This window comes from Dermochelys coriacea, chromosome 11, assembly GCF_009764565.3.
Source record: "Dermochelys coriacea isolate rDerCor1 chromosome 11, rDerCor1.pri.v4, whole genome shotgun sequence".
NCBI lineage: Eukaryota > Metazoa > Chordata > Testudines > Dermochelyidae > Dermochelys > Dermochelys coriacea.
Genome location: NC_050078.2, coordinates 20,952,169 through 21,240,526, shown reverse-complemented (window position 1 = coordinate 21,240,526; position 288,358 = coordinate 20,952,169). Strand labels below are relative to the sequence as shown.

Genomic DNA, 288,358 nt, shown 5'->3' with positions numbered 1-288,358 from the left:
TTTGTATGAGTTTTATTTTGTTTGAAAGAATATTTGTGGATGAAGGCAAAAGTCTTTAAAATATTTATGCAAATATGTGTTTTCATATAAGATTTGTATTAGAAACGCTTGAATGGCCATCTTGAAATCTTTTTGATTATCCTTCTGTTAATGAAAGCTACAATCATCTAATCAGGGAGTAGAAACAATAGGTGACCAATCTCACAATGTAAGAAATAGCAAGTATTCAAAACCTGGGTCAAAAAGTCAATAGTTCATGAATAGCCAATAATAAATGCAAACAAATTTCAGCTTATTTGACAAACAATTTTAAATAATGAGCAAGGTTGTAAAAAACCAAATCTGTTCACAGATGTCTTATGAATGAGGGGAAAAAGCTGAATAGGTTTCAAATTGTTTGCCCAGATGTACGGAGGACCAAATTCAACCCAATACATTTTGAAGCCATTTTTATTATAACATCATTTTATAAAACACATAAGCCTAGATTTTGCTCTCAGTTACAACAGTGTAAATAACAAGAATTTGGCCTGTTACATTCTGCACAGTTGGTACTTATCAACATACATCTGCCTTTAATATGCAGCAGATGGGCTAACATTCATCTCTCACTATAACTGTGCTACCTTATTGCTGTGTACTGTACATGTATAATGGTGTCCTGCTGCATGCAGGGAATTATGCAAGTATTTTTCTTATTATGGTTACTAATCCTAAAAGATTACTACAGGTTAGCAGCTTTAAATCTAATGAGGACCTCAACTGAAACCGGTTGAATTTGATTCCCTTTGATATATATATATATATATATATATATATATATATAAAAACAGGCTTACAGCTAAAGTCATTGTAGATACTTGAAACTTATTATGTTCATAAATGTTGTTGGTCCTTCTGATAAATTACTAAATATTTCTACAGGAATTATCTACAGACTATTCTAAACCAAGAGAAAAAATAGCATCTTTTAGACAATTCCATTACGTAAAACAAGTTAAAGTACTTATCCAGCACACAAAAGTTTTGATTTGCTACAGTTTCAGGTGTGAATATCTATACGAGCCAGCAGATCTCATTCAAGAGTTAGACAGAGTGAGCTACTTTTCTATAACCAGAAGTATAAGACCCCCAAAGAAACATCATCCAGGCAGATAGAAACTGCTAATTAAATCTGTGTCCATTTTGTTACTACACTAATCATACAGAGTATAATAAAGACACTCATGTATTTGAATATTTAAAGTGAATTATGACCATATGTACAGAAAATGCATCTTGCAAGTGTTGAAAAATCGACAAAGGATTGGTAACGAACAAGATTTCAAGAAAACTATTACAATGAATGTTTTAATTCCATACTTGGGAGTACAGCTTTATTTTATCCTACTGGCCAGGCAGGCCTATTGAGTACTTCCAGTCTATAGTCCTTTATTTTAATATTTTTAAAGCTATCTTCATATGATGTAACAGACAGCTAGAGTTTCTGCATCTACTACAGTAGCCATTATATACTTAAGCAAAAGGAGATACTTGGGATAGAATCTATACAAGTTGTTACAACAGTCTATACTAGGCTGTTCTCAGATGACAGAACAAGAAGCAATGGTCTGAAGTTGCAGTGGGGGAGGTGTAGGCTGGATATTAGGAAACACTATTTCACTAGGAGGGTGGTGAAGCACTGGAATGGGTTACCTAGGGAGGCTGGTGAAGTCTCCATTCTTAGAGGTTTTTAAGGCCTGGCTTGACAAAGCCCTGGCTGGGATGATTTAGTTGAGGTTGGTCCTGCTTTGAGCAGAGGGTTGGACTAGATGACCTCCTGAGGTTTCTTCCAACCCTAATATTCTCTGATTCTATGAAGTGTTTTTTTAGATAGAGCCATTTACAAACTGGTTCAAATGAAACTGGAAGTAAGGTTACTAGATTATAAAATCCTTACTGGATTGTAAATCAGTTGTTCAATGGATCATGTCTTTGCTGCTGGGGCACTGAAAATAACCTTCAGTCTAAAGACAGAGTGAACCAAACGTTTTTTTTAATTTCAAAATGGTGACAGAAGAGCATTCCCTGAATGTACAAGGAACTTGTGGCTGCCCAAAATATTATTGCTCTGGCTACCTTGAAAAACAATGAATAATATCGGGGGAAGAGGAGAGGAGGGGAAAACTTGTCCAGTAAAAAAGAATTGTTATATAGTCACCCTATATACTAACCTAAACCACATATAGAACTCAAGATATGGCTAATATTTGCTCACCATTATAGCTAATTAGTGACATGTGCTTCAGAGAAGGGTATAGAAGCCTTTATGCTAGGCTAAGAAAAGCAGAAAACTTTGCTCATTTTTTTGTACTTCAAGGAGTATATGGCACATAAAAGTGAAGAGCCTAGAACAGAAAACATTTAGGGCCTACCCATACTAAGACCATGGGGGGTGGGGGAGTGGAATGAAACAGTATATTATGATGACCCTCACAGGCCTATGTTAGTAAGTGGCTATGGCCAGAGCTAACAGCTCTCGCAGTCCTGATCCAGAACAAAATGCAGGACATTCATATTTAGGAAAAATTTTCAAAGGCTCTAGACCCAGCTTCGATGTATGAGTATTCAAATACCTGCTTTTAATGGGCTAATTTCTGATCTTATATTGTCATATCTTTTTTGATAAGATGTCTACATGCACAGTTCATAGATTCCAACATTCACAAATGCACCTGTTTGTACATGTAAAGTCTGTTGGTGTGTGCTGTGTACATAGACAAATATAGAATACTTTTAGAAAATTTGGTTCATAAAACCTGGGCAACAGCAGTGCTACTCAGACTCCAGCTGGAATCATTATACATTGATGTCATTCTTTTTTGTAAAAAGAAAAGGAGTACTTGTGGCACCTTAGAGACTAACAAATTTATTAGAGCATAAGCTTTCGTGAGCTACAGCTCACTTCATCGGATGAAGTGAGCTGTAGCTCACGAAAGCTTATGCTCTAATAAATTTGTTAGTCTCTAAGGTGCCACAAGTACTCCTTTTCTTTTTGCGAATACAGACTAACACGGCTGCTACTCTGAAACCTGTGATTCTTTTTTGTAAATCTAGTCATTTAACAATAAGTAACCAATAGTATGAGCATAGATCATCCTCCAGAGGGCATTATATGTACAAGGAAGGTTGTATGAATTAGTCAGAATAACTGGGTAAATGTTGCCAAAGTTCAGCTTCCACCATGAGAGCAGTCTGGAAAAATGTTGAGTCTTGAATCTAGCCTGCATCCAAGCTTAGACCAGTCAGATTCTCAAAGGGACAAACCATGGACATCAAATTTCCATCTGAATAGAGTCGCAATGGGTGTAAAATCAAAGCATGCAAGTTCGTTTTTGCTACTGCTGTCTAGGAAAGCACCATTTGCAAGGTGTGTGTTTGGATGAGATTAGGAGGTAAAAAAGAACCTTTTCATTTTTGTTTCACTCTTTCATTCTGAGAGATGAGAACAAAGGAGACTGATCAATAACTATAATTATAATTTTCTTTCTATTGATTTCTCAAAAGTCCTTAAAGGCATCATCATTAACTTAAAGCTAACTTATGAAAATTTATGAGGTTTTTAATTCTCTCCTGACAAAGAAAGTAATAGTAAGTTATTTCTATATTCAAATGCTTAACATTTCTCATTCCATAGCCAAGCCAGAATAAGTGAAAATTACACTTGGTAAAAATTAATACAGTAATTGACACATTTTGGCTCTCTTGCTTTCTCTAAACTGGAAGGGAAGATACATATGACTATATTTTAAAAGTAGCAAAAGAATCAGGTTCCACTGTTCCATTAAATTTCATGCTTTGTGTTTGCAATGCCAGCACATTTTCTTTATTTGTGCCCATTGTTTTATTTGTGTGTTACTTTAGGATTGACAAAGGTTCCAGATAGACAATCTTAGAAACTGAAGTACTTTATTCATCCACAAAACAGATGTAGCACAGGCAGTTGCAGTGCAAGCTTTGCCAAGTTGGGTATGCTTCAACTCTCACTGAAGTCAATGGTAGTGACTTTACACTAACTTTTACAGAAGTGGGATTGAGCCCATTGTCCCTCCAATGTGCATAAACCCTGTCCTAGGAGAACAGACTCTGGTAGAGTGGAGGTAGTTCAATCTCAATGCCCAGTCAAGCGTAGGCCTCTCTGAGACTGTCAACAAGGGGTGAATTAGTGGTGCAGATTTTTGGGATATGGGCATCGTGGAACAGGAAAGATTTTGCATAGGCCATCAAAAAGCCAAGACAATAATAGCTGACCTAAAAGGATTTGAAATGGCAATCTAGTAATAAAAATGTCTGCCATTATCAAAATTTCAAGTAATCTTTAACAGTTGTTTTGGTGTGGTGAAAAAGAGGTCATTGGCATGCATAGGGTCACAGAAGATACATAGACAGAGGAAAAGGCCTTTAGCTCATCCAGCCCATCTTGCTACAAATGCAGAATGTTTCTTGACAGTACATTTTCAGTTGCTTAGTCTGGTCTAGTTTTAAAGTATGCCAACCAAAGAGGCTTCCACCACTTCCCTTGGGACACTATTCCATCGCTAAATACTATAGATCTCATGGGGGGAGTTGATAGCAACGAATATAACTCAGAAGTTAGGAACTGTATAAAATTGATAAGGGAAGCAAAGGGACACAAGGAGAAACTATGGCCAGAAGAGTTAGGGGCAATAAGAAGGAGTTTAAATATACCAAGAAGAAAAATAATCCTAGCTATGGTATTGGTCCATTACAAGCTGGAAATGGTGGGATTATTAGTTTAATGCAGAAAAGGCAGAAGTCTTTAAGAAATATTTCTGTTCTGTATTTGGGAAAAAGACAGATGATGTACTATTATCATATAACACTTTTTCCATTCCATTAGTATGACTGGAGGATGTAAAACAGCAGCTACCAAAGTTAGACGTTTTAAAATCAGCAGGATTTGGATAAGTTCAAGATAAATCCAAGAGCTATAAAACAGGTGGCTTAAGGGCTTGCTGGACCATTCATGTTGATTTTCAATAAGTCTTGGAACACTGGGGAAGGAAAAATGGGACAATCTGGGTAGTTATAGGTGTGTCACTCTAACATCAATCTCAGGCAAGAGAACAGAATGACTCATTGGGGACTTGATTAATAATGAATTAAAGGAGGGTAATATAATTAATGCCAATCAATATGGATGTATGGAAAATAGATCCTGTCAAACTAATTTCTATTTTTCAGTGAGATTGCATGTTTGGTTGATAAAGGTAATAGTGTTTACCTTTACACTTAGAGTTCTATAAGATGTTTGACCTGGTACTGTGCAACAATTTGATTTCAAAACTAGAATGATATAAAGTATGCCAACCAAAGAGGCTTCCGCCACAATATGGCACATATTAAATGGATTAAAAGATGGCTAACTAACAGGTCTCACAATGTAATTGTAAAAGGGGACTCATCACTGAACGGGTATATCTCTACTGAGGTACCTCATGGATTGGTTCTTGGCGCTTATGCTATTTAACATTTTTATCATTTTTATCAGCAAGAAAACAAAGTCATCACAGATAAAGTTTGCAGATGACACAAAAAGTGGGGGAGTGGTAAATAGTGAAGAGGACTGGTGACCCATACAGAGTGATCTGGATTGCTTGATAAACTAAACACAAAAACAATGTGCATTTTAATACAAGTAAATTTAAAGAAACAAAGAATGAAGGGCATACGTAAAGGAGGGGGGCTCTGTGCTGGGAAACTGACTCTGAAAAAGATTGGGGGAGGGGATAATCAGCCGAACCTAAGCACTCAGTGCAACACTGTGGACCAAGGGGATAATGCCATTGATGGATAAATAAACGGGAATCTTGAGTAGGAGAAGGGAGGTTATTTTATCTCTGTATATGGCACTGGTGCAACCATTACTGGAATACTGTGTTGAGTTCTGTCCACAATTCAAGGGGGATCTTGATAAATTGGAGAGGCTTCAGAGAAGAAACAAGAATGATTAATGATTAGAAAACATGGCTTATAGTCATTCACTCAAGGAGCTCAACCTATTTAGCCTAATAAAGAGAAGGTTAAGGAGTGACTTGATTTACATGGGGAACACATATTTGATAATGGCTCTTCAATTTGGTGGAGAAAGGTATAAAATGCTCCAATCGCTGAAAGCTGAAGCCAGACAAATTCAAAGTGGGAAAATAAGATGTAAATTTTCAATAGTAGAGCAATTAATGACTGGAACAATTTATTCTCCATCACTCACAACTTTTAAAGCCAGATTGGATGTTTTTCTTAAAGTTATGCTGTAAAAATCATTCTGGGGATGTTCTATGACTTGTGTTATACAGAAGGTCAAATTAGCTTATCAAAATGGTCCCTTCTGGTATTGAAATGTATACATTATTTTTCAAAATTTCTTCAGATATAACTTTATATTTTCCCTTCTTAATAATATCCCATAGCACTTTTAAAATACAGCAGGTGATAACTGCAGTATTCCTGTCAGACATTGCTTCTGTCTCTCAGTAAAGCACATTTAAGGCTATGTGTGAGAGTTAGGCTAAGGCTATGTGTGAGAATTCCTGCACTATCAATATTTAGCATACTACTTTTTAAAGTTCTCTTGGGGAATTCTGACTACAAAAGGTGTTTCGTATAATCAATTCAATTATTTCTAATCTACATGTTAAGAACAGAAATCAAACTGTAGATAACAGACCAAAGCACGAATAGGTAATTGCTTTGTCTGGAAGTAAAAACGGAACACGGCTGGCCTGTGGTTTGGCAACAGCATGTTTCATTACTTCATGGAAGACCCAGGGTGATAAGTGACCTTGTTCCCAGGCAAACAGAACTTTTGTGCATCATGAAAGTGATACATTTGGGCTGTTGAAGTGTTCCAGTCACAACCTTCTCACAGTGTTCCTCATTTGTGTAGACAAATTGATTAACCCACAATAAGGATTCATGTTCTTACGTCCTGCCTGGTGGCAAGGAGCTGTGGTAATCAGTGTGGAGTGGAAAAAAATATCACAGATTCCATTTGGACAACTCACAGCATTGGGGGCCAGGTCCAGTAAGGGAGAAGCCATATTTGTCTTGGATACCTCACAGGGCGGTGATATGGACCATACCCAATATAAAAGGGAATAAGGACAACCCAGGGAATTATAGACCAGTCAGCTTAATTTCGGTGCCTGGAAAAATAATGGAGTAAATATTCAATTTGAAAGCACCTAGAAGAAACTAAGGCAATAAGTGACAGCCAGCATGGGATTGTCAAGAACAAATCAAGTCAAACCAACCCAACATAATAATCTTCTTTGACAGAGTAACAAGCCTGGATAGGGTAGGAAGCAATAGATGTGATATATCTTGACTTTAGTAACACTTTTGATAGTGTCTCACACGAACTTCTCATAGGCATAGTAGGAAAATATTACCTAGATAACCTACTATAAAGTGGGTGCACAGCTGGCTGGAAAACCATACCAAATGATTCACAATTGAGCAGGAAGGTCATATTGAGTGGGGTCCACAGGGAGCTGTCCTGGGTCTGGTTCTATTCAATATCTTCAAAAATTATTTTCACAATGATATAGAGAGTACACTTATAAATTTTGAAGACAGTACAAAGCTGGGAGGGGTTGCAAGCACTTTGGAGGACAGAATTAGAATTCAGAATGATCTTGACAAACTGGAGAAATGGTCTGAATTAAACAGCATGAAATTCAATTAGGACAAATGCAAAGTATTATGCTGAAGAAGGAATGATCAATTACACGAATACCCAAATGGGAAATGACTACCTGGGAAGGAGTACTGCAGAAAAGGACCTGGGGTTACAGTGGATCCCAAACTAAATATGAATCAACAATGTAATACTTTTGCAAAAAAAAAAAAAGGACATTATTCTGGGATGTATTAGCAGGAGTGTTGTAAGCAAGACACAAGTAATTATTCCACTCTACTCCACACTAATAAGGCCTCAACTGGAGTATTGTGTTCAGTTCTGGGAATCACATTTCAGGAAAGATTTGGACAAATTGGCAAAAGTCCAGTGGAGAGCAACAAAAATGATTAAAGGCCTAGAAAATATGATCCAGGAGGAAAGATTGGGGGGGGGGGAATGGCTTTGTTTAGTCTGGAGAATAGAAGACTGAGCAGGGACATAACAACAGTCTTGAAGCACATAAAAGGTTATAAAGAGGAGGGCAATAAATTGTTCTCCTTAGCCACTGGGGACAGGACAAGAAATAACGGGTTTAAATTGCAGCAAGGGAGATTTAAGTGAGACGTTAGGAAAATCTTCCTCACTGTAAGAGGAGATAAGCACTGGAGCAAATTATCAAGAAAGGTTGTGGTATTGCTGACATTGGATGTTTTTAAGAACATGTTAGAGTAGACAAACACCTATCAGGGATGGTTAATAAACTTTAGATAATACTTAGTCCTGCCTCAGTGCAGGGGACTGTATTAGCTGACCTATCGAGGTAACTTCCAGTTCTACATTTCTATGATTCTATGAATATATAGTATGCCCAAAGAAGTGAACAGACTAAAATATATATATTTTGTATGAATGGTTAGTATATCATACCTACATCAATAACAGTCTCAAAACATTCAAAAATATATTTTTATCATTAGAGCTATTGAAAAAAATGTGGTTTTGATTGGCCCAATTTTTTCTCTAACTTCTGTGTACTGGAGCTGGTTGAATCATTCATTAAGTAAAGATTATGCAACAAACAATCAGTTTTTCAGTCCCCTAGTTATCTCTTCATGGGTCATGATTTCTATATAGGTGCTCATTATACACCGTGTCCCATTAATATTGTATGTGAACACAATATGACTTGTTTAGGACCTAGTCATTAGGAATATGAGTATGTGCTAGTTGTGCCACATGATTGGTCACCTAGTGCACATTCTGTTAGTTCTGCTTCCTGATTGAATTACATAAACTTTATAAATAAGAGGACTCTTCTGTTTTTGAATTATCTGCAAACAGGTTGTGATTTGTACTTGTTTATATGGAGTTTCTTTGCCATATTTTTTAAATGGCCATGAGAGCACATATGGTTCAAATGTTCTCAAATATTTATTCACACTCATATTCACTACAATTTCTTGTGAATAAAATTTCTCTCACCAGAATGTTCACAATCATTAAATAAAGAGGGTCACAAATACTTGTGAAAAAAGTCAATGAGTTTTATTCAAAAGACTATGGACAAATAGGGTTTTTGTTTTTTGATGTAAATTCACCTGGCTTTACCTGTTAGATCACAATAATACCCCTCCCTGAAACATAGTATTAAAATTAGCATAAAAATTAACTGGAACACATTCTTTTCTTACCATTGTGAATTTGGTCACTAATAGTTTGGAGAGAATTCCTCATCATCATCTAGTTTCCTCTCTTTCTCCCAATAGTCTTTTTCCATGGAAGGTAAATAACATTAATGAGAAACTGATTTCATTGACAGACTCTGAAATCTTCAATTTTGTATCATTTCTGAACAATGAAATATTTCTGCAAGGCATGGAAGTATTTAGTATTAAAACAGCTATGAAATAGAAAGTTAACATGTTATTTATCTTAGTTCATTTAGAATTATGGCCTAATGCTCTAGATATTTTTGACCATATTAGTAAATTTTATGTAAATCACTATATTTTAATTAAACATACTGGGACATGACTCAATATACTATAAAACGCCACTTTTTCCCTAAAGAGATTAAATTGCATCTTAAAACATAAGTAAAAACAGTCGTGAATATACAGCTCAAACCCTTTGATGTCACTGTAGTGCTTTTGTTCTTTTGTCTACAGGATTTATAACCAATGTATAAGCCAAAGCAATAAGTCCTTACTGAGGCCTTAGATTCAATGGGCTAGATTCTGTGCTGTGATTCCTAACTGGTGCAGGATAGAAGGTGCAATACATGAGGTTAAGCTACCTGTGCACCATCTGGATTCTCTCTGTAGTGGAGAACAGTATGACATAAGACAGATCAACCACATGGACAGCTGTCATTTACAGCCACCTGCCAACAGTTTCCAATGGGCTTCTCCACAACCCTAGAGGACCACTCTCCCACCCTCCCTTGACACATTCTTCTCTGCCACAGTCTCTGCCCTTGGCAGGACTAGTTTAAAGGTGGGTGTGCAAGGCAGTTGGCTTGGTGCCAACTTGGCTGGGCACATAAGACTCTGCTGGCCAGCTTTCTTTCTTTCTTTCTTTCTTTCTTTTAAAGCTCATTTGCTCCGGTATGTTTGTATGTGTTTGTATCTTCCCTGGCTGGCAAAGCACCTAGGCCTGGCCCTATGCCAGGGGTTGAGTGTGGAGATAGCTCATGTGGCCCTGCATAATTCCTGCACTGAAGGACTTCCCATTCAGGCTGTTGCATTCCCTTTATGGTCTCTTTATACTTCTGCAGCAGCATATAGGGGCTGGAACAATGTCCAGAACCTGCCTTGGATGGATTTTTTTTTTAAAGTAAGGATTGGGGGAAGGACTGCAAGCCTTGGCCCTATGGGCCTGATCCTACTAGGTGCTAAGCTTGCATACCCTGCTGGCTTCAATGAGATCTGAGAGAACTCATCACCTTGCAAGAGCAGGGCAGTTTGTATTTTTTATCCAAACATGAGAATCTCAGAATTTTTTTCTCCAGTAGGCACCAGAATCAAACCCGCCCCTTCCTCTGTGTCTAGTAAGGGTCATGCCTGCAGCGGAATCAGTATGGAGAAGGCATGATGCTAAGCACCAGGCAAGCTCAGCCCCAAGGGGGTTCTTACTATGTTGCAGCAAGGAGAGGGTGGGAGAATGGGTGGGCGAAGAGAGGATAGGGAGTATGGATAGATAATTACATGGACCCAATATCAAGGAACCTTCACTGCAATTAAAGAAAGGGGCAGTTACAGCCTGGGGTTCAGAGGAGGAGTCCAGTGGAAGTCCACATTTCTCAGGCTGTGTGCAGGAAGATTTGGTCCCAAAAGTATATTAATGTTTTAGGGTTGTAACTTTAAAGAAATCCAAATCACAGAAAACCAAAGCACCTTGCTGAATGGGAACTACTGTCTTTTCACGTGTGTCAGAAATGCTTATTTTTCATTAATTGTCGTCAAATTAGCCAATTATTTCTCTGAGCATTAGAATGTGCTTTCAAATATATTGTGTGTCTAGCACTGTTTTGGCCTAAGTCTTTGTCTGAATAATCCATTGATATTTACCGGGAGGGCAGATGGCAGAGAGTGTTCTAGCCCATCAAAGCTAACATGCCATTGTAAATAAATACAAAATGAAGAATGCTTTATGTTTAAATTTGCACTGTCTTGCTCCAATTCCCTCTGCTGTGTACCCCTTCCCCATCCTCTGTCAGCACTGCAGGGCCCTGCTCCTTTCCAAATGGAATCAGAGCATCAATCAGGAAGTAACGGGCCCCTTTGGGGCTGCAACCTTTTCGTCACAGTCACTGAAAGAGAAATGAATGGCTACATGCAGCACAGTTGGGCTAGCTGTTAACACTAGGCTTCATACAACAATCTTAAACCAATGGAAATTGGGGCTATTTGGAATTTAGGGCCAGATCTTGAACCACCTGGTGGCAGTACTCTGCACAGCTGTGGAACAAGGAGCCATAAACCATCTTTACCATCCTACCTCTGGACATCTTAGACAAGCTACATGGCTTCTCAGATATGTCAACATCTAAGCTGGAAGGTTTGATTCCCAGCTTGTACAGAAATCCCCATGCAAGCTCTGTTTTCAGAGTAGCAGCCGTGTTAGTCTGTATTCGCAAAAAGAAAAGGAGTACTTGTGACACCTTAGAGACAAACAAATTTATTTGAGCATAAGCTTTCATGAGCTACAGCTCTGTTCAAGCTAGCTCCATTGAAGCCAGATGGCTAAGGCAGAAGCAATGCAAAGGAATGGACTGATATACAGTTAACACCACTGTAGTCTGTATCTACCTCAGAAAGCTGAGCCAACCTTGGAAAATCAAGGAAGTAAATAAACCTTTGCCTTGATGGTTCCTATGGCCAAATCCTCAGCTGGTGTAAATCAGCATAGCCTTCAATGATGCTACAGAGATTTATAGCAGCTGAGGATATGGCCAGTGACTTAGAAGAAATAGTGAGAAGGAATCAATGTTTGCCAAATGGAGAGTAAATACAACGGAAGTAAATAAAAAATTCAAATCTAAGATGGAATACTTGACAGCATCCTGGGGCACTTTTATTGTACCCTTCTTACTTCAGCCAATGCTAGAAGGGAACAAACTGTGTAGTGGCCAGGCCATCTTTCCCTTGGCCATTACATGTCTCTAGATATGTCTATTTCCAGGAGCACTGTGGCAGGAACACAATTTTATCAGAATACCCAGGACAGCAAAATAGTGGTCCAGTAGCAGTTCACACATCTGACTTTCCTTGCACCAGTTTCTCCACCATTAGGTCTGGGCCTTTCCACCTATATAGTTTCAGCTGAGCGTAACTAATTAACTGCACATCTATTGAGCAACTAAGGGTGAAATTCTGATTCTATTGAAATCAATGGCAAAACTCCCACTGACTTCAATCGGGCTAGGATTTCACTCTAGAGTTTGGTCTACACTACATACTTACTTCAGTATAACTACATTGCTCAAAATCCACCCATGTGTGATGTAGTTATACCGACCTGAACCCCCCCATGTAGACAGCGCTAGCAGGAGAGCTTCTCTCACTGACATAGCTACTGCCTCTCACAGAGGTGGATTTGTTAAGCTGACAGGAGAACTCTCTCCCTTCAGCTGAGAACATCTTCACCAGATGCAGTGCAGCTGCACTAATGTAAATTTGTAGTGTAGACCTCCCCAAAGACTTTCTTTATCATGCTGACAGTGTTACTCAAACACTCTTTTTTATTTAGCAGCCACAACATATATTGAGTTTTGTTTGCTTTGAATGTGCCAAAAATAACCTTTTCTAGTGTCTTTTTGCAGGGAGTTGCTGTCACAAAATTGTTGGTTTTCAAAAAAAAAAAAGTTTTAAAATCTAGTCAAGCAAACATCATTATAATGTCTTTTTAGCAACACCTCTTTAAGTATTGATGGTAATAATGGTTCAAGAAGAATGTTTTTATAGAGAGCTGAAAGACTAATATAAGTTCTAGCTACTGTACATCATTTAATTCTTAGTATGCACTGAAACTGGACAGGAAGAAAGCTGGCTACATATTTTAAATCTTTATGGTCATAATGACGATGACCTCTTGGCTCCCCTGAAAAGTCAGCATCTTTTCATAAATCTGTAATACAATTATACTAATAGAGCTGTGAGATTAAATGAAATGTACAGTTGTCTCATACAAAAAGAAATATTTCTGTTTAAAGGCAATCTAACCTGTCCCTGGGAGAATAACAACAATTCAGTACAGGACACGGACATTGACTTTTATTGTTCCCCACAGCAGAGGGGGACAATTGTTATATTGAGCACTTTCATCACAGTACACAAGCTTGACATCGCATCTGACTCCTTCACACATTAAAAAGAACAAAAGGGTCTTCATTTGACTAAAGTCAATACGGCAGCAGTCCCCTTGGCACAGAGACAAATAGTTTCCAGGTGAACTGCTTCAGCAAATAACAGGGTTATTGTTTTGGGTTTATTTTTTTAAACACTTCAAACATAGTCTAATTATAAAGATTTTTTTCCTGTTAGAAAAGGGTAATTAACCTGTACCCTGACCTGCAATTTGCATGTGAGGAGTTACGTGGACTGTCATAAGCTTCTAAAATGTATCATTTTTGCCTAGGAAAGTCAATAATTCAGTAACTACACAGTAAATGACTTGTGCTAGATTCTGCTCTGGCTTTCTCCAGCTTCATATGGAGTCACTCCTGATTTGCACCAGTGTAAATGAGAGCAGAATAAAGCATTCTAACTGATAGAGTTGACAGCTGATCAGGTTGCCTTGGCACTTCTCCAGTCTGTAGGCATAACTATCCCACAGTCAGAGGCTATAAAACACATTCTGATCCTTAAAGAATAACACATTAATAGATTGTGGTTGTTTGAATCATGCCTTCAGAAATGTCATGTGCTTAAGGGGCGGGGGAGGGGGGGGAAGCATTCTTATCTTTGTCCAAATATACTCTCTTGAATTAAATTTGCTAACTTCCCTCTTGCCTTGTCCTACCATGCCCCTCTCCTGGGCTCCGAGGCTTACCTCCCTGCCCTTTGAAAAATTCAGTTGTGTCGAATTTCTTAATGTTAACATGCAAAACAGGATTTTCTAAGCTACTGTAAACATGAGATGTGAAGATGAAAAATAATTAGCCAAGTCCTCAACATCTAATATATTTGCCTTGTTTTGAGACAGTATTTAGTCATCAACAAGACCACAACATGTTTTGTGGATTTGTATTATTACTAATACATTTTGAGCAGTTATTAATTACATTTAAACAGAATATTCTGTCTTGTTATTATTGAAAAGCTGGGTATTATTAATTACATTTAAAATGATATCACAGGACTGCTGCAGTAATACTGTGTATAGAATAATATTTAAACTTCATTTACATGTAGAATCTTTTGTTTTTCATTTCAAAGGGAGGTAATTAGAATAGGCAACGGGGAATTGTGAAACCTTAGTTCTGTTCCCAGGACTACTTCTGATACATTGTGTGATGCTGGGCAAGTCATTTAAGCTCTCTATGCTTCAGTTTCCCCATGCATAAAAAAGGATAGTAAAACACTTTGAATTCTTGGGATGGAAGTTGTGAGGTACTATTCTTCACAAAAAAAACAGGCATAAACTCTTGCTACACGGAGATTACTATGTATACAGCAATACTACCATTAACTATTTTCTGCATAATTTCTCTCTCTCTCTCTCTCTCTCTCTCTCTCTCTCTTTTTATTAATTCTTTGTCAGGAATTTAGAAATACAACAGATTTCCAAGAGAGTCCTGCTTCAAGTTAGGCATCTAAATTAAGAGTTCAGCACCTCCTATTGAGAACAAGGCAACCTATTGTGGTTCTGTGAGATAGTGAGCCTCAGTCTGCCTGTTGAATACAATGCAAACTGCTGAGAGCGAAGACTGAAAATCTGACTAATTTCTGTAGGTGTAACTGTGGGCAGGTGGGAAACCCTGGGCATCCCACACAGCAGGCAGAGGGTTTTAAAGCCTCTGTCTGGGATTAGGCCCTTTCCTCTTCTTAGTCTCGGGAAATTCACTGAGTTTGGTGATGGCCCATTCCACAGGGGAACCCCACAGTCTCCAGACCTCTTCTTCATCAGTTTTCCCCATCAATTTTCAGAGTGGTATATTTCATAAAATACAGTGTAACAAGTACAAAGGGCCTGCACCTTGTGTATTCATTTTCATGAGTACAAATTCAATACTAAATTGGTGTAAAATAATACAATTCTGAGAATCAGGCCCAATATATACCCAGAGTTCAATTCCTTCTGTATTACAGCAATGTTAATGTAAAGTTTTGGGCTCCCATTGAGACATTCATCTTGAAGGTGCAACAAACTAATATGACATGTACAAAAAGGCATTTTAATAGATACTGTCACAACTTGATCTTATAATACAAACATGAGTAAACAATCCAGAGAAGGGTTTATGTAAGGCACAGAAGCTCTTTGAGCTGTTAGCAGGCTATTAGGCTCAGGGTAAAATTCACCTTGTGCACAAGGCTGACCCAAGGCCTATGCACTACTTAAAATAACTTAAACCCCTTTTGCAAAGGACAGTTTTAATGCAATGCAGTCCCAGGACTGGCTGCACATCCACACAAAGAAATTCTAAAGAAAGCAGGACTAGACATAACTATTTGAACAGTCTGTTCCAGCAGTCACTGTGAAATGGTTCTTACCCTTCTAGGAAAAAAGGTTGGAGCATTACAAAATTTAAAAATACAGTAATTTTAATTTAATTAAAAGAAAAGGAGTACTTGTGGCACCTTAGAGACTAACAAATTTATTTGAGCATAAGCTTTCATGAGCTACAGCTCACTTCATCGGATGCATTTGGTGAAAAAAAAAAAAAGTTTGTTTTTTTCCCCCCACCAAATGCATCCGATGAAGTGAGCTGTAGCTCACAAAAGCTTATGCTCAAATAAATTTGTTAGTCTCTAAGGTGCCACAAGTACTCCTTTTCTTTTTGCGAATACAGACTAACATGGCTGCTACTCTGAAACCTTTAATTTAATTGAAACTTTACATTGATATGGCTCTGGCCTTTGATTGGTAAAGTGCCCTATAAGCTGTGACAATGGTTCTGTAATGCTCCATTTGCCTTGTGTACCATTGCTTTACCATCAACAGAATAAAAATAATCTTTAAAAATATTAATGTAAGTAGATTGACTTTTACCTTCTGAGTATCTTGTCAACAAAATAAAAATGATAAATCTGCTTCAGTGTCACTGGAGCAATATTAAAACAGGGTTATGATCTCAAAAGTGACATTTGAGAAATGATATAGTGGGGATTTCATATAAAATACCCCTTGTTTATAAAGCCAACTACTGCCAGCCCTACACATAAAAGCTTGGATGTAAACATCCTGCTATGTTCTTCTCTCTGCCTTTTACATCATCACTAGTAATTACATATTACTGCTGTGAGAAGCTGGCTGACAGTTTTGTTGAAAAAGAGGCATGAAGCCGACTAGAGACCCATTCATTCTTCTACACTGTATTGACTCTACAATACTAATATGGTCAAATTTGTTTTTTTCTGTAAAGACAGCAGATAGGATTCAGGGAAACAGACGGAAGCTGAGTAAAAAGGTGCATTTTTTTTCTAATCACACATTAATTTTCTGTCTACAAACACCTGGAAAATAAATAAAATCACTAGAAGTCATCAAGCCATTGGATACTAAGGAAACCATAGGATACTAAGACTCAGGAGAACAATGAAACAAGGAAGAGGGATAGACAAAATGACCTTTCATCTGTAACAGTGTTGATTCAACATGCTGACAATGCCTGAGTTTCCAAGGAACAATTTTCATACAATTTTTGCATGTTTTGAACATCTAGCAGTAAGAGGGAGTTGTATCAGTGCTAGATAACTAAATTATTTTCAAGGCTTTACAATGTTAAATGTTTTTATGTCTTTTAGTGTTTAAAAAGGTGTACTTTATTTATTGTACAATATAAGAGTCCCCAGTTATTTGGGGGGAAGGGGAAACCAAAACCAAGTGAACCAAAGAAAATAAAATCTTTGAAAAAATATATTTTTTAACCAAGGACATGAGAAAGCATCACAGTGTAAGTTTCAGCATAAATACTTACAAATAAATTCTACCTTAGCTTTCATTCTGAATATAACAAGTTATTTTCAGGCTATTTATTCTTTATTAATTCTTTGCAAACTCTTCATATTTTATTTTTCTTGGTATAAATAAAACTAGTTCATGATCTAGAACAGGGGTATGAAACCTATGGCACAAGTGCCAAAGGCAGCATGCAAGCTACTTTTTAATTGGCACTCACACTGCCCAGGTCCTGGCCACTGGTCCAGGGGGCTCTGCATTTTAATTTAATTTTAAATGATGCTTCTTAAACATTTTAAAAACCTTATTTACTTTATATACAACAATAGTTTAGTTATATATTATAGACTTATAGAAAGAAACCTTCCAAAAACATTAAAATGTATTACTGGCACGCAAAACCTTAAATTAGAGTGAATAAATGAAGACTCGGCACACGACTTCTGAAAGGTTGCTGACCCCTGATCTAGAATGATAAATATTGAAAAGTTTGGGAATGATGTTCCATATTTTAGTGCTAGGAATATCTCTTATATGAAACTAAAAATAATCATAAACACCGTACTTAAGTTTAAAAAAATAAAAAAATTGTATGATCAGATTACTAAATCCGGAACCTCAGATCAACCTCTCTTTCCCTTTTGAATTTTGGGGAGGGGAGGGGAGTCTCGACCTAAGCTATGTCTATACTGCTCTGCAGTTCAGAGTATGGGGGTTTGAACAGCAGTGCACACTAAAGTGCAGTGTTGTAGCTCCTCCATGTGGACACTCCAGGCATGAACTAAAAGGTTTCTAGTTCATGTTTAGTCCACTTCAAACAGGACTGACTCTACATTAAAGTGAATTAGGAACCTTTTAGTTTGTGCCTGCGGTGTCCACACACGGAAGTTTCAGTGCATCATTTTGATGCTCACTGATATTCACACCCAAACTGCAGGGCAGTGTAGGCAAGCCCTCAGATGCCAGTCCCTAGAACCAAACACAAGTTGGATGCAAAACAAGAAGGGCTTTATTTTCTGCTTCTGTTTCAAATGTGGTCAAAATCTTGTGAGATTTCAGACCAAGATGGCACACATCCTATAACTAAAGGTCCTGATTTTAGAGTTGACAAATCCAAACTTGAGCCGTAGCCATAATTTGGCCTTGAATCCTAGCCTGAACCTACTCTGGATTTGAACACCGGCTCCTTAGCCCATCTTCAGCAGTTATTAATGATGAGAAACTGAAATGGATATTTTGTAACCCTCATTCCTTTTACCCTTTCTTTAGCTCCGGAATGCTTTCCAGAAGGACACCAGATTCTGCACAATCCCTACCGCAGCACCAATTTTGATTCATTGGAATTACAGCAAACAGCAATTCAGGAGCTGGTTTGTGATCACTCATTGCCACAAGGGTGGTATCGTTTCATGATCAACAATAGGCCTGCAGAAATGCCAACAAAATGTGTAGAAGTTAGTAAAATTAAGAACTAAACATCTGTGTACTTTAATAAATCCAGTAGGTGCAACTTCTCCTTTCTGTTACATCTGTAAAACCTAGGGTTGCCAATTTTGGTTGGACATATTCTTGGGGGTTTCATCACTACATAATCTGGAGACTCCAGGACAATCCTGGAAGCTTGACAACCCTAGTAAAAATCTTTAACAGAAGGTAACCAAAAGGTTATAATGGGGTTGTATGGATCTAACTGACAGGAGGATTTTGCCCTCACAGTTCGTATGGTCATCATCCCCCCCAAAGTACTTCTTAGAAGTTAGTCTATTCCAAGTAATTCTGGTCTCCACACTACAGGAATGAATTCGAAGGGCCTGATTCCGTTTGCGCTTACACAAGTGTAAATCAGGAGTAACTCCACATGAAGGCAATGGAGTTATATCTGTTGAAAAAGAGTGTAATTGACAAATTACAGAGAGAAACAAGATGAAAATGTTTTTAATTAGTATTGTTGCCACTGTGTAGTACTTAGTCTCATAAGTGGGTTAGTTGCTTTCTAGGAAAAAAAACTAGTTGTTTCACATGTGACTCTGTAGAAAAGGATAAGAAAATTGATATGGAGTTAATATGTACAATATTGAAACCTAGAAAACAGAATGTATGGGCCAAATTCAGACTTTCTGTACCATGGGTGCTCTGCCAGATTAACTCCATTGTATCCTTATCAAATCATCAAATATCAATAGTTTACTGAGGACCATTGTATGAGATTAGAATAGTTTCCAACGCATTATCAAACAAAGAGTCTATTCTGTAGAAGAATAGATTAATTGATTATTGTAAAGCATTTTGAAGATGAAAAACTCAATATAAAGTCCCTTTTTAAAAATATTATATACCACTCTACATACAAAACATTTATGAAGTTAGAAAACAACATCATATAGTCACAGTAAGAGCAACTGCTTACCGTGCATGCTTAGTCAAGACAAAGAAAAGTGATTTCCATAACTTTACATTATATGGAATGTTAAATCATACTTGTCGCTTTTATGGGGTTCCTAGGATTATTAATACTATATAAATTTAAGTATACAATATACATTTGCTTTTGTTAGTCAATCATGGAAGAAATTGTTCAGAAAGTCATATTTTGTTTATCCAGGTTGTTCTATATATGTGCAATTATTCTATAGTATATGTTGTCTTTACAATTCAGTAATTTTCAGTATATGGTAGTACTCATCTGCACAATGTATCTTTAGCAATACATCCTTTGTTTCTTTAGCCTCCCCTCCTTCAACTCCTTTATTCCAATTTGTAGGGTTTTATCATTTGTTCAGTTTCTTATCTTGTAACATAATTCTTACCATTGGTTCCTTAAGTCTTATCTGAATACCTGTTTCATCCCTGTTGATGAAGGATTATCCCTGTTATATGTCATCACTGGAAGAATGTGCTTCTTTTAGATCTTTACCTTCTAATTCTTGTCCTCTACATTCTATTCCACTTAATTAAATCACCATTTAATTTGGTTTTCCATTTAATTTGAGCAGAACCTCTGGAACAAAATAATTTGTATTAATAACAGCTCAGCTCCCACCCATTAATAAGCACTTATTATTGGATATTTCAATCACTGGCTGCAGTGAGCTGATTTTAATTAATGAGGCAGGGACAAAATTCTAAACAGATAGAAGGGAAAAAGCTTTCAGTTCCATGTTCTAGTAAAAGTTTGCTTCAGAGAGCTAAGAGCATAAGTCAGACATTCCTGTTGATATCATAAGCGCTGCCTTGTATTATGTAAATGTGACATGCACCAAGGTGATATCAGGTGGATACAATTAACTGTTTATCAATTAATACAATGAACTCACTAATTCTAAGCAATATTAGGCATTAATTCAGGTTTTATCTCATGCAGTTCAATTGAACTCAAATGGGATTTAAACGATAACAAAGAAATCAAGGGCTTGCCTCATTAAAGCACTTAAGCACATGAGAACAATGGTCCCACTGGGAAACCTGAACTCACCATTTAGGTGCATAATGGGAGGCTGAGCTCTTTTAAAAATCTGGCTATTTATTTACGTGCCTAACTGGGAGATGTTAAGCTCTTTTGAAACTCTTACTGAATGTTTCTATAAACATTAATGTAGGTCTAGCCATTTCCAAATATTGTGCTATGACCATATAAAAAAATCTTTGTCAGGTGATATCAGAACCAAGCGACTCAGACATATTTAGGAAAAAAAAATAAACTTCAGTAGGGGAAAAAGCTTCATATTTCAGCCCTGACACGGATGAGTCATATACAACTTCTGTACTGAGATTAAGAACAGCAAATCTATAGAGATTGTCTCTTGCTTACTAATTAAACAAATGAAGAAAGTAAACAAACTGAAAAAGCAAAAAAAAATAAAAGTGAGAACTCCCCTATGTAGAGGAATTCAAATGTGGAGTATATCCCTGGTCCAGAATTCCTTAGATCCAGGTGTTGCCGACAAATGCATTCCTCCAATAGCAAAATACTTTTGATTGAAACAGCTTTCCAATTTAGACATTGCCTCTTGAATTTCCCTAGGGGATAAAGGGCGATACTGACCTTGTTACCTCTGTGTTCTCTGAGGGTGCTAATCAATTATAGATACCCCAACGTGTACTCTGAGCCTTCACTTAGGCGCAATGCTGAGTTGCCTCCAACAGCCAATTCAAGCGGGCACACAACACAAACTTGCAAATGTCTGTGCCCCAAAGAGTCCAGGCTGCTGCTAACAGATGCAAGCAACAGTTCCTTCTGAAAGTACTGCCAAATTCACTGCACAAGGGAAAAAGGAAGAGAGGCATTCACTACTTCTAGAATTACTCCATAGTACTGGAGAGGTGGGGAGGAATGCAGAGAGCAATTGTCAGTGCCAATCATGACAAAATGACCTTCACAGAAAGAACTAAAGTATCATGCAAATTAAAAGATCCTAGAAAATTAAAACAAGCAAATTAAAAAAACAAAGTACAGGCCTATGTAGAATAATAAACGGAAAGCATAAATGGGATAATGAAACAGGCTTCCTAATAAAAATTATAAAAAGTATATGCAAGCAAGCCACCAGACAGGAACAAATACAAAACAAAGATAACAGAGCATCACCTGCTAATGTTATGAAGGATTCTCAATAAACACAGACATTATATCCCACTAGAAGAGCAATTCATGAATTATAGGCTGTTTTGAGAAGCAATGAACATGAATGACATTTGACTAGCAAACCTTGCAACACTAGCCCACAATGAACACTGAGGCCCATCATATGTAGTCAGAATTGTGGCTCCTCCTGCCCATTTACAGATAGGAAAAAAAGAACATATATTGTGCTCTGCAACCTTTAGAAAAAGTATAAACTAACAATCTGATTCTCCAAATGATAACTGGGGCCAGTAACAATATTTTTGATACATCGCAGATTCATCATTGCTTCTCAAAAAAGCCCTTTGCAGCTTAGAGTTATTATAAACAAACAAGACACAAAATTTAGAATCACCACCACTAACATACATTCTGTGTGGTAAAGGGGAGCCAGATTTCTTCAGCATGAGGACTCATATGTATTGTTAATGGACTATCTCCAAGAATTATTGTACTCCCTTAAACTGGCTTAGACGAGCAGGGTGACTGATGTCCAGATCTTTCCAAATGATTCATAGTCAGAATATCTTGTCAGACAGCGGTTTCTATCAATATAAAAGTGAAAAGCAGTTGGAAACCCAAAATTCAGTCTCAAAGGATTTTCAGTAAGGATTTTACAGGGTAAAGGAACTTAATTCTTAATCACCAACTTTATAAAATCTTATGATAAAGAAACATAAATAATAACAACTTAATTTTTACAACATAACATGGCTACTTTATCATCCACAGATTATCTTCACAGTTACTCATAAACATAAATAAAGAAAACATATTGAATCTAAGCAGGTCAGTCCGCACAGAAACACAGTGAGAAGGAACTCAGAGTTCCCAAAAGCTGAATCTCTGTAAGAGTCTTTGATCGCTAAATCTATACAGTCGGCTGAGTCAAAAGCAACATCTTCCCTCCACTTCTATGTAGGAATCTTAAACTGGAATCCCTGCAGACTCTTCCTCTGCTGAAATCATAGTTAGCCAGTCAGCTGATTAACCAGTCACTCCATCAATTATATAGATTTAAAAAAAAAAACTGCTGCAAAATGCTTCAGAGTTAGGGGAAACAGCCTGCTTTCTGCTCCTGGGATCAGCTTCTCCTAGCCCACACACAGCCTTTTGTAAAGCAGCTGCCCTGACTGCTTGCCCTCATGGAGTCTGAGTCCAGCTACAGCAGTGGTCCTCAAACTTTTGGACTGGTGACCCCTTTCACACAGCAAGCCTCTGAGTAAGACCCCTCTTATAAATTAAATCCACAATTTTATATTAAACACTATTATAAATGCTGGAAGCAAAGCAGGGTTTGGGGGTGGAGGCTGACAGCTTGCAGCCCCAATGTAATAACCTCGTGATCCCCTGGGGAGTCAGGACCCCCAGTTTGAGAACCCCTGGGCTACAGGGAATCTATTGAGCATACCCAAAATTACCACACCCAATTCGAGAAACTTCGAGATGTGGAGTGCTAATTGCACACCTGCCTAACAACAATGACCCAGACACAACTCACTTCTACCCACCCACCCTCAACAGATCTTTTAAAAAGATATCTCCCGATTAGGCACCTAGGTTACACTAGCAGTGTCTAACTCAGAGGTGGGCAAACTACAGCCCACGAGCCTCGTCCGGCCCATGGGATCCTCCTACCCAGCCCTTGAGCTTCTGGCCAGGGAGGCTAGCCCCCGGCCCCTCCCCTGCTGTCCCTCCTCGCCCGCAGCCTCAGCTCGCCATGGCGGCGGGGCTGCAAGCTCCTGCCAGGCAGCTCGGCTGCGAGAGCCCCCAGGGTGTAGTGTATTAAATTGCTCCCCGTACGAATGTGCTACTTATGGAGCACCAGGACTGGCAATCGTAAATAGTACACCATAAGTAGCACATTCCTAAGGGGAGCAATTTAATACAGTACACCTGAGTAGGGAAGGCTGTGCCTTCCCAAACAGCCTGGCCCCCACCCCCTATCCACCCTCTCCCAATTTCTGCCCCCGACTGCCCCCCTCAGAACTCCCAACCCATCCAACCTCTCCAGTTCCTTGTCCCCTGACCGCCCTCTCCCGGGACCCCCCACCCCAACTGCCCCCCAGGACCCTCCCATCCAACCCCCCCAGCTCCCCTATCCCCTGACTGCCCTGACCCCTATCCACACCCCCACCCAGACAGGTCCCCGGGGACTCCCACACCTATCCAACCACCCCCTGCTCCCTGTCCTCTGACTGCCCCCCGGGACCCCTGCCCCTTATCCAACCCACCCTGTTCCCCACCCCCTTACCATGCTGCTCAGTGTACCAGGACTGGCAGACGTAAGTAGTACACTGTAAGTAGCACATTCCTATGGGGAGCAATTTAATACACTACACCTGCCCTCCATACAGTTTTGGAACCCCAATGTGACCCTGCGGCCAAAAAGTTTGCCCACCCCTGGTCTAACTGCTAACTCCCTGTCATTGCAGCCTTTTGCTGTTCTTTTGGGGAAATCACCTGGACCTCTCCCAGGTGTGAAATCACAGGTTGGCTAAGGGATTCTTAAGGGGCAAGCCATCCTGTTACAGGCAGCCTCCAATTCCCTTTTTTGGTTAGTCATTTAATATTATTTTCAGTATTGAGTTTTTTTAGAATTTCCATCTTCTAAATCAGCATACAAAGTCATTCCAGAATTTGGCAAAATATTCACCACCTTCGGAGACATTTTAAATTCTAGTACAGAAATTGGAGAGCTTTCCTCACACAAGACTGAAAATATTTCCTCAATGACTAGGTTTTCTGCATCACAAAATAAACTCCTAAATTTTAGGCATAGGCACTAGTCATTGGTGTGAAATAAATCAAATAAAATAAAACTAAGCTGGGGTTTCTGTTTGTTCTCAGATTCACTTGAAGTCCCACCCTCTCCTGATTAACCTCTTATAGTAGTTTTTGTGAAGAAAATCAAAATGCTCAGTTATTCTCTATTTTTCTTTTCTTTTTTTTGTTAATCCAACACCTCCCTGGATTACAATTTTAAAAAATGTGTATTATTTCCTAATTCTCTTTCTTGCACACATACCATCCTCAGATACCAATACCATATCATAATGACAGATGTGAACCAGAGATTTCGTCCTTCATTTTTGTTTCTCAGGAATACACAAATTCTTTCATAAACCAGAATTTTCACCTTTATTGTATAAAAGCAAATTCTTAAATACAAGATCAAGTACTAGTGGCCATGAATATTCAACTGATTTTATGATGCCTCAGATTGAAATAGGTAAATTTATTTACTAAAAATTATTATGAAAAAACATCTGAAAGCAAAGCCGTAGCAAAGTTTTTGTGGATGAAAGATGCAATATCACAATGATGTAACCACCATGCAGTTGTGTACCAAAGAGCCATCTATCTCCGACTAAATAAAAAATGTGTTTCTCACACATGGCACACTTATTTTTAATAGCATGCTTTCAATGAATTTCCCAAGCCACAGAAGCAATCAAACTTAACTTCTTTGTACAGTGATTGAACATTGCTAGGTTCTTTATAAATCAGAGCAGTCAATTGTCCAAACCACTAGTAAATCGAAAGAGACACCACTGGACGAAGCAACAGTAAAGTCACATTCCATTGTTACTGGCAATGGGGAAATTAACATACTTTTTTATTTATTTAGGATTTTTGAACTGAATAATTTAAAAAATTAGTGGTTGCCTAATTATGAATTAAAACTATTTAATAATACTTATTTACCTGGTAGAAGTATGGGACAATTAATTAGATAATGCATCCGATGAAGTGAGCTGTAGCTCACGAAAGCTTATGCTCTAATAAATTTGTTAGTCTCTAAGGTGCCACAAGTACTCCTTTTCTTTTTAATTAGATAATGTTGGTAAAGTGCTAAACATTGTTACTGATCTGAAAAAACGAGAGGTGCTGAGCACTGACAACTCCCATTGAAGTCCACAAGATCTTCAGTGGATATGGTAGACTGTGTTATCTATTCCCAACGGTATCATTTTGAGAGGTTATTGTTGACATACTCCAAGCTTCCTGGCTGCATTAGAGAAGTTTTCATTGATGTAAATTGCACCACTGCAAAATTCCTAATGCAGATGCATTGCACTGATGTAAATTGGGAGTTATACCAATGTGGTTTACTCCAATAATTTATTGCATTAAGTTTCACCTCTGCAAGTCCCAGTAAATATTTGAAAGTTGATTAATCAAATGCAGGTGATCTACTATGAAGACATTAATCAAAAATACACCTGTTCTTGGTTCATTATCTAGTATATTACTGAAAATTATATAGTCAACTGAGAGGATTCCAGTAAACTCACAGTAATCTTCACCCTAGCTCCCAACAGGGCAGTTGGGGATTTTCCAGTTGTAAGCACCCAGTGGAATCTATAAACCCTGAGTTAGGCACCTAAGCTCTCTTTACAATGCATGGGGAGAGAGAGATGCCTAAGAATGAAATCCATAAAATCCAGCACACTAGACAAGGAGCCATGTAATCTAGCCAATAGCAGATGCCAACTTTGTGAGTGTTGTGTCCCCTCTCATGGACATCGGCCCAGGCTGAAGTGAGGTGCTTAAGCTGTTTCTTTCAACAATAGTGGTGGCACATGCCTAACTCCATATGAATCAGCAGGAGAATGGGGAGAAGGAAGAGGCCTCCCTTATATTGCAGGATTGGGGCCTAAGGCTGTAAGACCCCAATCCACAAAAGTACTTGGGTATCTAACTCCCACTTTAGGCATCTAAGTCTAACATTTAGATGCCACTGAGATCCTCAAAACCCCCCACTCAGCTCCCGCCTGATTCTGGAGAAGTGTAAAGTCCCTCATTTCTGACATTAAAGTAACCAAGGCACCTACCTTTCTGCCACTAGGCATGCCATTGATGGCTGGCACCTATACCTAAGCCCTGGCAGCTTCCTCAAAGTAGGCATTCCTTTCCTGTTGGGCCTGGCCTGGCAGGCACTCTCAGAGCACACGTAATGCCACACAAAATAACTGGGGGTGGGAAAAGAAAAGAAGGGGCAATAGTCTTCCTTATAATCTTTAGCTCAGTGGTTAGGGTAGTCATCTGGGATGTGGGAGACCCTAGTTCAATTCCCCCCTGCTCCTTTGATTAGGAGAAGGGATTTGACCTTAGGTTTCCACATCTCTCAAGTAATGTGGCCTACTCGCTGGACTGTTCTGGTGTGAGAATCTCACTTGATGAAGGAGTGCCACTGTGTACAAATAATTAAATATGCACTGGGCCAGAAAGTGAGTGAGAATGGAATGCCAATCTTCACCTGGTTTGAGCATGAGATAGGCATCTGGGATTCTAGATTGAGGCCGTGTGTGCCTCAGTTCAATGTCCAGAAACAGAAACTTAGGTGTGTAGGGGAATTTTACAGTGAAAATGTAGGTGAGTTAGGCAGCAGCTGAGCAAGAGTTTTAAGGATTTCAGTGGTGCCTAAATTCTGGACTTAGGTACTTGAAGTTGGAGTTGGGCCTTACTCTGCCCATATGTACGATCCAGTCACAGTTTGTTAGAATAATCAGTCTTCTTCAATTCTGTTTTTGATTATGTGTAAAATGAGTCTATAGTTTCATCCCAGTTCCCAATTTGTGCACATCACAAAACTAGCAAACCATTTAGCTCAATTGGGTTTGACTGACAGTCTCCACTCAGGAGAAGCCCAGGGGTATTGCAAGACAGAATTGTGCTATAACAAGAAGCTTACCCGCATGATAACTTGCTTAGGTTACTGTTATAGCTCCCACACTTTCTTGAGAATTAATTTTACTCACAAAGTTATAGTAAAGAAAAAGATAGAAAAATAAGATGCTATTTTATAATTTTGGTGTTTGATTTTCCTACAAGTGAGTTGTGGAGACAGACTCCTTTTCTATATGGATCACATTTCATCTTTTGTTTTTTAAACATCCAGAATACTCTTGCAACTGTCTACTTATTAATATGGCCCCCATCAATGCAATATTTGAGTGCCACATTAATGAATTTATCATCTTAATACCAGCAGAAGTTAGGGAAGTACCGTTACCCCCATTTTACAGATGAGGAACCAAGGCACAGGAAGATTAAATAACTAGCCCAAGGTCAAGCTGCCAAGAAAATGAGCCAGGCCAGTGCCTTAACCACAAGACTACCCTTCCATAGTGGAGCACCAGTGACATATTGTGGCCAGTTATACTTGAACATGTAAAAATGAATTTATATGGCAGATCTTCAAATAATTCATTCTAATGTGTTTAAGCAACAGAAGATATTCTATGGAAAATCACTAGAATATGACCTAAACTTAATATATTGTATATATGTATCACTATCACTTGACACAACAATATTTATCTGAGTTAAATTATCTAATTATTATAACAAGATCAAGAGTATTTTTTCAGCAACAACACAGTCAGTAAACCGTAGCAACACTGGAGCTTGTAGTAACCCTTCATGATCAGTGTTTTCAGTGTTGTGAACACTTTCTGCAACAGCATCCTTCCTAGCCTCCAAACAGTCCTCATTATTTGACAAGCTAGAGTAAGTGCAAACGCGACATGTTAATTGGATCATGAGTCTACCTCAGGGGATGACTGAAGATCCTGGCGATGGGCTCCTAATCGATTGTATGGCTGCTGCTAAGGTAAAAAAAATAAAGAGGAGGGAAAACTGCTGCTATGTGTGTTGTTCCCATTTTGCATTCCACACTCCTTATCTAGCACCTTTTATTCACGGTCTTTACCATACAAATTATATAATCGCTTTACAATATTCTTTAAACTTCACAACAGCTCTTTCTAGTCTATACTAATTCTTACACTGTACTTATCTCTGTGGTATCTCTGCACTTGTGAGGTAGATAAATAATTGCATTCATTTTAAACTTAGGAAAAGAAAATCTAAAGGCCCAGTCTCACCACCTTTCATCACATTAGTAATATCATTGAAGTCAATGGCTAGCTTGCATGAGTAAGAGGAAGACCAAGACCTAAGGCCCAGATCCTCAAAGGCAGTGGTGAGCTGGAGCTGGTTCGCACCGGTTCACTAGAACCGGTTGTTAAATTTAGAAGCCCTTTTAGAACCGCTTGTTCCACGAGGGACAACCGGTTCTAAAAGGGCTTCTAAATTTAACAAGCCAAAAGTGGCGCCTTAGGTGCCAACTCCATGGGTGCTCCAGCCCTGGAGCACCCAAGGGGAAAATTTGGTGGCCCCGCCCCACCCCCGGCCCCGGCTCACCTCCGCTCTGCCTCTGCCTCCTCCCCTGAATGTGCTGCCCCGCTCTGCTTCTCTGCCTCACCCCCCTGGCTTCCCGCAAATCAGCTGTTCACACGGGAAGCTGGGGTGGGCTGAGAAGCAGGCCGCGGCTTCCCACTCAGGCCCAGGGATGCAGAGGTGAGCTGGGGGGGTGGGCGCGAGGATGGCCGCCCGTGCTGCAGCAGGTAACCCGGGGGCGGACGCACAGGGGAACTGCTCCCCGGCCCAGCTCACCTCCACCACCCTCAGCCTGAGCGGGAAGCCGCCGCCTGCTTCTCAGCCCTCCCCGGCTTCCTGCCGAACAGCTGATTCATGGGAAGCCTGGGGAGGGGGCGGAGAAGCAGAGCGGGACGACGCGTTCAGCGGAGGAGGCGGAGCGGAGGTAAGATGAGGTGAGCTGGGACCGGGCACGGGGTGGGGAGCTGCCGGTGGGTGCTCTGCACCCACCAAATTTTCCCCATGGGTGCTCCAGCCCTGGAGCACCCAGGGAGTTGGTGCCTAAGGTGCCACCTTCGATGTGATCAGTTGGGGAGCGGTCGCTCCCCCTGCTTCCTCCCTAGCTACACTTCCCCACCCCTAGAGGCCAGAGGGACTTGCCGGATGCTTCCTGGGAGCTGCCCCAGGTAAGCACCTCCAGGACTCCCCACCTAGCCCGCCAGCAGGTGCCTCTGGCTCTTAGGGGTGGGCACCCACTACGTTGGCCCATGAGACCCTCCTGCCTGTTTCTGGGGGCAGTCAGGGGACAGGGGAGGGGATGGATGGGGCAGGGGTCCTGGGGTTCGGGGGTGGGCAACAACCCCCTCGTGGGGTGAGGAGGGAACCCGTTGTTAAGATTTTGACAGCTCATCACTGCTCAAAGGTATTTATGCACCTAAGTGTCTTAGCAAGGTCATGAAGCGAGTACAAATTAGGCAATGTTGCTGAGCCCCAGGCATCTGCCCTTTTTCCTGAATTGTTTCTTTGTTGCAGTGGACATCTGACTTCTCCCCTGAATCCTAATTTAAGTTGATCATTCCTTCCTCTTGGTCATTAGCACTGCCTGCTCAGAAATATATCAGAAAATCAAAGTAATTTTAGATTAAATATCACCATTTAAGCCATAAGCTCTCCAGACTTTCCTAATATCTACATTTTGTACAGTGCAGAAAACATAGGTGGCACTTAACAAGCAAATTAATAAATGAGAAATGAAATTTTAAAAAGCAATGTGCTAACCTAAAACCCCAAGTAAAAGCATTTTAGTTAACATCCATTCCCTTTCTTCCTTTGTCTGTATTCTGTCTTAATTTATGTCTTGATCCTGCAAGCTGCTCCCTGGTGGTGTCCTCCTGCAACTGTGAGCCCCATTGACTTCAAGGTGGATCTACATAGGCACAGGGGTCTGCCTGCTTGCAGAATCCGGGACACTAGGCTGTAAACTCCTTCGGGACAGGTTTTATATTTCTGTAAAACATCAGGCTCACCTATTCATTACTCAGCACTAAAAATAATCAGTACTGAAAATAGTACCTTTCTTTTACAACTTTGCTGTCTGAAGCATGATGATTATAACTGGAAACAAAAGGAAAATGAAACTATGCTATATAGCAGGCCACTTTTTTCCTAATCATTTTTCTTCCAGCACTCATGAAGCCTTCCTTTCCCTGGCTATGTCTTCTTGGCTGTGTTAAGATTCAGTAGGCAAAAATGTATTGAAGTGAGCATAATTTATCCTTTGACCTCAAAGCTCACTGTACTGTCATGCATAAATTCCACTTTTGCTACGAAAGAGCTGTTTTTGCTTAAGCAGGAACTAGAAAATCTGCACCAGTGGAAAATGACTTTCTAAAAATCATGTTTCAACCCTGGTATAAAGCCCTAAATCACCGGTTTCACTTTACATGGAACTTCATATAACTCTCAGATTAAAGTAGAATTGTTCACCATCCCTGACTTGGGAAATACAAAGTAAAGAGAAACTCTCACTTGCACAGAATGTAACTGATAAATTATTTTAAAAATACTATTTGGTAATCATTTGAAACATCTAGAAAACAAAAGTCTTCACATTCATACTTTAAGATCTTATTCTGCTGACAGGCTGAGCCAATGCTAATTTTGGCTCTGAACTCATTGGGGTGGTTAGGGTAAGCAGCCTCAGGCCTCATGAACCTCACAACAAACTTAAGGTTCAGCTGGGTATAATATGGCATTCTGTAGGTGCCACTTTTCACTCTGAGTCCACACCAAGCCAATGTCTTCACATAATATCCTTTTGATGGGATATAAAATTGAGTTCATGACCTTGTCTCATTAGAGATCTCATAGCATTTGCCGCATGTGTACCAATATTGAACCTAATGTCCCAGGAAATGCAAATATATGTGAGTACATACTGCCTACCTAAATTACCTTTTCTGTTTCAATATGAAATGTTTTTTCTTCCCTTCCAATCCAAAATTGTGTGTAATATCACTGTGCATAATTAAAACAACTACCATACTCTACCTCCAAAATAGACAGAGAAATTTTTGCTTAAACACAATTCTGATCAACTGCATGTGTTACTAGCAAGCAAAGGGGATTTTCCTTGAACTCCTAATAGAGAAAAAAGATCACACTCCCCCTGCAAGTCAATAACGTTTACATGACTTTGACTGTATAGTTTGTAAAGTGCTTGTGGATCCTTTGGGATAAAAAGTGGCATAAAAATGTAAGCTGTTAATAAGAAATGTGATCATCAATATGGTACAGTTTGCACCTATATTTTCTGGTGACAGAAAAGTTAGAAAGAGATCAGTTACATAGACCATACATGGACTTCAGTCCTCCGTGAAAATTTCTAGATCTTTGAGATGGTTGAAAGACCTGGACTCCCTTTTGTGTTTGTCATTTGTAAAACATACACAGGCAAGACTCACCAGTGGGGGAATGGAAATATATTGTCCCATCTACAGGTTTCTTCACGTCCTTGTTTTCAGAACTTGCTGTTTCGAAAAACACAACATCACAGAATTCAAACAACTGGGTATTAACCTCCTGAGGCCTTTCCAGATCCTATCAGCTGGGAGTGGGGGAGGACAACACTTACCTTTTAGGATCCCTTCCTATCACAGAATAACGCATTCTAGGGCTTCTCTGATTCTAGATCTCTTTTGTCTGCTGTCTTTGCCTAAAAGGAAAGAAATCTTATGAATGGCTTTCTGTATATCACATGCTTGCTCAGTCATGTGCTTGTAACTACAGCTCTTGCTTTTAAAGGAGCTTAACAGGAATACTTTGCTGTGTGCATGTGCCCACCTCCCTCCAAGGCCTAGTGCCCTATAACAACATATGTTTTGTAATTGTACATATTCATGTTTTCAGGTCCTAGTTAATGTACTCAAACTACACATAGAAAGCTCGAAATCAATACACAAGAAATGCAAGACACCTTTTACTGTATACAAACAACCCTTCAGCCTTAAGGAAATAACTCAGGCACAATGGAGGATGCAGGGAGGCAGCAGAAGTTAGAGCTGCAGCAACTTCTGCTGCTGTATAAGATCGGCCCACAACTTATGGCAGAGGGGGGAGGAGACATAGTAGACTTCTGCTTCATCATGCCCCTGATACATCCCACAACCCTCCCTCATTGTGCCCATCCTGCCTTTTGCACTGGGGGTGGAGTCTCAGCTGGCACAGGCAGCATGTGCTGAAAGAGGAGCATGTGCGAAAGAGGAGAAGGACTTTGGAGTATTGGTTGATCATAGGATGACTATGAGCTGCCAATGTGATATGGCTGTGAAAAAAGCTAATGCGGTTTTGGGATGCATCAGGAGAGGCATTTCCAGTAGGGATAAGGAGGTTTTAGTACCATTATACAAGGCACTGGTGAGACCTCACCTAGAATATTGTGTGCAGTTCTGGTCTCCCATGTTTAAAAAGGATGAATTCAAGCTGGAGCAGGTACAGAGAAGGGCTACTAGGATGATCCGAGGAATGGAAAACTTGTCTTATGAAAGGAGACTTAAGGAGCTTGGCTTGTTTAGCCTAACTAAAAGAAGGTTGAGGGGAGATATGATTGCTCTCTATAAATATATCAGAGGGATAAATACAGGAGAGGGAGAGGAATTATTTCAGCTCAGCACCAATGTGGACACAAGAACAAATGGGTATAAACTGGCCACCAAGAAGTTTAGACTTGAAATCAGACGAAGGTTTTTAACCATCAGAGGAGTGAAGTTTTGGAATAGCCTTCCAAGGGAAGTAGTGGGGGCAAAAGATCTATCTAGTTTTAAGATTCTACTTGATAAGTTTATGGAGGAGATGGTATGATGGGATAATGGGATTTTGGTAAGTAGTTGATCTTTAAATATTCAGGGTAAATAGGCCAAATCCCCTGAGATGGGATATTAGATGGATGGGATCTGAGTTACCCAGGAAAGAATTTTCTGTAGTATCTGGCTGGTGAATCTTGCCCATATGCTCAGGGTTTAGCTGATTGCTATATTTGGGGTCGGGAAGGAATTTTCCTCCAGGGCAGATTGGAGAGGCCCTGGAGGTTTTTCGCCTTCCTCTGTAGCATGGGGCATGGTTGACTTGAGGGAGGCTTCTCTGCTCCTTGAAGTCTTTAAACCATGATTTAAGGACTTCAATAGCTCAGACATGGGTGAGGTTTTTCATAGGAGTGGGTGGGTGAGATTCTGTGGCCTGCACTGTGCAGGAGGTCAGACTAGATGATCAGAATGGTCCCTTCTGACCTTAGTATCTATGAATCTATGTGCAGCACAAAATTAATTTAGCAGACCAGAGAACCCTCTTTTCTGACTCCATTTAAAACACTATCATTCTCTTTCAAGTAAACATACACAGAAATGCTTTTGTAAATGTGTTGGTGCTTACTAGAGACAAGGTGGGCCAAGTAATATCTTTTATTGGCCCAACTTCTGATCGTGAGAAAGACAAGCTTTCAGGCAATACAGAACTCATCTGAAGAAGAAAAAGCTCAAAAGTTTGTCTCTCTCACCAATTTTGGTCCAATAAAAGATTTTACGCCCCACACCTTGTCTCTCTAATATCCTGGGACGGACACAGCTTCACCAATACTGCATACAATTGGAGTATACGGACCAACATCAGCTTTAGAGATGATTCCTATCTAACCTCATCTTCCCTCTCAATGAAATACAAATTAGTGTCCCAAATTTTTGTAAATTCCTGTTTTGAATGATTTGATAATTCTGTTTTTAAACAATTACACACAAAATGCTAACACAAGCACTGAATGAATATATTGCAGGTTGCTATAAATTATTTCTTTTATGTTTATCCTCAAATGAATAAATGTGGCACACAAGCTCCAGTGTGGCTTTCACTAAAATCTGAATCTCTCCCACTTCCTGGGAGAAAAAAGCAGCTAATGGCTTGTGCTACCTGGCAATTCTTCTTTGGAAGCACCAAAGACTGTTTGTTCTGGATACCTATCTCAGTTAGAAACTGTGGAGAATTCTTTGTTTATCTCTTGCAACCTACTCAAGGATGCATGGGCTATTGTGCAGAAGGTAGGTTTAGTAAAGTTTATCAACAAAATGGTATGTGCCTCTCTTGCTACGTGTTCAAAGGTCCTGGTATTGTAATACACATCTTAGTGACCTTACAAATCAAGCATTGCTCCTAGTAAGATGCAGACTGTGTTGCGAATAAATCTGCAGCACTCCAATGTGTTCCTGAGGAATAGCTGTTATTACCAATGCTAAATGTAATCTGGTGTATAGTACTGAAGTGTACTTAGCTTGCTTTCAGTTCACACATAAACTTTACTACTGTCTTTGTCTCCATTTTGGATTGAAGTGGTGAAGCTGGCTAATTCAAGCTTTTTTTTAAATTTTTTTTTAATTTTTTTGGTTTCTGTTTCTTTGCCGGTAGCGTATCTAAGACTTGCTTTTATCTTAAGTAATCCAGTATTCCAAAAAAGATAAGTCAGGAGCCCGGAAAAGAAAAGAAAAATCTGATAAGATAACATCTTTTCATGACATTTATGTAATTACTCTAGTCAGAAATAATTTCCAGCCTACTACAAGAGCTCTAACCTCTGTTCTGTAGCTAGGAAACAAAGGAATAGCAGAAAGCAATTGCTCACGCATTTACACCTTCTGAACTTTTAGAGTGTTCAGGTGCATATAGATTCAGATAGAAATGGTTCTTCTTTCTCAAAGGGAAAATACCTTTATACTTTCATTTCAGCATTTTTTTGCATATTAGCTCTCATGAACATGACACATTGAGAAACTAGGATTACCCCCTTACAGTTAGGCAGAATATAAAGAGCATCTCTCTCTTTTTTTTTTTTTTGATGATGATGATGATGATGAAAATATTCTAAATGGAATTTTCTAAATGAAATGAAAAATGTTGTATCCTTTAGAAAAACATTTTATTAAAAATGTTCATGTTTTTATTTTTTCCAGTTTTTTAAGGGCAAAAAAAAGTAGAAAATTGGAGAAATTTTCTTTCGCTCTCTTTTTAAAAAAAAAAAAAAAAAACTTTGTTTCAACTTTTTCCAGTCAGGAGAAAGCTGTTTTGTTTTCTCACTTTCAGCAACTCTTTTTTTACCTTACCACTGGAAAAAGGAGAGGAGGGTATAGAAAAAACTGAGATAAAGTAGGATTTCTCCCTCTATTTTGAAAAGAAAATTTTTAAGAATAAAGATTAAAAACATATGGTTGAAGTTTTTCTGAAAAATGAAAAATTATGTCAAAAATATTTTTTAATAATTTAAGAGCCATTCTCCCTCTCAAAAAAAATCAGCTACCCCTACTTAATAACTCAGTTTGCTAGCCTTCCTGTTAAACTGTCTCCAGCAATGGCAAACTATTGTCATTCCTTGGGGAGAATTAACCCAGCTTTCCAGTAGGGATGGAGGAAAGTTTGCCCTATTCTCCTTTCCCTCTAGGTTGCAGATTTTGCACTTCATTCCTCTACACACTACAGTAGCAGTCCTGTATTTCAGCCATTCTCATGTGTCTGGATTCATGATTAGTGCACTGCCTTCACACAGGGAGACTCACAAGATCACTAATCAGAGATCCTGAAGTCAACAAGCCCAGCTGTGTGGGAGCTACATGAATAACACTCTCACACTGTAGGTGACAGTTCATTGCAAACACAGAAGAAGATCCAAAAGACTGGATAAGGAGTAATAAAAACTGAACAGGTGGTAACGTAATTCCGGTTTTGCCATGGAGGGAACAAATGGAGGGGGAAAAACCCACTCTATGTGTCAAAAATTCTTTCTGAGGAAGAGTTGTGGAGCTAATGATTCTCCTGCCAAACACAATAAAAACTATTCAGTACCTTCCACATTCAGCATGAAAAACTCAGAAACTCCATGTGTTTGGACCTTCTTAAGTTCAGGAAGTGGACATGGCTGGGAAAGGTATGTGTGTGAGTAGAGAGGCTTATCCTGCTCTCACCCTCCCATGGTTTGATTTCCTAAACTCAAAACCTTGTATCATTTTCTGCAGGAAGTCAAGATCTGAGCCACACTTTGAGGCAGCTTCCCTTAGTTCATAAATGGACTAGCCTCTAGCTACCAACTCCCTATTTTAAGAAATTGCTATTCCCTTTTCTATCTCATGTTTTTTGCCCTAGCCAGATGTTAACATACCGATTCTTCATTCTGATATAACTCTTTCATGTTTTAATCTCTTGGGCTCAGTCACACCCCTGGAGCCCCGACCTGGGGTATTCTATCTGCTACTCAAGATCCATAAACCTGGAAATCCTGGACGCCCCATCATCTCAGGCATTGGCACCCTGACAGCAGGATTGTCTGGCTATGTAGACTCCCTCCTCAGGCCCTTCATTACCAGCACTCCCAGCTATCTTCGAGACACCACCGATTTCCTGAGGAAACTACAGTCCATTGGTGATCTTCCTAAAAACACCATCCTAGCCACTATGGATGTAGAAGCCCTCTACACCAACATTCCACACAAAGATGGACTACGAGCCGTCAGGAACAGTATCCCCGATACTGTCACGGCTAACCTGGTGGCTGAACTTTGTGACTTTGTCCTGACCCATAACTATTTCACATTTGGTGACAATGTATACCTTCAAATCAGCGGCACTGCGATGGGTACCCGCATGGCCCCACAGTATGCCAACATTTTTATGGCTGACTTAGAACAACGCTTCCTCAGCTCTCGTCCCCTAATGCCCCTACTCTACTTGCGCTACATTGATGACATCTTCATCATCTGGACCCATGGAAAAGAAGCTCTTGAGGAATTCCACCATGATTTCAACAATTTCCATCCCACCATCAACCTCAACCTGGACCAGTCCACACAAGAGATCCACTTCCTGGACACTACGGTGCTAATAAGCGATGGTCACATAAACACCACCCTATATTGGAAACCTACTGACCGCTATTCCTACCTACATGCCTCTAGCTTTCATCCAGATCATACCACTCGATCCATTGTCTACAGCCAAGCGCTACGATATAACCGCATTTGCTCCAACCCCTCAGACAGAAACAAACACCTACAAGATCTCTATCATGCATTCCTACAACTACAATACCCACCTGCTGAAGTGAAGAAACAGATTGACAGAGCCAGAAGAGTACCCAGAAGTCACCTACTACAGGACAGGCCCAACAAAGAAAACAACAGAACGCCACTACCCATCACCTTCAGCCCCCAACTAAAACCTCTCCAACGCATCATCAAGGATCTACAACCTATCCTGAAGGACGAGCCATCACTCTCACAGATCTTGGGAGACAGACCAGTCCTTGCTTACAGACAGCCCCCCAATCTGAAGCAAATACTCACCAGCAACCACACACCACACAACAGAACCACTAACCCAGGAACCTATCCTTGCAACAAAGCCCGTTGCCAACTCTGTCCACATATCTATTCAGGGGATACCATCATAGGGCCTAATCACATCAGCCACACTATCAGAGGCTCGTTCACCTGCGCATCTACCAATGTGATATATGCCATCATGTGCCAGCAATGCCCCTCTGCCATGTACATTGGCCAAACTGGACAGTCTCTACGTAAAAGAATGAATGGACACAAATCAGACGTCAAGAATTATAACATTCAAAAACCAGTTGGAGAACACTTCAATCTCTCTGGTCACTCGATCACAGATCTTAGAGTGGCTATACTTCAACAAAAAAGCTTCAAAACCAGACTCCAACGAGAGACTGCTGAATTGGAATTAATTTGCAAACTGAATACAATTAACTTAGGCTTGAATAGAGACTGGGAATGGATGAGTCATTACACAAAGTAAAACTATTTCCCCATGGTATTTCTCCCTCCCACCCCACCCCCCAGTGTTCCTCTGATATTCTTGTTAACTGCTGGAATTAGCCTACCTTGCTTGTCACCATGAAAGGTTTTCCTCTTTTCCCCCCCCTGCTGCTGGTGATGGCTTATCTTAAGTGATCACTCTCCTTACAGTGTGTATGATAAACCCATTGTTTCATGTTCTCTGTGTGTGTGTATATAAATCTCTCCTCTGTTTTTTCCACCAAATGCATCCGATGAAGTGAGCTGTAGCTCATGAAAGCTTATGCTCTAATAAATTTGTTAGTCTCTAAGGTGCCACAAGTACTCCTTTTCTTTTTATTAATAATAAAACAAATTAATTAACAAAAGTGGATTTTAAGTGAGTTAAATCTAAGAGATAAAGTTAGAAAGAGTTACAAGCAAATGAAAGTGAAAACGTGCACCTAAAATCTAAAATTTAATCAAGCAAGGTTCAGGCTTTCTTCAAGATCCTTTTTCTCACCTATATTCAGTTCTCAGAGACATCAATACCCTCCTCCCTATCACCCCAGTTGAAGAAACCATCTTTTTCAGATTCCAAGAGCTCTGTTCCCTTGCGTCTATCTAGGGATAGGTGCCAAGGGTGGCTCCCATTTTTGCTTATATCTTCCAAAGTTCAATTACTTTGTTTCAAGAGGCAGGATGACTGGATGCTGTTTTTCCCACCCCCCGTATGTAAATGGGGCTTCAATTGTCTTGATTCCACCATGCTTAATTTACATAGGAGACAGATAAATAGCTGCTTTCGCTCCTATCTTGTATGGAACCTGTTTCTCCCCTATTTAACCACAAATATAAAAACATATCAATAAGTGTCCATATTTCCTCATATAATGTTAATACATACATTTCACAATGATGTCAATCACCAGTGTACCCTTAGCTTTCAGAAAATCCCTCACTCTGTACATTTTTATAATACAGTAATATTGTATACAATCAGTTGATTCAATTGCTTATCACTTAAGGTTAGGCCTGCCCCTCCCCCACATCATTATAGACCAGTAAATCTTTGAAATGGATTCTTCTCAAGGTTACCTCTCAAAGGTAAGCTATGAGAAAGGCAACATGGGGTCTGGTAGTAAAAGATGCTCCATGCTTTTTCTTCCCCCACTTTTTAGCTTAATAGCTTTTCTTTGCCTAATATGTAAAAGTGGACTTTCATTGTCTTTGCCTAAAGATTGGGCTAGTCAGAGCACCAAATACACGTTCCTTTGTCTAAGGCAGACCAGTTTATGAACTCCCCCTGACATTAAACACATTTAAACACACTTTAATCATAATTCTAGCATATCTCCATAACTGTTAATACCCACTGTGTACATACATCATACAAGAATATTAATGATCGGTGACTTATTAGTTTTCAAATAGTACCTCACAAGGCATATTTTGTACAAAGATTGTTACAGTAGTTGGTATGGTGTGAATACAGGGGGCTTAATGTCATAGGCTCCCAAAACATTCCTCCAAAAAGTTTCTTAATTTAGTCCCTTCAAAATATCTGAAATAGTTCTGTGTTCCATTTGAACCCAGGCCTCTAGCAATGGAAGGATAATGTATTGACTCCCAGTATTACACTTTTTGTTTCCACTCTTTAACATAAGGTTTACAGGCAAGATTTTAGACTCTAATTATTTACTGAAGCATATAGAAGGCAAAATATTTTTTAGAGCAGAGGTAATTATCCAGAGTGTAATGGGAGTGAGCCAGTGTGGGCACCAAGACATTCCATATTATTCTATCTATTGGTAGATTGCCAAATACATCTTAGAATAACATAGCAGCGTTCTTCATTATATGGGGCTATGAGTTAGGTGTTCTTTGAGGGCCAGTGGGGAAGAATTATTTATATACCAACTCATCTCTGTAGGTTAGTAAATTCACACACCATTTCTTTAGCTGTTGCAGAGTTGAAACCAAAGGCCTGTGCTCCTGGGGAATCCGAAGTTGAAGGTATTTGCCAGAGTAATTAAATAAAATTAACTAATAGAAAATGTATGATTTGTATTCTGACATATTCTTTTCATATACAGAACAAAATTACAGGTAAAATACAAGAACTGTAAGAGCAATTGTTAATTATTTTTAGATTAGCTACATTCTTTATTTTCACTGTAGTAAAAATACTATTTTTCTTCCTATTTATATCAAAATAATGGAATTGAAAGAAAATAGCAATGAATATTATTGGCGCATTTAGTTATGTTAATTACTACTTGATGAAAGAATAGTTATGCTATTTATCCCTTTTCTCTCCAGGAAAACTCCCAAACCTGACTTTACAACCAGTAATTACTCCTGAGGTTGTGAGAGCCAGTGTCCATCTCAAATGTGCTTACCATCATCCGTCCTCAAATCAGCCTTTGCAGTATGTGGTGGTTTGGTCACGCCTTTCCACATCCAGCATGAAAGAACAGATTCATCGTGACACAACTCTGCAGACATTCTCCTACATGGAGATGGATGGAGTTAATTTCAGATTGGGAGATACGGTAATGCTTTCCTGAACTCAGCAAACAAGGTCAAACATTCAGAGGAACTGAGTCCTCTTGTAGAATTTTTGTTCAGTGTTTATTAACTGTATTCCCCACTGGCAGCACTTACACCTAATGTAAGAGAAGTTGTTTAAATGGGATTGCATTTTAAAGCAGGATTATTAAATACTATTTGTCAAGGTCAGAACCTCTAACATCTCTATTAGATGCTATTCATATAAATCTTCCACTATACTTATTTTCTTCACATTTTCATTAATGATATGTGATGGGGTATACTAGAGTTACCATATTTGAACATTCAAAAAAGAGGACACTCCAAGGGGGGAAGTGGGATATTTGCTCATGCCCCCAGCCCCTGGCCCTGCCCCAACTCCACCCCTTCCCTGCCCCCATTCCAACCCATTCCCCAAAATCCCCACCCCAACTCCGCCCCCCTCCCTGCCCCATTGAACCCCTACTCCAAATCCCTGCCCTGGCCCCACCTCCTCCACTGAGTGGACAGCATTCCCTCTCCCCACACTCCATCCCAACTGTGTAAAATGGCTGTTTCGCGATGCAAGCGCTGGGAGCTAGGGGGGAAAAGCGGGCATTCTCTCGAGTGATCAGTATTCACTTTCTTTCTTGAATGATCAACATTCACTCTCTCTCTTGAATGATCAACTCTTCTTTGGGGAAAAATAATAATGGCAAAATCCCGGATGTTTTTAGATATTTAAAAATTCCTCCTGGACGGCGATTTAAGAACCAAAAAGCCGGACATGTTCAGGAAAATATGGATGTATGGTAACCCTAGGTATACCAAACACCACATTGGGCTTGAAGGGGTTAAAGGACAATGCTAGGTTCAGGTAGCTCCAGATTCCCAGGCCTGTAGAGCATGCTCCATCTGAAGGAGCCGGTTAAAAGGATCTTATAAGCCCAGGCAAATGGGAGAGAGTGAACAGATTGGAGGGAAAACAGGCCTTTTCCTGAAAAGTCACATAGAAGGTTGAAAGTGGGATGGGAATGTGAGGCCAATGGACAGTGCTTTTTCCAAACCCCTCACCCTTTTTGAGAACTGGCAGTCCCTGTGGGGCTTTGATCATTTGAACTCTGTTCAACTCATGGTTATTTGGACTGTACGGCACCATGCCCTGAGCTGAATGAGAACAGAGGTAGGAAGTAGCCCAAAGCGGCAGACTTTGATCTTCCACATGAAGGAAGCAATTGTGAATAACAGAGACTTGGTGGGATAACTCATTTGACTGAAGTACTGTCATGGATGGATATAATCTGTTCAGGAAAGACAGGCAAGGCAGAAAAGGTGGGGGAGTTGCATTGTATGTAAGAGAGCAGTATGACTGCTCAGAGCTCCGGTAGGAAACTGCAGAAAAACCTTTTTTTTTTTTTTTTTTTTTTTCCACCAAATGCATCCGATGAAGTGAGCTGTAGCTCATGAAAGCTTATGCTCTAATAAATTTGTTAGTCTCTAAGGTGCCACAAGTACTCCTTTTCTTTTTGCGAATACAGACTAACACGGCTGCTACTCTGAAACCAGAAAAACCTTTGAGTCTCTGGATTAAGTTTAGAAGTGGGTGAGCAACAAGGGTGATGTCATGATGGGAGTCTGCTATAGACCACCAGACCAGGGGGATGAGATGAACAAGGCTTTCTTCAGGCAACTTACAGAAGTTAATAGATCACAGGTCCTGGTTCTCATGGGGGACTTCAATCACCCTGATATCTGGGAGATCAATACAGCAGTGCATAGACAATCCAGGAAGTTTTTGGAAAGTGTAGGGAACAATTTCCTGGTGCAAGTGCTGGAGGAACCAACTAGAGGCAGAGCTCTTCTTGACCTGCTGTTCACAAACAGGGAAGAATTAGTAGGGGAATCAAAAGTGGATGGGGACCTGCGAGGCAGTGACCATGAGATGGTCGAGTTCAGGATCCTGACACAAGGAAGAAAGGAAAGCATCAGAATACAGACCCTGGACTTCAGAAAAGCAAACTTTGACTCCCTTAGAGAACTGATGGACAGGATCCCCTGGGAGAATAACATGAGGGGGAAAGGAGTCCAGGAGAACTGGCTGTATTTTAAAAAATCCTTATTGAGGTTTCAGGAACAAACCATCCCAATGTGTAGAAAAAATGGTAAATATGGCAGGCGACCAGCTTGACTTAACAGTGAAATCCTTGCTGATCTTAAAAACAAAAAAGAAGCTTACAAGAAGTGGAAGATTGGACAAATGACCAGGGAGGAGTATAAAAATATTGCTCAGGCATACAGGAGTGAAATCAGGAAGGCCAAATCACACTTGGAATTGCAGCTAGCAAGGGATGTTAAGAGTAACAAGAAGGGTTTCTTCAGGTATGTTAGCAACAAGAAGAAGGTCAAGGAAAGTGTGGGCCCCTTTCTGAATGGGGGAGGCAACCTAGTGACAGAGGATGTGGAAAAAGCTAATGTACTCAATGCTTTTCCATTTCTCATCCCTGGATGATAGTTTACCACAAAGTCAAAGTCAGAAAAGAAGAGGGACCAGCAGATCTGGTGTTGGTTAAGGTGTCTAGCAGTCCAGAGGTAGTCCAGATTCTAGTGGTCCATCAGGACTTGGACTGGGAATCAGGCTCCTTCTTGGTACAGCTTCTCGAAAGCTACATTTATAGCTAGTAGTGCCTTGTCCTAAATATATTTTTTCTGATAGAGTTAGCTTCTGAGAATAAAAGGCACAAGGATGGAGTTGGTTGTGGGGCTTGCGTGTTGAAACAATACAGCATCTATGGCAAAATTTGAGACATCAGCCTCAGTTGTGAATGGCTTGGTAGGTGAATCAGGATGGATGCCGAGGTGAATGCCCTCTTCAATTAATCAAAGGCTGACTAATCCTCGATGGACCAGACAACCCAACCCCCACTTTTGTACGCGCACCATTATGGGTGTAACCATGCTAGGGAATCCTTTTACAAATTGCCTACAAAAATTGGCACCTGAAGAATTACTGCACCCCAGGTACATCCTGGGGTATAATTCAGTTGGATATTATTGCCATCTTGTGCAGGTCCATGGTAAGTCCCTCAGGAGAGTTGATATAGCCCAAGAATTCTACTGTGGCTTTATTAAACTTGTGGTGGTTTTGGCAGTGTGTCTCCAAGAAAGTGCACATGTGATGATTGTGGATAGCCTGAATTTAAGAGAAAATTAGGATGTCATCCATGTAAATAATAACAAATTGATCCAGCATGTCCCTAAAGATAACATTTATGAAATGCTGGAAGGTTGCCAGGCTGTTGCACAACCCAAACTGCATGACCAACTACTCAAAGTGATCACACCTGATATGGAAGGTGAATGGACTATAAGGTGGATAGAAAACTGGCTAGATCTTTGGGCTCAGTGGGTTGTGATCAATGGCTCCATTTCTAGTTGGCAGCCAGTATCAAATGGAGTGCCCCAAGGGTCGATACTGGGGCTGGTTTTGTTCAATATCTTCATTAATGATCTGGAGGATGGCGCTGATTGCAGATGACACAAGTTTGCAGATGACACTAAACTGGGAGGAGTGGTAGATATGCTGGAGGGTAGGGATAGGATACAGAGGGACCTAGACAAATTAAAGGATTGGGCCAAAAGAAATCTGATGAGGTTTAACAAGGACAAGTGCACTTAGGACAAGTCCTGCACTTAGGACGGAAGAATCCCATGCACCGCTACAGACTAGGGTCCAAGTGGCTAGGCTGCAGTTCTGCAGAAAAGGACCTAAGGGTTACAGTGGATGAGAATCTGGATATGAGTCAACAGCGTGCCCTTGTTGCCAAGAAGGCCAATGGCATTTTGGGCTGTATAAGTAGGAACATTGCCAGCAGGTCAAGGAACGTGATCATTGCCTTCTATTTGGCATTGGTGAGGCCTCATCTGGAGTACTATGTCCAGTTTTACTATATCCACACTACAAGAAGGATGTGAAAAAATTGGAAAGAGTCCAGTGGAGGGCAACAAAAATATGATTAGGGGGCTGGAGCAAATGACTTATGAGGAGAGGCTGAGGGGACTGGGATTATTTAGTCTGCAGAAGAGAAGAGTGAATGGGGATTTGATAGCTGCTTTCAACTACCTGAAAGGGGGTTCCAAAGAGGATGGATTTAGGCTGTTCTTAGTGGTAGCAGATGACAGAACAAGGAGTAATGGTTTCAAGTTTCAGTGGGGGAAATTTAGGTTGGACATTAGGAAAAACTTTTTCACTAGGAGGATGGTGAAGCACTGGAATGGGTTATCTAGGGAGGTGGTGGAATCTCCTTCCTTAGAGGTTTTTAAGGTCAGGCTTAACAAAGCCCTGGCTGGGATGATTTAGTTGGGGATTGGTCCTGCTTTGAGCAGGGGGTTGGACAAGATGACCTCCTGAGGTCCCTTCCAAGCCTGATATTCTATGATTCTATGACTCAGCTGGTGATGCTTCCCACAGGGCCCTTGGGTGGGCCTTGCTGGAGTGGGAGGGCCCAGTTCCCCCACCATGCTCTGCTTGAGAACTAGGCCTGAGATGGGCTGAGACTGATGCCTCCATTCTAGGGGCAGAGGTAGGCATCTCTTTTGGGGTGAGTTTTCCCGCTTCTAGTGCTGCCCTGGATTTGAGGGGTGTGTATACCCCAGAATGTGATCAAGCAAGTTTCAACCATATTTCATGCATTCAGACACCCTGAATTAATGAAATAGAACACCACATAGTTAAGGGTTAATTTGGAGACAGGCTTTCAGAAGCAAAGTCAAAACTAGCTACAGTTTCTGCTAATCAGAATGGGAGAAGGGGATAAACAAGTAAACAATTGACACTAAAAACCTTGAGTCTAGATGCCTCTGATGTTAAAAGTTTATTGGAAGTTAGAAAAGCAAAGATACAGTAGGGTCATAATGACCTATGTGATTGGTAGAAGTTAGTTATAAAAGATTATTAGCTAATAGAGTGTACTTTGGAGCAGTCCTCTGAAGCCATTTTGAGAGACTTTTTTCTGACACCCTTTCTCCCTGGTGGGTGGGCAACTGGCCACTGTAAACCTGCTGTTAATTACTCAACACCGTTCCAGATGTTAGGTAAATATCTGGGATGTTATAAACCTATTGCTTATGTTTGGGTCTGCTTAAATCTAATAAACTGCAGTTTTAGATAGAGCATGCTTACTTGCATGAATCTTATCAGACAGAAGTGCTGTGTTCCTGTTGATTTATTTCTTACACCGCCTGGAGTGAAATCGTTAAGTTGCCGGTTGGGGATTCTGAAAACCCAGGGTAACACTAGAACTAGTGTACTTAATTCCTTAAGTACCGACATTAAAAAGCTTGAATATATGATGTATATATTGCAGGTCAAATGACATAAAGTTGGCACAACCTGCGGGGGTGGGAGAGACAGAGAAAAATGCTCCAACTTTTACTCAGTATTTTTTCCATCTAACAGCAGAATGAACTTGGGGTAAAGGCACAGACACCTATATGCACATCCAGTTCAAGCATTGAGTAATTTCTATACTGATGGACAGACCCATAATAATATCTTTTCACAAAAAAGAATATTAAAGAATATGAAATTTTAAAGTATATGGAGGTTTATTTTGTGGTCTTTTTCATGGTGTTCTGCCTTTCTGAGACTGATTCCTTGGTTCATTTGTATGCTGAATGATGGAGTTCATTACAGAACAATCTTTGAGCAATACATTTAATGGCTTACAGAGCAACACTAGTCTAGTTCCAACAACAACAACAACAAAAACAGAAACAAAAGCACCACAACCAGACACCAGTGCAAGACATGAAAAATTGACATGTATATAAATGAATGGCCTTCCACAGCACAAAAATCAGACTTTAAAAGTTAAATTAGGTTCATAACTGTTATAAACAAAGAACCATTAGTGATGATAAATAGTACTGAAAGAATAAACACTGCCAGCTATAATAGCCCCATATTAAATATAGGTTGTAAACAGACTTGGTGTTTTGAATCTTTTCTTGAATAAGAATTCACATTAAGAATTATGAATGTGTTTATTTAAATTCTTATAAAGGTGAGTCATTTATAACGGTGGTTAAATCTAGACATTTTTGCTAGTTTCTTCTCATAATTATGCTACCTGCATTTGAGTCAGACAAACTAATTCTGCCAGACTTCATGGGGAGCTTGTGTTACAGAGAGATATCATTGTAATCAAAATAATTTCACTTGCAATCAATTCAATCCAGATTTAAACAATCCTGGATGGGGAGAAGCAGTTCTGTTAACTAGTAGTGTCACCTAGCTGTTATGAGACAATTTTTATTATATTAAAAGTTGTTTTCAAAAGCCCTTTGCTGAAACACAGATGTTTAACTTAGCAAGTTTAGACTGAGATGTTCAGTTCACTGCTAGAACTTTTTTTTAAGCCTTTCATGGCCTATTTGAGTAATTATAATTATCCACAAATTGTCATCGGTGAAATCAGGCAATGACGCGTTAGCTGTAACAGGGATTTTAGTCTAAAATATTTCACATAATAAAGATTTTAAAAAGCACTTTACCACATTTGCTGTTCCACCTTGGGTTCCTAATAATAGTTATGAAGGGCCTAATTCTCCTTTCACTTGCACTGGTGTAAATCAGGGGCAATCCATGGATCAATAGAGTTACACTAGGTTAAGTCTGGCGAAAGAGAGAAGAGAATCAGGCCAGAAGGGCAAGAGTCAACCCTGTAAGCACAGGGGAAAGCAGTTTGCAAACCCCTGCACCCATGGAGGCTACATAATACAAGGGATTCTGCGGGGTCAGGTTATCTTTAAACTAAGGCCAGAGCCTTGCAGATAGAGGCTGTGCAAGAGAGGGGCTGATAAGTCAGATGCATCTTTTCACTGGCTTTTCCCTGCCCCTTCCGCAATCCAGAGAGGGAGTCCTAAGGACTGCATTCTACCCTCAGAAGTAAGTGAGGTTGCATGGGTGTAAACGAGGGTAGAATTTACTCCAAATGGGCCAAATTAAGACCCAGTGTATCAGATATAACTCTACTAAAATCACTTGGTTCTGCTTATTCCATTTTTCATCCACTTACACATGGTTTAAATTCAGCACTAATGCTTTTGCAGATGAATTTTAGGAATTGCTTTATCTATAATCTTTATCTGAAATCAGGATCTTCTCCTTTCATTCCTTGATATAATATAGTCAAGAGTAAAGATTTTTGTTTCTCTTATGTGATTGATATCTACACTACTTTTCATTCATCATAATGTCTCCTGATAATATAAGGTGCATAACAGAATATCCATCAATATGTTTCAATATACATTGAAATGATTTAATAGCTTTAATAGGCCCTTAAAGAGTAATTGAGACTTACTGGGCCAATGATGTTTGAACTTTTATTGACTTCTCTATAGTCTAAACAGCCAAAGATATTTCTTCAAAATGCTCGTGTGTGCATTCCCCACCCCCCGCAGCCAACACACACACATACTTTGGGCTCTGATTTTGTTATTTCAGACAGTATGATGCCAGCATAATGTTAGTGAAACTATTGCAACATTGAATATATCTATAATATGCTGCTATTGCTACATAAACACTGAAAGAAGCCCATTCCATCTGATTTGAAAATCCTAGCAGTCCCAAGTCTTATTTATACAATATTGACAGAGGTCAATCCAGTCCTAGAGGCACATGCATTTGTAAATTATGGTAGGCAGACTGTGTGTAATGAGTTAAACTAAGAAAGGGGGGGGGAGATTTGCTCAGCGCAGCAATTGTGAAATTTCATACGGTGAGAAAGCAGTTGTCATCATTTATAAACTATAATATGCATTTTAAAACAAAATGTTTAAATAAAACTGGCCTTTCCAAGCTAGTTGCTGATACATAAACACCGTTTGTGACACCAGAAATATAGAAACTAGTGCAAAAGAATGTAATCTAGTATCTATCCTGCTTTAACATACGAAGGAGAACAGTTTAACTTCCACTCAAAGTAGGGAAGGAGGTTTTTTCTTCTTTAATTACCACCTTTTCTAGGTACGTGATTTGACATAAATGTTAAAATCTTTCTTGTAGGAGCCTGCAGACATTCTTAAAATACATTTTCAAATGCCTTCTCCACACTTTGAGTTGGGTAGTTGGCAGAACCTGGTGATCAGCCCACTGCTACTTCCCAGCAGAAAATCATCACTAGTAGGTCTAAAAGGGGAAATCTGTGGGCAAAGAAGGATATGTCATCTACAAAGGAGCTGATCCTCTATTGGTTTGGATCAGTTTCCAAACTTTGAAACCTTTGAAATTCTCCATCACTAGGAAGGTCTGCTACATAGAGGCTGTCTTCCTGTGCACTTTTGCTGCAGTTTGGCTGTTTGAAGGTTGGTAGAGGCTATGGTTTTATATATAGGTTAGCTTTGATGAGGCTAGCTTACATCATGCTTTCCCATGTATTTTTGCTATGTTAATGCTAGAATTTGCATGGTGTAACATTTCACCTCATCAGGTGTCAGATCCAACCACTGCCTCAGTTTCTTTCCTTCTGTAGCCAAACAAGCCACAACTGGTGCTTTGTGTTTATTCTTCCCTTCAGGGTCTGGTTCATTAAAATAACTCAAAGCTAGACTCTCCCTTCTCAGTCCATTACACCCTCCTGGAATCTTAATTCCCTCGAGGAGGTTTTGCTCTTGTCCCTCACTGCAGATAGACTTTTCCCTCTGGATCCCCTGGAGGTGCCTCCCTGCTGGTCTCTCTCCTCTTTGCCCTCGTATCCTGGCACCAGGTACCATTCTTCCTTTCCCCAGTCTTTTGTAACCCCGGTCTCTCCCTCTCTAATGGAGCAGGCTCCCGTTTATAAGGATGCTGCAATCAACATGGTGCCTCATTACCTGACCTACTCAGTGACCCAAGCCCAAATCCATAAACTGGGATTATTTGTAGTTATTGTCTGCACATCCTAAAACTCAGTATTGCTTGGGCACACTCCAGGCAAACATTGGTATGGGGTACAATATTCAAACTCACTTAAGTGTCTTAGATGCCTAAGTTCCATTTTAAAAAGTGACTTAGGCACTTAGGGTGAGATGTTCAAAGGCATTTAGGTGTCTAAAAGTAGAGATGGGCACCTAGTGGGATTTTTAAAAGCTTCCAAGCAGGATACATCGCTAATTCCCCTTGAAATCAATAAGACAGACACCTAAGGGATCAGGTCCTCCTGATAAGATAGATGGAGGAATACCTAATTTGAGACTCTTGCTTTGGAGCATATGGGCCTTTGGTTTGAGCTAGGGCTCTGAGTGTGTGACCCAAAGACCTCTTCATGTCAACTGGCAGACGGCACAGGGGTACACAGAGTAACAGGAATCCCTGGGTTCACCAAAAGAGGTCATGTAAGGTCTCTACTGAAAGCACATGTCACACTGGTCTTCTTAATCATTGTGAAATGTATGTGCCTAGAAGGCAATGCTTGTATTGCCAGAGGCTGGTAGTGTCAGGGAGCTGATCCACTGCAGGCACAGAGAAGACTTCCTCATGCTAAAGGCAGTTGGTAGCAAGGTGCCACGTAACACTGGGTACCCCTTGGAAGTGTCACATGGTGTCAGGACTTAGGCACTTTTGTGCATAATCACTGGTGCAAATTTAGGTGCTAAGTGATTTAGGCACCTACAGGGTTAGCTGAGTGACAGTTTTAAGAATGCCAGTGGGGGCCGAGATGTTGGATTTCACAAATAATGAAAAAGGTGATAAGAGTTTCAATTGACAAAGAATTAAAGTATAGGAATGTAATTAATGCCAATTAACATGGTTTTGTAGAAAATAGGTCTTGGTAAACAAATCTGCTTTTATTCTTTGATGAGATTATAACTTTGGTTGATAAAGGTAATTGTGTAGATGTAATATACTTAGGCTTTTGTAAGACATATGCTTTAATACTGCATGCCATTCTGATTAAAAATTAGAGCCAGATAATACCAATAAAGCACATGTTAAAAGGATTAAGGACTGGCTAACTGAGAGATCTCAAAGTAGTTATCAAAGGGAAATCATTGAATATGGGAGTTTCTATTGGGATTCTGCAAGGATTGATACTATTCAACATTTTCATCAGTGATTTGGAAATAAATATAAAACCATTGCTGATAAAATTTGGCAGAGTGGTAAATAACTAGGAGACTAGGGCAGTCATACAGAGAAATATGGATAGCTTGGTAACCTGGGCACATTCATATAAAATGCATTTTACTACAGCCAAATGCAAAGTTACACATGTAGGAACAAGGAACGGAGGTCATACGTATAGAATGTGGGACTGTACCTTTATGGAAATGTGACTCTTAAAAGGATTATGGGTCATAATGGAAAAGCAACTCACAACATGCAAAGCTGTGGCAAAAAGGGTGAATGCAATCATTGGAAGTATAAAAGAGGGAGCAGTGAGGAGGAGCAGGGAGTGATTTTACCTCTTATATGGCATTTGTGAGTCCTATACTGGGATATTGTATAGTTTTGGTTCCCAGCATTTAAAAAGGATGTTAAAAAAGTGGAGGGTTTTTTATGATTCCTGGGCTGGAGTAAACATTTTAGGGTGAGAGACTTAAAGAGGGGTTTCTTAGAGACTAACAAATTTATTTGAGTATAAGTTTTCAGGAGCTACAGCTCACTTCATCGGATGCATTCAGTGGAAAATACAGTGGGTAGATTTATATACCAGTCTAGCAAAAAGAAGGTTGAGAGGTGACTTGATTACAGTGTATGAGTACCTTCACACAAAGAAAATACAAGTTACTAAAGGACTTTTTGATCTTTCGGGTAAAGGTATAACAAATTCCAATGGCTGGAAGCTGAAGCCAGACTAGTTCAAATTAAAAATAATGCACAAATATCTAACTTTGAGGGTGATTAACCATTGGAACAAACTACCCAGGGAAGTGGTGGATTCTCCATCTCTTGATGTCTTTAGTCAAACAAGTTATTGGACTCAAATCAGGGTTAACTGGATGAAATTTAATGATCTGTAATATATAGAAGATCAGACTAGGTCCCTTTTAGCATTAAACTCTATGAATCTATGAGAGTTTGTCATGCAAGATGCTGAGGAAAAAAATTGTCTATGACTGGAAGAAGAGATTTAGAGATCTATTTAGAGATTAATGCTCTATATACCATGACCAATTCCCAAAGCCATCCAGTTCCCCCGCTCCAGCATTAAAGGTCAAATTCAGCCTTCGGTTGAATACACTGCTTCCATTGATTTCAAAATGAAGCAGATGTGACTCTGAAGAAGTCAGTGGGAATTGCACCTGAGGGCAGAAGTCAGCCCTAACTTGAAAAGATTTTTTTTTTAAAATCACCCTTTTTGTTTTATTGTTTTCTACCTAACAGTGGATTTTTGCCCTAAAGAAATAATTTAAGATACATAGATGCAAGGAAACAAACCACAACCTGAAGCAATTGGATTATGGTGTCTGAAGTCCCCTTCACAGATTGTTATTGCTTTAAAAGGGATGAAGACAAAATAGAATTTTATTTAAAAACATGTGAGGATTTTGTGAAAAATACCATCTCACCTGTCACTGTTGTCAGCAAGGTGCCATCGGTGTTATTATCTCTTTGCTTTACATGATATGTTGATATGAAAAAATATTGCTGATTCCTGAGCTGGAGGAGAAGAGCTGGTATTTGGCTGAAGGCAAAAAAACTCTCAAGAAGAAGTATAATAATAATTATGTGGCAAACTGTTAACTTGTAGCTCAGTGGACAATGAACATATCTGATGATTATGAAGAGATGTGTACACCTACTAGGTAAAGAAGAAACTAAAGAGGGGAAAAAACAATAAAAAAGACAGAAATAAAATGTAATACTAGAACAAGTTCAGTGTCTATATATTTTAATTGCAAATACTGTACTAATCTTCACGAGTCCTATTGATCTTACCCAATACATAGGAGGTGCCTACTATTCAAAGTATTCTACTTTTTGCTTGCCAAAAATACATGACCATATACAAGTGTGGGATGATATTTTAATGGTATTTTAAAAATATCATCTCTATATTTTTAAGTGTAATGTTCTATGTGCAGAATGTATCCTAAAGCATACTTTCTTAGAGGACAGATATTTAGACATTTGGTCACCCTTCCTAGCATATTCAGAGGACGATGCTCCCCAGCTGGTAAGCCAGAATCTTTAGAATCTCATCTCCTATTTAGGCTCCTACATAAGAACTGATTTTCCAAAATTGCTCAGAAGCCAGTAGCTACCAGTGTGACACCTCTGGATGAAATACAACATCCAAAGTGCCGAGTCCTTCTGATAACCAGACCAAAGAAGCTTACTCATAATACCAAATAAGCTAGGTAAGCCTAGCTCCCTCTGTCGGGTTACAGTTGAAAGTCTGGAATTGATTTAGTGGGTCACAATCTGTTATTGCATTGATGAGGAGTAACCAGAAATTAATAACTACAGTCTAGTATTCTGTTGTAGTTTGTTTTAAGGAGTATTTGTATTCTGTAATCTTGTGCTCAAAGGAATGAGGTCTGCAGTTTTGATTTTCTGAAACAAGAAACCATTTATTTAAAAAAAAAAAAGGGATAGTAGATAGTAGCCTCAGCAGAGAAAAAGGTTGCCTGACTGTCTAGGAATAAAACATAATTGGATTGATAGATTGTGCTTTTTAAAAGATAAACCTTGTTGACATGTCTTTATCATTTAGATACTTTTATAATACACCAAGCAAAGTGGAGTACACAGCTTCTCATGATTAGTACTTGAAACAAAACGTGAAGAGGGTGTCACAGTTCCTGAGGTATCTGTACCTCTGACCCCCTCCTGGACTCCGTAAGGGAACCCCACTTAAGTCTCAGGCCTCAAGCCATCATCTTTCTTGGGGCGGGATCCTGCAACCCTCTCCCTCCAGACTGGGGAATTAGGCCGCAGACTCCTGCAGATGGCCTCATAAGGTCTAACTAGTTCAGCACGTACAATCCTGTTGTTTCAAGGGCAATGACAGGGTTCACCAGTAACCACCCAGCTTCCATATAGCAAAGTACTAGCCATCCAGAACAAAATCATCACAGAAAAAACATGTCATAAAAACAATAAACAGCTTGTATACATATCTAGTTTAGCTAGGGTGACCAGATGTCCCATTTTTATAGAGACACTCCCGTTTTTTCTTATATAGGCACCTATTACCCCCCACCCCCTGTCCTGTTTTTTCACAGTTGCTATCTGGTCACCCTAAGTTTAGCAGATAGTTACCCATCTTCCACACAGAGACCTGGGTAGGGTTTAAAGTACTTCAGATCCTTTCTGCAGGGCCTGTCTCTCTTGATCAGAGTCTCATGTCATTTCTGTATTGAAGGTGAGTGACCCCTCTCTCATATATACAATCTCAAGTCCTTTGCATTCTTAGGCATCTTGAATGGTCAACCCAGGATACGGTATTTCCCCAAGGGGTAAAGCATCAAAAGGATTTGTGTCCTGCTTGTTTTTTTCAGAATTGGGGATTTGCATTAATTACACCCCACTGACTTTAGTACCTGCAGGAAACATCTTTTAGCTCACCCATTGAGCCAGGAATACAAGCCACAGCATCTATATAACATTTATAGTTTAGATAAAATAGTCTTTGAATATTCCATGTTTCCAAAGCATGTCACAAAGGACTTTAATGATGCTGAGATTATTTCTGACGGTGGATGATTGTGAGGCCGGTCCAACATAAAATATAGCCTAAAAAATATGGACTAAAAGGAGGCTGTGAGAGCCAGTTGATAGGGCAATGGTCTGAAAACTAGGCTCTATTCCTGTCCCTATCACTGGACTACAGTGTGACCTTCTACAAGTTGTTTCAGATTCTGAATCAGCTTTCCTCTAAGGGGATGATAATACTCACCTTTATAACATGCTTTGAGATCTGAAAGTACTACGTAAGTGTTAAGTGCTATTAATCTCTGAGACTGGGACCTTAAACTCCTTCTTTTTAAAATAAATGGATCAAAAATCTCAGGGTTTTAACTTTAACTCCTCAGAGTTTACAAATATGAATCAAACAACAACTCCTAAAAAAAGTCAGTTCTAGAGGTAAAAACAGCCACTCAAGATAACTAGTGAAGATGCATAACTATGTTTCCCTTCCACTTTATTTCAAGTAAAGCTATTTATTTATTACAGGTCTTTTGCACTGTCACCGCTTTTATGAGGGACTCTCCTGATCAGCAGTCATTGCCTGAAGAGAGCGATGGATTCTATGCAGGGATTAAGGTAATGCAGATGTCCTTGATTTACTGCACTTATCCAGCATGTCACTGAAGGATATTTGAATATTAACCAACATACTCTGGAACACAATATGCAAGAAAATAGGTCTTGATTATCATAATTAATGTAGCTTCTACACACCCAGTGAGAAAATGTCCTAATAAATTACATGCCATTCTATAAGCCTTTCTAAAGCATTCATGATAGTGTCTAAAGAAAAGGAGTACTTGTGGCACCTTAGAGACTAACAAATTTATTAGAGGATAAGCTTTCATGAGCTACAGCTCACTTCATCCGATGAAGTGAGCTGTAGCTCACGAAAGCTTATGCTCTAATAAATTTGTTAGTCTCTAAGGTGCCACAAGTACTCCTTTTCTTTTTGCGAATACAGACTAACACAGCTGCTACTCTGAAACCTATGATAGTGTCTAGGTGCTGACACTGTTAGAACATTAAAAATATGCAAAAGTGCTCCATGCACCCTCTAGCACATGTCCAGATGCATTCCAGTGACTATGTACAAGGTTAGGAGTGCCAGACCTATGTGAAGTGGATCTAATCTACCTGGATTTCAGAAAAGCATTTGATATAGTTCTACATGGAACTTATTAATTAAATTGGAGTAGATGGTGATTAATATGAGAATCAAAAATGTGGGTAAGGAATTGGATAAAGGGGAAACTACAATAGGTCACTGAAACGTGAACTATCAGTCTGCAGGGAGGTTACTGGTGGAGTTCCTCAGGGATTGGTCTTGAGACCAATCTTCATTAACATTTTCTTTAATGACCTAGGCACAAAAAAGTGGCAGTGCACTAATAAAATTTGCAGATGACACTAAATTGAGAAGTATTGCCAATACAAAGGAGGGCTGTAATATAAGACAGAAAGATTTGGCTGACCTTGAAAACTGGAGTAATGGAAATGGGACAACATTTAATAGTGTGAAGTTCAGGGTCACGCACTTTGGAACTAAACAACAAGAATTTTTGCTGTAAACTGGAGACTTATCAGTTGGAAGAGAAAAACTTGGGAGTATTGGTTCATCACCAGATGACTATGAGCCGCCAGTGTGATGTGGTCACTGATGAGACCTCATCTGGAATACTGTGTGCAATCCTGGTCTCCCATGTTTAAGAAAGATGAATTCAAACTGGAACAGGTGCAGTGAAGGGCTACTCGGATGATCAGAAGAATGGAGAACCTACTTTATGAGAGGAGACTTAAGGAGGTTGGCTTGTTTAGCCTCACAAAATGAAGGTTGAGTGGAGATATGATTGCTCTCCATAAATACATAAGAAGGATAAACACCAGGGAGTGAAATAAGTTATTTACATTAAGGGCCAATGTTGGCACAAAGCCAAATTAATATACACTGGCCACCAACAAGTTTAAGCTTTAAATTAGACTAAGGTTTCTAACCATCAGAGGAGTAAAGTTCTGGAACAGCCTTCCAAAAGGAGTAGTGGGGGCAAAACATCTCACTTGTTTCAAAACTGAGCTTGATAAGTTTATGTAAGGGATGGTATGATTAGGTAGCCTACAATGGCATATGGTCCATCTGCAATGGCTGTTAGCAAATATCTCCAATGGCTGGCGATGGGACACTAGATGGGGAGGGCTCTGAGTTACTACAGAGAATTCTTTCCCAAGTGTCTGGCTAGTGGGGCTTGCCAACATACTCATGATCTAATAGATCATCAAATTTGGGGCTAGAAGGAGTTTTCCCCTAGATCAGATTGACAGAGACCCTTGGTTTTTGTTTGTTTGTTTGTTTTTGCTTTCTTCTGCATCATGGGGCATGACTCACTTGCTGGTTTGAAATAGAGTAAATGATGGAGTCTCTGTAACTTGAAGTCTATAAGTTAAGATTTGATGACTTGAGTAACTCAGCCAGAATGGGTCTATTACAGGAGTGGGTGGGTGAGGTTCTGTGGTCTGTAATGTACAGGAGCTCAGACTAGATAATGATGGTGATCTCCTCTGGCCTCAAAGTCTATGAATTTAAGTCGGAATGTCACTGCATTCAGACCATAAGGATGAGGAGAGAAAAATTAAGTACTAATGAACACCTGGATAAGGTCAAGGGAAAAGACTGAAAAATCATGCTTACGGGTAGACGACCTTATTTGCTTATTTAATTTTGGAAGGTAATTAGATACCACTTTGATGGCTGCAGTATAGAATTATAGAGAATGGATTTGGTAGTTGTTTCCAACCAAAATATTGTTTTCACATCATTTTGGGTTCAATTTTGAATGCTCTTTGTTCCAGTGGCCATGTCTTGTAGTACTACTGTAGTATTCACATTATTCTCTAGGATTTACCTATACTAAATAAAGAGAATACTGCAAGTACCCTGTTAATGTTATTTAGTTATCAAAGGCAAAATAGGAGCATTTTTATGAGCAACCACCGTATAAAGATCCAGATCTGCCCCTAGATAAATGTGCACAGTTCTCCCTGAAGTCAATAGGAGCTGATCTAGTGTAACCAAAAGCAGAATTCAACCCACAGGTTATCACAAAACATATTTGGATCCACAGTAGTGAAAAGCATTGTCCTGTATAAATGAAATACATAATTATGCAGAGCCAGAGTGTCTCTTGGGCTACACACCCATGCAGGGGCATTAAAGGGAGATAACCCCAGCTCATATATATGCACTACCTAGACTTTGGGTTCAGATGGACAAGGGTAAGAGTGCTGTGTACTAGCTACTTTCCCACCAGAGGAGATGGGCAAGGAGGGAGTGGGGAGTGGCTGGAGTCTTGGCTTTGCTCTGGAATGCACAAGACAGCAGAGCTATGTTGGCATAGAAGGAGAAATAATCTGCTTCATGTATGAGCCACTAAACTATTATTTTCCCCTGGTGCAAGGACAGGGAACAAGGAGGGAACTGCACTTAACTGCCCTGCTCCTGGAGCAGTGTGCCAGTGTGCCACCTCATACGCTTGTATAGGGCCTGTGGTACTGTCACACTCTAGCCTATGATCAGTGAAAATATACCTCTCAGTTCATTGTAATTAGTTCTTTTTTTAAAGTGATACTGAAAAAAAATTATTCCATGCTATCTTATTGTTTTCAGGGCTTTTTTTTAAAAAAAAAAATTCTTTTCAGACCAAGAAAGAAGAAACTGTTACAGATTACTGATGACAACTGCAAATAGTTTCCTAATTCCTGAACATACTGTAAAAGCTTAAAAAGCAATTTTACCTTTTGAAATTAGAGACAATGATTACTTTATCATGAACTTGTAAGTTTTTTTGGTTAAAAAGAAAAAAAATCATTTTTTATGTTTCAGAAATATCCATTTTGCCTTATTTTTCTGTCATAATTATCTAATATTGATCATCTATTTTTACTTCCAGTTTACACCAGAGTCACTACAAATTGCAGAGGATGACAAAGAACATGTTTTGACCATTCTAAGTACTGTACCTATTATCTGCCAAGGTCAAGGTGACATATGTAAAATTACTTTACAGCTGAAAACTGAAGATTCTGGTAAGAGATTTGTACATTGTAGTTAATTCATTGTGACTACTTACTTTTTGCAACTTATATGGAACAATGAATTTAAAGGAAAATTATAACATTTAGATAACATTGAATAGTTGAAAAAACTAAATAGCATGTTAGCTTGTAAAACAAAGTAGATGAAAAAATCACTCATGGTTTGTTGCTGGTACATTAAGCAATTTCAATAATAGCTACATCATAGTTCATTGTGATTTATTAGAGAAATAATGATAAAGAAAAGGATTTTTTAAACATTTAGGGTTATAAAATAGCATTGCAAGATTCTGCATTTTGAATGTTTCTTAACCAGAATGACACTCAGAACAATCTCATCACTTATTGATGGTCACTCAGAACATCATCATCAGATAATTCAAGAGTTGGATCAATAATAAATAAATAAATACTTGAACGAATTTTGTATCTTTTTCTGGATACATTGTGATTTTATTGATGTTAGAAACATATGGTTAGGTCCAGTCAGTATCCCAAAGAACCTACGCTATAAAGTCTCAGTTCTACAAAGAAATAAGCACGTGTAACTTTACACACTTGAGGAGTCCAACTGACTTCAGTGGGACTATTCATCTATGTAACGTTATACACGTTTAAGTCTTTTCACCATCAGGGCCTCAAAAACTTTTGGATAGAGAAGAAAATCATGAAACATTACAGATATTGTTTTGTATCCCATATAACCTAATTTTCCCAGTAACAGTGCCTACCGCAAGAAGGGTCTAGAAGTTAGGAATGTAATAGTTTTTCCCTTTTAAAAATATCAAGAATTAGTTCTACATTACATTCCTTTTCTAGAAAATGAAAATATAATTTTTTTTTGTTGGTTTGTTTTCTGGTTTTCATTTGTTTGGGGTTTTTTGGTGGACTGGAACATGATAGAGACAAGGTGGGTGAGGTAATATCTTTTGTTGGACCAATTTCTGTTGGTGAAAGAGACAATCTTCCAAGCTCCACAGAGCTTGTCTCTTTCATATCCTGGGACCAACATGGCAAAAACAACACTGGATTAATTTTTATGACATACTATTGATCACTTTCTAAGTTGTTTGCTTGGGAATGTTAGCAAATTTTATCTAAAGAAACATTTTGCCATCTTAATCAGCAAATATTTTTTCCAAGGCCAAAGTGATGTCATTCTGCTCACATCCAGAAATTGTGGCTTTTCATTGTCCATTTTCATCACCTAACAACCAAATTTTCTATCAAGGGACTGATTCTGCTGCCCTCTAGTGTATGCTGTTCCCTTGAAGTCAATGGGAGTTGCTTCTGGGGACAGGATCACAATATCAGGCTCACCAGAGCATTTGTCCACCTGTTAAATGTAGTATCTCATCTTAAAAACTCAAGGCAAAACAACATACAAGCTCTGAGATTTTTTTTCCTTCAAAATAACAGAAAGTGTGACTTTTGCTATGTGCTGGTTTTACCACTGGTGAGAATTTTTTTAAACAACCCCTGCTCCATGGGTGAAATCCTGGACCCACTGAAATCAATGGCAAAGCACCCTTAGACTTTAATGAGGCCAGGATTTCACCCCAAATCTTTGCCACTGACATATACATTACATAGAACTTCTCCTAAACCAAAACAAAAAAATCAATAATCCTCTGCTGAGGTTCAATCTACCACCCCACTCTTTCTTCTCATCCTTTTTAATCTCCCTGATTTCAGAAACATGCATTTAAATGAGCTGAAATCCCTCTGCTTTTCTTCCCAATCCTCAGCATATACACAGACAACAAAGGGGATAAAAAGGCATTTAAAATGAGAACATAACTCAGTGATCTAAGATGAACTGTACCTTGTGGTTTCAGCAGCTGTGTTAGCTTCCATACATGGAGTGGTTTGAATTTGCACGTGACTTAGTGGTGCACTGATCTGTGCACATCTTGGTGGTCTGGCTGTGTCAGCCTACCAAGTGAGCATTCTTTAAACTCACAGGGCCAGATTTGTAAAGGTATTTAGGTGTGTAATTATGCAGATAGGCACCTAGAGGAATTTTCAAAAGCACCAGAGCAGGTTAGGCACCTTTGAAAATCTGGCTGATGACAAATTTATGAGCAGTGAGCTAACAAGACTGCAGAAGCTATTCTGCCAAAGTTAGCATCTAATACAAACTTGCTTGGCAGGAGCCCACTCCCTTTTCACTGCATGTTTTATCAGTCTCTTAATATTCTAAGGGAGACTGACCGAGAAAGTTTCCAGAAGTAGATTTATTTTCAATGTGTTAATGAATTTGATAAGTTGGTGCTGAGAGGTGCAGAGGTGGAGATACAACTGTACCAATTAACTAGCCTTGGAAAGAAGCTGTTACATAAGTGGCAAGTTTCTGTCCCTTTTAATCATCTAATTTATGTAGTTTAAACTAATAACCAACTATTGCCCTTGATTGGTCCACCCTGAAGCTGTTTGTCTGTGTGTCTCTGGGCCACATATATTCAACTGAGATGCTAAATATCTATAAACATCTTCTGCTTTATGTATGCATATGTACTTTGCAAGAATGTTTATTCAGTGCTTTAGTTGCATTTGTTTTTTGTTTGAAAGAAAGCTACAGCCTTTTAAATACTGTAAGATTTAAATTGGCCACACTCCTACACATTGGAAATAAAGGCTATTTTAGTTTTTATTCATTTATGCTAAAAGAAATTAAATGACAAACTCCGTGTTGAGTTGAGTCCATTTAACACCACTGTTGTGTTAATTATGTAGCTAATAAGCATTGAGAAAGCCAATTAAAAGCACAGAAATATATCTCTAGATTTAGATAATATAATCACAGGTTTCAGAGTAGCAGCCATGTTAGTCTGTATTCGCAAAAAGAAAAGGAGTACTTGTGGCACCTTAGAGACTAACAAATTTATTAGAGCATAAGCTTTCGTGAGCTACAGCTCACTTCATCGGATGCATTTGGTGGAAAAAACAGAGGAGAGATTTATATACACACACACAGAGAACATGAAAAAAGGCTCGTTCACCTGCGCATCTACCAATGTGATATATGCCATCATGTGCCAGCAATGCCCCTCTGCCATGTACATTGGCCAAACTGGACAGTCTCTACGTAAAAGAATGAATGGACACAAATCAGACGTCAAGAATTATAACATTCAAAAACCAGTTGGAGAACACTTCAATCTCTCTGGTCACTCGATCACAGACCTAAGAGTGGCTATACTTCAACAAAAAAGCTTCAAAAACAGACTCCAACGAGAGACTGCTGAATTGGAATTAATTTGCAAACTGGATACAATTAACTTAGGCTTGAATAGAGACTGGGAATGGATGAGTCATTACACAAAGTAAAACTATTTCTCCATGGTATTTCTCCCTCCCACCCCACCCCCCACTGTTCCTCTGATATTCTCGTTAACTGCTGGAAATAGCCTACCTTGCTTGTCACCATGAAAGGTTTTCCTCCTTTCTCCCCCCCTGCTGCTGGTGATGGCTTATCTTAAGTGATCACTCTCCTTACAGTGTGTATGATAAACCCATTGTTTCATGTTCTCTGTGTGTGTGTATATAAATCTCTCCTCTGTTTTTTCCACCAAATGCATCCGATGAAGTGAGCTGTAGCTCACGAAAGCTTATGCTCTAATAAATTTGTTAGTCTCTAAGGTGCCACAAGTACTCCTTTTCTTTTAGATAATATAATGAATCCGAGGACACAACAGAGCTGTTGTGCTGCTTGTTTTATGTGTACCACTGTTACTTCAACAAGATTATTTTGTTTGATTTTAAACTTTTGCTCTGTGAGCAAACCTCACATGGTTACAATAGCAATAACTATCCTTTGTGGAAAGTTTCTGTTTAACTGACTAAAAAAACTTGAAAATGATCCAGAACTTTGCTATACAATTGTAAGCCGGCCTTTAAGGATTTGATATCAGAGATACTTCTCTATGCCATAGTTCAATTTGTATAGAATCTATGGGTTTAATCTCAGTTATATTGTATAGGTCTTTTCTATAATGCTGATTTTTTGGAAATGCTGATTTTTTGGAAATACTTTTTAATATTTTTATGCCTTCTGAATGTAAATTAAGAAGCAAATCCATGAATTATAAATAATTGCTTTGTTTTTACCAAATTAATCTATTCCCAACATTTCTTGTCATACTGTAGGTGTTGGCTCAGACTGTGGAAACTGTGTGAAATCCTGGCCCCGCTGAAGTCAATGGCAAATCTTTTGTTGACTTCAATAGGGCCACGATTTCCCCTTGTGTGTTCAAAGAAACACTGGCCTTTTCAATGGATCACTCTGGGCTCAGGAACATCCTGGATGTCTCAGTTTTTTGTCCCTTAGAGGCAGCAACCCTATCTCAGACCAGTTCTTAGTGGATAAGCATGCACATGAAAAAACACCAATAGATGGCACTAACAGGACCCCAGATTTGTGACCTTAAAAATGGAGGCTAATGACTGAAAAGGCATGGAGACAGCTACCCTCTCACCCACAGAGGAGCTCATTTAGGTAAGAGCTGAAGCACAGTGGCAGAGCTGCATGAGTAATCTTACAATGTCATTGCCTCGCCAGCTCTGTGAGCAGCCAGATTCAGTCCCCAGGTCTCCAGCACTTTTCTATCTACGTTACATACTTGTCTAGCTCCCATTCCCTTACTATCCAAGCAGCTCTTAATCTTTGAATGTATCCTCACAATCTGACTGTAAGGTAGGGAAGTGCTATCCGGCAACTCACGGAAGCTACTAGATCGCATGCCCTGATTCTCATGGGTGACTTTAATTTTCCTGATATCTGCTGGGAGAGCAATACAGCGGTGCATAGACAATCCAGGAAGTTTTTGGAAAGCGTAGGGGACAATTTCCTGGTGCAAGTGCTAGGGGAGCCAACTAGGGGGAGCGCTTTTCTTGACCTGCTGCTCACAAACCGGGTAGAATTAGTGGGGGAAGCAAAAGTGGATGGGAATCTGGGAGGCAGTGACCATGAGTTGGTTGAGTTCAGGATCCTGACGCAGGGAAGAAAGGTAAGCAGCAGGATACGGACCCTGGACTTCAGGAAAGCAGACTTTGACTCCCTCAGGGAACAGATGGCCAGGATCCCCTGGGGGACTAACATGAAAGGGAAGGGAGTCCAGGAGAGCTGGCTGTATTTCAAGGAATCCCTGTTGAGGTTACAGGGACAAACCATCCCGATGAGTCGAAAGAATAGTAAATATGGCAGGCGACCAGCTTGGCTTAATGGTGAAATCCTAGCGGATCTTAAACATAAAAAAGAAGCTTACAAGAAGTGGAAGGTTGGACATATGACCAGGGAAGAGTATAAAAATATTGCTCGGGCATGTAGGAAAGATATCAGGAGGGCCAAATCGCACCTGGAGCTGCAGCTAGCAAGAGATGTCAAGAGTAACAAGAAGGGTTTCTTCAGGTATGTTGGCAACAAGAAGAAAGCCAAGGAAAGTGTGGGCCCCTTACTGAATGAGGGAGGCAAGCTAGTGACAGAGGATGTGGAAAAAGCTAATGTACTCAATGCTTTTTTTGCCTCTGTTTTCACTAACAAGGTCAGCTCCCAGACTGCTGTGCTGGGCATCACAAAATGGGGAAGAGATGGCCAGCCCTCTGTAGAGATAGAGGTGGTTAGGGACTATTTAGAAAAGCTGGACGTGCACAAGTCCATGGGGCCGGACGAATTGCATCCGAGAGTGCTGAAGGAATTGGCGGCTGTGATTGCAGAGCCCTTGGCCATTATCTTTGAAAACTCGTGGCGAACGGGGGAAGTCCCGGATGACTGGAAAAAGGCTAATGTAGTGCCCATCTTTAAAAAAGGGAAGAAGGAGGATCCTGGGAACTACAGGCCAGTCAGCCTCACCTCAGTCCCTGGAAAAATCATGGAGCAGGTCCTCAAAGAATCAATCCTGAAGCACTTAGAGGAGAGGAAAGTGATCAGGAACAGTCAGCATGGATTCACCAAGGGAAGGTCATGCCTGACTAATCTAATCGCCTTTTATGATGAGATTACTGGTTCTGTGGATGAAGGGAAAGCAGTGGATGTATTGTTTCTTGACTTTAGCAAAGCTTTTGACACGGTCTCCCACAGCATTCTTGTCAGCAAGTTAAGGAAGTATGGGCCGGATGAATGCACTATAAGGTGGGTAGAAAGCTGGCTAGATTGTCGGGCTCAACGAGTAGTGATCAATGGCTCCATGTCTAGTTGGCAGCCGGTGTCAAGTGGAGTGCCCCAGGGGTCGGTCCTGGGGCCCGTTTTGTTCAATATCTTCATAAATGATCTGGAGGATGGTGTGGATTGCACTCTCAGCAAATTTGCGGATGATACTAAACTGGGAGGAGTGGTAGATACGCTGGAGGGGAGGGATAGGATACAGAAGGACCTAGACAAATTGGAGGATTGGGCCAAAAGAAATCTAATGAGGTTCAATAAGGATAAGTGCAGGGTCCTGCACTTAGGATGGAAGAATCCAATGCACCGCTACAGACTAGGGACCGAATGGCTCGGCAGCAGTTCTGCGGAAAAGGACCTAGGGGTGACAGTGGACGAGAAGCTGGATATGAGTCAGCAGTGTGCCCTTGTTGCCAAGAAGGCCAATGGCATTTTGGGATGTATAAGTAGGGGCATAGCGAGCAGATCGAGGGACGTGATCGTTCCCCTCTATTCGACACTGGTGAGGCCTCATCTGGAGTACTGTGTCCAGTTTTGGGCCCCACACTACAAGAAGGATGTGGATAAATTGGAAAGAGTACAGCGAAGGGCAACAAAAATGATTAGGGGTCTAGAGCACATGACTTATGAGGAGAGGCTGAGGGAGCTGGGATTGTTTAGTCTGCAGAAGAGAAGAATGAGGGGGGATTTGATAGCTGCTTTCAACTACCTGAAAGGGGGTTTCAAAGAGGATGGCTCTAGACTGTTCTCAATGGTAGCAGATGACAGAACGAGGAGTAATGGTCTCAAGTTGCAATGGGGGAGGTTTAGATTGGATATTAGGAAAAACTTTTTCACTATGAGGGTGGTGAAACACTGGAATGCGTTACCTAGGGAGGTGGTAGAATCTCCTTCCTTAGAGGTTTTTAAGGTCAGGCTTGACAAAGCCCTGGCTAGGATGATTTAACTGGGACTTGGTCCTGCTTTGAGCAGGGGGTTGGACTAGATGACCTTCTGGGGTCCCTTCCAACCCTGATATTCTATGATTCTATTATCTCCAATTTATAGATGGAGAATTGAGGCACTTGCCCACGGTCCCACAGAAAGTCTGTGACAGAGCAGGAAGTTGAACCTAGGTCTCTCAAGTCTTAGACTAGGACCCTAACCACTGCACCATCCTTTGTCTCAGGCATAAACTGATAATAATTTTGTAAGTACCTTGACAAGTGCATCTTCCTGAAACATAGTTTTATTCCTTGTCATGAGAATTATCCATCTTCATCCCATGGGCTTTTCCCCACATGGATAAGAGGGTCACTTGATAAGATATTTGCATCTGTGAATACAAAGGCATGCAACTGGGTCTTCATAAAAAATCTATTGGGAGAAGAAATGCAGTGACCGTTTGCATAGCAATATCAGATCAAGTTAAGTCATAACAACAGTTTTCACACAAAACCCATGTGGTTTCGATTAATATGTGTGTCTGGAAGTAGAACATTTATGTCTGACAGTAAAGAAGGTGGGGACAACCAGGTAATATCTTTTCTAAGGCTCAATGTTCCTGTACATTTTAGATAACCTATTATTAGGGCCCCCAAACATAGCCCTTTCAGCATGCCAGGTGGATCTCCTGCATATGCCCTGTACAGAAGGCAGTTGTGCAAGAGCCTCTCTCACTGTGACAGCTGTGACAGACTTTGCCTAGGATGGAGACTGCATCAGCTATATCAGAGCGGAGCCAGTCACAAGGAGCGAACTACTCTGGAGAGCTTATGCACCCAAGGATGTAAAGGTTGGTTACTCAAATAACTTGGAAAACATGGCAAACTTCAGTGGGAATTTTGCTATGAAGGGAGACGGGGGAAAAGGCAATAAGTCTTAGCTATATAAACTTCTTCGTTGTGAGCACATTAACCCAGCACAGTGACTTAATATGCAAATAAATTAATATGTGGAGTGTTTTGCTTTAACAGGTTTGTTTTGATTATCAGCCAGGACATCAGTAGGGCCAACAGCTGGATTCTACACACAGTCACATTTGTATGTGTGTGTGTTTTGGGAGGAGGGAGGGCTGGTTTGGAACTATCAATTCTTTAGGAGGAAAATAAAACACTCAGGGGAAGAAATTCCAAAAGGGCGCATAACCCACACTGAAATTGTGGTTCATAGAGCGAAGCAAAGGCAAAGCTTCCCTGCAAGAACGCTTCTGTTGGTTATGATTCCCCACTGAACAACAGAACAAATACAGGGTTGGAGAGTGGCCTGTAATTTGAGAAGGGGACTGAGAGTCAGGACTCTGGTGTTCTATTTTCAGCTCAGCCAGTAATTAAGAGGCCTCTAATGAGGCACTTAACCTCTCTGTATCTCTATTTATCCATGTACAAAATGGGCATTATTAATATAATGAGAATCAATTAATGAGCCAAATCCTGCTTCCTTTACTTACATTTACTTCAGTAGGCCTGTTCAAGTGAGTGAGGCACACACGATTTGGCTCATTGTTTGTGGCCCGGTGATTCTCAGATGAGAGCTCTGATATAAGTCCACAGTTATATTATGATGTGATAGACTAAAAGGACCACAGTTCCAGAACATACATATCACTCAGCTAAAGTTCACAAAGAGGTGACAAATCAATGTAGCGCATTTTTAGCAATAGAAGACACACTCCTGATTAATGACTATATGGTCCTGATTTATGTGCATCATTTACCTCAAGACCCAAAGAGTGACACTGATTCTATTCTCACTTACCTTGGATGTACAATGGTATCACCTCAATGATTTCAGTGGAGTTTTGCCTGATTTACACTGGAGGAAGTGAGATCAAAATTAGATCTACAGTACTGTATTTGTATCTTTAAAACGTATAATGACAAAGGTGTGTACATTTCCTTTCTTCCTCAATATAGTCTTTATCTTAAATATTTTAAATATTGTCCTTATGATGATAAAGGCACCTTTAATTTAGTTCAACACAAATGCAATGCAGTTAGCTCAATGCAATAAAGCGTATTAATTTTTGATGACATTCATGTTTCTATTAAAACATGAGAACTGAGCAAACGTAAAGTTGAATTAACTATTTTAAAAATAAATTAAATTTGATCCCAGTAAAGCAGGCTTTATCCATAGAAAGAACAAAAAAAATCCTACTTTACTGTTGATGTTTTGCAAGCAATTAGAGGCATTAATGTGAAACTGTGCCAGCATAGCCAAGAAAAAATTCAGCATGCTATATTAAAATCAGAATAGTCTTTGGATACTGCAGGCTATCTCAAATCTCAAAATTTACCTGGAAATGGAATGGCTGAAGCGTGCAGAACGATTTGAGAGAAATTCAGGTCCCCACTAACCTAGGAAGCAAATATACTGCACTCTTTGCATTCATTCAGTAATTAAAAGAGCTGGAATGAAAGAAAGAGAGAGAGAGAGTTGGGATATGGTGATGGTGTTAATAGAGAAAATCTTTTTACATCATTTTTGGTAGATACAACTATATTTGACTTCAGGCCAAAACATTTTTCACTGAGGACTTCACTTCTGCATTCCTCAAGGAGTGAACTCTAACACCTGCGGGTGGCCAGCGTACATGAAGTGTCAGACTGGTGTCACTACAAGGCTGTTGATGTGTATACAAAAGTACAAACTCTTCATTTGAGGTGCTCATCTCCATGAGAGAAGCCCGCCTTCTCCCATTAATCCATTATTTTAAATCATCCCTATTCCTAAAGACTACATGATGACCAATTCCACATGGCTGCACAATGACAAAGGGAGGAGCAAGGACCCTTCCACCTTTTCCCCCTGCTTCACACACCACGTCACAACTATTTGAATTGCATTTCTGGGTGCCTGATGGAGTGCAGAGTGTGCACCTAAGATGCATCCCTCTGGGAGCAGATAGACAGAGCAAGCAAAGAGTAGATGGCCATGGCCAGAGAATGGAGGTAGGCTGGCTGCATGTATGGGAGCATGTTGCATCCCATAAAGGGGTGTCACAAATGGCTCATCCTTCCCCCAGTGCAAATGGGGCCCTTTGCACTACAACTTACTATAGGCTATGTGCAAATAGCACACTGATTCTACATTATCAAGGTGAGAACTGGATATTACATTATGCAATATACCTTCACCAAGAGGCACCTTTTGGGCAGCAATGTGGCAATAGTCTTGTCTCTCTGTCCAGTGGATGGGGGATGCAAAGGACCCCTACAGGGAGCAGGTATAGCAAGTGCCACAAGTAAGTGTGTTCCCCCACAGCACCATTGGAGGCACTGGGTATTCTCCTAGTTTTTGCAGGCATAATATCTCTAGGGGTTCCTGACTCCTCATTTCATTTCTGCTCCCAGATAGCTGAAATTCTTAGGGGTTATTGCTGATCTACCTTAAGATAGTTTTACACTGCTGTAACTGAGAGAAGCCTTTATCCTTTATCCTTCACCCAATTTCGATGGCTCCCACAATCCTGAAATCAAGGGAGACTGCACCGATTCCTTGACACCAGAGAGATTTACTCTGGATTTACACTGTAACTGATCTCAGAACCTGGTCCGCAGTCTGCATCACAAATTAATTAAATATTCAAATTATGGATTAAGGTCAAACCTATGGACCTGTAGTAGTACAGGCTACAAAAACATGCTAATTATCCATAATTAAGCCATACCTCAGGCTTTAAAATTATTGTGATTTAACGAGTGTTCTACATTCTTGGTAATTTCTAGGTGGGGTTCTGCGTCTTAATGGGAACTTTAGTAGGGAAAGATTCTCTTTTACCAAACAGGGTAAAGAAATACAATAAACTGAGGTAGGTGAAATAATAGTACATTCAGCTCCCAGGCAGTATGTGATTAAACTCAATTGTTTAAAAAGGAAGTCTATTCCATTCTGCATCATGTTTTATGAGTCAGATTTCAGTTTGTACTTGTCACTTGAATGCTACACATAAAGTTTTGTGAGGGAAAATAATGAAGAGAAACTGCTGCATAGATTGTATTCATTACACATTTTATATTAACTAGGTCACAGTTCAAGACCTCCCAACAGGGAACTGCTACTCTTTCACTGATCCACACATTATCACATTTGATGGAAGGTGAGTATTCTTTCTATCTTGAAATAATTTGGCTTGTTTGTTGTAGTTTTCAGTTCCTGAATGCAGCATATGGTGTTCCATCAGAATACCCTAGGACTGTTATAATAATTTGTTATTAGTGATTGATACAGTGCTTTGGAGAAAAATCATGGTTCTTTCCCAAAAGTCTAAATTCCTGTGAGTTATTTATTTTGAAGCTAAAATGTTTCTTAGATTTATTAGTTTTTGTCAAAAACAAAATGTTAAATTCTGCAACCCTTGATTGAGCAAAACTCCCATTGATGACTCCAGGACTTTTGCCTGATTCAAATATTTGCTTGATTAAGGACTACAGAATTAGAACCAGATCCTCTCAGATTGTCTCCCAGATTTCCAGTTTCTGTTGGTCAGCCTGCTACTGGTCAGGGTCATAATGTTATACCTTAAACATCAGAAGAGGCTCAGCAAGTCTGGTGTCCCACCTGCTGGAATCGAATGGTCCCAATTTCAAATACTACATGCTCTGTAGGTTGCAGTACACTCTAGTCAGGACACCGACTTTGAAAATGGGCCCCAGCAGAAAAGCTGACACAGATGGTGGAACTCCTTATGCCATTTTACGGGTAGGAATAATAATTCAGAGAGATATACAAGGAAGAATTAAAAACTAGTATGCATGAATATTTATATATGCTCACCGAATACCTGGAATTATCTACACTCTGAGCTATTAACTGAGTTTAGAAAAGAATGTATACAGTATATTTTCTACATTCACCGATAGTTAAGAAATGAAGTGAATTAAGTTAACTGTGTTTTTCAAACACTGCAAGCCCACATTCCTTTTCTAGCACTATGGGCCAGATCCTCCACTCGAGTAAATTGATTTAGCTTGATTGACTTCAGTGGAGTTATGTGGTTTACTCTACCAGAAGACTTGGCCCTACAAGTTTGGACTTCTAAATAACGACTAAGTTTAGGTCATCTCGGCACCAGTCAGGTTTCCAAACAAGTTTTTCACTATCCCACTGTTATTTTTCATAACCAGATAACTCAAAAATTGCCAAAAAGAATAAACTTTGACAACATCAAATAATTTCACTTCTGAGCTTGGAATGAGAAATGTCCTCCCAATAGGCAATTCTGAGGAAGTCATAAGCCAGAGAGAATAGAATCATAGACCAGAAATGCCTTCTCAGGTATCTAGCACATTATATCAGACAGTGAGAGAGCCTATAAGACATTTTACTTTATTTTATTTTACTTTATTCAATAATCTACTCATTAAATTAATGTTATTAGGCCAACATTTGCAACAAGTTACACTTGTTCTATCCCATTATTGATTGCAAGTAGGGATGTTTCTCAGAAATGTTACAAATAATAGTTTTGAAGTTACCATTGGGGGTTGATAAGGAATGCCCATATATGGCAAGCTCTCCTTCAGAATACAGAGTCTTGCAATGGAAAAGGCCCAGTAGGTCATCTCATCTATCCTACCTACTACTCCAGACACTGCAGGATTTCTTCCTTTTGGATCGTCACTAATGTTTTATCCAGTCTAGTTTTAAATGAGCCAAGTTATGGGGCTTCTGCTAGCTCTCTCAGGAGATTTATTCCACAGACTAATACATCTCACTTTCAGGAACTTCTTGATATTCAGCCAAGTTCCCTACTCCTAATTTCACCATCCCATCACTCCTAGTTATATTCTCTTCTATTATTGTAAATAATTCCTCTTTCAAATATTATTATGTTCCCCCTTGCCCTATTAGTCATCAGTTAGCCAAGCATTCTATCTATATATTCCACAATGTTAATCTTTCAAATTCTAATATGTGTGATGAACTAGTTTTAAAGCTACCCTGCATCTAAGGAATATTGGGTATGCAGTCCTTGTTTGTACCTTGCTAGAGGCCTACAGCTGACAGATAAATATTGAGGCAAATTTTTATCATTCCCTTATGATCATAAAAAAGCACATGTGAGAAAAAGTTGTGTTTGAATGGAGGTGTGCATCTTGCATAGCACTGGGACCCTGCAGAGAAAGGGGACAGAAAGCTTGGCGGGCAGGCAAATCAGAGCAAAATCCACAAATGTGCACTACAATACTAATATATCATCAGGAAGTGGCCTAAGGACTGTTGCAGAAAGGATTACACATTGCTCAGTGTGGAAATAGGGAGGGGAAAATAATCTAACAGAAGCTATTGCTAGCCAATAGAAAAAACAGGCTGAGGGGGAGAGTGAAACAGCAGAATAATAGCTTTTGGAGGCCAGGAACTACAGTGATTTTAAGTATCAGTAAACACTAGGAACCGGAGCAAGAATGTTACACTGGAGGAACAGAAGGAAGTGAGACACTTAAGGCCTATCACACAGAACCAATGTAAACACACATTAGCAAGTCATGGATAGATAGAGGATGGAGAATTTAAAAGACAGACAATCAACTCTTCCCCAGGTATTGATATCAGACCAGTAAAGCACTGTAACCCAAGCAAATACATTCTTTCTACCCTTGTACCCAGAACCCACCAGCCAAGGACAGGGTAGCAGATCCCATTGGTTCAGCACCTTCCAGGGAATGCTGGTGTGGAAGAAGGGTGGTAAGCTGCCGCCTTGTCACCTTTCCACCAGCTCTCCATGGGACACAATGAAGGATTGTCTGAGAGATTGAGACCTAAGAGGGGAGACAGGAGCTGAAGATAGGCAACTTTTTCCAGTGATGAGTGAGATTTTCCCCATACTTTCTTATATTTAACCCTTTCCCACCAGAAAAAGTTGGGGGGAAGTAAAAAAGGTAGAGAAGTAGGGGAAAACCAGACCCAAAACCAAAAGTGAACATGTCTTGTTTCCAAAAATCAAAAGAAAAACATTGAAATGAAAAAAATCATTTAAATTTTCGGTTGAAAATTATCTTTTTATTTTGAATTAATCAGTTAGGACACATAATTTAAATCCACATTTTTTTCCATGGAAAATGTCAATTTTGACAAAATGCATTTTCCATTGGGAAATTTTCAGTCAAAAACTTTGACCAGCTCTAGTGAACAGAGATTATTTTATGACTATTTATTTCTTATTAAAATAAACTTCTCCTAGTGAGTACAACCACTCAGCATCTTGTAATCTGGCTACCTCATGCACATTCCGTCTGGGTTAGCATAATGTGAGGCTATTAATTACATAATTAAAATACCTACCTTATCCTTGGGACAATAGTTTGCCCTTTCTGTACGCCTATCTCAAGGAATGCATATTACATAAAAAACAGTTTGTCATGTCCTTTTATTAATACATTTCTATAGAAACATCTACCTCATAATTCTTTTGACCAAAGGGAGAGACTAATAGTCGGAGGGCAAAGTGTCATATTTTACAGTACAACAGTTTGAGTATGTTGATGCATAGAAGTGCAATGACATTAATTATACTGGCTAAAGCTCTGAAAGAGCACTTCCTTTTATAGCAAAATGCCTTTTAAATTAAACAAATTTGAAAGCCTGGCAGAGAGAAAGTATAGACTTCATTATTAGTTATGATGCATTATAAATATAAAAGCTTTTCACATCATAAATTGTAGATTCTTAAAAGTGAATTATCAGTTTCAAGCTAAGTACTAAGATAACTCTTTTATGGCCATATCTAAACCACCTAAGACTGCTCGGTTGGTAATTTATATATAATTAGTGTTATTTTTCATTTCACCTTAAAAGGAGAATTTTGAGATTTCTGGAGCATGTAAATTAAATCTATGCATCAGTATTTTTTAGGGGTGAAATTCACCATTTCCTGAACAGAATAACTGCACTTGTGCAGGGAGGTAAATTTAAAGATTTGCGCCTGAGGATGGAGGGAATGGAATTTGCCACTCCAATCTAGAGGTAAGTCACTGGGATAATAATGCAACCCTTCCATAGCTACTGTTCTAGCCCACCAGCAACTTGGTCGGTTTCCCGGGGTTTCACCTAAGCATGGAGCCAATAGTTCCTGAGCCTACCCACAACAGCCTCCTTCACACTGAGCAGAGCCAATGTACAGACCCCATTGTGCAACTGTTCCACTTTTGCAGCTTCCTCTAGATTAATTTCATCCTGCAACATGCAAGGCCCAGGCTGCCAGAAAAATTCTTTGTCTTGATACCCACAAGTCAAGGAAAGTCATAGATCTTGGCTCTGTGGGAAACCGTCCTGTTGCAAATGCCTATTTAAAAGCAAAAAGCCTCTCTTCTATGATCACAAGCTATAGATCTCCAGGGAGGATGAGAACTCTATAAGAGAGTTCTCCACCTCTCATGCTCCTCAGAATCTGCAGGTTGACTACATTTCCCCTCACATTGAACAACAGGGTTGTGAATAGCAGCATCCACCAAAGTGCTGTGCTGTAAGTCCCCCTGGACACTGTGGATGTGAACTAAAAGGTTCCTAGTTCACCTTAATGTAATCCCATTTGAAGAAGACTATGTTAAAGTGAACTAGGAATCTTTTAGTTTGCACCTGCAGTGTCTACACAGAGGAGTAGTTACAGTGCAGCTCTTTGGTGCACACTGAGGTCCAAACTATAGGACAATGTAGTCAAGTCAAGAGTTTTGCTTTCTTCAAAGGCCCCACACCTATAATGCACAGCAGAGTAACTGGAAGTTCATTTAACCCTGGGATGGAGTAACTATCTTACAAAAACATGGGTGAGGTAATGGGTATGTTCAGTTTCTCATCTGCTTCACTTTTATTGTATTTTTATGTAGCAAGGGCAAAGGGCTCTTATTCATATCCCAGCTTTTAGGGGAGTGGGAATATTAAAACTTGAGGGTCTTTACCATATGCACTGACCTATTCATCTAGGAAAAGCCATTGATGGCACCTCTATTCTTCTACTCAGTGCTGCCATGATTACTTTAGAATTGAATAGCCTTAGGCTTGGAGGAATTAGATTTTTATCAGCAAATGTTGGTAAAATGTTGGTCAATCTCACTGTACACATACTAAACAACAAAAAATATTTCCATTGATAATAACTGAAATGTACAGATAGGCAGAGTAAAAAAAAATGCTGCTTGAAAACTAATTCAAGTTTTATTTAGGGATATTTACTTTGTATATTTTGACATGTGAAGTTGACAGTTTGTGTTTTCACAGTTATAAAGCCTTAACGCTTTGAATCTCAACATCTACTGTCATTAAATAATTATTTTGACCTCCCCATAATTTCCCACAACTCTGAAAATTTAAAGAGATTAAAATAGAAAAAATGCTTACCAATAAACATTGATATTACCATCAAAATGATAAAACAATAAAAATTGAATTCCATGAAGCCTAACTATCCGGTAGATGGTGTTATCCACATCCAACTTGGGATGTGGAGCCATATGCCACTAATGAATCACAACTCTTTGTTCCGATCCACTCTATTCTCTCTGCTTTATCTTGACCTAAATTGGACTCTGGTAGCTCCAAGGACTTGAGTGAAGTGAGACCAGGGATGAATCTGGCCCAGGAGGGTCATGCAAATCAACTGAGCCTCTTTTTCCTTTATAAAATGCTTGCTACAAAAAGTAAAATGTGAATGTATTCTGGATGCCAAGTATATCCTTCATTTTCCCTCTGACTAACACTTCATAGGACACAGACTAACATAAAACAGCTCTGACTGGCAAGGACAGCAGTCCTATGGATAAGTGAACAGATTAATCGTAAATGGTGCCTTTCAGTGGCTAATGTTTTGGGAGCAGTAGTAATGAAATAAATTAAATCAGAAGATGGAAGAGACAAGGAGGGGGAGCCTCATGGGAAAGGTGAATGAGTGCTGGAATGTCCTTGGGAGTGGGTCATATAGCAACAGTAAAGTACAGTATAAGAGCATAGTGATGAGTATGGTAAAGACAGATTGATAGATAAGTGTAGGGCAGGAGGTGTGGGGACAGGGGTTAAGGATATTCTTCTGACTTAAGATTTCCACATTTGGGGCAAATATAAAAAAAAGCATATAGTAAAATCTTTTCCTACTGTTTAGCGGTATTTAATTTTCCACTGCTGCCTATATGACTGTCATGACATTTTTCTGAGTGTCACAAAAGCGTATCTGTTTAGGTTCAATTTTGCATTCAAGTAATTCAATGCCACCTTAAGGCTTCCATTTAAAAATGAAGACATTTTGCAAGTCTGACATTTTACATGATCTATGGCATGACCTAACTGAAGGACTCCCATTGACTTCAATAAGAGTTGGATTGGGCTCCCATAGTCTATACACATTAATTTGAATGAGTAGTTCCATTTCTGTGAAAGACAGTTATGTACCTGTGTTAAGAGAGTCTTATGTATTTAAACGATAGACCAGAAGAGTTCAGATGCAGCCACTCTCATGCATCCAATACTTCTTTCATGACCACCCTCCTTCAAAATGCCTGCACGGAAAAAGGACTATTTGAAGGAAGTTTTGGAAGATGATTCTCAGAGTTTTCCTTCTCCTTATCTCCCTCCAGTGGATATATCCATAGGAGCGTATCATCTGACATTACAAGGGATTATATGAAATTTTTTTAATGCTCCCTTTAGTTTTCATCAGTATTTTGCCCCAGTTCTTGAACAGCGTGCTCAGAATTTATGTACCTGATTAAAAAATAGGATGAGACAAGCCCATAGAAAGTGTTATCTCATTACAGCCAACTTCGCTGAGTTTTTCAAGATAGAGTAAAATCAAATTTTATGACAATAAACAAACAGTTAAACTCTATTTTCTTGTTTTATTCCAAACTCCATATGTTTCTACAGAATGTGCTTCTCTATAAGGGGCGGGGGAGGTGAGGGAGAACTGTACAGGGAACAGGGCTCTTTCTGAAACAGTACTTTACAAAGGTTTCAGAGTAGCAGCCGTGTTAGTCTGTATTTGCAAAAAGAAAAGGAGTACTTGTGGCACCTTAGAGACTAACAAATTTATTAGAGCATAAGCTTTCGTGAGCTACAGCTCACTTCATCGGATGCATTTGGTGGAAAAAACAGAGGAGAGATTTATATACACACACACAGAGAACATGAAACAATGGGTTTATCATACACACTGTAAGGAGAGTGATCACTTAAGATAAGCCATCACCAACAGCAGGGGGGGGAAAGGAGGAAAACCTTTCATGGTGACAAGCAAGGTAGGCTAATTCCAACAGTTAACAAGAATATCAGAGGAACAGTGGGGGGTGGGGTGGGAGGGAGAAATACCATGGGGAAATAGGTTTCAGAGTAGCAGCCGTGTTAGTCTGTATTCGCAAAAAGAAAAGGAGTACTTGTGGCACCTTAGTCTCTAAGGTGCCACAAGTACTCCTTTTCTTCATGGGGAAATAGTTTTACTTTGTGTAATGACTCATCCATTCCCAGTCTCTATTCAAGCCTAAGTTAATTGTATCCAGTTTGCAAATTAATTCCAATTCAGCAGTCTCTCGTTGGAGTCTGTTTTTGAAGCTTTTTTGTTGAAGTATAGCCACTCTTAGGTCTGTGATCGAGTGACCAGAGAGATTGAAGTGTTCTCCAACTGGTTTTTGAATGTTATAATTCTTGACGTCTGATTTGTGTCCATTCATTCTTTTACGTAGAGACTGTCCAGTTTGGCCAATGTACATGGCAGAGGGGCATTGCTGGCACATGATGGCATATATCACATTGGTAGAGGCACAGGTGAACGAGCCTCTGATAGTGTGGCTGATGTGATTAGGCCCTATGATGGTATCCCCTGAATAGATATGTGGACAGAGTTGGCAACGGGCTTTGTTGCAAGGATAGGTTCCTGGGTTAGTGGTTCTGTTGTGTGGTGTGTGGTTGCTGGTGAGTATTTGCTTCAGATTGGGGGGCTGTCTGTAAGCAAGGACTGGTCTGTCTCCCAAGATCTGAGAGAGCGATGGCTCATCCTTCAGGATAGGTTGTAGATCCTTGATGATGCGTTGGAGAGGTTTTAGTTGGGGGCTGAAGGTGATGGCTAGTGGCGTTCTGTTGTTTTCTTTGTTGGGCCTGTCCTGTAGTAGGTGACTTCTGGGTACTCTTCTGGCTCTGTCAATCTGTTTCTTCACTTCAGCAGGTGGGTATTGTAGTTGTAGGAATGCATGATAGAGGTCTTGTAGGTGTTTGTCTCTGTCTGAGGGGTTGGAGCAAATGCGGTTATATCGTAGAGCTTGGCTGTAGACAATGGATCGAGTGGTATGATCTGGATGAAAGCTAGAGGCATGTAGGTAGGAATAGCGGTCAGTAGGTTTCCGATACAGGGTGGTGTTTATGTGACCATCGCTTATTAGCACCGTAGTGTCCAGGAAGTGGATCTCTTGTGTGGACTGGTCCAGGCTGAGGTTGATGGTGGGATGGAAATTGTTGAAATCATGGTGGAATTCCTCAAGAGCTTCTTTTCCATGGGTCCAGATGATGAAGATGTCATCAATGTAGCGCAAGTAGACTAGGGGCATTAGGGGACGAGAGCTGAGGAAGCGTTGTTCTAAGTCAGCCATAAAAATGTTGGCATACTGTGGGGCCATACGGGTACCCATCGCAGTGCCGCTGATTTGAAGGTATACATTGTCACCAAATGTGAAATAGTTATGGGTCAGGACAAAGTCACAAAGTTCTGCCACCAGGTTAGCCGTGACAGTATCGGGGATACTGTTCCTGATGGCCTGTAGTCCATCTTTGTGTGGAATGTTGGTGTAGAGGGCTTCTACATCCATAGTGGCTAGGATGGTGTTTTTAGGAAGATCACCAATGGACTGTAGTTTCCTCAGGAAATCGGTGGTGTCTCGAAGATAGCTGGGAGTGCTGGTAACGAAGGGCCTGAGGAGGGAGTCTACATAGCCAGACAATCCTGCTGTCAGGGTGCCAATGCCTGAGATGACGGGGCATCCAGGATTTCCAGGTTTATGGATCTTGGGTAGCAGATAGAATACCCCAGGTCGGGGCTCCAGGGGTGTGTCTGTGCGGATTTGTTCTTGTGCTTTTTCAGGGAGTTTCTTGACCAAATGCTGTAGTTTCTTTTGGTAACTCTCAGTGGGATCAGAGGGTAATGGCTTGTAGAAAGTGGTGTTGGAGAGCTGCCTAGTAGCCTCTTGTTCATACTCCGACCTATTCATGATGACGACAGCACCTCCTTTGTCAGCCTTTTTGATTATGATGTCAGAGTTGTTTCTGAGGCTGTGGATGGCACTGTGTTCTGCATGGCTGAGGTTATGGGGTAAGCGATGCTGCTTTTCCACAATTTCAGCTCGTGCACGTCGGCGGAAGCAGTCTATGTAGAAATCCAGGCTGCTGTTTCGACCTTCAGGAGGAGTCCACCCAGAATCCTTCTTTTTGTAGTGTTGGCAGGAAGGTCTCTGTGGGTTAATATGTTGGTCAGAGGTGTGTTGGAAATATTCCTTGAGTCTGAGACATCGAAAATAGGATTCTAGGTCACCACAAAACTGTATCATGTTCGTGGGGGTGGAGGGGCAAAAGGAGAGGCCCCGAGATAGGACAGATTCTTCTGCTGGGCTAAGAGTATAGTTGGATAGATTAACAATATTGCTGGGTGGGTTACGGGAACCATTGTTGTGGCCCCTTGTGGCATATAGTAGTTTAGATAGCTTAGTGTCCTTTTTCTTTTGTAGAGAAGCAAAGTGTGTTTTGTAAATGGCTTGTCTAGTTTTTGTAAAGTCCAGCCACGAGGAAGTTTGTGTGGAAGGTTGGTTCTTTATGAGAGTATCCAGTTTTGAGAGCTCATTCTTAATCTTTTCCTGTTTGCTGTAGAGGATGTTGATCAGGTGGTTCCGCAGTTTCTTTGAGAGTGTGTGGCACAAGCTGTCAGCATAGTCTGTGTGGTATGTAGATTGTAATGGATTTTTTACCTTCAGTCCTTTCGGTATGATGTCCATCTGTTTGCATTTGGAGAGGAAGATGATGTCTGTCTGTATCTGTGCGAGTTTTTTCATGAAGTTGACAGATTTCCACTCTATATGGCTAAATTCAGTGCCTTGCATAATCACAGGTTTCAGAGTAGCAGCCGTGTTAGTCTGTATTCGCAAAAAGAAAAGGAGTACTTGTGGCACCTTAGAGACTAACAAATTTATTAGGACACAAATCAGACGTCAAGAATTATAACATTCAAAAACCAGTTGGAGAACACTTCAATCTCTCTGGTCACTCGATCACAGACCTAAGAGTGGCTATACTTCAACAAAAAAGCTTCAAAAACAGACTCCAATGAGAGACTGCTGAATTGGAATTAATTTGCAAACTGGATACAATTAACTTAGGCTTGAATAGAGACTGGGAATGGATGAGTCATTACACAAAGTAAAACTATTTCCCCATGGTATTTCTCCCTCCCACCCCACCCCCCACTGTTCCTCTGATATTCTTGTTAACTGCTGGAATTAGCCTACCTTGCTTGTCACCATGAAAGGTTTTCCTCCTTTCCCCCCCTGCTGTTGGTGATGGCTTATCTTAAGTGATCACTCTCCTTACTCACCAGCAACCACACACCACACAAAAGAACCACTAACCCAGGAACCTATCCTTGCAACAAAGCCCGTTGCCAACTCTGTTCACATATCTATTCAGGGGATACCATCATAGGGCCTAATCACATCAGCCACACTATCAGAAGCTCGTTCACCTGCGCATCTACCAATGTGATATATGCCATCATGTGCCAGCAATGCCCCTCTGCCATGTACATTGGCCAAACTGGACAGTCTCTACGTAAAAGAATGAATGGACACAAATCAGACGTCAAGAATTATAACATTCAAAAACCAGTTGGAGAACACTTCAATCTCTCTGGTCACTCGATCACAGACCTAAGAGTGGCTATACTTCAACAAAAAAGCTTCAAAAACAGACTCCAACGAGAGACTGCTGAATTGGAATTAATTTGCAAACTGGATACAATTAACTTAGGCTTGAATAGAGACTGGGAATGGATGAGTCATTACACAAAGTAAAACTATTTCCCCATGGTATTTCTCCCCCCCACCCCACCCCCCACTGTTCCTCTGATATTCTTGTTAACTGCTGGAATTAGCCTACCTGCTTGTCACCATGGAAGGTTTTCCTCCTTTCCCCCCCCTGCTGTGGGTGATGGCTTATCTTAAGTGATCACTCTCCTTACAGTGTGTATGATAAACCCATTGTTTCATGTTCTCTGTGTGTGTGTATATAAATCTCTCCTCTGTTTTTTCCACCAAATGCATCCGATGAAGTGAGCTGTAGCTCACGAAAGCTTATGCTCTAATAAATGTGTTAGTCTCTAAGGTGCCACAAGTACTCCTTTTCTTTTTGCGAATACAGACTAACACGGCTGCTACTCTGAAACCAGTTATAGTGAAACTTATGCTTATAGTGAAGTCGTTCAAAGGGGGGGTGGGAAATGACTTCACTTTAACAGGGTTCCAGGAGAGTCCTAATTTTTCATATGAAATGTTCACCTAGCCCCAGTCAGCCTTGTAAAAGTTAGTGATTAGTCACAGAAGATGTTATTTGAGCACTGATTTTGCTGTGAAGAATACCATGCTGTGGAGCATCCAGTTACAACCAAAATGTATTTATTAAATCCTGGAGGCAGGGATTATTTCCCATTTGCTTTTCTCAAATGTTTATCTTTTTCATCCATGCCTGTTGCCATAGCAGCAGCTCTTAGACAGCTAACAGCTCTCACATGAATTCTTATCCATTTCCAGCTAATAACTCCAATGGTATTAGCTTGTGTATGGTGCTGAATATATGCTTCCCCGTGTCTCAATTTTCTTTCTCCTCCAAGGCCAGCCATCATGCTGGCCTAATGAAAGAGTGTGGCTGTTGGAGTACAAACACACAGTCATGATAGGTGTACACCCTGGGTCTGAAAATCCTGTTTTTGTTTGTTTGTTGTTTAGGAGTTATGACAATTATAAAATTGGAACCTTTCTTTTGTGCAAGAGCCTGGCCCGTGTGTTTGAGGTACATGTACGACAATGGGACTGTGGAAGCCTCCAGTATGCTGTTGCCTGCAACTGCGGTGTAGCTGCCTGGGAGGGTAATGACGTCATCCTGTTAGACATGTGTAATGGTCAGTTTCAGGAAACCAGACCTCAGCTGTCCATTAAAAGCATTGGAGCATCACCTCAACGTGTCAAAATCATGAAATCCTACGGCGGGAAAAAAATTACCGTAGGTGGACCTTTTTTTTAAAATGTTGCTTTGACTTTAACTATATATTTCTGAATTAAGTAACTACTACACATAGACCTATAGCCATAAAAGTGCTTACAGGGAAAGTCACAGTTATTGAGAAAACCAGACTGAGGGCAAGTGCTGGCTAACATGATAATATAACCAAACATAAAACAAAACATGAAACTAACAAGAGTGGATGGGTGTTACTCTCAAAGACATAGCCAAGAGTCATATGAATATTATTTGTTGTTTGTATTATGGTAATGTCTAGCAGTCCCACGGGCACCCACTGTGCTAGGCACTGTACAATTACATAACAAAGAGACGGCCCTGAAAAACTTGTGATCTAAGTATAAGATGAAAGATCACACAATGAAGATGGTTCTGCAGCACATCTGCTTTAGTACAAATTATTTACTTAGAAAGCACTACTGTGCTTTCCAGTTGCACTTTGTATCTCTCAACCAAACTGAAGATCTCTAGTCCAGGTGTTCCTTGAAATCACTGGACGAACAAGTGCAGACTGCACTAAAGAGATCCAAGCTGAGAATTTTGTCTTAAAATTTCAGCATCTCAATTTATTAGTAGAAAATATTCTGGGTAAGAAAGGGGCCATAAGGAGCCAGTGGAGGACTCCCCTTCCACTCTCCTGTCTGGCAGAGTCCTCATAACCCCAACAAGGCTGGGCCCAGGATTTCTGGGAGGCTCAACCTCCAACCCTACTGTGGTCACCTAGGACAGGGGCTAGGGTGTCCCCACTCTGGGGTACTCTCTCTGCACTGGGCACTTTTCTGACCCACTGATCATTACATACAATTTAAAGCAAATGCAAGTTATTTAATCAACAATTAATTTTAAAAAGAATAAGGAAAAATGGGAAAGGTTAAAGGAAACACATCACCCCGCTCTGTGGCAGGGAACATCACAAACAGTGTCTCTGGAATGTCTGGGCAGTTCAGAGTCTGTAAGTTCCAGGCCTTCTTCTCAGGCCCTGACTGTGTTGCAGGGATGCTGTGGGTTGGACACTTGTTCTGGTGGTGGCCACACTCTCTCAGGCTCAAAGTGGTAGGACCCTTCTTCCCAGTGTTGCCCCCGCCCTGTCAGGGTTACGATCCAAGCCTGGCCTACGGATCCTCTTGGCTGAGGCATCTCCCTGTGCTGGGCTCGCTGCCCATGGTCCCCCTCATTCTCCCCAGCTGCTCACTGCACCCAGTTCCAGCCCCGGCTCCACCACTCTGTCTCTGCACTGCTGCTGCTGCTGCTCTGCCTCCAACTCCCTGGGCTGCGTCTTTGGCCCTTCTGGCTCTGGTTGCTGCAGCCCTGCTCCCAGGACAGGTCTGCTCTGCAGGCTGCTTCTGTGACTCTGCTCCCAGCACTGACCTGCTTCCTGGGCTGCTTTTCTGGCCCCTCTGGTTGCTGCAGCTCTGCTCCCAGGACAGGGTCTGCTCTCTCTGGGCTGCTTTTCTGGTCCGGCTGGATCTGGCACAGCTCTGCTCCCCAGCTTAGCTTGGGCCCCTGCTTTCTCCTTAGCTTTGCTCCACTCTGTCTGACCCAGGCAAATCCAGCTCACACGGCGGATGAGACCTCTCTGGCCTCCTGACTCCCTGATTAGCCTGCTCGCCCTGTCATTTAGGCTGACCAGGAGCATTGGCCTCTCCCCACTGTTCCTGGGGGCTGTCAGTCTCAGGGTCCTGATGCCCCATCAACCCTTCCCCCTTTTTAATACTGGGAGCTAGCAACTAAAACACCCACTGAATGTTAGTAAGGGGGCAACAGTCCCCTTACACATGCTATGCTCTGGGCTTTGGTAGCTCCTCCTCCTCCTGTGTCACTGAAGTCAGTGGAAGTTCTGCCATTGATTTCAAGGGGAGAAATATGAGGGTGTCACATGAGCCAAATTGCGTGCTGGTTGTGTGACATGGACAAATTTCCCTCAGGGGCTAAGGTCAAAATTTTCAACAGTGGGTACTGATTTTGGGTTGAAGTGCTTTTGGCTTGAAGTGCATTGAGTTTCAGAAGTACTAATCAACCACAACTCCAGCCGAAATCAATGGGGGTTGCAAGTTCTCAGCATGTCTGAAAAAACAGGTCAAGATGAGCACCCCAAAACTGAGCCCCCCCTGAGCCAAAAAATCAGTGTCACTCCTGAAACTACAGTTGTAAATTAAATTCATCAAGCTTACTTATTTTTGTGATCAAAGTCCAAATTTAAATCCAGGTTTCCAGCACAGGAACACAAATAAATTAGCCATTTATTTGTCTGAACCCTCAAGATTCATACACACACACCCCACCGCCCTTTAAAAGGTTCTTTAATGAGAACATTACTTTATCTAGTTTAAAATAATAGTTTTCTGTGCAAACCAGTCTTGGAAAATTCAACAGTTTTTCAGAGGGAAGAAAGCTATTTTTCATACTTAGCAATTTATCGAAAAGAAACAATTTCCCAGGCAAAAACACAGGGGTGGTCTTATCATGGTGACAGCTTCAAAAATTAGCTGGTAACTTACCAATGGGAAAACGTCAGTGAATATAATTATTAATTTAAAAAAGGAAGGTGCTTGTGTGGGTTTATATTTATATGATACTATCAGATATTAGTACCAAAAACTGTAAAAGCATCATTGTAAATAAAACCGACAGCATCATTGTAAAATAAATGTTTACAGAGTGTCTAAGTGGCATTAAATTACCAACTGCATAGCCAACTTCCTGCTTTGATTTTTTTTGGGGGGGGGGGAAGGGAACACACTTTTTTTATTACCGAAGAAACTTGCTAATGGATTGAATTCACTGGGTTTTTCTGCCTCTTCAGATCATCTTTCCTTCAGGAGCATTTGTTCGAGCTGATGTAAGTGAGTGGGGAATGAGTTTGACAGTCAGGGCGCCAAGCATTGATTTTAACAGCACCAGAGGTTTGTGTGGCATTTTTGATGGGAACAGTCATAATGACGTCCATAACACCAGCGGGAGTCCTTTACTACCACACCAGAGTAACATGCCTGAGGAAGACTTCATAGAAGAGTGGAGGTACAGAGCTAAAGGATTCCAAACCTAAAAGTCATACTGAATCATCGTTTAAAGGGGTGTCTATACATTTACTTCATTACATGGTCTTTTAATGACGTGAAAAAGAGCTCTGCCTAATCTGTCAAAGGAGGGCTAGAGGTCCATTTTCACCACAAACACAACGAAAGCTTATTTTTCTGTCTGTACACTACACATAAGAAGCTCTTTTACTGAGAGAGACATTTTATATTCATGAGAGATATCATGTTAACAGCTGTGTTAAGATCCCACTCAGCTGTTAAAAAACGCAGTTCTCACCCACTCTGAAAAATGTAGATAACTGACAATAGAGATTAATTAAGTGTTCGGTATTTTCCTTGTTCTTTTATTCCTGAAAACTAATTACAACATGTGACTATACAATTAAATATTACATTTTGACAAAGAGTGGCAATAAATGTAGCATGCTAAAACTTAATATCTATTCAGTTAAAGATAATGGGACATTTGAAACTCTTGCTTTCTAAGAGAGAGAGTCTGGAACATGGATTCTGATCCCTTTTCGTATCCGGGACTTCCCTTGCCCCATATTTTAATTCCCGAATCCAAACATAGTCTTATAGTTCTGGGTCCAGGTCATTTCAAAACCAGAATGGAACTATTCTGCAGTGTTTGATTGGTTGGTGATTAACTATTTTCAGGGCAGCTGCTATTACAAAATTTGGTCCAAAATAAAAATATGATGAAGACCTCTGAACTTGTGAGGTGCCCACCAGGAGAAATATTGCAAGATCAGCTGATGACATGAGATTTCCATCCTTTGGGACTGGAAGAACAGCAGGGCCGGCTCTAGGCACCAGCTAAGGAAGCTGGTGCCGGGGGCAGCAAACCAGAAGGGGCGGCGCTCCGGACGTTCTTGGGGCTGCACTCCTTCCTTTGGCCACGGCACTTTGCTTTATTTTTTCTTCTTCAGCACTTTGGCTGCAGCTTTTTTATTTTTTCTTCTTCGGCGGCCGCTTTTTGTTGTTGTTGTTTGTTTCAATGCTTGGGGCGGCAAAAAAGGTAGAGCCGGCCCTGAAGAACAGTTCATGAAATGTGGCACAGTTGAATCTGAACTCAAATCCTAATGCTTATTTCTGCTTCAGATCTGAACCCTAGTCTAACTAATCCTGATTCTGCATTCTGTCAGTGCATCCAGCACCCATCTCTGTTGTAACTGAAAAAGACTTCAGAGCTATTGACTTTTAGGATATGAACACACAATTAAACTTTGTATTCAAAGTTACATAAAATCAGCTGAAGCCATTAATCATCCTAATTTAGTTGATGAGTATTTTGAGCTGTAGTTGTGAGCAGCACATACAAGACTCAAAGTTAGAGGCACTCAGTTTCCTTTATATTATATTTCCTTTATATTAATCCATAGAATAGTGGCTAAATCCCCTGGGTTTAATCTTTTGGGGACTTATCCATTTCCTAGATGTAGATGTGGGTACTGGGGGGTTACTTAGGTGAAAGGAAGGATGGTTTTCTGACTACAAGAAGGGGAAATCTTGGACTCCTGGCAGAAGTCATTCCCAGCTTTCCTCCTTTCTTGTGGGAACTTGTCTATCTCTCTTGGGTTGTAGCTCCAACATGAACCACTACTCCCTATTACTGGATGCCAACCCATCCCTCAGAACAAAATGGCAACAGGCTGGCAAGAAGTGGGTAAGCTATCTACAGCTAAGAGAGTGACTGGAGAATTTGTAGTAGCTCTGTGTGAGGACCAGCAGCCAATGGAAGATACAGGATTTAGGGGGAACTTTACATTCTTTGTCCACTTGGAATGGAGAAGAATTTTCCAGCACTTGTCAGGGACTAGGACAAGACCTTGTTGTGCTCAAGAAAGGCCGGTGAAACTCCTTTTGGGGGAGAGGGACTGGTGACAAGTTTAACTTTTGCTGTAGACCCTAAGTAAATAAAAATAAGGACTCTAAGAATCAAGGCCATAATCCAAAATCAACTAAAGTCAATGGAAAGACTCACATTATCTTTAAAAAGAATAGGAGGACTTGTGGCACCTTAGAGACTAACACATTTATTAGAGCATAAGCTTTCGTGAGCTACAGCTCACTTCATCGGATGCATTTGGTGGAAAAAACAGAGGAGAGATTTATATACACACACAGAGAACATGAAACAATGGGTTTATCATACACACTGTAAGGAGAGTGATCACTTAAGATAAGCCATCACCAGCAGCAGGGAGGGGGAAAGGAGGAAAACCTTTCATGGTGACAAGCAAGGTAGGCTAATTCCAGCAGTTAACAAGAATATCAGAGGAACAGTGGGGGGTGGGGAGAAATACCATGGGGAAATAGTTTTACTTTGTGTAATGACTCATCCATTCCCAGTCTCTATTCATTCCCACCATCAACCTCAGCCTGGACCAGTCCACACAAGAGATCCACTTCCTGGACACTACGGTGCTAATAAGCGATGGTCACATAAACACCACCCTATATCAGAAACCTACTGACCGCTATTCCTACCTACATGCCTCTAGCTTTCATCCAGATCATACCACTCGATCCATTGTCTACAGCCAAGCGCTACGATATAACCGCATTTGCTCCAACCCCTCAGACAGAGACAAACACCTACAAGATCTCTATCATGCATTCCTACAACTACAATACCCACCTGCTGAAGTGAAGAAACAGATTGACAGAGCCAGAAGAGTACCCAGAAGTCACGTACTACAGGACAGGCCCAACAAAGAAAATAACAGAACGCCACTAGCCATCACCTTCAGCCCCCAACTAAAACCTCTCCAACGCATCATCAAGGATCTACAACCTATCCTGAAGGACGACCCATCACTCTCACAGATCTTGGGAGACAGGCCAGTCCTTGCTTACAGACAGCCCCCCAATCTGAAGCAAATACTCACCAGCAACCACACACCACACAACAGAACCACTAACCAAGGAACCTATCCTTGCAACAAAGCCCGTTGCCAACTCTGTCCACATATCTATTCAGGGGATACCATCATAGGGCCTAATCACATCAGCCACACTATCAGAGGCTCATTCACCTGCGCATCTACCAATGTGATATATGCCATCATGTGCCAGCAATGCCCCTCTGCCATGTACATTGGCCAAACTGGACAGTCTCTACGTAAAAGAATGAATGGACACAAATCAGACGTCAAGAATTATAACATTCAAAAACCAGTCGGAGAACACTTCAATCTCTCTGGTCACTTGATTACAGACCTAAGAGTGGCTATCCTTCAACAAAAAAGCTTCAAAAACAGACTCCAACGAGAGACTGCTAAATTGGAATTAATTTGCAAACTGGATACAATTAACTTAGGCTTGAATAGAGACTGGGAATGGATGAGTCATTACACAAAGTAAAACTATTTCCCCATGGTATTTCTCCCCCCCACCCCACCCCACCCCCCACTGTTCCTCTGATATTCTTGTTAACTGCTGGAATTAGCCTACCTTGCTTGTCACCATGAAAGGTTTTCCTCCTTTCCCCCCCCCCCCCGCTGCTTATCTTAAGTGATCACTCTCCTTACAGTGTGTATGATAAACCCATTGTTTCATGTTCTCTGTGTGTGTATGTAAATCTCTCCTCTGTTTTTTCCACCAAATGCATCCGATGAAGTGAGCTGTAGCTCATGAAAGCTTATGCTCTAATAAATTTGTTAGTCTCTAAGCTGCCACAAGTACTCCTTTTCTTTTTGCGAATACAGACTAACACGGCTGCTACTCTGAAACCTGTCATTATCTTTAAAGAACATTGGATCAGGCCTTATAATACACCCAAAGAAAAATTGCAAAATAGGGAGTAAAACCTGTATGCTGATTGCTCTGCTCTTGTTTTTAATTTAATTTTAGACAACAAATTAGTACTTTAGACTTTAGGACTCTCCAGCACGTGAAGCTAGTTGGATCATTCACCATCTGGCAATTCAGTTCTTTCCCTGGCTGCAACTTCTTTAAAAAAGCTGCAGGGCTCAGGATGGCACAGAGCTCTTTAAACAGCAACTTTTCCAAATGGCAACTTTACACAAAAAATTGCATCCAACCCTCCAAGTCTTTAAAATAGCGTCCTTACCAATAAGGAATAGAAGTTCTATGACATGCAAGCCCCATAGCAGTTCCTGATTGGAGAGCAGCAAACATGCTCTTTCCTTTTATCTTCAAGAGTAACACTGAATAATTTTTCTGAGAAAATGTTGAGTTGTGCCTAAACTTTTCAATTTTCCCTGAGGAAAATTGCAATGAAACATTTAGTTTCATTTCAGGTAAACCCAAATTGAAACATTTCATTGAGTTTTGATTTGACATTAATCTCTGAATCTGTTGGAGCTTCTGTGCATGGAAGTTGTAGTTTGGGTATATCAGGCCTCCTTTCTCTCCTTTGGGTCAGTCTCCCTGGTCAGACTAAATCTCCCATAGTTAACCATGGTCATAGGACTCCCATGAGACTCTGCAAGCTTTCAGCCAGGGAGAGATATACCATGATATATCATTAGAGATGTAGTCTTGCCCGTACTGGGGAATGGGACATGAGACACCCAAATTACAACTTCCATGAGGCACCGCAGTGGATCAGATGGATGCAGAGAATAATGTAGACTCAAACAGAAACAAAACAGTTTATTTCAGATTGACAAACCAAATTAAATGTTGAAATGGAACATTTTGACATATCTTAATAAAAATTATTGAACTTGTCATTTGCATTAAAGTTTCAATAGTTCAACATTACATCCTGAATCAGGATGAAATCAAATGTCAAAATATCAGAATTTCCTACTGGATGAAAATTCCATTTTTCTTTTAGCTCTAGAAATAATTGCCTTTGAGTTTAAGGTTTCTGGGAAGACCTCTAAAAATTCTGCTGCATTAGTTAGGTTAGGTGTCTTTACAACTCAGATGAATATAGGACTCTTTCCTCTTAGCCAGCCTCACTTGAGGGTGATGCTTCCATGCAGCACAAGGGAAGGTGTCTGGCAAGCACCCAGTTGGAAGTTAAAGCTCCCATTGCCCTTTTCAAAAAGAACAATAAGTAATTTCAACATCCCCTCTCTCAAGGAAACACATCCTATTGTCTTAGACTGAATGAAAGCTAATGTTGAGTGCATAATGGCTGTTATATTTACCAGTTCAGTCACAGCAGTAACTCAACATCTAGCTCAGTGTCATTAATTTGAAAAATTTTAGGATTATGAAAACCTCAAATCAAATTGTGTTCTGTTGTATCTGTTCATTTTGCAAAATATTTAATAGAATGCCAAACTCATATATCATACCTAGAACGGGACCTCTTGAATAGCCCAATAATGGTTCCCTCTTCCTCTGTCACTCTGATAACTTTGTAAAAATTTTAGTATTGTATTAGTGTCTACAATCATTCTATTGTATGTACTGCTTTCAATGGATGAACTGGATAAGATAACCCTGTCCCCACAGCAGTACCAGACCTCTTCTGAGGTTCCAAAATTTTGTTGCACTCTTTTTCATTTTCCTGAACTTCTAGGTTTAGCCTGGGTCAGGAAGCAGAATTACCAAAATACTTCAAGAAATTTTGTTTCTCTCGTATTTCAAGTCCAACAAAAGATTGGGGCAAGAGCTGTATCTTACATAACTATAAAGCTCCAAGAACTCTCCTAATGCTGTATAAATAACATCACAAAAAATTCTGTTCTCATGAGACTTCCAGCCAAACTTTAATTATGGTTGCTTATTCAAACTGAAACTCTCTAGAAGTACTCCCATCATTACTGCTGGACTAAATTAAGGAAGGAATGTAATTAGTTTTGTCTTATATGATGCCATATCTTTGTGATCAATAAGATATAGTTGTGTGTGTTAATGACAGAAAAGTCAAATAAAAGAAGTTCCCTTACATTATTATAATGAAATATAGCATACCACACAAATGTTTTTGAAAGGAGTAACATTTTTAAAAGGCAAAAATATGAATGAACTAAATCAGAAGGGAGAGAAGGTGTTGTTTAATAATTAGAGCAAGGAGTGCTAAATTAATACAAGGGTTTAAAATGAACTTTTTGAGCTATATTCAGCCTTAGTGTAATTCCCCTGGCTTCAGTTGAGTTATATAGGAATATATCAGACATCTTATGTAAAAAAGTGATAATATGCATTTTCTGAAAAATGTGTCCTTTAAAATAATTCTGTAAATTGAAGTCATGCAAGTAGGCACTGATCCAGCAAAGCACTTAAGCACATGCTAGCAAATAGTCCCATTGCTATCCATGGACTGCATAGTGCAATTCAGAAAGGGTCGTGCAAAGGTGACTGTAAAACCACTGAAACTATTCACATGCTTGAAGTAAAGAACATGCTTCAATGTTTTGCTGGTTTAGGACCCTATGTCCCTGAGACTTGATTTAATGCTGTGGACCAGTTTGTTGAAAGCTGTTTATTTTTTTTCCCAATCTCTTTATTTTTATTTTTTTAATCAGAATACCCCCAGGGAAGAGTTTATTTGACAAGACTCCACCAATCTCTGAAGGGGAGAAAAGGAAAAATTACTGCAGATGTCAGAAGGAGCACACTCTACCTCTGAACTCTGTAACTACACCAAATGCCTTTCAGAGTTCTTTCCCACAATCTCTGGGCTGCCATTATGATAATGTGGATTATACTTCTGCAATCCCACATCTAGATGTTACATCAGAATATGTCACTCGCTTAGAAATAGAATCTACTTTAAAAAGTGATGGGAAATTGTTGGCCAAAGCATTTGATCAAAGATATCTGCCTAAATCAGTCAAAAAGCGAGATAACCGCAATAGTAGATTAAAACAATATGCACAAAAAGTTTCCTTGAAGAATAAAAAAACCAATAGTTTTATTAACTCTACTAAACCAGAACAAGTGCTAGATAGAGCAAAAAGGCAAGAAGACTATTCTGAATACTTACCTTTTTATCCATTTCAAAATGAGAGTCAAAAGGACTTGGAAAGCTTTGCATATTTTTTCCCAGAGGATTACTTTGAAGGGATTCAGCCCAAAGTTCAGTCAATATGGCCTACTCCAGGTGGCCTAACCTCAACCAAAGCCTTGGAGATATGTCAGCAGGTTCTTGCTAATTCTACTATTGGCTCCATCTGTAAAGACATCCTTGGGAGACAGCTGGATAAGGCAATTGATATGTGCCTTTTAGATCTGCAACTCAAGGATGACCTGGCGTGGGAAGGTGCAATGATAGCGTTTTTGGAAAATGAGTGTGAAAGAAAAGTGCTAGAAAATAGAACTAAGCTGTTTCATACAGCAAATGGGCTACTTGCCACTCACGAGGAAATACTCACAGCTCTCAGGTGTCCCAATTTCTGTAATGGCAATGGACAGTGCACAGAATGGGGGTGCCGATGCTTTGAAGACCACAGTTCCTATGACTGTAGCATTGCCAAGAGTGAGTAAAACATTCTGTTTGTTCCTATTCTGCCCATCTTCTTATGGTATTAGAGTTATTAGGCGAAACATCTGCACAGAGTTGTTTGCTCTTCAAATAGCTTTACCAGTAAGTTATTTGATGAATTAGTAATCAGTGCTTTGACCTTGAAAAGCTGAACAAAATATCTTGTTGGCTGGTCTTTCGCTTTTTTACCTCAGTAACATTTTAAAAATGGATTTTAGAAGCCCCTTAACAAATTGGTTTTACAGAAGTGATTTTCTTTACATCTGATCTATCACCTGCACACTGACAAACACACTGCTGCCAAGAATGAGGGTCCTGCTAATACTGTGGTCGATACACAGGCTAGCACTGCATAGATGGCTCTTTCTTCTTTACTATTAGAAAATAAAATTTGTAAATGAATTTCAAATGTTACGGAAGTCCAAAGCAGCTAGAGGAATAAGTAGTGTTTGCAAAGTTAAATGACCGTGTAATTAGCTATGGGATCAATTTTAGCCTCAGATATGTTCAGAGGGCTTATATAGATGTTGCTTGGTGTTAACATGCATCTGTGGACGTAATTTGGCCCAAAGGTCCTGATTACACAAACATTTATGCACGTACTTAGATTTAGGCACATAAGTAGCCCCCTGAAGTTTATGAGTTTGATTTTCATTTAACCTCAGGCCTCTCAGTGTAAATGAGAAACAGTGCCAATGTGACTACTTACAGTGCTTGAAGATACGCATGTGCATAAATGTTTGCAAGATGGAAGTATAAGTTGGAAATTTAAGCTCCAATTCAGCAGTTTGTTCAAGCACATGCTTAAACTTAGGAATGCAAGATGTAAGCACGTAAGTGCATTTATGAATAAGGATGAAAAGACTCATGTGCTTCAAGTTAAGCATGTGCTTAAGTGTTTTAACTTAATGTAATGTAAACATGAAAACTTTTTGTATTTGTGGAAAAGCTGGGCTAATAATATTTACACAGTAGTTTACAGAACAACTTTTGCTTGTTAAACAGAGGATTCTTTCAGTTATTTACCCAGCTGATATAATATTAATATATTATTATGTTTGGTGCATAATTTATTTGCTGAATTTTGCAAAGTTTTCCTGACCAAATGTTTCATGTCTTTTTCTATTTTACCCAGCTTCAATCTATGTGGGGAAATGTTTTGAACAGACTTTTTCCTATGGCTAAAAGTCAAGAGAGAGAGAGAGGGAGATTTTTAGAAGTCCCTTCTGGTTTTTTAGTCAGCAGTGCTACCTATCAAGTAAAAAATGATGGTAGCGCTTATATATGGCTTTATTTGGCAATATTGCTTTGACTGCTAACAAGCAACAGACTAGAGGAAAGAGCCTGAGACAGCACAGAATGGCAAAAATTGAAAACAAAAATGCACATCAGTTGCTGCAAATAAAAACTGATAGACATCCCTATGTATTTACTATTTGATTTGTGGCTCAATCAAACTCCAGTGGGTGTTTTCTCAATAATTCCTCCCTCTGGGGACTTTAGTTTATTACTCTAATAAGTTCAAAACACTACAAATCTTCCATCTAACCCTCCTAGTTGTCCCACGCCCTTGATGCAGGATTCAGAGTCCTGTTGCTACCAAGGCATGCTCCTCTTCCTCCTCCTTGCATGTTCTCCACCGGACCTTCCACCTTGAAGTTCAGTTTCTCGGCCTAGGCCTCTTCATTGGCTCTTCACTAGCTTTTCTTAAATAAAAGTCTGCACTCCCTGAAGTTTTTCCCCAAATGTCGACAGGCTACCCTTTTATCTTCCAGAAGGTCTGTTTATTAGTCACATGCCCGCCCCATCACATGCGCCTTGTGCTCAGTCCTGGGTTAAACTTGGCACATTTGGCTGAGTTGTAATACCTTAAAGAGCCAGTTCACACTGTGGCAGTTTGGAAAATGTAAATCTCATATCCAGTTTACTACTGAACATGAATTCACTATCATAGGTATAAAATTAACATTCACATCATCATCAGTGTTTCTAAAAAAAACCCACAGAAGGCCATTTTCTGTCACCACTTTCCCAGGCACCTTTCTTAGAATTTCATCACATTTCATTTAAAAAGAAACACATTGAAGCTCTTTCAGTTAAACCATGTATACTTTATATTCTGCCAACCTAAATACCTTCTGCAGTTTCAGTTGGATATAGGATTCTTCTTACCTGTTAACACCACACTGAAACAAAACACAGCTCCTGTGTTCCTTCCAAAAGGTGAACTGAAGTGGATGATGTGATCCGTATATATTGCACATATGTAAGAAAGAATGGCCACGCTGGGTCAGATAAATGGTCCATCTAGCCCAGCATCCTCTTCTCTGTAAGTGGCCAATGTCAGATACTTTGGAAAGAATGAACAGAACAGAGCAATTATCAAATGATCCATCTCCAGTCACAGCACCTGGCAGTCAGAGGCTTAGGGACACCCAGAGCACAGAGTTGTATCCCTGATCATCTTGACTGATAGCCATTGATGGACTTATCCTCCATGAACTTATCTAGTTCTTTTTTGAGCCCAGTTATAGGTTTGACCATCACAACATCCCTTAGCAATGGGTTCCACAGCTTTACTATGCGCTGTGTGAAGAAGTTCTTCTTTTTATTTGTTTTAAGCCTGCTGCCTATTAATCTCATTGAGTGACCCCTGGTTCTTGTACTATGTGAAGGAGTAAATAATACTTCCTTATTCACTTTCTCCACATCACTCATGATTTTATAGACCTCTATCATATCCCCCTTTAGTCATCTTGTTTCCAAGATGAACAGTGCCAGTTTTTTTAATTTCTCCACATATGGAAGCTGTTTCGTACCCTTAATCATTTTTGTTGTTGTTCTCTGTACTTTTTCCAAATCTAATATATGTTTTTGAGATAAAGCTACCAGAACTGTACCCAGTATTCAAAGTAAGGGCATACCAGGGATTTATATAGTGGCATTATCATATTTTCTGTCTTATTATCTATCCATTTCCTCATGGTTCCTAACATTCTGTTAGCTTTTTTGACTGCTGCTGCACATTAAGCAGATTTTTTCAGAGAACTATCCATAATGACTGCAAGATCTCTTTCTTGAGTGGTAACATCTAATTTAGACCCCATCATTGTGTGTGGATAGTTGGGATTATGTTTTCCGTTGTGCATTACTTTACTTTTATCAACATTGAATTTCATTTGCAATTTTCTTGCCCACTTAACCCAGTTTTGTGAGATCCCTTTGTAACTTTTCACAGTCAGCTTTGGATTTAACTATCTTGAATAATTTTGTATCACCTGCAAACTTGCCACCTCACTGTTTACCCCTTTTTCTAGATCATTCATGACTATGTTGAACAGCATATACCCCTGGAGGATCCTCAGATCCCTGGGGAACCCACTATTTACCTCTCTCCATTCTGAAAACTGACCATTTATTCCTACCCTTTGGTTCCTGTCTTATTGATCCATGAGAGGACCTTCCCTCTTATCCTATGATTGCTGACTTTGCTTAAGAGCCTTTGGTGAGGGGCCTTGTCAAATGCTTTCTGAAAGTCCAAATATACCATATCCACTGGATCATCCTTCTCCACAAGTTTGTTGACCCCCTCTACGAATTCTAATAGATTGGTGAGGCATGATTTCCCTTTACACCAGCCATGTTGACCTCTCCGCCAATAAATCATGTTCATCTATGTATCTGATCATTCTGTTCTTTAGTATAGTAAATAGTGCTTCCTTCTGCAACCTCCTCCACTGTACATTTCTCATTTGCAACTAAGGGTATGTCTATACTACCCGCCAGATCGGCAGGCAGCGATCGATCCAGTGGGGGTGGATTTATCGCATTTAGTCTAGACGTGATAAATCGACTCCCGAGCACTCTCCCATCGACTCCTGTACTCCACCGGCGTGAGAGGCACAGGCACAGTCGATGGGGAAGCAGCAGCAGTCGACTCACCACAGTGAAGACACCACGGTGAGTAGATCTAAGTACATCGACTTCAGCTACGTTATTTCCAGTGTAGACCAGGCCTAAGAGCCTGGATCATATTTTTTACCAAATTAACATTTATAAAGTGCTTTGAAATCCATGGACAAAAACAACTATAGAAGTGCAAAGTACTTCTTTTATACAAGAAATTGTCTAAAACATTTTATTGCAGTCATCCATCTTGGGGTGCTTTATAGTTACACAAGCTAGAGAGGGCAAAGGAAAGACACAAAAATGGTGGAGAATCAAACTAAAAAGGAGTAAATATTGCCAAAGTGAGTCACTACTGTACATTTTTCTTTGAAAAAAGAAAAATCCTTAACAAACAAAAACAAGCAGATGCAGCTGACCTGGGGAACCTCTAACATTTGCTTTTTCCATTTTCCACAATACCAGCGAGATTATACATGCTGCCTTCTGAGAAACAGCAAGCAGTTTCTTTGGACTTAAAGCAACAGTCACCCACAAAATACCGATATACCTAATCCAGAGACATCCAATAGCTACTCACATCAACAGAAAAAAAGTTAAAAATAAACAGCTACACAACACAGTCTTACTAGGTGTGGTCAAACTATTAATTGCAAATAACTTATCTGAAAAATTTAGCATTTTTTTCATTTGTGAATTGTTTGCCAGCAGATTGATTTTAGACCCTACTCATGCAATTTGATTCATATGGACCATCCCTGGTCCCCAGTGAAGCCTTTTTGAAGGGTTTTAATGCCTGAATACTGGTATTCATATGAAGAACTGTCATTTCCCAAACATTAATATGAACAAAAATCTTTTTGCATGAATATTTACAACTACTGTATACACAGGGACACAAACATGAGTGAACCAAGAGCTGTTTCATATTTAAAAATCTGTTCACCCACTGGTTGGTAGTATTCTGTATGTTCCTAGCTATTCTTACAACCTGAAACTAAAACTGGTTAAAATTTTTCATTCAAAATGTATTTAATTTATTTATGTATTTTTAAACAAAAATGGCTTTTTTTCTTTTGGGGGGGTCAAAATGGAAATATCCATAGGGAATGCTTATTTGCCATTCATTTTTTATTTTCATTGAAAAACTGAAACTCTCAATTTTTTTAGTTTTTGATTGCCAAAAACCAAATATGTATCTCTATATAGAGATATATAGATACCAGCTGAAGATGTGTAGTGTGGGACCACCAAAAGCAAAAAAAAATTTAAAGCCTGAAAAATGTAGGTTTTCAGCCAACATTTTTGGGAGGGGAGATTTTGTTGAAGAAAAGAGAGACATTTTCAGTTTCTCAATGAATATCTTTGAAGAAACATTTTGGCAAAAATGAACATTTTTATTTTTGTTTCAGTTTTTCACAGCGACAGAAAATATTTCTCAATCAGTTATACCTTAAACATAACTCTAGTTATAGCAAGCAAGTAGAATTGGTCACGTAGCACAGCTTGTGAAGCAGTTCACAGAATTCATGTCTGTTTTCACACACACAATTTTCTGAAACATTTACCTTTGGGGTTGTGAATGTCTATATTTGGTCTCTTCCCAAAAGTGATTTAAAGAACATGTTGACAAAGTCCTTTGGGCTTTTTCAGTTATGGGATGAGTACAAGGAATATATGTTTTCGCTAGTGCTGAATCAGACTACAAAGAAATGGCTCATACTGTAGTTTTGCATAAAGATAGTCCTTTTTGAGGACTGAAATCTTTGTTTGGGTTGAGGAACATACTGTTGAAAATTACTTCTGAACATGTTCAGTGGCCACGGCTAAGACTTTAGCAAAGACTAATGATTAAGGAAATCTTAATTTTTGCATTTCCTAAATTTTGAGTGCTTTGCTACCTTAATAATGTTCTTTTCATGTAGTTTTGTTTGTATATAACATATACATATTGCATTCAGTCTTTCTCCCACTGAACTCGGTGTCAAAAACACAATTACATCAATAGCAAGATTTGGCTATAATTGTTATTAAAAGCAAAGGGAGCATGTTTGGGCCCCCAATTATCCACAACAAAAGACTGTTAAATCCTTTGCTTAACTATTTCTATTTTCTTCAACTATAGCTGGTATATGAGTTTTCAGGAAGATTTAAAGTTTGAAGAGGTAGGAACAAACTGATTTTTAGCTACAGGGAATAAAAGAAATATTAGATAAATGTCAAAAGTCAAATCAATGTAATATTTTAATGACTTAACTCATGTTTCCCATTTTGCAGAACTTTTCTCCTTTGTCTTCAGACTAATTCTATTAGTCAGACCTCCTCTTGATGCAGGTTATAGGACTTCCTGGAATTAATTTCTGTTTGAACTAGAGCATTGGTTGACAAAGATAATAGCACTGAAGTAATCTATTTGGACTTCTTTAAGGTGTTTCACTTGCTACCACACATTTTGATTAAAAAAACTAGAAAAATATAAAATTAACATGGTACACATTACATGGAATAAAAGCTGGCTATTTGATAGGTCTCAAAATGTAATTATAAATAGGGAATCATCATTGAGTGAGTGTGTTTCTAGTGGGGTCGGTCCTGCAAGGATCTGTTTTAGGCTATATTCTATTTAACATTTTTATCAATAACCAAGAGGAAAATAAAGTCATCACTGATAAAGTTTGCAGATTGAATAAAAATTGGGGAAGTGGAAAATAACAAAGAGGACAGGTCACTAATATAGAGTAATCTAGATCACTTTGTAAACTTGGTGGAAACAAACAATATGCATTTTATTACAGCTGAATGTACTAAATACATACATCTAGGAACAAAGAATGTAGGTTATGCTTACAGGATTGTGGATTCTATCCGGGATGCAATAACTCTGACAAAAAATTGGAGGGATGGATGTGGACAATCAGCTGAACGTGAGCTCCCACTGACATTCATACTGTGGCCAAAAGAGATAATGCCATCCGGAGATGCAAACAGGGGAATCTTCAATAGGAGGAAAGAGGTTATTTTACCTCTGTATGTGGCACTGGTATGACTGCTGCTGAAATACTGTGTCCAGTTCTGGTCTTATTCAAGAAGGATGTTGATAAATTGGAGAAGGTTCAGAGAAAAGCCACAAGAATGATTAAAAGGATTAGAAACCCTGCCTCATAGTAATTGACGTAAGGAGCTCAATCTATCTAGCTCAACAAAGAGAAGGTTAAAGGGTGAATTAATTACAGTCTATAAGAACCTACATGGGCAACAAATATTTAATAATGGACTCTTCAGTCAAGCAGATAAAGTTATAAATTAATCCAATGGCTGGAAAATGAAGGTAGACACATTCAGACTGGAAATAAGGTGTAAATTTTTAATGGTGAGAGTAATTAACCATTGGAACAATTTACCAAGAGTTTTGGTGGATTCTCCATCATTGATAATTTTAAAATCACAATTGGATGTTTGTTCTAAAATAAATGGTCTAGAATTTGTTTTGGGGAAGTTCCATGGCCTGTGTTATACAGGAGGACAGACTAAATGATCATGATAGTCCCTTCTGGGCTTGCAATCTATGAACCTATGAAATTAATATGTTTAGTATAAATGTGCCAAAGTTAATGTTGTTTGAACCTTAACTTTTACAGTCACTGACTTTATGATTTAATCTGTACTTGCTTAACATTACATTGACATAGAGCTTTTTATTTTTTTTTACATTTAATGGACAAAAATGTTAAGAGAAGATTGTGTTTGTCATAAAACTAGGCTTGGAAGGATTTGATTTTTATCAGTAAACATCAGTATATGTGAGTTTCACTGTGCACACACAAACTAATGAAAGAGTATTTCCATTGATAATAATTGAAATTTACAGATAGGCCAAATGATGAAATGCTGCTTGAGAACTTATTAGAGTTTGATTTAAGGCTATTTGCTTTGAATATTTTGACATGAGGCTAACAATTTATGTTTTAATTATTATGAAGCTTTAGCTTTTTGAATCTCATCATCTACCACTGCCATTAAATAATTGTCTGACCATCCCCAAAATTTCCTGCAACTGTGAAAATTTAAATCAATAAAAATAGAAAAAATGCATAAAATTAACATTGTTATTATCCATCAAAATTATTTAAAAAATAAAAATTAAATTCTGCCATGCCTGCATAAAACCTATTCACAGAGACGAGTGCTACAGTGTCACACAGTAAAGGGAGCAATTTAAACAGCAATGCTGTGTTTGTTAAATAGCAGTTAAAATATTATCTTCAGTTCTCAGAACTGAGTATCTCTCTTTCTTTTTATCTCAATTCTTCTAAGATATCAAGAGTGAACTCCTGGCCCCGCAGAAGTCAATGGGAGTTTTCAGTGGAAAAATCCCAATGACATCAGTAGGGTCAGGCTTTCACACCAGAAGACACTCCTGGTAGCAAAGAACTAAAATACCCCCACACCAGTAAAGATGTATATGCTAATAAAAACAGTATCAACGAACTGACTTGCAGGTCACACATGCCTAATTCTAGCTTGTACAGGAACACTTGTACAGTCACTCATGGACAAGGACAAACAGCATAAGCCTCAGATTTCAATACACTCGGTTAGAGAATAAAAAGTGTAGAAGTTAAGGAAGAGGAAAGAATGGAATGGGGTTTCTGTAGGAGAAAGTACAAAGTTGCCTCACGCTTTAAGAGGTGCAAGACCCAAGATACAATAAAGTGTATGTTGATATTGAACAGAGATTGTCCTCTGTGATGCTTAGTTAAATTCCACTCTTTGGAAGAAGTTACCAAAGGGGGAAAGGTACATGAATAATGAAGCAGAAGAAGAGACCTTGTTCTGAACATGTCTGTACCCATAAGCTGCAGAACAAAGTATAGTATAACTTTCTCAAACCAGAATTTGCATGCATGCCTTAAAATTGTCATATCAGCAAAGAGAATAATACCAGGAGCATGTTTGAAATTTCTTGTCTCACACTCACCAAAATCCTACCCTTAGGATTGTACATGACAATGTGTTTCTGACATTGGAAACGTATATCCCTGAAGGGTATAGGAAAATAAGGTGTGCATATAATATTTTTAAGGAATGAAAACACAACCCAGAACACATTTCAAATAATTCAGCATTTAAGCATATTTGAATTCACGAGAGGTGAATGTTTCTTGTAGATTTACTCCTCATGTAATGTTGATTTCAACAAGGAACTGTCCAGGTGGCCAGAGTTATAATTATCCTCAAATGAGAACTGCAATTTAGAGTTGAAAGGCACCTCTGAAATTTGGCATTGCTCCAGAATCTTAGACTTTCTTAATGCTGCTTCACATTTAATAAAAACTCCCAACACCTGTAGATGGTGCTTAAAATGTCATTACCACCTGTAATTAAATGGAGAATCCAATTACCATGGTTAACAAATCAGGTTGGTGCCTCCAATTTCTATACATTGACCACATTGACTATAAAAAAATCCATATCCAGTAAAGTACACATAGATGGATATTATATGCAGCTTGTATAAAGCTCTCTAGAGCAAGTACAAAATAAAAGGTAATGAGGAATAATAAGGACAAATCAGTTTAACTGAGGTAATGACACTTTAAGAGCTCTGGTTGCAAGTTTCAATTCAAATGTGGAAAGTTCTGGAAAAAAAATTCCAGCCATCAAAGCAAAAGAAAATAAACTTCTTAAAACATATTACAGGAAGACAAGAAGCTAATGCTAACCACCGTATTTAGGAATGTATCATTTTCATAGGAAGGTGAAGGAGCCATGTGTTTAAACCCTTGAATGCTGAGATGTGAATATGGCTGTTGATTTCAGCATTTCTGCTAAGAAGCTGTTTGGATCTAGCTGAATTTTTAGAGCTCTGAATCACAGCCAAACAGGTCCCCTGTAGCCACTTATAATAGCAGTTACATGAGTTACGCTGTGTTATTTTTAAAATAATTCTATTGACCATTTTGAATTTTATCATACTGATTTTGGCCCAAATCTTGTTCTTTTACTGCAGCTGTAATTAGAGAATATTAATGAAAAACAAAAACTATATTATATATTGCTATGGGACTGAGTTAAAGCTACCGAAGTGGAAAACTTTGGAATGAAGGCTTCCCACAATATTGTAGCACAGGTGGCATATGAGATCTGTTAAGCCCTTCTGACTCCTCTGGCCCAAGACAGAGTACAAAGATAGCCAAGGATGGAATATCATGGGGAATGAAGTTTAAAGCTGACCCTAAACATTATTTTGCTCTCATTGTTTATGTTATAGAACAAAACAGAAGGGAAAATTAAAAGGGAAGATTGAAAATGCTTTGAGTTCTAAAGGGAAGGGTGCTATCTTCAGATTTTATTAGTTAAAAAAATCTGCTGTCGAGATTTTATATGAGAACATATTGACTTTGAAATAAATATGGTGCTTTCACTGCTATCAGCTCCATGGTACTTAATCTCCAGATCATGACGGGCTGTGGAAATTATTTAAGGGCCATTAGTCTGTCAAGTAAATACATACTTTTTGGCACATTTAATATGTGGTTTATAGACATGATAGATCACAACAGCTCTGAGTAGGCCATTATAGTGCATTGGATCATGGACATTCTCTATGCATAAATTAGGCTATATACTGCATACCAAATACTGAATGGAAAAACAGTTAATTTTTCAAACTTGGTTTACATTGATTTTTATACAGAAAGGCAATAGCTGCTCATGGAGTCTCATCTCTCTCTCATTGGCCCAGACTCTGCCACCCATACTCGTGTTAGGTAGTACTTTATTCTATTAGTAGCCCCACGGAAATCAGTAGAACAACCTGCAGAGTAAGGTGCTACTCAATGAAGATAAATGGTGTAGATTCTGGTCCTTTGAAATTAGGATCAATTCTGCTAGTGACTTCAGTGGACTATGATTAGACACTTGATGAACACAGTAGGGTATTTTATAGGACAGTGCTGGCTTTTAGTAGGGAATAGTCATCTGAAATCACAAAACATTCCTCACATAAATCAAATGAATCCAATTTTTAGAAGTTAGAATTAAATTACTATAGAAAAACCAAAACACCTTCTCTTGGGATAATTTTAGAAATCACCTTATACACCTGTGTGTAGGTTGAAATTTTTAATTGGACAAGTTATAGCAATCTATCAAAAATTGTCTTTTAAAATAAATGCTGACATATCCTTAAGTATAGTGGAGATAGTGGACATCACAGTGATTACCATTTAAGCCTTGTTGGCCAAAAGATCATGCTATTACAATGAAACACTGCAATTATTAAATGGGCATTATTCTTTTGGAAGATTTCTTTCTTTTAAATTTAAGACAATGGACTTGAGTCTCTTCTCCTTTACACCCACATAATTTCATTGACTTCATATGAGTTAGGACTGATTTTCACTAGCATACATGAGAGATAATCAGGCCTTTTGTCTTAAAAATATTCATTTCTTTTTCCCAAAGTCCTTCTTCATGTTATTGACTCCACTTTTCCATTCCATCATTCTGATTTTTCTTTCTTATTTAGCTGATTGTAAATGTTTGAACATTTCCTGTGACTGTCCAGTATAATAGATGCTCCCATACTTCCTCCAAACACACACAAAGATGACAAGTGAGGTAGAGTTATTTATGCACTAGAAGTTAACACCCTCCGATCCCATCGTATTCATGTTCCTTCACTACTAATTTTTGAAACCCCAGAAGCATGGTATGCAGGTTTCCCATGTACAGTATGTAGCTATTTAACATGCTGCTCCCACTCCGCTAGGATCAGGGTTTTTTGGTAGAGCTTAAATGTATTAAAAATACATTCTTACTTCCTTCAAGCTGATATTCCTAGTGGTTCCAGAGGAGTTGGCCTATGCACTGAGATAACTCTATTTTGCTGACGAGGCTGTGTAAAGTCTGTAAATGGAAACTTTTATGTTGAGGGTCAAAATCTCAACTTAATAAATTTTTCCCAGCCTACATGAAAACAGAAAACAGATGTGGATGGTATATGAAAATGTATATCAAACATTGCAAAAATACTGGAATTTGTTAACTGTTTGGTTATTGCTTTGGTATATTTTTCAGTTACATCAAATAATGTTTTAATATGGATATTATGTATTTTTTTTCAGATTTATCTGCAGATTGCTTTAGCACTATTAATTCCTTCCTCCCAGCTTGCACACACAGCCATACAAAGGCCCAATGCTGCACACTCTTAAGAACATAACTTTATTCATTTGAGTGGGCTCATTGACATCAGTGGGACCTTTCATCTGAATAAAATGACTTAATGGGCATGTGCAGAAGTGTGCCCTGAACACCTACAGAAAGATGCTTTTCTAGGATGCAGAACAAAGTGTTCAAACAAACACAATAAACAACTTTTAGCGAGGAACCCAGGTCTGGATGTCACTAGAGGTAATGTTTTCAAAAGTCCCTTTTGAAAACAGAACTTAGGTGCTTTTGAAAAATGTACCCCAGATGCTTTTATACTTAGCAAACCGATGCTGCAATAGGACCATATTTGGGGAAATCACCACCATAGCATATACAAATCTCATGAAAAACTAAAATAAAACATTTTTGAACTAATCCTTACAGGTTTTGCTACTGAGATACTCTGATGTATGTTAGATGCAAGAGATTTCCACAGCCACATAAAGCAGACTTCTAACTAAGAGTTTTGTAAGTGATTCTTAAGGGTTAACAAGCCTGGTTTAGTTTTGAAGTCTTTTTCTTTCCATAGCAATTTTAGTTTAAAATTTTTATAGTGATAATGTAATAAACACACATTTGAAAAGACAAACATCAATATCACCCTTAATCTATTGTTTTAACTCCCAATTCTTTCCATCCAAAGCACAAACCTGGCTGAGTTAGTGTGGGGTTATTAGCCTGTTAGTTACAAAGTCAATAGAACCTGAATTTTAAAAGGATATCAAATTCTTATCATAGGGTACGTGGAAGGTTGCATGCTCAGTGATCCATATTGTTCCCTGAAGATCAGATCAGGGAGATTAGTCTTTTCTGCTGATTAGTTTATTTGCTTTAATGCAAAGCAGTGAAAGCAATTCAATGAAGCATGTGGCTAAACAAGACCGTTTTCTGAGTTATAGAGAATTCAATACTACAGAACTTCATAAAATGGGAGGTCTGACAACAGCCAGAACATTCAAATGTAAGTGTATAATTCTTTATACTGTGCTGCTTGAAGGCATTACAGGAAGTTTCAGACTTAAATCTTGCAAAACCAAAACCAAATGAAATGGGAAACCTTAGTTTCCTTACAGCATAGTTCATGAACACCCATAAAAAGCTTGTTCAATTTGGAATAGTAAACATGTTCATAAGAACCAAAGCTCATTTACAATTTGCAAACAGAAAAAAAAAAGGCAACATTCACCTATTAAAATACTCACTATAGATAATTCATCCTGCTCTGCTGTGGACATATAGGCCCTGATGCTGCAGACACTAATGTAGGTGAGTAACTTCACATAAGAAGCCCCTTAGAGTTCAATGTGACTAGTCACATACCTAAAGATGCTGACCAGCAGCCTAATCCAAAGTCCCATTAACTCTACAGGGCCTTGGATCAGGTCCTACAAAGAAAGTTCTGACATACAGAAGTGGGCCAGTATCCACTGATTCCAGTGGCTACTGTTACACTAAGAAGCATAATTGTTTACAGCACTGGGACCATAGTATTTTTTTTTATTACTGCTCACGGGCATGATATAGGAACCTATGCTTAGGTACATATTTGAATCCAAACTCATACACAGATGTCAAAAATATTCAAATGAGACCTTCAAATCCAAAGTCCTGTTTCCTTTGCACGTCATGACACTTTTGTGAAGAAAAGAGGATTTACCTCTTAAATTTCCTGCACACTAATTGTTGTGCCACATGCGACACAGCAGCTGGTTGGCATCCTACCACCAGAAATGGCTTCATTTCAATAGTGTACACATCTATAGTTTGTGAAACACTTTGGAACACTTTGCATTGAATTAAGTTGTGTTTTTGCTTCTCCTTTTTGCTATCAGTCAAGTTCATAGAACAGTATTGGCCTATACATTTGAAAAACAAATCTGTACATAAGCAGAATTTGGAAGAGAAGAATTTGAAATGCACTAGATTCTTTTCTTTTTGGCTTTCACATAGTTAGACATAAATCATCATCACATAACTAGACCACAGTTTTCATAAATGGATGCCAGAAATTAGACTCCTAACTCCACGATTAGGTACTAAGGTGATCCCAAGTGGAGCTGGTAGAAAAATTTCAAATGTTGACATATTCTTCTAAACAACAAAACAAAACAAAACCCACCAAGGATAATTTTTTAAAAAACATATTCCTCAAAAATTCATCCCATTTTCAACCACCTGGAATCCTTAGACCTACAAATCCAGGTAGAAGATACCATAAATATATATGGGAACATGCTTACCTGACTTCAGATCAATATTAAGAAATTATGGAATGGGTGGTCTGGAGGTGAAGTAAATACTAGATGTGTCAAGTTGACTGTGTAAGTCATTTGAGAGTTTAGCATGGCTGGATAATCCTGGTTTGGCCCTGACACATACTCGATATAGTTGAGATGTGCACAGGATGTGAGTAAACCTTATAGAAACAGAGCAGAGCTTGCTTTACTACAAACTACACGTCTGCTTTAGGGGGCACCCTGGGAGTAGCCACATGTATTCCCATACAGGAAATGTCTATCTAAGTATATTCCTTTCTCCCACTTCTATATGGTTATTACCTAATATGATTTTTAAGCTCTAAAAAGCTTGCAAATCTGAAATAATAGAAATAACACAATCTTAGCTACAACAGAACTAGCGGGCACTGCTACTATCATGAAATACACAATGAAGTGGTTTTTTTGTTTTTTTTAATACACTAACCATAGAAGAAAGCAATTGATCAAAACTGTTCACCACCTCTGACTAATAGTTTTGTATCTTACACGGCTACTCAACCAGCTGATGAGTGCTAATTAGCTTTACATTCATTTTGTAAATACAGCATTTGTGCCCAACAGTACTTTTAATGCCACTGCAATAAAACCTTTAACAAAAAAAGGTTTAAAGCATTTCAAAAGCACAGGAGAAGCCTTTTACAATTTTCTACATTTGCTGTGCTTTCTCCCCTCCTCAAAAAATAAGTGACATGCAGCTATTCTACCTGAGCTGTGATTTGATGGGATCACAACATTTAAGCATCGTTAGCCCCCATCAGTTCTTTGATAGGAGAGCCTTCAAGGGAAAGACAGGTGCTATAGGAGGTCCTATTGTCAATTTAGTTTGTAGCAGTCTGTCCCTTGAATCAGAGCCAATGTACCATTATACTGTAATATTAGGTAATACTGTGCTTCTGAAGGAGCTGTCTTAGATATACTGTAGCTCAAACCAAAGTTATGGGCTAGATACAGGAAACAGTGAAATTCTAAGGCCTCCGTTATGCAGGAGATCAAACTAGATGATCATAATGGTCCCTTTTGGCCTAAAAATCTATGAACCCTGACTGATGAAACATGAAACTGGTATCCTGACCTTTTGTAGTCATGATAGATGACAGTGCTCAGATACTGTGCTGATGGGAGTTGACACTTAGATCTATCCCATGGCACTTTTTGCAAGAGTAGAGGTGTTAACTTCAGCATGCTGGCTAAATTTCTATTTGGGCATTGCATTCTGACTACCTAAAAGTGCCCAGATATACAACAACAGTATAGAAGAGAAATGAAGAACAACTTTAAAATTACAAGGGAAGTGTACATCCGAGAAAAGGTAAATACCTGGGTTGGACTTTAATTCAATATGCTAACAATTTAAATATTCTCTTTCTGTATATTCTTTGAACAGTGATTCCACCATAGCGTAAGGAAGCCCTAAAAACAATAAAACTCAGTAGTTCTGTCTTGCTACCCACCTGAGGATCATAAAGCACTTTACAAACATAATAGTGTGAAATTCCACCTGGTGCAGAGGGACAGCAAGGACTATGCAGCATTTAAGGGTATGTCTACACAGCAACAAGACACCCACAGCTGGCCTGTGCTAACCAACTCAGATTCATGGGGCTCGGGCTATAGGGCTGTTTCATTACTGTGAAAACTTCTGGCTCAGGCTGGAGCCTGGGCTCTAGGACTCTGTGGGGTAGGAGGGTCCCAGAGCTCGGGCTCCAGCCAGAGTCCAGAAGTCTACACAGGAATGAAACTAGCACTGCAGCCCAAGTCCCGGGAGTCCAAGTTGGCTGGCACAGGCCAGCCGTGGGTTTTAATTTGCTGTGTAGACATACCCTCTGTCCCAGATAAGCCCTCAAAATAGGGTTTAAGTAAGACTTTAAGTGATGCCCAGGCCTAATTCTGGCTGTCTGCAGAGTTAAGTTTCACCCATTAATGACTTAACCCTCACCGCCACAACATGCCTGTGAGGTCGTTGATATTATTATATACACAGCTCCTTTAAAAGTGAAATCTCTTAGCTAACTGATTAAATGAGTTGCAGAAAACTCATTGATATCAGCATAGCAGCTGTGTGTTCAGTAGGATTACTGTCTAACTAGAGGTTCATCCCCTTCGATGCTGATTGCTGCTGCTACCCTTGTACGGCTGCGCTATTTGTATGTGATGTTTCAAAGCAGATATACCAGGTACGTGAGCTATGAATACAAGGGAAAGTGTTTTTTTTTAAAAGCAGGGCAACAGTAAAAACAATTTGATAAAAATGAAATGAGTTTAATGCTTCTCTCTAAAGTTCTGTGTTTATTTCACCCTTTCAGAGAACACTCTGGAGATCACAGACTTAGAGAACAAGGGTCTCTGTGATTTACGAGTTTCTGATTGTAACAGGATCCGGGTGTTTGGCCTCAGCTTCAGAGACACTCCTGATCTGCACTGTGAGGTCACCAGACTGATTGTAAGCAATGTACCAGGGGAGCACAAAGTCAATCAGCAGTACAGTAGAACTATTTACGTGCTTACATTTGTAAAAGCATGTAATCCAGTAAGGATCAGTGGCCCAGATCATAGAATCATAGTACTGAATAATGATTGATTTCAATAAATTGATTTCAATAGGAATTAGGTATCTAATACCTTTTAGGATCTGGGCCTGAGTCCCCTCCTATCCAATTGTCATTACCAGGTGCAGAACACCTTCAACTCCAGGTGCAAGCATATACATTGTAAGCAACGGTAACTGAAGCCAATCTAACATGATTGGGTCATAAGTGAGCCAAAGCAATATATTCTCACCATTCTTTTTTTCTGCAAGCTTTGTTTAGCTCTTTTTTGGCTCAGCTATACCCGCATTCAACGAGGCCTAAAATCACAGTATTATTTCTCATTTTGTGCATCTGGAATCTGTATGCATGGCTGTATTTCTAAATGTATTTGAATGTGAAATATAATATTTACATCATAGTTAAAGAAGGCTTCCCTGATATAGTGACATGATAGATTATTTTTCAAAATGAAGCTGTTCCCATCAATACATTGGGGGCAAACCCTGCGCATTTTACACACACAAGTGGCCTGTTGAAGTCAGAAAGGGCTATACCCTGTTCCAAGAATAGCCAGGAGGAGGTAGTAGGCACTCTGCAATGGTTACAACACAGTTCTAAGGTTGCTATTGTAGTTCTGAAGCCTGTTGTAGGGTCCACTGCTCCTTGGAGGCATTGGCTGCGGATTTCCAGCAGGTCCTACTCTTCTGACGGGCCTCACACCTGCCAAATCCCATTACTCAGGTGTCTCAGATGGAGGCAGGCTACATAGCACACAGTGAATGGGGAATCCTGCTTGTGCTGGTTTCCCTTGTGTAGCAGAACCATCTTGATTCTGCTTTTTCAGGGGCCCTCTGCAGCCTTGGAGCGGGAGGTGAGATTTGCTGCTAAAGGCTAAATTCTTTACATTATTAATTAGAAATATAAATATGTGCTGACAACTGGAATTCATTTTTATCTGGCTTCTGCTTGCATACATTTTCTTAAAAAGAAAAGGAGTACTTGTGGCACCTTAGAGACTAACAAATTTATTTGAGCATAAGCTTATGAAGTGAGCTGTAGCTCACGAAAGCTTATGCTCAAATAAATTTGTTAGTCTCTAAGGTGCCACAAGTACTCCTTTTCTTTTTGCGAATACAGACTAACACAGCTGCTACTCTGAAACCATACATTTTCTTCTGTAGCATCTCAATGGCAAGTGGATATCAAGAGAACAAGAACCCACAAAAGCAGATTTTCTCAGCTCTACTGCCATTGACTGCCAGATTCCTGTTCTGAACAGCACAGAAACAGAGGCTGCGCGCTTCATGGCTGATGATGAACCATTTGCAAGATGGCAAGTGAAAGTAGGAATTTCTTATATTACTAAAAGGCAATTAATGAGAATATCCGTTTTTGTGGTAATTAAAATGCAGAGTAAAATATTATTCTCACCAGTCATTAAATGTATATAGAAATAGATTCCTTTCATACCATTCAGGAAAAAACAAAGCAAAACAAAGTCACAATATTATGGACATATTTTAAAGGCAAGGATAAGGTGCAAATTACAATCACTGTTCCTGGTAGTCATCTAAGGTTGATGCACTAGTCTAATCAATTGTTAATCACTAGTATTTCACTTCTGGAGACCCAGGTTCAAAATTCTGATAAGATCACAAGTAAAAAGGAATCTTGTCTCATCCTGTTGTATTGTATATTTTACTGTACATCACAAGACCACTGTACAGACTGGTATAATTGACAGTCTTTTCTGAGGCAAGTGCCAGGATTAGCACTGAACAAGCAAAGATGCATCAGATAAGGACTAAAGTGCACTGGCAGAGCTATAGGAGAAAGCTTTCAGAGCACCGGCTCACACTGTGCCTGGCTCTGCTGTGATTTCAGCCCCTCACTTTAATCAGCCTTAAATATTTACAGAAAATCAGTACCCTGGTGACCCTGTACCTGCTGCTTCTACTCGGGTAGTCTCACCTCTCCAACAGGACAATTATTAATTATTATATTGTATGGAAAATACACATCTCTCTCATACACACATTCTAGCTTTGTATTTTTCCATAAAACGCTATTTTCTCAAGGTTGAAAATCTGAGATAAAAAACAACTAAACAAACTGTAGCTGGAAAAATCAGGGAGACTCTAGGAGCAACTGTAGATGTGCTTTCAAAATCATTATTATATCTCAAATGTCAACAGCAAACATTTAATAAACTAGCTATAATCCATTATCACTGCTTTCATTGCAACACAGTGCTTTCGTAACTGTCTGTTTGTAATATGGACATACTAGTTGCATGCTAAATTCCCACTAAAATCCTTGCTGCCCTGGTCAATGGGAGAAGTCCAGGGATGTGGAGGCCCTTAGTTTCTGTATCTATACTCCTGCCCTCTATTAATAGATAGATAGATAGATAGATAGATAGATAGATAGTGTGACGGGGCAAGGCCAGATGGCTATAGAAAAGTAATGGGAGATAGATATATTAACTCCAGGCTAAACAAATCCCTGGTACCAGGTTAAGTGAAATGGAAGCTGCTCCAGGACAATTAAGACACCTGGGGCCAATTAAGAACTTTCCAGAAGGCAGGGAGAAGGCTAGGTTGCTTGGGACACCTGAAGCCAATCAGGGGCTGGCTGAAACTAGTTAAAAGCCTCCCAGTCAGTCAGGTGGGTGTGTATGTCAGGAGCTGTGGGAAGAAGTTGCGCTGTTGGAGAGGCTGAGTAGCACACACCATATCAGGCACAAGGAAGGAGGCCCTGAGGTAAGGGTGAAGTGGAGCTTGAGGAAGTGAGGGCTGCTGTGGGGGGTAGTAGCCCAGGGAATTGTACATGTCATGTGTCTAAAAGGTCAGCTACCATAGCTGATACTATTAGGGTCCCTGGGCTGGAGCCCAGAGTAGAGAGTGGGCCTGGGCTCCCCCACCACCACCTTTGCCCTCTGTTTAATCACTGAGACTGGGAAACAACAGAGACTGTGCAAGGAAGGATAACTTCTCCTGACCTCCCTCGCTGGCTTATGATGAAAATGGCTCAGTAGACTGTGACCCTTGTCTCTAGAGAAAGAAAGGTTATGTGGAGGGTCACAGTGAGCCTCTGAGGCTAGCAAAATCTGCTAGGAAACGCGGGACCCACAGAGGCAAGGACAGAGCTTTGTCACTACTGGTGTGAGGAGTGGGACTTTGTTCACAGCGTGGCAGAAGAAAGAAGTTTAAAAAAAAAAGTGCACTGGGGTTTTGGATTTTTTTTTGTTTTTGTTTGTTTGCTTTATACCACAATGGAGGAGGTGGTAAGAGCTCTGGTACAAGCCACAGCAGCCCAGCAGGAGGCCACCCAAGTTCAGGCAATGGCACAACAAGAGTCTATGTGGCTACAGCAGGAAACCAATCAATTATTGATGAGCCAGGCGACCCAAGATCGTGCCCTCTTGAGAGAGGTGGTGGACCAGCTGAAGATCCTCACCATCCAGGCCCGGGGGTCCGATGGGATGCGAACCCTGAGGGCCACTGGTTGTCTGCCAAAGATGACATCAGGAGATGACATAGAGGCATATCTCCTCTCATTCAAAAGGACTGCTCAGCGTGAGGCGTGTCCCCAGGAGCAGTGGGCCATCATTCTCACCCCTTTTTTGTGTGGAGAGGCTCAGAAGGCCTACTTTGATTTGCCTGCCACGGATGCCACTGACGATACCCGTCTGAAGGCAGAGATCCTAGCACGATCAGGGGTAACGGTGGCGATAAGGGCCCAGAGGTTCTATGAGTGGAAATACCAGGAGAACAAACCCCCGAGGTCCCAGCTATTCAACCTCATACACCTCACACGGAGGTTGTTACAGTCCGAGGTGTGCAGTCCAGAGGAGATTTCGGAGACCCTGGTCATAGACCATTACATGCGGGGACTGCCGCCAGATCTCCGCAAATGGGTAGGCCAGAACGATCCGTCCACGTACGACGAGATGATCACACTGGTAGAAAGATGGATGACAGCCAGGGAACTGACCCGAATACACAGGAAGGCCCCTTTCGAAGCAAGCACCCGACCCCAACCCTGGAAGGTTGGGCAGCCAAACCCCCGGGGAGTCCTAGGTGGAAGAAGTGGGGGGGCCGAAAACCAGCGGGGACCCCAGAAGGAAGGGATTGGCCTGAGTGGGGGGAACCCTGGGACTAAACCCCCTAACCCCCGGGATAGGGGAGTGATTAAAAGCAATTATAGATGTTATGCATGTGAGGAGTGGGGACACATAGCAGCACAGTGTCTCAGCACCGAGGAGCCTATGCAATGTAACTTGGGGGATTGGGAGGTCCCATGCTCCCTTATCTACCTCATGGGGGTCGCATTAGCCCCGCATAATTACACCAGGCCAGTGAGAATAAATGGAGCAGAGACTACAGTGCTTGTGGACTCTGGGAGTGCTATCACCCTCATATTGGGTAAGCTGGTAAAAAACAGTCAGTTGCTACAAGCCAAATGCGTAGCAGTGACGTGCTTGCATGGGGCCATGAGCCATTACCTCACCATCCCAGTGGAGATAGAGGTTCAGGGAAACCCCATTGAGGTGACGATGGGCGTAGTTCTAAACTCCCATATCCTGTAGTCATTGGGACGGACTATCCAGGGTTTGATAATTTACTCCCCCTGGAGAGGCTGGATGGAGGTGGGGACCCTGAGGACAGCGACTCATCACCAGTGGAATGTCAACCCCCGATGTTCGCTGAGATTTCTCAGGATCTGTTCTCAGCCCCCCAAAAGACCTGGAAGACAAAAAAAGAGAGGAAGGCCGCGAAAGCCTTGGGAACCCGGATCCTGACCCAGGGCCAGAAGACTTCCCTAGTAGGCAGATGGACGTGAGCAGCCAACAGAGAAACTTCCACCATAGAAGATGAGCCAGAAGCTGCCCCCAGCCATGATGGTGGCGAGCCATTGGAAGCCGGCACCTGGGAGCTTGGGCAGGTTAGTCCCGGGAGAGAGACTTTTGGGCGGGACCAGGCGGAGGACCCCAAATATGATAACATCAGGAAAGAGGTGGCCGAGATCGATGGGATACCCATGGATGGGAAGGTCCAGGGTCCAGGACCTTACTTCATAGTGAAGAAAGATCTCCTGTACCACGTGGTGCAAATGCAGGAGCAAAAGATACAACAACTTCTGGTGCCACGAAAACATCAAAAAGCCATTTTGAGTCTTGCCCACTGTCACCTGTTTGGAGGACACCTAGGGGTAGAGAAAACCCAGGCATGGATCCTGCGGAGGTTCTTCTGGCCAGGAGTACATGAAGACGTCTGGCGATACTGCACCTCTTGTCCGGAGTGTCAGTTACATAGTCCTCGCCCGCACTTGCGGGCTCCTTTGACACCTCTTCCAATAATAGAGGTTCCTTTCGAACGGATAGCCATGGATCTGGTAGATGTCTAGAGAAGACAGCTCGGGGCCACCAACACGTGATTGTTGTACTGGACTAAGCAACCCTGTACCCGGAAGCTGTTCCCCTGCGCAACACAGCTTCCAAGACAATAGCTAAGGAGCTAGTACAGATCTTTGCCTGGGTTGGGCTACCCAAGGAGATATTGACTGATCAAGGGACACCTTTCATGTCCAAGTTGATGAAAGATCTCTGTTCATTGCTCCATGTACAAGCCCTACGGACCTCTGTATACCACCCGCAAACAGATGGTCTTGTGGAAAGTTTCAACAGGATCCTCAAGGCCATGATCAGGAAAGTGGTGAGCCGGGATGGGAAAGATTGGGATACCCAATTGCCTTCATAGAATCATAGAATCATAGAATATCAGGGTTGGAAGGGACCCCAGAAGGTCATCTAGTCCAACCCCCTGCTCAAAGCAGGACCAAGTCCCAGTTAAATCATCCCAGCTAGGGCTTTGTCAAGCCTGACCTTAAAAACCTCTAAGGAAGGAGATTCTACCACCTCCCTAGGTAACGCATTCCAGTGTTTCACCACCCTCTTAGTGAAAAAGTTTTTCCTAATATCCAATCTAAACCTCCCCCATTGCAACTTGAGACCATTACTCCTCGTTCTGTCACCTGCTACCATTGAGAACAGTCTAGAGCCATCCTCTTTGAAACCCCCTTTCAGGTAGTTGAAAGCAGCTATCAAATCCCCCCTCATTCTTCTCTTCTGCAGACTAAACAATCCCAGCTCCCTCAGCCTCTCCTCATAAGTCATGTGCTCTAGACCCCTAATCATTTTCGTTGCCCTTCGTTGTACTCTTTCCAATTTATCCACATCCTTCCTGTAGTGTGGGGCCCAAAACTGGACACAGTACTCCAGATGAGGCCTCACCAGTGTCGAATAGAGGGGAACGATCACGTCCCTCGATCTGCTCGCTATGCCCCTACTTATACAACCCAAAATGCCATTGGCCTTCTTGGCAACAAGGGCACACTGCTGACTCATATCCAGCTTCTCGTCCACTGTCACCCCTAGGTCCTTTTCAGCAGAACTGCTGCCGAGCCATTCGGTCCCTAGTCTGTAGCGGTGCATTGGATTCTTCCATCCTAAGTGCAGGACCCTGCATTTATCCTTATTGAACCTCATTAGATTTCTTTTGGCCCAATCCTCCAATTTGTCTAGGTCCTTCTGTATCCTATCCCTCCCCTCCAGCGTATCTACCACTCCTCCCAGTTTAGTATCATCCGCAAATTTGCTGAGAGTGCAATCCACACCATCCTCCAGATCATTTATGAAGATATTGAACAAAACGGGCCCCAGGACCGACCCCTGGGGCACTCCACTTGACACCGGCTGCCAACTAGACATGGAGCCATTGATCACTACCCGTTGAGCCCGACAATCTAGCCAGCTTTCTACCCACCTTATAGTGCATTCATCCAGCCCATACTTCCTTAACTTGCTGACAAGAATGCTGTGGGAGACCGTGTCAAAAGCTTTGCTAAAGTCAAGAAACAATACATCCACTGCTTTCCCTTCATCCACAGAACCAGTAATCTCATCATAAAAGGCGATTAGATTAGTTAGGCATGACCTTCCCTTGGTGAATCCATGCTGACTGTTCCTGATCACTTTCCTCTCCTCTAAGTGCTTCAGGATTGATTCTTTGAGGACCTGCTCCATGATTTTTCCAGGGACTGAGGTGAGGCTGACCGGCCTGTAGTTCCCAGGATCCTCCTTCTTCCCTTTTTTAAAGATGGGCACTACATTAGCCTTTTTCCAGTCATCCGGGACTTCCCCCGTTCGCCACGAGTTTTCAAAGATAATGGCCAAGGGCTCTGCAATCACAGCCGCCAATTCCTTCAGCACTCTCGGATGCAATTCGTCCGGCCCCATGGACTTGTGCACGTCCAGCTTTTCTAAATAGTCCCTAACCACCTCTATCTCTACAGAGGGCTGGCCATCTCTTCCCCATTTTGTGTTGCCCAGCACAGCAGTCTGGGAGCTGACCTTGTTAGTGAAAACAGAGGCAAAAAAAGCATTGAGTACATTAGCTTTTTCCACATCCTCTGTCACTAGCTTGCCTCCCTCATTCAGTAAGGGGCCCACACTTTCCTTGGCTTTCTTCTTGTTGCCAACATACCTGAAGAAACCCTTCTTGTTACTCTTGACATCTCTTGCTAGCTGCAGCTCCAGGTGCGATTTGGCCCTCCTGATATCTTTCCTACATGCCCGAGCAATATTTTTATACTCTTCCCTGGTCATATGTCCAAGCTTCCACTTCTTGTAAGCTTCTTTTTTATGTTTAAGATCCGCTAGGATTTCACCATTAAGCCAAGCTGGTCGCCTGCCATATTTACTATTCTTTCGACTCATCGGGATGGTTTGTCCCTGTAACCTCAACAGGGATTCCTTGAAATACAGCCAGCTCTCCTGGACTCCCTTCCCTTTCATGTTAGTCCCCCAGGGGATCCTGGCCATCTGTTCCCTGAGGGAGTCAAAGTCTGCTTTCCTGAAGTCCAGGGTCCGTATCCTGCTGCTTACCTTTCTTCCCTGCGTCAGGATCCTGAACTCAACCAACTCATGGTCACTGCCTCCCAGATTCCCATCCACTTTTGCTTCCCCCACTAATTCTACCCGGTTTGTGAGCAGCAGGTCAAGAAAAGCGCTCCCCCTAGTTGGCTCCCCTAGCACTTGCACCAGGAAATTGTCCCCTACGCTTTCCAAAAACTTCCTGGATTGTCTATGCACCGCTGTATTGCTCTCCCAGCAGATATCAGGAAAATTAAAGTCACCCATGAGAATCAGGGCATGCGATCTAGTAGCTTCCGTGAGTTGCCGGAAGAAAGCCTCATCCACCTCATCCCCCTGGTCCGGTGGTCTATAGCAGACTCCCACCATGACATCACTCTTGTTGCACACACTTCTAAACTTAATCCAGAGACACTCAGGTTTTTCCACAGTTTCGTACCGGAGCTCTGAGCAGTCATACTGCTCCCTTACATACAGTGCTACTCCCCCACCTTTTCTGCCCTGCCTGTCCTTCCTGAACAGTTTATAACCATCCATGACTGTACTCCAGTCATGTGAGTTATCCCACCAAGTCTCTGTTATTCCAATCACGTCATAATTCCTTGACATCACCAGGACCTCCAGTTCTCCCTGCTTGTTTCCAAGGCTTTGTGCATTTGTATATAAGCACTTGAGATAACCTGTTGATCGCCCCTCATTCCCAGTATGAGGCAGGAGCCCTCCCCTCACAGACCTTCCTGCCTGTGCTTCCTCCCGGTATCCCGCTTTCCCACTTACCTCAGGGCTTTGGTCTCCTTCCCCCGGTGAACCTAGTTTAAAGCCCTCCTCACTAGGTTAGCCAGCCTGCTGGCAAAGATGTTCTTCCCTCTCTTCGTAAGATGGAGCCCGTCTCTGCCCAGCACTCCTCCTTCATGGAACACCATCCCATGGTCAAAGAATCCAAAGCCTTCTCTCCGACACCACCTGCGTAGCCATTCGTTGACCTCCACGATTCGACGGTCCCTACCCAGGCCTTTTCCTTCCACGGGGAGGATGGACGAGAACACCACTTGCGCCTCCAACTCCTTTATCCTTCTTCCCAGAGCCACATAGTCCGCAGTGATCCGCTCAAGGTCATTCTTGGCAGTATCATTGGTGCCCACGTGGAGAAGCAGGAAGGGGTAGCGATCCGAGGGCTTGATGAGTCTCGGCAGTCTCTCCGTCACATCACGAATCTTAGCCCCTGGCAAGCAGCAGACTTCTCGGTTTTCCCGGTCAGGGCGGCAGATAGATGACTCAGTCCCCCGGAGGAGAGAGTCCCCGACCACCACCACCCGCCTTCTCCTCTTGGGAGTGGTGGTCGTGGAACCTCCAACCTCAGGACATCGCATCTCATGCCTCCCAACCAGCGGAGTCTCCTTCTGCTTTCTCCCCCCAGACATATCATCTGGTCCACTCTCCGCATTGGTACCTGTGGAGAGAACATGAAAGCGGTTAGTTACTTGTGTCTGTGTTACTGGAACCCGGACATTCCGCTTACCTCTTCTGGAGGTCACATGTTGCCAAGCTTCTTCACTGGCCTCTTGGCTCCTCTGTGCAACCTGCTCTACATCTTTAGAGCTTTGTGCCCCTAGAAGGCTATCCTGAGTTTGGTCCAGAAAATCCTCAGTCTCTCGTATACAACGCAGGGTCGTTACCTGTTGCTCCAGACCTTCAATCTTCTCTTCCAATATGGAGACCAGCTTGCACTTTGTACAGACAAAGTCGCTTCTGTCCTGTGGAAGAAAGACAAACATGGCACATCCAGTGCAGGTCACAACAGCTGAATTCCCCCCTTCCATATCACCTACCTACTACGGAGCTTCCTCAGAGACGTTGGCAAGATGTAAGCCTCACTGGGCTCACTCCAGGCGAACTCCCAGGCAAACTCCTGCTGTGAGCTGCTCTGCTGTCCCCGCTGCTCCCCTGGTTCGCTGCCGCTCAGCTGGTTCGCGAGGCTCTGGCTATTTTTAAACAGCCAGGCTTCCCTGACGCAAACACACAGACACCCTAATGCCCGCCCCCTGCAGGCTAGCAGCCAATCAGACACTCACTCAGGCTCCCTCCCAGCAAACACACGCTCGGATACTTCCTCAGCAAGCAAACACACACACTCGGATACTTACCAGTCCCAGGCAAACTCCTGCTGTGAGCTGCTCTGCTGTCCCCGCTGCTCCGCTGGTTCGCTGCCGCTCAGCTGGTTCGCGAGGCTCCGGCTATTTTTAAACAGCCAGGCTTCCCTGACGCAAACACACAGACACCCTAATGCCCGCCTTACCTCATGTTCGCCATCCGGGAGGTTCCGCAAGACTCCATGGCTTTCTCTCCATCCGAACTACTATATAGGCACCACCCTCGAGGCATATTGGATATACCCAAAGAAGTCTGGGAAGAGGAGCCAAATCCCGGAAGGAATGTAGTTGAGCATGTACTGCAGATGAGATAGCCCGAGTTACGCCCATTGTACGGGAACACTTGGAAAGAGCACAGGAGACCCAACGAACCCATTATAACCATCAAGCGAAGCTTCGACGGTTCCAACCAGGGGATCGGGTGATGTACTGGTGCCCACAGCAGAAAGTAAACTGTTGGCCCAGCGGCAGGGACACTACAAAATAATCTAAGCCATGAGAGAGGTGAACTATAAGGTGTGGCAGCCAGGCCACTGGAAATCAGAGCAAATTTACCACATCAATCTTCTAAAACCTTGGCATGATCGAGAGGCATGCTTAGTCATGCAGGAGATCCTTCCCCAGGAGGATAACTTACATGAGCAAGTGAGGATATCATCCGACTTGACGCCTATCCAAAAGATCGAGGCAGCCGACATGATTAATAGCAACAGAGATGTGTTCTCTACAAAACCAGGGCGGACGACTGAGCCCTATCACCATATCCGCACAATCCCCGGAGCCAAGGTAACATTGAGACCCTACCGAATCCCAGCAGCCAAAAGAGAGGAAATCAAGGCCAAAGTAAAGAAAATGTTAGAATTAGGGGTTATTGAAGAATCTTACAGTCAGTGGTCCAGTCCAATTGTTCTAGTGCCTAAACCTGACGATACCATGAGATTCTGTAATGACTTTTGCCAACTGAATGAAATATCCCAGTTTGATGCATACGCCCCCCATACCACGCATTGATGAACTGGTTGACCAACTGGGTAGTGCCTGATTCTTGACTGCACTGGATCTGACAAAAGGGTACTGGCAGATTCCTCTGACCAAAGAAGCTAAAGAAAAGACAGCATTCTCCACCCCGGATGGGCTATTCCAGTACACCATCCTCCCTTTTGGGCTACATGGGGCCCCAGCCACATTCCAGCGCCTCATGGATAAGCTGCTGCGCCCCCATACTAGTTATGCAGCTGCATACCTAGATGATGTCATCATCCATATGCCAGACTGGGGAACTCACTTGGAGAAAGTTGAGGCAGTACTGCGCACCTTAAGGTGGGCTGGCCTCACTGCTAATCCTGCTAAATGCGCCATAGGGCTAGCAGAGGCTAAGTACCTGGTTTATACTGTGGGAAGGGGCATAGTGAAGCCCCAAACGAATAAACTAGAGGCAATTCAAAACTGGCCCCGGCCAACCCGAAAGAAGCAGGTCCGTGCTTTCCTAGGCGTGGTAGGCTACTATCGATGGTTTATTCCCCACTTCGCCACTAGGGCAAATCCCCTGACTGACCTGGTGAAGGCCTGAGGTCCAGACATGGTAAAGTAGACCGACTCAGCAGAGGGGGCATTTACAGACCTTCGGACGGTCCTCTGTAATGACCCCCATGTACTCATAGCCCCAGACTTTAACAGGGAATTTATTTTACAAACAGATGCTTCCAAGGTGGGGTTGGGAGCAGTTCTGTCGCAAATGGTTGGAGAAGAGCTACACCCAATCCTCTACCTAAGCAGAAAGCTTCTTCCAAGAGAACAGAAATACGCAGTAGTCGAGAGAGAATGCCTTGCTGTCAAATGGGATATGGAGACAGTGCGTTATTACCTCTTAGGCCGGCGATTTACTCTTGTGATGGACCATGCACCCCTCCAGTGGATGCAGCGGAATAAGGAAAAGAATGCAAGGGTCACCAGGTGGTTCTTATCCCTCCAACCATTCCAGTTCCGCATACGGCACAGGGCTGGATGCCACCATGGCAACGCTGATGGTCTGTCACGAGCATACTGCCTGGCGTCCCAAGTTGCCGAACTCTGTGGTGTTGAGCGGGGGGGGATATGTGACGGGGCAAGGCCAGATGGCTATGGAAGAGTAGTGGGAGATAGATATATTAGCTCCAGGCTAAACAAATCCCTGGTACCTGGTTAAGTGAAATGGAAGCTGCTCCTGGGGCCAATTAAGAACTTTCCAGAAGGCAGAGAGAAGGCTAGGTTGCTTGGGACACCTGAAGCCAATCAGGGGCTGGCTGAAACTAGTTAAAAGCCTCCCAGTCAGTCAGGTGGGTGTGCATGTCAGGAACTGTGGGAAGAAGTTGCGCTGTTGGAGAGGCTGAGTAGCACACACCATATCAGGCACAAGGAAGGAGGCCCTGAGGTAAGGGTGAAGTGGAGCTTGGGGAAGTGAGGGCTGCTGTGGGGGGAAGTAGCCCAGGGAATTGTACATGTCATGTGTCTAAAAGGTCACTGAGAATAAATGTACCATAGTACCATAGCTGATACTACTATCTACCCGGAGTAGAGGGTGGGCCCAGGCTCCCCCACCACCACCTTTGCCCCCACTGAGACTGGGAGACAACAGAGACTGTGTAAGGAAGGATAACTTCTCCTCACCTCCCTCACTGACTTATGATGAAAATGGCTCAGTAGACTGTGACCCTTGTCTTTAGAGAAAGAATGGTTACATGGATGGTCACAGTGAGCCTCTGAGGCTAGCAAAATCCGTCAGGAAACGCGGGACCCACGGAGGCAAGGAGAGAACTTTGTCACAATAGATAACCTGTGCTTCAGATCTTAAACCAGTCTCCATTGGAAATCAGGATGAGACCTATGTAGGGGGCAAGACATCTGCCTACTGGAGGATTCTTATACCTTCCTCTGAAGCACCTGGTACTGTCCACAGAATACTGAACTAGATGGACTTTGATGCACTGTGGCATTTCCTATATTTGTAGATACAGGTTTCCCAAGATCTAAGGAGATGCTACACTCTCTGCTTGTTATGTGGGTTGTGAGGGGAAACAGTGCCCCCTAATGGAATGATTTGGAGGAATTGAACTTCTTGGATCCTGTGTGGCAGGCTTTTCCTTGAGAGGGTATAATTAGTAGCTCTGTGTCTAAATAAAGGGCGCTTTTCACTAGGCTGATTAATTAGGTTGATAGTTTTATACCTTATGCTTACTGTGTATTATGGTTCATTTTGTTTTCTGGTGCCACACACATTCATAGTTGGGTTGTGCAGCTTCTTTATTTTTCCCTTCCAAAATTTCCATAGAATGTTTCTCATCTTGAACTACAGTTCAAGGAAATCTGTCTCTGAGCACTCTTCACCTACCCAGCCTTTGAGGGCAATCCTCTTAGATATAGCTGGTTCATGGCTATCTGGTGAATACAAAATTAAAACCTTATGTGCCAAATGTATCCAGCTGCATGAATTTATATTCCCCACACGGGTTGTTTGGTGGGTGGATTATGAAGGAAGCACCAGACTATAGTTTTAAAAGCCTTAGTAGAGCTGTGCAGAACATGAATATTGTGTTTCACAGAGGATTTTGAATTTTTTTTTTCATTCTTGTTTAGAACAAAAGTCAAAAATATTGAAATTCTCCAAGAAAGAAAATTAAAAAAAAGTTCCATTTCAACAAAGCTGATTTAATATTATAATATATAATAGAAAACAAAAAATGAAACAAAAAGTAATTTTAAAAGGAAAAACTAGATTGTTTCACTCCAAAAATATTGAAATGGGATGTTGTCAGAACTTTTTTTTTTTGCCCTTTTTTCCTCAGAAACAAAACTTCAGTGAAATTTAGCAGAGCATTTTGCTTTCAATGGAACTGTGTTTTCCAACCAGCTGTACCTCTCTGTGCTCTTTCATTTTATCTCCTCTCCTATTCATGTTTCAGGTTTTGCTTATTTCTCCCATGCCCATGCTGCTGAATGTAGATTAGACAATATCAGGTGTAACATCAGTCAGTTAGTTTAGAATAATTTGTGCAGTTATCAAAACACAAACACCTATTTAGAGAATGAGATCACTTAATGAGATCAGAAATGAGGCTAGCCAAAGGAGAATGTAGCAATCATCTCCATCAGCACTAGTTCAGTTTTGGAGGCTTTCTTGGTATGGACATATTATTTGAATAGAAGACCAATGAACTCCAAAGCAGGTGTGCCAAGGATTGGCTACATAGCTTGTGAAGTCCACATTGCTGCCAGCTTCAAAGGTGCAATAAGATTGCCAATGATGAATATAAACTGACTCTCCCGCCCGTCTACCTAAAGGGTGTTGCCGGAGATTGATCTGGGTGGCGCTCCATCTGCCAGAAGGCCATATCAACCCCTCCTTTTGGCATTTGCCATTATGATGACGATGAGTTAGGCCATCCATCTACATGTGGGTTGGGGGAAAAGTGGGAGGAGGTTGGTGGATAACTGTCAGATTTGGAAAGTATGCTCCTTCTCTGATTTATTAATATTTCTAGAGCTATGTGAAAAGTTGAAACAATTATCTAAAAAAATACAACAAATTAGAAACTGAATTAGGATTCACCAGGTTGGATTGGTTTTTCACACATTTTGTTTTTTCATTCACAAACTCTTGTACAAGCCAAATGTTGTTGTACTTATGATTATGAATAATGCAAACAACATTTTGTTCCATGATGAATTAAATTCATTTCAAGCAGCAGAAACAGACTTCCTGACTCACCCAGTCATTTGTCTAAAAGCCCTGCTGTTTCTTTGAAGTTGATACAGAAACTGAGTCATGGTTTTCAGTGACTTTCAATGAGACTTAGGCTCCTAAGCACCCAACTTGCTTTTGAAAATTGAACTTGAGCTCCTAAGTCACATAAGCACTTTTACAAATTCCCTCCAATATCACTAAGTGACCAATTACAAAATGACAACAATGAATAATGAAACAAACTGTACAAAAAAACCCACAGACTGAAAGTTATTATAATGTGTTAAAAATTAAAAATATTGAGAAATGTGGAAAAGTTATAGTTTGTTCAGAGCACAATTAACAAACAGAAAAATGAGTCCTGTGAATTATTCCTTATAAAGAGTTTGCTCTGTTCTAATCTTTACCATTATTGATGTTTATTACCATGTGTACTAGTGCTGACAAAACACACACCTTGAGGGTACTGGTAAAAGAATGAAATTAAAGTTAAAATGTATTAAGAATGATCTTTTCTTAATGGAGATCTTGCCTGCAAACAAGCAAAATCTTATAATAGAAAAAAAATTGAAGTTTTTTTCTGCCATTGAATTAAAAAAATAAAGTCTTCCTTTTTAAAGCTCTTTTCCAGTATGTGTCAGTACATATCACTTCTACTGAATATGATGTTCAGGAGGGAGTTAAGTTCTTTTTAAAACTGTACCAATACATTTTCATTTCAATTTAATTTAATGTTGCTTTTCCTTCTTTTCCAGAATTTCAAATTATAAAAGCCCACGATTACAATAATTTTTCTAGTTAGATTGGTTTGTGTGGAAGTGAGTGTGTTCAACGATTAATGTATTGTCAGCTGAGGACAATTGCAGGCTATATTGTGGGAATACTCACTTTATCATGTTCCAAAGGAACCTTTGTTGTTCTTTCTGAACTTGTGATAATTGAGGCTCTGTGTATTTATTCAATCATTTATTTTGCTTTATATTCATCAATGTTTTTTGCATGCTGGATTATAAATAACACTCCCCTCCTGTGAACTCAAATACCTTATTAGCTGATGAAAGTACTTTTTTCTCTGGGTCCAGTGGCTCCTAGCAAAGCACAAAATGTTACTGAATAGGAGATAAAAAGAAAAGGAGTACTTGTGGCACCTTAGAAACTAACAAATTTATTAGAGCATAAGCTTTCGTGAGCTACAGCTCACTTCATCGGATAAGTGAGCTGTAGCTCACGAAAGCTTATGCTCTAATAAATTTGTTAGTCTCTAAGGTGCCACAAGTACTCCTTTTCTTTTTGCGAATACAGACTAACACGGCTGCTACTCTGAATAGGAGATGTTTCAGAGTAGCAGCCGTGTTAGTCTGTATTCGCAAAAAGAAAAGCAGTACTTGTGGCAGATATGTTTTGCATCCTGCCTCTGAATCAACAGCCTTTCAGTTTTAGCAAACTTCTTACGTACTCCATTTTTAAAGTTGATTAAGGCATTTTATATCTCCAGGATATTCATAAAGAAGGGCCTCTTTGCTGTCTTGCCAATGTACTATGTGCTTTGCTAGTTCAGTCAGTGTTTACTGGATACTTTCTGGAATATTTTTGCTTGCTAATGTTCCATACCTCTCAAGTGTCTCTCATTTTGAGAAATCTCTCACTTTAGTCCCAAAGTTAACTTTGTTCCACATGAATCTGTTTTTATTGTCAAAAATTATTTATATCAGAAATAAGGAATCATGAAATCTGGGTTACAGAAACAGTCATTCACTTAATGGCATGAACCTGACAGAGTTTAAAGTTACCTGCATTAATCATTATTTTGTGTCCCTCATTTTGTGCATCGCCTACATTATCTCCGGTATCTGGGCTTTGCCAGGTTGAGAGGTATGGGCTACTCACAATTTCAGAGTAAAGTTTGCAGTTCTAAATGCTTTACTACCTCTGGTGGTTGAATATGGGTTGCATTTCTACTGAGAACAAATAGCTGGCTGTTACTGAGCAGAATTACAGGTTGTCGAGAGTCTATGCTGTGATGCTACCGATGATGCAAGAAAACCAAAGATGGACTCTGAATAGGAACAATAGTGATTGTGAGTAAAGTGATGGTGAGGAAATCCTATGAATCCACTTAAACAATTTTAATACATTAATTGATGGCCCCAGGAATGTGACCCCTCCCCCCCACCTCCCACCCCCACATACACACATATATACACACAAACTGCTCTTGGTATTTGCTTTTCATTATGGAGAAAGGGTGGCAAACAGTCCAAGGTCAGATGTACTGTTGAAAAAGTACAAGTGTTTTGTCTACTGAAAATATATTAAGTAACACTTCAAAGCATGGCTATTTGACAAAGCTAACAGCTATCACAAAACTTCATATCTGAGCCCAAAGATCTTTTGGTTATTAATAATGGTTTCCAGTTTGCAACATCAAGCAATTTGTCAGCTTGTAGGGAAGTAAGTCACAAGTGGTTTAATTTATCTTGTTGGCAGGTATCCAGTTCAAGGGTGCAATGGTTATGTGCTCCGAAATGAGCAGACAGTATCCATATGGAACCTTATTAATTAGAATGATGATTTTTGTATCGTTTAGATTACTAATGATGGCTTCCAGTACAGCAATTCCAAAGTTCTGACCCTGTACGATGGAGCCTGCCAGGTCTGTGAATTCCATCCAAGTGGACTTTGTAAGTTAAAGGTAATTTTAAAGAGTGTAAAGGTTTAATACAAATCATTCATCTGTTTCTTAACTCTGACTCACTTTTGTCTAATGTGTGCTTTAATGGTCTTGGAAGAGGAAATACTGTTTTATGGGTCATCTGGATGGCTAACTATTTTGTCCTCTTTCTGAAAATGGTCACACCGTTATGTGATTTGAACAGTTTCTATGTGACATAAATAGTTGATGGATTACATTTGCTGCACTTTACAAGGGATATTTCTAATTATGACATTTCCAAAAGCCCATGGTTGTTGATATCTGTAAATTGGAAATATTTATACAAGTGAACAGAACGAGGGAGAACCAGAGGTGCTGGGGTCATTCCTGATAAACAGGACTCTCTCATGCTGAAAGGATTTCTAACCAACCCCCTCTTGGGAAGAATCTTTGCTAGGAAGATTTCCGATTTCTCAGTGGGGGGTAGGCTTATTATCTGTCCTCGCTTCAGTCTTGTGGGGATATTGTAACTACAAGTCATAACAACTCTATATCCATTCCCTCCAGCAGCACTAGGTGTACCAGGGTGAGTGCTATGCATTTTTCTCATATAGAGACACCCTTGAGATAAGTTAAAACATCTTTGCTTGCATTAAATATCTGTAAGTGCAGATATAGAGTAATATGACAGATTCAAAATGGTAATCAAAATCTAGTGCTACATTTTAAATTGCCAGTACACCACGGAAGTGGTGAGAATGCAGTCTATCCTTTTGTTTTCCTGTGTGCTCTACTAAATTAACATGACCCCCTTCAAAAACCTTCTCCCCTTTTCCAGAGGATCCCAATGAATAATTTTTCAATACAATTTTAAAACATCTTTTGGGAGGCTAAAATATTTCACTGTCCTAATCCATCTTTTCAGTTCTGATATAAAAATAAATACAATATAGGCATCAATCTTCCCTTTGCATAAAATAAGTTTCACACAGGTACATCCTCTTCTTACTTCATTTGCCTTGTTCTCATTAACATTAATCAAAGAATAATGTCTTCAGAGTTGCTCTGAAAATTGCTCTTGAAACGCCATATCACTTACCACAATAAAATGGCAATTCCTACCTTTCAATTTAAGTCAGTAACACAGAATAATTAAAGGGTCCAGTCCTGAACAAAATCACTTCAATTTTTGATTAAAAGAATTAATACATTACAATCAAAACATACTATAAATTATACTTCTCCTTAAATATATGCAGTGTTGTTGTAGCTGTGTCAGTTCCAGAATATTATAGAGACAAGGTGGGTAAGGTAATATATTTTATTGGGCCAACTTCTGTTGGTGAGAAAGACAAGCTTTTCAGCTGCACAGAGCTCTTCTTCAGGTCTGGGAAAGGTTTCAGAGTAGCAGCCAAGTTAGTCTGTATCCACAAAAAAAACAGGAGTATTTTACTCAGAGGGTCACAACTAAATACAAAATCGAAGGATAGTTTACCATAAGTACAGGTTTCAGAGTAGCAGCCGTGTTAGTCTGTATTCGCAAAAAGAAAAAGAGTACTTGTGGCACCTTAGAAACGAACAAATTTATTAGAGCATAAGCTTTCGTGAGCTACAGCTCACTTCATCGGATGCATTTGGTGGAAAACTTCAGAGTAGCAGCCGTGTTAGTCTGTATTCGCAAATTTTCCACCAAATGCATCCGATGAAGTGAGCTGTAGCTCACGAAAGCTTATGCTCTAATAAATTTGTTAGTCTCTAAGGTGCCACAAGTACTCCTTTTCTTTTAGCATAAGTAGTTTTTGTCTTTTCGCGTTTTCCTGTGTGAGTTCATTCAAAAGCCTAGTGGTTGTCTGGTTTCATTCACATACTTGTTGATGAACTCACACAGGAGAATGATAAAAGATCAAAACACCATAACACCTGTGGGTGAACACTTTTCATAAAGCGATCACTCTATATCTGACCTATCAGTGCTCATCCTCAAAGGAAACTGCACAACACTTTCAAAAGACAAGCCTGGGAGCTTAAATTCGTCACTTTGCTAGGTACTAAAAATCATGGTCTTAAAGACACTGTATTTATGGCTTATTACAACAATCTACAACCCACTAGCCCCCCTTTGTCCTCTGACAACAGGGGTGTTAAATGGCCACTTCACCTCGAATGGTCCCAGGCTTAGAATATGTGCTACTTATGCTAAACTATCTGTTTGATGTTATATTTAGCTGTGAACCTCTGAGTACCTTTACCAGACCTGAAGAGCTCTGTGTAGCTGGAATGCTTGTCTCTCTCACCAACAGAAGTTGGTCCAGTAAAAGACATTACTTCACCAACCTTGTCACTGTTTCTTCAAGTTCTTTTCCTCATTCTTGTGTTTTTCAAATTCTGAAGTATGTACATTTCCTCAAGATTCATGCCTCCCCCAGATTATAATAATTTCTACTGTAAAATTTTCCACGAGACTGTTTGAATTTGGCTATAAAATGCATTAAACCACATTCTAATTACCCCTGCTATAATATTTCTTTATAACACCTAAATTGCTTTTAGGAAAGGCGTTTCAGTTAGTGAATATTTTATACAAGGCCATTTCACATTTTGTGTTCCTCTTCTATGGAGCCCATTCATCACTACATTATCACATCAGAAAAGTACTCTCATTTGTCACCAGAACCAAAGTCTAATTCCTCTGAAAACAACAATATAATGAAGTCTTCTTATCCTCCAAATTATAACGGTCAAGATCCAGGTCTTTCTTTTTTAGGTTTCATAGTAGCAGCCGTGTTAGTCTGTATTCGCAAAAAGAAAAGGAGTACTTGTGGCACCTTAGAGACTAACAAATTTATTAGAGCATAAGCTTTCGTGAGCTACAGCTCACTTCATCGGATGCATCCAATGAAGTGAGCTGTAGCTCACGAAAGCTTATGCTCTAATAAATTTGTTAGTCTCTAAGGTGCCACAAGTACTCCTTTTCTTTCTTTTTTAGGGTACTGCATGAAAGTCCTTTCAGTTCTTTTATTTTACAGAATATTCACAAATTACTATAATGTAATATATTATGTAGTATATTTTGTAAGGATTCTGAGAAACTAAAAAAAGATCCTTAGAAAAGACAGGATTCAGTATATGATCCAATCGGAGAGTAATCCCATTGTCTTCTATGGGACTATTCGTGTGTCAGGTAGAATACGGCCTTATGTCTGAATTTGGAACCTTATGCTGGTAATACGCTTAGTGAAGAAAATGGGATTAACCTGAATAAGGACTGAAGGACTGGGCTTTAATATTTGAGCAATGTCAAAAAGTGAAATGATTAAACTTTAAAGAGACAAAGTCTAGTTTGAAATGTATGCTTCAGGAATAACTCCACAATAAAATTGGTGGTTTGGATTCAGTGACTATAAAACTCAGAGATTTAGGGCTACATTCAAAAAGGAGGTTTAGGCATTCCAATGCTAAGCAGTACAATGCCTAACTTTTATGCACTTTGCTGCCAAGTGAATTCTCAGTCCCAAGTTAGGGTTCCAGGCTCCCTATACAATGCATGGGGAGAGTTAGAAGCCAACACCTAGCATGGGAAACCACCAAAGGCTAGCCAGAAGGCCGTGCTGAGGAGAGGAGTGTGACCAATACCCCTCCCCTCAAATGGAGTTGGGTGCCTAACTCTAGGGGGGATGAAAATACTTCCCACCACTCGGGATTCACAGCTGTCAACCATCTCCTGGAGTTAGGTATAAGCCAGATCAATCTTTTCTCACAAAAAAAATGAGGCGGAGAAGGAATTCTAGCAGGAAACATAGGAAGAATATGATCATAGAATATCAGAGGTGGAAGAGTACTGTAAGGAGATCATCTAGTCCAACCCCCTGCTCAAAGCAGGACCAATCCCCAATATCTGCCCCAGATCCCTAAATGGCCCCTTCAAGGATTGAACTCACAACCCTGGGTTTACCAGGCCAATGCTCAACCACTGAGCTATCCCTCCCCCTCATGGATCAGGAATCAGGGCCTGCAGCAAAGCCAGTCTCAGGGCTACCTAACAAGCGCTGCTGACCTGTAGTAGGCTGCCTGATTGGCTACACAGTCTAATTGATTGGAAGAGTCAGTAAAGCAGCTCTTAAGCCCAGCAGCAGCAGCAGCAGCAGCAGCATTTCAGTAGCTCCTCGGAGCATTTGTCTATGGCTGTTATAGCTCCTGAGCCTGCTGGTTCCCTGCCTTGGATCCAGCGCTGCCCTGGCCTTGTCTTGCTCCAGGTAACCTGGCTATGCCACTCAGCTCTGATTCCTGACTTTCTTTCTGATCCTTGACTTTGCTCCATCAAGGACTTCACAAAGTTGCATTTCTGCAGAGCTTATAACCTGGTGCAGATTTGGGAAGGAAATGAATGGAAAACCACCTTTCATACCAGGTGTGATCACTTTGAGTAGTTGGTCATGCAGTTTGGGTTGTGCAACATCCTGGCAACCTTCCAGTATTTAATAAATTTGTTATTATTTACATGGATGACATCTTAATTTTCTCTTAAAGTCAGGCCATCCACAGTCATCACATGTTCATGTTCTTGGAGACACACTGCCAAAACCACCACAAATTTGATAAAGCCACAGTAGAATTCTTGGGCTATATCATCTTGCCTGAGGGACTTACCATGGACCTGCACAAGATGGCAATAATATCTGACTTTGGCAATAATATCTGACTAATCCTTCAGGTTCACCAATTTCTATAGGCAATTTGTAAAAGGATTCCCTTGCATGGTTACTCCCATAATGGTGCGCATACAAAAGGGGGGGAGCTGGGTTGCCTGGTCCATCGAGGATTAGTCAGCCTTTGATTAATTGAAGAGGGCATTCACCTCGGCATCCATCCTGATTTACTCACCAAGCCATTCACAACTGAGGCTGAGGTCTCGAATTTTGCAATAGGTGCTGTATTGTTTCAATACACAAGCCCCACAACTCCATCCTTGTGCCTTTTATTCTCAGAAGCTAACCCTATCGGAAAAAAATTATATTTTGGACAAGGAGATACTAGCTATAAATGTAGCTTTCGAGGAGCAGTGCCACCTCCAAGAAGGAGCCTGATCCCAGGCCAAGTCCTGATGGACCACTAGAATCTGAACTACTTCTGGACTGCTAGATACCTTAACCAACACCAGATCTGCTCATCCCTCTTCTTCACTTGTTTGACTTTGTGGTAAACTATCATGCAGGGATGAGAAATGGAAAAGCAGATGCCCTATCCCACAAAGACAAATATCTTGAACCTGGTGAAGATCCCTCTACCACCATGCTCAAAGTGTCCAAATTTGTCAATCAGATGATCAACAGCAGTCTTACATCCTCCATCCATTCCCTGATAACTCCTTCATAACCCAGCTCCACTAGACACTGAACGCTGCAGGTACCCAACCCAACTTCAAGTTCCTATTTTAGAATAGCCTCCTCAGTCACAAGGGTTGCACTTACATTCCAGAGAGACTAACTAGGCTTCAGGTATTGAAATGATGCCTCCATTTGCCACTTGTGGACCATTTTGGTCAATTCAAGACCTGGCATCCGGTCTCAAGAAGCTTCTAGTGACCATTACTATATCAATAGACTTCATTAACTGCGATGATCCCAGGACATTCAGTAATCCTGATTGCCATAGACCTTCTAACAAAGATGGCCCACTTCATCCTATGCTGTACTGTTCCTACCACACAGGAGACTGCTTGGCTTCTCCTGGAAAATGTCATCTGCCACCAAAGTTTACCGACAAGCATTATATCAGACTTGGGACCGCAGTTCATCTCCTGATTATGGCAGGAATTTCTCAGACTCCTTGGCATCAAATTCCTCCTATCACATTGTCCACCTATCACCCGCAGACTAATTGGCAAACAGAGAGAGTCAATCAAATCTTGGCACAGTGTCTTCACTGTTTTCTGAGTTATTACAAGAACAACTGTCTTACCCTGCTGTGCTCTGCTGAATTCGCATGTAACAATAAATTCCATGCCTTAACCCAACACACCCCATTCTTTACAAACTATGGCTTTCACCCCTAGTTCCGCACAGACATACCTGTAAGTTATCCAGTACCAACCACTTCAGATTTAGCCTCCCATCTATACAAGTTCACCAGCAGATCAGGGGAACACTTGTAGTTTGCCAAAGAAGCATATAAACACCCATGGGAACCAAGACTGTCAGGCTGCTCCAATCTCGACATAAGAGGCAAGGTATGGCGCTCTGCCCAGGATCTTAAATCGAGCCACCCATGTGCCATACTATCAAAACCTGGGCTCTTTCAGGATTATACAATGAGCAAACTCAGTGGCTTTAAAGTTACAGCCAGACAGATCATTGTAAATTTACCCCATCTTTGACATCTCACTTTTAAAGCCCTTCACCGAGAACCTGCACCCAAATTGCTCCAACCCACCACTGCCGCCTATAACAGTTCATGGATAGGAGTACTTGGTCCGCCAAAACCTCAACTCTCAATGAGTTAGTAGAAGATTCGAGTAGCTGGTGGATTGGGAAGGCTACAGACCGGACAAGAGGTCTTGAGAACCAGTAGAAAACATCCATTTCCTGGACCTACTGTTAGAACTCCGTCAGTAGTATTCTGAGAAACTGGGCCCTGAGGAGGCGCTCTTAAGGGGGAGGTACTGTCAGGATTCAGTGCCTGCGGCAGATCCAGTCTCCAGGCAAACTTAATGAGGGCAGCTGGCCTCTAGTAGGCTGCTTGATTGGCTACTCCACCTGATTGGTGGGAAGAGTTTGCTGACCAGTTCTTAAACCCAACAGCAGCAGCTTGGTGGTTGCTCAAAGCATTTGTCAAGGGTGTGATAGCTCCTCCTTGTTCTCTGCCCTGCTCATGCCATGGACACAACCTTGCCTTACTTCTGGTAATGTAACTCTGATTCCTGACTTTGGGTGTGATCTTCAGCTCTGACATCTGACCTCTGGCTCCAGTTCTGACCCTCAGCTCTGATCCTGACTTCAGCTTTGACCCTTGGCTCTGGTATCTGGCCTTTGACTCTGGCTTTGATGCTGACCTTCTATTCTTGGCTACCAACTCCTGCTTCAACCACTGGGTATGACGCTGGGTCTCCCAAGTGAGTGCCTTCACCACTGGAATATTGTGGGGTGGGGCTTCCTCAGCTTTTCTTATTGAAGCTGCTACAGGTTGCATAGAATAATCAAGGCTCCCTGGGCCAGAGAAAGAGTGAGACTCTATAACCCAGTGATTAGAGCACTTACCTGGCATGTGGGAGAGTCAGGTTTCAATCCCTACTTCAACGACTAATTATTTATACTAAGTGGAACTGCTTCATCAGGAGATATTGAGGGAGATACACCCCAAAAGGATAGGGTTTTGTTAGAAACATATCCAATAACCAGTTCACATAGTCACTATGGAAAGTCAACATATGCTCTATATAGAGATAAAGTCCACATCCAATTGACTAAAATTAATGATGTTTACTGGGACTTAGGCTCCTAAGTGACTTAGGTGCAATTGAAAATGTTACTGTTGGTTAAAATAATGTCATGGAAACCTAAAAAATAAAATGTTTCCTTACTACATTTTTATTTCATTCTGTACTGGGTTGTTATTGCCATTGAATTTTATTATTATTATTTCAATAGGAATGGACAGAAGCACTTAATTTTTTAATAAACAGAGTAAAATTCCAGAACATCAAAGTTTTTAGAAAGTGCCCTTAAGTGTTTTTATGGAGCTTATTTTTTGAGTGTCACAGATAATCATCAGATTAGCAAGCCACAGCTGGTAGTAATAATCACATACAGTACATACACATTTCTAGGAAAAAAGCTGTGTTCTACCAAATTTGTCCATGACAGTGACATTGCAAGTTGCCTAAGATAAGACAGACACAGCTACTAGGATCTTGCACTGAAACTGGAAAACTCTATGATGTTTCAGCAATGTAAAGATGCATTTGTATTCTCCTGGGGGACAAAGTGCTAGCATTTAAATTGTTTTTCTCTATTCCTAGAGAAACAGTAGCTCATGCTTATCTCAAGCAATTACTAACTGCTGATTTCTGTCATTTTTCTGGTCTTTTTCTTTTTAATTTATTTATTTATTTATTTGGCAGGAAGAGACTTGTAACATAGATGGACTATGCTACAGTGAAGGAGATTCAAGCCCTACCAGTCCATGTCTTCTCTGTGAACCTGACATTTCTAAATTCACATGGTCTATTAATGAAAGTAAGACAGATTTTTGTAAGATTTACAGGCATTTTGGTAAGAATGCAGTATTACATTCATTAAGTTTTAAACTGGGGCCTGATTCTGCAATCTGTGTGTATTGCCTTCAGTGGGTGTTTTGGGTGCACAAGGAATACAGGATTGTGATTGTGTGTATGTGCTACACATATATATGCAAGTTTCTGGTTCTAGGTTGAAACCTGGCAAAACTTCACAGAACTTTAATACAAAACAAAAAAAACAAAACAAAAAAACAGATAACCCCCCGAAAACAGGATTTTAGGAACTATCCACACAGCAAACACTTGAGATGTATCATTTCTGCAGTACTGAAAATTGTTAGCCAAGGGGCTACTGGCCCCAAAGACATCCATGCTACTCTCAAGAGTACAGGCTTTAAAGAGAAACCACTCAAGGAAAACAATATATTTGAAACACCAATGGAAGCAGATTATTTGGGGGTTTTAAAATAGGCTATAGGCTAAATTCTTGTAGGTGTTGCACAAAGGTGTCTAGGAGAAATCCAACAATCTGCAAGTGGAGCAAAGGGGAGAAATCATCCACCCTTATTCCTCTCCAAAAAACCTACAGGTGACCCTCTGAGGCCCTCATGACAGAAGTCATGGTGAAGGCTTCTGAGGCAACTCCTAGGGATTAAGGCCTGCAGTCTACATTTTTGTGTATGTACCCAAAAACTTGAGATAGCCATTACCCAGAAACCCCTTGTGCGGATTATTCATGCTCCTAACAGCAATGATTGTCCTGGGTTTATGTTCATGGTCACACATGTGTGCACAGCATTATTATTGAACTGTTGTTACAATAGATACATGCATTGGTTGCGGAGAGCAATTACATGTAGACCTAGCATTTGATTCTGTGTTGGCTTTCTGTAAACTTGGTCATGTTGTAATGCAAAGGGTCCACCAGGATAACAACTATTAAGGTCCACCTGAACCAGAATAGTGCTGGGGGGGGAGGGGAACAGACTAAACAAATCATACTATATGTTATCATCTAGAGAATAGCATAAGATTTAGATTTGGATTTCTGATGCCCCAAAGTATTGGAATTGGGATTTTGGTTTAAGCTTTAGTAAAGCTAGGAGTCCTTTGTGAAATCTGGACACAGATCCTTATTCAACCACCCAAAGTTTCAATAGTGCTGAGGTCCATGATTGGGACTCATTCCCATGTCCAGAATTGCTGAGACACTTAGAGAAAGTAAATAGAGTGCTATTTTATATTCATATATTTCTCATTGGATAGAATAAAACCCTCCATGTAAATCAAAAACACTCCTCTTTACAGTCTGCTTCAGGAACACCTCATTTCGTGTGCCACTGTTTTTGTTACTTCCTCTTGTAACTCTCCATCCGATTAACACCTTTGTGTTTATCTGCAACTGTATACCCATTGAGCATGCCATTGATTGCTTCTGGCATAACCTTTATGGGCTTAGTTGTTTTGAGTGTTTGTGACATAAAAGATAAATGAATAATAGATAGAAGCTTTCAGCAGTTATGCCATGACAGTTTGCTGGACAAGCAACTTAGGTTTGATAGCACAGCAAAGACAAGTGAAGAATCCTATTTAAATAATTGCATAATGTAAGACATGCTTTGGAAAGCAAAGGCTGAAAAATTGATACTTAAGAATAAAAGGATAGTGCTGATTCTGCTCCACATGCTGTTTACCAAAATTTATTGCAAAGATGCATCCAGTTCTTATGAGAGATATTATATAGATTTAAAATACCAGACTATGAAATGAAATTAATCTTCATAAATGAGAGGGTTACTCAAAGCTAAACATACCTATGAAATGAATTCCATTATGACATGATTCTTTTAAACATCAATAAATGTAAACTTGTACTGGTGTTTAAAAGAGAGAAAGGATGGGTTTGAGTTTAAGACACTGAACTAGGACTCAGGAGGTCAGGTCAAATGCCCAGCTTTGCTACAGACTTGCTGTGTTACCTCAGGCAAGTGAATTAATTTCTCTGTCTCAGTTTACAATTTTTAAAGTTGGGATAATAATTCATTTCTCTCACCCTTTGTTTTATCTACTTCAATTGTAAGATCTTAGGGGTAGGGTCTGTCTCTTATTTTGTGTTTGTACAGTGCCTAGCTACAAGGGGCTTTAATTTTGATTGAGGCATCTAGTCCCCTACTAATGAAGTACAATAATAATGTATATGAGATCAAATTGTGATACCTTTAATCATGTTGACAAGCACCTTATTCCTCAAAATACCCATTGAAATGGAGCAAGGTAGTACTGAAGTCATGAGTTAATGGTATCAGAAACGGTTCAATGGGCTGGTTGTTTAATTTACAATACTTTTTCTCAAAGTTGCCTGTTCAATTCATTTGTCATTCATCAATTTGGCAATTAGATTACTTAAACTTAACATATGAATTACATATGCTGTAAGTATACACATATATTTGTATGTAGTTATAATTTTTCTTGTCTTCAATGCCTATAATACACCACTGGAGACAAACAAGTTTCAAATTCAAATACAGTCAACTAGTATGCAAAGAAATCCTCTTTAATCACACATTCACAGATGTATACAAGGCATGTAGACATAGAGATCTATTGTATACTTCAATATGCAATTTTTCTTACAATAGACAAAAATATGAAAAATCCCTGAAAATAATTAAACCTCGTAAATCAAGGTGATATTTGATTGATGAAGTGAAGGAACAGTATCCTCTACAGAACTCTGAAATGCTATTGCATTCATTTTGTTGTAACTGATCTTTCCTCTTCCAGGTAAAGAGGATTTATTTCAATTTATTTTCTTTGTGCTCCTTATAAGGTAGATCTAACCATGTGGGCAATATTCACTTGTCCCTTGAAAAAGGTTTGCATTTGCAAATCACAACATCAGGCTTACAAGAGCTTGCAGTGTTGCTTTCTGAATTTGTTATTTTAAACCTCTTACTATAATATCCTGTCCTGCAGTTTTTTCACAAGTAATACAAATGTATTGTCATTTTCTGATTTCTACATTCTCAGTCTAGCAGTGCGTGTAATTCCGTGGACAAGTAAATGGTCAAAAGGTAAGGGAGGTATCATTTGACACATAAAAATGTATGTATAGAATTATAATTTCAGTGATGTCATCTTCCGTGATGTGGTGGGAGGGACTCACTGCCTCCCCCCAGTTCCAGGTCCTATGGTTGATGGAAATTTTGATCATCAGAAACAGATCAAGTTGAGTATCATTTAAAGCCCTTTTTCCCAGGAGCAGATGATATGAATCATAACAAACACAGAACAATTATGTAGATATATATTCGAGAAAATGTGTAAAATATCATTTAAAAATTGTTTTTTAAGTCATGTCAAAATGCAATCCTCACAAAGTTAAACTGTGAGCCTTGATCGACAAGTGTGTTATCAATTAATGCTCAGAACATGATACCTGATCATTTTTTAGTGTTTCAGATTACTTTATATGGAAGAAGAAAAGGAGTACCGGTGGCACCTTAGAGACTAACAAATTTATTAGAGCATAAGCTTTCGTGAGCTACAGCTCACTTCATCGGATGCATCCGATGAAGTGAGCTGTAGCTCACGAAAGCTTATGCTCTAATAAATTTGTTAGTCTCTAAGGTGCCACCGGTACTCCTTTTCTTTTTGCGAATACAGACTAACACGGCTGCTACTCTGAAACCTGTATATGGAAGGAGTGCTTCAAACTGATTTGCCATCATCAGCAAAAGAGAATTGGTTCAGTGGTAAAGATGATCAGCTTTGTTTATTATGCCAAAAGAATTGTAATGAGGCACTGGTTAAGACATCAGCAACCAGCCAGAAATTTCTGGAATCCATCCACAAATGGTATGCACATAGTTACATGACATACATTACATAACTTAATTAGTTACAATCCCAAAGTAATTTATCACAGAATTTTTGTTTTTATTTTGGTCTTGATCATTTTTAGGCATCAATGGGGAGAAGAAATGTACTGACTAGGAACTGAATCTTTGGAGAATATGACCATGGAGGACACGGTTACACACAACTCTCAGTGGCACTTTACATGCTATAAGAAGTACACACATAAACTGCATCTGGCAAGATTGGAGAGGAAAACAGCAAGCACCAGGAAACATTTGAAGACAATGGGACAAGTGTCAGTTGTGGGCAAAACTCACTTTATACTAGGTCCTATGGTGTGCATTTTGAGAAGACACCTACATCTTCTGCAGTAAGCCGGAAGCCTGAAGACACCCATTAACCACAGTTTCAACATGTGAGACAGATGAAAAACTGTCTGAAGCTGCCACTTGTAGTGAGACAACCCCAGAACTCCATCAAATTTTGAATGAATCATTAACCGTAGCTGGATGACTTTCTCAGAAGTAACCAAGCAGCATTTTAGGTGCTGTTTAATGCCAAGAAAGGGCAATTTTAAAGCTACAAAATGAGATTACTCACACTGGCAACACATTTGCATATGACAGACTGAGTTTATTAATATGATGAAAGCAGTCTTCTGTGATGAGATAGCTAAATATGTCAGATGAATGGATATCTTGGGTAATGAATGAACAAAGCCTCCAAAACCCAAATAATTATCCAAGACTCCATCAATCTATGGGCACCAATCAAGAAGAACAGACTTAAACTGGACTCTAGTGCAAAGAAGAAAGTCAGACTGAAGGTGTCAGGGACTATTACAGAGCTAATCACAGATAGACCATTGTTTGCTTTTCGTGTCCAGATCTCAGCATGATGTTGATCTACATGAGACTTGGGAGAATATGAGTTTTCGGTGGTTGCATGATTGATGTTCAAATATGATGGAACAATGCACATAACAGACAAAAAGCAAACTAATACACATCTCACATGATCTTCCTAAGCCAGCACCTACTGATAACATGACAGGTACTTCATGCCAGCAAGAGGCCTTTCAGCATGGATGGTATGGCTGAGTACAAGCTTTCAACAAACCAGAAACTGTTAACGCCTGCTGAGATTTGGCTGAATACTTCATTATGATGCCACAGAGAAAATATTGGATCTATGACATAGTCCACCTCGTGTTTGACATGCAGGCAGAGGAATCAATTTAAAATATTACCAGAAAGAAGAGACTCCATGGTATTTTACCTATCCAGTACAAAATCATTGGCTCCTCAAACATATCCAATGTCACATTGAAGAAACTACTCTGTCATACGCACAGGAAGGTCGAGTTAACTGCACACCTTGCAGGAATTGCTCAAAGAATTTCATTGTTGCATGGTATAATGAAGTTGCTGCCTTGCACTTTTCCGTGGAGTTTCTTCGTAGTTCCCATGAGGAGGCTGACACTAAAATTATCTTGCCATCAATGCCAGAGAGAGTGGTGTTACTAAACTCTAGATTTTTTGCACAAGTCACAGATGTTCTAGAGCTCTCTATGAGATGCTCCCAAGACTTCAGCTTTTGTGCCTGCTGCTGGGGAGCAGAACCTTTTGTATACCTCAGGGATGTGTTCCTATCACTCAGATCATTAAAAGCTACCACACTGCCAGGTTTCCACACCCTTTCAGGATATGACCACTACTGGAAGGCTGGTTTGAAAGACCAAATTGTCTTACTGGAAGGCAGTTAATTCAGCCTCCAATGTCTCTTTCCTCACTCTGAAGGTGCTCAGAATGGCTGAGACAGTTCCTGATGAGGTCATAAATGAACTGGAGACATTCATATGCCAAGTTTTGAAGACCAACATTACAACACTTGCAGAGCAATGTTGGTGGATGTTTTTCAAGAAGTAGACAGACGGCAAAAAATTGCCATGACAGGGGATGCATTTATACCTGCTATCGAGAGAGCAAATTATCAAGCAAGGGAGAGGCTCTGGAATGATCAAGCACATCCAATACTACCCTTCCCTATTGAGCACAGATGGGTCTTGGAGGACGGACTGATCACACCTGTTAATGGTGAAATACCATGCGCTCCCGAATCAATCCTTCAGCTAATCAAATGCTCCTGTGCAAAGACTAGATGCTCATGACCCTGCAAATGTTTGGCCAGCTGCCTGCCTTGTACAAAGATGTGTGCATCTGGCTGAGACGAGGATCAGCATGATGTGTCTAGCTATGATGCCCTAAACTCAGATGGCACTGCTGATGACTTTGATGAATAAATGTTTTTCAGTCCTGCATGTAAAGGCTAACTTCCCTAGGATTACCAAAGATCAACGTCTTTTTTTTTATGTAAGCAATCCATCTCTGTGTTAAAATATAATTAAATAAACATTGATTTTTAAACATTGTCTTGAATATAGATCTACATAATTCTTCTAGATATGTCATCTTTGCCACTATGTTTGTAGGAGAAAGGGCTTACGAATGATACCCAGCTCAACCCATTTCCAATGACACTGTATTATTAAAATTTCCACAAACTGGAGGATCTACAACTGGAAGCCGTGGGTGGGGGGGTGGGAGGGAGGAGTAATGAGACCCCTTCTCACCATGCCACAGAGGATGACACCATTTTTATGAATCAAATGACACCTCCCTTACTTTCTATCACTAACTTGCCCACAGAATGAGATTTTACTGCTTTGAACTCCCAGACTATGCTATAGTGCTGAGCTTCACTCCAATAGTCACTAAAGCTCAACAACCTCACTAATCCACATACTTTATAACGCACACATTAAACACACACACATCCCACTTATTAGTATCAATGTATGGCTGATTGCTTCAGGGAGCTCTCATATTCCTAAGACTTCATTATATATATTCCCAAATGTACAACCGCTATTATTAGCTGCACCTGAATGTTCCAGTCAAGATCTGGGCCTCATTGTGATAAATCCTGTCTGATGCATAGTTAGAAACAGGGGAATCACATTATAAATAGAACTGCATGAGCCATACATACAGGAACAGCTGGCTGAAGTTTCAATACTTTCACGTCTTTGCCCCTATTACAATTACAGTTACCACTTCAGGTAAGAGATGGGGAAAGGGAAGCAGTGGAAGGGTATAATTCCATATTGGGACTGCTCCGACGAATCGCAAAAATGATGAAGGTTCCATATCAATGATGAGCCAATTAGAATGGAGGAGGTTGTGCTTTATGATGGAGTACAGCACTTTGTTATCTCTGACATTACTCTTATCATCAGCTTTAGTTCACTTAGTCTATTTACCACATTACTTGAAAAAATCTGCCCTGTGAATATTTAAATTGAAGAAGTCTGAATGTACATAATTGTTGTCTCGTTTCTGCTTTTTAGACAATCTACCTCCTGTGTTCCAAGTCCCTTCCAGCCAGCTGCTGACGTTTATGGGTGAGAATTTTGTTTACCAGTTAATAGCAGTGGATCCTGAAGGGTCGGCAGTGCTATTCATCTTAGAGGCTGGGCCACAGGATGCCACGCTGTCTCCTGCTGGCCTTCTTATCTGGAAAGTCGATTTGGAAGAACCGCAGATCTTTGAATTCTCTGTGTCAGATGAATGCAATGCACAAAACAGATACTCTGTTGAGGTAGGAGGGAAACATTAAGAAAAAAAACTGTTTATCATGCCATTGGTTTAGTGCATTTTCCATTATGGCTAATAATTTGTTACTGTCTTAAAAACTGAGACTTCAGCTATTTCTTAGTAAGTGCATATAATCCAGTATGGCAGTAATGATCAATTAATCAAATAAATATCTCTGAGAGCATAGAACCAATATATACAATGAACAGGAGCGGGTTCTATTGATTGCTATTTGAAAGAACTCTCTTGCACAGCCTCTTAATAGTTCATTAATCGGCTTTAACATTCACAGTCTGCATTTGGATCTTTGGAAAAAGCACATACTATAAAAGACCAAGTTTTAACTTTAAAGGGGAGATTATAACTCATTCTCAATTATATCTTTAGAGGGTACCTTGCTCTTATGTCATTACTTCACAAGTTTGGTTTCTCGTACATTGCTTTGTCTTTATTGTAAGGTGCTACATTAATCCTGTGATATCATGAGCTAATGAGATGAATGAGGTAGGGTGCAGACTCTTAATACTAGAGCAGTTTTGCTAATAATGGATAATTGTTGGAGATGCTAATGAGACTCTAACAAAGTTTTCTCCAAAATAATCATCTGTAGAGTTCTTAACTAAGTTATAGTTTCCCCATTTCTTTATCAGAGGGGTAGCTGTGTTAGTCTGGATCTGTAAAAGCGGCAAAGAGTCCTGTGGCACCTTATAGACTAACAGACGTATTGGTTGTTACTGTGATGGGTGTATTAGAAATGAATAGCTAGATTTTATAGAGAGAATGTTTCTTTGTTAAAATTCTTTGAAATTTTGTCTTTGCAAGTACACAGCATAACTGCACTTGAAGCTGTTCTCTTTACTTGGAATAGAGACTATCTAGGGAATGCATGCCTGCAAAGACATTTGTTAAAGAATTAGTGGTTAACACTAAAGGCAGGCAAGCAGTTTAAAAGGTTATTTTTTTTTTCATTCAAAACTAAGGAACTAAGGAATTCTGCCCTCAGATTCTCAGTAACAATTGCTATTGTAGCCAACAGGAATTTTGTTTGCACATTTGAGGTTAGACTGTGCCCCTTAATGATGGAAGCTAAAATCCAGCTTTCAATAGTATAAATAAAAAGCCTTCACTGTGAGACTAGCTCTATGGAAATAGTGCATTGGTTATAACAAAGTTTTTATTAGTAATGGATGGGAAACGTATTTCAAAAAAAATTTGCATCCCAAATTGGGATGAAAGTCAAAATCTCAAAAAATTTCACTCATTTACAAAACAACACCACAAATCAAAATATCTTGTTATATTAATTTCTATACATTTTATTTTCATTACAGCCTTTCCTTCTTTTTTAACCTTGTTTTATTATAAATTAAGTCAAATTCCTAGATGCAAAGTTGTTTTTAATTAAAAATGTCATTAACTGCTTTAAAAATGTCAAAATTGGACATTGACAATTTTGAAATTTTTTGCAACGTTTTTTACAAGTCAGGAAATTCATCAAAACCAATGCTTTCCAGCAAACAGTTTAGGTTTCAACAAATCAGCATTTTTCATCAAAAGAAGTGTTGTTGACATGTTCCTGACAACTCTACTTTTTATAATGATGTATCATGAGTTTGCATTTCAAGTCAAACCTTAAAAGGTAGCTAGATGCACCTTTCCTCTATGATTATTCATTAGGAGAAACATATTTATGACTCCCTTTTGCCTCTTCCAGGTTTTAGTGAAGCCTTGCAGCTGCATGAATGGTGGATCATGTGTTACCAATATTAACTTCCCTCCAGGAATTGGTGAATATCTCTGCATATGCCCCAGTGGATTTGATGGGAACTTTTGCCAGGAAAATATAAATGACTGCAAACCAAACTCATGTGGCACTGGCATGTGCATGAACAATGTAGATAGCTACACTTGTAAATGTCCAGATGGTTTAAAAGGTAACACATCACTGCTTCTAACTCCTATTTGATCTGGTAAGGACTGTGGGGTTTTCAAACAGAGTGTAGGATGTTCACAAACATGTCAAGTGGGCTGCATGAATCCTCTCTCTGCTGCCATCACTCCCTTTCTTAGCTTAAGGCATGTGGTGAATGTATAAGTACAGCCATTGGTTGTCAGTGCTGAGGGAATCAAGCAACCCAAAGCTCTAGCCCATTGAAATCAGAGTGGAACCTGTGGTGTTATGAACTGTTCTGACCTCAGCTCATCTCCTTCTAACTCCCACTCTGTCATCCAAGCAGGAGAGCTGGGAAGCCCAAAACAGGTAGGTGGTCATCTTTATGGGGCTGCACTAAGCTGAACCAAGGAGCACTGTCAATGCTGTCCAAGAAGTAGCAGAAAGGGGGCAGAACTGAGAATGGGTGATGGAAAGGCAACTGAAAAGGAGATGAATGATGTTCGGAGAGAGGGAATAAGAGCTGAAAAGGGCATGAGAGAGATTAAGAGGTTTATTGTTGTAGCAGAACAACACTACCCTACCTGAAGCTTCATTAGTCATTGGGCCTTCATCAGGCGTAACACCTCTGGGGTTCCCAGACACGTTGCTGGTACAGTGTACTCTTCTCTGCCTGGCTAGCCATCTCTTCTGACCCCCATGTAGGACATACAGAGCCATTGTCTCACCTCTTCCTGGTCACCTTTTTGGGTATCTGCTGCTGCAGAGAGTGATAAACAAGCAGCAATGCACATTCATGACAGCACAAGGACGGCAACTGTGGACGGCTCTCATGCGGATGGCATAAAGGAGAAAGACATATTTGATCTTTCATTTACCAGGAGCAAGAGACTGTGGGGGCAGGGTGAGACTGAAAGCACATGAGGGAAGGAATGAGAGAATGCAATGCAGGGACAGACACAGATGGGAAGCTGCAGGAGATGCAATGAAAGGAAAGAATGAGGTAAAAGACTGAAACATGGAAAGAGATAATACAAGCATCAAACAAACAGCATAGGCTAAAGCTGGACCTCCTACAAAGGATTTAGGCCTTTGGTTTTGATTTGCAGTGAATAGTTCTATCACTTGTACAAGTGAGCAGGTAGATGCAGGAGGAATTTCCATCTCTAGCTGTTATGAAGCAGATCTTCACCTGGTATAAATTGTTACAGTTCCATTAAAGCCAACAAAGTACACAGATCTACACCCGCTGCAAATCAGGCCTAGTGACTATTTATGATCCTATGATCTTTTTCTGTTTTAAGTGGTTTTGCTGTTACAATAATTTTGGGCATGGACATAATTCTACACTCTTTGAGAGGATACTTAAATAAACCCTGGAGTATTTGCTGACAAACCAAAGTGGTCTCAGGAGAGCATTTAGAATACAAAATAGTACGTGTACAAAATTGCTAAAATTACTCATCTCAGATGATATGCCTCTGTCATTTTCATTTTAAAATATAAGTTAGAGAAAGATAAAACTAAGCCAGCTAGCTACATCCACATAACTTCCTGTTGCTCATAAAAAGATTCAAGTGAGTTGCTTACTCTGGCTAACTGGAAATATTGAGATGTTGTTGAAAAACTAGAGTGTGAAAGCACATGAGAAACCTTACAAAGAGATTAAACAAAATGGACAGTACACATTTGTTGGGAATGCACTTTACAGAACTTCTTATTGTTTTGATATTTTGCTTGTTATAGCAGGAACTTTCTTCAAGAATGTTAATATACGGTGCAAGCCAATTTCAAGAACAGAAAAAGAACTAGAGAAATGTAAAAAAATTGAATTTAAATGTTTGCGCCAGATAAGAAAACTTGTTGAATGAAGTCACTTATTTATTGGTAGAATAACAACAACACAACAGTGGCAGCAAAAGCTTCCTCCAATACGGCTCACCCCTGTTCTCACCAAGTCTTCAAATACTTATTCCTTTGCATCTCCCCTAATGCTACTAATATTATAGCCAGTTATAGCTCTGGAACAATACCACTCAGATGCCTCTGTGTTTCACAAAGTCTGCTGAATCAGCCATCAAAGAGTAACAACTTTCAGTTGCTGTCAAACCATACCAGATTAAAATCACTTTTCTAGTGATGAAAGGTCATTACCATTCTTGAGCCCGTGTCTCCTGGAACTAAACCACATGTCAATGTGGATACTCACAAGTTCCGTACTGAAAGTTACACTCCACTTTTAAAAATTGAAACAATCAAGTTCAGACATAAAACACACCCTAATGAAATAGTAGTGGCTGCTGTACACTAGAAAACTGCTGCCCTAGTGTTGGAAAGGTGATTAAAAGACAGAATGCCCAAATGCACAGTAGGCTCATGGAAAAACCTGACTTCAGTTTAGGAGGGAGGAATATCCATTTTCAGCCAAAGCCAGCCAACAGATTTTACTAAATCCGTCTGAAAACCGAAGAACAGTCATGCAAACCCACACCCTCTCTTTCAGCAATTCCCTCACTGCTCCTGCTTGTTTTCTTCTAAGCAACTGACAACTGTAAAGTTGCAGCAGGAATGAAGAAAGATGTTTCTTACTGAGACATGACAACTGATATTTTTGAGGCTAAAAAACAGCCTAGAATTACCTTTGCTGGCACACAAAGAAAGCACACACATATTCATGCTGTAATCCAGGATCTTCTTTCTCAGCTTCCTTTGTAGCAAAGTATGCACTAGCAAATAAGATCCTGGGGGGCATGTCAGCCCCCTTCCGCCTCTCTCCCCACCCCTCCACACATGCTGTTAAAGCTCTGTCAAAGCACTTCACCAGGCTACATACATTGTACAAACTCCAGTGTTTTAGTTAGAAACTGGCATTCTCACTGCAAGTTCTGAAGTAGGGAACAGGGAGGGGGAAGTAATATGCCAACTCCTTAAATAAAATAAATGGGATTGCAAAAGAGTGGGGGCTAAAATGGCGGGGCAATCCAATAGGCAAGTCAGCAATACTGTAAATTGATCAGTATTAGGTTACGCCTCATCTAATATCTTCATTAATGTTCAAGAAGATGGAGTAAATGACATGTTAACAAAATTCACCAATGACCCAAAATGTAGAAGGATACATGAACAGCAGTGAGGAGTGAGAAAGGGCTTAGAGAAAGTTAAAAACATGGGCAGAAAGTAAATTAAATGAGACGTGGAAAAATGCAAGCCAATGTATTTGGGGAAAGCAAATTCAGATAGTAAGTAAGAGAAAGAAATCTTGAAAGAAACCTGCTATGTAAGACTGAGTATGGAAAAGAAATTTAGAAAGGGAAAGTGTAGGATGACTATCCAAAAAATACCCTGATAGCTGATTGGAATCTTCTATTTGGCTGGAGAATATAGTCTCCCAAGGAGAGTGGGAGAAACCTCATTACTAGAGACTTTTAAAACTGGGTTTGATAAAAACATTCAGAAACATAGTATAGGGAATAATTCTTCACTGGGCCCAGGGAGATGGACTAACTGACTAATTAGTCTCTCATTTCTGTGGGCCTGATTCTGATTTCATTTTCACTGGCATTAATCAGGAATAACTCTAGTGAAGTCAATGAGCCTGATTCTCCACTGAGTTGCACCAGTTTTATCCTGCTGCACTCATTCACGTGGAGAGTCAGACCCATTGATGTTATATTAGTATATGAGAATGAAGACCTATGAGTCCATGTGAACTAGCTTGTCTTCATAACCAGCTTGCTGCTTAAAAATCCTTATGGGAGATTTTCAGTATGATTTAAAGAACACTTTACTTCTACTTATATTTTGTTGGGACAATGGATAAACAGCAGATTGAAGAATACCTAACACTTAATATGTTATTATCATTACTATAAAGCCATGGATGTATGATTCATGTCTGTTGAAAGACACACCAGGTTTCACTGATCACATTTTTTTCTTGGACATTTATATGCAATATACATTATTTTTGTAGTATTTTCCTGACCAAAAATACTTAAAAAAAAACCAAGCAAACAAACAAAGCAACAACAAAATAAAGAAATAATTGAGTAAAACAGAAATACATCTCAATGTTTTAATAGAGGTGAAAAATTATAAGCAAGTGAAGCTTAAAACCAGCTGGGAGGTAGATGATTTTACTTCAGGGCAGGTTCTGTGACAACAATATAAGCTCATCCTTGATGTTGTGTTTATGTCTCAGTTCCCCAGAAAGCCATCAATGATCTAATGAGAAGGCAATACTGTCATGCTCAAGTGACAAAATCATTTTAGCATCAAATCTTTACAAATGATAGTGAACAGGTAGTAGAAGCAAAATGTTAACTCTTTTAAGAGTTTCCCAAATGCCACTTCTAGGGAAGAAACTTACTAAACACAACATGCATTGTTAAGTAGCTGTGATCCAAGTGAATTATATCCCTGCATTCCTGAGCGTGACATCAGAGTCTCAGGGCTTGTCTACACTACCACTTAAATCAATGCAACTTACATCGCTCAGGGTGTGAAAAAACCACTCCCCTGAGTGATGCAAGTTACGTCGACTTAAAGCGGTGTCCACACTGTGATATGTCAGCGGGAAACGGTCTCCAGCCAACATAGCTTCCGCCTCTCGTTGAGATAGACTAATTATGTGAATGGGAGAGCACTCTCCCATCAGCATAGCGTGTCTTCACTAGATGCACTATAGCGACGCAGCTGTATTGGTGCAGCTGTGCCAATGTAGTGCGGTAGCGTAGACTAGCCTTCAGCGAGCGTGGAAGTGAGAATGGGAATAGACATGGGCAGGAGCTTTTGAAAAGTCTGGGAAAAGTGCCTTTTATCTATCTCAATTCACATCACAAATATTAATTCATTTCCCTTCCGCACCAATATTGTCCTCGCTCTACTAATGACAAAACCAAAAAACCTCAATATCCACTGACTGGGAATAGAACCAGGTATCTAGAATCCAATCTCAAGTGCAGTAACTTAATAGCAAAACCACCATGGATCCATCTATGAAATTAAATGAATAGTCCCTTAATTATTTTTAGAAGCCTTTTCTAATTTTATACTATTTCTCCAGTAATGGAACAAACTTTAGTTTCTTTTACACTACATAATACTCCCAGAATCCCTCAGTGATATTATAGCCCTATAATTCAAAATGGTCGGTTACTTATTCTTCAGTATATTTAATAGGATCACACTCAGAGTTTGGTCCTGCATCCCTTAATGGGTCATTTCTCTGTAAATACAAGGAGATGGATATTTCCCTTCTCAGAGTTTTGTTGTTTTTTCTCTCTCCAGAAATGGGGGAGCACGGTTTGCACAACAATAGCAGCACTTTCAGCCTCCACATCTGTAGAGGGACCCATCTGAGGCCAGCATAATCTGTCCAGAGTCCTTGTTGCTATTATTTGTATTGTAGCCTTGCCCAGAGGCACCAATAAGAATTGAGGCCCAACTGTTCTAGGGACCCTACACACACAGTAATACACAGTCCCTGTCCCAAACACCTTTCAGTGATACCACTTCTTCTGCTTCCCCACCACCCCTAGGCCATAGTATGCTACAAACTTTCTGGATACTCCACCTGAACCTTAGCTACCTTGTCCATATGCCCCGAGATGGTCAGGTGCTATTTTAAGCCCAATGCCATTACCAGTGATATTAATATATCATCTTTACATTATTATTAAAGTAAAATAAATTTTTAAAGTCTGATTCAACTTTTAATTTACATTGTTTGCCTTTTGCAATTTTCTCAACACAAATTACTCAGGATCACTTTGTTTATTGGATGGTCAGTTTAACTAGATGGTCAGTTTCCTTTTTAGGTTCCCCTGAACTGGTCCAGTGCTGTAAGTTTGGGGATGTAAAGACTGCAGAGAATGCAAGACGCACACTCTATTGGTCTGAGTTTTACGGTCGTTTATTATTTTAGAACACTTAAACTCTGCCTCAAATTTGCTTTGAGTGTGTCCCTTTAAATTACATTATAAGAACAGAGCATGAAAATTTCCAAAAACCATCTGGTTGTTTTGTAAGATTTGTTCCAAGCAAACCCTATCAGGTTGACAAGCAACAAGCTGTTAATAATATGGCTCAAATAAAAAACAACAGCACAATACATCAGAACATGGCTTTCAACATGCTAAAGTCCAAATGGTGACACTGAATTTTTAAATACATGGCAAAGATCTCAGATAAATGACATAAAAAGAAAAAAGAAAAAAAGCAGAGACAAAAGCTTCAAATGAAGCTTCATTTTCTTAAAATGAATAAAGTTTTCCATGCAGTCTCAAGTTCAACAGTTCGATGAAGTGAGCTATAGCTCACGAAAGCTTATGCTTAAATAAATTTGTTAGTCTCTAAGGTGCCACAATTATTCCTTTTCTTTTTGAAAAAACTGACAGTAATAATAAACAGTGAGATAACAGCAGATTTAAGTGAGACTGGGGAATTTGGCTCTAAAATGAGTGATGTACCCTGTAATGAGTTTACAATCAAGAGTCTACCTGAACATTTCAGCTGAGGAATAAACACAGATCCTTCCTTCTTATTAACCTCTCCTTTTTTTTTTTTTTTGCCACAGGTCTTACTTGTCAGGAAGATGTGAATGAATGTGAAGAGAATCTTTGTTTTCCTGGAGTGTCTTGCATAAACACCTTTGGATCTTATATATGTGGAACTTGCCCCAGTGGAATGGAGGGAGATAGTAAATCTTGCAGATGTAAGTGTTTTTCATGATTTACTTATATAGACAGACAAAAAATTAGGGCCCAATTCTGTTTACACTGAAGTTAATGGGAATCTTGCCACTCACTTTAATGGGATTAAAGTCAGGCCTTTAAATAAACAGATCAGGCTACTATTATATTACCAATTTGACTATTCTCATATTGGGCTCTGTTAGCTGTGAGTTTTTCTGGTGTTTGAAATCTTTGTTTTAATGCATAGCCCTACAGCATATCCATGATTACACAGATAGTACTTGAAAAATAATCTGCCTACCTATTGCCATGGCGTTTGGTCCCTAGATGTCAGTATGTGTGGTTCCCTCCCCCTCCTCTAGCCTACTCCACAACAGTTTCCTCCATTGAAGCCATATTGGGATGAACGCAGAGTCACCTCCATGGTGCACATCAGTTGTGGAGTCATCTATAAAAGATTGCTCTGTTCCCATACTAAGGGATAGTGTGGAGCCAGGGCCAGCTCCAGGCACCAGCATTCCAAGCAGGTGCCTGGGGCAGCAATCTTAAAGGGGTTGCAGTCCATACATGGGTTTTTTCACCGCGGTGGCATTTTGGCGTCAGCTTGAATCTTCACAGTCCCATGGCAGCAATTCGGCGGCAGTTCCCTTGTTCAGGCGGCAACTCGGCACGCTGCTTGTGGCGGCAAAAAGTGTAGAGCTGGCCCTGTGTGGAGCTTAAGAGGCAAGAAGGCACTTGTGCAAGCCCTTTGCACATAAGTGAATTTCACCTGTATGTCTGCTGAGTGTTTGCACTACTGGATGCTATCTTCAGCTGTGCTGCTGGATTTATGCTTGGCATAACTGGAAGGGTACAGAGGAAGGCAAAGGCAGCTCTATGTTCCTAGGAGCAGCCAGGAGCTACACTAGCCCCAATTAAAGCAGCCTTGAACCAGCTAGAACATTCTCCTAGAGACAATTAAGCCCTCTGTGGAGTACACTGGGCTCCATTGCCTCCTCGAGCACTGGAAAGCCACAGCTCCCAGCTGGGCATACAACTAGGACAAGGAGAGGTTTTATAGAAACTCAGGATTACCCATGTTGGGAAATCCTCATCAGCCTCTTTGGAGTGGCTTAAGGTCATTTTGTGCAGCTCCAGTGGTGCAAAGGGACCATCCCAGGTGCAAAGACTCTGATCTACTCTGTCTCTTTACTTTTTTCATTTGTGCATTGTGGCAGGGTGCTGCTGGGGAAGCCTCAATCCATTCCTGCCACTCCAGCCCCAATAAAAAGAATATTTTGGGGGGGGGAAATAAATCAACAATTGAAATTCATTTTTAAGTGTTTCCAAAAATTTCAAGCAGTATGAGACAGACTTGGCAAGACACCTACTCTTTCTTTTGTTGATTATGAACGAAAGTTGCTGGGTATTTCTGTACGCGTCTATAATAGAGGAATGTTGAAATCAGTGAGCTGTATTGTCAGGCCTATTGACTCTTCCTTCAGTGAAATTTACACTTTTCTCGGATACAAATGTTTGCTATACATTATTACTTTGTCAATTTGAGTAATTCCAATGCTGCCGCTGTGTCTGCTTTTCTTTTTTGCATTTTTGGTGTTAATTTGATTAATTGTGTGAGGGGGAAGAGATTACATTAAAAAACAAACCTTTTTACAGTTTACATTAAAAAACCTTGGAATAGGTATTCATTTGCATTCTCATTCAGTTCTTCCAGTCATGTGACAATTTTAAAGAATCAGAGTCGCTTTCCTCTAGCACAGAGCAAGGAGCTTTATTGGAAAACATAATATCTCTGTCTCTGCTTCACTGTAGAGTCTCTGCCTAGAACTTCACATAGCTCTTCCAGGCTTCCATCTATAGATTGAGCCTGCATACACACACTTTCCCTGATCAAGCTAGCTAATATGAATCCAGATGGATTTACTGTCCCAAACTCATTCAGGTAGTTTCCTTAATGTGTTCAGAAAATTAATATTTTTAGAAGTCTCTAATGATTAGTCCTTTCATTTTACATCCCTGTGCACGGTGTACAGGAGTGTCCAATGTGCGCAGCTGTTGAATAAGCCTGCAGACTTCTACAACATAGCTTGCAGTTGTCCTCGTTTTCATATAGAAGTATGGGGCAGAGAGATTGTAGGTCCCAGCATTCAATCTAGATCTGAGAAGCCAGGCCACATTACACACTGGGACTTGTGGACCCCTTGACAGCTACATCTCTATGACTACTATGCATATTGGGTGTTTTTCTCATTTAAGCAAAGTTTGGGTAATTTGGGCTTAGTATATATTTTCTTATAATTTTTGTACTGAAGTCCTGATGACTTTCAGCAGCTGACTCATCTGCTTTGCTTGCATTTGTTTTATGGTTGGCTTCCAGGATAAACAAATGTGGGGGTTACTTGATTTGCTGTTACTGTTGGTTTTTATCATCAATCACAGCTAAGCCCTAACACCTTGCTACCCTGACCTCCATGCTTTCCTATCACAGATGAGGCCACTGCTGACATTACAGAAGATTTCATTACTGATAATAATAATGCCAAAGGTGAATTGAACAAGATAGAGGGTGAATGGCCAACGCAACCCTTAGAGGCAAAGAAAGCTCCTGCAATTAAGAGTGGTAACGGTAGTGACACACATGGTAAGTATGTAATGTTATGCTTTGCCATGACATTTCTTTTCAGATTTGCAGTTTATGTACCAAGACTTCATACTTTTTACATCCTTATAATCACAAATAACTCCAGTGCATGACAATAGGACAGAGCCAAATGCAAAAAAACAGAGAATGCAGAAATGTTGCATTATTACTAGAAAATGTGACATAGGTACGGGGACAGTTAGTGCGGATAAGATTCATGATGGATCTTTCAATTTGGTGGTCAAACCAAAACACACTAAAAATAAAAATAAAAATTGTTTTGGGTCAAGCAAAACATTTTGTTCAAACCAAAACAATTTTTCACCTTTTTTTCATTTAACTTAGCTCTCAGAGTTTTCTTTTTTTTTCTTTTTTTTTAAGAAATCTAGCTAAATTTCACAATGAAATGTAGTTTCTATATGTAAAGTTGAAATGTTTTATTTTAAAAACATCAAAACACTTAGACTTAAAAAAAAATTCCTGAGGAAACCATTCACCAAATTCAACCCAAATTTGGGAATAGTTTTGGTTAACTCAAAATTGTATTATACAGTGAATAAACTATTCATCCAAAAACTTTCTCCAGCTCTGGATGGGTTAGCACTGAAATCTCTATTCATGCCTATCTGAGGGACTCCACTTTTGCTGGCATAAAAAAATAGACAAAGGCACTGACGTCTAATAGGAAGTTACCCTAGTCACGGGCTGCCAGGAGTCTTCTCCTGGAGTCCATGTCCAGCCCCAGAGTTATGCAGGAGCTTCAATCATGCAAGAAATATGGACTCAAGGCATATATTAAGAATCTATTGTGAATTTTTTTTTCCACAGCCTTTAATTGGAGAGGGAATATACATATCCCAAAATCTTTGTGCCTTCAGCAGACATAATGCCACCAGGAGCAGCAAGCATACACTACAATGGACATAGCTCCACCCTTAACATGGGGAATCCTTCACTCCCCTCATGCTGGCATGAGCCTGCAGTCTGGTCCACACCACTTTGGGATTTATAGTACACTCAAGAAGCAGAAAGATGAGGTCTGTGACTGGCTGTTGTTCAGGGGTTCATGTGGGGGAACTGTTTTTTGTGTCCTCTTACCCTTTTGTATAGTTGTACAGTGGTAGCCACTATCCAAAGTAAGTCTACACATTGCGTTAAAACCACATAAATCCATAAATATTTCAGTTTACTTTATACTAGTTCTTTTACAACCAGTGTGCAGAATTAACACTGAAAATATTTGAGTGTCATAATCAAGATCCCACTAAAGACAGTTTAAAAAGAAATACAACCACCATTCAGGTTTCAGAGTAGCAGCCGTGTTAGTCTGTATTCGCAAAAAGAAAAGGAGTACTTGTGGCACCTTAGAGACTAACAAATTTATTTGAGCATAAGCTTTCGTGAGCTACAGCTCACTTCATCGGATGCATCTGATGAAGTAAGCTGTAGCTCACGAAAGCTTATGCTCAAATAAATTTATTAGTCTCTAAGGTGCCACAAGTGCTCCTTTTCTTTTTGCAAACCACCATTCAGACTTTATACATCCTTTGTTATCTCTGTTCTAGGCCAGATAACTACATATTGCCAGGTACCTCTACTATTATTTAACTATGTACAAAATTAAATGAATTTAAAGAGTCTTGTGTCACATAACGGACTTTCCTGGGCAATTTCTAGATCAGAACCATATGCAGAACTCTACAATATATTTCTAAAGATAATGTATGTGTATGGCATGGTTTGCCAAATAGATTCCAAAGATTTTTAAAATATGGGATATCTGAATAATGCAGTTTCTCACCCTGTTAATCTTTGAAAATTACAATTTCTATTCTGTCCATGATAAATGCCAAGCAACTCTGAGTAATAAACTTTAAAACAGGTAATTAGAGGACTAATAAATCTTGCTTTAATAAGAAACAGCTGTTCTGGTACATTATGCCTTCAGGACATTCTTATGTTTGGCATAAGATTTGGGAAACATTCGATGTTAATTGTATTTTAAAAGAATAAGAGTAGTGTGAAGCCCTGGCTTTATATAGTCACTGTTTCACTTTTAATAAAGTTTTAATTTAATAAAGAAAAGTTCTTGGATACTCTTTTAGGTGTCAGAGCTGCTGTACGACCTATTACTACTTGTGCCAATAGGCCATGCTTCCCTGGGGTCTTATGTGTTGATCATAAACCTCCTGATATTGGGTACATTTGTGGTCGGTGTCCATCAGGCTTTTTTGGAAATGGACGAATCTGTACACAAACTCCCAGACCAGGTACTTTTTGGGGTTTTAAATATGTTTTTTGAGGTAAGGTTATGAGAAAATGTAAGCTGTGGTGGTGTAATACTATGATATACCATATCTCTTTTTTATGTATAATGCTCAGTCAGTCAAAACTTTTGAACAATAATTGGAAGAGTTGCTAGAAAAGTCTCACAGCCAAAAATATTTGACTCTTTCTAAGTGGAGATAACCCAGACTCAGCAGGCTGTCTGCAACAGTAACAGTTTTGTGGTGAAGGACTTCATGGGTGCCATGGTAAAGAAGAATCACCCGACCTTCATTTCTAACACAGTGCCACAAGAATAAAATTTGTGCTATTATCAGTCAGAGCAGCACATGATTTGTGCCAATAGCAACCTACCCTCCTTCCTACCTGCTTCATTGGTTACAAGACATGCATATGCCAAGATGACCTATAAAGGAGGAGATAAGCAAGGAGGCGTGTATCAATAGCCAGGGTCAAAAGATAATTAAAATGTCCAAATGATCTTTCAGTTGTGTATTCCATAAGCTGAACAGTTTTCTTCCTTGTGGAGTTCTGAAACTCACTTGTTCTTGGAGGGTGGGTCATTTAAAGAGGTTCTCTGCTGTGATGGAAGCAAAGATGGACCCTAACCTAAAAGAGGAGGAAACAATAGTGCATGTGACCTCGCAAGGGATTCAACCCACCAACCATCCATCATTAGATCTTGCTTTCTAATCTTAATGAAATTTACAAAATCCTCTCTAATCTCTAAGAACAGTGAGGATACTTTTTCCTTTCGTATTGCTTCCTGTCCAGAATGGGTTTAAAGAAGTCATGTTTCATTGAGGATTTTTTTAAATTATGTTAAATCTTCAAATTGGACTCTCCTGATTTTCAAGCTACTCTTCAAGCCTCATTCTGGGAAACCACATTTCTGTTACAAATCAATGGGCATGTCTGGTGCGATATTTTAATGAACATTGTCAAGGAGGAAGCAAATTTGCCTATTAGTGTAGGCATCATCAACCACTTTGAACTGCAAATTGATTTTAGCCAGTTTTCTGAATTTACAGGTAACGAACAAAACCAAACATCCTTCCTCTTTTCTAACAATGAGTATGTAAGTATGGTGGTATGTTACTAAGTTTGTCAGAGTCACAAAGTCAGGTATTGATTGTTCTATAACTTGATGAGGCCCTGAATGCAGATGAGCAAAAAAATAAATAATTGTGCATATAAATAAACTAACCTTTGCATTGTTGCACAGAAGTTCACCTTGCTGTGCTAATGAAATGTTAGGATACATAGTCTATGCCCTTAAGATCATGCAAATGCCATTGCATAGGACATACATGCTACAGTCTAGGTATTGAATTGATATTGGTACAAGATATTGATAGGGTAAATCAGATACGCTTCTTGCATTGTACTTACAGAATTACTAATTGAAGAAGTTGTGTGTCTTCTAAAATGAAAACTTATCGAAGAGGTACAGTTTATTATGATTCATGCATGCAATTCACAGTTCCAAGGAAGATTAATTCTAAAACTAAAACGCTTCTTTTAAAAGCAATTTTTATGTCAGAGATTGTTATAAACCTGGGGGGAAAAACCTTTAGGATTCTGTGGTAAATAGGATCAGCCTGAGTATTTTTTTTTTTTTGGACGGGGAAAAAGGGGTTGCGAGATGATTCCTTGGATACGTCCAAACCTTAAACTGGCCCGTTTTATGTAAACCATTTGTGAGAGCGTCTTTACTTCTCTCCTCAGCCTCCTGCTCCAGAAGAAGAGCCCTCTTGCTTGTTCCTTTCCATTTTAGCAGTCAGAATATCTTTTAAAATGTTGATCTACATTTCTAGCCTTTTTCATTGCAAAAATGCGTGCCTGAAGTAGGCATTTATGTCAAAGTGGCCTGATTTTTCAAAGATTGTGCTACTCAACTCCCATTGAATTCCATGAGACTGTGAGTGCTCAATCATTTGTTCATAATTCCAGGGATTTCACAAAGTTGTGTGTATTTCTCGTGTGCATTGGAGAAGGGTAAATATATTTGCCTTTGCAGACCACATGAACCACTACTTCATTCCTTTGTATTTTTGTTGTATCATTTATCTAGATTTTATTTTCAACCCAAGTGCTCTTGTATAGCTCTACAAACATGTATATTTCAAGGTAAGAAGAAAGCAGTTTGCTTTAGTATATAGGGAAAAAAGGAAACAGCTACAGCCGCTCAGCTGAGGATAACAGACATCAAACAATTAGTTTGTATTTGTGTCTTAATTTATATCTGGAATGCAAAGCTTAACTTTCTTGCGCAAATGCTCTGTGGTTTAAGCAGATGTACCATATAGTACTTGATGTTTAAAAGATACAAAAGCTTTCAATTACATTTATGTACATTTATGGATTATGAGTATTATGAAATCCCCATTTGAATAACAGCTTCTCTTCCTTGTAACTAGTGCTGTCATTCATTCAACAAAACATACAAAATCCTCTCCGAGTTGCTAAAGTGCTTGAGGAGGTATTGAGATTTTATATCAGTTGTTTCCAGGGCCAGAAATTTTAATCTAAAGCTCTTTTTGCTAATTCCCATTTTCATCTTTTGCTGGATGGTTTTGAGTTGTATTATATTCAATTGTCATGATTTAAGGATTAAGGGATAAATATGTTTTGATACAGAAATTGCAGAATTGCCCATTTTTACTAAAATGCCTTTGTACATTAGCTGAGGCGAAAAGATGCTATTTCATGCCTTTAGAAAATTGGGTCTTAAAACAATCTCTGATGAGAAAACACACATTCATGTCTTTCCATTGTGATTTATAAATACCAAAGTGCCATTTACTGACCACTGATTTGTGGTAGGAGTTAATCTAATGATGTACTCAAATTACAGTTAATTCCTCGATGCCACAGATCAGTTTCTGAGCTGAATACAGGCCTAAATCTGCTTTCACTTGCACATTTTTATAATGGTTTACACCTTTAGTTTTATATGTCATTTACACCTCCTAGATTTCAAGGCAGTAATTCTTGATTTATATCATTTATATATAGTCATGCCCTGTCTCAGAAATTGTATGAGGTTTCATGCACTTGGCAAAATTTATTGCTTTTTTTAAAAAGGAATCTCCGTTTTCTGTTTTTAGGCAAAAAAACAAAACAAGCCCCTATTTACCCAAAAATAAACAAACAAATTGGTAACCTAGGATTTTTTATTTAATAGTAGTATCAATATTCCTTTTTTTTTTTTTGCTAGCAGTATGATGAAAAGGAAAGCCTAACGCATTTAGTCCTATTCAGATTTCACTACTGCTAGTCACTCTTTTCTGCTTTGGATAAAATATCTATCACTCCTTTGGTTGCAAGAGGGGAACATATTAAATGAAAACATACAGTATCACAGGTCATATTACTGGCATTCTTGGCTTCACAAATAAGACAGCTTACCTCCTAATGTGAGGTAGTGGTAGCATTATTGGTACTGCATGCTGCAATAACAGTGCTAGTCAGATGTTACCGGTGTTTGTTTAGTCTGGTTTAATCAGTCAGAGTCACAGCAGCCCTCATCTATCTGCACTTATTCCCCTTATACACGGGGGGAAATTGTGTCACAATGGTTTAGTGACCTGCTCAAAATCATACAGCATAATGAGTGAGAAAACTGGGATTAGAATTCTGAAGTCCCTAGCTGCCTGTGCCATGCTCCATCTTTTAGACCCTTTGCACATTATGCTTAGGGTTTGCCATTTTGCTAAATTCAACCCATAGGACAAATTTATGCACCACAATCTTTTGGATTGTGTTGATACATAAGGGAATGGGACAACATGGTAGCAGAAGCATTGGAACATTGCATCAAAAAGTCACAGTAGGATGGCATTTAATGGAAATGATTGTGAAGGACTCACAGAGCATTCAGTGTGGGATGCAGGATAACCCCAACAGTATCAAGATGATTCTGGAATTGCTGGAGTGGGTGGCAACTCTGTGCTATCAGTGCATATCTACTTGCAGCTAAAAGCCATCTCCTATTCAGTTGTTAGGAAACTGAAAGATCTGATAGCGTTTCCATTTTTCTCCTTCTTAGTAATACTCACTAAAATACTAGCTATTTCTAAAAGATTATCAAAGGAAGCTTCTATAGTATATTCTATGACCCAGATAACACCCTAAAGTAGACACAGTGGGAAGAATATGTTTATATAATTTAAAAGAAAAATGGTTTCCAGCTTTGCCTATCCATATACTCTATCACTTAAGTGCTTCCAGTCCAGATGATATATTTTGCAAATGATGTAACTCAGCAATAGGAGACCAATGAAGCCCAAGTCATAAAACCACCATGGAAAGGACAAAGCTATATGCCATGAATAATATTTACATTCAATCAGAACATCAAGTTTAGATTACATTCCTTTCCTACCAAGACCATGCCATTTTTTTGCTTAAGCAATCACAGTGCCATCATGATTCTTAAGCGATAATAATAACAACCCAGCCTCCAAACAAATAATCTATAGAGGGCAGAGGTAGTAGTTTGTTACAGTGACAGAACTGAGAGCCAGATTATTTTCCTTTTTACATTTTCAAGCCCCTTTAATCATATAGTAGTAATATCAAGCTGCTTTTTAAAGGGAAAAGTTTCTGTTTTCATAAATATGGTAGAGTTGCACTTTTGTTAAAGACACTTAAAATTACAGATAATTCATATTGGTCCCTATTGAAGTCAAACAGGAGTTTTGCTATTAAAGAAGAAATAAGAACAGCACAGGAATTGTGAAAGAAAAAGAGGTTATAAACATAATAAAGATGGGGAGGGCTTAATGTGAAATATCTAGATTCTCTGGAACCACAGTATGTTAGCAGGGGCAAATTAGGCCTTCACGTCCAAGGTTTACATTAGCTTCTATACAGCTTACTGTGGGTGAGATTTTTTAGAATGAAACCCTAAAAATCAATGTCCTGTCTGCTGTTATCATTATCATAAGGCATTGTTCATTAGAACAGGGGTTTGCCCTACTATCCTTAACCAAAGTTACTAAGGGCCAGGCTGTGAATGCCCACGCGCACTGGTGAGCAGTTATTCACAACCGTAGTTCCACTCACGTCAGTGGATCTACTCATGGAGTGACATAATATTCAATGCAGATAAATGCATTAGAATCTGGAATAAATCGGTACATTTCTGGAGACAGATTTACTATATTTTAATAGTGATATGATTACTATATGCAGCTTACAAAACACTATTGGATCTTTGTGGATGAAAGGAGATATATGCACATAAAGTATTATGAGGATAATTTCAATTATTAGAATGTTGGGGATTTTTTTTTAATTATTTAGGAAAAAGTGAGGGTGTAGGAGACTCTCAAAAGTTCCCACTAAGAAACATGCTCTGAGCCTACTGGTCTATCGTGTGACTGCTGACAAATCTCTTAGAATCTAGATTATTTAAGAGTAACTATCTGACGAAGAGGTTCTATTTACTGAATTACTGTATTTATTTGTATGGTCTTAGAAACCTAAGATCTGACACACCAAATCCAACTATTGGTTCACTAAGTTTGAGGTCTTTCTTTCAGCAGCGACCAATACATAAGGCTTCAAAGGAAAGGCAAAAAGTCCCCATGGTGCCTGATCAATTTTTTCCCTCCACTTACTTTTATCTAAAAACAGAACGAGAGAGATTTGGCTCCCATTTGCTTGTCATTTTGGTATCATATCTCCAAGAGGCCCCAACTTGTTTCACCATGGACATTCCTGCAGCTTTGAAAATAATAAAATCCTTTGTATCTTCCCAGAGCCTAAGAAGAGAAAGGTTTAAATGTAATACAACTACTCTTTGGAGTGAACCTGGAAGATGCTCTTTCTTGCCCATCTTATTATTCCCGTTCAAGTAGAAAAATATAAACACTTTCTTAAAAGGATAATCTCAGAATAGAATATGTCAATGTCAGGGATGCTGTCAGTAGGTTTCTAAACGCAGGAGTAGCTTTCACAATGAAGTGTATATTTAATATAATAATGAATTATAGCTACATGTCCCTCTTTGAAAAATCCTTGCATTTGGAAAAAGAGGCTATTTAGATATATGGCAAACTTCAAATTCAGCATTAATGTTATCAGTTATTTATATCTTTCTCAAATGGGATTTAGGATTGTCTGACACCAGATTTGGATCCGGAATCTGTAGTATTTCTTTCAGTACAGCAAATTGGTAAGCTGTTGCTAAGAGTTAATATGCTAACACTGTCCATAAGTAAAAATGTCTTGTGCTTCATTTGGTTGACCTGTTGCCAGTTAATTCTAGCTAAAAACTCCATAAAAGTTTCAGTATGTACTCAGAAAAGCTATTATCTAAAATGTTCTTTTTTTAAAGATGGTTGTCCAGACTTATTCAATTGAAAGTGATTGTGAAATTTTGGGAAATTATATAAAGGAAAAATCTCACTGAGGGCATTTAGATGTGCTCATGTGATATTAAAAGACAATCTTATTAGTCTTCAACAAGACACAGTTCAGATAATTTCTGGGCTTTCATATGTAAAGTAATTCATTTTTATGTATTTACCACTCAAAACAATGTAATTGTAATTTTAGGCCATTTACTACTTGAATAAAGTGAAAGGAGAACTTCGGTAAAATATTCAAATTTAAACCATTTTTCCTTTGAAGAAACATTATGAATTTCCTCTATACCCTGCTATTGAAGTTCTGAGGCAGTCTGTATGGAAACAGACAGGGACACTCAGACAGGATCTGGGTTGATCTAAGCCACTAAGAATATATATCAGCCTGTCTAAGCCAAGAAAAAGAGTTTGAAGGCCCATGAGGCATCAGATAAGAGTGCCATTTTTATTAATATTTCAGACATTCATGATATCAAGCAGAAGAAGAATATATTGCTATCTCCAGAATACAAAATACAATTTTGTTTTTTATACAGTCTCTCCTGGAAACTCTATCCTGACATGCTTTACATAGTTGCTAAAGTAATACAATTAGAGAGTTAAATAATAAATAGCAGACATTATATGTTGAGATTTGAAATGTGGTGAAGTGATGATAAAGCAGAGAGAGATACTTGACAGGAACTGCACAAGAAAAGACTCTTGCCCCAACTGTAGTAAGGTACACATAGAGAAGGCTGTAACAGAGGAGCAGAGAAAGAGAAGGTCATTTTGAGAGTGGCTGGAGCACATCCAAGGGGAGTTTTGAAGTCAAAGAATACATCTTTAAACTGGATCTTGAAATAAACCAGAAAGGAAACCAGTAGAGCTATTTGAGGAGAGGGAAAAAGTTACATATCCAACCAGACTAAAATATGTGGTAAATGAGTGGCAGACAAACATTGTAGGGTTCAGAGGCTTGGTTTGAGAAACATCTCTATATCCCTCTGGTCTGGAATTATAACTGAAAAAAAGCTTTTAATATTTCTTATACTGATTTTCATCAGAAATTTGATCTGTAAAGACCCAGCCTGTGGCTGAAAACTTAGAAAAAAAATTAACAATAAAACTTCTGAGTCTTAAAGGAACAAATCAAATTATATGTCTTTAAGGCCCACTTCTTCTGCAAAGTTGTGTGTGTGTGTTGACTTCCTCCTTGACACTCCCTCTTCATCTTGTTTGCCAAACACAGAATGACGAGGTCTTTGCTCTGAAGAGTTAACTATCAAACTCCAACAAGTACGATGCATGGGAAAATAGATCAGATGCAAAGTTATATTAATGGCACTATATAAATAATTAGTACAAAATCTTTCTTCCTGTCCATTCATAATTTTGTCTTCTTCATAGGGCCTTACCCTCCTCTAGCTTATGCAGGCATAAATGGGAGTAACTCCAAGGAAGTAAATGAAGCAACACTAGTGTGAAATGGGTATAAATTAGGGCAGCATCTTGCCCCTAATTTGTCTGCATTACTACAGATTCCCTGAGTTCCCTGAGTCACAGAATTGTGCTATCTGTTGCATATTTTTTGTTCTATATTGTCTTTTTCATAATGAAGTGGGTAGAAATAAGGTGACAATTTCTAGGGTGTTGTTTTGAGACTCCTTGAGTGTTAAAGGGATTAGTGAGAATTAAATTCCATTCCCTCTCATATCAAACAGTTGCAAAAAAATTTCTCCAACCTTCATTCAGTATCTTCATTGATATGTTTGCCTTAAATGACTTAAGCTCTCAAATTCTTAGATCTCATTTTATTTAAGCACATCAATAAATGGATTAAAATGTCAAAGAGTCACATTAAAAATCCTATAAATATATTGAACTGTTCATTATGGGAGATAAATAAGGCCATTAATATATTATGAGTAAATAGATTGTCTCCTCGTAACATAACCTTTCTCTTATAAAATAACACAAGATTTCAGCATTACTCACTTTGCAATGATTAAGTCTTCAGCCTCCATCCCAATTTTCTTCTGATATAAGTTCTAGGAAATAGCATTAGTACATTTGCTGAACAGCCTTGCTGTACCAGACTCTGCTGAGCAATCATCCCAAGGGGAGGAGACAGCACATTGCTCTCAAAATTAGGGCTGGCCAGAAAATGACTATTCCTTTTCACCAAAAATGTTGAGGTTTCAAAATCTGTTTTCATTCCAATGTGGATTGAAAATGAAATCTTTTGAAATTTTTTGTGGGGGGAAAAAAAAGTCTATGCAAGACCCTTACTCTAGAACAGCCAGGGGTTAGGGACATGGTCCTATAGTCCGGGAGGCCCACATTTGAGTCTTTACTCATCCTAATTCAGAGCAGGAACTTGACCTTGGGTCTCCCACATCTGAGGTAAGTGCCCTAATCTACAGTCAGTCTTTTGGAGATGAATAATTAACTACTTAGGGGACCAGAGGGAGAGACTAATGCTGTATCTTAGCAGATAGCCCACTTTTGGGGGGTCAAGCCGAGTAGGAACTTGAACCTAGGTCTCCGTCCCTAGGTCACCCTAGATGAGTGTCCAAACCTCCAGGCAATTTCTTTAAAATCCTTGGTTTTGATGGGAAAAAAACCTTTGGTCAAAATAACTCCTTTGGCAAATAAATGGAGAAATCTGGCTGGGGGGAAAGCTGCAAAAACCCAAAGGTCCTTAAAAAAGGAGTGGGGAAAAGTCAGTGGAAAAGGAGGAATATTGGAGTTTTCTTTCTTTCTCACTCAGCACTCCCTACAGGATCAGGCCCAACAGTTAATGCCAGTACTGGGGCAAAATGACTGTATTCCCAAATTAAATGAAGTCCTGTATAAACAGCTATAGTACCTCATCTTTCAATATCTACCTGTCTGTCCAGTCACTCTGGTATCAAGTTGATAGTATTTGCCTCACTGTGTCTAAGCCCCCTTGTTTAAACTGATTTTCCCTGAAAAAAATCCTGGCTTTTACAAAACAGTATTATCTTTTTTTCCAGTTTTCACCCTACTTTTGTTTCATTAAGAAAAGACAATACATTGCATGAGATATATGTATTATGATAATATATTAGTCTGTATGTATATGCAAAGCTGCCTGTTGATGTAAGGCTATGTACAAGTCTCGAAGATAAACACAATAAACAAACAGGCATGCACACAAGCTCTGAAGTGTGAGCGCATCTGAATGTACTGATGAATCTCACACCCACCATGTACATATTTCAAGCTGCTAGCAGATAATGGTTTAAAGATCTGACACACTAAAATCGAAAGAAAATGAAAATCTGTATCAGAACACAATGGAAGTATTCAAGTATTCAAAAGTTTAAAAACAAAAAACAAAAAAAGCAAAAACAGGAGAAGATGATGGTGTGTACATGCTGCAAATGGTATGGCCTCATTATTAAATGTAAATATTTATAAGCTAATAGTTCTAAGTCTACAACAGTAAACTGTTGAGTTTTCAGTAAACTGAAAAGTTTTATTTCGGGTAGAGAGATATTGTTTTCTTAAACTCAGAGGTGGCATGTTTTGAGTTCTGGATGCAAACCACATTGAATTCTGTTCATCAAAGCATTACTGTACTGAATACTTTTTCCCATCCACCAAAATAAACCCAGATATTTACCCAGAAAAGTTATTAGTATTTTTTTCCACTGATTTTCACCTGTTTTTGTTGTTGCAGTAATGAACACTGATAAATTCCTGGGAAAAATTAAATAAAATAAAAACCAAAAATGAAGGGCCCTAACCATGGCCCAAATATCTGTTTGTATGGGTACAGTAGGGCCAAAAGCAGTGAAGGGGAGCATTTCTGTCCACCTTCCTCTCCCCAAAAAAATGGATTTTACATGACCCTGAATGCTACAAAGATAACCTTCTTCTGGCTCTCCACACCATGGATGGGCCTATAATTTTCTGTCATCATCAGCTATTGTCTCATATATGTGACCCTGTTAAGAAAGGTCCAGTCAGGAGATTGTTGGCTCATTTAATTGCCTCTCTGCTAGGTCTCTGGGGTGAACCCTGAGTGAAATCCTGTCTCTTCTGAAATCGCAGAGTAGCAAAATTCATAACTCTACACATTCCATGGATGCAAGACTCTCAGCCCGGGTTGACAGACAGGGGTTTGCACTCATGATCTAGAAATAGAACTGGGTAGACAGCACTTTGAAGTTGTGACTTGGGCTCCGAAGCCCACTTCCCTCCCATACCCTGAGCTGCAACTTCAAAGAGCCATCTGCACGGGTATTTTCAGAGCGCTAGCGCAAACCCCTCTAGTCGACCCAAACTAGGAGGCTGGCTTGCACAGGCCGTGTAGACCTAACCATGTTGACTTTAACAGAGACAGGATTTCACCCCTTTGTCTGTGCTGGAAGGTATTTAAATAATTAGCACTGGAGATTCCACTATATCCAGAGTTTTGAGCTGCTTATTATATCCCTTTGCTTACCTACATGTTTACCACACATGCCTCTCTGGGCTCTCCATTTCTGCCTGCTCCACAACATGATTCTATCTCAGTGTTATGTCCAGTAGTCCCCCCTTCATTATAAAATAAAGCAATTCTAATACAAATACTAGAGTGTGCGTTTACAATTTGCTATTCAGGACTGTGAGCATTCAAGCTTGCAATATTTCTCTTTAAATGTTTGTGAATAAAATTCAGTCACTTAAATGTTCACAGAAAATGAACCTGGAGGAGGGGGAAAATACAAGCCTAGATGAAGCAGATTCATTTTTTAAATTTGAGAGAATGCTGTACTCTAAATACACAGATCTTTTCGCAGATATTAATGTCAGAGCTGGCTGGAGATCCCAGTTTTTCCTTTACAAATGCTTTGTGGTAGAGCTGTGCAATTTTCTATTTCATATGCACAAAACAAATTTGCATTGCAAAGTTCTGCATGGTTTTGTAGAATTGTGTAGGTACCGCTGCAAATGTTCTGAGAGATGTGGCCACCTTTAACAAACAAAACACTTAAACGCTAAAATGGAGAATGGAACTGTTGTAAAAAGAAAGCAGTTGGAGAATGTCGATACCTTAGAAAATTCATTATTGTTCATGATTCCATGTTGGGCATTGGGTAGGAGAATTTACAGAAGCAGCCTAACACCAACATCACCATCTAAGCCAAGAGAAACTTTTCTATGAGGATAAGGAAAACTAGATGTCCACTCTTTTATTTTGTTGTAAATAAATTAGTGAGTGAACTTAATGATCACAGAAGTGATGGACTGATAATATTGTTTTCAATGAGGCATAGTATGGCAGGCTTCCACTCACGTGTCTGCCACTGCATCTCTTTTACCACTTGTAAATTCCATCCCTGGGCACCACTTAGGCCCAGAATGCCAGTTCATCCAAAATCCATTATGTGATGTGGGAAAACAATTACAAGGATGAGAACAAACTCATTTTAAAAGACAATGTAAACTTTTTTTAAAATAAGGTGAATATTAATACCTCTCTATTTTCATATTTTTAAAAGTGGTAATTTTTCATATTTTTATTGCACGGTATTTAACTTTCCACCTTTGACATTAAGAGTAGAAAGAGAATCTGAATCCCCAAATGGAAACTATTATCTAAACTTACATTCCCATCCCAAACTTAACTGAGGATGTGCTCATTTCTCATTTAACCTGAAAACAGGTGCTTTCTAAGGCTTGGGGGCTCAAGATCATAGGTTTTTTTGGAGGGAGGGATTGAGGGTTCCCAGCTAGGGGGATTGGGACTTGTTGCTTTTTATGGGAAGACAGCAAGAGGCCATGGCAACTGAAAAAGCAATCTAGACACTTGTCTAGACGGGGTATAATTCTGAAGAATTTGACAGCAGGGAGGGGAGAGTCAAGGGTGTGTGCACAGATGATGGTTGTAGAAAGTGTTCATAGATGAGAGGAAGGGGGGTTTCACCACAGTGTTGTTATGGAAACAAATGATAGTAGAAAGGTTCCCCAGTTAGGGGACAGGTTGGGACAAGGGGAAATGGAAAGATGAGATCACTCTTTTTCAGAATATTGTGAAATTTCTATCTTGCTTTCTTTCTTCTCTTCTACCAGACATGTAGACATTCCTCTCTCACTGGGCAAATTTTAAAAAAGCCTGAATGCAGAGAGGGAGAGAGCTAAATAGAATGATCCCTTATACTTTGGTAACAAGATTCCTTAGACCAACGTAATTTTTCTGCTTTCTCTTGACACTTTAAATGAGATGTATGTGCTTGTAGGCGGTTTCAAATTTTAAATGATGAACCACACAGTATAATATGTCAGAAAAACATTTCTCTGAAGACATTTTTCTGAATGAGAAATGTGCTACACAGAATGTATTACTAAATGTTAATGGCTCTAAAGATATACAAACTGTAAATGTATTAAATTGTGTTAATAATAAGGTGAATTCTTAAATTATCTACTGAATTGTGAAACAGTTGTATGCTAACAGGATGCAAAGGTGCAATAATACTCTGCATTGCCAGAAAATGTGATAGCCAGAGAATTCTTATGAGAGGAAGGATTTGATCTTGAGCTGGAGAGTAGTGCTTCATCACTTTTATGTGTTTAGTTGGGTCTCAGGACATAGTGAGGGCTAGATTAAGGCATAGGCACTATAGGACCATGCGTTAGGCTACAGATCTTGGTGTAATGTGATTGTATCAGAATGTATGCTTTTTTAAAAAAAAGGAACAAACATTTCTAACTCTCATCATGTGAAGAAAAGCTTGAAAATGAGACCCAGATATAAACAAAGCAACAATAACTGAGTCTGCAGGTAGCCTGGAGCAATAGCTTGGAGTGGTATGAACTGCTCTGTGGATCTCAATAAAGTGTTCACTTCAAGACCCATTGTTCTGTGCCACCCCTACCAACACCATTCCAAAAGAAGACTGTATGTGTGGCAGGAGGGGAAGAGTGCAGTGCGCCAGGTCCACCCACCCACCTGTCAAGCAGACATACACCAGCGGCTATGTTGGGGAGCCTGCTGCCAACCCTGCCTCTTTATATGTAGGGCCCTTCGTTTTCAGATTTTATTTTATTTTTCTCAGGAATTTATCGGTGTTTATTACCACCACAACAAAAACAGGTGAAAATCAGTTCAAAAAACAATAATTTTTCTGGGTAAATATTGGGGTATATTTTGGTGAACGGAAAGCCAGGGGAAAAAAGTATTCAGTAGATTAATGCTTTGAATTTCAATCATCAATGTAGTTGCTGCAGAACTAAAAAAGAACTCAAATCTTAATGCCACCTCTGAGTTTAACAGTATAACTCTAATCCCCAAATAAAACTCTTCATGTGAATAAACAGTTTACTGTTCTAGACTTAAAACTATTAGCCTATAAGTATTTACATTTAATAATTGGGCCACACCATTTGCAGCATATATATTCAACTTCATCCTTTTCTCCTGTTTTGTTTTTTTAAAACTTTTGAATACTTTCTTGTGTTCTGAAACAGATTTTCATTTTCTTCCAGTTTTAGTGTGTCAGATCTTTAAACCATTATCTCCTAATAGATTGAAATATATACCCGATGGGCATGAGATTCATCAGTATGTTCAGATGCACATGCATTTCAGAGCTTGCATGTGTGCCTGTTGTTCATTGTGTATATCTTCTAGACTGTATACATAGATTTATACATAGCCTTACTTCAACAGGCAGCTTTGCATCTAGACAGACAGACTAATGCATTATCATAATACATATATCTCATGCAATGTATTGTATTTTCCTAATAAAACAAGTTATTTTTATCTATTTGAATGATACAAAAGTAGGGTGAAAAATTGGGAAAAAAATGAATAATACTTTTTGTAAAACTTGGGAATTTTTGGTAAAAATTGGTTTAAACTGAAAACGAAGGGCTTATTCATATGGGAGAAGGATCCACTGCTGCCTGCCCTAGGGGGAAATGAGGGAAGGGAGTCCCATGCTGCTGATGTTTTGGGGGATGAAGGGGCAGGTTCTACACTGGACACCTATGTTTTGATGTGTCTATTGCCCCATTTGGCCTTAATCTGGCCTTGGACTTGGCCTGCTTTTGAAAGCCAGCCAAGGCATAGAAGACAGACAAGAAACTCAGAAGACGACAAATGTGTTAGACTTGTTTTCTTCTGGTTTTCAGTGACAGTTTCTTTCCCTGGAATTTGGCAGCATTGGAGTGTCTCTGATCCATTTTCTTGTATCTGAGACCAATTGTGTTCACAGGCTCATACAGACCCTTTATTACTTTGAGAATGGGCATGATTTTCTTCTTTTTGACTACAGCTGTGCAATATTTGGCTGGAAACTGCAGTTCACATCAGAAGAAAATCAGAATTTGCTGTGTCTTCTCAGCACGGTCATGATGGACTTTAGGTCAAATGTTGTGGGTCAGGTTGGGCCTCCACTCTGGCTCTTACATGCTGCTCCAGTACAAAGTAGTGTGTCATAGAATATCAGGGTTGGAAGGGACCTCAGGAGATCATCTAGTCCAACTCCCTGCTCAAAGCAGGACCAATCCCTCATTTTTGCCCCAGATCCCTAAATGGCCCCCTCAAGGATTGAACTCACAACCCTGGGTTTAGCAGGCCAATGCACAAACCACTGAGCTATCCCTAGCTGGAAAGCTGTCTTAACTGAGTGTCTGGGGACTTCCAGTGTAGAGGAAATCCCATAGAGGGGAATCCCGAGGTGGCATAGTTCAAAAGTAGCCTGTTGAGAGTGGGTGGGGGTTAAATGTTCAGTCTCTGAGATCTGGTCCTGGCCATTCAGATCCCAATCTTCACCAGATAGAGAAGAACAATAAAAATCGATAATCTCAGGGCTTGATTCACCACTATGTTACTCCAGTTTGAAGTTAATGGAGTTAACAGCAGCATAAAACTGGAACAGTGTAGTGATGTATCAGCCCTCGTTCTCTTATCTCTGGCTATAAAAAAAATAAACTCAATCATTTCACCACTGCATATTTCCTAGTTAACGTAGGTGGAAAGGCTGGCAGTGAGCAAAAATGTATTTTTGTACCATAATATAACCTTGAGTACTTTGGCCTGTCATTTTGTTGTTATTTTCATCCATGCCAATATGTAATCATGCACTGGTATCACAGAGAAAACTAGCTTCATCCAATCACACTTTGCATTGATAATAGGTTATACATTATAAGATATTGATCGACTGTATGGAAAATAAATTGAAGTACACCGGATTGGAGAAAGCTGCTGACCACAGACAACTGAGTCTGCAATCTCTTAGAATGCTTCTTTGTTGTCTATTTAGATACTAGAAAAATTGCCCAATAAAAATTACTGGCTCTGTCAGAAAAGTTCTATCATGATCTCGTCTTAACTAGCTTGCACTGGACCATATTAGTGAAAACTTGCTGTAGTGTTGAGGATGGATAATCGGATTCTGAGACTGTCACCTTTAAGTTGCATTTGAACTGAGTCCAAAATTCAATTCAAAATAAATATTTTATAGCTTTATGGTGGCCTATGGAAAACGGCTATCAGAGATCTTAAATCAGTAACTATCATAGTGAGCAGATGTTCACCCCACAATATTATGACCACAGTTAGCTCAATTGCCACCTTGGTTGGCATTCTGACTAGAGAGGCCAAAGGCTGAATGGTCATAGAAACACTCAGACCTAGAGGGGGGCTTCTCCCCACCCCCAAAGATGCAGCTTGGAGCACATTAGCCAGGTCTTATTTGGAAGATTACACTGCATCTCTTGTACCTGATCAGGAGGCAAATGGAAGATTTCCGTTTTTAGTTTGCCTGGCTGATCCCTTTGGTAGTTACTAACATTCATTTAGGATAAAACCAATTTGATTCCACTGTGATGGCTGGAGCTCAAAGCTATTATTAGTGTTCATTTCAGAAATTTGTCAAAGTGGCGATTCAGGCCTCCACTGTCACTCCTGTCACTTCTTCATCCCTGAATTGGATTTTCTAGAGGCAGTACTTCTTGTCTGTGACTGGTAATTATCTCTGGGGATATTTCTTTCATCTTTCTTTCTCTCATTCATTTTTAAAAATCCCTTTATTTCTCCTATTTTCTCTTTTTCTCTGTTATTTCTGAATTCTTCTTCTCTCATTTCCTCTCTCCTCTGCCCCCTTTTTCTATACTCTTCTGATCATTTGTCAATCTTCTATTGTGCAGTACAATACTTATATTTATTTACTGCTGTTGTCTGTTGCTTGAATCACTACCAGCGTCCAACTGTGGTACAATGTCCCATTGTGTTTCAGGAGAGAAAAAAACACATCATCATCAGCTGAGACAAGGATATGGTTTACTAGTTCAATGAACTCTGTTTTGGGAGCCAGGAACTCCTGTGTTCTAGTTCTTGCTCTGATTCTAACTCTCTTTCACTGCTGTCAAGCCATTTAATCTCTGTACTTCCGTTTTTTCATTGGTCAGCTCTGGTAATACCACCAACCTCAGAAGGAGCGTTGTAAAGATTATTGCTATTTATGTAGTCCTTAAACAACTATATAAAAAGGGTTGAGTAATTATGTAAGGATTCAGATTGTATGCCTAGGGCACAGTCCCACAGACTGAAATGAGCCCTGTGTCATGGGGTGAGCATGCCAGAACTTGTTAAAAATAGCTTCTTCATTCATTAGTCACAGCATATGGCAATTAATATTTCTGAAAGAACTGATTCAAACTAGTTGTCTTCACTTTCAACATCTTTCACAGCCCATCCCCCCTCATCTATCATCTCATACAACTACTGAAAGGTCTATCCCAACTCCCACTCTGCTAATGGTACCAGTCTTTATCATCCACTTGTTATATTCTCAGACAAGCACCTTTTTGCTTACTCCCATGCTGCTCCTTCTTGGAAGGAGCTCCCCATAAACATCCCTAAAGCCACCATATTGTCCTCTTTTGAATCCTTCCTTAAAAAACCCTCCTTTGCCAGGATGCCTACAAAAACTTGATAGTGCTAGTGTGCCAAAAGCACTGCCCATCATGTTAACTATACTGTCTCATCATTTCCTGCTGCTCCACCTTTCTGTGTCCATCTGTTGTCTCTCATTTTACACTTAGACTGTATGCTCTTCAGGGCAGAGTCTTTTTTACTAAGTGTTTGTACAGTGCCCAGCACAGTGAGGCCCTGATTCACAACTGGGCGCCTGCGTGATACCGCAATCCAAACAACAAACAATAATAGACTCAGTTATTCAGGACTTATTATAATATCTCTTCCTCTTATAGTGGATTTCATTCTTTCATGTTGATGATATCCTTTTACTTATTGATTAAGATGATGCGTCATTATTCCTTTTGTGGATTTAGACCAGTAGATTTACTAATACATATCTTCCTTTAACTCTAGTGTCAAGATCTTCCTACAGTCGTACAGATACTGCTGAGAGAGGTAATATAGACGATAAAGGCTCCTACCAAGAAAAAGTTGTCATAAAGTCAAGAAATATTGATTCTAAACTTTCCCAGGCTCAAATCCCAAGACTAGAACACGCTTACCTTATGTCAAGAAACCCAACAGTCACTGATATTCAATCACTTACCTTGAAAAGGAGGGTTTCCCACCCTCAGGCATCAGATACAAGGAATACTGATCCAGATTCCTCACTACTTCAAAGAGCATCTTCCCATAATAAAGTAAAAAGAAAAAATTCTACACATGATCTACTTCTGCTCCAAGAACCTAACCCCAAAGCAGCAACTGTTAGAATGACAACCCAGATCTCCTCTGATTATAAGCTAAATGTTAGATCACATGCAGCTGGGACTATTTCTCCCTATCATGAGAAGAACACAAGTTTATTAGTTACAAGGCCACATGCTGTTCAATGGATCCAGCCATCATTTGACTTTTCCCCTGGAAAATGGTACAGTAGGTTTGCAACTACAAAGACTAAACTAACCCATGCTTTTATAACAGACCAGCCAAAGTCATCTGCTTTGACAGCACCACTAACCTCCTCATTCCATCTGAGAGCTCCTTTTTCGGGTATGGCTCCCCAAAGTGCTAACTTCCCAGTACTTCCCAGAACTTTTGCTCAAGCAAGGATTCCAGAACAGAGAACTGCAATCAGAAAGTCAAGTGCCTCCAGAGTGGATCATTTGGCACTATCAAAAACTATTAACAGGCTGCTGCATCCGAACAAGAAAATCACATGTGCTAATATGCCGTGTTTTAACAGAGTGCAGTGTGAGCCAGCCAAAGATGAAGGATTTAAATGTGGCCATTGTCCCCCTGGATACAATGGTGATGGAGTTACATGTCAAGGTAAGAGAAAAAAGAAACTGCTGAATACCCTTCAATATTTTCAATGCTAATCATTGTGCAAAATGATTTTTTATTATAAGTTTGCAGGGTTTGTCAGTTGGGATCACAATTTTTTTCAAAGCCTGGTTTTCTTTTAAAATAATGAACAAACTTGTTTTATAGCTCAGAACAAACAGCTTTTTTCCCTAAGTTTAATGTTATTTTTATTTTGCCAATGTGTAATCAATAGAAACAGCGCACCTGATTTTGATTGCACTTACCATGACTCAAGGCAGGAGTCATGCTTTTGAAGTCAATGGAATTACAATCTGCAAGATTGGTGTAAGAAGCATCTGAATTAGGCTCCAGAAGTCTACACAAACTTCATATGCCATGGACAATTTAGGTTTTGCTAAACAATAAAGTTTCTGCTATCTTGGAAAGCAATTTTAAATCCCATCAGTAGTATTCTGAATAGACCTTATCACCTGACATGCATAGTTCCAGAAGTGTATTCATAATCTATTAACTCATTTATTAGATATCTTAAAGAACCTTAGAGAAACAATGGTATTATATACTGTTTAAAAGGAGTCAATTCGCTTACCTATCATTAAATCCTCTGTTGAAATCCCTTAGAAAAGCCGAATACAGTAACTAGCCTTGCATTGCTAAGATTAATAGGCAAAAATGTTTGCGTTGTCTGTTTAATTCCCTTTTACACACACATTCTCATGTTACGCACACACAAACAATTGGCCAGATTCTGCCCCCCCACTAAGTTTGTTTTTCACTGTTCTGGGAGTGCACAGCAGCATTCAAGCTGGCTTTACTAGCTTCCTTTGGCTTCCCACAATATGGTGGAATCCCCAGGTGGGGTACAGCAGGTGTACCCAGCTCAGTGCCATGCAGCAAACTGTTCCCAGCACTGGGGGAGGCATATTGGAATCTACCCAGGAAAGGGGGCCACATCTGGGCACAATAACCTCCAGCTGAACTGGCCCAGGAAGGGTACACAGGCATAAGACAGTGCAGTTCTGAGGCTGCCCTATCTTGCCCAAGGGACAGGAGAGATACCCAGAAGCCTCAGGACCATGGCACTCCCAGAGCCATACTTAGTGCAGAATGGCTGGTTCCCAAATTCTGGTCTTACAGAGACACACACATCTTCTTTGTATATAAGCATCGTTATCAAGTAGATGGTTATTTTTCTTCAGAAATATATCTTAGCTGCCATTCCTTAGCTCCCTCCTTTCACCTTGGATCACTAGACTTACTGAAAATCCCTCTATAGAGTCCTTAAGATGAAATCCTTTATTACCAAGATTATTCTCTGTCTGAGTTTGACACAATACACAAACATCCTTTATTTTTCTCTTGCTGCTGTGTCACCTGACTAAATAACAAGTCTGTGTCTTCTGTGAGTCTGTTTCATCAAAAGTTTCACTGTGCACCTGCCTGGAACAGGACCAAAAATGCCTCCATTGCTGGATCTGCCCGAGGAACATCTATTATACCCCCAGCTGTTGATGTTTCTTTCCATGTCAAAAGCAGCAGACTCATCCTGACAGGGGGTGGAAAGATGATGAAAATTCCTTGCATTAAGGACTGCCATCATCTCTGCTAAAATGCCTGTGAGTCTAGCCAGGATGGTACTGATTTCCCCTGAAACAATAGTACCCTTTAAGAACAGACAACAAAACCAAGCAGATGATCAAAGCTTGAATGAGTCCAAGCTTTTTGAAATCTTTACGCTTGGATGCAGCATCTCCGGTATTGTGATCTAACAATGAGTGAAACTGCTGACAGCCTCATACCGTCTGCTGAGAGCCGCCACCATCTTATTTCATAATGGAATTCGTCTAGAAAAAGGAGGCAGCCCATCTGTAGCAAGGTTTGATACCTGTGGTGCTTACGAAATATGACCTGTGCTTAATAGTAATGGCTGAAAATATTCCAAGATAATATATACTGCACTAAGTGATGTTTATTTTGTGTGATAGAATCCAGATTTTTTTTTAATGAGTGCTCAAAATTAGGCCTAGGGGAACTGGTTTGGGGCAAATAAGAATCAGCCCAGATTTTAATATTTCTCCTGAACCAAACCAAACTTTTTGGGTTTTTTTTGTTATTCTTTCCTCATTTAGGACAAAGACTTTTCTTCTCTGACTCTAAACATAGTTGTGGCTCCCTCCTCCTTTGAGATCCTTCATTAAGAGACTCTTCCCTCCAAATAACTCTCCTACTTTTGAATGATTTTTCAATGATCTTAGCTCAGATTTAGGTACCTAAATGAAGTGGCCAGATTTTCCAAAAGTGCTGCAGCTCTGACGGAGAACACTCCCTTCAGCAGCTCCCTGACAGAGCAAGTGGGAGTAGGACTATTGTCTTGCCTTCACCCTGCTCTCTCTGGTACCACCAGCTCTGCAGGCAGAGTGAGAGTCCCCCACTAACTCTTCTGCACTCTCTGGCACTAGCTCAGCCCTCTGCAGGTGAGTTGAGAGGAGGGTCCTTCCCCATCTCTTTCACTACAGCACCACCCTTTTTTTTATTCCTAAATGCTCAGTTTGTAAACTCACTTCGTCCTTTCTGAGTGGAAGGCACTAACATTGTTATTTCTTAGAAGTTCAGTGTTAATATGAGATAGTGGTGACCTATCGCACATCATGGAGAAAGAACCTTTTGAAGGGTTGAGAAGGAGAGCACCACAGTCAACTGCAGAGTTACAGAAAGGAAACAGGAGGGCCAGGGGCGTATTGAGGTTTGTACACGTGTACACAAATGAGTGTGTTTGCTTGTGCTAAAGGACCAACCTACGTTGTGAAGTGAGGGAGGGAAACTTAAAAAATATCAGGATCAGCATCAAGTGCCCTTAGAGGATATGTCCACACAGCAAAGAAAAACCCATGGCTGGCCCATGCCAGTCAACTCGGGCTTCCGGGCTGTTTCATTGCCATGTAGACTTCCAGGCTCAAGCTGAAGCCCAGGCTCTAGGACCCTGTGGAGTGGGAGGATCCCAGAGCTCGGGCTCCAGTCCAAGCCCGGAAGTCAACACAGCAATGAAACAGCATCACAGCCTGAGCCTTGCAAGTTCAGCTCAGGCTGGCGGGCACGGACCAGCCGTGAGTTTTCCTTTGCTGTGTAGACATAGCCTTAAAGGACAAGTACCATATTGCCAATAAATGATAGTGGTACACATTCAGCGGTCTTGTGGCACACTGCTCATCACTGAGCAAGTGTGTTAAAGACATTCCACAATGTTTACAGAGCTGTTATTTTTCAGTACCTCTTTTTAAACCATATCTATAGAATCAGAGAAACAACAGATTAGTTCATCTAAGCCATACCTAGCCAAAACAGGATTCTTGTTCAGAATATATTTTTCCATGTTTTGTCCAGCACATTTTAACTTTAACGTGCCACATATCCTTACAGACTGGTGCTCTGAAATGTTCAGTGTGATGATTTTTAAATCATAATGAAATATGTTATTTATGTTCTTGTTTCCTTTTCCCAATGTAGTAAAGTGATGTAAGACTGTAACTTTAAAGACATTTTAACTACTAAAATATTGAAGGAAATGCTGTTCCTCCCCTGGGGTTAGGTTTATTTAACAGGGTGTATACAGACAGTAATAAGTGACTAGGAGCAGCTGTTTACATTATATAGGATTCTTTAGGGTACACGGGGATGGAGCTTGTACTGTACTTTTCTATCCCATGCGGATCATTTCAACATTGGAAATGAGGTCAACAGAACATTCTGTTCTGGTATTTTGTTGCGCTTGTTATTGGCAGATCTAAAACTTTAGAATCAGGAACAACATAAAATTCAAGCCAAATGCATGGCTCAACTCTTTACTCTCCATCCCCAAGCACGTTCAATGTAGAGGTATTGACAGATAACAATCCTTGCAGTAGGGACAGGTAGAGGTCGATCTCTGTGGAATGCAGGCTATTTCCTGAAACTATATTGCTTTAAGAGCAGTTTGAAGGATTTTTTCGTTCTAATCCCTTTTTAAATGGGAACAAAAGTTTCCTGTAGAAAATAAAACCTATTTTGTAATAGATATTCTCCTGAACGCATGATGTCTCTAGAGTTCTGCAGACTATGCTGGTCTTACAATATACCTGGGTCGGGGGAGTAACTAGAACCAGTGCACTAATAGTCACAATTAAGGATGGCCACTTGTCAAGGGGGAAAACTCACAGCTTTGTCATTACCAAATTAATAATAATTATAATTTGTTTTAATGGGAAAGGAAAAGCCACTGGAAATGGAATTTGGATGGCAGATAGTCACAACTGATTAAATTGGGCAAAAATTCAAATAAATTTTTTTCTTGACATTAGTCTGACATGCCATTCTGCACAAAATCCAGAAATACAGCCTAACTAGAACTGTTACTGCATTGTCTGCATTTTTAGTCATGAAATAAAAGTCTATTTTCTATTTATTTCCCAACCTGAAAGCCATTCTTATTACTTTCCTATTTGCTATGATGGGAGATTATTTTAGGAACAGCGATCAGAGCTGCTATACCATTGAAATCTAATAGCTCTTTTAATTGTCCTGATACATTTATAAAATACAGCCCTGTGCAAAAGGCCAGCACATAGCCTAGACATTGTTTTGCTTAGTAGTGCACATGCTTTTTGTCAGCCTTCTGCAGAGGGACATGTGTCACTCTGAAAGTTTAACAGTTTACACTAGATGCACTCTTTGGCTCAATTTTGTGCTAAAAAGTACACAGGTAACCAAGAGTAGAATCTGTCCATTACTATCTAACTCGGTGATCATTTTTATGTGTTTTATTGGTTCCTGTAACTTTTTTTTAGTTACTTTATTAGCTATTCATCAAAATCCATGTGGAAGGAATATGGCATGTACAGCTCCCAATACATGCCCCTGTAAGATTGGATACACTGGCTACAACTGCTCTATAGGTAAAAAGTGACTTAGATGTCATTGTATAATCTATATCTTCTTCAGCTGAGTCTTCTACTTTCCACATAGATATGACTAAAGGGAAAAAAAGACAGTTGCTTAGGGCCAGTTTTACAAAGGTACTTATGCACCTAAAAATGCAGGATTTTGTGGGATTTACAAAAACATCTAGGTGAATTAGGTGCATAATTCTCACAGACTTTTGTAAATCTGGCCTCTAGCCACCAACCTTAGTTTGGGGTATGAAAAGGATGAAATATTTACTCAAGGTGATTATTGTACACACATACAGTGGTTGAGGTGGTATTTGAATCTGGGACAGAAAAGAATATTTTTCCAGGGTATATTGGAAAGGACTATATGCCAATGGGGGTTTCAGCCTTCTCATGGGGATCATCAGTATGATTAGCTGAATACTATCCCCTCCCCGAGTATTTCATTCCCTGTGATTGTGTGGAGGAGGTCTTGGGCATTGGTGGGCCTCAGTCCTTTCTATCTGTTGTCTGGGGCCCAATCCAAGATGTGTATTAGCTCACTATGATACTTTGTCTTAATGAAGCTATCTTTTTTTTTTAAGATTAAAGCTTTTATTGTTGCTTATTTGATAAATGTGCTAGATGCTGATAAATACTTTTTACAAATAGAAATGAATAAAATACTCTTCTTAAATGCAGTATATCCTGACCAAAGACAAACATACTGTACGAGGAACATTGAGTTTGATTCAACACACATTGAAGTGAGTGGGATTTTTTCCATGTACTATCATGGGAACTGTATTGGGCTCTACCTTGGCAAACAGACGGCCAATCTAAACGTCTATACTTGTCACTTATACATTTTTATTATACACCTTTACTGTATCTTCTTTCTCTATGTGTCCTAAATTCAAATAAAAGCTTCAATCCATTTTTATTCGAATGTGGTGTTGGATGCTGGCCAGATTACCCATTTTTCCCTTTGCATATTCAAACCTTATCTCTACCTATCGGAGGCTTGTTCTATTCATATGTGTTGGAAGATAAATAATTTTACAATTGTTACAGTAACAGTTTCTAATGATATCTCTTCTGATCTTGCTTAGTTCTCTCAAATGCTGAAACAGAATAGTACATAAGTGAAATCTAACATGAAGCCTTGATTTACTGGAAAGTATGCAGGACCTCAAGTCATAGTATGTACAGGCTGCATATCCATTACCTAGATTTCAAGTAAGAAGTCTATATCATTTGTCTCAAAATGTGTACAGCTCCTGTTATTTGCAGGTATTCCAAAGGGGACAGTGGCGAGACCTGTAAAAATGGTATGATCATATTTTAAAATAAAAATTAAACACAATGAAAGTACTTTCAGAGGTGAGGGTTGTGGTAGATTTTTTCTTTTTAAAAAAAATCTGATGTTCATAGAAAACACTAACAACATCTCAACTTCTCATCTTTGGGTTTTAAATGATAAACATTATATAAATTTGACAGAAAGATTGACTATTTGTCACAATAATTCTCTCCTTATTGAAATTTTATGCCATCCAAAAAGGTTTTAAACAAAAAAAATCACTGTAATACTTTTGTACAGTTTATAAAATATTTGTGGAAAATTGTATTTTGTAATATAGAGGAAATATGTTTTAGAAAAGAATTTAAAACACACAGTATATTTCTATTACTGAGGGAATGGCCCAGTAGATACATTTCTTATACTATGTGATAGCGCATGCTCTCTCTCTCTCTCTCTCTCTCTCTCTGCAGCTAATGTGCTGTTTTCACCTTCTGCTTCTCTCCAGAAGCAGAATTTCTTTACCCTATATTTAATATTCAAATGTCACAATAAGTGTAAAATGTTTTGACATCACAAACAGCATGTTTTTTTCCACAGTTCAAATACATCTTAAAATGTGGAAAGGGCAGGAGGAAGGAAGTCCACTGAAGTAGACATAATTACTTGATGTCTTGCATGCAAAATACACAGTGAAAGAAGAAATAATACATTTGAATGTCACTTAGTTTAAATTGCCTGGCATAGTACTTGGTCACACAAGTTTTATGAAGCATATGGTCATGTACTTTAAAATCATGGTTCATTGCTGCCTGTCTTTAGACACCTGTGTGTCCAGAAAAGTGCATAGTGTTAGAACACTGTTCATTCCTGATTAATAAAGAAAATCTTGTATGCAAATGCTGTCCCTGTGTTGCAGTCTTTCAAACATACATGCAGACAATAGATCGAGTAATGCAAGGGCTCCTAGTTTCGAAGCTATAAGACTCCCATTGACTTCCATAAGCTTTGGATCAGGCTGTTACAGTCCAGAGATATGGGTTGCTATAGTTACTTAACATAATTTAGAATTGATGCCAAATATCTTTTCTTTATAAATATCCATTATTTCCCTCGTCTGCTTCCACCAAGTATAGTTACATTCAGTAGAACAAGTTACTCTAGAATCATGAAAATCTTGCAGTATGAGACACCATGAGTTACTCCAATAACTATCATAGGTGAATGAATTAGTTCAGATAAAGTTTGGGAAAGATTTATTTGCTAAACTTAAACTAAAGCTACATACACCTCTTCAGATGTTTGAGAAAAGTTTGACTCTCCCCCTCTGCTTCCTCCCTCCCGCCCACCCCAGATCCCTTTTCATGCACCTCCGTACTTCCTGATTTCAGTCAGCACTGGAATTGCAAATGTTGACACCAATGAAGTTGGGCCCTCTTACATCATCACTGAATTTAGCTTCATGTCACAGTTTACATGCATAGTATGTCCCCAAAGCAAATCAGCTAAACTTTCCAGTCTTACGGATTTCAAATTCATAAAACTATAATAATGCAGTATTGAAGGCTGCATAGTTAAAAATCAAAAGAAATCAGGAAATGTAAACATTAAGGTTGCCATTTCCAACTATATAACTAATTCATCTGAGCAAAATGTAAACCCTATATCTTTGACTTACTGTAGCTATGCAAATAAACAAAAATGCACTCCATAAAAATAAACAATTTCCTAAATAGCCTGTTGAGAGACTTGTTAAAGGTTTTTGAAAGTCCAAATAAATTATGTCAACCACTTCTTCTTTATCAATTCTTTTTTGTAACATGCTCAAAAGAATTCTAATAGAGACACTTTATTTTCCTTTACAGAAGTCTGGTTTATAACTATCATGACATGCACTATAAAGAGAATTCACTATTCATTGTTTGTTAACTGCCATTCCTTATCTCCTATTTTAAAAGTTCCAGTAATCCATTCAGGCAGCAAAAACAAGACTATGATTTAGATGACCAATCACAATCCTAAACTGAAAAAATAATCTAGTTATTTAGTGAATAGTTACGATTGATAAATATACGTGCAGAAATCAGGACAGTCCATGTACCATTTGCAAATGGAACAAGGACACATTTGTTGTTTAATATATTGGTACTTGGCCATACACCTAATTCTTCATAAAATCCATATACTGGCAGTGGAACTGGCTTCATTATGTTAAAACTGATGCTAAGTATTTGCTTATTGATATGTCTTTTTATATCTGTGCTATAAATCTAAGGCATTATCATTTTTCAGCAGTTCTCTAAAGATCTATTGATCTTAGAAATTTGGAATTATATTTTCCCCAGTTTATCACACCCATGAGCCTCTGTAGATTTCTTTATATTTAGGAATTGGTGTTTCAAGAAGTGCTTTTATTTTATCTGGGTCAGCAATTAATCCATCTTTGTTCAACATTTTTCCAGTAGAGATACAGTAAAAAAAATACACCAAGATTTATGTATTTCACACACTAAATGCATAATTTGTCTATGTCTTTCATTGTGTTTAAGGACATTAGACCAAATTAAATAATCATCCAGTACAACTTCAACACCAAAGATATGCATTGAAATACCTCAGGAGTAGAACTAATACCAAATGGCATTCATTTAAATTGTTAGTGTCAAAGTGGTTTATTAAAAGTCACTTCCTTAGAGTATGCCTTCTCTAACTTTAATTACCAAAATATACGTCCTGCATCTGACACAGAATATTTTTTGCTTCCGAGCACTTAGTTGCAACTTAAAAAGTTTTGAGAGGATAATGTTCACATTATGGCTTTATGTAAATCATGTGAATCCCTGCAACTTACGGATCCATCTATACTTTATTTAGCCTTCCAACTGCATAGGGTGAGTGTGTGTACCTTTTCAATACCTAGTTCACTTTATTTCATGTTATATATTTTTACTTGTCAGCTAGATCAGAAACTAGGGCCGCTGCTTGTTCAGGCAAAGCCCTTGGCGGGCTGAGCTGGTTTGTTTACCTGCCGCATCCGCAGGTTCGACCGATCGCGACTCCCAGTGGCCGCGGTTCACTGCTCCAGGCCAATGGGGCTGCAGGAAGGGCGGCCAGCACATCCCTCGGCCCGCACCGCTTCCCGCAAACCCCATTGGCTTGGAGCGGCGAACTACGGCCAGTGGGAGCCATGGTCAGCCAAACGCGGCAGGTAAACAAACCAGCCTGGCCCACCAGGACAAGCGGTGGCCCTAGTTTGAGAACCGCTGAGCTAGATCACAGCAATTAATGGTTTGTTGGTCTTCCTGTGCTATTCTCTATCCAGATATCTCAGGTCTAGGAAATCATCTCAAATGTCTCTCAGTATGCTTTTGGTCTACTTTTTATGTAACTGTGTGGTGTGTACACCCAACATTTTTAAAATAACTTGGTGGCATAATTTTTCAGACCCAGCATAAGTGGCAGATGTCCATTTATCATTTGAAAAGGTATTGTCAAGGTTACTGGTTTTAAGAACAAGTTGTAATAGTTACTTTCCCTTCTAGTAGTACTTTATTCTCTGAATGTGGAAAAAGCTTTGTTTTAGATTTAGATTTAGGTAGTTATATATTGAATAACATTGCATTATCTTCATATCCATTTTAACAGATACAACTCTGCCATTCATGTTTAGATTTGTGGACCAAGCTGCTGTTTCTTTTGTACTCCGTGTACTTACAGAATGATATTAAACAATGCCTTGCTGTTTGCCAAGCATGTGGCTACATTCATTTTTAATTGTGTGGCATATTTCCTCTTGGGTTAAATTCATCCCTCAAAAGCAGTGGGTCCCCAAACTGTGGGGCAGACAGAGGAACATTCAGGCAGGGGAGGAGGGCAGGCCAGCCCCACAGGGGGTGGAGGAGAAGCGCTACCCAGCCCCGCTCTGCCCCAACTTCCCTCTGGCCCCAGCCCTGGTCCCAGACATGGCCTCAGGCCACGGCCCCACTCCCAGCTGCAGCATCCGGCTCTGACTGTGGCTTTGCTCCCAGCCACGGCCTCAGCTCTGGCCCTGGCCTTAGCTCCTGGTCCTGGCTCTGGCCTTGGCCCTGGCTCCTGGCCCCAGCCACAGCTGGGTGGGGAGTGGGCGGATAGATCCATTACGAGTGAGGTGAGGCGCGATAGAAAAAGTTTGGGGACCATTACTCTAAAGAATGCGTGAATACGAACTAAGTGGTACATAGGCCTTGTGCTGGTCCTCTGTACAGGAGTGAACTTCCCCACTAGCATATCAAAATTTTGCATTTCAGGAAACTTTTTAAATCTTATTTTGGATTCCTCTCATTTCTAGCTTTCTCCTTTGAAATTGTGCCATGTTTACTAGCAGCTTATTTTGTACAGAGTCACTGGGAGCCTGAATCTACATGTCAAAGTTTCAAGGAGTTTCCTGCAGCATTCTGTTTCTGACTAGTCATTTGTATTCCACATATAAGCCTCAATTTTATTGAATCACATAGTTCCCTAAACTCACATTTACTACTTAAACTGGCTCATAATAGCCTTCATTTCAAATAAAAACCCACTGCCTTGCACAAATGATGTTTTTCTGGAGTTGCAGTACTTCCCAAGTTTATCTATGATTTGTGCCATATGCTTCGTCCTCTTCTTCCTTGGTTAGAAAGCCATAGTATACTACAATATCACATCCTGTGGAGAAATTTATTGCCTATGGTTTAGTTGATTTCTTTGCACACCCCACATTGCTGATTAAAAATTCAAAAACTGTTGCTTAAATGGATAGCATTTTGCTACAACATTTCCTTGCAAAGCCATTGGACTTGGAGGAAATAATTACTCCTTCTTTGGTTCAGTACAACTCTGACCCCATGTAAAGTTTACTGAGCATTTGCAAGCCAAGAAGAAATATCAAAGACTTTTTAATACTAACTGCACAAGCAGCCTGTTCACTCCGAGTCTTCTAAAACATTTGAAAATATCTAGTTCAAAATGTGCATTGCTCAGAGGCTTAACACAGGAATCAATATGCTGTGGCTGTGGTCACTCCCATACTAATATTATATCATATTTGCATTGTTACTCCCGTCTTATCAAGGTGATGTCAGGTTTTCCCACATAATGGTATTGTAAGCAGCCACTTTGTAGAGGAATATTTAAAAATAATAATGATATTGTAGGAAATAAAAAAGTAGTGAGTATTGGGCTCATAAATGCATAGAGCTGTGCTCAATCTATTATGTAGTATTAAGTTGTGTTCCTTTCTTTACTTGTCTACTTGTGATTTGTATAGTGTTGTGTGATCCACCTTGTGAGCATGGAGGAACCTGTGTGGCTCAAAATAGCTGTTCCTGTACTTATGGATTTGTTGGTCCTAGATGTGAAACAAGTATGTATAAGTCAATTTAGTCTTTCACCCCCATTTTGGCACTTGCAGAAAATTATAAAACACAAAAAGCCTATATTTTCCCTCAAAATTATGATTGAATAGAGCAAGAAAATTGAAGTAAAATATATTTAATGCACTGGCTAAACCATTTCTTGGAATATGTTTTCCAAAAATACATTTGTGTTATGTAACATAGGCACATCTGTATCAACATTTGTTACATAAAAGCACCTATGGTCAAAAAAGCTTTATTTACAGTAACGATTGTGAAATGCAAGGTTGTGTGAGTGAATACAGTAATACTAATTTTGAGAATACAAACAGCCAAGCTTAGCCATTAAGATTCATGTCATTGTGCAAAACAAGTTACAAAATAGGTTCAACATATAGAACATCAGGGTGTGGGGTGGAAATCAGCCTTCAAAACACTCTACATTAGTTGAATCGCAAAACATATATTACAGTTTCATAACTGCAGTCCTTGCATCTGATTTAAATATCAGGTTCCCTTGACAGGAAAATAATTTTAGCTCTGCAGCAGAATAGTTGAAATACATAAAAGTTAAGAATTTTGATGCAAGGCTTTGTCAAAAACATGAAGGATTAAAAAAAACCCAAAGGGACAAATTCTGCTCGCAGTTTTACCAGCATAAATCCAGAGTAACTCTTAGTTGCAGTGGAGTTGCTGCTAGATTTGTATCAGTATTACTGATAGCAGAATCTGACCCTAATCCTTTGCATGTTTAAATTTACTCTTGAAATCAATTGTTTATTTTGCAGTGCTATGCAATAGACATTGTCATAATGGTGGGAAATGTGTATCACCAGATGAGTGCAAATGCAAAACTGGATGGAGCAGTCCTTCTTGTGAAACAGGTAAACATTTAGAAAGCATTGGTGTCTCATGCATTCATTTCTCTATCTGAAATCCATGTGATTTGCCCAAAATGCTGATCATACTGGGAATTACTAAAGGAATTAATATAAAAAAGAAATGAGGAGCTAGTACTGATCATGTAAGTATAAAAGAAGAAAATGCCTTTAGTGATGGAGAATGCACATTTTGATTTTGTAGGTGATTGTTTCATAAGCCATGGTAGCCTCTCATCCAAACTATAGTTTCATATTTTCCTAGCCTTATACAGCTGCATTTAATTTAATCTGAAATATCCCAGTGATCCTTAATTTCTTTAGACGCTTAGCACTTGCGATAATGTAATTCTTATGGAAACAAACTATTACTGTAACATACTGAAAGACAAAAGAGATAGAGAGGGAAAGCTATTTTAAACAGCCACTTATATGTTGAAAAAGTATAAACTTTAAAAATCTTGGGCAAGATACAAAAATCAAAGCAAATGAATTGTGCAAATCATGGATACACATCTGAAATAAACTAATAAAGTATATCCACAGGATTCCCAAATGCTTTACAGCTATGCTAAGGCATCACTGAAATCCAGCCACTGCTAGGACAACCAATACACTACACAGCAGACCTGCTAGACAAATGGGACATTTTTTGCTAGCATTGGAGAAAACCTTTGTTTATATGAAATGTGCTAGGATATCTTTCAGATTTATGTAAAAGCAAAGAGAACCCAGCTCCTAATATTTTAAAACTAAAAGAATGAGAGTAATTGATTTTGATTGAATTTCTATTTATATCCAGCTATCTGTAGCCCTCTTTGCCTAAATGGTGGAATCTGTGTACGCCCAAATACCTGTGCTTGTCCTTATGGCTTCTATGGACCACAGTGCCAAACTGGTAAGAAAGTTCAATGTATCACATGGATAGTAGATTCAGGCTTTAATGGAAATGGTAAGTGATAAAGTCTATTTAAATGATTATCTGACTTTGTGCGGTACATATTATACCCAGGAATTTGGTTTGTGAACTCCATCTATGCCATTTTCCTGTTATAGTACATTGGAAATCTGCATAGAAGTTTTTTTTTAAAGGAGTTGTTATTGGACTAAATATTTATGTATTGCAGAGAACTAAACAATTCATCTGAAATTAATTAGAGCAAGTCATGACAAAATTAACATCTAATTAATAACTTTAAAATATAGCTCTGCTCTGACAAGTATTTATGTTTTTCAAAAAAAGGGATCATCATCATCATCTTACTGTATAGTGAGTTTGGTTTAGAGCAAGGTGCGTCTCAAACCAAAAATTACAAATATTTCTATGAAATTTAACAAAAAAAACCCTTTTTCTGCACATCAAGAATACTTTGTTCCATTTTGAAAGTTGCTAAATAGTCAAACATTTTCTGCAGACAGCAGCAGAGTGCAACTTTTGCTAATAGGCAGAGATCATAGGCCATTGATGCTGCAATTAGTGGATCAATACTTAAAACTTCTCTCTTATCTCCTTCCTTTGACAAAGACCTGAGCGCACCAAGATATATGCTTGTGTGCTTCCATTAGTTGTCATGATACATGCAGAGTTCTGTAAGGTTACACAAAAATGCATCTTTCAAGCACTCTAAAGTTCTTAAAAGGGTCAAAAATCTTGTCTCCTCAAGGATGGCCTCTGCCTTAGGGAGTTAAAATGATGAGCACCCATAAAATTACTATGGTTCTAGCACCTATTGATTTCCCAAATAATTCACACTGGAGAGCATTGGAACTGCTTGTGGTTTGGTTCTAGTTTGCAGGGATAGGGGAGGTATGTAGCATCCTGCTACAGCAAAGCTTGTCCCCCCCTTCCCCCCAACCAGTACATTGTCCCTACTTACAGGAAGAAAGACAAGATTCAAGGGCTTATTTAGGCTGCTGCGTTATTAACTCATCTGGGAACTATCCAGCAGTAATTCATACAGTGCAGGTCATGATTCCTTCCATACTTGTTTCCAAATATTTGAGGGCTGCTATCAGCCCCCCACTCCTCCAAACCTGGTCTCAGCCCCTTGCTTTGACCTAATCACCCTCCCCTCATTTGAAAGTTAAGGAGCTCGGGAAAGGGAGTTGTCTCCTCACTGTATGAGACATATACAGCCCCAAACCTATTCTCCAGTTTCTTTAGGGGATGCCTTCCCTCAGTCCACTTCCAACTCTGGTTTACCAGGGAACCAGACCTCCTATGGAACGAGCACCAGACACCTGCCACAAGAAGGTGCTACCAATTACCTTGGTTGCCTCCTGCCACCCACAATCAAATTCCCAGATAGTTAACAATTCCCTCCTTAACAAGAGCCAAAAATATATCCTCTCCCCCATCAGAGAAGTTGTCTCTGATCCAGGCATGAAAGAGGACTTCATCTGAAGGTATAGGGCACATATACCCTCCCGCAGTTGCACCCATGGACAATTGCTTACCTTAGCCTCTCCTCCAGCTACCACCTCAGGTGATGCTTCCTTCTCTGCCCCCAATCAAAGGAGGCCAGGACCTTTAATGGAACCTGACACCCTTTGTTCCCACTGACCAGAGAATGCCCCACTCCCATTGAGATTACAGAGGTTGCATTTCCAACAGAATTGCCACTCTTAACTGGGAGAGTAACATTGGAATGAGTTAAACAACTCTCTTTCATTGAGTTATCTTGTTTTTCAAAGGACAGTGGCACATTTACAGGGTTTGATTTCAATCCAATTTTTAAAAATGTTGAAATCATGATGCTAAATTGACCTAAAGTTCTTCTCTTTCACTTTGTTAGCTCTTTGCCATCCTCCTTGTAAGAATGGTGGCCACTGTGTGAGAAATAATGTGTGCACCTGTCCAGAGGGTTACGCTGGAAGAAGTTGTCAGAAAAGTAAGCTATATAATTTCCCTTTTTCTTTCCAAACATCTTCTGCTTCAGAAATGCGTTTTTGTCTAGGGATGTATTTCCCTCCCATGCATGTTAAATAGAACATTTAACTTGTATTAATGCTCTAATCTTCGATTTTTATACCATGGCACGTATATCAGTGCCTATGTACAAAAGACAGAGCATCCCATTTCCCAAGCTTTGCTTGCATTCAGTACCGATAGGTTAATGAAAATACCATTATGTCAAGCAAACATTAGGAGTAAGTGTTTTGCTGGAGTCCTATCTCTAAATTTAAATGCAGTTAGATTGAGTTGTACAGTCAGTATTCTGAGATGACTTAATTATTTTTCATTAAATTTACTGCAAGAGAAAATTAAAGCTAAAGCCATAGCAGCTGATTGGGATTCCTAAAAATGTCAAAACACCATTCCTTCGAGATTAATTAATACAGTTGGTTAATAATGCTTTTTGCTTTTCCTTTTGCTCCTATCACTTTCAAATGTCTCTTCAACTCCACACAGCTATTCATGTTTGAGGTTTTTATTCTTAAGGGGTAATTTGTTATTTTGGCATTTTTACTGATTCTACTGCACTTTCCAGCATCTGTCATCCAAGAAGCTTAAGGTAGATAGGTGAAAACTTATTTTTTTCCCCTTAACCAGGTTGAAATTGGCAAAATGAGAACTGTGAAAACAACTGCTTTTGGCAGGAAGAACTTGTAAATTTTCAGAGAACATTATTTTTCACACACACGGAGACAAAAAGCCAGTGAAAAATTCCTTCCATCAATAACAGCTCTCTCAGTCCCCATACTGCAGCTTTCCTTCCCTTCAGCTGAGAGAATCGTGATGCACAGTTCCTGCCTGGCTGCAAAATACACAATTGAATAGTCTATTCTGGCAGGAACAAGCTGGAGGGAAGATTGGCGTGGGGGGATATCTTATGTTCGGCATCTTGTTTTTGAGGTCAGAGTACATTTGAAAAGTGCGATACCATTGCTCAACACAGATCAGCAGAAAAACAATTGATAATGATTGCAGCTTTAGGGAAGCCTTTTCCTAAGTTGTCTAGCTGCTACCAGCCCACACAATGGTTTCTTTCCACTTAAGCTCTTTTCAAGAAGTGTACAAAGTTTTGCCTACCTGGCTAGCCACTAACTAGTGTAACAAAATTTTCAGTGACTATCAAAATATTCTTGTCCCGTTTTAGCCAAATAAAATCCATTCCTCCATTCCACTCCAGTAACCAGCAATTAACTGTCTGTTTTATTTGGTTTAATATCCTCTGAGATTGAATTAAGGACATTCATTGTTTATGAGGAATACAGAGATAAGTACAAGGAATTATTTCCATATCTACATGCTGCTGAATGGTCACTGAATGCTAACGGGATTCACATTTGGTGCATTTTTTTTTCCTGTTTAGACAGGTCTGCATACCATTTTATAAATATGTTATTTATAATAGTTCAATAAAGGGTGCTACAAATACATATGGACCTATGGGTTTTTCACATATTCTTTGTAGTGAGTATTCAACTATTTGAGCCATCTGACTGGTCACCTAAGACACATGGCATGCTTACTGTTCCCTGACTGAACGTCCTGTCAAAAGCAGGAGGAGTATCTGGAGTAAGCCCCCAACTACCTGACCAAAGGACTTTCTAGACTCCAGCCTAATATGGGATGGCAGCAGTGAGCTCCTGGCCCCCTCCCCCAACAAAGAATCGTCGGCTGGTTTCATTGGAAGGCCCCCAGTGCAAGAGGTTTCAGATTTAAGATGCATGGAGGCAGTTAATACCTTTGGGGAGGCAGTGTAGCCCACTGGGCAGAGCAGTTGACTAGAACTCAGGAGATCTGAGGTCAATTCCTGGCTTGGCCAGCCAGGGGCTTGTTGGGTGATCTCAATTTCCCCATATGTAAAATGGGGATAATGATACTGACCTCTTTTGAGATCTAAAAATGAAAAGCACTACATGAGAGCTAGGTATTATTACTATTGGAGCTATTGTTTCAGGCTGCCTGTACACGTAGGCAGACATCCCTGCAGTCACAGACAGAACACATCCTAGTTTTCCTTTCCAGCTACGAGAGCTAGCAGTATTTGTAATATTACATGAAAAGTGAGATTTGACCATCACATGATTCCAGGAGATGTTGCTCCTGTGGATAGATTGCCTGTTGTTCTGATGCTTTAACCTAGTGCTGATTACAGCCTTTATTCTTGAGTGTTTAGTAATCTTATTTTGGAAGAACTTCTGTCATTTCAAAAAGAAAAGGAGTACTTGTGGCACCTTAGAGACTAACAAATTCATCTGAGCATAAGCTTTTGTGAGCTACAGCTCACTTCATCGGATGCATTCAGTGGAAAATACATATCTCCCCACTGAAGTGAAGTGAGCTGTAGCTCACGAACGCTTATGCTCAGATGAATTTGTTAGTCTCTAAGGTGCCACAAGTACTCCTTTTCTTTTTGCGAATACAGACTAACACGGCTGCTACTCTGAAATCTGTCATTTCAGTGACTCAAAGTGGCTATTTAATTGGAGGTGGTGTATGGGAAGGTGGGACTAAGAATATGGAGGGGGGTTGATTAGAAAAGGGAAAGATCACATTAAAAACACGGAGATAAATGTTTGGTGGGGAGGGTTTTCTAATGCTTTGGCAGGCTTTTCTGTGTGCGTCTGAGATGCGGATATAATCCATCTGTGCCTTAGGTGAGGATTTTTTATTTCTTTCAGGATTTATTACTTGCTATAGTAATTGCACAGAGCCAGTGGATATCCTCACACAAAGAATGAAGGAAAAGGAATAACTATATGGCAATAGAAAGGCTGTAATGAGTTACTAGAAAATAAGTTAATTGAAGGGTTAGCGATATAACAATTCCCAATTGCAGACTATCAAGACCTACATGCATGTCATTTTCAAGTCAATTGTGCAAGGTGAGAGAATTGCCTGCTTGCTAGCTTAAATGCCATCAGTTTTTTTGGAATGTGTGAGAACACATTGATTGGTGCTAAAATAGTTCAACCAAAATTCGGAATTATGACATCAGCAGAATTTTTAAGAGAAAACCATCCATTGGATGTCACGCTATCAGGTCCTTTTAATTATGCCTTACAGCCTTAATATAAACTAATAGAGTTACATTAAACTCTTCCAGGCTATTAGTGTGTTTTCCCCCCAAGTTCTCAAAGTAGATCTATTCCTAGGACCTTATTCTTTCTCTTACACTGGTGCAAATCAGGAATAGTTCCATTAGAATTAAACTAGTGTCACACTAGTCTGAAAAAGATATCCTACCCTTAGTCTGTGTGTAGTGAGTAACTAACTACCTGGGATATTCTAGGAGGAAATATTATTTATATCAGTTGAAACATGTCAGTATCTAGCAAGATGAATATACAGTAGGGTTCTAAATCAAATTATTTAAAATGACAGCTTGAAGGAGTTCCCTGCTGATTAGATAACCACCATCTCCCAAATGAACAAACTCTAAGGCTGGCAGCTAAGATGTTCATTAACCCAGTGTACCATTATTACTCAGATGCTGAAATATTGCCACTGAAATTTTAAATTAAACAGTCAAAATGTAAATATAAGATAAGAAAAAGCTGTAAAAAAACCCAATGCTAAAACAAATTAAATGAGATGGAATGTAAATTAAATTGTTTCATTTCCCCTTTCTTCTGCCTTTCCCTTTTCTAATGCTCAGTAAAGCTCCCCTCACACACACTCTTTCTCTCTCACTTTCTCTCTCTCTTCATAACTGAAAGAAGATGGGGAAGTCAGTATTCTTGTGATGTAAACAAGGGTCTTGCTGGTCTGCAGAGAAGAAAGGTTGGAGGCAAAGATGAAAATGAGTCCAAACAGTGTTGCGTTGAGAACACTTTCCCTCTGGGCACCTCCACACCCTGTTTGGGTGCTTTGGGGCATTTTTCCTTTTCTTGTCAATATTTCAGGTGAAGGACTGAGAAAGAAGTGGCCTTATTTATTGCTGGCAGCTTCATATTTTCAGTAAAAGGGGACAATGTGAGGAGAGGAAACATAGCAGCCAATCAGAGTGGACATATTTGCAAATTGAATACAACTTTATTTATGATTTGAATAGTTACCTAATTTATTATTTCACTTCCTATGTTCTACACCTTTGCATTCCTAAATGAGTCTGCCTGACAGCTACCATTTTGTTAGACAGAGAGGAAGCATCATGCCTCCATCATTCCAACTTTTTCTTTCTTGTTTCCTTAATTTAAAAGGAAAGACATTCAAGTTGTAAGTGTATGTTTGTTCTTTGTCTAAGCAGACAACAGCTATGTAAATCACACAGTTCTCATTGGCTGAAAGCTGAATACAGGGATTTGCACCTGTGTTTACTGACAACCGCACAGTGATTATGCAAACCAGACACCCACAAACAGAGTGAGGAAATGTCAGACCTGACAACAAAATGTACAGTTATGGATCAATAACTGTAGCAACTTTGTATTCTCACTGGGTGAGAATTCCATTCTGTACAATCAGTCTTACTCAGTATAAAGAGGCAAACACTGGCAGTTCCTTTAAATAAAATAACTTTCGTGATCGGCTTTACATCAGACAAACTTACAGCTGCTTCAGTAATAAAGAAAAGCAACTCATGATTTGTTCCATTTCCCTTTAAGGAAAGTGCCAAGTAAAAACAATCTTGGAACTTCACTTTCTTCCTGGGGGCTTTAAACACACTAATCATATTGACACCTTACAGAAATTAACAGTAATGAAAATGTTGTAGAATTCCAGATATGTATTACCTATGTTTTGGATAGCTTACTTTAAAAATAATGCTAATGTAATTAAAACCAATAAAAGGTTTGAGCCTCTATTTTTTCTTTAAAGAGAGATTTCCATTTATCCTTTTTAAGCTACCCTCTAACTCACCTCTGGCATTTTCCTTTCTGAACCAAAAATCCGGACACAGCTTCCTCTGGAGCTCATCAGCAAGTGAAATTCATCTGAGAACAACACAACATTCTTCCACCCCTACCCTGGGAACTCCAAACAAATTAGCAACCCGAACTCTAATATCTCTCTTAGCAGTAAATCATGTTGCCACTTGTCTAATCTAGATAGCTAGTTGGACAGACAGGTTTTAAAAAATAGAGACACCCCAAAATTCTGCACATTTCTAATTCTTCTATGAAGTCTGGTAGAAAAATTGGGGCTCAACTCTGCAAACCCATAACATCACATGAGTCATCACACTGAAGTTGAGATTTTGCATATTTAGGTCCCAATCTTTGTAGACAACTTTTTCTTCACTCTAATAGTTCCTGCAGGCAGGATTTATTGTCAAAACACTGCATACAATATAAGTCAGTCTTATTCTTCCAACTTTGCATTCCTTCCCTCTTGATGCCTTGAGGATGTTGCTTGTCTGAGAGCTAGAGGCAAACTAATTTGGAAATGTGAACATGTGGGTTTGTGAAATAGCCTTTGCTAACCACAGTAATATTGTGTAAATCACTCATTTACTGTATCCCATCCTTTCCATGTGGGCTTCTGTAAGTTAGAGCCTTCTAGGTTGTAGAAGCAGGTAGTTTACCAAATTATACCTGCACCAAGTCATCTTTTTGACAATTTGTAATATATTGTCAGGAATATCTCGATTCATTAGGCACAACCGATTGAACACTGTATCACTGGGATAGAGGAAAAGGAAATGGAGGTCTCAGTTGTGACTCCTCGTACATGCCCATGCAGGAGAGTAAATTAGCATAAGGTAGCACCTTACTCCTTTTTCCCAGATACTCATATCATGGGGCATAGCACAAGAGGGAGAACAATCTCTGCAGTGCTGCTAGTCTCCTTTCCCACACAGGAGGGAGGGGAACAATCATTGCCACTGATGTGTGGAGGGGAGCCAGATATAGGATTCCCTGGAGCAAAGAAGAAAACTGGGACAAGACTGCATCTGAGGCTCACAATCTCGTTCCTGTCTGCTCCTGGGCCAGCAATGTGATGCTCCTTATTCACGGTGTGTGGCAAAGCCCTTGTTAAAAGGCGACATTTTGTTCTCAGATGTACAGATGTGGTGGTTTACATTGACTTCTTTGATAGGAATTCTGAGCATCTATGGGAGGAAGTTGTCCCTTAATCCGTATATATCAATGTGTGCAAGAATCCATCTGGGTAGGAGTTAAAATATGTACTGAAGAATGGGCCAAAAGTCCTTACTCAGTGTTTACTCATTCCATGGGCAAAACATCTACTGGCTTCTATGTGAATTTTACTTGAGAAAGGACTCTAGAATTTGATCCAATGTTTGCAAATAAAACCAGCAAACCCGATTGCCTAAACAGGACAGTGTCTGCACTCTGCTTTCTTTTTTAAGGCTATGATCAGCTTTAATTGCCAGCTGTCACCAGTTACCACACAGCTCTTTCTAACCAAGCACATTTATTCTTAAAGTGAAAGCATAACAAGGAAAACATATTAAAGATAATAATAGTTTTATACTCATGCTGTAAGCCTACCAGAGGTCAAGATTGCATGTATTTTCTTTTTCTTTGCACAGAAGAAAATAAATTGAGTTGCAGCAAGCATCAACAAAGGCTTAGCCCACTCACAGCAATGAAAACATGTCTAACTGACTGGTCATAATGTATGCACAGAAGCTGCAAAACCAATCAACAGAGAAAAACATAAATGTATAAGAGAATCTTCTGTCACCTCTTATTCATGCATGACAAGAAAGCTGCTCAGCAAAATAAATTATATACACATTTCCACAATGCCTCAATGACTTAATGAAATATAAAGTCTACAATGAAGGGAAAATTTCTCCAAACCCAAAACTTCTAACAAAATGGGAATAAAATCTGTGCAGAGAATACACCTTGATATTCCACATATTATGCATTAAAAGGCTGCAAAGACAGAATAAGTATTACTGTATTCTACTTAAGATATAGTGATGCAATGACACTGAAGTCAATGCAATTTGCAATAGTGTAAGTGTGATTTTTTTGGCCATAACCTTTATCTTTGGCAGCTCCTAGTAGAATAATCCATTTAAAATCAATAGATGTATAATTTACACATGCGCACCTGCACGTACACACACTATGTGTATAGTGCCTTTCGTTCTGAAGGATCACGTAACACAACATAAACTACATACATATAGGCAGCCCATTACCACTGAAATGAAAATACCTCGAGGGAAACTGCCAGCTGGTAAGCAGACAATAAGTACACTAAAGAATAAGGGACATGGAATGTTAGGGGAAAATCCCCTACCCCTATTAAAATGACCATGGGATCATTAATATCCAGGAAGAGCAGACAAGACTAGGTGTAAGTTCTTATTCAAGAGCTTTGCACACAGTAAGCTATCTGGAAATCAACTTATCTGCCTCAGAAGGAGACTGCTAGAGACAGAGCATGGTCAACCTTGCCAGGTAACGAACTACAATTACTCATCTGACAACGCTGATGAATATGCAACAGGCTTTCAATATATTATATATTGACATGAATGCTCATTTCTCTTCCTGGTCCAGGTTTCCATTGCATCACCTTGGTCATTCAAATTTATTTGAGCATAAGCTTTCGTGAGCTATAGCTCACTTCATCGGATGCAAATGTATCCGATGAAGTGAGCTGTAGCTCACGAAAGCTTATGCTCAAATAAATTTGTTAGTCTCTAAGGTGCCACAAGTACTCCTTTTCTTTTTGTGAATACAGACTAACACGGCTGCTACTCTGAAACTTGGTCATTCAGTATCTCATTATCGTTCCCATTTTTAATAGCCTGGTACTGTATGTAGGGATGGTCTCCTAGTTAAATATCTCTAAAATTATCAGTAAATATATTCGGATATGTTCCAGAACTAAAGGCATAATACAACTAAAGGAAAGCTCCAGGGTCATACAGCTGTTCATTTACTTTACGTTTTTCTAATCCATAATGTTTGTATTTCAAATAATCATATTTATATAGGCACACATCAGTCTGGCGCTAGCACCAGCTAGGTAACTCACATCACGACAGCTGTGTAGAAGGATGAGAACATTATGGATGAAAACAACTGTCACCACACCCATCCCAATTACATTTGCAGCTGCTTCTGTGTCTTGTAGCAATTTTTTCTCCTGGAGTGCATCCCTTAGAGCTTTCCACAAGATTATTTTTACCATATGGAAAGATAATTTATTGAGAAAGTGGTTAGCAGCTCTGTCAGGAAGACATGCAAGGCTAGAGCTAGCGATGCACAGTCCTCACAAGGGTTTGATTTGGATAAGCATCCAAAAGTTTGGATGCTCATCTGAATGGTATGACCATGTTGGGTCCATAAAAGGAAATCTTTATGACACAAAAAAAGTGTTCTTACCAAGATGTGTGTGCATATTACATGTTACATACATATTGTGACCTGCCCATCCCAAGGTGGAACCGAGATTGTTGTTTTACATTATTTAGGCATAAAATTAGTTATCTTGTTTACAAAGCCAAAGCAATGTGCATAAAAAAGCTCAGCAACACATACATCTAAAAACTTAAGACTCGTGCAAAACTAGAGCTATGCTACCCTTCAGAGGAATAAAAGGACAAAAGTCCTCAGTGTCCCAAATCCATAACATGTTCTTGAGAGCTGTGTGCATTGGGACCTTCATAGAGGCAGATATATTATTACATCTGTCTACCTAGTGATCTGCTGAGCATCAATTGGTATACCCACTGAAGGGCAGAATGAAAACTTTTACTGGAATTGGACTTCAGTTAGTGTCAGGACAGTAAATCCAAAATAATGACACGATGGCCAAAGCACACTAGTTTTGGCAGATTCAAAGGCGAAAATGGCATGCAGCCAGCTCAAGGCTGTATTTGGAGTATGGAAGCATCCAGTAAAGGCTTTCCTCACTGCAATCAGGAAAATGCTTCATTTGGGCAGCTTACCTAAGACGCATATCACATCTAGAGAGACATTGAGCCAGATCCCCAGCTGGTCAATGGAGCCATGCCAACTTACCCCAACCAGAGATTTGGCCCTTCAGTTCCTCTCATAGGGAAAAGGACAGTGCTATTTCTGTGAATTCAAGCAGCACACTAAGATATTCTTGTTACCAGAATAGCCATCCTCTCCAGTTTTTCTAGTAACAGGCAATACATGTGATACTCGTATCCAAAGAACTCAAAGTTCCAGTTTTTACACTGATCCCCAGCACATTCAAATATGTTGGTTTCATTTCCCCCCGCCCCCCCACACACACTTGAGTTCTTTGCTTCCATCTGCATTTCTTGACAAGACTAGTCTGTGACATCAGAGTTATTTTTGAAGCTGTCCCACACTACGTAATCTTACTGTCATGCCTCTCCTGTTCTCACTCCTTGTTTTTGTGAATGCTGTAGCAAATCAAGATAAAAACTAAGCAGAAATGGAGAAACATTAAAATCATGTGCATGTGCAAGGGGCTACACTTTGATCAGTCAAACCCCCTGCTCCCAAAACAATAGAAAAGTAACTAGAAAGATAAAACTGCACTAGGATTTCCTAAAAAAGCCACTTGAAAACCAAATTGACAGTTTTAAGGAACTGTCACTGTTTGCAGATTTATAAATCATGGGTTGTTTTTTTGTTTGTTTTAAAAAGCAGATTTATGACTTTGATTTAAAGGAATTATTTTAAGTGCGCATCACAGAATGGGTGTTGTCCTCCCCCTTCCCACTTACATTCATTCTTCTGTAAGCATCACCTGTAAGCTATATCCTGACACATTTGCTTGGCCTGCCAGAATAGATGTTATTGTTTGGGATTACTTTCTGCCTTCCATCTAGAATGTATCATTCAGGCCATTTTTCTCAGCCTCTGCAGGGCAAAGAAACCCAAAGCTGTCTTGAAAAGCACATCTCCCAGTCAGCACAGCTGTGCAGGGCTCTGTCTCCTTATCACCAACTTGATTCGGGATGGGTGATAACAGTAATTATTGTACTAGAGCTAAATAGGGTCTGCATGATCATTTTCAGGAAAAGCTAGTGCACAGTCCTTCCGTTGCTGCAGTGTTCTCTGAAAACATCCTACATTTCAAGGGTTTGTCATTGTCAAGATTTCAGGCAACTGATTTAATATTGTCTTTGTCATAACTAAACTCTCTTTTCTTAGGGTAGCTTTAAAGTCTGGGCTATTTGAGCAATACTGTAATTCATCAGAAGGGGATATAATAATGAAGGGGATACAAGGTATAATGGGGTGAATGAATCAGAAGTTCTGAGCCTGCTGTGTTAGGTTCGGCATGAAGAGTTTTCACAAAGCAAAATCTGTATTTTTGATTCCAGGGCACTGAACTTTTCCCCCAAAGTTTACAGCAATGCGATTGAGGGTTTGGTTTGGGGCCATCTATAAAACTTAGATCATCTGTAGTCATGTGACCCTAAGAGCATCCCTATGCCAGAAGGCAAGGGGCTCGCTGGTGTCCAGCAGTGAGTTTCAGTAGTGACTAGTCCAGTGTACCTAACTCTCTGTTGTCAGAATCTGAATCTAAAAGGCGTCATGCAAGGTATCCAATGCAAACCGGTAGTATGTTGGTCATTAATATTATTGTGTGGTGCATGTACGGGGGATATATGGAAAAGTACAAATATGTACGGAAAACTGTTCTTAAAATGTGTGTCAGGCAGGGCATAAATTACCCCTCCCTAGACAAATGACTGTGGTCCTACTTGCTCTCCTATGTAAATCAAACCAGGGTGGCCAAAGACAATGCGTATTGGAGATTGCAGGACAGTAATGCTGTTACTTTACCAGGAGTGCTGACTCATTGTTAGCCCTACCCCTTGGCTTACCCCTCCCTCTCAAAATGACCATGGACAATGACTGTAGTACAAGACAGAGAGGGTGGAGGGAAAAGGAAAGAGAAGACGGACAGTTTAAGGGCTTAGTCCCTGGAAGTCCCTACCACTTTGAATTTTACCTAGCCAGCAGAGTAAAAATCAGCTTATCTGAGAGCAGATCCCTGTGCTGAAAAGACCCTTGGCACAGAGTAACATCAAAGACTAGGAGGCAACTGAGATCAGTGCAGAAGCACAAAGAGAAGACTGCTGGTATGGCTGCATCTGAAAACAAGTGTAAGAAATGGACCAAGTGACCAGGTAGGAAGAGCCATTGAAGCAGTGTGCCTGGTTTAGGGTCCCAGAGATATAGGTAGCATTAGCTTCCCAAACGATCAGAAAATACCAGAGGCACAGGCCTGAGAGGATGTTATCCTTCTATTGCACAATGAATTACAGTGTTCTGGACACTAATTTCTTGTAAACAGTTGCAATATATTTGTTTGGAGGGTTTTTGCATGACTTCATCCATGACCAGAGACAGTAAAGATTCCTGTTCTTTGTAGACATTTGAGTGGTTTATTTGTAACCCATTAGATGGCAAGACCATTGCACAGGACCTGCCAAAGCACTTACATTCCATTTTGTGGTACAGCATCATTTGCACAAGGTCTCAAAGTGTGTTGTTATACAATGGTAAGCATATGATCACAGCATTAATATCTAAATCAAACACAGCATTTGCAAAATTCTGTGTAGTAGCAGCAGGTTGAGATGCCATGTGATTTAGAGGTTATAGAGTTCAGCTGAAAAAATACAGAAAAGTGGTAGTTGGAAAACTCCACACTTTTTAAAAAAGGGTCAGAATTATACAGTTTATCCTGATTGGCGGCAAGATAAAGATGTGTCTTTATCACATGCATAAATTTAGTGAAAAACTAAATATTTGAACTTGTTGTGCAACAATTTTGCCATATTTCAAAACAGATGGGAATACAGCCTCATCTTGTCTTTAGCCTTGGTTGATAAAATACTAAAAAGTTTTCCTGAAATTGTCTGAAGTTAATCTATTCTCTTCAAGTCCTTTCTGAACTGATGAATGTCTGAGAACATGTTTTTCAATCAAGAGGTGAAAGCTTTAACAAGAATTTGGCAATCAACAGTAATAAGTGGTACTGGTCCATCTGCAGCTGCCACAGAAGATTTCTTGTTTGCTTTTTCAAGAATCATTGTAATTAATGCCTCTCTCATTTCTCTGTTGAGGCAGTTCTTACTGAAAGCTCCCTGAAAGGTTTTTTGCACAATGGAGCTCAGCAAATTTTACAAGGATTTATAGAAGATAGCAAGCCCCAGAGTTTAAAACTTTCACATCCAAATTACTTTTTTGTTTTTAATTACAACAACTTAACCTTACAAAATGATGTAAATACATCCTGAAGTAAAGTCTGCCTGAATATGTACCATCAACCATGCTCCTCATTTAATATGTAACTGCAGGTATCTGTGATCCCATGTGCATGAATGGAGGAAAATGTATAAGCCCAGATGTCTGCGATTGCCCATCTGGTTGGAGGGGCAAGCGGTGTAATAAACGTAAGTATCTCTGCCTCCCAGCAAACACAATATTGTGTAGTACAGAGGCCAGTCAGAATGACTTGTAATCATTTTTAATATTAGAAAAGAATATAGTGAATAGACCTTGTTTTGCTACTTCAGCATTTTACAAAGAAAAACAGTTTTATGTACAGTTTTATGTACAAAATGATATAAACATTTGATGTTTACAGAAAAAGAAAGGTGGGGGGAACCAAGGGGTTCTATCTCATGCAGCTGTCTGTTATGCATATTTTTATGGTATTAAACTTGAAGTATTGATTTTAGGTCATACCAGCTACACATATTTTGTTATATTTTACAGAGAAATGTCATATATTTCAAAATACAGGACTATTTAAAGCCTGTAGTAAAGCCTTCCAAACTGATATACTTTCAAGGTCATCAGATGCATTGCAGTGCATAATTCTGAAACTGATATATTCTTATACTAAGCCTACTACATCTCACTGCAGTTTACATAAAAATGCAATTAAAAAAATCACCTTATCTTAAAATGTTTCAGGGAATATTTTCTCTTACATGGTTATTCATTACCATGATGTTGGCGGATAAGCTGAATAAATTTAAGATCAAGACGACACTGTATGGGAGATGGATTAATGTATTGCCTTTTTCACCCTAGGAGTACTGGCAATGAATTAGGCTTGGGAATCAGCACAATGTTAATTTCAGAGCTGTTCCTAAAGTATAATATTAATCATTTCTCCTCAGTGAATATATACATATACAGTACATACACAACAGAATCATAATGTATTATATATACACTATGTATACACATACATATAAAATAATCCCAGTGACAAACATCACTTAAACTGTGTTGTGATGTAAATGTATATCACACCCTATTTATTTGGAACATTTGATATGGGTGTACCATATATCATACAGAAAAGAGTACCTTAATTTGTTGGTGCCAGGGTACTTGACCTAGTTCTTGGTGTTACCAGCAGCCACTCACTTTGAGAGAACTCTTTCTGGGGGGAGGTAATATCACAGAAATTCAAAATGCTAATTATGGTATCTTGTGAAAAAGACTTATTAAATTCTTTGAGATTCCACCATTTTGAAAATAACTATGTGAAGCAATTGCCAGCATGTTACCCTCTAAAACAGCTCATGCACATGAGTACGTTCATGGATCTTCTCATTTGTCCACTTTTCATGTTGGTCCTTTCAGCTGTTTGTCTGCAGAAGTGTCTGAATGGTGGAGAATGTGTAGGCCCCAGTGTCTGTGCATGCTCTGAAGAGTGGATAGGAATGCTGTGCCAGACTCGTAAGTGCTTCTTTTATTAAAACATTATGATAGCCATCCTTATAAACTGCATATATTTTCCATATATGCAGTGCACTTGTAACTGTGTCAATCCCAGGATATTAGAGACACAGGTGGGTGAAATAATATCTTTGATTGGACCAACTTCTGTTGGGGAGAGAGAAAAGCTTCTGAGCCACACAGAGCTCTTCTTCAGGTCTGTGTAAATTCATCTCTCTCACCTACAGAGGTTGGTCCAATCAAAGATATTACCTCACCTGCCTTGTCTCTCTTATATCCTCCATGATATTTATGTGACTTGAATAACGTGATAATAATACACTTAGCATTTAATTCTGCCTCCCTAACTCTCATTGAGTAGTCCCTTATTCCATGTGTAGAACAATTGTTTTCAGTGGGACTACTTGACTCAATTTAAGGGCTTGCGTATATGGTAGGGTAATGAATCCTACAGAAGTGTGATTTCTAAAGAGCACTAACATCTTGCATGTTAATTGATCGATGCAGACACTTCTGGTACACACTAGAGGTTCTCGAGTGCACTTTAACAGAATACTATTTGAAACAGCATTATTGTAGTGCGCACAGGCAGGGTCTACATGCAATTACAATATGAACACATGAGTGTGCTTTAGAAATCATACCCCCGGAGGGTGAATTATCCCACAATGTGGACAAGCCCTGAATAGGGGAGAGAGAATTAGGCCTTAATTTACTTGAATGGATACTATTTTAAAAGGTAGGAAAATCTTCACATTTTCAAAATGCCAACATGAATACTTTTAAAATAACCCCTTACTATATTTGTAACCCAAATCCTGCAGCACTGTGCAAACCCGCAAGCCAGCAGAGTTTCCATATGCAAAGAGACTGTGCATATGCAAACAGTGTGGCCCAAGGGAAAGAACAATGGTTATTTTAAATGTGTCCCTTGGATTCATGCATATTGCTAACATCACAATGGAAAGGTAGTAAACATTTGGGGATATAAGTAAAGTGTCACTCCTCCTCTCCTTTTCCACTGGCAGTGCATAATTATGTCTTGCAATCTTTCTGGCCCAGTTACATCTCATCAGTTGTACAATTGTCTCTGACCCAAACATATATTAGTTCATATTTTTTAATGTTTTAAATTATTTACTAGTCAATGACTCATACCTAGTCCAGTTCATCTATCCCCCCATCACCACCACCAAAGGCAGGTTCTTCACTGGGAAACACTGTCAAGACTCAATATTTGTATCAGTTTCTGCTGCTTTACACGGTTATCCACAATGCAGAGTCTAGGCACATTTCTGTTTATTTTGTCAGGCCTTTTGAAGGCAATGCCAAACCTGTTTGTTTGACATTCACTCTGTTTTTACTATTTCCTCCAGTGTTTTCACAACACCTGACAATTTAATCAGCTTTTTGTCCAGAAAAATAACTGGCTGAAACGTCTAGGTATCACAGCAAATGTGAATAATGACTGAGTATGGAATTTTGCTTTTTTTTTTTTAAAAAAGACTATAGTGGGAGAGCAGATGTTTGGGTCTTAGAGTGTTGTTCTCGAGTATTCAGTGGTGCCGCAAAGATGAGGCAGTGGAACCATAAGTCATATTCCTTACAGACGTTAAGTATGAAAAAAAAAAAAAAAAAAAAAAAAAAAAAAGGTTTTCCCATGAAAATAACCCAGTAAAGTATGTCTGGATTTTTGCAGTTTGAATACAGTTTTCTTCACTAATATCCAGGAGTCTATACAAAATTATGTACATGACCAAGTGTTATGAGCTTCCTGAGGCAGCTCACCTATAGGACTGCCCACTGTGGTGGCTGCTGGCACTGACAGGCAAATTACTAATGGTGCTACCGAGGCCTGGGTCCAGTCACAGGTTACCACTCGATCCTTTGTTATTACACTAGTGTTACTCTAGCCTGCTCCCTATCACCAATCAGCCCACACACATGCTAGGCCAAATCCATCTGTGGTGTGACTCTGTTGAAACTAAATAATATCAAGGATGCATTGGGCTCTGTATAGCCTTTCCTACACAAAAGTGCTTTAATCAAGACTTTCAAACTCAAACTTGCAAGTTTTCTAAATGGCCTGCTTCGCCCTTGGAGAGCCTGTATACTTTTCTGCTTAGACACACAAGGTCAAATTCTGCTCTTATTTATAGCAGAATTTCAGTGGATCCACTCCATACTTGCACCACTGTAAGCAAGCACAGATTTTCGCCCACAGCCTTAAAAGTCAGAGTAACATTTTCACAGTGCACTGAACGATAATTAGTAGCCAGCAGACATACAAGACCACATTTTTGTAGGTTAATATCAGTACATGTTTCCAAACAATTTCAGCTTTATGAAAGACAATTTCCACTCCCCAAGTCACAATCCAGATCACTTTTACTGGCAACCATCAACATGTTTGTTTTATCTTTACTCCACTGAAATTAAATTTAATTTCTTGGATTGACCGGCTAAGCTTCAGTCTGCATTCAGCATTGGGTAAGTCAGTTGGCCACCCCCAGAGATGAAAATACAAAGCCGGGAGTCATCCATATACAGAAGAACTACAGCCCATATTTCTCCATAAACCAAATAGCCTCGTCCACCTCTGGTACCAGAGGGAATGACAAGAACTTCACATATGCTCGGGAGGCTTCAGTGAGCAGTTATCCCCTGGGATTTCTCAGAAAGAAGGACTCCACTCCATGACACCTCCACCTAGTAACTAACAACACTTCATGGTCATTGGTAGTGAAGGGCAGCTGACAAATCTGGAAGAATCACCAGGGCCATCTGATTTTACTCCATCACTGGAAAGAAATCACTGACCAACATGACCACTATGGTGTCTGTATCTCAGAGAGGCCTAAACCCCAATTGGTCAAGAAGAGCTTTAAGATCCAGATGTAGCTACATTGCTTTGGAGCTCTCAGTTTCTTCAAACTCGGAAATTTAAGATATGGATTTCTTCAGCTTTGGAGGCGAATAATTACTTTAAATAATTAAAAACTGTAATGACACAAAATCCTCCTGCTGGCTTTTGCCCGACAAGATGAACATGGATCTATATTGAAAGCTGCACCCCAGAGTTCCTCCAGCATTTCAGTAAGCACCACTAGCTGAAACACCACTGACAAGGTTCTGTGCTTATCCTCCCCAGTCACAGTTCCTCTGCATTGAAGATTATTAGCTCAGTGTAAATATGAATGATTTTTCTCTGCAAAGTATATTGAAAATGCTTCACTGAGAGCAACACTTGACTCTGCAACCAGATATAAACCTCACAGATTATTAATCAGGTTGTACATCATATGGAACAGTTGTGCTGATTGCCACTTTTGAGATGCTGTGATACAAAGAAACCTTCCTTTGCTACTTGTACAATTAATAGCATAGAATTTAGAAACTCTTGATGCTTAGTGTATTAAACTCAGAATCAGACTTCTGTGACCAGTGTGCTTGCACCTTCCCTCCACCTGTCACTGGCTATCAGCATATTATCAAAACTGACAAGGATACAGCCTAGGATGAGAACATTTAGGAGACATTGTTTCAACAGTCATGGACAGAGCACAATAGCCCCATTCTACTAGACTTTAAATAAAGAGGTTGGTTGGCCGACCAGTGTACTTCCCCACTAATCTTAACTGAAGAGAATAGCTTCTGAGGAAGGATCAATAAAATAGGTTTTTCACTCCAGCAAATAAGGTCTATGGTGGTTTACCCATTGACCTGTATATACAGTATGATTTTGATGGTATGAGGGATTAATGGTCAGATTTCACACCTTATTGCAAATGCAGGGAAATGATCTTACAAAAGAGTGAGATGTTATTCATAATTAAAGCTGAATCTACACTGAAATATATTTTATCTGTCTCCTGCCCCTGACTTTTGATTATATCAGTGCAAATGTTCTAAAAATTCTATAACAAACTTTAAAAATATATATAACACAACACTGAGGCTGTGGTAGTTTCCACGGTAGCAAAGTTTCCTATCAATTTTGTTTAAAGTTGAGGCCCCTATTAATCTCCCTCTACATGGTTCCTACCTGCACTCTCCTTTGTGCATGTGTGTGCGAACACACATACCTCTCTTCGAGCCATCGTGGGATCATCAAACCAAAACAACAAAGACTAAAATCCTATAATTTAACCTGCTCTTGCAAATATATGCCCAAATGAAACCCTCAGGAAGTCAGTGGAGTTATACCTAGGATAGCAGACTGTCAATGTGGATCAGACTGTAGGATTGGGGTATAATTCCAATAAATTATAAAGTAGAAGGTTATACTCATGAAGGATCCTCCTTGTTAAAATTCATGCTGGTTATCTGCAGTTCTAAAATTATTGAACATATACTGGTGTCTGATTTGCCCTTCAGAATATATTCTCTTTATCTGCATGTTATAAGTGTCAAGCTTTATCTGAATAGTATCTCAGACATGCATGCCTCCAGATTTTCTCTGTAACCCTTTCAGTCCTTTAAAAAAAATAAAAGATTCTCAATGAAGATTTATGGCACCTTAGAGACTAACAAATTTATTTGAGCATAAGCTTTCATGAGCTACAGCTCACTTCATCAGATGCATGTAGTAGACAACACAGTGGAGAGATTTTATATACACAGAGAACATGAAACAATGGGTGTTACCATACACACTGTAACAAGAGTGATCAGATAAGGTGAGCTATTACCAGCGGGGGGGGGGGACCTTTTGTAGTGATAATCACACAACAAAAACAACACACCACACAACAAAAACACTAATCCAGGAACCTATCCTTGCAACAAAGCCCGTTGCCAACTCTGTCCACATATCTATTCAGGGGACACCATCATAGGGCCTAATCACATCAGCCACACTATCAGAGGCTCGTTCACCTGTACATCTACCAATGTGATATATGCCATCATGTGCCAGCAATGCCGCTCGGCTATGTACATTTGCCAAACCAGACAGTCTCTATATAAAAGAATAAATGGACACAAATCAGAAATCAAAAATTATAACATTCAAAAACCAGTTGGAGAACACTTCAATCTCTTTTGTCACTCAATTACAGACGTAATGGTGGCAATTCTTCAACAAAAAAACTTCAAAAACAGACTGCAATAAGAGACTGCTGAATTGGAATTAATTTGCAAACTGGATACAATTAACTTAGGCTTGAATAAAGACTGGGAATGGATGTGTCATTACACAAGGTAAAACTATTTCCCCATGTTTATTCCACTCCCCCTACCCCCCACTGTTCCTCACTCGTTCTTGTCAACTGCTGAAAATGGCCCATCTTGATTATCACTACAAAAGGTTTTTTTTCTCTCCTGCTGGTAATAGCTCACTTTACCTGATCACTCTAGTTACAGTGTATATGGTAACACCCATTATTTCATGTTCTCTGTGTATATAAAATCTCCCCAACGTATTTTCCACTGCATGCATCCAATGAAGTGAGCTGTAGCTCATAAAAGCTTATGCTCAAATAAATTTGTTAGTCTCTAAGGTGCCACAAGTCCTCCTTTTCTTTTTGTGGATACAGACTAACATGGCTGCTACTCTGAAACCTGTCAATGAAGATTGTCATTTGCATGCAAATTACGGCTATGTTCTTTTAACATTTAGGGATAAATCCCTTACACTAGTGAGCATTTATTGATTATAATTTTAACATAAGCTTGACTTATTAAACAACTTTCCTTGCTGAATCTGTACAGGATAATGCATACAGAGCCTGGGTCATTTTTAGTATTTAATGGCTTAGAGTCCCTTGTAAATACATTTATGAAATATTCATTTGGTCTTCAGCTATGTTATTATCCTCTCTGATTTCAATTCCAATTGTCTTCTGAATTTTTAAAAAACCTTTTTCCTAACTGAGCTCTTCTTTTTCACATCACTGGGAGCTGGGAGAGGGCAGGTGTTTCCATTTCAGATTTTTTTTTCGAGTTTTTCCTTTTTAGCATCATCTGAGACTCAAAAAATTAGTCAAAGAGAGGCCTGCTAGATCATCTAATTCCTGCCCTTGCCCTTGTAGAATTGTTCACTAGGATACATCTCCTTGTGCCTTGTCTAGTCTGATTACACGTATCCCAGGTAATGAGGTTTTATCACTCCCCCACTATTCCACAGCCTGTGTTACTAATCACATTACACCTAGTAACACCATAAATAGTTTCTCTCCCTGTGTAAGACAAAAACTCACTGAGTGGTACTAACGGGAGAGGGTTAGGAGTGCAAGGAACCTCTTGCCCTAATAGGTGTACTAACAAGGCGAGGTACCAATTCTGTACCCCCTGAGCACTGCACTGCAGAGCGAAAGTCCACTTCTGACACTCTTCACTCCCAAAGGCATGCTATCTACGGTCTGGGGGCCTGGCTAGGTCTCTGTGTGCTTATGCTATGCACAGTAACATATGCCAAGGCAAAGAGTAGGTACTAAGGGTGAATATACACTGCTCTCTTTTGAAGGATGATTCCCCACCACACTATACTGTATAGCTCTCACTTGAAGAGCAAGGGTTTGCCTTTGGTGTTTATATTTTTCGGTTTAAACATCTGTAGATTGCCATCACGTCTCTTTCTACATTTCACCAACCCCACACATTGTGCCTTAGCCAACCTATACAAATCTTTTAATCTTTTTTATAAGGCAAACCCACCAACCCCCAAACCACTTTAGTTGCTGTGACACCATTGTAAATTTGCCAATTTATTTCCAGTGGTGGACAGAAGGCAACAAGTTCCAAGCATAAGAATGGCATAAGGAACCATTATTCAGAAATGTCATCTATCTCCCCCACTGTCTACAAGAGCTGCTTATGACAACTCTCATTGTTTGCAAGTGGGTATAATTTTGTATCTAAGAATCTGGTATCATGAGCTCCAGAAGTTTCACCTGTGGCTTCAGGTCTGAAGTAGCTTTATTCCATAAATATCAGGTTAGTTTAGCATATTTGTATAAGTAGGCCAAACAGTTTTCCATGAAAGCTTTAACATGCTCAGCACTCTTGAAAATCAGGCCACTCACGTGGATGTCAAAATATGGATATTTGGAGCCTAATTCTAAGTACTAATGTTTAAAAGTCTTGGCACTAGACTCTCCAGAACAACAGGATGGAATTCCAGAAGTATTTACTTGGCCCTTTGACTTTGAGGTAGATACACTTGACTTTCACAATGTCCTGTGCAATAAACTTTAGGATGCGATATTAAAGTGCACTAACGCTGAGATTTGACTATAAAAATGGAGTATCTCACTAAGCTACTATGATGAGGGGGATGGTATTACAACCTAGATAGAGGGATATTTTTATTTTACTTCTATTTGACAGTGTGTGGTTAATGACTTTCCATAGGCCTCTGCCAGACAGAATTATGAAAATACACTTAAAAGTATCCATCAGTTGATTCAAGTCTGATTGGTTTGAAAGCCATTCAGCTCTACCCCCAGTAATGACTGTGCTAGGACAGAACATTTTGGCAATATTTGATAGAAAGTTTAACTCCTGAGATCTAATTAAAATAACACGACATGTCTGTTCTTCTTGGATTGGGTCGTTATGAAGTGGTTGTTTTCTTCTTTTCTTGCCAAAACAATGTCATAGGAGCACAAGCTGCTAACTAGGATGAGAAACAGGCTAGAAATCAGGTAATTCTTACTTTAAACAAAGAGGAAGAGATTGTTTTATTAGTTGAATATATTTAAATAGGTTGCACTATAAGTGAACTGATGTGCACTTATAACTTCGTACCAACAACACTCTTCTAATTTGGCTTACATTTTAAACTTAGAATGGGTTGCAAGTAGTTGTTTCTGCAAGAGCAGGAAATTTGTCCTTAAGTCCTGGTTTCCAAAATTATCCAGTATGCAATTCACTAAATTGTACAATCTTGTTGTTTTTCCCCTTGTGATATCATAGTCTTTGGGATTGTATATTTAACATTCTTCCATCTCAAGCCAAAAAGATCTTTTTAAAGCTGCTATTTTTCCTTCTGTTGGAACAAGAGAAAAATCATTTTTGCTCCCAATCCTTCCTCTCACCCAAATTCAGAAGCTAGATCAAAATTCACTTTGTTCACAGCATGGGGGAAGGGTTGGAAGAGGAAGAATAGCCAGAGTATTCCTAATCTAATTATGATTCTTATGACAAGGGTATTTTTAACTAACTTGATCTTTTATTTTATTTGTAGCTCTTTGTGAGAAATGTCTATTTGGAAGCAGGTGTATAAGACCAAATGTATGTGCCTGTAGAAGTGGATATACTGGTTTAACCTGTAGAAAGAAGGTAACATGCAAATTCAAAAATACTGAATTCTCCTAGTAAGATGGGGGAAATAATTCAGTCTAACTGAAGTATTTTACACAGTTTTATGAGAAAATGTTCATTTATAGCTTTAACTTTATGAAAGAGGTGAATAACATTATTAAAATATTTTAATAAAGAAAGCTTGATTTTTATATTCAAGAGCTAGGGAAAGTCAAGATATTTTCAACTGCTAAATAATGACAACTGAGAAAATATGATATTATATTCATATATACTGTATTCTGTACTAAAAATTAGATTTTAACCTCAGAATTACCATTAACTATGCATTTTGACAGTTACATTAGCATACTAAAAGACAGCTTCTATTTTGCCATTAAAATCAGAAGCTACAGATAAAATGAATGAGGTTCATTGTAATTTTCTAGGTACATAAAATCTATTAAACTGGTCAGCTGTGGTTTAGGAGAATATGCTTTGCATTTTCTAAAATGCTTTATTTCATATCCCACTTCGACTTTTCATATGAAGTCAAGATAACTGTAAGCAATTGTCTGCATCAAAGGGATTTCTGTTAGCACAGCAAGAGATGCCCTTTTTGGTGTATCAAACCAGGATTATCAGGTTTGTTTAAGAACATCACTATAGTTCGTGAATGTCCAGTACGATATGCCACTTCACAAACAAAATGGAACTTTGTTGCAATTCATAGTCAAGAACAATAAAATACTGTGCATGCATTTTTCACATGAGTGAACCACAACACAATAAGTAAGTGTGGGAAGAAAGAGAAGCTACTATAATTGTTTCCATACTGTACATGCTTACAAGAGCCAGGCCATCTACAATACCTGTTAGCCCTATGGGGATCCTCAATAATGCAGAAGAACCCAAAAAAGGAGACATGCACATACCCCTTTTGAAATTTGTAGACAATCTTGAGTTTCATGATCCATCCTGCAAGAACATAGAATTAGACTCATACACTTTAAGGTCAGAAGGGACCATCAAGATCATCTAGTCTGACCTCCAGCACATGGCAGGCCACAGAACCTCACCCATCCACTCCTGTAACAGACCCCAATCTCTGGCTAGTTTAAAGACTTCAAGTTAAAGAGAGGTTTCAGAGCAGCAGCCGTGTTAGTCTGTATCCGTAAAAAGAAAAGGAGTACTTGTGGCACCTTAGAGACTAACAAATTTATTAGAGCAAAAGCTTTCGTGAGCTACAGCTCACTTCATCAGATGCAACAAGTTAAAGAGAATCCACCATTTACCCTAGTTTAAACCTGCAAGTGACCTGTGTCCCATGCCACAGAGGAAGACAAAAACCACCCAGGGTCTCTGCCAATAGTTGCACTATGACAATGCATTGTCCTGATCAAAAGATGGAAATCTTGTAAATGAAAGGGGCTTAGGTGGCTTTTCCCTACCCCTATTATCTAATAGCTTCATTACAGTCCAACATCCTAAAGTCAGCGCTAATAATGCTTGGTGCCTTGGAGTCTGGTTTCAGAGCATATGTCAGGAAACCAAAATAGTCAAAACCCAAATAGACCTTTTCCTCCAATATCCAACTTTATTAGCATTGTTAGTAAAAAAACTTGTTTATTAGCATAGGTGGGAAGAAATGTTGCACATGAATATACAGAGTCTTGTGCTTTGCTTCGTTTTCATTATGAACTTTTGGTTAACAGAAACAATACAATAGTGGTGGCATAAAATCTGTCACAAAATCCTGATTAAATTGCTACTGGACAGCCTCTTCACACAGCACCAGCTGCATGAGGAGGCCGCTGGTGACTATACCTATGCATCTAACTGAATCTCTGCCCATCTCTCTCTTTGTGCCTAGTACAGAAGGAATAAGAAATGTAAGGTAATCACTAGGCAGCCAATTTAGAAGATTGACTTCCCTCACTTAAAACTAATTGCCAGTCCAATTGTCCATTAGAAGTAGTCTCAGAAAAGGTTAAAACTAATGCTACATTTTAGTAGTTCTTTTCCAGAGCCTGGGTAAGAAAGTGTCTTGAAGACAGAGATGGAGTGCAAGAGGAGAGACATCTCTGTATAATAATTGGTAGGAGATGCTCCTTTCCACAAGCAAAAAGTAATCTTCGGAGACTCTTATTTAGACAGGGATGAAGACTCGGACAGTCTAAATTTCTGAGACCACATTGTGTTCTCTTTCTCCATGATATTCTTAGCTACAGCTCCCTCTTGTGCTGTCAGCATTCCTAAAGAATCATCTACACTTCATGAAATTTAGCATATTATGTTGCCAAGTGAATTGCAATTCATTTTTCTAACATTTTTGGTTTACTTTGTTTTGGAGTTCTGTTAAAAGCAACTTGCCAAAATAATGGCAAGGAATAATGAATTTGCTAGCACAATTATCACTCTTATACCTTTTTGTATTTTTTCAGTTTGAATCTTGCAAATAGTCAATGCAGATAATTTAGCATGATGACAAGTGTTCCTGCTAGCTTTTAAAAATCAAAGCAGCCATCAGGATAGGCTTGATTATGGGTAGCAGAGGTGATCCCAACAAAATAATCAAAGTATAGAGATCTTTGTGGTTAGCACCACACTTTAGCAAAATGTAAGAGTAAAAGTGAAACAAAAAAAAAGGAGTACTTGTGGCACCTTAGAGACTAACAAATTTATTTGAGCATAAACTTTCGTGAGCTACAGCTCACTTTATAGGATGCATTCAGTGGAAAAATTCATTGTTAGTCTCTAAGGTGCCACAAGTACTCCTTTTCTTTTTGCGGATACAGACTAACACGGCTGCTACTCTGAAACCAGTGAAACAAAAGTAATCCCTAGCCAATTGTACATTGTTACATATGAAAGTTTTACTGAAAAATGGCAGCTTACACTAGCTGTGTCAGATGTCTTATTTGTAGTGTACCTAGTGGCTTCCAAATCCTCCCTCCAATGGTTTTTTTAAATAGGTACATAACCAACCAACAAAAGCTACCTTCACTGTTCTGTTTGACTATAAATGGTACATGACTCCACACTGAGAAGTATCCAGCTCCATACTGCAGTTTCCAGTTACCTTCTACTAATGTTTTTTATATTAAACTGTACTCACATGTCTCAAATGCCTACACATTTATTATAAAGGGACTTAGATGTTCAGTATTCTAGCCCACGGCAGAAAATAACGATAATTAAAAAGAAAAGTCTGAAGTCAGACATTGCTTAATGCTTGAATTCACCTGTAAATCTACGTGAATAGCAAGCGGCCATTCAGTCTCTAAAAATGAATCCAGTGATTATTATTCCAGATATGCAATACGTTATCGATTTCAGTACAAGCCTGAAAATACAAGAGAACAAGTTTTTGGTATTTTAAAACTACTTTGTTGGAGTCAGTGAAAAACATACTGAATGTCAATAATATTTGCTTCAGTTTATATGTATACACACACACACACACACACACACACACACACCCCATTATTAACCCCACTTTTCATGCTTGTAACTAAGTAACTCTCCATTATACACCTGTTGGAGTATACAAGTCAGAAAAGGGATAAAGCAGAGTTTTTTAAAAATGAAATACTCAAAAATACTTGACAAATAAAAAGGAAGCAATATATGTGAAAAAAGAAACGTTTATTGTATGTGCTATTCTATTACAAATATACTGTATGTGCTAGACTATGTGCTAGTCAGTTACAAGGGAATTTGTAAGAGTAATTACCCTGCTATTTAAAAACAAGTTACCATAGCAATCTCATCATGTTATTGCATACATACAGTTGTTCCATAAAGTAGATGCTGAAGAGTGTCTGAAGAAATATGCTGTTGAGACAAAGCGAAAGCCTATGAAGGACTGGAGGGTGAGGAAGATTGAAAGAATTCTCTTTTTAAATTTTAAAATTTTCAAAAGGGTTAATTCTATTCCATCCCTGGACAACTGCCCAACTTCTTCCACAAATGGAGGGTTGCATCTTCCCTTATGCTTCTTCCTTCAAGTCTATGTGGGACCAGTATAGCACTACTGATATGGAAATTGTAATCCATGTGTCTGTCACCTATCAAAAAATTACTCCAACCTGGCAGAAATAAACAGATTTTACCAACATTCTTATTTGAGCTGTTTTGACTCCAGCTGCCATAATCTCACAGAAAGTGCTCCTGATGCGATTGCAAAGATAATTGTGTAATAAGAATACCTCGCACTTTTGCACTCCTTAGTAATTATTGCAACTTCAATGACATTTTTGTTTAAGGAGTATAGGACCCTTGTAGCATGTTACACTTACATATTCCACCTGGATTTATTTTTTAATATCTCACCTCATGCAGTCATCCTATAAGATCCTGTAAAGTAGTATTTCCCATAGCTATGGACATTTCTTCATGTAAGAACTAAATTCCACTCCAATTAAAGATAGGCCGACGATGAAAATATTCTTTGGCCATGCATAGTAAAATAACTAGTGACTAGGCTCCAAGCTCTATGGAGAATGGCTCTCTTGTGTGGAGTGGGCAGGTTCCCATGCTGGTGTACATGCAGGAGGAGCCCACTCTGTCTGGCAGAGGGATGGATGGTCAAGCCCTTCTCTCTGGCATGTGGAGAGCGAGCCTGCCCCACAATGGCTCTTACTATGGAGCTCAACTCGCAAAAGTGGGGCCTGTGCCTTGGAACATGAGCTTCTAGTATGAATTTAGGTATGTTTTCAGGAAGGAGGCAGGCAGCAGGGCCTCCTGTTCCATGAGGCTGGGCCAAGCAGACTCTCCATCCAGCCCATTGGCTCTTGTAAGAGCCTGGCATGCTGTCACATGCAAGTGGGTCTTCCCTCTTCCTGACCCTGAAGATGCCAGACATGGGGCATTCACTTGCTGAGATGGGCTGGTAGATAGGGAAGACTGAGGCCCCTCTAGCCCTAGCAACCTACTACCTATGCAACTAAACCTACCTAAATTCAAGCAGACACTTGTGGAAATCATCTTTGCTGTAATTTAAAACAAAAAGCATACCGTGCACTATTCATAAATCACAGCAAACCAGTATCACTATTGTAACTAAGGAACAGTATTTTAGAATCAAACACGGATATGATGCTAATAATGTTAACATGATCAAATAGAGATACAGCAAGATGAAGGAGCACCTTTCCTCCTGTCCTGAGTAATAAATTAATGTCAAAATCTTAATGTGCTATGTAACGTGGACTTCCATAAAACTGTCCTTTCAAAATGGGTACTTGAATGTATGCATTAGCATAAAGTAAAGCTTTTCACATTATCTATTATCTTGTTTTGGGATCAAGAATATTCACTCAAGTACTTAAACTAAGATGCTGTTCACTGACAACCTCTGCAGCATGAAAACAGGATAAGTGCCCTGAAACACCTATGGGCCAGGAGCCAACAATCTCCATGCGTTATGTGGAAATGGCACATTGGTTTTGTACACATGCCTGCTTTAGAAGAAAGAAATTGAATTCCAACTCCATAACTGTCAAGTGCCACTGCAAATAATAGAGCCTAAGCCGAACCATTTTAGCAATATAGCTATTTTCCTATTGAAGTGATGGAGAAGAAATCAACCTAGCTAGATGATATCACTTTATGTGCATGCTTTGGAAACTGTTCCATTCATCACTTCATTGCTTAATTCCTTTCAGAATCATGTTCTTCATTACTTGTGTATTACTAAGTTTAATAAACACTTTTGCTCCTTGGGTCAAATTGTGAAAAATGTGAATAGTGGGTTTGCCATAATTACATAAAAAATTCTGAAGGAAATAAGACAGGTACAACAAATCATTTGGACATTTTCATATTAAACTTGTTTCGTGACACCACATGCACAAGGCTGTTTCTTACATAGTCCCTTAAGCAGATGAATACTCATTTCTGTTTTGCAGATCCCAATAGAATGAAGATAACATAGCAGAAGGACAATGAAGACAATCATTTGGATGCTAGTAATCTGGCACTGTGCACGTTTTTCTTCTGGGCTGGCTGAAGATGCAGTGCGAAGAAATTGCTAATGCTCTCCCTCCTGCGTCATATAGTCGTGATGAGGAATAATTGATTCCAGAGCATATAGCAAGAGATTTACTTACTTTTGCAAAGTTATGTGGTGTGGCAATGCTCAAATCCATATTTCTATAGCTGTAATGTCACTACATCAAGTACTTGCTTCCTGCAAGAGGCAAATTTTACAATGAAATTTGGTTCATTATACAAAAGACACTTTCGTTTCTGTTATTTTGTTGTTAAAGTGTGGAAGTAATCAATTGCCTCATTCTTTTTGTACTTTTAAATCAGATTGTTTATTCACTTTCCTGAGAAGAATTAATAATTTAGAGATTGCTTTTACTGAAAAAATGTTATTACTGTGAGCACAGGAGAGGAGGTCATAGTAATGTTGAATTGCTTTCTTGAACTTGCTCCAGATTGTAATATCACCTAGATAAACATGGCTAACTGGGGGCTTGTGAAGTAAAGGAATGGGTAACTGCCTAATAATTGCCAAAAAAGTGCCAGCATCTATTTGAGATATTGGACTTTGTTTCCTCCTGTACTCAGAATAGGAGGTAACTTTGTAGTATCTGTTGGAATGTTGATTTTTAGACTTCACTAGGCTCCCCTCCCCAACCTTATCATTTCCCAATTTTGCTCCACCAATGAAGCTCCTCCAGTGGTAGATGTGCTAATATAGATAATTAGGTACCAGGTTCCCACAGCTAATTTAGAAGTATTTAGATACCTAAAGATGCAGATAGGCAGCTAATGGGATTTTCTAAAGCACCGAAAGAGTTAGATGCTGAGGCACTTTTGAAAATCCTACTAGGAACCTAAATATCTTTAAAACTCCAGCCCTGTGCCATCAAATGGAATTAGACAACAAAGTGGTTAAAATGCCAACAGCTGCCTTTAGCTTTCTCTATTTTAGCACTGCCAACATTACTAACACTGGTGGAAGCAACAGCCAGAAACAAGGACACAGACGCTCAGGCTATACGTTTGCTTGCAAAAATAGTTTAAAAATGTAAACTATGACAGTCTCAGGTACTGTACAATAACTGAGGATGACATTGGGATACCTCACACTCGCTCTTCAAGTCTTGGTAGAATAATCAGATATACTGTCAAGCAGGATCTAGGTGCTTGACAGAGTTGTACATGGGAATTTTGGTGTTGCCTTCTTCACCTAATAATGACTTTAATGGTTGTACTCATCTGAGAAAGTACTTTGATCCCTTTGTTTTTCTTGCAGCAGTAAATAGATCTAATCTGTGGGTATTTTACATAAAAAACACTGAAGGAATAAACAAGATTTTTAACTGTAATCTTGTAAAATTTAAAATATAGAATGTGTGTGTCCTCCAACATTACAGACTAGATGTTTACTGCTTGGAAATTCTGCTGGCATTGTAACCCTGCAGAAAGATTCTCCCTAATCCCTACTAGTCACTTAGGGGTAGCATTTCTACACCAACTATTGTATATATAAAAGTGCATTTAAACATGCCCATACTCCATTGTTCAAATAAAACGTCTTCTATTCCTTACCTTTCTACAATATTTGTATTCAGTTATTATGAAATACTGATGTAAACAGTTTTGCATGCGGAATGCAAAAGATGACTAAACGGACATGAACATTAAAAGTTTTCTATTAGATATACAGAAATGAATAATGGTGTCAGACTCACTAACAGCCTGCACCATTAATGGAGATATTAAAAAAGGCAGAGGGGAAGGATCTTAGCTCCATGGTGAGCTAGATTCATAGTTAGGTGGTGCTAATCTCAATTTAAGCTTTGAGAGTTCACTTCAACAGTTCCAGGAAGACATTATTACAAAGGCAGAATGTTGGCACCAGAGGGTATCTACAAGATTAAATTGAGGGTGGCAATTAAGCCTTTTTTTCAGCTATTGCCCTAATCAATAAGAGAAGGATTTCCATTACCTTGCCTCCATAATATCTATGATAGACAGTGCTAATGAACAGAAAGTTCTTGCCAAGATTGGATTTGGCAGCCTAAAACAGATTGCAATGCCTCAATGCATCTCAATGCATTTTTAGAAGAGGCTACTTAAGACAATGTACATCTTCATTTATCTTCAGAATAGGAAAAATTGAGCAGTTAGCAGAAGAGAGAACCTCTTTGCGTCTCCAGCACCAGCTTGTGCAGAATCATGAAGCACATACAATTGGTGGTAGGTAGCACAGCCCATGCAGTTCATTAATTAGCTCTTTCACCACTAAACCATAGGCTTAGCTTAGTAGATTACCAGTCTATACATTTTTCATTTCAAAATCATTGACACATGGTGTTTCTAAAAGGAAATATGCTCCCCAGAACAGCTGTTGACTGAAACTGACATGATTCTTATCAATTTTACTGCCAATCACCACTGAACAGCAGCCATGAAACTGACAAGAAGCATTTCAATATCACAGCTGCCTTGGCTTCCAGGGTATATGGTTCAGGGTCAGCGCAGCCCGCCAGACTGCCAGGGACCCAAGGGCTTCCAGACTCTCAGGCCCGCTACATAGCCAAGCTGCCCAACCTTCTAGTCCATCTCCCTGCCAATGCAGGATCTTACTATTCCAAACCTTGTCCTCTACATATACACCACTCTATGCTTATTGTCATCCCTGGCTTTATCCTGTCCAGATTAGACTACAAGTAATGCAAGGCAGGGACAGGCACTGTATAAATAATTTACTTTTTAGCATATCATCACGATGCCTTCCAATACTTTGCATGTTGTGAGACTGCTTTCAAAATCATTTTAAAACCACAGCATATAAAGTCCAAATAAAATACATCATTCATAACTGTCTTGTGTGGGAATAATTAAAACAAACAATAGAACGGTTAGTTACTTGTTTTTTACTCATCATTAATCATCTATCGGTGGGCTGCATTAGGAATTCTAATTCACTCTCAAACCCTATATATCCATTTATCTGGACGTCTCAACTCTTCAGACCCCTAGCTCAGCGGTTCTCAAACTTTTGTATTGGTGACCCCTTTCACACAGCCTCTAAATGCGACCCCCGCCCCTTATAAATTAAAAACACTTTTTTATATTTAAAACACTATTATAAATGCTGGAGGCAAAGTGGGGTTTGGGGTGGAAGCTGACAGTTTGCGACCCCCCATGTAATAACCTTGCGACCCTCTCAGGGGTCCTGACCCCAGTTTGAGAACCCCTACCCTAGCTAGTTTCCCTATAACTTGTCAATATTGTAGTCGTAAAAAAAAACCAATTTTTGGGGGAAAAGGGGCAGCAGTAAGAGAGAGAGAGGAGTTAATCTTCTTTGTCCCATGTCTCTATCATTATTCTTAACTAAAACTTTAAAATAGTCTCTCAGACACACACACACACAAAGTTGTCCAAACTATTTTTGTGTTAGCAACAAATTAATTCAGAATCTCTGAGAAAAGAAATATTTAATAGGGGAGAAAAATAAAGCAAAATCATAGTGGAGAAATATGATCATGCTAGCTGGTATATCAGAAGGAAAGATATTACCATTATTACCTACCATTTATATTTTAGCCTTTTTAGAATTAAGAAATCCAGTAAGTATTGAAATAAGCAATTCTACTCCCAGTAGAATTCAGATACAGAATTTGAATATTTTTCGAATAAACTGAATCATACTCCTGAAAAGTACCATATTGAAAGGTTGCAGAAGGGAGGGATAGCTCAGTGGGATAGCTCAGTGGTTTAAGCATTGGCCTGCTAAACCCAGGGTTGAGAGTTCAATTCTTGAGGGGGCCATTTAGGGATGTGGGGCAAAAATTGGGGATTGGTCCTGCTCTGAGCAGCGGGTTGGACTAGATGACCTCCTGAGGTCCCTTCCAACCTGATATTCTATGATTGTAATGTTAGGAAGACACCTGTTATTCAGGACAAGAACAATCATCTATTCATGACCGCCAAGCTTGATGATTTTAAATCTTATTTAGAAATTAAACCAGGTGCCTGAAAAAGTTTCTATTAATTCAAGATGCAGCAGCCCATCTGTTTAGCAACACAGATCACTGTCATCACATCACCTTGGAACACTACTTTAAAAAAAGAAGGGGGAGAAGAGAGAGAGGGGAGAGGGTAAGAAAATAAAAAAGAAGCCTTTATCTTTCCTTGCAAACTTTGGTAAATTCTAGTCAGTCCAGTAGCCTCTCTGTGCTAGGAGAGACAACCTGCTAACTGCAGTGTGTCTGTCTGTGAGAATGATCCGATGAAGTGAGCTGTAGCTCACGAAAGCTTATGCTCTAATAAATTTGTTAGTCTCTAAGGTGCCACAAGTACTCCTTTTCTTTTTGTCTGTGAGAAATTCACCTCCAGCCACAGCTGGCAACCCACTCAACCCCTCCTATCTGCCTAGTCTAGTATGCTTAAGGTTTTAATATCTTAAATAGCAAACTTCACCAGCCTAGTTGCCATCAGGCTGCCAGTATTTCCTACTTAACAGCTTCCCTATTGTTTCCCCAAGGACCCTTGGTATTGTCTATGATAGAACCTTATTCTTGTCGTTATTTCGTTTCCTGTTGGTTTCCTCCTTACAGCTTCCTTTGATTTCAATCTATGCAGCCAGGTAGGTTTAATAGCACACAGGTAAATGGAGGACCACATGCTATTTATGAAAAATACATCTAGCACCCTGATTCTCCACAAAGAGAAAAGATGGTGATGAGATGAGGTACTGTGTAGATTGAATCATGAGTTTAAGTGCAAGAATAAACAAATGAACTCTCCCTGGGAGAGAGAATGGACATTCAACAAGGATAAATTCTTATGTGCATAAACTGCATAAATACATGATTAAATAATACTGAATATTTAGTTAAGTCTGATCCCACACCATTCTGTAACATCCATTTAGGAAACTTATTTCAACTTCTTGATTTGCACTGGGATTTTTTGTTACTACGAGACAACTGGAGGTGTTTGTTTCTTCACTTTCTAAACCAAGGTAATTATTTGGGTCAGATTAGGCTTGCAGTTACCCCAATGTATATCCAGAGTAACTCCATTGCTTTTAGGAGTGAAGTTTATGATTTACACCAGCTGAGATGACCATCTGCCCTGTTCTGGACTAGGATTTGCTATTTGTGAAATGATTATAAGAATATTTTTGGATACATGATCAGATACAGCTTTCAAATGCGTAATGATTGCTCCTTCTAAGTCACCAGAGCAGTCAAGCCAGCAACTGTAACAAGCACTAAATCCTCTTAAATACAAACAACTGTAATTGATGAAACATTTAAATTGGTAGGAGGACTGAATGGGTGATAAAAACACACCAATTAATGCATTTATTTGAATACCTGATCATTAAATATACCTAGTGTTTATTTCGCATCTGGCTAGCCATGCTTTAGGGTCAAATTCTTTTATTATACCTATGTAAATCCAGACTAAATTCAATGCAGTTATTCTAGATTTACATTGAGGTAACCAAGAAGAGAAACTGACCCTTGTGCGATAAGAAAAAACACAATGTGCACGTTCCTTTTAGCTGACTTTTACTTCCTCCGTTCTTCAACCAAACCTGTCTGGTGAAAAAACCACCAGAAGCAGAGAAATTCCTCCCATCTCCAGATCAATTCAGACACAAATCAAATTGCAATTTAAAGAGTCCCAGAGATAGGATTGCACAAAGCCATATTGTTGGACTTCTTAGTATTAGCTGCAATGTAGGAGGACACAACTAGGCTCGGATTCTGCATCAGATTGTCTATCGTAGACGCACCACTCGGCTCAGAGCCCCACTAAAGTCAGTAGAGGCTCTGCATGGGTACAGTGGTCCGTGCTACAAGATCTGATTGCAAGACCAGAGCCCTAGAGTCAGACACTGTTCTCAGAAGTAGTTATGCCTCTGACTTCAAGGGGAGCAGGACTGATACTCTAGTATGGGCCTACTTCCATTTCTATAATAACCATGTTCTTGAATAACTGTGAGAAAAAGGTCAGCTTCAATTATTCAACAATGCAAAACAATTTTGGGAAAAATATAGCAGTTCTGCCTAATGAATTCAACCTTGTTTTTCAGAGCTACAGTACCAGTATTCAGCTGACAACTGTAAGAACACATTTTAAAAATAGCCTTACAAAATATATCTGGAAAAACCTAAGTGAAACTATTGGAGTATATTTTGAAAATGTCTGCAGGTGTCACAGCAATACATTTTCTATACTTACAACATGATTTCTAAGATGTAACTGAAAGGATGAACACGTATCTGGCACCCTGCCTACAATGTTGAGGGGATACTGATGAAGACATGGTGATAATTCTGGGCTATATACTTTATTGTCAATTCCTGTTTCAAACTGAAATTTGAAACAAATGCCACACTGTATTTCTCCTCTCTTTTTTTTTTTTTTAAATATTCATGGCAGGAATCCATTTTAAATCAGAGCGTGTTTTGAGCCTGTAAAAAAAAAATGTATTCGAGGTCAAATATCATTTACAATGTTTAATATTTTATTTTTAAGAGAGATGACATTATGGTTCATAAAATATTTATGGGAAGATGTAATATTCTCATTTTCTAAGGAATGGAACTACCCAGACAGAAAAGTTCTCATCAAAGTGGCTGTAGAAATTAATCCAACTTGTTTTTTCTTGTCATCAAAATGTAGATTAAAGCCTTCCATCTGGTCAAACCTCCTCTCAGTAAGGACTGCATGTTTACATTTTTATATAGTACGGGGCATTCAAATATCATGGAAATCGTTTAATAATGAAGCTTTGTTAAGGCATCTCTGTGCAAGTTAATCTGACAGTAGGACATTATTTTCCATGGAAACAATAGCTTGTGTTAACAATTCTAGGGGAGATCTAACAGGGAATTTTCCTAAGATTTTACAAGGAACATTAAAGGGCAGACAACAGAGACTCTGCTTGCCTGCTGCTTCAATCTCAGCCACCGGCTGCTGGTAGGAGAATTCACCAAAATTAAAATGGAAGGCCAGACCCTCAGCTGGTATAAATCACCATAACTCCACTAAAGTCAATTTTCATCAGCTGTGGGTATGGGAACAGAACAAGTACAAATTGGGTCTTTTCTTCAGACAGGCCATGTCTCTAGACTATCTCACCTTGAGCTTAGAAGTGCAAGAGAGAAGAATGAACATGGGCAAGTTCTGATTCTCAAAAAAAGGGAAAGACTCCACAAACAAGGGAAGTATCTTCTGAGAACAGGTTTCAGAGTAACAGCCGTGTTAGTCTGTATTCGCAAAAAGAAAAGGAGTACTTGTGGCACCTTAGAGACTAACAAATTTATTTGAGCATAAGCTTTCGTGAAGTGAGCTGTAGCTCACGAAAGTTTATGCTCAAATAAATTTGTTAATCCAATGAAGTGAGCTGTAGCTCACGAAAGCTTATGCTCAAATAAATTTGTTAATCCAATGAAGTGAGCTGTAGCTCACGAAAGCTTATGCTCAAATAAATTTGTTAGTCTCTAAGGTGCCACAAGTACTCCTTTTCTTTCTGAGAACAGAGTTCTTTGCTTAGGGCTAGATTATGAAGTTACAATCTAGCCTAGGTGACAGCACATGGGCATGCTGCCACCACAGCTGATCATAGACTCCACTGTGACTTAGTCACAATTCCTCCTTTCCTCTCCCCTTACCCCGCAAATCATTCCATGAAGAAGGTACTCACCTCACATCTGCCAGGCCAGTTACTCTGGCTGGGGAGGGGCGAGACATGAAGGGTGTGGGGCAGGCGCAGAGTCAAAGTGTCGCCCTGCGTAATTGCTTATGGGGGATAATTAGTCAAGTAACCTTTTTTACCAGTCCCCCCACCCCACCAGCGATAGAGGTCACAGTGTGGGAAGCCCTTACTTGGCTGAACAAGGGGAGGATCCCTTTGCCAATCTAGTCCATAATGGTCTGAAATCCATGTGCAAATAAGAAATGCAAAATACAGTAAATTGACAGCCTACATCACACATTCTAGGGGGAGCCAGTAATGACCCCTATATATAGATTGCCTAACACTTTCTATTATAAAGGATTCTTGCAACTTTTTTTTTTTTTGAGAAGTATTATCACAACCATTGTTTGCAGCAGGAAGCAATCCCTCAGGTTAGATGAGTGCCTTTTCTGTCTCCTGTGAAATTCCAGTCAGGTTTAGCGGTATTGTAAAGTCTTAAAAATCACTATTGCCCTTCTCTCACTTGCATTCTGCAGGAAGATTGAAGCAGCCTGCTAAAAAGAACTGAGCATTTTAAAGGACCAGTCCCACAAGCAGCAGAAGCAGATGACACTGCACTGGGAACATTTGGGAGCTGCTACAGCAGCTGGAGAAAGCCAAGCTGAGGTTTTCAAGGGAAGCTTTCTCCCTGTCTTCCCTCCCACCTACCTCCCCACGTTCCCCCAATGTGGCTGCGTTCCCCCAATTCCTAGGTACAGGAGAGAAAGAGATCACAGAGCTAAGCTGCCCCCATAAGCCCAGACCTGGCATATGATTCCAGTTTCTCATACTCCCTCAGGGGCCACATGAAGCAGGAACTTAACCTCCTGGGGTTTAAGAGGGACAGAACAGCCATGCTCTGCTTCAAAACCCCACACACCAAGAACATGGCCCTAGCAGCCTCATCCCCCATCTTGGGGCAGGACCCCAACAACATTCTCGGGAGGGAAAGAGATATCTGGGACAGGTTCCCTCCCCCCACAGCCACAATATGAATTGTCAGCAGCCCATCCCTCCTCCTGGGATAACAGCCATCTCCTACTACCAGCTATTGTAGTTAGCCATATAGCTCAAGTAATAGGAGTCAGTGCTGAAAATTTAGGGTTCAAACCCGATGATGAAGCATGATGGAAGATTGAATTTTACTATGTAAAACTGTAGTACTTTTACCTTTGCACTTTAAAAAGCCTAGGAAATTATACACAAAAACTATGTTAAGCAAATGTAATTTATGTTGCAATGTCAAAGTTGGAAATTGGGAAATGCCAGATCCGATGAAGTGAGCTGTAGCTCACGAAAGCTTATGCTCGAATAAATTTGTTAGTCTCTAAGGTGCCACAAGTACTCTTTTTCTTTTTGCGAATACAGACTAACACGGCTGCTACTCTGAAGCCAGATTTACAATTATCCATGCAAGCTTAATTCTGCCCTACTTTTTTTTTTTTTAATATATACACATTTTCATTATGACACAGTCTACTTACATCCACATTTTTCCCCACAAGACCTCTCACTTGTTCAGTGCACAGGATAGACATACAAGGGAGCTGAATTAAGATTTGACAGGCAAATGTAAACCTGCCCTTCACCAGCTTTCAAGTGCTTGACTTTGCATTCTTAATACAGGCTTTTGTGTATATAGTTTGAGGGGTTTGTGTCATTATATTATACACATACCTCACATTACATTTGACTCAGTAGCTGATTGTCCCTATCCCACCTCATTGTTTCTCCATATTGATAGATTCTCTTCCTCCTCATTCACAAAAGCCCAAACTTCCTCCAAAATTCACCAAAAGTATCAACTCAGCACCACATTGTCCACCTCAAATTCAGATTAGAAGTGAGCCAATCCCTCCCAAAGAAGATTTATTTGGGAATGTGGCAGAGGAGCCATCTATGCACTCCCCCTCACAGCATGGCACAGCACTTCATCAGCACTGTCTCAGTTTCCCCAGTGGAGACTTCAGCCCCCTTCATTTACAGACGTGACTTAGGCCTTCAGTCCAGTCAAAGAGAGTACAACCACTTACAGGGGAGCAGAGTCCACAAGTCAAAGTCCAACATGAACACAAACCAAAAGACTCTTTGGCCCTGCTGGGCTCTGCTTTCAGACCCATCTTTCAGGCAGACCCCAGCTAACTGCAGCTATACCCACCACCAGGGTCCTGGTATCCAAATCAAACTAACAATCTGTGTCAGGCCCACCCTCCTACAGGAGAGGCTCTGGCACACTAGAAACTTTAGTCAACACCTGACCCCAATTAGGCTTCCCACACGTAGTGGAAACTGCTCATCTGCTCTCCTTCCCAGTCAACCCCCAGTGAGCTGTGGTCCCTCTTTTTAGCCTCCCCTTGCAGGCCTGACATGGAACATAGGTGAAAAAAGGTGGGGCTGACTGGGGTCACTGCAGCTTATTAACCCTTCCTAGCCAGTATGGAGTTCATATACCCCATCACTGAAGACATGTAATAAGATCTTCAAACAAGATACAAAATGCTACCAAGCTTTCTACTTCTGCATGCTCTCCACCTACCACTGCATCTGAATTTACACATCAACCACTCCCTAAAAATTATCCTCTTCCTGCTTGGGTGCAGGATGGAGGAATTTTCTTCTATCCCAGAAATGTTTCCTGCCCTCACAGCTTCCTGAGTGCTGAGCAGACCTTCCTTTCTCTAAGCCACATGCCTTCTCTGACTACTAATAATCAAAAATGCAACCTACCCTTGCTATCAGATTAAAAAAGACTATAGAAAATTACCAGTGCATGGAGAGATTGGGGGATAAGAGTGAGGAAAACATCTCTCCAATAGTGTTAGGTAAAGACTGGCATGAACTTGAAAGCCTACAGGTTGCATTTAAAAAATAAAAATGTAGAGGATGTTATATGTGGAGCACATCAGAGAAATAGAATGCCATGCATTTATCTTTTGCATTTTTAGTACTGCTGTCAACTCCACACAAACTGGACTTGTTAGCTTTTAATGTATTTTGCAGACCATCAGCTGTCTTGACCACTTTCAAGGCATGAAATTATCACAAGCATGGCTTTTTTAATTAGCTGGGATGCTCAATAGATTTTTTTCCCCTTTAAAAATCAATTGTACAATTGCCACAGCCAATTCTTGGGCGGCAAAGAAAATCCTTATTAGTGGGGAATTTTATGAAGTTTGTAAACCATGCAATTTTTATTGAGCATCTATATTAAAATGTTACATAAGAGCCAAATTGTATATAAACCAACCCTTTGGGAGCATATGGGGGTGAGGTGCTCCTATAATACCACACTGAGCACCTAGGGGACTGCCCCTGGATTTACAGCAGCAATGGTGGCAGAAGTTCAGGACTCTGCTTTCCAGATGGCCCAGGACCAAAGGTGGAGATAAAACTGGCTAGCAACACTACCAAAACCATAAAGCCAGAACTCAGAGACAAAGCATTTGACTTTACTTTTGGTTTTGGCTATGTTTGGAGTGTAGCAGGGAGAGAAACATCATAGCCAGGGAAGGCCCTTCCACATTCCTACCCAAAGGAATCCTTTGGGGATTTCTGGAACATTGAACATGATCCTCACAGCAGAAATCAGAAACCCAGGAGAGTCATGGTCAGGCTACCAAGAGCCAGCCTATCTGCACACTGGAATCCAGACCAGAGAGCCGTAAGGATCTTTACCATCCTTAGTGCAAATGCTTTGTAAGAACACCTTGTTGGTTTATTTTTCTATTTTGTTTTAAACCAGCCACTGACTTCAGCCCGGCACCACACATCAAAGACCGAGGCCTTGTCTACACTGCCACTTATAGCGCTGAAACTTTCTTCGCTTTGGAGTGTGAAAAAACACCCCCCTGTGTGCTGCAAGTTTCAGCACTGTAAAGTGGCAGTGAAGATAGTGCTACAGTGCTGGGAGCTCTTCCCCTGGCGGAGGTGGTTTGATTACAGCGCTGGGAGAGCTCTCTCCCAGCGCTGGCGCCACGACTACACAGACATGTTAAAGTGCTGCCGCTAACGTTGGCTGTGTAGACATACCCTGAGGCTAAACTCACTATTTGCCTGTGCTGGGAGGAGCACACAGTCATTTGCACTGGCTGTGAATGTTGGGAGGGGTAGAGTTTATGTATCGTTCTTTTTATCTTTTATTATCCCAATCCCCTTTTCCACTGTCCCTTACTCTGCATTCCCCATACCTAATAAAGCCCCAGTTACGGTTTTATTACTCTGAGAATTGTGATAACTATTTTATTTTTGTGTGCTCCGACTGACACTCCTCTCTTTGAGATGGTGTTAAATATTTTCCCAGGATCAAATCTCGGTGTTCTCCACTCTAGAACGTGTTTCCTTGGGTGGAGATACCAGGCACCCTTATAGGTAAACCCAGAACCCTAACCCTGAGGAGAAAAGGGAGGAGACTGCAGCCATGCTTCAGGGTTGGGGTTACATACATAAAAGCTGATTGTATCAGAAATTCTAGAAGAGATGTCAGTGAAAACTTTTTAATATAAATAGTTCACATTATTTTTCAATTGTTACCAGCAAAACACAGAACTGACTGTGAATGTTGCCATTACAAGAGATTTAGCACTTGATGGCCAGTTGACATGGCTGGATAAAATTCAGTTCTGCTTGGGTGTGATGATTACAGTCACAATAGTTGAATTTGTTAATTTAGTAAAGTTACAAGACTTATTTTCCTCTTACTTTCTATGTTGGTTTATCCAGGTTAGTTCAGTCTAGTATAAAACCCTTGGACTGGCACTTAACCTTTAGACACATACTCCAGCTGTAACAAATTAATTGTCTTCACCTCAGGAAGCATGTTGGCCCATTTTTAGTGGTAACCTTTAGTTATCTAAGGTACAGCTGTAAAGTACTACCTGGTGTCTACGAGCACCCCCTTCTCTAATGGTTGGTCCTCAGAATACAACAGAAGTCTGACTATCTGAACTCTGTGAAATATTCACATTGAATCTCGCACCAGCTTTCCCCTAGCATGGATTTTAGGTCCAACGCATTCCATTAGCACAATCAGAAGATATCCACAGAGCTATAAAATTCACCAGCTCATCACAACCTCCTCTCCCGCCCCCACCCCCTTATAGTACCCAGGGAGTGGAATATCTATCCCCATTGTGAAAATAAGACAGTATTGTACAGTAATAGTCCAAAATCAGTATTCTGAAGCTTATATGTTTGTTTTCTGAAACAGTAGGAGGCAGGAGGTATTCTTCTTGCTTTAAGTTTTCCCACCATGGGGAACACTGGTGGCAGCAATCTGAAGGCTGCTGCCTGAGAACGCTCCAGTAGAATTTATACACTGCTCAATCAATTCCCCTCCCACTTCTAAAACTTTCATCACATCACCATGTCGGAGTCAAATTTATGGGGCAAATTTGTGGAAATGTGTATGTTGTAAACATAACAGAGAGGCATTGTATACTGTTGCATGAACGCCTGAGGGTGTGTAGCTGAAATTACAGCAAATAAGCAGTGCTAAATTGTATTAATGGTGTAGTGTTACCAGGCAGTAACACTGTTATTAATGCAAATCATGACTACAAATAGTATGCACGTTTTCTTCCTACGTGTTCTGATTTTGATAAACCTGTATTCTGAGCACAAACAAATGAGAAAATACAAATAAACTTAATTTTACTAAGGTTGTATTATTTTATTATGGAATCTCAGTTTTTTGCAGATAAACCAACTATGAAAATTTATTATAGCTACTGCCGCTTAAGAAAAAAGTAAGTTATTTTCTAACCACTGTGGGGAAAGCAGTAACAATTATGAACAATCCCTTTAAGGTAAAAAATGGATTTTCCATAAGCTGTCATATCTTTCTGGCTGTTGTATTAATTTTCTCTTTACTGCAATCCCTAACTTTACCAACAACATCTTTTCAGCATTCTTATGCAACAAGCTAAGTAATATTACTATGTAGCCCAATATTTCACTTTAATAACCATTTATTTTTGAGAGATCAGGCTCTCAAAACTCCGCTGAAGTAAGCTGTCTCTTGTGAAATACTTTTAAGTGTGATACATTATTCTGTTTGGCCTTCGGTACACAGATTTTGTCACACAATAGTAATCTTTTAGCAACAAAAATCAAATTTGACCAATGAGTTCCAATTACAAGTCACTTAGTCTGCTACCTAACTTGTTTTCCTCCTGGAAGTTACAGTATTTTAAGATTAGAATCCACTGTGACTTTTATTTATCAAGAGGTATATAATATGGATAAGACTCATTCATTTTAAAGGGAGATAATAGTACTCAATAAGAAATGTTGCTCTGAGATTGGCCCATTTAGTTCCAATATTATGGAACTCGCTTAGAAAGCCATTCTCAGCCAAGGGCTTGGGAATGGGAGGCAAGAAACCTAGGTCCTAGTCCCAGAACTGAAACTGACTGCCTCAGTTACCTCATCTAGGAGAAGCATGTGTTGTTACTTTTCCTCTTTGTAAAGTAGTATTGATCCCAAGTGCCCCCTCCCACAGGAAAATCCACTGGAAGGGATTAATGGAGAGCAAATCCCCACGAGGTTTTCCTTAGAGATTTTGCCCATAGTGACTTGTTTCAGAGTAGCAGCCGTGTTAGTCTGTATTCGCAAAAAGAAAAGTAGTACTTGTGGCACCTTAGAGACTAACAAATTTATTTGAGCATAAGCTTTCGCTGTATGTAGCTCACGAAAGCTGTAGCTCACGAAAGCTTATGCTCAAATAAATTTGTTAGTATCTAAGGTGCCACAAGTACTCCTTTTCCTTTTGCCCATAGTGTATCAGATGAATGGGGTTTTCCCCACCTATAAACTCATGGAATCCAACAGGACTATTACAAAACTCTAAGGAAGAGCAGGACATCGGGTCTTTCCCTGCAGAGGCTCTATGTCTCTGCAGCAGCTCTGGCCATTTGTGGCTTTCCTTGTCATAGAATCATAGAATCATAGAATATCAGGGTTGGAAGGGACCCCAGAAGGTCATCTAGTCCAACCCCCTGCTCAAAGCAGGACCAAGTCCCAGTTAAATCATCCCAGCCAGGGCTTTGTCAAGCCTGACCTTAAAAACCTCTAAGGAAGGAGATTCTACCACCTCCCTAGGTAACGCATTCCAGTGTTTCACCACCCTCTTAGTGAAAAAGTTTTTCCTAATATCCAATCTAAACCTCCCCCATTGCAACTTGAGACCATTACTCCTCGTTCTGTCATCTGCTACCATTGAGAACAGTCTAGAGCCATCCTCTTTGAAACCCCCTTTCAGGTAGTTGAAAGCAGCTATCAAATCCCCCCTCATTCTTCTCTTCTGCAGACTAAACAATCCCAGCTCCCTCAGCCTCTCCTCATAAGTCATGTGCTCTAGACCCCTAATCATTTTCGTTGCCCTTCGTTGTACTCTTTCCAAATTATCCACATCCTTCCTGTAGTGTGGGGCCCAAAACTGGACACAGTACTCCAGATGAGGCCTCACCAGTGTCGAATAGAGGGGAACGATCACGTCCCTCGATCTGCTCGCTATGCCCCTACTTATACATCCCAAAATGCCATTGGCCTTCTTGGCAACAAGGGCACACTGCTGACTCATATCCAGCTTCTCGTCCACTGTCACCCCTAGGTCCTTTTCCTTGTCTGTCTAGTTACTTAGATAACTCTCATCACCCTCATATTTGATTGTCTTACAAATATTAAAAGACAACAATAATTAAGCCTTCAGGTTCCTAGGACTCCTTCAAGATGATTGTGTGTCCTTTCTTCAGATGGTCCCCAGGAGTTTTTTAGCATACAGTAAATCCTTAATGAAAGGCTTATGGAGTGACATTGCCTCTATGGCATTCCTTCAAGTATCTGTTTATAATAAAGTGGGTTTTATTTTTTCAGTTTCACTATAATAGCACTGTGACGGGGTCCCCGGGGTGCAACATAGACTGTGGGACCACTGAGCCCTCCAACCCACCAATCTGGGCTGCCTCTCACACGGTGATGCTGATGTCAAGCTACAAGCCTCTGACAGGCACTGCACTTACATAGACATCAGGCAGGGACACACCCAATTGAGTTACAGGACTGATCTCCCCACTCATGAACCATCAATAGGGAGGCTTCAGCCAATTTCCCCCAGCTCCCCAGCCTTGCACCCCAGAACTATACTGTCTTGCACTGGTCAGAAGCCTGGCCAGTATAAGCTCATTACCTAGCTCATCACTGCCTCAATGTGGAGTGGACATACACTAGCCTTCGTTAACTGAGGTGAGCTTTCCCAAGCACTTCACCCAAAACACAGTGTTTTAGGTAAAATATAAAGCAGATGTATTAACTACAAAAAGATAGATTTTCAGTGATTATAAGTAGCAGGCATAGAGATCAAAGTTGGTTACTTAAGAAACAAAAATAAATCCACAGCCTAAATTTTAACTTAAACAGACTAAGCAAGATTTGCACCAAGCAATGTCTCCATTGCATCTGTAAGAAGTCTCTGGGATAGTGGATTTTTTTCTTGATGGGCCATCAATGTCAGTCTGGCCCTCCTTTGTTGTAACTGAAAGGCTCGTTGTAGGTGTTCCCAACCTCACAACGTATTTCAGTAACACAGAGAGCAATACTTCACATATAATGATAGCACATACAGGATATTTATGTTCAACAGATCAAGCCTTTAAAAATGTTACCTTACAAGGTATACTTTGTACCAAACATATCAATAACAAGATTTTAGTGAATATGGGGGTTCCAGGGTACTTCTTTGAGGTACAGAGTGTCACAAGCAGAAATTTCTACTCGGCCATATCCCTTGATGGGAAAATGTATAAAAAGGCATCCTTTCTTAAAACTTCAACCTATGCCTCCAGAAGACAGTGGCAGCTTCTCTCCTGCTCTGATAAATCAAAGGAGATAAAAGTTGTATCCCAAGGGGATTATCCCTTAACACCCACTAGGTGCTGCATTTTTAGGAGAATTAGCTCTGTGGTATCAATTTACACTGAGGAAAATTGACTCCAAATTCCAATTGGTTTTAAAACAGCTAGATCCAAACCTCAGACCAGATTCCCCGGGTATATCTATACACTGCAATAAAACACTTACGGCTGGCCCATGTCAGCTGACTTGGGCTTGCTAGGCTTGAGCTGTAGGGCTATACAATTTGCAGTTGAGACGTTTGAGCTTGGGGTGGAGCCTGGGCTCTCAGCCACAACCACGGGTGTTTTTATTGCAGTGTATATATATATACCCTTAGACATACCCTAAGAGGCCTGAATAGCAGGCGGCCAGTCTATGATTTGGCTCTAACTAGATTTTAAACTGATTTATCTGAACCAATTTGAATATTGGGGGAAATTTCCCCTGTGTATATGAGGCCTCATGGTAGACTATAATTTCACTGTAAGCAGCTCAAAGCATCATTAAAAGCAGAGTAAAAGCAATGTTAAACACCCTGATTCTTAGTGGATATTCACCACACTTCACTATTTTCAGTATCTCTGCATAGGAAATCACAAAGTGAGAATTTTGGTAAATGGTAAAACACCATTCATATGAAAGTATCAGCATTCTGTGTATCATACGAAAGTATCACAGCATTCACAGCCAATTACAGACTAAGAAAATCATGTAGGACACAATATATTAGACAGCCAGCACACTAGAACACCAAGGCCAAGTTTAAAAAATGATTGAACATGGGTAAATAAATAGGGATGACCCTGAAATAGCAGAACGTAATTAAAATCCCGATAGGTCAGGAAGAGGAGAATTGTTTCCATGTGACTTCCCTTCCCATTTCATTCTGTCTTTTTGCAGCTCTCTTATAAATACTGCACAATGCAAACTTCCACCTTCTAAAGGGATTTTATTTTGCAAGTATTTCACAAATGGTACTTTTGTAATTTTATTTACGATTATCCAGGAAATGCCAGCAGAAAGCAGCTGCCTACAGGCCAGACTTAATAACGGAGTAGTTTGTTAAAAGACTTTTTTCTTGATATCAAAAATGAAGGAAAGGACATTTTAGGTAATGTTTTCTATATTTCAGTGCAGATTCTTATTGATTCAGACTTTTGGGAAGTTGAATGGAGAGGTTTTGTGAAGAGACAAACTGTCGATTGCCTAGCTTCAAGGAACACTACATTCCACATTGTGTGGTCCTGTCTGAATTTTGCATTGATTTTCTCTGCCTATTGATCACTCAGAGAAACAGTTAACTCATTATAAACATTTTTCACACCATCAGGACAGATGCTGCTGCATTACCGTATACAGTTGTAAGCTGTGTTTCATATATTAAATTTCCAAACCAAATAGAATTGGCAATTTTTTGGTCTTACTTTCCTGATCTTAGTAGGTTTAAAAATCTGATTAACCTTGCATTAATGGTGGTTGGGGGGGTGCATGAGATCACACGGTTATAGCCATTATTATAGCCAGTGCTCCAAGGGGCTGGAAGGCACTCAAGTACCAGCCAAGAAAATGGCTGGTAAGGGAGAAAGGGGAGCTCTGTGGCACCATTCTTCTCTCCAAATCATTAAGCCCCCTCTCCCTCCAGCTAATACAGCCTGGATTCCACAGGTTTTGGAGGGTTGTGATGGGTGGGGAGGGTCAACTTTGCAAATAGCAGGTCTATGTGCATCATCTCTAGAGGAACTCCAGGGATATTCCTAATGTAGTTAATATTGATGGATCAGCATTACCTCTTGAGGGATCCTAATTCATGCAAGCAAATACCCTCCGACCTTGTCATGGCTAGGAAAAAAAGATGTCTTCTTGACTCTAGTTAGCTGACTCAAGATAAAATCTTAGTGAAGATAAGCTATATGTTGTTTTCACAGAAGACAGCCAAGAAATCATTGTCTCTGGAGTCTATGATTTTTAATGTCTAGCAGAAATAGGAATTTAACTTCTCATCTTTTGAAGGTGTTGTGACCCATGAACAGGTTGGCATACTGGGGAGCATCCTAGTACCCATGGCTGTTCTCATGGTTTGGACAAAGTGTTTGTTGTTGAATGTAAAATTGTTATGGGTGAGGATGAAATGGATGAGTTTGGCAATGTGTTTGGGGTGGATATCTGAGGGTTGTCCATTGCCTTGTAGAAATTTGAGGCATGCAGCTATGTTGTCATTGTGAGGGATGCTTGTGTATTGGAAAATGACATCCAGGTTAGAGAGGATGGTGTTCTGTGGGAAGATGAAAATTCTGCAGAGTTTGGGGAAGAAGTCCGTAGTGTCATGGAGGAAGCTGACCTTTTGTGCAGTGAGTGGTTTGAGGATGGTTTCTATGAGTCCTGACCATGGCCAGATATGATCAGTCTGCCTGGGTTCCCTTGTTTGTGTATTTTGGAAAGCATTTAGAAAGTTCCTGGGGTGGGTTTGTGGGGAATAAGTTTGTAGACTCAGTTGTTCGGGGAAGGATTTCAGGATATCCTTAAATTCCTGTGTGAATTTTGGTGTGGAGTCTTCTTTGAGTTCTTTATAAAAGTTGGTCCCGGAGTATTGTCAGTTAGCCTTATTAACATAGTCATCATGGTTGAGGACTACAATGGCATCCCCTCTGTGGTTAGATTTCAGGGCCTGTATGGATGTCCTCTTGGCAGTGGAGGGATTATGGTGAATGTAATGTTCGTTAAAGATTTCGTGGTCAATTTTTTTCCTGAAGCAAATTAGTGTAATGATCAGGAGTGTGGTTTCGTCCACACTGTGCTGTCCAGTCAGATTATTCTTTTTTCTTAGGAATGTCAGTGGGAACATGTTTCAGAGTAGCAGCAATGTTAGTCTGGATTCTCAAAAAAGAAAAGGAGTACTTGTGGCACCTTAGAGACTAACAAATTTATTTGAGCATAAGCTTTCGTGAGCTACAGCTAATTATGAGTGGTGTCATTCTTCCTGTGAAAAAATTCTTTGAGGCGGAGATGGCATCCTACACATTCCTATCACAACATGTGGTACACCTCATCCAGTACACTCAATGCCCCAACAATAGTTAGGTGGGTGAAACCAGACAATCATTATGCTCTCGAACTCACACAGAAGTTTTCTCTCTAAATATCCTCGGACTGACATGGCTACAACTATATTGCATATAACTCAAGAACACACCTTTTTCCTCCCTAGTCAAGACAGCGCTTTAAAGTTTGCATTAGAGAGCATGAAAGGGCTCTATTCCCTCCACACCCAGCATTTTGTAGTAGCCAGTCATGAACTTGAGAAACATTACTGTAACAAAAGGTTTCTTCCCACACATTCACTGTGCTTCACAGCATTTTTGCATAGAAAAGCCCCTATACTTAGGCTTTGTTTCCTGGAGCCCTATGTTTGATAGTAAGATATTGTGTTTTGGGGGAAGCATGTTTATATTACTGGAAACATTCTGTGCCTAGCCATGTTCTTGTTCTATTATATTAATTACTACCTGTTATTCAGCTTGTCATCAGTAGAAAGGGTGGTTTCTCTTTCCGTTACAGTGATTCAACAGTCACCAGACCTTATCCATATATAATAAGGTGGTGCCAGCTGTTCACGTTACCATTAGGAAAGCCAGATGGCCTTTCTGGCTTGTTACCCAGATGGGCTTTTTGATTATGTTGTTAATTCATTTCCATTTTCTAATCATTTTAATAGTTCTAGTGCTATATCTTCAACTACTTCTCTTAGCAGAATGCATTTATTATTTCAACTATTTTTCTCTTAAGAATATGAGTACTTGTGGCACCTTAGAGACTAACAAATTTATTAGTCTCTAAGATGCCACAAGTACTCCTTTTCTTTTTATGGATACAGACTAACACGGCTGCTACTCTGAAACCTGTCTCTTAAGAATGTCTGCCAAGTATATACTTAAGTTAGACTAGAAAAATCAAAGTTACATTTTAATGCCCAGGAGAAAAGCCTAGCAAAAACTTGGAAAAACAAAAACTTTAGATTTTATTGTATCCATCGGGCTTTAGGGTTCACCTTAGATTTACTAGTATCCATGGAGACCTTTTAAATAAAGTAAAATGTCTGCCCTAGATAAGATTGCCAGCACTTTAGAACAAAGGTTTTGTAAGTAGTGGTTTATAATGCAAGCAGGATTTGGAAAGTACATTTTTTCTTGTCTTGAAGATAAGACTTATTAAGATGGCATGCCCCCTTGGAGGCAATAGCATTTTCTTCAATACTTCAAGCTTGCAATAATACTTTTTCTTGTAAGAAAGGCAAAAGTAGTTTTTTAACCTAGATGAGATTGATGCTATCTGACCAAATATTGTTCTAGCAAGATATGGATTTAAAGCAGGAACAACTTTCATTCCTGTAAGCACAGAAATCATCACTGCCAATATAAATTGTCAATTTTCACTTGACAATTAGATTTAAAATTTGTGTTTTTTCACTCTGTTCTTTATCCCTTAAAAATAAATATAGTATTTGTTATTTTGGCACTATATTACAATGAATCATAACATCGAGTAAACTAGAAAGATAGGAAAGACCTATTAAATCATCCAGTCTATCTCCTTGTCAGAGCAATTTTGCTCCCAAAAATAAATTTTCTACAGTGCCCTCTGTGAAAAGTCTTCAACTACTACTCAAAGGACGGTCACTGTTACTGAGCTAAGGGCATTTCTGGTCTCTTTGAATGCATCCCCTTCTCTCACTTCTCTCAGGATGGAACCATGCGATTCTCCACTCTCAGACTCTCTAACTTATGTCTAGCACTTGCAGGTCTGTTCCTTCCAGAAGCAATGACTACGGTAAACAGTGACCAGACAGCCTTCGTAGAGCAAAGTATTTAATTAGAACAAAAACATTTAAGAAAAAACAGGCTTTAAAACAATAAAACAGACCATACGCATGTTTAGTCTACCAGGTGTCTATCCACATGGGGACCTGGTAGATCTAAGCTTTCTATAGACCCTCCTGGCAGAGTCCATTCCCTTAACTCTCAAACTGTTTTGTCCCCCATTTCAGGGAGAGTCTCACTTAAAAGCTGCTTGGTCATTTTGATCAACCTCCCCTGCCCACTTTTCTTAAGATCCTTTTGAACTGTTTATAGCCCTTTGATCTCTTAGTTCCCAGCATAGGCAGACCAGCTGTGTCACTTCAGGCTGGGGTCTGGAAGTATGCTACTGTCATGGAATTGCCTTCCTGTCTGTTCTCTCTCTCTCTCTCTCTCACACACACACACACACACACACACACACACACACACACACACACACACACACATTAAGTCAGAAAGTCTCATAACCCATTGACTTTGGGTTTCCTTGTGCTCCTAGCTGAGGGCATAAGAGGTAGTGTGGGTCAACGCCCTCCAGTCTCCCTCTTACTGTAATGGAATCTAGTCCAAAGCAGAGGAGATGGAGGGTGGATAGTGGAATACAGATAGGGACCACACATTTCGAAGAACCTCCCATTACAGGTAAGTTACTTCCTCCTCTTCTTTGAGTGATGGTTCTTATGTGTATTCTACATATCAGTGATTTGCGAGCAGTGATCAGCATAGATGTGGGTGTGAGGATACCAAGAGAAGTGGGGTCTGCAGCACGGCCTGGCCCAAGACAGCATCTGTAGCTGCTGCTTGGGCAATGGCATAGTGTGATGTGAATGTGTGGATGGAGTGCCACGTTGCTGCATGACAGATGTCTTGCCAAGCCACATCCACCAATGAGACCGATGTGGTGGCTTGTACTCATGTAGAGTGATCCATGATTCTAATAGATGGGCGTGGGTTGGGTTGGTTGTAGCATTCGCAGATGCACCTGAGACCCTCTTGGAGATCTGTTGGGAATGAGAGGGCTTGACCCTTGGACCATTTGGCAATGGCCACAAATAGTTTTGGTGATGTGCAAAAGGGTCAACTCTGTGGATGCAGAATGCCAGTGCCTGGCATATGTCAAGGGAGTGCAAGGCTCTGTCATTAGGGGAGGTGTGTGGTATGGGGTGGAGAACCAGCAGGCAGATGCACTCAGTTAGGTGGAACTCAGACACCACTTTTGGAGGAATTTAGGGTGCAGCCATAAGGACACCTTGTCCTTGAGGAATATTGTGTAGGGAGCGTCTGCCCTTATGGCCGCGAGTTCACTTTCTCATCTGGACAAGGTAATGTCTACTAAGAAAGTCACTTTCATTGAGAGGTGGGAAAGGAAGTGTGTTGTTACCAGCTCAAAGGGTGGTTTCATGAGGGCAGAGAGAACAAGATTAAGATGCTATCGTGGTGTAGGCTTCAGTGCTGGTGCAAAGATGTTGAGTAAACCTTTCATGAAGTGGATGGTGGTGGAGTACTTAAACACCAATACACCATCCATGAGAGGGAGAAAGGCACTGAGTGCTGTGAGGTGCACTTGAATAGAAGTGAGGGCCAAGCCTGACATCCTGAGAGAGAGGAGGTAGTCAAGGATGAATGGAAGAGACACAATGCTCAGTGAATGGCAGTGGCAGGGGGCCCATGCTGTGAAGCCTCTCCATTTAGCTCGGTAGCAGGCTCTGGTGGATTCTCTCCTGCTTTGGTAAGGATTTGTTGAGCTGGAGTAAAGCATGCACGGTCTAACCTTGACACCCATCCAAATACCAGGCTGAGATGTGAAGAGGGCCCAGATTGAGATGATGGAGCCTCCCCCAGTTTTGTGTGAGCAGATTTGGGAGTGTGCAGCAGCAAAGTGATATGCGGGTGGAGAGTCTGAAGAGGTTTGTGAACCGGAACTGATGGGGCCAGGAGTATGACAGTGGCTCTGTCCCGGTAAATCTTGCATAACACCTGTGGCAGGAGAGGAATGGGGGAAAAGACAGTGAAGCTCACCTATCTCATTGCCTTGAGAGCCCTCTCTGAGTGCTCCTCTCAAGCAATAGAAGGGGACTTTCTGTCCTGTGAGTAGCAAAAAGGTCCCATGAGGGGGTGCCCCACTTAGTGAAGAGGTACAGAAGCATAGTGTCATGGTGCTCCCACTTGTGATTGAAGTTCGGAGTCCTGCTGAGCATGTTGGCCAGGGAATTCTGGGTGCCTGGTAGGTAGGTGGCTTGAAGTATCATGTGGTTCTTGATGCACCAGTTCCAAAGCCAGACCCACTCGGAGCAGCCTGGGTGTCATCACTTCCTCCATCTGGTATTTATGAAGGTGAAGATCGCAAACTTCCCGGGTCTGGGACAGGAAGGATTTGCTAATGGTGCTGTGAGTTCTGACGTGTGCCTTGTCAAGGCAGTAGAGGCACCACTGGTGCTCATCACTCACAGAGATGGAGCGCAAGTAGGAAACAGCTTTTGAAGCCTGGAATCTGGGCCACAGTCCCTGTGACTGGGGGATGACAGAGGAGGAAATACAGTCCCTGACCAGGGAAAGAAGGAGAACTACACTCACTATACTAACTTAGATAACTTACACTAAAAAAAAACTGGGGAGGCATTGACCCCCACTACTTCTTATACCCTCAGCAGGGAGCATGAGGAGATGTGTTATGCAGCTGTGGGTCAACCGACTTGCTAAGAAACACTTCCAGACTCAGGCGCATGGCACACATGCACACCCACGTGTGGAATACACGTAGGAACTATCACTCAAAGAACTACTGATATTTGCAAGTCCTTCAATTTAGTATTCTTTGTGAATCTTATTAACACATTGTTTATACCCTCCTCTGGGGCATCGCTGAAAATGAGATATAGGATTGCCCTTGTCACCCACTCCTAGGGTGACCAGATGTCCCAATTTTATAGGGACAGTCCCGATTTTTGGGTCTTTTTTCTTATATAGGCTCCTATTACCCCCCTCCTCGCTCCCCCGGTCCCAATTTTTCACATTTGCTGTCTGGTCACCCTACCCACCTCTGAGATACTCCATTAGATGTTTCCACCATATATCACTATCCTTTGGTCACTGTATTTAGCATACATTCAGTTCACATAATGTTCCTCTCCAATTCAATATAAGCTAATGTTAGAGTCAGATTTTGTGACATGCAATATCAAATGCTTATAATCAAGCATATTTACGAAGTTCCCCACTAAACTTGTACTTCAATTAAAAAAAATCCCTTCCAAATGTATTTTATTAATTCATGGTACCTTTTGCTCATGCTTCTATTTTTTCAGAGTATTTCCCCCTTAATCGTTACTTTATTAATTTATTAGCGCTAGAAAGTACAGGATGGTAACTGCTGGGCTCTTTTCTTTTACAAAAAAACAGTACTAGGTTTGTTTTTCCTCAGTCTTTCAGAACCTCTCTGGTCTTTGGTACCTCTCCCATACAGAAGTGTGCTACGATATGTTCAGGGAGTATATGGAGTATACATTCCACCTCTGAACAAACAAAACCTTTCATTCAGCATCAGATGCAGGCATATGATTTTACAAAAGTTCCATTAATGCTAAAAGTAACATTAAATAAAATTTATTGTTGTTCTTCATCATCTTATTTTCATTTACAGTTTACCTATTTTAACCTCACTTTGCAACATCCTCTATGAGTTATTGAAAATTACTGTAATTACAATATAAAGCAATAATTTTCCTTTGCCTGGAAACTTCTCATTTTATGTGCAGTGTTCCTAAATTTCAAAGAACATAGATTGTCCATAAGTTTTTTTTAGAAGTCAAACAAATCTAATAATCATGAAAACTGCTTTATTCAAATCAAGAAAACAGAAGTCCAGAACAAATAAATATGACATGCCTTCATTGCTGAAATTATATAACATTGCAATAAAGGGTTATACAAAACTTATTGGATATTCTCACTGAGTTCATCCCCCAGGGCACCGTCTAGGCCCGGTCTGAGTCTCTGGTCTGCGACATACGTGTGTTCCACAACACTAGTCCGGTCGCAAGAGCCTCAGCCCTTTCCGAACTATCAACAAATACAAATATAAATGAATTCAAATAGATTGTCCCACAGGTGTGGTAAAGCTATCTTCCTTCAGAGGGCTTCTGTTAAGCCAGCTAGGCTCACAGGCTAACATAGTCCTGTCAAAGATGGATCAGCATCAGGCCCTCCCTTCCTTCAGGCAGTGGTTGCCTGAGGAGTTCTTGCCTTCAGCCAGCCTTCTCTCCATGAGCAGAAGAACAGAGGTCTGCTCTCCTCTCTGGTCTGCCATCAGCAGTGCTGTGCTTTAAGCTCCTTCCTCCAAGTCTGACATCTGTCACAGGTGTGGCAGGACAGGGCCAACTGAGCCCACAACAACTCATTAACACTGTGTTGCCCATTGTGGGGTTTGTATACCCCATTGTAAGCAAACTGAAGGCAGGACTGTGATATTTATGCTGGTACTACCTTATACCACAAGAAGTCCCATTGAAGTCAATGGAGTTACATATGGAATTCATTTGATACATATTCATAAATACACATTCATTGTGAGAAACGATATCACAACCTGGCCCTGAGTAGTCAGCCAAGACATCTTGAGATACATTTTCAGAGCATCTGTGCATGCACAAATCACATGCAATTTGTGGCATGTGTACAGTACTTCCTATAAACAACTCTCTTGCACAGTTCAGGGTAGTTACCCAATGGGAAAAAAATGTAAAAATGTTTAATAGCTACTAAGCCAGTTCATAAATATGTTAAAATATCTACTCCTGTTTGAATCTTCCATCTGAGAAATATTGTACAGTACCTAAGACACAACAGTAAAATGCAAGGTAGAACAAATACTCAGGGATAAATGTTTTCAGCTTCCAAAAAATGACTTTGTATCAATTACTAGCATCGGTCATCTTCAACTTTTGTATTACAGAAAGCCCTTATTTTTATGCATAGTTCTATCTGACAAAAGGGTTCATATTTTCCTTTAGGATAAAAAACAAATGGTATTGAAACTCCTGCAAGTCCCTTAGCTCATTCATTATGTTGAGAGACCCAGAGTATTAGTGCAGGAAACAAAGAGTTCACAAGAAACTGAAGGCTGTTATGGTTGATATATACCATTAGAATGTCCCTCATCTTCCCAATGTTACACAGCCAGGAGGGAGACATGGATCCTTGAACAGACCTCTAGGTTCACTGGCCTTTGATTGATTCTATCTTTTTTTAGAAAAAACAAAAACAAAATGAGAAATACCAATCTGCTGTTGCAAATGGATTAAATGGCATGCTCACATTTTTCAAATTGTAGTTACATGTTCAAAATAGCTATGCAGTCCAGAGGTCTATTTATAATAATTTGCATCTTTCTGTATAAATGGTTTTTAGAGAGAGAGAGATCTCAGAAGTTACTTTAAAAGCAAGTCTCCTTGGTTGCTCTGTCCTAAAACCCTTTTCTGCGTTTGCTGTAAGAAAGATCAATGTTAATTTTACAAAGTCTTTGAGTTAATGTATTTTAAAATGTAATGCTATTATTTAAAAAAAATCAGTCATGTGTTAATATTTTAATGGTTAACTTTGTGAACCTTTGTATTTCTCACTTCCAGCCAGGAGTAGAAGAGGAAAGCCTAATAAATAAACTCACACTTCCATCCAACGCTCTCAAAGAGATTTACAAACATTGAGTAAGTCAGTATCATAACACCTCTGTGAAGGAGGTAACTTATCAGACTTGTTTGACAGATGGCTGAACTGAAAGAGAAAGGATAAGGGGGAAACCCTGACCCTATTGAAGTTAATGGGAGTTCTGCCATTGACTTCAATGGGGCCAGAATTTCACCTTAAGTGACTGCCTAATGTCACACAAATGATCTGTGTTTGAATCATTAGACAACAGTCCCAGTCTATCAAAAAGTTTTTATTTCCAGCACTAGCAAACCAAAGACACCCTAGAAATCCTGGGTCAATACATTTTCCAACCACCTTCAAAACTCAAAGGGATTCAGATAATTTTGGGTAAGAAACCAAACCGAATCCAGCCTTTGGAGTTTCTCCACCAACTGATTATCATAAGGTCCATTGTGACAACTATTGCAAAAACTGAATCTAAATCCACCAACTCCTGCATCTGAGCCAATGGAATCCTTTATGTTTTAGGTTCCTTTCCTGCTTGTTCAAGCTGATATTCCAAACTGTCTGTCGCACTAGCAGAGCTGCTACTATGTACTTCTTAAAATAACCTCCTTCAGTAGTACCACCAAACATAATTCAGTACAAGTGCCTTTTGGGTTGTGTATGAGAGTTGCACAATGCATATGGCTATATCAGGTAGCATCGTTGCTCATAAGGGAATGACAGACTCACCAAGACAAATAGTAGGAAGTAATCTCCATTCACTTTTCATGCCAAAACTCAAACTGATTTCTCCTTGCAAGCTACATTTTTCAAAAATAATCTGTTAATATAATCAGTTACTTCAGCATTCCTTGTTGCTGGGCAGATAGGTAGTATACAGGCAATAAAATGCTTGTCCTACCAAAGAGCACCTCCCCATGTTCAGCAATGAACAACGCTTCCACAGTGGTTTTAATTATTTCTATTTTAAAATATCTCTCCTAGCAGAAGAAAACTACTAATGTTCTAAGTAAACATTGGGTAAATCATTGTGCCAAGAAACATGCATCATAATCATTCAACCTTCAGTAGAATAATTGAATGTGGGGGGTTTTCATCATAGCTATGTAAGGGATCCGGAGATATTTCTTAACAGCAGTAAAGTAACTCCAGGGAGTATAGTTAACATGATTGTCATCAGATAATTACTGTCTAGCTACTGAAAGATAGGAGACCTGGAGCTGCATCACTTGTATCATAACACCTACAGTAAGAAGTTTGATTATCACTTAACACCTGCCTGTTTATCCTATTTACTGCTTACCTTTATGGAATACAATGTGATAAAGGGAGAAGAGCTTGTCTCTTTCACCAACAGAAGTCAGTCCAATAAAAGATATTACCTTGTCCATGTTGTCTCTCCCATATCTTGGGACCAACACAGCAACAACAATATTGCAAACATCTGTTATACTTTAATTATTTATTAGATGTCTTGCAAGAGGTCACCAAAATACTTCTCTTGTGTTTTTATTCATATAATTATGTTAATTGTTAACAGAGTTAGTGTGCCAAAACTCTCAGGCTAAATACACCATCTGTGGGGAATTCTGCAACTGAATTTTACTTCTTGGACCCATATCTATTCAAAAGTCATCAAATACAGAGTTAAAAGGCCCTGCCTTCCTGTATGTCGGTTGCACAAACCAGCCCTAAAGCTGGGTTAACTGGCCATTAAAAGTTTATTCAGGTGGTACAGATCTACCAGAACAGCTTGTATGCCACTGCCTCCTCCTCCCACATCACCTTCCCCTGCCCATGGGGGCCTGGGCAGCTACATGAGGAGCAGCCACAGCAAATCCCTCTGTCAGAATGACATCTCAGTTCCCTAGGCTGCTTTATTTTACACCAGATGGCTTCACGATACAGGGGATGCAATGGTAACTTAGAGATACAAACACCTCCTTTCATAACAGAATCTGGGCCAAGGTTGAAAAATTGACTTTTATTCTGCATTTGCTGACTTTTGGGAGTTTATTTTCTGAAATTCAATGTACCTTACTAATCCCTTCATCCCTACTGTTTTCTGTTTAGTATTCATAGGGAGACCAATAATCCACCTCGTCCAACATGATGAAACTGCTAGCCCTTTATAATGGACAATTATGCAATACCATGCCACTTTGGAAGTTTCTTCCATATGCCAAGTTGTTAGTGGTTGGCTTATGTCCTGAAACATAAGATAAAATATCCCATATACTTTTTTATTCTAATTAATATCACTGTAGGTGACTGTTATCCTCTGTTAAATCTATTAAATTATCTCATCATTTTCTAAAAATCTTACTAAGCTCTTTGCTCCATTACATCCTGTGGCAATGGGTTCCACAGAGTAATCAAGTTAAGTTAAAAAAAATCTCCTAGAATTAATTTTTTTCCAGAGATTAATAGTGAGGGGATGGCAGATATGGTAGAATAACAGCAATAGCGTTAGGTTTCAGAGTAGCAGCCGTGTTAGTCTGTATTCGCAAAAAGAAAAGGAGTACTTGTGGCACCTTAGCGACTAACAAATTTATTAGAGCATAAGCTTTCGTGAGCTACAGCTCACTTCATCGGATGCATCCGATGAACTGAGCTGTAGCTCACGAAAGCTTATGCTCTAGTAAATTTGTTAGTCTCTAAGGTGCCACAAGTACTCCTTTTCTTTTAGCAATAGTGTTGCATCAGGAAGCAAAAAAGCTAGAGTAGCAAGGGAAGGCGAAGAACAGTAAGGGGTGTCAGGGATTGGAAGCAAGAGAAGAACCGGAGAGACAAATGACCAAACAACTTGCTATTCTTCTCCTCCCTTGCTTATAAAAGGCTTGCAGCAACAAGGGAGTTTATAATGCAGTTTCCTATTCAGCATTAAGCTGGCAGGTCAGGTTCAAATGATTCATGGAGGTTTTTTTCACAGTAAATTAATTTGCTGTATATTAGGCTTCATTCCTAGCAATAGTTTAACACTCTTCTCAGTGTTGGCTGTAAGCAGTGGCTAGAGATGTGTTTACAGTGATTTTAAAGCTAAAGGACAGGCTTGCCACTCTCAGTGACCTCCAAAGTGAGTAGAATTGCAAACTATAAATACTGAATTTAATTCAGTACCTAGTATGCTGTTAATATTCCACATGCGTGATCTGTGAGCAGGACAGGGATGTGAAAAGAACTGAATATGCATGAGTGGAGTTCTCTAATCCTAATTTCAAAAGGTAAAATATTATTTTCACATTGACAATAACATGTAGCTCATTTAGATCCAAGAGTATTTCGGGTTTCTTCCAAGTACGGTGGCCAGACGGTGATGTGCAAAAAGCTCATTAGAAACTGTAAACCAAATGAAAAACCACTGTTCTTTGTCAGCTCTAGTAATCCTTAGGATGATATTGGCCAAGATCACGACTCATTAGCTATAGCAGGTATAACACAGCAAGCTATGTGCGAACAACCAACTTGAACAAATGGGTCACCTTATTGTGGTTATCTTATATTTTTTCTACCACCTACTGTTTGTTGCTCTCATCCATTGTGTCTTGTCTTGTATGTAGACTATAAGGCAATGTTGTGTCTTGTCTTGATACTTGAAAAGGTGGTGGTGTCAAACCAACCTTAAATGAAAATTATTGATCTTGTGGACAGATTGACTTGACTGTTATGGAGTCTCAAAAGTTCAAGGCGCAGACAATGGTATTCCAGGACGATTGGCTCAAGTTTTGTATGTTTAAATATAGTTTGTAAACCCTCCAAGCAGGGGATGTTATAATATATATAATATAATATATAATATAATATATATATATATATATAACATCACTAGAATCCTTGGAATTCAGCAAACTACAGATAATTAATTGGGTCCAGTGTGTGACCAAGTGAGTTAAACAGCTTGGATAAGACGATAGGCAAACAGAGACAACCCGTACCTGCCGATAGCGGAATGGGGAAGGCAAAATGAGGGCAGTGACTTCAGCAGATGTCACTGGCCATGCTGAGTCCATGTGAGCATGCTCAGTACAAGCCAAGCAGCAAATCTGGGGTTGGGGAGGCACGTGACCCTGCGTGCACATAAAAATATGTGTGACAAAAATCTTAGCTCTACACATTATCTCCAATGCCTTTCCCACATGCAGAGGATGCAGAGACTGGCAATGTGTGCTCTGTGTCATAATTCAGGGCACCTACACCTGTACTTCCCCTGAGTAGCCCAGCAAGGGCCCTACTCAAGCTTCCAGATCCCCACTTTTTTGGGTGGTAACCCTGCATCTCACTCCCTTCTGACTGAGATAGTTCCAGTTTGCACAGTTCCCTGCCTTCACTGTTATTCCCAGCAGAGACAGGCTGCCCAAGCACACCTGCTTGCTTTCTCCTCAGAGACAATTAATAGTAATTGTTACAGTTACACGATGCCACACAGCACTGTCTATGCAAGCCTAATTTATTTTTTAAGGTAAAAGCTCTTCAGAGAAGCAATTAAAAACTAATAAAAGAACGTAAACACATGCTAATAAGCTTATCAACCATCATCCCAGCTCTAACATGGGCTCTGGCAGAAGAATGTCCTTCAGCACCCCACTCAATGGGTTTCCTTTGAGGTCACAAATTCTTCATAGCTTCAGCTCAGAATAAGCCCAATCATAATATGGTTAGTCCATCCTTGATACAGTTAAGGGATCTCTGATATAGAGTTTCTAGAGCAAGTCATTAGTAGACAATGGGATTTCCTCACCAGGGCATAGCTTCAAAGGGTGGATTCAAAGTGGGCCATTTGCATTCCCCTCTACCCCCAGCTAATTCCTAGGGACCCACTTCCTAAAAGTTCTTTGAAGTTCCTAATACCTTCCAGAGATTGAATATATACATACAATTCCACAATAACACAAACAATTGCAAAGGACCCCCGAAGATATTAAACCTAATTCAACAAAGTTCAACCTAATTCCATAAAGTTCATTCAGGATATTGCAGGAAATTGTCAGTCTGTCATACCCTGTCTGTGTAAGAATTAAGCCACCCTCTATTCTAAAACCACCAGGAATGGTGACAGTGATCTCCAAGACCTGCACTCAAATTTACCCTAGGAACTGACCACTCTGCCAAGTCTGTTGGCATAGGCACCAACTCCGTGAGTGCTCCAGGGCTGGAGCACCCACGGGAAAAAAAATAGTGGGTGCTCAGCACCCATTGGTGGGCCCCATCAATCAGTTCCTCCCCACCACCTCCCACCCGCTGCTGATCAGCTGTTCAGCAACAGGAAGGAGGCGCTGGGGGGAGGGAGAAGAGCGGGGGTAGGAAGAGGCGGGGGGAGGGTGGAGAACACTTGCAGGAGGGAGCAGAACAGGACAGAAAGAGGCGGGGCAGAGATGGGGCCTTGGGGGAAGGAGTGGAGTGGGGGCAGGGCCTGGGGCAAAGCAGGAGCTGAGTACCCCCTGGGTCAATCAAAGTCGGCGCCTGTGTTTTTTGGCAATAGCCACTGACTTCAAGCTGTAATAAATTTTAAACAAACATGCCTTTCATATCGTGCCTAATGACCAAAACTTCAGACTGCTGTGGGGATGTCAAAAACCTACTAAACACTATGCCAATCTTGACCAGAGAGAACTCCCTTCTGGACCCGACCATCCCCAAAAAATCCAGCCCAGCATACCTGGAAATGCAGTGAGAAAAATACAATTAATTCACATGGGCAGGCCAGAGCAGCTCAGAGACAGAGTGCTGCACTGCCAGAAGCTGGGACTGGACGATGGGGAATGGATCACTCAATAATTATCCTGTTCTGTTCATTCCCTATGAAGCACACAATACTGGCCACTAGTGATAAACAGGGGACTGGACTAGATGGACCATTGGTCTGAGCCAGTATGGCCATTCTTGGGTTCTTGATGTTCTTATGATGAACTTTTATATTCTTGGAGGGGCAAAGAAGCCAATCAATTTAACATGCCTCACCCAAACTGGCCAATCACTGCCAGCGGGTATAGTGTGAACCCTTCCTTACCCTTTCCCCAACACTTGGAGAAAGGAGGAGAAGAAAGGAGGGACCTTCCTTGCTTCCATAGGACTGAGGGTTGGCCACTCCCCACTCTGCTGGTCAAACACCCCATCTCAATGAATTGGAGGACGCATGTCAATAACCTCCCTACTGCAAAGTAATCTTTCATTTGTCCATCACCCTGCTTGTCTTACAGTGCCCACTCAACCTTAAAAATTGCAGCACAGATCAGTAAAATTTTGAGATACCAGACTCTGTATTCATGCTGTTCCTTATGCAAATCCCCCAAACACACCATCAGTGCTCCGTTACATTCATCTTCTATCCTGTTAAGCTTTGCAAAAATATATGTAAAGTTCATACTCGCATATTACTAGACTGTAAAACCCCATTTCCTATCAAAGGGTCAGTTTCCAGTATACATTAACCTCTACCACCATAGATTCTACCAAAATAATACAAAGTTTAACTGCTACTCAATATTGTTAAGATAGTTGAAAAATACAAATTTGCAAGCCATACTTTCATCAGCAGCAAACAGATTTATCATTTCATTTCTGCTATACAACTATTTTAATATAAAAAATTATATAAAGACTTTTATGGCAACCACTGTATACTTTATGTTGTGATCTGTTTTATGTAGTGTTGCTGTGTGTTAAACAACTGGCAAATTTCATGCCTGAGATAGCTACATTTTACTGGTAGATAAATTTCTATAGTTATAACTGTAACTATATTCATACATAGATATATAGGCCGGCCTTTCCAATGTAAATCAGGAGTAACTCCATTAAAGTAGGTTCAGAGTAGCAGCCGTATTAGTCTGTATCCACAAAAAGAAAAGGAGTACTTGTGGATTTGTTAGTCTCTAAGGGGCCACAAGCACTCCTTTTCTTTTTCCATTAAAGTAGAGCGGTAGAAATAAAAGGAGAATCAGGGCTACAGTTTGTAAAATCATGAAGCTCCTTGTGGATGCAACATGTTATATTTGTATAAGCCATTATCATTTGAAAATAATTAACATGTACATTAGTTTACGTCGATTTCTACTAATTTCTTGTTCGCCTACCTCACCTGCACATTGTACAGATATTCTGAAGATAATTTTCTACAGGAAATTACAAATATATTTTGAGTCCATGTTTTGCACTATCTTTCTATTTGTTATTACACTGTGGTCAAAGATACATTATTTTAAATGATCTTACACTGAATTTCATTTTCCATCTGTTTTCATAAGTAGTTGTTGTTCTTTGTACAGTTATAACTTTTCAATACAAGCTTTTCTGGAGAATAGCTGATTGCAATCAGGTTCTATCCAATGCATTCAACCTCCCGTAAAAAGCACCTTTGTAAACATTATATTTTTATATTATAATTTCAGCACATGCCAAGAAGCGTTTCCACAGTTGTAAGCAGTCTGTATATGGTATGTAATATGCCTCCATCCTTTTCTATATAGATAAAAACGCCTTTCAAGTTGAGTTTATCCTTTTTATAGACCACAATATTTATCATCCTGTTTCATCAACTGGGAGGATGCAAAACACCCAGGTCTATTACCATAACTGCATGATGATCAAAAAGCTTTCTATCCCACAGTTTTATTCTTGTGAAACTTCATACGCTCTAAATGTAGAGGTTTAAGCTCTCTGATGTAGAGGTGTGTTGTTAAAGCCCCTATAATTGTGTAGCTTAACAGCAGGTGTACATAACAGGGAGCACTGAGAGTGTGTTGGGGGATTTGCAGAGTAAGGAACAGTGTGAAAGCAGAGTCTGGTATCTCAAAATTTTATTGATATGTGCCACAGTTTTTGTTACCTACGATGCTCTGATTTCTTTCTTTTTCATTTTCCATCAGTACGTTTGCACATTTTCATTTAGCCTAAAATGAGGAAGTTTAAAAGTGCTTGAACTCTAGACAGGAAAAGTGAGATGAAATTCATACTATATTTATTGGAATGCACTGTATTTTCTCATACACTGTACTCAGACTGATGAAGTAATTACTTCCTAGCTTCAAGATACCAATGTAGTTAACTGATAAAAATTGAACTGGAATCTATTGTCTGTTCACATCAAAAGTGCAATGTTGTGAGGCAGGTTTATCAAAAACATTTGTGAAGACTGAAGTGAGGCTTCTTTGCGTGGGGGAGAGGTGAATGGGCAACATGGCCTTGGAGTTCTGGATCAGGTGCCATTCAGAAGACATTTTTAAGTTCGGGAGGAAGTTCCAGTCACAGGGCCCTTAGAATAGTGTGCTGTGATAAGTGATATCCAACTTATTTAATTATATGTCATAAAATGTCCATCCATTAATTCAAATGACAATTCAAATAGCAGCATCTGAATTTGTAATGACATATTGGGGTATATCAGAAGTTGGAAGACAATTGTGTCAGTATAGTCTCTCTGGGATATATTGTGAGCACTAAACTAGCACTTATGCAAAGAAAAGCCTCCAAGTAATTTTGTTCCATATTATTAAACACTTATGCTGTGGTAGCACTGACAGGCCAATCAAGTTGGGGGCCTGTTGTGCTAGGTGACATATAAAAATATAGTAAGTGACCATCCCCAAAGGGCTTACCATCTAAAAGACAACAAATAATAGATGATGAAACAAACAAAAGAGTCAGTGTGAGGGTTGGGAAGGCACAATAAATAAAAATAGAACAACCTACAAAATCTATATTAAAAGAAAGGTAGAAATCCAGCAGAAAAAGATAATGTGATCATCCTAATAAACAATGGTGTCATAATACACAAATACAACAGCTGAGAAGATTAACATTGCAAGGGCAATCTTGCCTTTGGCATTCTCTAACTTTGCAGTGCTTCTCTTTGTCATTTAATGTTCTTTTAATGTAAATTTGTTTGAATGTTCCTAGATTTTTTAAACAAAAAAAAATTTCACAAAAAAATTCCTTCTTGTAGAACTCTCTGGTGAACAACAGCAGAATGGCATGTCCTGTACAAGATGCGTACTCAGGTCCCAATTCATCAAAGTACTTTAAATTTGTACCAACCCTAACTTTAACCATGTAAGTAGTCCCACTGAAGTCAATGCAACCCTTTTGCTTCCATTGTCCTCTCTGTCGAACCTAGAACCTTTGATAATAAACATTGTTTTCACTATAAATATATCTATTTGCTATTATATTCTACAAGGAGCTGATCCTGAGCTGACTCATTCAAGCTTGTGCATGCACTGTTTTCTTGGGGACAGCAGACCAGGTGTTTCTGTGAGTGTTCAGTGGAGAAGAGGCTGGACATTACAGGGAAACACTTCAAAGGAGCTCAGGGATTGGGGTGCACCTATTGTTAACCTGCAATGCAAAGTAAGGGCTGGCATAGCCCAGAGAAGAGTGTCTGGGTGGCTAACAGGCTGCTGGTGTCAGGGATCTGACACCAGTTAAGCATAGCAAGTCTCCCTCTTGCTGGAGGCAGGGGGATAAACAAGGTGACTATCAGTCCTGGATACCTCAAGAACCATCACAGTCCCCAACTGTGTCAAGAAAGGTGCCATCCTATATAAATGTATCAATACTTGGGCAGACAATTTCATGATTTGCTTTCCATCATCATCATTCTCATGAGTAAAACTCAACTGCTTGAATGTTTTCAGGAAGCAAACCCCAAAGAAGTGTGAGCATAGCCAAAGTGAATTTGCATTTAAATTCAAGCTGCCACTCACAGAAAAATGCAGCAGTATTCCCTCAAAATTTGAAACAGGGCTCTACTCATTTCTCTTATGACTTTTATCACATTCTGTATTCTTAATTATGAAGACATGCCTAATAATTAAATATTGCAGACTGTTGCATATGAATGATTGTCTACTAGTATTTTATCAAAAAGTATAATTGGAAGCACTCTTTGTGAGGAAAATCTGGTTTTGCAGCTGTTTATGCCTGTGGATATATTTACCTTACATCTCTGATGAAATTTGTAAATGCAGGTGTTTGATTATCCTGCACATTTAACATAATTCATATTGACTTGCAAATGTGTACATTTAATCAACATGTGAAATTCCATTTTGTTCTTTTTCTACTATTTATATATTGGGTGGCGGGAAGTATTTCAGATCTCACTATATTTCTTTTGCAGGGAAGGAGGAAGGGAGAAATATATGGTGACTGCTTCATGGTACACTGGAGGGGAGAACCATATTTAAGACTAGAATACCTTGTGGGAGGCTATTCCACAGAAAAGATCATCAACAGCCAAGTCACTCAGTAAAGGCAAATGTCATTGCATCATCCTGAATGAGCCAGTTTTGTTGTATCCAATAGATCTGTGCAGCCATGGGCGTACTAGCCATGCCTCCCTCTCTTCCTTGAGCTGCCCTGTAATTCCCCACCATGCTGATTTATTTGGGACTGGCACAGAGCCTGGCTTTGCCATGTGTAGTACTACACAATCACTTATTCTGTGCAGCTGAACCACTGCAGTTCTGCTGCAATGGGTGGCCTTACATTAATTTCGTATAAACTGTTACTCCAGGGAGTCACCATAGAAATAAGAACAGAGAAGAATTAAGAAAGAATCTACTTGTTTTTATGGAGGTCTTCCATGTAAGTGTACCGCATCACAGTGCTTAAAAATATAACTCCTTTTATCTTAACTCTGAAGTATAACAGTCCTGTTTCAGATTTTGTACCTCCTAGATTTCTGTATTACATTTTGGGAGACATGGTATTCGTGAAAGCATTTAACATTAGATAAAGAGAGCAAAGAGCTTAATAGGATTTAAACTTTGCTACTTTAATATGTATAAAGCTGTGGGCACAAGGTTGTGCCAAATGATTTAGCTTCGGCTCAGGAATGAGGAAATGATTTTAAAAAAAAAGATTCTTCTTATCACAATATATAAGCAATTGCATCCATTTGACATTCATGACACATGATACTAATGGAAACTGAGAAGGGTCATGAAGATCATATTTTTAATCAACTTGTGTGTCTTCAGGATTAAGGTGTGTGAGAGTTTCATCAAACTTCTGAAAAGGCTATAAGCTTTTTAGGGCAGGGACTGTCTGTAACTTGTCTGTACAGCACCTCATACAATGGGGTCTATAGGCATTCCTGTGATAATAAATAATACAAGACAGTTTGCACATAAAGGCTATTTTGTATGATTTTAGGGAATGATAGAGAAAACACACCTTTTCATTTGACATGGTTTAGCAAATTTCCCAATATGATAAAAATGGTTTTAATATGAGGGGAAACAGAAAAAAGGACAGTTTGATTGTCCATGCAGGTGAAAAGTAGAGAAACAGGAGAATAGATATGCCCTCAGACACGCGAGCAGCAAGAGGAGCACACTTTGCTAATAGATGTTTTGCAGACCCAAATTTGGATACTCCAGAGAAAGAGTTTTACTGATTAAAACTATATAGAAACAAAGGAGATTGCTCAAAAAAGGGGATTTGAAAATAAAATGTAAGAAAAGAATAAATGTATCATTTGAGGAAATACTGGATTCTCTCAAAATCTTGAAATCTCTCTTCATAGTTTTCCTAGGGTCAAATGTTGTCTTCATAATTTGATACACAAGTTCTATGGGAGCTGTACAAATTAATACGGGGCAGAATTTGACACTTAGGGCTTGTCTTCACTACAGGGGATAAATCGACCTAAGTTATGCTACTCCAGATACATGAATACCATAGCTAGAGTCGATGTAGTTTAGGTCGACTTACCCTGGTGTCTTCACTGTGCTGCATTGATGGACGCTCTCTGGTTGACTTCTCTTAGGGCTTGTCTACACTACCGCATTGGGTCGATTTAAGATATGCAACTTCAGCTATGTGAATAGCGTAGCTGAAGTCGACGGACTTAGATCTACTTACTGCGGGGTCTTCACTGCAGTAAGTCGACAACTGACTCTCTCCCAACGACTCTGCTTGCGCTTCTCATTCTGGTGGAGTACCAGAGTCAACGGGAGAGCATTCAGCGGTCCATTTATCACATCTATACTAGACACGATAAATTGACCCCTGCTGGATTGATCGCTGCCCGCCGATCCAGCGGGTAGTGTAGACAAGCCCTTATTCTTCTTGGAGAGCTGGAGTACCAGGGTCAACCAGAGAGCGCTCTGCCGTCAATCGATCCCTGCTGAAGGGGATCAGCCTGTCTGCCTTTGTAACATCATTTTTCGTTCACAGATTAAGTTTAAGCATAAAAATCACCTGGCAGTTAAGCACCTGACAGTTACAGTCACAAGCCTCGATTCAGCAAAGAACTTCAGCATGTGCTACATCGGGACACCAACAAGTGGTGGTCAACTGAGCTACACCAGGGTTGAATTTGGACCATTATCTTTTTATAGACATGCTACAGAGAGGGAGGTTAAAAGAAAAAGGAAGCTATTTGTTGCCCCAGGCATTGTAAAGTTTGTTGTTCAGCTCATTTAATTTAAGTACTTAACTTTCAATGGTTCGTTTACTGGAACACGTTACTAAAAACATTTTGCTGTGGTTTCATTATACATTTCCCATCACTTTTCACAAAAATGGTTATTTAAGTGCATCTGACCACTGAAGGTTTCTGGTGAATTTCTGGTACTCAGGTGCAGGTGGATTTCTATAGGAATATCTTCTGAGTTCTGGTGAATTTTTATACCAATATCTTAAATGATTAGATACAAAGTTTTCAGGTGATTTTTTAACACTTGGAATCCTAAAAAAATCCACTTAATGTTACATTCTGTCTGTCATTATCTGATGACATTGCATCACAAAAGCATAAAAGAGCATATCAAATCCACCACCACCATAGTATTAAAAAAAACACATATCTGGAAGAACCTCTAGTCTAAAGGAGGGTGGTGAAATACCGGAATGCGTTACCTAGGGAGGTGGTGGAATCTCCTTCCTTAGAAGTTTTTAAGGTCAGGCTTGACAAAGCCCTGGCTGGGATGATTTAGTTCGGGATTGGTCCTGCTTTGAGCAGGGGGTTGAGCTAGATGACCTCCTGAGGTCCCTTCCAACCCTGACATTCTATGATTCTATAAAAGGTTCAGTATTTAGGATCAGTAAAGGATAACATTCTAATCTTTCTACAGACCTATGTAAGCTACCACTCACGCCTCTTGGTCATCTCCCTCTTCTAATCCTTTGTTCGCTCCATCACCTACCATGTCTCTTCTCCTGTTCCTCCTCCCTACTAGCTCCCCAGGATGCATAGGAGACCCCAGCCAGAGGCCAAAAACTTGGAGATACCCTGGTAACATCAGGAGTCTTAGCAAGTAAATTATTATTAGAGATTATTGAAATCTGAATTTCCACCCCATGGGAAATCCTGCTATTTTGACATTTGTTTTTGTCCCAAATTGGGACAAAGTCAAAATATCAGAACTTTCTGTGGAATAAGCCACGATGCACCGTGGCAGCTCAGTCAGAGCAGAGACCATGCAGAATCATGGGAAATGTAGTCCAGCCAGGGACTTCAAACCATTTGGGGAATGGGGACATGAGGAACTACAGCAGTTCTGACATACAGAGATTAATGTCGGATGGAGCCATCTCCAATATGTTTCAATTTGGGTAAAACCGACCAAAAACTAAACATTTTATTTCAATTTTCCCAAGTCAAAAACTTTTGGCAAAAAAATTCAGTGGAAAATTCCCAACAAGCTCTAACTATGGCTGTAGTGTGAAAGCAATCCTAGCCCTTGTGGGAGACATTGGGAATAAAACTCAAATCATCTCTCTCCTCTATTATAATGAATGTAGTTTCCCATTATAGGCCTGTCTCTTCTCTTCCTCTGGAAGACTGCTTTTCTTTTACTGCTGGACATACAGAGTGATAGTAAAAGCAAGATGGCCATTGTTTTAATTGCTGGTGCTGACTGCTTTTGGCTTGTGCCCACTATATCCTTCAGCTCCTACAGAACCATATGCTGATCTATAATTTAGATTTCTATCTGTACAGAATCTTCTCTTTGCACTATTCATCTAGCACAGAAATTTTAGCCACAGCATGGTCATAATAGGATCAAGAGCATAGCTACCAACTGGCCAAATGCATGTTATGATGGCCCTTATCAGTTACTGACATTTGGTAACAGAAGTTGAAGTCCTTCATGTGCAATTTCCTTTTGATGTTGGTATGGACAAGCTCTCATGTGATGTAGGGTTTGATAGACTGCATCAAATTACCAGTGTCTTCAGACAGTGGAGCTAATTCACCCACTGACTTAATCCAGAATGGAGGTCCCATGAAGTCATCCTGGGGTGGGGGGAAGGTGCCAATAATCCCTGTTCTATGAAGAGGGGCAGCCTGCAGACACCCACAATAAATGCAAAAGCAGCTGGCACTCACAGGGGAGGGAACCCTTGGGACTGTACTAACTCAGCACACCCACTCAACTGGCAATTGCCTAATACTACTTTCCTAAAGGAAAGAGCAGAACAACTCAGGAGCGACACAGTCTACCCCAGCTTGGGAACTTCAGCAAAGTCTCCTTGGTGATATATTTGAAAACTAGTGACAGTTCTGATAGATCTAAGAGAATGAGCCTGGATGCTTGACCTTTCTTGGTTGCTAAAAGGAGGCATCGGCCAGATCATATCTACTATAGACCAACGAGTATCCATCACTTCTCATGGGAGACTATTCCACTGTTTAGCAGGCATGCTGTCAAGAAGTTTCCCTGGTATTTAAGTGAAATTCAATATGCCATTATCTCTTACGCATCATTTTTTCCATGCAGAATTTTAGTTCTTAGAAGAAAAACATCCTTTCCCCTTTGGGATGGGAAATACAGTAATTGTACTTACTGTGGATTGTCATTTTGGAGAAACTTTTGGGAGGGAGATAAATGTGCGTCTGAAAAAAAGTTACTGCCTGAAAGCTATTTAGCTAATTAATCTGTTCCGCATCCCAAACCCAACTTATGAAAGAGTATTAAAGCTGGAGCTGGTTAATGGATAAAGTCTACACCAAGGTACTCTAATTCCTGTTAGGGGTACTAGAAGAATAAAAGGGTTAACTTCACAAAATAAGTTAGAACAAGCCATTTCAGTACTTAAATGTGCTCAAAAATTCAATAGGATTTCCTATGAGTCTAGAAAGTTTGACATAAAATAGAGAAAAAAATAATGTTTTGAACAGATTTTCTATTTAATAAGCAAGTTAGTGTCTGATTTTTAAAAAATAAAAGTCCCTTTTCTACATCATGCATGTGTATAAATTTATCATGTTTGTGCAAACTGTGAATCTGTGTGTACTCAAGGCTAGATAGGTGCCTATCTAACCTTAATCATGGGCAAGATCCTCAATCTGTGCATGCACATGCTACAAATACACTGTAAAATGCACATGTAAAAGTCCCTCTGGTCTTCCAAAGCCTCAACTTCTCCTTCCTATATTATTAGCATACCCACTCTTAATATTAATCATCAATGAACAGATCAGTCAATCACATTATTAATTTAGAACATTTGAGGAAATTATCCAAATAATCTTTTGTATATGTATAGTAGACTACAAATGGACATAGAATTTCATTTACAATTATTTATATACAAAATATAGTTCTCTACACAAAACGTATATGCAACAGTTTGTGTGTTAGTAGATATTATTTCTGATCTGAAACATTTGAGGGCAAAGTACAGAGATGCAGTAGCTATAGTTTGTAACATGGTTTGATCTTGCCTTTGTAGTCATCTGCTGAGTTATGCCAGAGGCAAATATGGTCCAACAAACATTACCTTATCCATAATCGTACTTTAGAAAGACATGGGCACTCATACACATTAACCAGTGTAAAGTCAAAAAGGCTAAGTCTGATGCTGGGCTGAAATGACATGAAAGTCTGATGCTGAGCTGAAGTGAAATGTAAGTAAAGACCTCCTTGAGGAACAAGAGAAAAAGTGAAACTCTTTTAAAAAGTTAATCGTAATACAATAAAGCAAATAATAAAATATGCACACCTTCCCCACTTGTGTGTGGACAATGGGAATATTTGTGATTGACCAAAAAAAAAAAAAAAAAAAAAAAAAGAGCCTAACTCTCTCTCCAAACCATGGCAACAGCATTATAATCCCTCCTCCCAGCCCAAGAATTCTTATTTTAATATATTCAGAGGGGAATATATGCACAATGGCCATAAGTAATATAACCTGCTTAGGTTTCAGAGTGGCAGCCGTGTTAGTCTGTATTCGCAAAAAGAAAAGGAGTACTTGTGGCACCTTAGAGACTAACAAATTTATTTGAACATAAGCTTTCGTGAGTTACAGCTCACTTCATCGGATGCATTCAGTAGAAAATACAGTGGGGAGATTTATATACATAGAGAACATGAAACAATGGGTGTTACCATACACCTGTAACGAGAGTGATCACTTAAGGTGAGCTATTACCAGCAGGAGAGCGGGGATAGGGGGACCTTTTGTAGTGATAATCAAGGTGGGCCATTTCCAGCAGTTGACAAGAACGTCTGAGGTACAATGGAGGGTGATGAGGGGATGGGAATAAACACGGGTAAATAGTTTATAACCTGCTTAGTTATTTTATATATGATACACACACACACACACACCCCATACTGTAGCAGTGAATACTTAGTACAGAGCTTGCCATTAAAATCTCTACAGCTTTGCTTTTATAAGTAGATGCTACTGTTGGATTAAAGGTGCCAATATTCTATATAATCCTGCTACTCCTTCTTCCAACTCCGGTGTCTCAGTGCTAACTGGAGTGTCAACCCTCTCCTGAATGGTAGCAGAATTCCAGGGCCTTGCAGGTTAGCTTCCCTGTAAGGAGAGCTCAGTGATGTAGTGTCGGTATAGTCTAGGTAACATTTCTCAAACTGGGATCTGCGGGCCCCGCTAATCATCTCCTCCCATTCCCCTTTCCCCCCCCAACACCTCCTGCATGCCGAGAAACAGCTGTTCAGCGGTGCACGGGAGGCGCTGGGAGGGAGGGGGAAGAGTGGGGATGGGGCATGCTTGGGGGAGGGGGCAGAATCATGTCTGGGGCCTCTGGCCCCGCGGTTCAACTCCTCCCTTCCTCCCCCCAGTGCCTCCTTGAATAACAAAACTAACGATAATTAGGGTTGGCAGGTACATACAGTAGATCCTCAGAGTTACTAACATGAGAGTTACAAACTGACAGGTCAACCACACACCTCATTTGGAACCAGAAGTTCACAATAAGGCAGCAGTAGAGACCCAAAAAAAGGCAAATATTGGACTATACAATGTTAAACATAAACTACTAATAAAATAAAGGGAAAGCAGCATTTTTCTTCTGTATAGTAAAGTTTCAAAGCTATATTAAGTCAATGTTCAGTTTTAAACTTTTGAAAGAATGACCATAATGTTTTTTTCAGAGTTACAAATATTTCAGAGTTATGAACAACCTTCTTTCCTGAGATGGTCATAACTGAGGTTCTAATGTGTGTAATTTTGATGGATATTATTTCTTATTTATACAATTTTCACCATTGTGCAAAGTTATGGGTTTTAAGCATTTTGTTTTTAGATTTTTATTGATTTAAATTTTCACTGTTGTGGGAAATTACTGAGTCAAAAAAGTAGGTGGGTCAGACAATTAATTACAGTACATGTTGAGGTTCAAAAAGTTAAAGCTTTATAACCATTAAAACAAAAACTTTCAAAATCATAAGTCAAAATTTAACCTTAAATCAAACTCTAAGAGCTCAAGCAGCATCTTTCTTACTTTGCCCACCTGTAAATTTTGATTATCTTTGATGGAAATGTTTTTCCATCAGTTTGTGTGCACACAGTAAAAATGACATTTATTGACATTTACCAATAAAAATCTAATCCTTCCAATCCTAAAGATAACACACAGCATGTCTTCTCAAGACTGAATATTTGCTTGCATGCTAAGAAAAAGAACTTGATAAATACATGTAACTTTACCACCTAGTGACACCCCCTATCCAGCTCTTCTGCTGTCTCTAAGGTAATGAGCCCTGGATTCACTGGAACTGCAAAAATTCCACTATGCAAAGAATTTGAGTAACTTGCACAATTATAACGTGGATTGACTGCCCTCTGCAAGAAAAAAGAAGGAATACAATGGCCATAGAGAAACTATGAATCCTAGCAGGGGAATGGATTCTTTCTTTCCCTCTGGATCCCTCTGGTCCTCCTTAATATACTACTTTATTCAAGCTGTGGAGTGATGGGAACAGAATTTGAAACTTTCTGTCTGAAGACTCAGGGAAGCAGCACTGCATTGGTTGACATCTGGAAGGTCATCTTCACAAGTAAAAGAGAGAAACTTTTTCTTAACCAAAAAGTGGGGATGAATTGGAATAGGCACCATTTGACATGGGAGGAGGGATAGATCAAAACAAATGAAAACAAACTGCACAAAATATAAGAAATATCAAGAATTAGAGCAAGAGGCCCTAGAGTCATACCATAATGCAGACTTTCCATAGTATATATTTTCAGTGGCACTGCCTATAGTCTAGCTTGGGGTTCTGTAAACTTAAGATTTGGAGATATCTGTATGTCCTTCTGACTAAGCAATATTGGTAGATATCAGAAATAGCATCACCTGTAGCATTAGTTCAGAAAATGACCATACGATCAGCACCATTTTATTTCTACTTAGTGTCTCTTTATCACACTTAAATTAGTTTTCCTCCAAAAAATTCCTTAGAAGAAATGCCATTGTGGAGTTCCATGTTGGTGTGTCTCAATGATTTCGTATAAGTGTGATGAGTTTACAAGTAAAAAAAAATTCTTTTCTACTACAACTGAGGTTGCTTCTTATAAAGGTTGAGACAAAATTGTACCCAAAGGCCCCAATCCTGTAAAGAATTAAACACATGATTAAGTTAAACAGTGAATAGTCCCATTGAACTCATTCGAACCAAAGTCCTCTTTACCACAGCATTCAGTTGAGTCTATCTGGTTGTGGTAATTGTTCAGCAAAGAAAACCAGAAGATTCTGTAATTTTTATATTACCATACAACTATATGTAGCCAATCAATTTGATGATTTTTGCCTGAAATGTTGGAATGACTTGTAAACACAAACTCACATAAAATTTGGTACGTAGACATTTCTGTGTAAAACACAGGAAAAGACATGATGAAGCACAAGATGGGAAAGGGGTTAGAGAAGGAAGAATGAACACAAGGGAAACAAATTAAGGACCAATACAGTGCTAAACCTTGTCTACAATACCACGATAATCGACCTAAGTTAGGCTACTCCAGCTACATAACGTAGCTGGAGTCAATTTAGCTTAGGTCGACTTATTAGGGTGTCTACACCACGCTGGGTCAATGGGAGACACTCTCCAATTGACTTACCTTAATCTTCTCTTTCCAGTGGCGTACTAGAGTCGACCAGAGAGCACTCTGCGGTTGATATAGCTGGTCTTCACTAGGCCCACTAAATCGACCCCCGCTGCATTGATCATAGCAGCGTTGATCCCGGGTAAGTGTAGACATGGCCTTAGTTACTATTGTGAAAAGAAAAGGAGGACTTGTGGCACCTTAGAGACTAACAAATTTGAGCATAAGCTTTCGTGAGCTACAGCTCACTTCATCGGATGCATTCAACTGTAGCTCATACAGCTGTAGCTGTAGCTCATGAAAGCTTATGCTCAAATAAATTTGTTAGTCTCTAAGGTGCCACAAGTACTCCTTTTCTTTTTGCGAATACAGACTAACAACAGCTGCTACTCTGAAACCTTACTATTGTGAGTAATTTCATTGAAGTCAATGGAATTTATCATGGTAGTGAGCACTCTGACCAATGGTATTTGCAGAATGAGACATTAAGCTTATTTTTATTTCAATGCAAGTTATTCTGCTTCAATTTCTCACATTTCAAAATGGTATATGGGATGGAAGGAAACCTAACCATTATTTTAATATTTTCCTACCACCAACAGCTTTTCACTCTAGTCTTCCTGTATCTGCTTTCCCTGCACACTTCAAGATAACACCCAGGGATACAGAAAATAAGGTTTTCATGAAGTACAACAAGAACTACAAGATCAGGTTTCTAGTCCTTGAAGTCATTAAAATCTCACACTTGATAAAAACAGGGTTTAGATTTAAAATGATTGGCTTGCACTCTGTAATTTACTGCATTACCCAGTCACTATTCTTTTAGTCATTTGGAGAGGTTAGACTTGTGGTCTCAGTCACCGCTTCTCCCTATCAGCATAAATTCTCACACTCTTGCAGTGGTTTTTTGCAGACTTTAAAAGAGTACATGGCCTTGAGTACGAAAGTTTTAAGACTGAGGAAAAGTGCACTTGAAGACTTCATAGCCCATTACAAGAGAGATCCCATTGACCCTGTTTATAAGAACTCACTGAAATGATTTTCAGCCCAGGCTGATAAATTTACCGGAGCTTTTAAACTTCTTTCATGACCTTCTACAAACAGTTTATATTTCCTGCACTATCTGGGATGTCAGCAAATTAAGAGCAAACTTTCTACAATAATATTAAATTCTTTCTCCCAATCAGGAGAGGATACATACTAGTTTCCAGGTGATAAAAATATTTTGATGGAATTGGGCCCTAAACTTTTTAAAATATTTTATAGATTTCTTTCAAAAATATTAATTCCAAGAAGATTTTTAATGCTCTTCCTTAGTTGTCCACAAAGCAATATTCATAGCTCCACCAGAAGGCTCCAATAATTAGTCTGACAATTAAAATAAATACCAAGCTGCTGAGAGAAGATTACCCAGGTCCAGTAATTTGCAGTTCTATTTAGCAGGAAAGGATGCTTAAGGGCATTACACAAATAGCATAAAATGTGCTGTATAATGGCAGTGACATTTTCAGCCACCGTTATTATAAAAGGAAACCAAATACATATTGCAAACCAGCATACCTGCTACTGCCTGCATTTTAAAAGCATACATTCAAACAAGCCACATCAAAATTGTTCCAAAAGATTTGATTTAGGCCACATCTTTCTTTACATTAATAAGTTTAAAACAATGAATAAACCCTGAAACTCTGACACACAGTTCTTTATACTTAGCTAACATGGACAGTTTCGAACACTTAGATCCTTATGGTACAAGCAAAGATCACAAAAAGCTATGAAAACTCCATCCATGGGCTGGATCCTGTAGTCCCACTCATGCACATCTCTCTACTGGAGTGTTAGTCAGAACTATTCCCTTTGGTTTCAGGGTAGCAGCCATGTTAGTCTGTATCCGCAAAAAGAAAAGGAGTACTTGTGGCACCTTAGAGACTAACAAATTTATTTGAGCATAAGCTTTCGTGAGTGAAGTGAGCTGTAGCTCACGAAAGCTTATGCTCAAATAAATTTGCTAGTCTCTAAGGTGTCACAAGTACTCCTTTTCTTTTATCCCCTTTGGGAATCCCTGTAGAATTGACTGCTCTCCCCATTAAAGAGAAATCCTAATGACAAACCTCAGAGATGAAAGCAAATTAATGGAAGGCCGAGGACAAAGTAAAAACAAAATTCTAACCGAAAATTTTAATCTTGGACCTTTCCCTGCTTCTATGCCAGATCAGGATCAGAACTTCCTCAGAGTTCAGAAGAGTGAGGGTTAGGATCCATGGTTTTGGTTCAGGCCAATCTCTATGCCTGACGTGTGGAGAAACAAAATACGTTTAAAGAAAAGGAGTACTTGTGGCACCTTAAAGACGCATCCGATGAAGTGAGCTGTAGCTCACGAAAGGTTATGCTCAAATAAATTTGTTAGTCTCTAAGGTGCCACAAGTACTACTTTTCTTTTATGCAAATACAGACTAGCACGGCTGCTACTCTGAAACCTGTCAAAATACATTTACTAGAGTCCAAAAGTGTGTTATAGAAACATCGCCAAGGATTCAGACCAAGTGAAAGAGCGAGAAATGCTTTTGCATTTACTGTTTCATGTGCATATGCTCACCTGCTGAATCATTCTGAATTTTGTGTTGGCAGATCATTGGCGATGTTTTTGTAATAACCTCAGTACTCAGGTACTGATTATTTGCTCTGTAAGTGCCATGTTTTCAAAGGAAAGGGGAAAACCATTTTATTTTCTGAAACACAAATGTTCTCTTTCCTTCTTAAGCAACAGAATTTTCACTTGGTGCCTGGCTGAAGAGGTAGCATACAAGACAATGTAAAGAACAGAAATCACAGAATCGTGGGACTGAAGGGACCTCAAGAGGTCATCTAGTCCAGACCCATGTACTCAGTAAATCAGCTCCTGTGAAGTCAATAGAATTACACTGATTTACTCCAGCTAAGGATCTGATCCTCAGTTCATATTTGATCTAAAATAAGAATTACTGTACAATATAAATATTTTGATTGCATCCCTCTCCTCACCCTTTGTCTGTTGCTTGCCTTCTTAAAAAGTATCTATCTAGGTACATTCTCTCTCTCTCTCGGCACGCCTAACAAACATTTATAAATGTATCCTCATAACACCTCTGTGAAAGAGGGAAGTATTAAATAACTGCATTTTAGAGAGAGGGATCTGAGGCACAAAAAGACCAATTGATTTGCCCAAGGTCACGTGCAATTTGTGGCAGAGGCAGAAATTGAACAGTACCCCTAATTCCTAGTACAGTGCCTTAATCATAAAAACATTCTTCCGCCACAGATATAAACTCTTCAGGGCAGGGAATGTGTCTTCCTGAACATGGGAAAGATGCCTGGCACATGTAGGGTGTTATCCAAATAGTACAGATAAAGCATTATTAACAAATGTATAGGAGACCACTACTGACATTGTATATGGCTAACCTTGGAATTACAAACACATTTTAGAAGCAAACCAAAAGGCTGTTAAATGGAAACCTGAATCCTGGTGTTGGTAGGCTCTCTGATAAAGTCAGAGTTTAAGGCCAGAAGGAACCACCAGATCATCTTGTCTGACCTCCTGTATATCAGATGCCACCAACACAAGCCAGAACCCACACACTAGACCCAGCCCACAGTAGACTAGACTATTATGTGCCATAGGGAGAGAATAAGAGCAAACAAGGTGCACCAATGCCTGAGGCCCCCACAATGGCAGGGCTAATTAAGTGAGATATACCCAACTAATGCCGGCAAGTGATTCATACCCCATGCTGCAGAGAAAGATAAAAGTTAGACCCTGAGCATGTAAGTGTAAGCGGGGGAATAGTCCCGCTACTGTGGGGAACTTTCCTGGCTTCTGTACTACCCCAGTGAAGTGGGCTAGTGAAAGGATCCGTGTCCTCGCTCCCACTTCCTTTACCCAGTGGCCTCCCTGCCCTTGAGGACTCCCCTTCCACTCTCCTGTCTGGCAGAGTCCTCGTAACCCCAACAAGGCTGAGCCCAAGATTCCTGGGGGGCTCGACCCCCAACCCTGCTGTGGTCACCTAGGACAGGGGCTAGGGTGTCCCCACTCCGGGGTACTCTCTCTGCACTGGGCACTTCTCTGACCCACTGACCATTACATACAATTTAAAGCAAATGCAAGTTATTTAATCAACAATTAATTTTAAAAAGAATAAGGAAAAATGGGAAGGTTAAAGGAAACCATCACCCCCCTCTGTGGCAGGGAACATCACTTACAGTGTCTCTGGAATGTCCAGGCAGTTCACAGTCTGCTCCTTGTAAGTCCCAGGCCTTCTTCTCAGGCCCTGGCTGTGCTGCCGGGATGCTGTGGGTTGGACACTCGCTCTGGTGGTGCCCACATGCTCTCAGGCTCAAAGTGGTAGGACCCTTCTTCCCAGTGTTGCCCCCGCCCTGTCAGGGTTACGATCCAAGCCTGGCCTGCAGAGCCTCTTGGCTGAGGCATCTCCCTGTGCTGGGCTCGCTGCCCAGGGTCCCCCTCGTTCTCCCCAGCTGCTCACCGCACCCAGCTCCAGCCCCGGCTCCACCACTCTGTCTCTGCACTGCTGCTGCTGCTGCTCTGCCTCCAGCTCCCTGGAGCTGCTTCTTTGGCCCCTCTGCCTCTGGTTGCTGCAGCTCTGCTCCCAGGACAGGTCTGCTCTGCAGGCTGCTTCTGTGACTCTGCTCCCAGCACTGACCTGCTTCCTGGGCTGCTTTTCTGGCCCCTCTGGCTCTGGTTGTTGCAGCTCTGCTCCCACGGCAAGTCTGCTCTCTCTGGGCTGTGCCTCTGGCTTTGGGGCTGCAACTCTGCTCCCAGGACAGGGTCTGCTCTCTCTGGGCTGCTTTTCTGGTCCATCTGGATCTGGCACAGCTCTGCTCCCCAGCTTAGCTTGAGCCCCTGCTTTCTCCTTAGCTCGGCCCCACTGTCTGACCCAGGCAAATCCAACTCACACAGAAGACGGGACCTCCCTGGCCTCCTGACTCCCTGATTAGCCTGCTTGCCCTGTCATTTAGGCTGACCAGGAGCATTGGCCTCTCTCCATTGTTCCTGGGGGCTGTCAGTCTCAGGGTTCTGATTCCCCATCGACCCTTCCCCCTTTTTAATACTGGGAGCTAGCAACTAAAACACCCCCCTCACACACACACACACACTGAATATTAGTAAGGGGGCAACAGTCCCCTTACATAAGCAAGAGCCAGCCAAGCACCTGAGACAAAGACTGCTCAGGGCCATCTCAGAGCATCTGCCTACCCCATCCAGTATCCCATCTCCAGAAAAGGCCATAGCTGATGCTTCAGAGGAAGGAGACGAAAGCAAAAAAAACAAAACAAACACACACCTGAATACACTAGGGTTAAAACACACACACACACACCCCTCTTCCTGACCCCTACAGGTTACCTGACTGAAGCCCTGGAGCAAGAAATATCAGAAACATAAGATTTGAATCAGAAGGGACCCAGAGGGCTGCAGAGCCCAGCCTCTCAATAACTCATGCAATCCCATCATACAATCCCACTCCTAAATTTATCAAGCTCTATCTTAAAACTAATTAGGTTTTTTACCCCCACAACTCCTATTAGGAGGCTGTTCCAGAACCTCATCCCACTCATTGTTAGAAACCTTCATTTAACTTCTATCCAGAATTTATTCATAGCCAGTTTATATCCATTTGCTCTTGTATCAACATTGTCCCTTAGCTTAAACAGCTCTTCACCCTCCCTGGTCTTGCCCTTCTCTCCCTGCACTCCCAATTTATCTATAGAGAGCAATCATATCTCCTCCCAGCTTTTCTCTTGTTAGGCTAATCAAAGCAAACTTCTTTAATCTCCTCTTGTGAAGTAGTCCTGCCATTCTCCTGATCATCCTAGCAGCTCTCTGCACCTGTTCCAGTTTGAATTCATCCTTTTTGAACACAGGTGACCAGAACTGTATTCCAAATGAGGCCTGACCAGTGACCTGTATAATGGCATCAATAGTTCCCTATCTCTACCTAGCTGGATATATTCTAGGATAGCATTTAGCTTGTTTTCAGCCACATCATATTGCTGGTTCATAGTCATCCTGTGATTGACCCACATACCCAGGTTCTTTTCCTCTGTTGTTTCCAAACTGATGAGCCCCCAGCTCATAGCAGAATCCTTGTTATTAGTCCCTAAGCATATAACTTTGCACTTCACACTATTAAATTGTAATTAATTGCCATTTCTGCTAAAACACGGGGTGACATCAGACACATACAAATAATTGAAAAGCATGACAACTCTCTGCTGTGTTTTAGGTATAAGCTTAAAAGGGTACTAGAACAGGGAGAGCTGCCCTTTAATAACCCAGGGAGTATGGGGTCAGGGAGCAGCTTATCCTGCTCAAGAAAGAAGCCAGCAGGCAGGTGCTAGGAATCAGCTGACCAGTACCTCATGTGGCCCACAATCTCAGCTGGACAGTCTGAAAGAGGGCCCAGCTCCATGGGGTGTGGGAGCAGGCTTTTCTATAACCAGAGCAGGAGGCTCCTGGCAAGTGGGTCCTGTGGGAAATCCCCTTCTACCCTCCCTCTTCCCCCCCCCCCCCGCCCCTTCCACTCTGTCTCCATAGTTGGGGGAAGATCCCACTTAGTAGCTACTGAAGACTAGATGACCTCAGTCTGAACCCTTCACCAGCTGGTTGTTTATGTTACTTTTGTACATTTAATTTATTTATTTTGGAAAGATAATAAACAGAGCCTTGAAGAAAGGGACAGAAACTAAGCTGGGTATGGCTGATTACTTTTCCCGAGTTGATGATTAGGGCCACTGGCCTACCGGTACCATTAGGTTCTCCAGTGAAATCCTGAACTCAGATGTTCGCAGGCTGGAAAAGAGAATTTCTAATATTTTGCAGTTAACATGTATGTGCTTAAATTTCAGTCAAGTGACAAGAGATTTTTCTCTTTATTTGCAAGAGGTGAAATCTCTGCTTGAGTTTCTTGGCATACAGATGTGTGTGAATGCTCCACTAACGCTTCGGAGGATGCAGCCTGTTGCCTCCAGTATGGTTTGCTAGCTGCTCAAGGCCTGCTTCTCCGTTGCCTCTTTAGGGGCCGCTTTGTGACCCTGGAAGTCAGAAGAGGTGCTAGGAGGGAGCAATCTTGTGTTTTTCTGAGAGCAGGGACTGAGATGGTCCTTCTCTCTTACCCAGGAGGGGAAAATGCTGCCCTTTCCCCTTTACCACACCCAATCACCTAGCATTTCAGTTTACCCACAAAGATATTTTTTAACTATTCTATGTTCTTCTTGTGACATCTTATTAGCTTCTACCTGAAGCATGCATACAGTGCAAGTCTGCCACGATTTCATGAGGTAATAAAACTGTCTGGGTTTTCAGGCTGAGTGAGGGTTATTTTGTTTAATTCTAACCTTGATTCACCATGGGTTTTGTATTTCTCTGTGTAAATTTAGGCCAGGGTTTAAAAATTAACTGCACTGGCCTAACACCAGAGACAGACAGAACTTAAGGAATTCTACATAACAGTTATGGGTAGGAAAGAATAAGATAGCCAGTTCAAACTGGAGGGGGAATTTAGGCAGGCAGAATGTCATTACCCAAAATGGAACTTGACTAGAATTCATTGGACCTATGCCTTTACTTTTGCAAAAAATGCCATGGGTTCTTATCAACCTCATCTTAGATTCAGCATTTAACTTGCACAGTTTTCACACACGTTAGAAGTCTCTATCAATTAAAATCTACTTCAACTGCAGTCGTTTTGAGCCACTTCATTATCATTTTACCTGCTCATTACTGAAAATGTGATATCCACATCTTAATTCACTATTCAAATACATATTCTACTGAGTTCTTGCTCATTTTTAGTTATCTGCTCTCCAGGAGATCCCCCTGAGAATGTTAGCCTCCACTGTGAAAACTCTATCATAATAGGTAACTGCCGCATTACTACCTAGTAATCTAGGTCAGATTATTATATTATATTATAACTGGATGTGTGTTAATATAATTAGACATTGGTCTATTCTGAATGCAACACAAACAACTCCTACTTTAGGACATTACTAAATGCATCACATCTTTGAATGCATCACTTGCTGGAGAACAAAGGTGTGCTAGAGTGAGTATGGTAGAGAAAAGGCAAAGATAAACCAATTTGTGCAATGGACAGAAGCTCAGTTAATGGCAGCATTAATATATATGGATGTCATGGACCAAAGTGCAAGTCTGCCTCTTTTCTTATACTCCTAAACCCGACCAGCAGCATCCCACGCACACCAATTACTAAATAAATAAATGTAAAACCTTGTGAATTTATCTCAATCCTACTGCAAGCAATGGAGTTCCCACCCTAATCTGGAGAGAGTGTACATACCTTGGATATGGTCTAAAATGTATTAGTTTCTTGAAGTCTTTTATAACAAGACAAAAAGCTCACCTTAAGCTTTCTCTGAGCACTGTTCCTAGGGAGGTAGTTTTTTGTTTGTTTTTGCAGAATCCCTCTATCACATCCCAGAGTTCCCTCTATTCCAAACAGAAACGTCAACCTTTTATTGTTCTTAAAGCTAATAGGCCCTACCAGAGTTAACAGAAATAATTCTGCATCTCCAGACAGGGGTCAACAGCCTGAAAACATGATGGCTCAATAATCTTACATCTATAGGCAAGTCCTAGAACCTGTCATCCTGTTATATCCCACTGTAAAATTTACTTCAATCCTCTAACTTTTGGTCCATTTTTCCATATTTTAAATTGTCGAGAAAGCTTTAGAGTTACTGTAAGTGACAATCAAGTACGACATCAAATATTCATTGAATAATTATTTTTATTTGACTATTGATGCAAAACCAAGTTATCAGAAACAGAAGTTTAATTTTTATATTATCAATTACATGCTAGTTCTTTTTCTGTGAAATAACTTTGTGTGATCATACCCCTACTTTAAAAAGTGAAATTTGTCTAGAGGCTGACGTGGTAGCAAATACATGCTTAAAGTCTGCCAGATAACTGTACATGCCACTGCCAATCCATCTGCAGAACACATCACCTGCTTGCTTAACAGATACTAGGAGAAGTAATGGAGAAAGTGAGCATCACAGTGAAGAGTAAGGGGCCTGATCCTGTGAGTACTTATTTGAGTAATCCTTACTCATGTTAGTAGTTCCACTGAAGTTATTGGAAATGTTTGCATGAGATGGAATCATTCACATAGGTAAGTGTTTGCAGGATCAGACCCTTGTGTTTAAATTTGAGTTCAGTCCTTTGCTTATGTACCTTTCTGTATCTCTCTCTGACAAGCTATGAAAAGGACCTAAATAAAAAGGAAAGAGTTGGGTATATTCTATACCTGCATGAGCCCTGACCATGCAAACCCTAGTGTGTTTAACTCTAAGCATGATCATAAGTATTTGCAAGGTCAGAGTCTTACGTTGGAATTTGTGTTAGCTAACCAGATTACTTTTCTAATTTAGCCTACTTTATACATATTTTATATTCATCTTTGCGCATTTCAAATTCATTTGGATGCCATCAGAATCCTCTGTTCTTCCAGCTGCAAAAGAAATTCCTGCAGGAATTTTAGAAATATTCCAACTGCCAATTAAACTTTGTGAAAAGGTAGATTAATCTCCGTGGACCTCACAGTTGCCAAAGTCGGTGTTTAATGTGTTTAGATATAAAGCTAAAAGAAATTTGATAACAGAAATAAGGCAGCTCCAACAGCATAGTTATCATGAAATAATTACATCCCAAGGGAGTTAGAGGTAATCAGCTACACTCTGTCTAAGTACACCTCGGGGGGAGGGGGGCAGAAGGTGCTTATCTTGCCATAACACCACCCCCCACCATATCTCATTGCTTAAACATGGTCTGATAAAATACGAGAGTTTTTAAGTTATTGTAGCTCTGTGTGTGTTTGCCCCTTCCCAATCGGAATGATAAAGTCAGTCTCCCTCTCCTCACCCAATTTTGTATTTAAAAATAAAACCCTGCTCGAAATTCAGAAAAACATTCAGCATAAGAATATGTTTAGTATTCAGATTATGCCATAAATCATCAAAATTAGGAAATTCAAACTTAGCTTGGCAGGGTGTCAGGATTTCATGATGCTGTGACTTCAATTTGGGTCACAATTTTAATATTATTTAAAGATATATTTCAACTTCATGTATTTATGAATTGTCAAAATGAAAGGAAATATTGAAGAGATTTTCATAGGAGATTATGTACCTAAATGTCCATAAATAAATAAATAGTATTATGTGGTTTATAAATAAATAAAACCTAATAAAAGGAAATGAAACAATTAAGCTTGATTAAGTATGCTTATTTATACTATGAATAATAATCTCTGCAGGTTTTGTTACTGTTATTTGTGAATGCTGACAATGTGTTAGGTAAATATGAAATCTAATAAAATGTACAAAACAAATGAAGAACTCTCCTCTGATATCTCAGAAGGTATAGGAAGATGGTGCCTAGTTTGATACTGTTATTTATTTTTCCATTTTCTGAAAGCTGTGTGCTGAGATTGCCAACAAATGTAATTTTTGATGGTGGAATATACAATTTACCATACCATATCACTGATCTATCAAGTCCCATATCTTGCCTTCAATAATGGTAGATACCTGATGTTTCAGAGTGAGTACGTTTTCACCTACAGGTAAATGTGTGATCAAAATTAAATGGGCCTAAGAACATAAGAACAGCCATAGTGGGTCAAACCAGTGGTCCATCTAGGCCAGTATCCTGTCTGACAGTGGTCAGTGCCAGATGCTTCAGAGGGAATGAACAGAACAGGGCAATTTTGAGTGATCCCTGTCATCTAGTCCCAGCTTCTGGTAGTTGGAAACTGTTCTGTCTTTTACACAGATTGAAACTGGTGAAACTTTGTTGACTTAAAATGAATCATTCCTGGCTTATACCAGTGTAAGCGACAGGAGAATAGGTCGCATGTATGTAAGGATTTAAAGCCATTTAAAAAAACTCCAGTGTCCCATGGAACAAGTAGAGTCCTAGAAAAATTGCTTCTGTTGGGGCAAAGTCAACATCATTGACTGAAACCTCAGGTGGAAACTTTGTTAATGGAAAGTTAGTTTTCAGTCCATTAGATGGGGATGAGTTGGCCACAAGAAAGTAGCCTTGGTATCAGATGATTACTAGAGACTGTGTGTAAAAATGAATTGATGCTCGTTCAACTCCCAGTGAATAAGGCTCAGGTCCACAAACATACTTAGATGCCTAACTCCTAGACTTAGGCACAGAAGTCCCATTTTTAGGCACTAGCTAAAACCGCTGCTTGGCAGCCAGCTAACTCCGTAGGTGCATAAACTCACTTGGCACCACATTTTTGGCAGTAAAAGTTCACTAGGCACCTACAGAGTGATTATCGCTCTCGCTTCCCCAGTTAATATTTAATTATTTAATTAAATGATTAATGTGGAACAGCTTCCATAGGAGAGATTGAGGGAAGCCCCACATCAGAATATCCCATACTCTAGTGGCTTGGGCACTCACTTTGTTCAAATCTCTTCTCATCAGGCAGCAGGGGACCTAGAACCACAGAGATAAACGCCTCCTCCCGCCTGGGCTTTGGTACCTATTTCAGAGTGGCAGGGTTTAGAACACACCACTCTGTTGGGCATTTCCCATTGGCTAGCTTAGGTTGGGGGGGGCACCTAACACACTGGCTTTTATGAATCGCACTCTAAGGTGCCTGTCTCTCCCCATTCATTGTATAGGGAGCCTAGACACTTAACTCAGGCTGTGTGCATACAGGCCCAAGTCTCTTCATCACAGAATGCACCATCACAATTAGAATTCTGGTTGGCAGTCTAAGCGCTCAGCTCTAAACCAATAATAAGTGTAGTCTGGGTACCTAATTCAAAGCTGTAGACTCTTAGAAGCATAAACATGAACAGTAATATACAAATGAAAAAGAGAGATTTATTGAGAGCAGCTGGAATACAGAAAAAGGCCTAGACAGGCCAAAACATGGACTTTATCAAGGCTGGCTTTCTGGCTTTCTATTTAGAGCTCTAAAAGACAGTTACAGTGTTCAATTCAGCAATTCTAGAATTGAATTAGGTAGACTACAAAGGGAACTTGACTGACCTCCCCCCCCCAGTACCAAATGCTTTAAAATAACCATTTCACTTTGAATTCAAAAACAGAGGGAATTTCCAATGACAATTTTTCTAAATGCATTCCGGGATATTAAACTCCGAACTGGATAAAGATAACAATTTGAATAACATGCGCTATGGAAGTTTAACAATCTGAATACAGTTTCAAACAAAAAAATAACCAAGTATCACAACCTCCCTTTGAGGTCGGATTATTATCCCCAACTGTCAGACAAGGGAACAGAGGCACAGACAGGTTAAGAGACAAATCTTGACCCCATCCGTCCACTGCCAAGCCAGGAGCAGAATCCAGCTCTCCTGACTCCTAATTCAGCACTGTATGCACAAGACTTTTTCCTCATTAGCCATTGGCATAAAGTAGTCTTTTTGATAGTTATTTTCACTATAGGAATTTCCAAAGCAAAATACTGGTACCCCATTGTCCAAATATTGAAAGTAGTTTTAAAGAATAAAACTGTCTTGATTAATCAAGCCACTTCCTGTTACAGCACCCTTTCAGGCTTTCAGACTCCTATCTTTCCATCCAAAACCTAAACATTTGAAGCAAGGAACAATGCTTCATGTTTGAAAAACAATCAAAACTGAAATCAAAAGAACAAATGCCACCCCTCAATTTGTTCTCAGCCACCCACTAGTCAAAAGGAAGAAAGCCTCTAAAACAGTAGCAGATAATTTGTTTAAAGCCTGCATCACAGAGGCTTACAGAACGTAAGGTATAACTATTCCTAAATCCTTTACAGCACATTTGACTAAATCAATGGGCTTCAGAGGAGAATTTTTTTTTTAATTCTGAAAATTATTTCTCCTTGGTACAATCACTGCTGTTTAAATCTCACACTAGGACTGGCATTTTTGACTTGCCTGATCATTTTTCTCCTAGTAGTCATGTCTGTCGATCCATATAAGGGTATGTCTACACTGCAATTAAAAACCCTGCAAGATGGGAGGGTCCCAGTGCTCTACACCACAATTAAACAACCCTTTAGCCCACGTCAGCTGACACGGTCAGCCCCCCATCCCCCTGCCCCTGTTCTAGCGCTCCTGCGGCTGGGCATGGTCCAGTTGGAGGAGGGGCTTAAAGGGGAATTTCTTTTAGCACAGCAGAGTGAGGAAGTATCCCCAGGAGGAGGACTGCTGCACAAAGCCAGGACTCCCAGCCTTCAGAGGCCTGTGGTCCAAGATGCAAGGGACAACCACAAGCCATGACGTGCCCAGAAGTAGGAAGAGACCCAGGTAGGTAGCAGATGCCTTTCATACAGTGCCCAATAGGGCTCGTAGGTTGGAACCCACTGGAGTGGAAGGGATGGTGCCATGAACTCTTACCACTATGCAGAGTTGATGCCACAGACTATTACTGCTAGGCAGGGGTCCACTTCCACTCAACTTGTGGAGAATATGCGGATTATAACCCAGTCTTGCTGAAGGACATACGGAAGGCCTACAGAAAAGCCAAGGAAAATAAAAGGCGAAGTGACATGGATGTGGATAAACTGCTGAAGTGGATGGATAGCACCAACAGACACTCCAGCAGAATCAGTTCCTGCAACAGCTGACCCCACAACACCAGTAGCAAAAAGCTAAAGAGCAGCAGCAATTCATTTGAGAGCTAACCACCCAACATCAAGGACAGCAACATCACCTGGCCTACCATAACCCCCAAGAGCTGCTGCTAACCCAGGGTCAGGGTCCTTTGGGAGAATCCCAAAGCCAAGGATCCTGGTCAAACTGATGAAGACAGGCCCAGAGGATGACCCCAAAGCCTTCTTGGTAAGATTTAATCATGTGGCTGCTGTGGTGGACCAGGCTCTTGGCCCCAAACCTGACGGACTGGCCCAGGTACCCTTTAGGACACTAGACCCTGTGGATGCCCAATACTACCATAAAGGTCAAGATGGCCATTTTCGACTATTTCAAATCTCCCCAGAGATGTACCATCAGCACTTCTGAAGAGAAAGATATTCACCTGCCCCCAATCCCTCAAGGATTATTGCTGGCATTGGCTAAACCAGGACAGGTGAATGGGGTGCAGGTAACAGAGGATATTGTGCTTGAGCAATTTATCAGCTTTCTCCTGATTGAGAGATGGGTGTGGGTAGAAATACACCAACCAGACACTTTGGAATGGTAGACATCATGGAAAGTTATCTGGCAGCTGAAGGGGCACTCTGTTAGACCCCCCTCTCCCCCGCCAAAAGTGGGAGTCCTGAGGCTAGGCCATCACTGAACATGGAAGGCTGAGCATGGAGGAGGGAATGGGACACAGGAGACCATCAGATGGGACGAGGCCCAAGTCCCTTCCGCAGCAGAGACTAGGAGGTTGAGCAAGAACGTTACAGGACCCAGAAGCCTAGGGAGCTGGGGAGCATGGAAATGAAGGGAGGACAAAATGGCAGCCCCACTGACAGGCAATTGCTTTGAGTGTGAGCAGTGTAATCACTTTTGACACGATTGCTCCTTTATGGATTATGGCTATGGCCAAGCCTGGACAGCCGTCCCAATGCCTGCAAACGGCGGCTAGCCAAGATGATAGTCCCAGTGAGGCTCTACAGACCTGAAGTGATGGATTTAAAAGATTCAGGGTGCAGACAGACCCTCATAAGGGAAAGCTGGTTGAAGCCCACAGGGCACCAAACCACCACAATCTTCTTGCAGTGGGTGTATGAAGACATGCACACAGGCCCTGCAAAGGAGATACAACTGACAGTGGGGCACCACACTGAGACTTTCAGTGTGAAGATGGTGGCCTCTCTCACCTACCAGTGGCCGTAGGCCACGACTGCTTCAGTGAAATCTTGCAAACACAGGAGAGGGACCCAAGCACAGAGAATAAGCATGCCTCTGAAGTCAGGGAAGAAGCTGGGTCTGTGGAGCTGGCTGATGTAGGAGTGAGAGAAGACCTGGGGGAGAGAACGTCAATGTGCAGAAGAGCCCCTGAGGGACCAAAAGAACAAGCAAGTTCAAGACCACTTGGATACCAAATGGCTGACCCAATACAGTTATTTCAAAGGGAAAAGAAAGAAGATCCCATCTTACGCTGGGTGTACAAACATCTGCCCATTACCAATAGTGGGGGAGGGGTAATTGACCAACAGAAGCTAGAACAATGGCCACCCTTCAAGAAGAAAGAGGTTGACCACCAGACTAATGATGTTTGGGCTCAACTGCTGATACTCTGGCCCTTTCAGAGGGCATTACTTTGACTCAGACATTTAGTACCTTGCACCAGCCACCTGGGATTAGAGAAAACCTTTGAGAGAATTACCAGACAGTTTTATCAGCCGGATCTACGAAGAAGTAAGAGATTACTGCATGTCCTGCCCAGACTGCCAGTTGATAAGACCCAAGAGCTCTACCCAATACCATGCTGGTACTAGACACCGCCTTGAGAGAAATCTGCATGGATTTGATAGAACCTCCAGAGAGGAGCGCAAATGGACACCAACACATACTGATGATTATGCAAGGTCATTCTGCTTTGCTTTAAACTATAGCTATGGAATTTGTGAAGATTTTTGTGAGGGTAAGTATCCTCAACGAAGTAACAGAGCAGGGGACAACTTCATGTCACAACAGATGAAGAACTTGTAAGTTACTGAAAATCAAATTGCTGAGAACGTCTGTTTATCATCTCCAAACACATAGGCAAGTGAACACTTCAACAGGACACTGAAGAGATGCTGAGAAAGTCTGAGGCTGAAGACCCTCACTACTGGGATCACTTATTACCACCCCTTGTATTTGCAGTGTGCACCAGGTCTCAATGGGGTACTTACCTTTTGAGTTGTTATATGGGAAACAACCCTATAGATTCTAGACCTAGTTCAAGAAACCTCAGAGGAGCGAAAGCCCGCGGCACCAAGGTAGTACAGTACGTTCTCCAGCTATGAGAGAAGCTGAAGACAGTAGGAGCTTTCACAAAGGAAAAGCTCTTAAGGTCCATAGAGTTGTCTCTGAGACCCCTCCCCTCTTACAGAGTTTCAGAGCCCAGGCTCCAGCCCAAGCTCAGATATCTATACTGCAAGTTTTAGGCCTGCAGCCCGAGCCTGAATCAGCTGACCCATCCAGCCACAGCTGTGCTGCAGATCTTTTACTGCAGTGCAAACATATCCTTAAAGGCCAAAAAGTGTCAAGAGCAAGCCTATAAATAGGGGCACCCACCCATGTGAATTCCAGCTCAGCAACAGAGTACTGCTGTCATTGCCCAGCTCAGAGTCACAGTTAATGGGTAGGTGGCAAAGACCCTTTGAGTTGGCATGCTAGATGGGAATGGTGGATTATGAGATCTGGCAGCCCAAGGAGACCCAGATTTACCACATAAACCTTCTGAACCCTCCCCCACCCCCCATCCAGAACTGGCTCCTTCGGCTCCATTACCCTAAGACCCAAACACATTCCCTGGGGAGACGAGCCCCAGCCACCCCACCAGACTCAGATCACAGTCTGGATGATTTGTCTCTGCATCATGATGGAGCCAAGATGAAAGGACCATGAGAGTAGAAGATTTGAAATGATGTACATTGGGAGCTGCAGGTATGCTGGAGCTCAGCAAGGCAAAGGAACCTCATAGTTGGTGGCAGATCCCTTTTGTCTTCGTGCCCAAGGCTGATGGACAACTCTGATTTGCATCGTCTTTTAGAAAGTGAACGCAATATCCATATTTGACGTATATCCCATGGCCCAAGTCGACAAGTTGTTGGCGCAGTTAGGGGCTGCAAAATATATTTTAACCTTAGATCTGAGCAAGGGATCCTGGCAGATCCCTTAACATAGGATCTCAAGGACAAAATGACCTTTGCAAACCTTTCGGCCTATACCGTATCAAGACCATGTCCTTTGGCCTTCCTGGAGCTGTGGCCACCTTCCAACGGCTGCTGGACACAATCTTGCAACCACACAGCCAGTATGTGGCTGCCTACACAGATGATATAATCATTTACAGTTGTGACTGGGAGAAACAATGGACCCTTGAAGAAATCAGCCTCACAGTGAACCCAGCCAAGCGCCAGTTAGGGTTCCATATCATAAATGCACCTGGGATATACCATCAGAAGGGGCAAACTTAGGCCTCTGATTGGGAAGGTCCAGGCCTTGATCGATTGCCCTATTTTGCTGACAAAAGAAACAAGTTAGACAATGTTTGGGTCTGGCTCACTACTATAGATGATTCACACCCAGCTTTGACACAATAGCAGCACTCCTCACTGACTTAGTGAGGAATTCCAGCCGCAAGAAGGTCGCCTGATCTGAGGTCTAAAACAGAGCCTTCAGGACCTTGAAAGACCTTTTGAGCAAATAACTTGTCCTCTTCTATCCTGACTTCACACGACAGTTTATACTCCATACAGTTGTGGGGCTGGGAGGGTGCTGTTCCAAGATTATGATGGGGAAGAGCATCCAATATTCTGTATCAGCTGGAAACTATTTCTCCATGAGAGGGCCTAGTCGACTATAGAGTAGGAGGCCTTGGGGATCAACTGGGCCTAGAAGCATTGAGTTATTACTGTCTGTGAAACCTCTTCCTATTGATGACTGACTATGCACTCCTCCATTGGCTAAATTCTATGAAAGACACCCACCCCTGGATTATGAGGTGCCTTATGGCTTTACAACCCCATGCCTTCCAGTTGGCCCATAGGCCAGGCGACAAACACCGGAATGCAGATTTCTTTTCCAGGGACAGGGGACTTCAAAGCTAGGACTCAGAAATCCCCAATGTCAAATGTAGTGGGGGGAGGGAGGCATGTGTGATGGGGTGGATAAACCCCACACTGGAGAGATAGGGTATAGAAACAACTGTGGGCTTGGGAAGCCCCACCGCCAACAGGCCAGCTGGGTGTGCTCCAGTTGGAGGAGAGGCTTAAAAAAAGAGTATCTTCAGCACAGCCAGCAGAGAGCAATAGACCTGCACTTATTGCTATGGAGGGGTTACACGAGGAAAGTGTCCCCAGCAGGAAGACTGCTGCACAAAGCTGGGACTCCCAGCCTGCAGAGGTCCATGGGCCAGATTGCAAGGGACAACTACAAGCCAAACAGGGACAGAGCAGTTGAAAGAGATCCATGGGAAAACATTAGCAGGCATGAAGGTAGCAGACACCTTTCTTATGGTACCCAAGAGAAACCCTGGGTCTAGAATTACCAAGTTTGGTTGGACATATTCCTGGAGGTTTCATCACATGACAATCTTTAATTAAAGATTAAATTAAAGATTAATTAAAGAACTCTCCAGGACAATTAAAGATTGTCCTGGAGAGTTGGCAACCCTACCTTGCTCTGTGTTTGCCTTGGGCATAGCACAATGGAGTCCTGGTCCCTGACTAGGGCTCCTAAGCACTACGGTAATACAAATAAATAATGATAGCAGCAGCTGAGGATCACAACCAGTGGGCCAGATTCTCTTCCAAATTACACTGATGCAAGTAAGAGAAGAATCAAGCTCAGAGAATATTCATAGTAGAACGGAAAGACAGCTAACAGGGGAAAAAATATGTAAGATTATCTGTCAGATGTGGATTGCCCCGTATGCCCCTATTTTAAATCTGTTTCTAGGTCTGCATGACTTTTTTATATTCTGTTTGGAATGAGATATTTTGAGTGTTACATAGTATCAGAACTTCACTTGCAGGTATTACCATTCGTTAGATGGTGTTTTACATTTAGTAAATAATAGAGCTCCCAAGAGTGAGAAATCATAGGCTCTTAATACTCAAAAATTCCCCCCAAAATTCCACAAATTATAAGCCACAATCATGCTTCTCTTCTTTCTATTTCATTTTACCGCCCATCCTAGCTCTTTCCTCCCTATCCCCCTCAAAAATAATACAAGTGGCTCTGGGGAAAAAAGCACTGCTATTAAAATTTCTTCAGGGTTCCAAATGAATTTAATAAGTTCTCATGATGCTTCTTATAAAACTTTCAAAAATATTAAAGTAATTTTGTTTTCTCCAGTGGTAAAAAGCAATCTAGGTAACTTGTAAGATACATCATCAATACTAAAAGTGTTCTGTTAACAGTGAAAAGGAATTCACAAAAGAAAACAATTTATTCACTTTGATGCTTTTGAATATTTTAATATGTGACTGAACTTCAAGATTTTTGCCTGTACATTTATTTTTTGGTTTCACCTCAAATGCCACTTGAATTATGTTCAGCCTATATATTTCAACCCACTTTTAATTTCAAATTATACTGCACCTTTCAGTGTTCCTATAATTGAGCATAAATTGCAGTTTTATATTGTTGCCCCGACACCCAAGCAGACTTCAAGCATTAACAGGGTCTCCAGTCAAGAGTTTGGGCTGTGAGAAAGACACAGACAGACAGAGAGTGGGTGAGTGTAAAAAGTTTATAAGTGAAGGGTTGTTATTTGACTATGTAAATTGAATTTTCACATGTCATCCTTGTCATTAACTTAATATCTGAACTGAAAGGTTATGGAATATTTATGCCAATTCAGTCTATTGTATCCAATGGAAGCAGAATAAATTTCCTATTTCAGCTACATTTTTAAGGAACTTTAAAAAGGTAAAATATTTATGGTTTGAATTTTTAAGATCATATTGCTATTAGGAATTGCTATAGACTGATCTAAACTAATAAGATAAATAAAAACATTAAAAGAACATAAATAGTAACAGAAGATTTCCATTTTCACACTAACCGGGACATTAGTTGTAGGAAGAACAAAATGAACTATTAGTTTGTTGAGTGATTTTTTTATTCATAAAGCAGCTAAAACCGATGATATTCTGTTGAACATCTAAGAAATATTGATCACGATATAGAGACTGATCCTGCAAGTTATTCCATTTGCCAGGTATACATAGTGTTTTGAAATTGTACAAATCTATATGCAAGGACTGGAAAACAAAAAGACCTGAGGCAGCCAAATGCTTATTCACAATGTGCACTGCTCAGGACTGGCCCTAGAACAAATAGTGCCCCAGACATTTTAACAGAAAAATGTCGCCAAACCTTCCAACAAGAAGGAGGCTCAAAATGGAGGGCAAACAACAACTACTGAATAAACAAGATGGCTAAATGAGCAACATGATTAGAACAAAAATTCCCTTACATCAGGAGAAGAGCATCTTGGGCGCTCTGTTTGTTAAACTTTTGAATATCTTATTTTTATTGCATTTGTAGCCCATTTCATGACTTTGATGCATGATTTGTCCACAATTACACAATAAAACAAGGTTCACAATATCCCAGCTGGGCTTTCACTTCATTCTTGTATCTCACTGACTGGCGACTCCCCGCCCTTTATATACCTGCGAGGTCATGGCTGACAAAATTCTAAGAGGTTCAAAGAAAATGTAGTTCTCAGAATGTTTCCATGAGATATTACAAAGGTCCAGAACATTCTAGGAGGTTAGTGAAAATTGAATCCACATTTGGAATACCTGAAACATTTTACTTTAAACATTCTATTTTCCCTTTTGTTGTTAACATCAAAAACAGCACCCGAAGCAGCCGTCACCTGCCCCTAAATCTGGCCATGCAACTACTAACTATGTGTTGGACCAGAAAAGGATCTACTTGTCATGCATCAGCCACCCCTAAAATACCACAGTGACCACGAAACGAAAAAATTCCAAGGTGAAGTTCTTGCTGGTGCACTTGCATAGAATATACCCTGCCTCCCAACCAGGTACATCAGTATACAGAAGCACTCCTACACCTGGACAACAATACTTTCAGCCCCCTATTATTTAATAAAATATTTGATTCTTCACCTTTTATACTCTCCACCATAAAACTCTAGCACTCTGTATCAAAAGCATATGATTCTAGACTATTATTAAATCTAACTTAAAATCTTATTTTGCTGTGTTTCCACATGTTTGTTTTTACTTTTTTGGACTCTTTTCTGTTGATGCTCTCTTAAGCACTTACAATGCATGTACTTACCTAAAACAGACTTACTGGACAAAACAAGGGTTGCACAAAATGTTGAATTAGGAAAATATTTTCAAGTAAAGACAGCACAAAAGAACAGTGTCAGAGATCCGAGAGGAAGGATGAATTTACAGTTAAGTCACTGTAATTGGATTTCAGGAGATGTGGCTCCAGTTTTTTGGCTCTGCCAATGACATCTTATCTAACCAAAGGCAAATCATTTCATTTGTGTGACCCTAAGTTCCCCCATCTGTAAAATAGAGAGAATATTCTAACTAAATTTCCCTCACCTTTTGTATGCCTTTCCTAGTTAGATTTCAAACTCTTTGGGACAGAGATTGCCTTTTACTATATGCATATACAGTATTCAGTACAATGGGACCCCAATATCAGTTAGGGCCCTCTAGGCACTAGTGTAATACATTAATAGTTATTATTACTATAGACAATGAAGCCCGAAAGAATAGGTTACTAGGCATTTGTACTGTTTTATTTTTGTCATCCTCTATGAAATACAAAGAATACACCATAATAAGACCTACTTTTTCAGTGAGGGGGAAGAAATGCTTAATGAAATAAAGGTTACATTAGAAAAGGTGATTAAAAATAAGGAAATATGAAGGCTGAGAAAAAAAAAGAGATTAACAAGATCTGCTCAGAACTCTAATCAAAATGACAAAAAGAAATAAGGAGCTTTAACATTACATAACTAAGTTGACAAACAAGACAATATCTAATGTGCAACCCAGAAATGGGGAACTAGGGAAAATTCTAATCTACACTAAAAGCTTCACTTCAGCACTGGTGAATATGCCTCAAAAGCATAAATCTGGAGAATAAATTTCATTAAGGATATAGGAATAGATGTGCAAGAGGACAGTATTCCCAAGAAACTTCGTACAATTTTCTTTTCCAGGAAATTTTAGCAAAGGAAGAATTTCTAGTTTTGCTTACCAACAGTTCCCATTTGTAACGCTGTGGAAATTGAACTGCCAAATTATTATACAAAGGATTTATAGAAATGGAGAAGGTGCAGCAGAGGGAAAACAGTGAACTGAGTAGCCTAGTGATTTAGTAGAGAAATAAGGCTGATATTCTTTAAGAAGAAATCAAGTGGCGACCACTTTGAGACATAACAAAAGTTCTAAAGGGAACACAGAAGAAAAATGTAACAATGGTACATGAGCTGCTAGGACATTCAGTAAAAAAAATGAGCAGGCAATTTAGGTTAAGAAAGTCTATGGCAATAAAGGATTTTAGACAGAATATTTTCTCACCAACAGTATAAAATGTATAGAATAAAATAAAAGAGTATGAACTAGCATTATACAGCATACACATTTTAAGAAGAACTAGAGAATAGGGAGAAAATGGAGACAAGAAGAAACAATTTCTAATTAAAATAAAGACAAATATAGTCATTACATGTGGTTTCCTCATTCTAGGTTCATACTTCCTAAGTTCTTAAATCAGTACAGTGGATAGTTTTCATGGAATCAGCAAGGAGATGGTTCTTTGTAGTGGAAACACAGAATGCATTTATTTTAGACATTCACATATACGTATAAGTAAGTGTGCAGGCTTCCACTAAAAATCAGCTGAAAACCACCATTCAGTTATGCTAAAGGCATAGCAGTCTTTCCCCTAATCTCTTTAAAGGGGAGACTGCAACGGGTCCTACTGAAAGGTGAACTGTCAGGTTGGAGGGAGGTTACCAGTGGAGTTCCTCAGGGATCGGTTTTGGGACCAATCTTATTTAATCTTTTTATTACTGACCTTGGCACAAAAAGTGGGAATGTGCTAATAAAGTTTGCAGACGATACAAAGCTGGGAGGTATTGCCAATTCGGAGAAGGATAGGGATATTATACAGGAGGATCTGGATGACCTTGTAAACTGGAGTAATAGTAATAGGATGAAATTTAATAGTGAGAAGTGTAAGGTTATGCATTTAGGGATTAATAACAAGAATTTTAGTTATAAATTGGGGACGCATCAATTAGAAGTAACAGCAGAGGAGAAGGACCTTGGAGTATTGGTTGATCATAGGATGACTATGAGCTGCCAATGTGATATGGCTGTGAAAAAAGCTAATGCGGTTTTGGGATGCATCAGGAGAGGCATTTCCAGTAGGGATAAGGAGGTTTTAATACCGTTATACAAGGCACTGGTGAGACCTCACCTAGAATACTGTGTGCAGTTCTGGTTTCCCATGTTTAAAAAAGATGAATTCAAGTTGGAGCAGGTACAGAGAAGGGCTACTAGGATGATCTGAGGAATGGAAAACTTGTCTTATGAAAGGAGATTTAAGGAGCTTGTCTTGTTTAGCCTAACTAAAAGAAGGTTGAGGGGAGATATGATTGCTCTCTATAAATATATCAGAGGGATAAATACAGGAGAGGGAGAGGAATTATTTCAGCTCAGCACCAATGTGGACACAAGAACAAATGGGTATAAACTGGACACCAGGAAGTTTAGACTTGAAATCAGACGAAGGTTTTTAACCATCAGAGGAGTGAAGTTTTGGAATAGCCTTCCAAGGGAAGCAGTGGGGGCAAAAGTATCTGGTTTTAAGATTCTACTTGATAAGTTTATGGAGGAGATGGTGTGATGGGATAATGGGATTTTGGTAAGTAATTGATCTTTAAATATTCAGGGTAAATAGGCCAAATCCCCTAAGATGGGATATTAGATGGATGGGATCTGAGTTACCCAGGAAAGAATTTTCTGTAGTATCTGGCTGGTGAATCTTGCCCATATGCT

At 39.9% G+C, this 288,358-nt stretch overlaps 1 protein-coding gene across 1 annotated transcript; it reads left to right on the top strand.

The window, feature by feature from the left end:
* Nucleotides 1-55,717: 55,717 nt before the first annotated feature.
* Nucleotides 55,718-214,609, top strand: LOC119863491 (von Willebrand factor D and EGF domain-containing protein-like). Its single transcript, XM_043504852.1, is given in 26 exon segments — nt 55,718-55,726; nt 58,574-58,709; nt 66,435-66,652; nt 69,885-69,958; nt 81,819-82,092; nt 84,914-85,128; nt 91,604-92,556; nt 109,268-109,491; nt 110,674-110,835; nt 126,886-126,990; nt 135,068-135,182; nt 142,458-142,708; nt 144,419-144,638; nt 151,173-151,310; nt 153,779-153,931; nt 156,037-156,201; nt 157,075-157,248; nt 173,936-174,853; nt 186,339-186,434; nt 187,215-187,310; nt 188,107-188,202; nt 190,100-190,195; nt 202,505-202,600; nt 203,808-203,903; nt 212,092-212,186; nt 214,592-214,609. Coding segments are annotated over 26 exon segments (5,193 nt in total).
* The last annotated feature ends 73,749 nt before the right edge of the window (nt 214,610-288,358 follow it).